A 288,358-nucleotide genomic window follows, 5' to 3' on the forward strand; every position below is an offset into this window, starting at 1 on the left:
TCTGTCCGAACTCCGCTCGCGAATCGCTGCAGCTTGCAAAGCGGTCGTGTACGGTGAGTGAAAGTGGTCGACCCGCGGCGAGACATTATTTAATATTCTAAGTCGCGTATGTTGCCGCGGAAAAAAGGTGCACGACGACGGGTCCAGCCGGGCGCGAGACTCGAAAGATTCGAAAATCACGCGGCTGCTCGTGCGAAACGAATTGCCACGCTCGAGCGTTTCGGAGAACGTGCCGGTTATTCGACACATACCTACAAGCACATACAGCATAAAATGTTCTTATCATATCGGACCTTTCAATTTTCTGAGCTCCATTTGATACGCATAGATAAGCGTATATTATGGGCTTATACATCGTAAACGTCTCATCAACTGTATGCGACACGATAAAAATATAGCAGGTTTCTTCTCCGAATATAAATATTATAGGAAGTATTTTCGATCTATTTTTTATCGACATTAAATATTTTAACAACTAAATCATATTGAAATACAAATCACTACGAATTATTTAAGGGGAATAAATTGCAAAGGAAGATGATGACGAAACACCTTGCGCACGCTGGTATTACTTATCATTACTTGTTCCATGGTTTCACACAGCCCCGGCCGATTATGTGAATAGAAACCGATTTAATAAGTTCGCAGAATGTGACATCTCTTCGCACGATTATATTAAAATTATTAACACCAGCAGTATTAATGCTCTACATTAAATTAGTATAATCGATGCGACCTAGTTAACATGTGAATCGTACACTTTTTTTCGTAGCAAGATCCGAAAGAATTGCGAGAGAAACATCGAATTGTTTCCGTCTTCTGGAGTCGCGCCATCGCCGTGGTCCCGCCGTGATGGAAATGCCTGTATAAATCGCAGTCGCGCGCATAATTTTTATAAATACATGCACGCAGGCACAAGTGCACCTGCGTACATATAGAGCGGAACCACACGAGTCCAGTAAAATAAATGGAAAGGTTAAAGCGAAAAGGAAGGAAGAAAGTAAAGGCGTAAGGCATAATTACGAGCCGGATGATTGACAAACCGAGCTAACGGTTTAAAAACTTATCTATAAAAATAATCATGGTTATCGCGAGATATTAAGCGCGGAAACGCATTTGCGAGGTATAACGAGTTGAATGAATCCGAGATCGAAATAATTTGGAGCGGATGATGTAACGCATCTAAAGGAATTATTTTCTACGTACTTCTTCCCGAACCATAACTTTTTACTTATTGCCGATTTCTCTCTAATATAAATGTAAAGATATTAATAGTTTTTTTTATATTTGCATAAAATCGAGAAACGAACGATCTCTCACTATTAAAATACAAATTTAAATTAAATTAAATATAAATTTAATAAAAAGCGCAAAGAGAACGGTCTCGCACGTTCCATTTAGTTTCAAGTAACCTTTAAATAACAAATTTTTTATTTCATCATTAATTATGAAGATATATTTAATGTTAAGTTATGAACTAATAACGAATTGCTCAAAGGATCTGCAGTTGGTAGAAAGTACGATAGTTCCAGAGCATCCTTTGCATAAGAATGCATAGAATGTTGAGCGGAAAGAAGAACAGTTTGTTATCTTAATGTCCGCTGGACTTTAGAAATGCGAGTCGACTCTGTAAATATGTAACGAACTCGTCAATGGTTTTACGATTTCCGCGGTAATTTGCAATTATTCATCTCGTGCATACGTGATGCACCTATCACTTGGCCAAGCGTGACGGGGAATTGGCAGCACACCAAGCAGATATCTTCCGGATTTTCTTATGGGACGTTCCCTTAGTATTCAACACAGCAGTCCTTTTTGCGTGAACAATCGGAATAGGATTAATTAAAGATCTGTCGCATCTTAATGAAATGCGTCAGTTCATAAAGCACGTTTGGTTATGCTCAATGATTAAATTATGCCTCTTTAAAGCTCAACCGATTCGCTCAACGACCCGCAGCTTGAACCGGTTCCCGCTTTGAGATTGAAATCGACGCCGGCCGATTTCAACCGCCGCGCCGTCCGAAATGCAATGCTCGAGTCGCGGCTACTTTACGTTTTAATCTGATGGCGAAATATCTTCGTCGTGGCTCATTGACGGCTGCGAAACGAATCATGATAAGGTATCAACCAATGCACGCAAAAATTTAAATGTCAACCAAACTGACCGCGAGTAAATCACGCGAAATACTGATTTTTGTTCTATCGAGCGTAGCGCTGATGGATTGTAAGGACGTGTTGACGAAAATCAAAATTGTGAAATGCTACGTTGTGCAACGAACGACAGATCTATTGAGACTTCCGCGATGCAAAAGCGTAACTCGCACGATATGCCGCATCTCCGCGATTTGAGTGCGCAATATCGCATGCAAAAAAATGAAGAATCTTGCGCGCCTCAATCAAAGAAAGCAGTGGAAACCAGTTTCGCCGGAAGTAACGTGATCCAATCAGCAAATTGCACGCTATACCATGAAACTGAAAACCTCGCAGCTTGATCCATATTCAAATATTCGATGCTGATACGAGAGCGTGCAATAGGAAGTCGTTACGTTTTTATGGCGCTATTTGCGTTCACTTTCCAAGTAATATTCGCGAGAGATGACGTGTGGCGGAATGCTGTATGTCAAAAATTTATAAAATATGCGTTATTCAAAAATTCTGTTACAATATTCATAAACGAGTAATTTGTAGCGGGCGATGCGATATCTCGCAATCAGATACGTATCTTGTGAATTATTGTAAAAGAACATGCGTGCGTTTCCTGTGTCCGCATAAAATAACTAAGATCTGCTCGTGCACGAGAAAGATAGCATGCAATTCCGAGAATTTCAGACTGAAGAAATCATTATGCCGAGCAATATCTTCATCTACGTCTTGAGACGGTACACGCTTTCTCGTGGCTTGATGGCTGTAGAGGTGCCTGGAACACTAATAAATGCGATGCGCATTTAATTGATGCCCACTGATTATACTTTTACAAATAAAGTACATGCCGAACATATATTCCGTTTTCCCGCCATATTATTCACGCTATTGCATTATACGACTCTCTTGCTTATTCTCTCGAGGATATCCTAAAGACGTTGCGCGTGCAAACGCGACGAGCATCTTTACAACTGCTAAAGAAATCTCTGAGGAAACATTGTATAATCGCTCAATTTAACAAGCTTGATGTTTTAAAAGGGAAAACCATCGCGAATAACTGAATACGAATAATTAGGATGATATATGAACATATAAACCGATCAAATTACATGGCAATGATGCTTTAAACTAAAATGTTACCTAATTTTAAGTTTAAGTTAGAAATTGACTGCACGATTGTTTAAAACTTATCAAGTTTCTCAGTCCGTTAGTTCCTTTTCGTTCTTTAATTCTTAGCCGATTGAATTTACCGGAGGCTCAAATAAAGCAATGCATCTTCTCCCTCATATTTTACAACGTCGCTGCCCATGGCCTTTGCCGTTCGCCGTCACGGATCGGTCCATTTGTTCTCACGTTTGTTCTTACATTCTTTTTTTTCTCTCATTTGTTTCCTTTGTGACCGAAGACTCGTCCGAAGGAAACGGTTTCGAATCACGGCGGCACTTCGTTACCATCGATATCCATCGCGGAATGCACGCTACCTTGTAAGGACTTGCGTGTTACGCACGAAGGGATATCGCCGCGTGTACGCGCTTACATCACAATGGTGGATAGCTGGAGAAAACGAAGATACGCTGCGTTTATTCGCAATATATATGCAGGGCGTTTGTGCCCGCGAGCACGTGCTGCATGCGTCCCTTGCTACTCGTGCAAGCTTATCTTCGCCTGAATAAGCATTCTTGTGGAAAACGTAACTTTGCGTTAAACGCGATAAAAGCAGATTAATTAAAAAGATAATGTTCGATATTAAGGGCAGATTAATGACTGATCAATGACTGAAAAATATCCAAGGAGATAATTTAATACGGTGTTGGAAAGCGATTGATCAATTTTATTTAATAATGGTAAATTAACTAACGAAATAAAGAGATAAATTTATAATAATTAATTACTTAATTAATTGGAAAATTTAATATGAAAGTACGATAAATCTATTTTTTTTCATTTATATTATTTAGCATCTTTTTATCCGAATGACTCTTTCAGCGATCGCAATCGTATCAGATCATGCAATAATATTTCCTGTCGAACTGCGGACATTAATCCACCATTCTGAACGATGAATCATGTTACACGCTTCTCATACGAGACATGAAATTTTCGACGTATGACTTCATGAGGCAACTTTGACAAAAACTTTGATAAATTGTGTTTCCGCTTGCCCTCCTTATTCTTCCTGGCACGATTTTTTTCTCAGATCAGGCGGTTTCGCACTATTATGTCTGCGTGTTTGAATTGCACGTGGAAAGCAGCTTGACCTTCCCACGATAACGCCGAGCGAGAGAGCACGGGATCGGTGAATGTATGCGGCGTGTAATGCGGGTGACGCGGCTTTCGCGGTGCATTACGCTGCAGCACCTCGCGGAATGCAACAAGAGGCAGCGAGGACGATGAGGACGACGGCGACGACGACATAAGCCGCGTTCTCGTTGGGTGAACCCTTTATGCACATGTTCGCGATTTTATCTCGCGGCTCGTATGTACGTCTCTGACGGCGTCAGACAGCCGATACCGCGTTCTTCAGTGTAAAGACCTGAAAGCCAATTATACTGATCGGTAACGTTTGCATACCGACGCAAATGCACGTTACGCGTCTCTCTTCACGGCGATTTCACGGCGACCGAAATACGCATGACACTGTCTCAACTGACCTCTTCGAGAACTCACCATACTCCTCTATCTCTAAGATTGTATTGACACCTCATTCATGGGACAGGATAAACCTAAATCAATAGAGGATTATATCTTAATTCTTGTTTCCGTATATTTTTCAATAAAACATGGTAATTAATTTCCATAAAAATTATTTTAACGATGATTCCTGATTACTGCACAGTATGCATTGAAACATTTGCTTTTAGCGAGAAACTGATAACCACATGCATTAATTATTCCATCAATCTTAACATTGTTCTGTTATCAGCAATTCTAATGCCGATGTTGTTGAATGTTAGCCAATAGTTTTGATAAAACAGCGATTCGATAAAACAAAATTTAACTTCCTAAGTATATCTTACGCTCAAATCTTTCGAAATGATTAATAATGCCAAAACTCTTCATTGAAATGTGCTGACAGAATGCACCGCCCGAGCGCCGCGCGCCGTGGGCGACGTTTGAAATCAAAGCTACGACACGAGGGCCTCGAATAAAAATCATAATTAATCATACTCGTGGTGACACACGTGGGAGCACGAACAATCGCTGATTGGCGGTTCTCCACGGCAGTCAATTACTTAATCATCTCTTTGGAAATCTTCGTGCACCCACTTTACCGTGTTCCTCTGTGATTATTGCTGGACCGCCGGACCAAGTTGCCTCTCGTGCGACAATACCATGCATTATGCGACATTGACAATCAATCATATTTGCATAAACGAGATTCGACGAGGCTAATTGTAAACGCACGCGAATGTGCATTTCGCTTTTCTGTGGTGCTGACTGGTTCTAGTATTTAATCTAATCATGTCATATTCGGGCGATCTAATTACCTTGATCACGCAATTCAATTTGGAACAGGAATGAATTTTGGTTTGACGTGTGGGAGTTGGCTACTCCTTTATAAAGACATTATTTATAAGAAATAGAATATGAGAATATATGTATATACAGGGTAAGGCATCTAAAACAGGCCACCTGAATATCTCGGCTGTTATTGGTGATAGAAAAAAATGTGTCAGACCAAACTTGCATCGTTTCGAGGGACACATAATTTGTTCTAAATAGTTTTTTATTAGGTGGACGCGTAGAGTTGATATGAAGGTCAACTTCGTTTTTTTAAATGGTATGATATGTGTTTTTACGTACCATCTAGTAGAGCGTTTGAAGATGCGCACATTGATCTACGGGTCAAATTCATTCAAGGTCACTGAAGGCCAACTGCAAGGGAAAATAATTTACTTTATATTGCCTAGAGTTCTCTGCTATTAAAAATACTGTAAACTCAGAAATGAAAAAGTTCTAGCCGTTAGAAATTTTTTCTTTTCCGAGAAGTTCTGAGTTGATGATATCATTATTTTTTATATTGCCTAGAGTTCTCTGCTATTGAAAATACCGTAAACTCAGAAATAAAAAAGTTCTAGCACTTAGAAATTTTAGCCTTCAGTGACCTTGAATGAGTTTGACCCGTAGATCAATGTGTGCATCTTCAAACGCTCTACTAGATGGTACGTAAAAACACATATCATACCATTTAAAAAAACGAAGTTGACCTTCATATGACCTCTACGCGTCCACCTAATAAAACATTATTTAGAACAAATTATGTGTCCCTCGAAACCATGCAAGTTTGATCTGACACATTTTTTTCTATCACCAATAACAGCCAAGAAATTCAGGTGGTCTGTTTTAGGTGCCTCACCCTGTATATTTAAATAATACAATGGAATGTATTTTACAGAAAAACATTGTAATATTAATACAAGCTAAATTATAATACGTATACGAATCGGTATCAATGTTATTAGCCAGAAATTATGGTATTCATTCGGAAATTGGATTTTTTCGGTACGCTTTCTCTTAACTACTCTTACAATACGTTGAAAGAAAGTTGTGGCTATACATGTACATGAAATGACCAAATTGTTACCAAAAAAATAAAAAAGACGAAATTAAGAACTCAAAGTAATTAGTGTCTAATTTTATTGGCGAATGCGATGATTGTCGATTTAATTTGTCGAAAGTAGGTATCAAGTTACGTCTTTGATGAATCGCGATTCTTATCGTAAAAGGCGGAACGTAAACCGCTCATTAAATTTATTAACAAGCCGCAAGTAAGTCTGCCCTTTCCCCTTTCGTACCTGAGATATCGAATAAGAAATTAACAAATATTGTAATATTAATATCCCCCATATATATCTGTATGTCAACGCTTACGTAATATCGCCTATGTCTATGTAAATGCACACATTTAGTCGCTGGATTGCTAACTCGCGCGTGTTTATCTAATCGTTAATAAACTTATCGTTTTTCTCGCGCAACTCAACGTACGGGATCCCAAAATATAGCGTAATCGTGATCCGCAGGCGTAATAAAGATAATTCTAAGTAAGATTAGGTACTGCGCACTGAATAATCGCGCGCGTAATATTTATCGTAATATATATCGTATATATACATAATGCAACACTGCTAAATTACGGCATGGCTGTTCTAAATGGAACACACGCATTCCCAAAGTTTATGATACTGATAAATGATAGAGATATAAAAGACGAGAAACATAGAAAGCCCCGCGAGAAAATTTTATGTTATATTAAATTGCAAGTTTTAAGAATTCTCGTACTCTCGTTAAATTTCAATCGTTAAAATGATACGTACAAATGATTTGTACCCCCGTTTTTATACGCAAGAATTGGAGGAAATACGAAAATCACACATGAAATACGAAAATTACATGGACTCTTACGAGGGCATTCAGTGTTATCTTTAAAAGTCATTTCAATCAACGCTTCAATCTAATTACGAAATGTATCGTGAAATGGGCATCCCGCATCGGCAACACGTCTTATATCACGATCGTGGAGAACGCGGAGGTATTTTGAGGCTCTGTTCATGCAACAGTGTATCTACGTGATACGTGATTGCGTTTGTTCGTTAAACCAGTTTCGTTAGCGTCGATTAAAGTCGATGCCAATGCAATGACTCATTAGGTATAAAGTTCGTGCATACTTGCCTGTGCAGCTTACGTAATCTATTGTAGTATTATTGTGCCTATAACTTCCTTAATCCGTAAATGCTTGTATTTCGTGCGTAAGATCTGCCATTCCCCTTGTGCAGCGAAACATGATGATGTAAATTTATCTTTTATCAAATTTATCATTTTATCAATATTATCTACAAACAGTTGCGATAGATAACAGTCTCTTCGTGAATGAAGTCTCGTGCGTGGGAAAATTGACTCCGATTCTTGAACTCGATTAAGACATTAATCATAAATCTCTGAGCTTCTCATATACGTGTTATTTTAATTTCAACCAGCACGTGTCTCTTTCTTGCGAATAATTGTGCGAATTGAGCAAATTTATGTTTCCCCTGATCCATGTATCGTTCCATTATACCTGCGAAAATGCTCGTATACGCGAAATTCTCTTGTCGCGAGCGCGTGTGGAGAATTTATGAATCTATAAATATCGCCGACTTCGGAATCGAGTTTGCCAAATGTGACTGACGGTCTCTTTAATTTCTCATGGGAATTCGATTCGCCGAGGAAAGAAAGAACTCACCATTCGCAAAAACTGGAACAGGAAACAAAACCTGTCACACGAAACGCCGGGTATGTTACGCACTCCAAATTGAGTCGCTTAAAACACGTGCAATTAAAATTGTTGGAATGCGTGGATGCGATGTCGGCATTATTGTCGTGACAGAGAAATAAAGAGAAGCAAAGGAACAATATTTATTTTACTCGTAACTTATTTTTTATCACGTTATCTTTTATCACTCTTACATTGTTAATGAAAAGATATAAAATAATTGTAATTAATGTAATAATTAGTAAATTCTTTCTCTCCATATACAAATGCTAACAGTATACGATAAATTTATCAAATATTCTTGTGATGCCATCCATAATATCAAGCAAAGTTTGTAGGGTGATTGAGAGGCGACATAACGCGGCTTTAAGTGGCATTATATCACATAAACTCAAACAGGTTTATCGCAGATTTACCATAATTAATACTTATGAGCGTCATTACTAGCAATGAGTCTCTTAGATTTACACTGTCAGTTCAACGTGCTTATTATCTGTAACATTAACGAAAGGCCTCGACATTTCTACCAAAATGTAGTTAACATTTTCGCATGACTTTCATTTGCGACTGGAAGAAAATTTTTTCCCAATGTATGTATTGAAAAATCGATATTTGCAATTTGTTCTCTAAGTTACAAGTTACAATTTCGACCTTTCTTGTCACGTACACTCTTATATTCGTACGCTCTTTGATTCGATTGTCTCTCGAACCTACATTTTCAAATGATATATTCGATCGATCTATCTTTGCCCAGTTTATACCAAATGGATTTTTGAGAAACTCAGTGCCAGCCTAGTAAGAACATGCAACATCGTAATTAGCAGCGTTAGAATACATCGATTGTGATGTGCAATTAAATTTTAATGGCTACCACTCGTATAGCGAGCTGCTTCACAACACGGAAGTCATGCATTGCTAACGCCGGTATGACCTTAATGATGCGACTGCAATATATCGATATAGCAGCAGACACTGAATTTCATTCTCGTTAATTATGTCACTGGTATCATGCTATGTAAGCTTTGCGTAAGCGCGCTGCCTTGACTGCAATATTTCAACGCTTTCCGTACACAAGTCCGAACAAGGGACAGCAAGAACGTACACGCTGCGTGTCGCTTCGCGACTTTCTTCTTCAGGTGTAGTTGTGCATATGCATACATGGAAACAAAAATTGTTCATGTTTTAAACAAGTAATATACAAGATTTTATTTGATGAAGCAACTTTAATGCAAAATTAATAATACATGCAAAACTGTATATATAATTTGTTCTTATAACATTTCGGAGCTAGGCATATTTTACGCGAGCAGCTGAACGCAAACGCGTTAAATGATATTGACAAATTACTGTTAAACGGTATAATTATTAGTGCAAGTGATTATTAATATTTGTCAAGTTTTTTAAAAAAGGTTGTATTACCGTAACTAGATTTTTAATTAGTCGGAATATTATATGGCATGATATCGATTACTTAATTAATTAACAAGCGCTACGAGCTCAATTCTACAAGCGCTCGGTCCGCTGAAATCAATGCTTCGGACGTGTTTTATTTGCACGTTACGTACCTATTCTCATGATTCACCTGCCAAGTCGCGGGGCGTTTAATTGGAGCCGCTTTATCGCGCGCGAATGCTTTAATCATTTTAATTGAGCGCAACCTCATCGTTATCGAAGGGAAAGAACGCATAATATTGATCTCGATTGGTCTCCCCGTGGCGTTGCGCGTCCGTAGCAGTTTATTAATATACGTACGCGATACAAATGTACCGGTATCATTGCATCCATTTGTCAAGCCTTTCGCCGTAGTTATAATCCCATGCCAATGAGAGCTTCGAAGTTACCGGTGGTTGTGTAATCCCAAGCACGGTAGCATGTGAAATATGCGATTCCCCTCGCATTTCTTAACATTGAAAGATCTCACGAGGTGCGGTAAGAGTATTTTTTCTAACGATCTCTCAATTAATTTCAAATATCCAGTAATACAACATATATGTCGCTATCGAGTGCGAGATAAAGCATAGCTCGCTTATTATTATATAACAATTACGCGTTATGAAACTTATGCTCTCAGCCCCTCTCGAATATATATTCGCGCTGATAAGTACAAAGGCCTGATGTAAAAAGAGAAAAATACAAGTAGAAAACAATTGAATTGCACTCTATTGATGTGTTACGCTAAACGTTATTATTTTATGTATAAAATTATAACAATCTGGGAAAGCGTCAGAAAGATTCAGTGTAGTTTATGAGTTACGGTTCAATAACTCGATACGTAAGAAAATTGAATTTTTGGCTTTCATATTCTTATGTGGGCCGAGGACTATACCGTTAGCACCATCTGCAATCCCTGAATCGCCATAAGTAATGATGCCTTTTCTCTCCCTCCTTCTCTTTCTTCTTCTATCTCTCGCTTCCTCTCTCTTTCTCTTTCGACGGTCTATTATAGCTCATAACTTCCATCTTGCTTTGGAATATTGGCCAAAACACCGGTTGGGATAGATCCAGGTCAATGTTTCACCACTGTGCCTTTACGAAGCCCCATTAGTTTAATCGCAATCTAATCCAGGTACAAAAAGAAGTCGGTCATTACGGTTTACCCTTAATCAATCTATAATTGAACGGTAATTTAATAGCGTCTGCGTCAAGTGCTCAAAAATATTGGAGTATTGTTTTTTTGTTGCTTTAATCGCTGCATACATGTAGCGTATGTTGAAAGTATCGAGAGAGTAAAAAGAAGAACACTCTTTTTTGTTCTTTGTCTATGTCTACCTCTTCCTTCCTCTGTTTCTCTTTTTTTCGTATGCATTTTATATTAAAGATAGAATAAAAAGTTAGATTATATATGCATAGATATCGGTATCGCAGTGTATTCCGCATTTCTCCGTTACGCATGCCGATTTATGCCGCATTTCTCTTGCACGGGAGAATTCAGAAACAGGGACTTTGTCTCGCGATTATCCGAGAAAATCGGCTTGTCGGCCGGTGGTCGTTCCGTTCAAGTCCCACATATCTCCGACAAAACGCGTCGCTCACGTTATTTTCGCAGCAGGATACTAATATCAATGTCCCGAGAAAAGCGTGTCCTAACGACGTATGTCTGCGAGACTCTCGTGGAGATCTGACGGCCGTTCCTGCGGCGCGGAAATATTGCACGGGCGCGTTATCACTTTCATCGGAATTTTTATTAATGCCGAGATAGACATTACGGACATAGATGGACGGTACATGGCACACCTCAACATTGTTAATCTGAAACGTGTGCGTGAGAGGAGGAACAGAGAAAGACAGCATTGTCTGGACCTTTCTCTCTACAGAACTTAGCAGCACCCGTAATCCACGTATAATCTCCATCGTACATGAAAGTGTAAAGGAATATTGCACGCGTACTTATAAGCCAAACGTGTTCCTTTGTACTCCATTCACAGTGCATCCTTTATGTATCCGTACGTAGAAAGACTAATATGCATGAACGAAAACTCTTACCTTTCGTGAAAGAAAATATCTTGTCACTCTTCTCTTTTATTCTTCTCTTTCTCGCAAATGAGATTTTCTCTTTTCTATTTCAATTCTAATTAATTCTATTTTAATTCTATTATAAATTAATCTTGAACTTATTTTCTTTATTTTACATACTCACTCACGTCAATATGTACCGTCTTAGTGTCAGATATTATCTGGTATAGCCTTTTCAGAAAAAGCGCGGTGTATCGCAAAACGTCCCGCGAATTTTATACATTGACCCACATATATAGTGGATACGAAGGATTCCTCAGTGCGACACAATTTTCCTAAAGAAGAAACGCCGCTTGTGATTTTCTCAGAAAAATGTCCAACGATTGTAGTTGTTTCAGAAGTCGCAAGTACGTGCAAGACATGCGTGTAAATGCGAATTCGCCGGTCGTATCTTCGCTCAGGCCGCATACATCACATTGTGCGTGTTACTTTGTAAAGTTTAAGCCGCTTATACATTTAGAGATTAAAGAGAAATCTCGATATGGTTATTTGAAAATGGCAGGAGCAAAATCCAATTTCCCACGAGTCGCACGAAGCAATCATGACGTGCGGAGTTTTAAATATCGTCTAGTGATATTATTCCATAAAATTACATGTCAAATTATATAGATTTTATATTTTTTGGTAAACGACGATTTCTTTGCAATAACAATTCCATGGAAAGTGTATTCTAAGAAACATTTAATATTGCAAATATCTGGTGTCACATGTTTAACAACTTGGTGTTTCCAATTCCACAAATTTAAATTTGTGGAATTGGATTGATTATGAGTTATAATTCAGTATAATTAATTATAATGTAGTATAATTAATAATCACGCTCAAACATAACATAATATAGTTAACGAACTATCAGGAAATATGTTTATAGACAGAAAGTCACGACTCGTAACTGAATCATCACGTAACTGAATCATCACGCAGGGCTGGGCGCACAGATTTGACGGATGCTCGCCTACATAGTATTCATCGGCGGAGAGAAAACGCGTAGCCAGTAACACGGTTTTCCACGCGAGAAGAAAGTGTTTTCCACAAGTGCGCTCGCGCACTCACGCACGTAGGCACGCACGTGGTTTCCCCGCCGTGGGTCCGTTTTCTTTTGCGGTTTACGTGCTGCGAGATGTGAAATCCGGAGTGAGTGAGCGACTTGCGCGGCGGTTGCTAATGCAGTCTCGGGACATTTTTCTGCGGATTTGTTTTCAGCTCGGGCCGGGCCGCGCCGAAGCGATTTGCCGAGCGATAGCATTCATTCGCATGTAATTGGTGTCATTAGCTTGCCTAGAGTAAGCGTTGCACAATCGGCGCGCGCCCCGAATGTTTGCGAGATTATCCGCGCTGCCGGAAACGCTCGTGCTCGACACGAGCTACCGAACCTGATTCTTCATCTTCCGCCCATTTACATAAGCGCGACGGTCTGCCGATTGGACAGTCAGAAGTCCGAACACTAATTAACTCTTTTGTTCCGAATAATCCATGTTGTTCTACAAGCGCCGTTTTAATGTCGCTGTCAACGTTGTCCCGCTCTCTACACTCTGTAAAAAGACATCGATGATGTTATCGAGCAGTTATAATACAAAAAGCAGTCTCTTGTGCACATATACAATGAAAATAACCAGAGCAATATATAAGTATCTGAAAGATACAAAATCATAATATAAAATCAATTTTAACATGTCAATCATTATAATCATTATACTTTCATCATAGCGTGTCATAATGCTCTTCGTAATATCTGGCGAAATTTTAACAAGGGGGATCACCCCTCATGAAATCCTTTTTGCACGTGCGACGTGTTTATTGAACGCCTACGGAGTCTATGGAGTGCGTAAAACCCACGCGTTAAATGTCGAGGACTAACATTGCGGATGGATAAAAACATACTTGACGTTTTCGCTTTCGTTATATCACGTCATAGCCACAAGCGTTTAAACTTTTACGTTCTTCTCTTTTCTCTGCGGGGAGAAAGAAAGGAGAGCTCAAATTAAGGTGTAAAAGATAATGCAGTAAGTGTAATAATTAACCCCTGCCTTATTGCATGAATATAATTTGCTGGATAGAATATTAAGCAATTGTCAAGATGCATTCTTTAATAACTAGTATATCGAAACAATGAGATATTAAGTTGACTACTCTCATAAACTTTCTTTGCCTTTCCCAGAATAAAGAAAATTATATATATACTAGTGCTTCTCGCATGGGCACAATTCAATGTATCTCAAGTGGAAACAGAGTAGAAGGAACCTCATAATTTCGTGCAATTGTTCTTGCAGTATGATTTTTATTCACTGATGTTTCTTGGCGTACTAAAATAATCTCAAATGGTCAAATCAAAGTTATGGCGCATTGTACTTTATTTCATTCTAATCATTTTATTAATACTGGAGAAACGTGTAAATATATCGGCAGCATTCGTCATCAAGACTTCGTAATCGTTATTTTGCATTTTGGCTTAGAAAGTAAAAGCAGCAGGAAGAAAGCGAGATTACGTAACTTGCAAAATCTTTTCTAAGAAGAACAAGCGTCTTTGATCCTAAACAACAATTCATTGATTCGGCATGATCCGCATGAATCGGGTCATCCACAAAATCATCATCGAAAGTATAAATCGTATAAATACACCTTTATTTCATAGACCGTCCATCCGGGTGCTCTACATCGGGTACCTGGTCCCGTTGTTCTGCACAATCACTTACGCTGTTACGTCATTGGTTCGTGCACTTAGTATCCTGACGCGATCATGGGATCGATACCGAACAGTCACGATCCACATTCACATAGACAAGGAGTATCAGTCCGGCGCGCGCGCGCGCGCATGTGCTCCGGGCGCTTTTACCTTGCAATCAAGCAACGGAATATCGAAGGGATAACGATGTAAACGATCATGTAAAATGCGTGCATGTCTTCCCACGTATCGCGCCGATCATGCGTGAAAAGAACCGCGCAAGTTGCCGATAATGAATGGGAGAAGATCGCCTGTTCTCTCCCGCGGTTACATTGCGACGCGCGGTGCATTTTATTCCACGACGTCGACTGTCAGGGGGATAATTATCGTCGCATTCTTCAGATATCTCTCTCTCCCTCGTGCTCTCATTTAGTTGTCATTTAAGTAAGCGGAGTTTCCCCGGAGATATTTTATTCCCGCGTGATATATTTACATTCCATTATTCTCTTCGAACAACATTATTGCCGATGTGTCTCGTTCGATAAGCGGTTACGGTATCGACGTAATCGCGTTTCCACTCTTTCCAAGCATTGTACAAGAATAACGTATGCAACGTTGTGTTCTGCGTTAATCACAAGGAAAACGAAGGCGTAGATCCATTCGGTTTGTAAAAAGAGCAAATTCCATGTTTGTTATAGCCGTCTGTCAGTCGGTTAGTCGGGATTGCGACATTCGCAATTCTCTCAATCTGCACGCCTGAACAGAGATCGATTTAACATGGTTTGTCGTTTGTCCGTACGCAAGAAACGTCTTCGGAAAGTGGACAGAACTTTTATCGCGCAGACAAGTGCACATGTACATACATATACATACACACACATAGGTAATATTTCGCTGTTTCGCACAGAGATGAAGGCCATGGCACACTAAAATTATCGGCATGTGCTTTTTGCACAACGTGACATTCCGGGAAATTTTATCTTGAACAACGCACATTTTCTGTGCTAAGCTGTTCTATTTATTAATGAAATAAGAAACTAGTAACATGTGTGCGTTCCTACCCTCTTTATTCAAAGAAAATTTTTTATTTATTAATAGTGTAGTATAGTATTCAAATTTAAGCTATTCTGTATGTTTATTGCATAGAACAGTACGTATCTCTTATCATTTATCTAATTAATTTCTTGTTAATCGTGTTGCATTATTTATATCTTTGTCAAATATCTAGCAGAATTATTTTTCGTGGAAAGGAATATTTGCGTTCTATATAGGCAAGCTTGAAAGATTCGAAAGTAGCACAAAATTGGGCGACCGCTTGCTCCATTTATGTAAACTTGGATTATATCGCGGAATTCCTTAACGGTACCGTACGTCACGGCGATTCTCGAAAATCAGTGTTCAGTTCCGCCAGGCTGCGAGACCGCGTGTAATTTAAAACTGTCGATTTTAAAGCTAGCTTTGGACTCGACGCTCTCATATAATTACAATGAATTAATTGACATGCCTCGTTAAACGGAACGACTGTTATTTAAATCTCCATTATCATCCTCCGAGCAAAGATAGCTTTTCGTCTCGCGAGTAGTAGGATTCACAGACAGAGAATAGCGATTATCCTAACGGTATTCTAAAGTATTTTAGAACGCTGAACGCGTTTGCATAGTCGTTCGTTACGATAGGTCGATAATTTCTTCCGCAGTTTCATTCAGCAATCAGCAAGTAAATAAAAGTATAATAACGATTCTAAATTGCAAAGGAGACTCCATTTTTGCAGCTATATTACACTTTGAATTCTGATAATTACAATCGTTATGGTCGATAATCATCGCACGGAATGATAGTTGGCTGTAACGCATATCTTATCTTACAGTCAAGCATTAATTACGATTTTAATTAGTGCAAAAATGATTTGTATACGCACCGGATTTCCCACATTTCCTGCACTTCCTCTCACCTGTAGCAGAAGAAAGATCAATCCCGTATTCATCAAAGAATTTGCTAATGATAGAAAACGAAAAAAAGCGCGGAGAACCTCGCAAAAATCTTGCTTCGGCAAAACTCAACTAATTAAAAATAAATTAATTAATCTTAAATTGATTAAATTAATATTCGTAATTAAGAAGAAAATGTAATATTCGTAATACTTTATTATAAGATGTTTTTTTGAATCGCTCGAAATGTTGAAATATTTAATTATGCGAAAATATTCTTTACATTTGTAAAATTAGCTTCCGTGTTCTAAAAAGAGAGGTACTAATGTAATGTATTCTCTTAGCACTTTGCATTTGATTGAGATCTGTTAATGTCAGACTCGCATGTTTCGCACAATTATCATATTAATTCGTTTATGGCGAGAACTAGATTAATAACAATGCATCGTTAATTTTACCCAAAAAATATATTCACAGTTTCTTTTTACGGTCGAAATATTTCTCCTTGCCACGCGAGTGTCATGCCGAAACAAACAATTAAATACGTAAGAAAAAATTTTTGCAAACTATACTTTCACGCGAACAAAAACTTGGCGTGCCTATAAAGCGAGGCGAGGCGGTGAAGCACTTTTTCACGAAATTTGGATCAGTGAAAGTACTAATTGATTCGTAGCGCCGATTATATGTATCCGTGTACATTTGATTTAGCTGGTCGCGTTTACATTCTTGCAATACAGCTTGTAAGAATATAATCCTTCCTGCAATTTTCCCGCATACGCTTTCGTGATTTTTTCGATTATCACCTCATTTTTCCATTTGTAACGCTTCGTTGCAGCTTGCAGCTCTTCTTTCAGATAAACTGCATTTTCTTTTCAAGAACATAAACGTGTGAACATTTACACTTCGTTTGTTATTGATGCTGTGATTGATTTATGTATTTCTATTTGGAATAAATATTTTCTCTTTATCGTATATCGAAAATCTCATATTTGTTCTTGTGTTTAAAAAATTGTTTCTCTTTTATGTAATTTATGAATGGCTTCTTGATGTTAATAAGAATCTTTAATAAAAAAGTTTCACACAATTAAGAATAACTATCTATATATATAAAATCCCTATTCTGTTGTTGAATTGATCGGGTACTTCCCGACATGCTAGAAACACCAAATTTCGCATGGTGATAGGGGTTCACCCTCAGGTAATGGGAAAATTCTTGAAATCTTTAATTTCGGTCCAGGGACTACCTAGCGTAAACAGGCTGTTGTACTAGTATTACATAATTCAACATATGCATTACGTGTGCTAGCTTAATAAGTGTGCAAGGGTGCAAGTTGCATATTACGTACTATTATCCCGAGCTAACTGCAGAAAAATTAAATAAAAGAATTATTAACTGTGTGAGAACATGTAGATTTATTAACTGTGTGAGAACAAGTAGAATTTATATTTATTACGAGTATTTTAATAAATCCTGATTATGATATTTACGTTCTCCTATGAAGATAATGAATAAATAAAAATAAAGAATTTAGGTAAATAAATTATTGTTCTGCTTATCCAAATATTATATTCTTTTTACTTATATTAAAACTGATATATGTGTGTGTTCACAAAGTTATGCCAATCCCATATACAGTTTTAGATAGATAGGCATAGAACGATTAATAAATATTATTTCCTTTAAGATAAAATGCAAACTTAGAAAATGTGAACTTTTTTAATTTACATATATAATATTGACTTAAAAGTCTATGTTTATCTATATTGCTTGATGAAAGTGGCTTTCTGTTTATTCAATAAACGCCATTATTTTCACATAAATATGATCTAAAGTGCTGTTCCTTTCGATTGGTTTATTTATAAATTCATGCATATTATATGCGTGCCAGCGAGGTACGATTCATTTGACGCATGGATAACGAGCATTCAAATTCTAAGGAAAAGGTCTCTTGATAATCAAATCCAACGTTGGGGGAAAGGAGAGGGAGAGAAAGAGAGAGAGAGAGAGAGAGAGAGAGAGAGAGAGAGAGAGCAGTGCTTCTCAAACTATTTAATATATCATAATTCTTGTGTCACATTTTTAAATTACAATAAATGCAATTTATGTCAATCAAAGCTTTGCTATATTAAATACACACATATATTTTTTTTAAATCGGAATAGCTTGTTACTTCAACTTTCCATTTTATAATATATCACATTTCGCATTTCAATCTTCCTTCCTCCACTAAATATATTTATATGATAACAATCCCTTCGCAGCTTTAGGACTTTTAGGACAATTCATTTAGAAGATATAATTATAACAATCTTCTTTCCTCTTCTAACGGTCAATTGGAGTAACTAACGATCAGCGATGCTTTACGAACAACTCGCTTTGAGAAGCGCTGCTTTAGATGACGTCCTTGTCATGGCAAGATTTGCGTGACAAAAATTAGCAAGGTAATCGAAGTTTATCGAGCCGCGCCGCTCGATTCCGTTCACCAGTTCGCGCGACACCTTCGTGCGGTCGACGAACGAAACCGACGGTTTTCAGACCGGCCAAACGACCGTTTGAAAAGTGCAACGGCAGGATAAAGCCCCAACCGAGCAATTTGCATCGGTTCCGCTCGGTGCGTTAATGGATTCCCTTTCAATTTCCATCTAGAATCGCCGATACCGGTCGAGCGGCGCAATGGGGCGACGATACAATTTACCAGGCAAACGGGATCCCGGGATTACTCGCGGAGAAAGAGGAACTAGCAAGAATGCACGCGTTAGAATGCGTCGCATGTCTGCGCATTCACTTGACGAGAGATGCTCGATCGAATCGACTTGCTTTCGTTTCGATGGTGGCACAGACTTGTCATCGGATAACACAGCTTTTCCGCAGTTATCTGTTTTCTCGAGCAACGCTCACCGGAATCTAATGTACGCGCACGTAACGCGAAATTGGTACAAAATCGCAGCGAACCTTCAATAAAGTGAAATTATCGTATGAGTCTTTCTTGCATATACCAAGAGCTACATAATTATATTTGCAAAAAGACATAAGGATCAATTGTAAATAATTATGTTGTAATATTATATGAGAGATACATATAACGTTTTCGATAAGATCTCCGCATATGTTACCGCTTTTTCAGGTGTGCTCGACTTATGTCACGCGGAAAATGCGCATTATACCTTTTTCGCGAGCTCCCTCTCTTTTGCGCGGCCACGTCGCCGGGGACAGCTCTATTTTCTAACTCGTCCCGGCTAACAGAACAACATACTAAATACAGGGGCGTAAAACTGCATTCTCGATTGAGTAATAGTTGCGATCGTGCCGTTATCAATCGTGGATCTCCAAGCGAATCGCCGGCTTTCTCGCGCGATCGCGCGCCTGTCTTTTCCTTTTTCACGTCGACGAGACGTCGTCGCGGTAGACGAGCCATCCATCGCCGGGAAAGTGTTCCAGTACAACGGCTGCCACTTGAGGGATCACGCCAATGAATACACAACGCCGTCACACCTGTCCCGCCACGACGAATCCTTTCGACATGCTCGGGCCCATGGACCGAGCGTAGCGAGCTTCCGCGTTGCGCGAACGACTTATCTTACTTAATAAGATCTGAAGGACGGCAAACAATTAAGATCGCTACCGAAGTGGATTGGTCTTATTTGGCCCGGCGAGCACAATCGGTCGATCAAAAACGTTAATCAATTGTGAAGGCGCGCGTATCAATCGTCGTGCTGTAATATTAATCAGACTACCATGAATTTGATACGATTGATTGTAATCTCATACATATCGTTACTACACTGATTAATCAATTAAACATTTTTGTTTAATTATAATTCAATCACCGTATATAATGAAACGTGGAACGATCCAAGGAAATGAATTTTGAACAATCTCGGAATTAATCTAGGAATCTTTATATTTTCCAGTAATTAACAATCTTAATTGTAATTGTATAAAATATTCATTTTTATCGCAGAGCTTTATTAACGCTAGGAAATACTTCTCCAAAAATTAGAAAGCAGAAATTGATCTGATACACCAAGCTGAACGCTGAAGAATGCGATTAGTACTTGAACACTCGGAGGCTAATTCGGAAAGTCATATTAAACGTGCTCATTAAATCTTGTCATGTCACTTGGCTACTTTCAAAATCACTGGTAACTCGTTATAGATTGGTTAATCAAGCGAGTTTTAATATGATTCAAGGTGTATCGAGACACGGAGTACCAGTGCCATTCCAGGATCTAAGGGTGAGCGTGACGTTGGTCAAACTGGCCGAAAAACCAGCGGCTTTTTATGCGTATCCGGTTACCAGGACGCTACCGTGAGATTGGGTAGTTGACCACCGACAATGCCGAATGAAAGTCGGCCGGAGGTTTTCGCAAGCGTGAAATACCGGCATCGCGCCGTAGAAAGGGAAGTACCAAGGTAAGTCAATCTAAGAGCCAGTGAATCGTTGCTCATTGCCAAGGTACGCCAAGGTATCTGAGACTTGGGTGTGTCGTGCGAGACGATTATTATCGAAATAGTCTTGGCACGGGCGAAATCGAAAGGCGCAGCAGGAAAGCGTACCCTCGGCACGACATCATTGTGCAGCATGTGCCGGTGATAGCATTATACCTATACGCGTGGAGCACGCGTTCGCCAAACGGCGCGGCGCGAACTGTGGTCAGTCGCAGAGCCTTGAGCTAGCATTCACCAATATGGCCACTCTGAAAAGTCTTACTTTAATTGCCTTTCCTAATGTTGCAATTTGCAACATTATTGCGTCCCTCTGTGAGATTATTGACCGTTTGACATTTTCATGTATCCGAATAAATTAATTAATTACGCAGTGAACTGTAGAGAATTAATATTTTTTATTATGTTAAAGAGTGAAATATTGTAGGACAAAAATTGTGGATAATTTATCAAACATGATATTACAAAATCATAATTTTAAAGGAATGTGAAAGACAAATTGGTTAAAAAAAGTAACTATTTTTCATCTTTTTCATATTTCCTTTTATTCTAAATAGCAAATATATAAAATATTATACAACAGGATCCTATATAATTATATGTTTTAACGTTCTTTTATTTTATCGTTATCCATATGTTAATCGTGTCAAGTTCTTTTATTTTATTGTTATCCATATGTTAATCGTGTCAAGCGCTAAAAGTTTCACGCACACCGCGTAGAAGTGACATAGCGCTCGTCAATTTTCATCGACAACTCGACCTTGTCCAGGATTCCTCATCAGTTTTCCCCCTCGCAGGTAACCCGTTACGCCGGAAGTCACGTTTTCCCGTTGCTCCTTCCTAAGAATAGAAACGCGCAACGCCCATATCTCAGCACGATCGTAACGAAACGCAGACGAGTGTCCGGCGGTATCCTAGACTAATTGTGTGCCGCGCACACAGAGAGAACCGCGGAAAGGAGAACCCGGGAGAGAACCGCGAGCGGAATCAGCGGCTAGACGATCTTGGCTCGCTCGCACGCGAACCCCACCTAAAACCCCTTCACCTTCGTCGATCGCGATCGGTGCGCGCAAACGCGCGAAAGGGGGGAAATTTTCGACGTCACCGTTTTACGGGCCCCCAAGAGCTCGTTACCGCCGCGCGCGGCGTCCGCCGGACGTGCTCGACGATGGTATTTACCGCCTTGTCGGGAGACTTCACCACCTACTACCTTACCTACTTCACCACCCGGACGCCGACGGCCGTCGCCTCTCTCTTTCTCTGTCGCTCTTTCACCTTCTCGCTTTCTCCACCCGAGCTCGTGCCCGCCGCCACCACCGCCGTCACCGATCTGAAAAGGAGGTGAACGCGCACGAGAGTGTACCATTGGGCAAAGAATTGGGGCAGGAGCCAATGGTAAGGTGCGCGAGGTGGAGCGATAGGTTTTAAATAGGTGTGCAGGGCTGGTGCGTGGATACGAGAGCAAAAGTACGGTGGTGACCGATGCGACCGGTGTGGTGCCACCGTTGAGATCGAATTCGGGGACAGGAGAGTGTGGGGACCGATCGCGGTGCGGATTAGCAGCGAGCTGGCGACCTGGCGCGATATACATACTTCCCGTCGGTCCGTTCCGTTCCGCAGTTGTGGTGGTAGTTCCTACCCGGGGGATACACGCGAGTCCGCGGTGTGAAGCGAAGCCGAGAGGAGTGACAGTCCTGCTGATAGAGCGGCGGGCACAAAGTACGTCTCAGTCGACGCTGAGCCAGTGCCTCAGCAAGTTCGCTCGAGGCAGTAGAGAGTCCTGAGAGAGTTCAGCCTCCGCGCGATCACCGATCGCTTTTCTTCCTCTTCTCGAATTCGGTCCCCCTGCGGTACGAGGATGCGGTCCTACGATGGCTACCGGGCACTCGTCGTGCTCGCAACCCTACTTGCCCACATGCCCGGCACGTTCCCTGTACGCGTCGCAGGCAGTCAGGCAGCCAGTAGGAGAATCGGTGAGTCACCTTCTTTGCTCTGTTCTCTTTCTTCCCCTGCCTGCCTTCTTCTTCTTCTTCTCCTTCTGCTCTTCTTCAGCTGCTTTCGCTACTTGTCCCGTGTTCTCCACTTCCGCTTTGCGGACAACCCCTTCCACCAGCGAAGCCTTCGCGCGCCGCTTGTTGCGCCTCCTTCGTCTTCCCACCTGCCTCTTCCTCCTTCATCTTCCTCCTCGTGCAGACGATCCGCTGCGAGTTTCCTTCTCACAGTGGATTTTTCCAGAGATACCAAATACTTATACATATCATCTTTTCTATTCATCCATTTTTTTCTTCGACTGATCTCTGATTCCTTTTTGCTCTTCTGTTACTCTCTTAAACTTGCTTTACATTTTTGCTGTTGTTTTTCCAAGAGGATATAAAAAATCCTATTTTTTCTTCCTTATCTCTTTTTCTTTTTTATCTTTTATTTTTTTCATTCCTGCTCTTCTTTCCTCTTTTCCTGCTAAACTTCCCTGCTTGCACCATGAATATGCAAATGCTCATGTAGCAAATGTTTACGATCGTAAATCGATAAATCAAGTGAAGTGTCGCGTTGTGAAAAATACGAAGATGACGAAGAACACGCAAGTGAATCACGGTGTTGTGTCCATAGAACTCGAATGCGATTTTCAGTGTACGTGTGGTTTGCTGCATCATTGCGCAGGGAACGAAATTGCGAACGAGATGACACGCCGTGACACGTCTTCGGTTCTCGATACATCATCGACCTACTTTCGTACTTGCCTAGAAAAATATGAACGCAAAATATACACGGTCCGAATATTTCGAACCCAATGAAAATGACGCGATCAGAAGGAATCTAGGACAATTTAGAACTCGCGAAATCTCGTGTCAGAGATATTGCATGCGTGTAAATAAACGGTGTACATAGATAAAGAACGCTTGGATTTTTTATTAGCATAGCAAAAATAAAATTTAGCCTTGAGGTACATCGCAGGTGTTCCGCACGAATTTCTTCCAACGTGAAGAAGATCGCGAGAGACAATCTGTGTCACTCGTCTTCAGACAGCTTCTACCTAAGATAAAACGAGAGCATCGTAACACGCTACATCGAATCGTCGATCTGCCGTATGATTTATCTGCTGATGATTCATGGCTCTTCCACGCCATTGAAACCCTTATTCGCTTGTTATTTCGGGAAATGATCGATAGTGAAATAATGAAGTGACAAAATGGCACATGTAACGTTACACCCTTACGTTTATAAAACCGTTTCTGTTTTAATTCTGCGACACAAGTCGACGAATTATGAAGGCTTGATTTCCAAGTTAAATAGCGGTCGTCATAAATCCGCTGTGGAGAACGGCACTTCCGCGAAGATTCAGGTCGGTGGCTGGTTTTTAAACAATGTGTTAATCCTTTCTTAAAGAGCAAATTAGCTCGGATCGTAACCGTAAAACGTAACAGACGCCCGACGATCACCGCCTATGAAAATAATTACTACAATTACAGTAAGCGTGACTAATCGCTTTATGTGTGGTAATTATTTTTGTAACTTGCGGCCACATTGACTTCAAGTGTGTTTCAACTTACTTCGCGTCTCTCTTCTTAAAGTTATTTGTACCAACGCGAAGCTCTGCTTTCGGTTTCTAACGCGATCGATCGTACAGAGAATTGAGAGTTCTCTTTCTCTCTTTTTTTGTTACCATGTCCTACCTTTGAGAATACAAAATTGCGAGCCATCGGTAATGCAGTCTCGCGTGCCAATTATAATTAATCGATAGAGATTGGTGATGATAGAGAATGGTAGAGAGAAAGTAGTAATTTTTTACGCACGTCTTTAGCAAGACACGAATTCCAACGCGTTTAATGTAGGGTGAAATGGCAACGATCGACCATTGTGATAACAACTGTACCCGAGACATTTCGTATAATAATAAGACTTTTATAAAAATAAATAGCCATTTAAACATTCGCCTAATAGAGCGTGCTCTGAAGAAGAAAGTGATTGGCTTGGCCAATAATCAAAGTTGAATGAAATAGTTATTTACAATGAAATAATTATGCAAAAGTTAAGAAATAAATTGTTATAGAAAATTTTTATGTATAAAAGGCCAAGAGAGTGTGTGTAGAAATGTTTTGCTTAAATACAGTCTACTCGACATATATATATATATATATATAAATGCCCGGACATTATAACGAAAAGTAATACATTAATGTTAGAATCGGCGATTTAATTCGGTATCGGATGTTGAAAGTTCACCGAGACTTCAGGGAAAGTTTTGGATGCCATTGTTCTTCAGGCTCACTCGGATCTTAGGCAAAATTCCCGCGACCCCTCGACATATACCACAGCTTCGATCGAGAAAATGTATTCGAGCATTGCTACGCGCGGAGTTAGCCAGGGAAAAAGTCGTGACCAAAACACATCGATTTTCCCCATCGACCTGCCGCAATAATTCGTTACTTCGTTACCGTCCGATCTACTCCTTTCCGCAATTAAGCGCAGTACACCTCGCACGTTTGTTGTAAGTGGAGCGACGCGAATTGATTCGATAGCGACTAGTACATCCTAAATTGGTCGAGCTCGATTACCACGGAACGTAAACGACGACGATCGACGAGTGATCGTTTCCAATTTCGGGATCCGGACGCGTTTCCGTCCTGCGAAACGCTCGCTCAACGTATCGGAATTTCTCAATTACGCCGTCACCGCGCGAAACGCGAACTCTTGCCTGTCTAAATTGGAGGTTTTCTCGGCACTCATTAAGGACCGCTCTTTCTTAATTCCGAAACGCAAATCCTAGTACTTCGCTGACGTAAACCTTCGGAATACCTTTCTTACGACTTTCGCAAATTGTTATGTTTCGAATTGATTTACCCTTTACCGTTTTTCTCGTAACCATAAAAATTAATGCTTGTTTTCTGATATTAATATCATTAACGATGCCGTAACCACATGCGCTTGAAGCTAAATTCGCTTCTACATATTTATTTACTTTATTTACTAAACCAGAATCAAACTGATGGTAGTCGAAGCACTGATAATGTAATGAGATTATATAATGTCAATTTTTAAAAATGTTAAATACCGTCTAAAATATATTTTATAATAATATTATCTAATAGAATGTACAAGCATAGAAGCAAATATAAGAGCAATTAAATTAGTATTAATCACATTTCCCGTAAAAATATTAACGCGAATAGATCGAACGTGACTTCGCAACCTTGCTCCGAATCGGATCGACAAGAAACAAGACTTGCTCTGTTCGCATTTTCGGTGCTTCAACTAGCTGACTCCCAGACTTGGAAACGTGTACCATGAACTTCTCAGTTCGCATTCGATCGCTATCGGAGCCTTCGGAACGAGTCCGTCGCGGGGAATCACGAGTGTTTCCTAGCGTAGCGCCTTCGTTGTTGGCATTGCCACCAGAAATGGCTTTTCAACGAGTGACTGGCGGCATGCCAGTGCATATAACAGTTCACCACGGACTGGCTAAACAACTTGCTCACCTACATGCAGCAGCCGTTCACACGCGCCGCACGAGATCCTTCCGCTCGCACTCGCATTCGTTATCGCTTCGAATTTCCACGCCAAATATTCACTCGTCAACTAGTGCGACACGTTCATCAAATCATTATTTCCAAATCCGATCGCACAAAACAAAACTCGATCGATTTGTTCTGAACACGCGCCTTTTACGAACTGTGATACTACATCGAATCGACATGAAAAATTGTATCAGGCTCGAGAACGCCAAGGAACGGCTTTCAATTGCAGTGATTATCGTAAACTCACAAGCCGAGCCAAACTGAGAAGAATGCCGTCTGATACGCAATTCTCGATCAATTAAAAAAGACATTTTTACGGTAGACTGGACGTACAAAGAGAAAACGGATTAGTTTTAAATTCGAATTTACTCAATTTGGTCTCTTGAATTTTGTACCGAAGCACACGATAGAGAAACTTGTTTCAACGATAGACAAGCGATGCTGACTTATCGAGCCGCGTGCGGCCTGTGTTGAAGCGCCTTCCTTAAGAGCATTTCAACTAGTTTCTTGCTACGTGCTCCCAGTTAGGCCACCTATTAGAAGCTATTCTGTAAAGCTTGTTTATTGCTGCTGGTATCATGCGTAATGCCTGTAAGTAATTGGATAGTTAACAAAGTAGTTCTTCATCATTAAAGGAATCAGTTATTTAGTATTGGTGTTGTAATTATCAAGTAGCCATCCGTGATTGGATAGCAACCTATGAAAATCTTCGTGGTTTAGTTCTTCAATCATCAACATTTATTTTAAAGACATACGTATATAGAACAAAGGTATCAAAATTGTTTGGAAAATTGCATAGTTCTCTCTATAACTATGTATAAAATTTAAAAAATTTTTTAATAGTACAACGTAATTAAATTTATTGAAAACGTACAGGAATGCGACACGTGTGCACTTCATATGCACACTTGTACTTCATTCTGTCCACGTGAAATCAATTTGAAATTTCAGCCGTCTTATTACCGCAGAAATGAAACAATTTTAAACACGAAACCCAGCGAGCGATGCTTAATACCAGCCACTCGCAATTCAAACGGGGAAACGAGCCGTGAAACGGTGATGATTTCAACCAAGTTGAAAACAGTATTTTATCCCGGGATCTTTGGCATCGTTGGCAACAACGACGACAACAACGAGGACAACGACCACGAGAGTGCTCGTTCTTTTTCACGGACAAGCAAACCTCGCGAAACGTGCGCGTCACTGAACTTGGGGACCGGTTCTTTTTCCCTTTCTTTCTCTCTTCCCCGTCATCTCTGGTCACGCACCGGACAGTTGATATCATTGTGGGTAGACAAGAATAATGACCGGACGGACGCGCCGAGCAGAAACAAAGTAGAAATCGCAACTAGAGTCGAACGACCGATTTTCGTCTTCGTGATCGCTGAGATCGGCCGCTTCCTTTATGCGACTTGCACATCTAGCAGAAACTGGGTTAAACTCGTATTCTCGCATTGTGATTCGAGACGCCTACGATTCCGATCGACGATGAAACTCGTCTTCTTCGTCATCGTCGTCACGGTGTGTTTCGTTCTGTTCGGTATCGATGGCAATCACGGTGAAACCACCAAGAGCGAACGCCGCGGGTCCGTCACGCGTATCTCGTGCTCGAGCGGCCTCCGGAGTCCGAGGAAAATCGATTCTAATGGATTTCAAATTGCAGACAAGATCTGCCCGTCGGGACCCGCGCGCGGATGGATCGCCATTCGTGCAGACCGATTGATGCCACGGAATACGAGCAAACTTGGGGTGGCTGAAAGTGACGCCTCGGCACGTGCGTTCGTGGCTCATTTAGAGATATGATTGCCGAACGCAGCAGTGAATGGTGTATCAGTCGGTCGTTGCGGTAACGATCGCCTTTGAAAGGATAAACGGTGCAGAAAATTTCATTCAATCCTTAGGTCTGCACGGTGGCGTCTTAGACCACAATTTTATTTAAAAAATCCTATTATTCTAAGATGTACCTTCCTGTCTTAAATTAACATATATTCCCAATTTTTTAAAAATGTTATTTATGTTATTTATGTATAATATTAAGAGTTATTACGTAACAATCATCTAAGTATTTTAAGAGTTACGAAATAAAAGCGTTCTTTAAGAGCTCTTTAAGAGCGCGTGGCGAATGTTTTCCAACCAGCAATGTTCATTTGGTTTTAACGATTTAACGATTTATCATTTTCGATGTACAGCAGATCCCGTGGTAATTTATCCGTGCTAAGTAACCGGCCGAGTGGCAATGCAGGTAATTGGAAAATAGCGGAAAATAATTGCCTGCCAGGACAGCAATGAACAATCGGTCGAGTCGCGAAGCAGATCCGATCACTCATTCCGGTGCGCGCACCATGCCGCAAATGCTCGTATTGATGAATGAAGAAAATAATTTCCTACGACTGAAAAATTGCAGCGTTCTCGTGTGATCGGCGTATCGATAACGCATTGCAATTGTAATATCAATGCAAAGTTATGAAGTATGCGGAGTTTTTGTTCACCATTCTCGAATGACGATTAATAACTGCTTAATAAAATACGATCGTATTAGGAGCATGAGTGTACATAATTTACGTGTACAAACAATTTATGTGTGTATATTTTAATTTGCCATTTATGCAAGATCGGATTAATGCGACTAGATTTATGCGACCGACGATACTGCCTCGTACGTGCGTCGAGAGTAATGTTTATGATGCTCCTGTGCACTTCCTGTGCGGAACTTGTAGGAACTCCTGTGGTGAGAATCGATTTCAACAGATTTAGAATAAGTATGCGAGTGATTATTTCTAACTCTGCGCTTTATTGCTCTTTCCTCTTGAGGACCTTTTCTTCGTCGGTCGACAGCAACCGGGAGTAACCTTATTTCTAACTGCCAATCACGTTTCGGCTTTAATTGATGCTCGCGGATGTTAACGGCATAGTTGCCAGGGACGATCGATCAATCGCTGGCAAACAACATTAATTTGGAGATTGATCGTTTTGCAACGTATAAAGTGGACGATACTTATTGGTAGGGAATAAACAGAAATGTAAACATACAAAATTGCTTGTACATTAATAAAATCTTTATGTAGTATTATAATGCAATGATATAAATTTTGTGTTGAATAAAAACTTGAACATTTTTATTTAATACAAAGAATTAACTATTTATTTTGAATTTTTATTTAAAAGAAATAATAACTCGCCCTTCCAACCTTATATGTAACAAAGAAATTTTTAAATCTTATCTATAACAAACGTACAACGTCTTTTCCCAGACTTCTTCCATGCAATATATATATATAACATGTATAAATTGTGTCAAATTATACATATAATAAATGAAAAAAAAAAGGAGAAATTTTCATCTTTCGTTGCTTAGATAAAAGATTCCTTAAACACGCGTTACATTACATGCGTAGTTGACTTTAATGGCATTTGTTTACGAAATTGGCAGCGCTGAACACGAACTCGACACGCGGTCATAATCAGCATCCGCGAATTCTTCAGAACGTAACGATCGGATAATCAATACTGATGAATGTCGAGCTGCGTCGATCGCTTCTGGCGTGGTCAGCAGATCAATCAATTTACCTTCATCGATCAGGCTAAATTGACTTTGTGGAAGCGGTACTTTGCAATGAGCAGACTCAAACCGCTGGCAGGCCAATAGTCTTTTTCACGTAAACGGGTGCATTGAAATTTCAGTAAGTGGCAGATTTCGAAGCTGTGGCGATTAATTTCGACGGCTGCCGTGTTCCCGGGTTAACCATTTCGACACTTCTTTTCACCCGAATCCTTTTTCGCCCAAAATTAAGTGCTCTTTTTACGTTAGTTCAATCGATAATCGCGTCATAGACTTTATTTCATTCTATGAAAAACGTTAAAAAAATAATAATAATTAATATTAACACGAGATATGATAGCAGCATAATTAAATTTACGGATTCTTGTGTGAATGTGTAATATAATGTAAATCTTTTTTCACTGTTAATGTATGGAGGAATTATTATTCCAGACTTGTTGTCGATATTATCTTAACGATGCGCATTTTTTATGTTCTCGATAGAAAGTCATGAAAAAGAATCATATCGGAAACATCGCCAAATAGGAAGCTTATTTTCTAACTGCTTAAGTTTACGACGTTATAGCAATTGCGAATTTTATGTCCGCATCGGTTTGGCAGTAATCACTCCAGACTCTCTTGTGCCAGCTGCTGGCGATCGTATTTAATTGATCTTTGATATCTACTTTTAAGTAACAGCGGCGAACCGATGAACATGAGCAATCGAGGTAATTCGCACGTTGCGTATTTAAAAACGAGTAAACGATTCATTCATATTTATATACATCAAGCTTATCGTTAGTTATAATTTAAACGGCCAGACTCAGTTTGTCGGAAGTACCGAAGTCCAAAACGAAACTTAAAGTCACATAAATCGCATTTGCAAGTTTCACACGTGAATAGTTCTTGCGTTCGCTTTTCTATTACATTCTATTATATAAACTCGCGAATTGAGAGTAAACAAAGAAACAAAAACTTGATTCATGCACTGATATTAATTTCTAATATCTCTAACTTGCATCTAAAAATGTTGTAATATACGTAATCTCGATTACAATTTATTCCTATCAATACATTTAGAGTTTTCGTGTGTATCAAGAAATAGTGAAATGATTATAATTAGCAGTGCGAAAGAAGATCTCTCAGTTTCGCCGAAAGGACTCCGAGCAGTTAATAGTTTTTGAAAGTTCGCGATATCAGAAAGCTAACATTTTGTTCATATTGAGGTCACGTTCAGGATTCTAATTTCGTAACTGATTTTAATCGACTCATACATTTCTATGCTTCGAGGTTCTAATAATCAACTAAAAAATTTTCAAGATATAATTAATATCATCATTTTGAATGTTGTTTAATAAGCACGACGATGAAGAGCTACCATTTGACTGTCAACGCGAGACTCGGTGTCACACTCGTTGACGGTCTTAGTGCATGCAGACATCGCGGGATTAGCAGTGCGTAAAAGTTAGCAGTGCGTAATTTGTCCGTAGAAAACGGAGAAATTGCCGCGATCTCGCTGTAAAGCTCCTCACGCTTCGTGAGTCCATCTTTGTCTTGTGGACGTACGGCCCAGTGCAACGTGCGAGAGAATCGAGAGTATCTAACGCTTTATCTCTTCGCTTTCCTTTTCCTCTTCGGTCGAGTCGTAAATGCGTGTCTAGCAAGAGACTTTCGAAGAATTCCCCGGTTAGCGTGAGGCGACTTCGCGCGCGAATTCGTGCGTTAAAACACACTTCCGGCGTACGCAACCGGTGTCGCCGGTAAAAGCATGGCGCTACGCCTTGTTTCTTTCTGCATCCTGTTCCCTGAACTTTTTACCATTGCGAGATATCACCTCGTCGGAATGCACGGTGTCATACCTCGCGTGTGAGGCAATCGCATCTGAATGTCCGGTAAATGAACACAGAAAATATAACAAGAAACGCAAGTGTGATTATATGACGTTGCTATTGTGAGAAATAACAAGTTCTTATTATAACGATATTATATCTAAATATTGTGTATATTTATGTAAGTTTGTGTATATATTTTCGAAATTGTACAAACATTTATTTATTTAGAATATGAATTCTTATTTCATCTTTTATGAGCTTTGAATCTATTTTACTTTTTTAATTATTCTTAATTTTAATTTTTTTATTTATTATTATATCTGCTTATCGTAATGCACATTTGTAGTGTGACAAACAAGATTTAAAGAATTTTTTAATTCGTATTTTCGAATAAAATTTACAACAATTTTCACATACTCTCTAAGTTTGTTCTCATGCTTTGCAAATTTTTCTCGTCAACGGTCGGCGGAGCGTGTGAAAGAACCGAGAGTATCTTCGTCTTTTTTCTGAAGTACGAGCAATTTGTTTCACTTCGAGCGTTGCTACTTCCGACTATTCGTCGTTTATATCACGTATCGGCATTTTCTTCCCAAGAGATATCGCGGAAAAGATTAATGAAACGGAAATTCCCTGTGGGAATTTATTAATTTTCACTTTATCTAGCGTGCGCGTTCATGTGTATCGATACCTCGCACATAAAATGGTGCAAAATTTGCCGTTCGGTGCTCAAGAAGTCGTTAAAGATCCCGTGTGAGCATAGTTACACAGGCAAACAGCAAAAAGTATTTCCGGTCAGAACAGTAAAGACTCTTATAGATTCGTTATGTACATATTCCCGGTCCAATAAGTGTTTTGTCGCTGTACGACATGCGATCGCTTACGTGAGTAAACTGGCACGCTGTGATTAAAGGGGTTCCACGGAATATCTTCTATCTGCTTCTACTATTCTACTTTTACTTCCGGTCGTGTTATGTGTTAATAGCATATTGTCATTGCACGTTGTTTTTGATGTTGTTTATATGTTTACAATTATGTCAGTGCAATTGTGTTGTAATCCTCGTTTCGTAACGGCCATTTCTTTCTCTTGCATGTAGCCATACCAATAAGCACTGTTTGTACCTTTTCAATGTATTACATAAGTGGTAATGTGTATCGCAATACGCATGGTATGTATTCAATGTGTAACAATCACCACTCTAATTAATTAAAAGTTGAATACGAAAATAAATGTCCAAACTTTAATGCAGATTATTTATAAGAAAAATATTTAAGAAAAGAGAAATTTTTTAATATAAGGTATTAAAGTGAATTATATAATTAAATTAAATTATTTAATATATTATATTATTTAATAATATAATTATAATTAAATTACATTAAATAATTAAATATAATTAAATTATATGTTCAAGAAATTTAATGTAGGTAATAAAAATAACAGATTAAATTCACTAAAACTTAAAAATTATACATTTGTAGCATTAGACAGAGTTAATTCAATTCAATAGTCGATAATATTGTTAATTATAATTGCATACTAGTATTTCGCTCTTTCAGCTTTTATCAATTTTTATCTCCGATTAATTATCCTCAATCAGTCATCCATTCGATCCATTTTACTTTTTACGAATACTCGGTTTCAACGAAGTATCATTTTGCTAAATTGTTCTCAATCGATCTAATTTGCATAGGTCGGAGTGATGGATGGTCGTTAATAAGACGTAGTCATGCGTGTGTCGGAATGTAATTACGTGGACTCATTGTACCATGCAAGCATAAATGGCACGAGGGATCGTTAAGTTACAATTAGATGTAATGCACAAAGGGATAAAATACGTATGTATTCTCGCTGTGCCGATGTATCTAAGTCAAAGAACGCTGAAAAGGCTCGATTTTGCCACGAGCTGCACGCGAAAGGCGTGTCTGAAATAGAGTCTCGATGTTGAAGGCGTCGAAGCCGAACGGAACGTGGTCCATTGCGGGAGGGACAGTACGACATGATTACGTGCACCTAACAGCGATTTCTAAGGTTTAAATGGAAGGTCTCTCAGACAAGCTACAGTTTATTCTTCATCTTTTGAAGTCTTGAGTGGCCTTTTAGAGATACGAGAGATACTTTTTTATGGTTCATTCAAGCGCGACATCTTAAATATGACAAGATTGAAGATATCATCGTTTGTTTATAGATAGACGATTAGATATAAAAAAGTATCAATTCTCTCATATAATATATAAATTATTATATATATTATTCTATTCCAATATTTGAGAATCAATTTGAAGTAAAGTGAATTTTAACCTAAATATATCATAATTACTCATCTATAATTTCCTAAATTTTTAATAATTTGTTCTCTGTGATATATTCTTTTTGATCTATATGTATACTATATTAAATAAATAATATGTAATTTCCACCTCATTGGCCAATCATCTCGATAAGATAGCTTAATATCGCGTCTATAGAATTAAGAAGAAACTTTCCAGAAATATTCAAATTAGAATATAATAAAGACCAGCGATTATCATTCAGGAAGTTTTGTTTGTATCTGTCACAACTAAATCAAATTATCAAATGGCGATGTACACCACTTGGAAAAGAGGAATCACCTTGAGCCTCCGACTTCGCTTGGGGTAAAAGCGAAAGGCGCTCCGCATCATGCACCGTTCGATCAGCGATAAAAACGAATGCCGACTAGTCCGTACCGCCCATAAACTGACAAAGCGGCAATGCCATTAACTCTACCGTGAGAACAGGTGGCAATGCTCGAACAATGGTTACGAAGATTCGTGGCTGCTGCATCACTGTCCTTAGAATGTCGCGAAATGATTACGAGCCTCTTGACGTGAGTTCTTTAAACCGTGTCTGGCTCTCATTCAGGTGGAATAACGGCTGATAGTTATGTAATAACTATAAATAATATTATACTTTATTCGAGTCGGTATTTGATCGCTAGTTAGATTTTTATTGAAGCATGATTTATACTTCTCCTGATGAGAGAAGAATTAACTGTAAATTTATTAATATTCTATCCCGGAGCATAATTATACTGTCATGCCATTTAAATCTGCTAGGAAGACGGCAACGATGTTATTATCATCGTATTGAGAAATCTTTTATGAGACAACTAACTCCATTATATTTATCCCTGATCATGCCGCAGCGTCTTCTCTAACATTAATGGCGTAGCGTAAAAGTTAATGTGCCAGCGCATTGTGAGATAACTAAACTGTTTTATCTTGATGGCCGTGTACTTCTCCATCAGCCACGAAAGTCATCTACATTTTTTAAAACTGATATTAAGAATATTACAAGATACGATAAAAATTCTACGGTAACAAGAAGAATATTATAAAACGTATATAAATTCATTTTGTACGAACATATCCATCCAAGTTAACTATCTTTCAACAAATTCCAATTTCTCTTTCGATAAGGTCTTAAAATCTTAAGTACATAGTATGCGTATTACGCTCCGTATATTTTGCAATACTGGAACGCGCGTAAAATGCGCAAAACATAAACGTAATGAACCAGCTTAGTCTAAACGCTTGATTTTATGATTTAAAGACTCTAGACAGGCATCTTGTACTCTCTTTATCTTTTTTTCCTACTCTCCTCCGTAACACGAGATTGTTCTTTTCAATAGCCGCCACCGTTCCGCCGCTCCAGCGTTTCAGAACTTCACACCAGCCATAATTTTCGCACCTTTCGAGAACAGCCTTGCGCCACGCAAGTGCCACGCAAGTGTGAAGAATAAAAAAACCTCTCCGGACTCTATGGAATGAAAAATTCCGCGAGCTTATTAAGCATTATGACATTCTCGCCATATCTTGCGTCCTCAAAAAGCGCGGACGGTATTCCGTCCGCTTGCTAATTAGCAGCCGACCGAACCGAGCCGGGATGCTGGGAATGCTACGATCCGCAGTGAGCACCCCAACACTTGCCTAACTTCCTGTACTTAATAGGATACCGGTCGTAAGTTGCACCATACGCCGCCACACCATAGCAATATACAATAATATCACCGCACGATATATTCGCGCGCTTGCTCGCGCGCATCCGCGCTTGCACGTCATTGCGACGCTTCGCTCGTCTCGTTACTTCGCGATCTTCCTGCATCTTACGAAACTGCCTCAGTTTTTCCTTCTTCTTGTTTTTTCTTTCTTCTGCACGGACATTGGCCAACGCACACGTGACAATGAGTTCGTTGTTACGTGTGCTCCCATTAATGATTACTTAATCTTGGAGGATGAACAGGCGAGCTGCTCTCGTAGCGCGTGAAGACGCGAAAAGAATACGGTAGTACACTTTGCCTAACACGTAATCCGCGTGATGAGATAATTGAGTATCACGGTTCCCTAATCTAGTAGAATAATACAGGATCTCGACGCGGTTGACAATCAACGTTACTTATCAATAACTCTTCGTCCGACGTTATGGCATCCCCTATTGTCGTAGAGCACAATGCGCACCACCAATCTCGCCGAATCATCGTCGGTCTGCTTTTCCTCGGTGTTACATCATCAATCTCTGAAATATCGCCAGTCACACTCAAGTAGTTTCAATTACCTGCCTAATTACGGTTGTCACTGATGAATTAAAATCTGATAAAGCCGCTATTCGCGCGTATACTGCGCGGAGCAGGAAGCGCAACTCGGTGCTGGGTGTTCCGTCTCGTCTCGTTATTTTTATATGTACCTTTCCGGCACAATGTTACGACAATGGCTGCAGTATCGTTACGTGAGATGGGCGGTTTCAGGAAACACCACCTACGACTGCAATTCCCGTATATCTCGCCGTAACGTGAAGTGCTTCCTGTCGCATTTCATATTTCTAATGCAAAAACTGCGAGATAGCTTATAAGCTTCGTCATAAAACCTTATAAACATTGCTCACTTTTCACGTGAGCAGTATTTCAAGAGATAAGAAAATAATAATTGCCACATTTCTGTAAAAAGTACATTTGTAAATTAAAGTCATTCTTTCTTTTTATTACCTCTCGTTTATTAACAATTATGTTTTAAACGCGGTAGTATTTTATATAATTACATTAGAATTTACACTATTGCTCTAAATGATATATGCTGTAAACTATTTTTATAAACAAGAGATACATATGTGTGTGTATGTGTGTTTCTCTCTAAAAACAGTTTTCGAATTTTATTTTTTTATATCATTTTATTTTATTATAGAATTATATTATAGAATTGTATTATATCATTAACAAAGATTGCAGTTGATATATTTTATATGAGACAGGACGAAATACTTTACAAATCCGGATTTAATGTAACCCCACTATTACCTGGAATATATAGATCCGGGAATTTTCTGAATTAATTATCGATCGTGATTTCCCAGCTTGTCCCGCACACATCGTTGCTAGAACAATGTACTGCTGCCTACGTATAATTCACAATGTTCACATTATTCGTTCTATCAAGAGGTTATTTAAAGCGTGTGGAATATGATAGTGATCTATCGTAACATAATATATTTTATCCATTATTCATATAACTCATTCAGAAAAAAATTGCATTAAGAAAATAAGGTGTGTCAGGAGAAACAGAATACCTTCTATCTAAAAATTAAAAGATTGAACGATTATCTTTAAACAATTTTGTGATCTTGGGCATATTTAATTATTACATAAACTTTGGGTCAGACCATACATCGCATCTAAAAGTCATTAAACTATTTTTTATGCAATAAAAATATAAAATTATATCCCTAAATAATTAATTAAGAGTACACGTATGATTAATTTTTTTGCATTACATATCATCACTATATCTAACACCAAATAGTTAAACAATATACTGACATCTTATTATAACAATTACCGATTCAATCATTAAAGTACACAATAAAACAATCTCGATAAATCCTCCACTCTATCCTAGCTTTCGTGCAGGCTTACGCGACGTTTTCACAGCACGGTTTTCACATCAAGAAAGATTTGGTCACGGAAAGTGAGCGTTCTGGTCGAACGAACGACTGTGAAATTCGTCCCTAACATACCGATCACTCGTGACAAGGCGGAAAGCGAAAACCACTTATCTTGGCGATGCTTATTATTGTCTACGGCGGCACCCACACCGTCTGGGAGCGAGATGCCACTTTTTGCTGCTCGGCATCCTCCGCAAGAACGGAGAAGCGTTGCAACGGCATGACGAGGTCGGGAAAGTGCTGACCTGCCGTCCCCGATCCTTGCTACAATCTATCCGATCCTCACCACACCCTGCACTCCCGTGGCGTCTTCCATGTGACTCGCGTTGATATGTCAGAGTGCAATCAGGCCCCCTAATTGCACCCGCTCGGCGCAATCAGCGATTCTTCACGCATATTTTACAATCGGATTGAAATCCAAACAGGCTTGGAAAATTCCCCTTTGCGAACGATTTCTCGTTTCGACCGTTGATCCAAGAGTTGTAAAATAACAGCACAAGTTAACTTTATTCGTATTGCCGTACATATCGCGATATGTATGCTTTATCCGTTGCGAAATAGTCTGATGAAATCAATGGAACATGCGATATAAAACAGCATGGTGTATGTACGCGAAGGATTTAGATACCCGCGCTCACGCATCGACATTAACTCTATAGCATAAAAAATGTTCAGGTTCTAATTGTTCGCGGCCTCAACGCGTTTCGCAATATATTATGTTATTTCTGCGACCAGCCCGTAGCCGCATAATTATTCTTGCGGAAAGACAAACGAGTATGACTTGCCGATGGCATTACAACCTGGCCGAACCACTTTCGATGCCCGCGGTATATGCATCACAGAGCACGGTCTCATTCGGTTCACTTGGTAATTCAATTAATATATTACGGTAACCGAACTATTCGTAAATAAGTACACGTTTTGCAGCGTATCTCAAACACGTTTTTGATTAAATTGTTAAATTCTCTCCTCGGCTCGTATGTGAATTTCAGCTGACTTCCTCGAATTGAGCGGTCGTCAAACGAAGCCATTAAATTTGATAGACTGAAAACCTCGTGTGTCTCGGCGTGGTTTATTACATTTTAACGGCGGAATCTCGTCTTTAATGAGCGTAAACGTATTCGAAGATAAGGTCTTTTACCAAATTGCGCTGAAAGTATATCGTGCGAATGCGTCAGTTCTACGTATCACTCGTTTAAAACGCCTCGATCGCTTCCTGTTCCTTTTTCAGATTGTGAAATCGGTGTTACGTTTACATCTAATTTACCTGGAAGTCAGCTTACGAGTTTACCAAATTTAATTGAACGGGTATTGAACGGGATTTGACATATTTCTAGAACCTAAATAATCCTATATATAAATAATAAATGTTTTTATTTAATTATATAATTATTTTATAATACATTACACGTTTTGTTTTATTCTGTTACGTCATCTAACGCTATTTACTTGGAAATATATGATATATGATAAATTATACAATATGCGTTCAATGCAAATCGGAACAAATTATTGCAAATATAGTATTATGATAATCTTACTTTTGAACAGTGTAAAGTCTTTAGAATTGTTCTAAATAGTTTTAGGAATGTGCCAAAGCTATGAACTGGCATGAATATAAAGTGAGTGGCCAGGGAAAATGTGTCACATGCTGTGCAACTCACGGTTGTTTGCTCTATTCCGCTTTGAGAATGGATGCGTTATGAATCGAGCAACGAGTCCCGTTGTGTTTGCTCATATATTCAGATAAGAAACGTTACCTTTACGGAGCTTGTCGGTCCGTGAGACTTTGTGCAGGCTAATTATGCTATATAAATCTGCCTTCTTTCTTATGGAGCGCGTATATTGTTTTGACCGCGCTGGTTTCATCCACGACCGAATTTCGCAACGCCTTTGTGTAATGCATTTGACAAGAAACATAACGCAAACTTTACTTAAAACAAATAAGAAAAGAAAAAACATAACACATGCAAAATTGAAAAATACACTTTGGGGATATCCATGTTTTGCGTGTACCATGATACAATGCAATGCATTCATTTATCTACTTCCTTCGTAATTAAAGTTGCAGAAAGAATTGAAACGGTCGTAAGCTCAGCTCTTACTAGAAATTCAACTGCAACTCTATCGTGTAATTCATCGTGTCTGTAAATCCTTGCATTATGTCGCATTCGAGGAGACATTTATCTAATTAGACCTGCGTGTGCACTTGCAAGGAACATCGTTAGTTCCGACTGATGCCCGCGAATGTCTGACAATGAAATGCGCGGCACATTTTGACGCGTCGTAAATTCTAGATTCGCCTCCTTCCGCGCTCGAGATTTACCGGATCTCGATCTAGATATCCATAATGCTGATTATTACGTCTACGTCACAGGCACAGCGTGACACGGCGGAACGTGACATGTTCTCGCTGTGTGGTGTCTGGCACAATAGTTTCGCGTAGCGTAATAGCGGCTTGAGGAGCTTTCTCGAGTGGAACCTCCGCACATACATCCGAAGATCGTGCAGGAAAGCGGTGAAACCGGGACTCGTCGGAAGTAAATTCGAATGCGACGATTCTGATTGCATATATCCTCGTTTTGGTGCCTAAATATATAGCTGAGACCGCAGGAAATTTAGGACAGATTTCAGTCATAGATTTTATGGCACGTCTTGAGTATTTTCTTGATACTTTCACTGCCGAAAGTGCCTGTCACCCACCTTTGCGTGATAATATTGATTATGCTCTTAACTATGAAATACAAAGATAACGTGTTCTACAATTTTCTTCAAGAAATCGGATTCGTTTTGATTAATGCATAAATGATACACAGCGCAATATACATCTGTTGATTTATTATATTTCTTCCTAATAAAGTTACTATATATCGAAATAAAACTTAAAAATCACTTGTCAATGTACTTGTAATTAATGAAATGCACGCTATATTACTATTCATGTTCCTTGAAACAATCCTATGACTGTATATTGCTCCAAAAATCAAATTCCCACTATGATTCGTCGATCGTTTTATTCGGCGCATTGTTTGTTCCTTAGTATGAATGGCGTGTGCAACGATTGCATTTCACCGGACGTGATAATGCCTCTTCGAAGATGCGACACGGACGCCAAGTGAAATCTCGCGTATCGCACGCGACTACACGTGCATTAACAGAACGGTTCTTTTATTGCTCGCGTTTAACCCGTTAAACCGGCGCATCAGCTTTCCTCTTTCGGCTGGAGAGGATCGTGGATGAGGATATCACTCCTTCTTCCTTTACGAATGAAACGAGAGTGATTAAAAGGTATTACTACTTATTTCTTAATGCAGGTCGATATGTGGTATTTGGTAAAGAATGTGAGATCATGAATGTTTTCTTTAATTTCTGTCTTTTCTCTCTAAAAGTTTAATACATTAATTATTTTATTTATCGTTATTAAATATCGTTGTGATTTTAAGTATCAAGCTAAATCTGCTATATTTATCCGATAAAATCTTTGTATATTAAATAAGTCAATTTAATGTATATTAAATTTCGGTTTGTCTATATAATTCTTTGCATGTAAATTTTGAATAATCTAAAAATATAGAAGAGAATTATCATTTTTGAACATTGCATTTCGTGTATACTACGTGACGTCTTTTGCGAGTAAACGTTATATGACTTGTCCATTAATTCCCTTTAAAAGCGACAGATGTTAATTTCTTTTTGATTTATGACTGACTATTACGTTTTTATCGCGTATATTGCGTGTATCATCTATATAGTCTATAGAAAGCAGCTGTTTGAAGAAACCTCTGAACTTTACTATTACTATTAATTTTTCTGAAATTTTACTGGTTTTCGAACGTACTGGTTGACGAACGTAGCGCCATATATGATTATTAAAATTTAAAAACTTTTAGAAAAAAGATTTAGAATATTTGAATTATTCATAAAACTTTATGAAAACAATAGCAGTAACATTGACATGTAAATAATTATGATGAAAAACGTACATACATACATACCGCAAATTTCTTTTAAAAGCTTAACTTTCGTGTAATATTGTGTTTATCATCATTTATGATCAATGATGAAATATCGGATATGAATATGCTGGGAAACACCCTCTCCTTTTCGACAATGAAAAATTTTTTTTAAATTATTTTACCTACTCACGAGAAAATTGCGATAGCGTTTACGATGTTCTTACCAATCGCGCGGTTGCCCCTCTCTTGCTACACTGCAGTCATTTCTTGTAGTTGCAAAGAGTAATGCTTTCGGTAATTTATGGTATCCGCAAGATCCCCGTAACATCTCGGCAAGTAATACAACGGTCTTAGATGTTTTCGTGTCAATAATAGCTGATAAGTATCGCGACTTTTAGCGCACCTTATTTTTTAAGCATGAATGAGCACAGATGAGCAAACGCGCTTATTACTGATTGTATAAACGTGATTGCTATAATTATCTCATTTTTCATCGAGAAATCTCCGAAGCAGTATGCCAGGTATTGCGCTTATGGCGTAGATTTTCACGACGATGAATTTCACTGATTTATGGCATGACGGCGAAATGGGATTACCTCGTTGAAGGAAAGAGAAACTGATAGACACGAACCTGTTTTCTTGTGTTTCTTACGATGCACGTGATTCCCTATAGGCGCTAATGATAATGTCAAATAATACACGTGCAGTGTTAACAACATGGTTGAGTCTTAAGAATAATAATTCCGCGAAAATTTCATACATTACATACGTTTTATTGAAATTTTCATTTTGTCTAGATACATTTCATGTTACAAATCAATTTCACGATTTTGCATCAATAAAATACATAAATTTTGAGGTTGCAAAGGAAATTTTGATTTGTTATCATACATCGAGTGTTTAACATACTGAAGTGTTGAGTTTATCATATTCCAACACGTTATCGTAAACTAAACGACCGAATTTTTCAATTAATCACGTTTTATCCCGAAATAAATGTTGTAAAATAAATATCTTACGGAGTAATATATTTAGCAACTGTGTGTGATATGAAAGCGAACCGTTTTCTTTCCTATAAAAAATCTGCGTTCACCTGCGTTTGTGTGATTATGTGCTTCACGCGAGAGTAGACAGCCGTGACCGGTACATTTTTTACGGCAATCGCCTTGCACTCGTAGTGATTCGTGCGGCTCAATGAACCAGTCATGTTAATGAATAGAAATTAGCTGAGAATAACAAACCTTTTCCCAGATTTATCTCAAGTTGACTCTCATACCATATCTCACACAATGGTTAGTTAATGATATTCATGGCTGGGTTAGTTAATGGTATCGATAATTGCAAAAGCCGGCTGTGGTGGGTGCTAAACCCCATGAATAATAACTGACGTCAATAAATTAATTGAGTTGGACAGATAAGATAAGAAACTGATATCAAAACGATTACGACGGTCAACCAGATAAGAAGCTGCTCGATCATTCAATGAGCTACATACATATTAATTATCGCTATCATTAAAACAATGTACACATCAAACTTAATAAGTACAAATTGTATGTATAAAAAAATCGAAATATATCTCGCAAAAACTTATGCCCATAAAAAGTTACGCCCGTAACTTTCTTGCAAAACTGCATAGTCTTTAGAGCAGCTTCAGCATCTTCTCCTTTGTGCTTTCTACTTGCATCCGCATACGCGATTTCCATTCATATATAGGACGGAGCAGGCAGATTCCACATCAGCAAATTTTAATACACATCACGTTACCGTCGGGTTTCGTTCTTCGAATTACCCGCGCTATTACACGTGTACGGCGATTTCGTTGCGAGTATATCGCGTGCGTGCATGGTGCCATGAGCCAATTTTGCGGAGTCACGCGACGCACGCTAGAGATCGGATTAACATTCAGCCTGCGGGCTCTGTCTCGAGTCTAACCAGATGATGAAATCGAGTCCGACATCCGTATCGTCTTCTATATCCTCGAAATGCCTAAGTTTGCATTAGACGCGTGTCCGATCTAATCCACTTAACGTACTTTAGATTCAGAGATACTACAAGTATCGATCGCCATAATATTGATACAAAATTAATGAGGAACGACAGAAAAGTAATTAATATTCATGTGAAGTATGTGTTTGAACTGTAGAGGAAAAGATAAATCGTATATTAGTATGCATCTCATGCGAATGGCGCTACGCGTCGTGAATAATCGTCAAAAATTTTGGTAAATGATGGCACGTGCTCAACATTGCATGCGTGATCTCGTGCACAAGATTTCACATACATTTCTTGACAGAGAAAGATACTGATACTCCAGATTTCTACCATCGATTATGACATCAAAAGTTTTAATATAACAAATTTGATTCGCGGTGTGTTTGAAGTCATTAGTAATCATTGCAAATAGTCTCGGCTTTATGTCAACGTATTCACAGTTGTCGTGAAGTTACTTCACAGTTAATCAACAGTAAATGCAATTGATGCAACGTTAAAGGTTGCGCGGAAGACGAAGGGGCCCGGCATAATGGAGAACCAGAAAGATCACGTATCGTACGTGCACGTTGACGACAAAAGGGACCGAGCAAAGGCCTTTAAGCACACGTACATTCATATCTGCTGTGCGGCCTCGATCTTCCATATATCGCATCTGAAAATCACAGCGCGAGTGAGAACTCTCCGTGTACGTTTCACACAGAAGCTTACAAAAAAGAAGAAATGGAAGAGGAAGATCACGTCGCGTTATGTCACATCATTAAAACTACTAGAATATAAAATACTAGAAGAATGACTGAATTCTTGAGTATGTCAAGTTCGTAAAATGTTGGCACGATTAGTCATCAAATTCCGCGACGACACGACGCGCCAATTTAATGAAGTCATCGAAGATATGATAATGTTATTAGCGGAGAAATAAATTCGCGCGCGTGTCAATAAAATCGAATGGTGAATAGAAACCTGTTGGATACGTCGAGCATATTTATTTGCATTAAATTTGCATTAAATTGGTGCTTAAGATAAAAATCAGCGTCCACTTACAACTTTATCGCGAACGCGACACGTTCGACACTCGAAATAACTGAAAACTTTTATGATAAATGACAGCGCCTACACGTTTAGCTACTTTTCGACAGTGACAAATTATGCTTATATGGGTCGGATATATTTATCTTAGAGTTTCTAAAACACGCGTGGGATAAGTCCCTGTAGTTTAAAATTATTTGCAAACTATAATATAATATATCAATTTTATTTTATGATGCTGCATATATTCATTTATATATAATAAATATATATATGTATTACATGTAAGAATTTATTTTTTATTTTATATTGTCGTGATAAATGTCGTACTCGGTTTCTGCAAAATGTATTCACGATCTTTCTTTTCATATAGTTCTTTAAAGAAATAAGTAATTGTTAGTAGCAATTCATTTTACTCATTAATATAATCCAATTATCTCCATTCAACTTGACACCAGATTCACAATGCACGTAACGATCGATATGGATTTTCTTTGACAGAATTCAAATTTCGCAGTTCAATATGTAAAGCATTTCAAACGTTATACATGTTGTCTCAACTACAGATCCTACAAAATATATCGATGTTATTATTTATTAAGTGAAAGTGAGCAAAAAATTTTTGAAGGATTATAAAGGATTCAAATCGCATGCGCAACTCTCGATACATCATTCTTGATATGTTGGTATACCTTTCACAAATCAATACCTTTTTAGTCATACTGATATTTCATGACAAGCCTATGTCGATTCATCATGAACTGTTAAGAATGTTACACGTTACAAGAACAAGTTATACCACAATGAGAAAATATGATACACGCTAGAAAAGCGTCTTACTATTCAATACTGTATATGGGTATCCATATTGCATATAATAAACTGATCAAAAAACATTTATAACATATGGATTAGAAAATCTTTATTCAGTCTCGTCTTCTCGTCACGAAAAATTTATACAAATGGATCCGACCTCCTTCCGCGTCTTTTCACTTTTCGAGTGCAGTTCCTTAAATTTGATGGCGAGTGTTATAAAGAAACGCTGTAAAAACTTATCGAACATGAATTTTTAATATAGTTTATATATTCAAATGATTCCGTCACTATTACGTTCATAAAATGCCAAGTACAAATTCGAAATCGATAATTAATAATTCAAGTGCAACTAACAATTATCACGTAGTTTTAGTATATTATATCTAAAATTTTAATTTTTGTTTTATATTATAATTTTTGTTTCATATCGATAAATAATATACTTGGTTTCTATAATATAAATTGTATTCACGATCTTTTACAATCACCGCAAAACGACTGCGATGCGTCCTGGCGGTCGATGATCCATGGTGATCAACACAGCGAATTGATTCGTGCCGCGGACGCAGCTTTTTAATTAGTAGGTCGCGACGGGGAGGCCATTATACCTACGACTTCGTTAATTAAGCTTAATTGCCTTCAGGCAAGAGGCATTCACCGCTCCCGCACACTTCCTTGTAAAGGAATCGATCGCCCTCGGCGTTCAACTATCTGACAAGCTACAATGTGACATATCGACATTATCGAGGTGTCGAATCTTCACTTCCGGCATCTAATACTATTAGAGTGATACCGATATCTACGGACGAAACGAGCCGAATACGGAGTCTCAGCACACCACTAGAGATCTTTCTTTCTGGATTTACGATCTAAACACTACTACTTTCTACTTTAAGAATTTTAGCTAATTATACGTCGCGAGAAAAATAAAACGGCATTTTTTCATCAATAACGATCACAATGTGACATCAAATTTTCTCGAAATTTGCTTATCTATTTTAAATAAAATTTCATCTTGGACACTTCTAATCATAATTGCATATCCTTGCAATTCATTTCTTATATTTATATATATAGATACTCGCGTTCGCGTACTTTTCGCTTTATACCGACCTGAGGATTAAATGATCCCATTGGATCTTCTTTATGTAACGGTCGCATGAGCACACCAGGCGGGCCCATTAAATCGAGTGCTAAGCGAGATCGAGCCGAGTTCCTTGAGCGCGTGCACTTGACATTGGCAAGACCGACTGCGCGCCCGGTGCGCACGGCCACACGAAACTAGCTTGGCGGCTTTCCTGGCCGGTCGTTGACTGCTTAATGCCCATCCTCTTTTCATCGGCCGAAGAGTGCCGGCACCGTTCGGCAAGGCCGCGCAACAGATTTTTACCGGGCCCGTCAGGGGCACGTCAAAGAAACTTGGTACGGCTGAATCATTTCGCTCGTGCTATAATGATCCTGCCATTTGCATTTTGCGATGATCTAAGGCTATGACTACCGTTAGACAGCTTGTCATACGCGGGAAAAGGTGCCTCGAGGAATCTCCGGCACGTGTTTTTACATCATCCGAAGGAGCTCCCTTAAGTAATGTGGAAGCTGAAGAACATCGTTCCTTCATCATCTTTAATTAATCTCATCACGAGGATCATCATCTAATTATACACAGTTTTTCGAGCTGGAGGCTTCGCGAGAGAGAAAAAAATCTCAACATCGGTCTCGATTAACTGATTACCAAAAGACCGCAACAGGTACGTGCACCCTGATCCTTGAAGGCGAAGGCGAAAGGTAATTTCGCTGGTGAAAACGTTGGTGGGAATGCAGGCACACGAGCAGGATGTCCATCCGGATCTCCGCGCGCGGAACGGACCAGCCACTCTCTATTTCCGAGGCAGTTGTCTCAGTCGCCAGCCGCGGAAACTGTGTCACGCTTTCTGCATCACTTCTGGAGCTGGCGGCGTGGGCAATCGATAAAATCAGAGTCAAAATCGATTTCACGCCGGTCGCCCCGACCGTTCTAAGCGATTTGCGAGATTCGCCTTCGGGGGAAAAAAATCTTTTTGAGAACTTTGTCGTGTGAAACGAGAAACGTCCCGGCGATGCCGGTTTGTTTCGGAAAAAAGCGCTAAAGTCTCCGAGTAGCATTCAATTTGGGATAAAACGCGCTCCAGCGTTTTCTCGCATAGGTTCAAACATCTCGCATGGGTAGCCCATTAAACGCGTAATCCGATCGGAATAAAAATCGAGGCAGGCGCTTCCGTGTGTGCCAATCAAAGCACCAGGCGAGCCATCGAGATGCTCGCTGCGAAAGTGATCTTGCGCGCGTCCGTTCCGGAGCTGGACCGATGATGAATGGCTCGCGTGACGGTCTACCGACAGCGAAAGGGCAGGCTCGTTTGTAAAGTGCATTTCTGTGTTCGATTAATTAATGCGCTGATTAAAAAGTCTGACCGTATCCTCGGTAGCATCGGCCAATTACGCACATGTTATGAGTGCTCAAATACCCTTTCTATCTAACTCGTAATTTTATTACGTCGCATGCTTAACGACGCTTAGCGATATCAGTAGTCTTTGAGGAACCATGATATCTCACGCTCAATTGAATTATTATCAATATGAGTTTTGCACGATATTTGCATCTTATAATATGTTGGAATGTCGCATGTAGTAAGACGGCAGTTTGACGTCGCTGGTCTTAATCCTACAACCGATATCTTCGTCGTGTTCACATCCTGTCTGATTGCACAATCAGCCGAAGAAAAAGAAGTTCCGGCACCAAACGATCGCATTAGTCTCCGGCTCCGTGTAATTTCGCGCACCGCGCAATTCCCGTTACGCAACGCTTTACCTAGACAAAATGTAACCGTCATTACGAAATTACGAGCCTCTCCCGTGGGGAACGTTTACCTTTGCATAATTTCGTGACGATCGGAGTGATAACGTGGTTGTATAGCGTGCCTCAAGAGCTCCATTCTGGACTGACAAATGATACGGCGGAGAGCACAAGGCCTGCGTACATATTATTCCCTATAATCAGGGCTTTACTAGCCTCGCTCGATCGCTCGCGGGACGGAACGGGCGAAGTATAATCTTGCGGAAACAAACCGCAAATGGTCGAACTACCGCTCGTTTCGTCGGCACGCGGACGGATGAAAATGAGAAAAACGTAAAGAAGAGAAAGGAACAGAGCGGGCTCTCTTTCCCGACAAGTGGCAATGACCCAGACGCATCGTAACTATGCCATTACGGAGTATATAATCCAGTCATCGGCCGGAGATTCTATACCTGATAGAAGTGCATAATCTGTATACCTTTCGATGAGGTACCCTCTCTATAATACGATGATTGGAACTGAACAATATTATTTGTTCCGAATAATTCGGATAACATTGAATTTCCTTCAATTACTTAAATATTTGATCTTAAAAATGCTGATAACAATAATGTATAATAATTAATGATTAATAAAAAGTAATTATATATTCCAAGTATATATAAACACGTAGACTGAATATAATTAACTTAAATCGATCTTAACAAAAATGACAAATTATTACAGCTACATAATATTTGTAACATTAAATTTTTGTCAATAAATCTGCAATGAAAATTCTGTTAAAGTTTACGTTTTAACGGATTAAAATATTATATAAATTAAATGACGGTCAAGAAACATTCATCGATATTGAGATAATATTTTGCGATGTAGGGCAAGAGGAACGTGACAAAGAAAAAGAGTAAAGTATCGATAATGGTTGATATTAGCGCTGGATTATAGTTCTATAAGATCATAATCGATACTTTCTCGCCATCAACAGATAACGTTCACATTCTCAAGTTGAAGTACGAATTTGATGACGTTTAATAGCAATGTTAAAACTATACAGATTGTCCTATTTACTTCCTCGCGTTTATTAATGGATAATCATGTAATTTTCGTTAAAAATATGTTTATATTTCATTGATATTGACATCGTTTTTCTAACTTTAATTTAAGAACTACTACATCTCCGTCTGCTATGTAAACGTCATGCGAATGTAATTATTTTCTTTTATAATTTGTATATAGAAACTTTTGGAATTTTTAATTTAATAATAAATTCTGAGTATGTAAATTTTATTAGAATACAAATTCATCTTGTATCAATTATTATTATATATCTGCGGATTTCTTGAAACATTTCCCGAAAAAGTAGTTTGTTCCCTATATCAAGATGCATTTTATGCACTGGTAATCATAATGGCTAACGTTTGAGTGCGTTTTCTATTTCTTAATAAGAACGTAAGTTTTGCTTCATCGTAATTATATACTTTTAGCGTAATAATTCATTTTTTATTTATAAAAAGCGCTACATTGCAAGACTAAGAAATGCTATGTGTTAAAGTAATAGTAAACAGATAATGTCTACATAATCGCAATTCTTGTGTATGTGTATAACAGGGAAATGTTTGTTCCTCATGGGCACCAGGTGTGAAATCATTTGACAACTTTGTTACAGTAGCAGAAACAAAAATTAGATTTTCATGACTGCGCAACAATGATGCCACTCCACTACGAGATACGATCTACGATCTCGCACTTTGAAATAAATTAAACAAAATAAACATAAAATATGATTCAGTCTATCCTGATCATGCGATGCTGATGATCCGATCGTTTACGTACAAAGCATTTCACTTTGAATTGTAATTACATTTTGATTGATTCTTCAATCAAAGCTTAAGAACTGAACTTTAACATCATCGATTTCATTATTGAAGCAACACTGTCCGACTGGCTGTTCACCTTTGTGCAGGCTTTCGTTCAGTTTGCTCGCTTCGCAGAAGGATATGCGGAAAAAGAAAAGGGTAATGAGCACTGTACAGTGTTTAGCAGCAAGCCGCTCGCACGACTGACACTAATTGGCTAGTTCTACCGACGTGGCCGCAATGAAGATGCCCAGCATCTGTGGAACCGGACGGAAGGGTGCATTAGCCGCACAAACAACTGCGACGCGTGCATATCTCGCAAAGTGTATCGCGATGTAGCGGTATTCCACGGACCAAGACCTTCGCGTCTAGGAGTTTGCTGGGTTTACGAGCATGACGTGATCTTACGTGGCAATTACCTGGCCATCTCTCTTCGCGGGCCACGTAACAAAGCTACGGCGCAAAAGAGCCGCTCGCTCGCCCGAAGAACTACCTGCAGTTTGCCGATCGGCGAACGCAGATACGTAATCTCTATGCACGTGTTGTGAATATCAAGATCGCGTAGCATTGTGCAAAACGCACAACGCCCTTACCTAACGAAAAACGTGTAATGTAATGTTATGCATCGTGCTTGATATTGTGAAATATGTTTTCCTCTGAAGTAACATCGCGTTGGATTTATTTAAAGGCCAGATCGTGAGAAGCGATGGCATTAACCCTCGCATGAAAAAAAGTATTCTTCTGGGAATGTTGCATGGGATGTATTGCAGGATGTCATTGATCTATGAGGCATATTGTATAATAAAATAAGATTAAAGCCACATACGTCAAGAAGAGTATAGAGAATTTCTTCCCGCGCGCATGATTGACGTTAGAATAAACATCACTCTCGGATAGATTGAAACGCGTTTTTAGAAAGCCGATTGCGAGCTTCGAATTATACTATCAAGTAGCTAATAAAAATAAATGAGACGTGAAAGAATTGGACGGGATAATGACGTATTTCGATTGATCGTGTGTCCGTCGGTGCAATTTGCGGCGCGGCGCGCCGTGCACGCATTACTACAGCGACTAAAATTTCACTTTCCCCGCCGATCCTAATATCGAAAGACCTTAACGTAACGATCTGCCCGTTATCTTTATTGCGATCGAATTATTTCGCCGTTACATTTCACACGCACGCCGTCGGCACGATTGCATTAAGATTGCTTCGGCAGATTTCACGCCCGTGACTGGTGTCGGAAATCCCTCTTAATGCGATCGACACACTCCACTTTTTCTATCATATCGCAACGGGGCATGCAAAACGCGAAGGTCGGCCTCGATCAGACTCAAGATTAAGGCTAGACACGTATTGAGGAATCGAAACGGCAATTCATTTCTACGATCTTATTAGCGTGAATTCGTATTTTTTTAGAAACGGTGCTCTTCACGTTTCAAATGCGCTGTACACTTTTACCTCTTTTTTTCCACGCTTACTTTGAGTATCAAATATTCGATCTTGTTCACGTGCACGCAAATGTGTACATAACATAAATACGGGCACAATTAAACATTTACAAGTGTACGTAGAGTTACATAACATAGAGAATGGGCATCAGAATCCGATAGAATTCTTCCCCTTTACATGACATTTCTATTCTTTCTGTTATTCTGACTCGCTGTTAATAAATTGATCAAGTTATCAATTAAAATGGAATAAAAAGTAAGCTACAGTTCTTATAATTTTTGTAATACTGTTAATTTAATTATAATAATTTTAATAATTTTTATAATACTGTTACATTTTTCACATTAGAGAGATTAGGGTTTTGCCGTTTTATTTAAATCTCAAATTTATTTACTTCGATAAGTAGTGAATTAGTTATATCGCGCGATAACACGACACAAACTATTTGAATATGCATCCGGTTTAAATCTTATCACTCAATCACGAGTCGACAACCGAGTCGGCGTTATCTACGATCGTCGGGGTGAGCAGCTCCTGAATTATAATATATTTCGCGTAATTATAAGATTCATCTAGTAATTATCAGTGATCATGTTCGTTCATTCGACAGTGACAGAAGAAGACGTAAAAGTGCCCGACCGGCCGATCAGGCGCGATAACGGGCGGACATGATTAGAAACGCCGCCGTTCGTCGATGGAGAAGGGAAAGTCACGGGAATATTTTACGATCGCAATCTATATATCGCTAGGCGAGCGGCCTGATAATTACGGTACTGCGAAAATTACGATGCGTGAATCGGGATTCGAGCCGCGGTCGGTCGGGTCAGCTCTAGGTTTGATCGTCTGAAAAAACTTGGTTGTTTCTTTATCGAGCCGCGATGTATCCGTCGATTCGGAGGAAGGGTGGAGTCGCAATTTCAGGCTGCCAACGAAGCTACTTTAGTGCAAATGAAGGATCAAGGAAGACTTATTGGCGTTTAATACTAGTAGGCACTCGAGATGGGACGATCCTGAGGATACTGTCGACCGTGAAATTTATTCCCGTGTGTGAGTACTTCCGGCGTGCGGCGGTGGCGGTGGTGGTGGCAGATAAGCCTTTCTCTTGTAACGATCGTTCAGGCGAATCATTTATTTAAGTGGCTCGCGATGGTCTTATTTGCTCTACGGAGGCGCTACGAAGGAAAGCAGGTGCTCGCCCGCGGCTACGGCGCGCACCACAATCACGAGTAGAATCTTTACAAACGACGACGTGGATCGAGCGAGAAAAATCGACTCTGATGTTCGGTATTAATTATCGGTTAATTGCACCGAGTCCAAGTAACGCCCGAGCCGCCGCTCGGTCGATCTCGCATAATCTCATAGTCTCCGGGAGATTGCTCGGTCTTGCTTTTCTCTCTCACGGTGAGCTTGGAACAACTTTATTCTCTCATTTCGGAGATAAGTCACACGCACGCGTGCGGAAATCAGTACCTTTTGAAGATGAATGAGCAGTTAAGAGCAAATGTGGTGCTCGTCCGCTCTGACTCGGATAAATGGATTGATAAATGAGAGGCGGATCGATGAAAGATCACTTTAAACCTGCGGCTATGCGCAGAGAGTTTCCAGACATCTTTTTTGGATGCTGAATTCTGAATCCAAATATCAATCTACATCTGCGACCATATTCATGTCGACGACTGTGTATATACTACTCTATCAGAAATTGCAAAGCAGGGATAAGATGCTTTTAGATACTTTTCCCGCCGGGGGCCATTCTGCGTGTCAAATGAACGGCAATCAGAGAGAATCATCTCCATCGCGTCACACCCGTGCTCGGCTTAATAAAAAAAAAACACGCTGCCAGCTTTCAATAACGTGTCGATCGGGCTAGCAATTGGCGTACGCTAATGACGAATACCGCCCGTAGAGATAATTTCTCCTCTCGCGATGCACGTGGTCGGGATTGACTGACTTTCGTCGTGGCGGCTGTTGTGGATTGCAATCTAAAACGTAACTCGCCGCACCGGGGAGACCCTCCCTCCGCGATCCGCGGAGAGTAAACCGTTGTTATTACGTTCATTAGCGCAATCGGAGCGGCGTTTACGTGCCGTCATTACGTGCCAATCTTGACGCGAACGCTCTACCTCGTCGACGTGCTCTCGCCTTTTCCGTTTCTCTACATATCTCACTTCTCGTTTTTACCTGCGGTACTTGGCGCTGCGCTTGGGAGAGCAACTCTTCATGCCGTTCCGTAAGATGAGACGGGGGCAAGGACAAGGCCAAGTTTGCGAGCGGATCATCGCACTTTCCATCTGCGTTTCCTCCAGGCTGTGCGCTCCTCAGCGCACGAAGTTTTACGATTGGCCGTAATTAATTCGCATAAATTGATCTTGTTTATCTTATGTTTTTACGACGATCGAATACTTTTTCTCAGGACATTTATCAAGATACCATGAATATTTTAAACTGAGAAATTAAAATGTTATTTAAGCTTTCGCTTTTACTTTGGAGAATATCTCCTGCATTTAGTGTTATAAAAATTTTATTAAATTTGCGGATGATATTTCTCAAATAACAATCTAAATGCGCGTTCGAAATAAGAACGGAGGGCCGTGATCAAGATGCGACATTAAACGTATCCAAGTCGATACGGTCGCATCATGAACTGGCCTTTTATTTGAACTTTCACAAGACGAGTCGCAATCTCGGCTCGAGCGACTCCCACGGTAAATATCAATAACGACGTACATACGTGGTGTGAGAAGAAAACCCAATCCTCCTGGAACACACGGATAATACTGAGATTTTTCTCACCCGTTTTGCGACTTGCAAGTGCACTTGTCGTAAGCGAAGTCGTATTTCTTTCCCGCGCAGTCAACGCTGCAAGATAATTATTTCGTACTTTCGTTCTAGCCAACGTAAATCAATATTTCCTCAAATAAGCGAGACGGATACTCGCGCAGACTGATGCTCGTTGTCTTTTACGATTTGGCACGCATTTAGCTGCTCGAAACGAAAGTGCGCTTTTATCACACAACTTCTCGGATTCCGCTCTCACTTCCTCGCGCGTTTTATTGTGCCGCCCGTAAACATCGTTTTCGTGTTTCTTTATCTTTAATTATAAAATTGTATCGCGCTTAACAACATAGCGGCTGCCGAAATTAATAGCCAGTTAAAAAGATCGTAAAAATGATGGGACCAAATTGAAGCATTCGCATTACTTTATCTCAAGCGATATTTGTGCTGTCGGAAAACAACGGGAACACCCGATGTATGCGCTTCTATTCATCACGACTATCGTGTCCTATTACGATTCTTGCATGACATTTAGCTGCATTATCTGTCGACAGAATTAATTATGCTCCCCTCGCTCCTGATTTCGTAGCAGCTGATGATATGATCTGCACTTGTAATCGATAGTCTCTTACTGCCGCGAAGAAAATGTTAATGAACGAGAACACGATTACTAGCACTTATATGTAACATTTCGCGCTTAATCTCTTTTTTCTTATTTCGTTTCCTCAACATTTCTGAATGTATTTTATCATATGTGCCGCTTTGATAGTGAAAAATTGATCCAGTACAAGTTCAAGTATAAGAAGTGTCTTAAAGAAAGTGAACGAAAGTAAAGAACCGGCCGTGAAAAGTGCATTAAACTGTTAAATCGAGACAGCTGACAGTAATTTCGTCCAGCTGAATAAGACGTTAACGATAAGATAATTAATGGGGTCGGTAACTAACGTCTCTGAGTGATTCGGCTGAAGGCACGGACTTAATCACACGATCGCTGTCAAAAGCTATATACGTATTATTATGCAGCAGTGTCGGGTCGCGTGGAAGAATGGGAAAAACATGAGATGCTCGATGAAAGTGTGTCTGTCTGAACACGCGCGATCGCGTGCGCATCAACCGGTCGAAAATGAGCTGCGGCTCCTGATTTGTTGCCGAAGAGGAATTTACACCCACGAGAATGTTTCATTCCTTCTCCGCAGCAAGAATACACGAAATGAGTGGATAAAAAATGGCGAAAAAATAGGGAAAATGGTGAGTCCGGTATGCTTTATTATTGCCGGACTGAAAAACCGAAAGAAACGTTGACGATATTATAATACAAGCGGTTGAATTCAAAGAAGTAATTATCTCCTAAATGTGTCAGCTCCGCCTAATCTGTCCGTGACTCAATGAAATTAAGACGATCTTTATGCAGCACACGGCAAATAAAACTGCGAAAGACCCGTGTTTCTGCGGATTGCTGCGGGCGCAAAAATTGGAGAATTACAACGTTGAACGAAGACAGCGGTGTGCTCGGGCTTTATCTCTCAATTGTTACAAGTTCAATGGATTTTCTCCGAATGCTTTCACCGATCGGCGTTACATTCCGCAGTCATTTTTGCCCGGCTCCTCCTTTACCGCGAACCTTAAAAAAGAATTAAGCCACTGCGGATCGAAGCACGCGGAAAAGAAAATTGGTTAAATTATACGTTACGTAGAGCGTTGGTCACGGGTCTTAACGCGCGTGTATCTCGCGCGGAGGCGATTTCGTGCGTTGGTTTCGTGCAATCACACGAGCACTACGTCACGATAAACGACGGACGCTCTCACGCTAACCGACTCCTAATGGAGTCGACACAATTAACTTGCTTCGCTTTGAAAGTGAGCTCCTCGCGCGGAATCAAAGCTCAGATTAGTCGAAACGCTAGTACGTTCCCAAACGAATATTAAATTGTATGCACCGGAGAGCCCCCTTGCAATTTGGCGTGCAACTTGCGGTGCAATTTAACTGCGTCTATTTATACACATAATAATCGACATGTTTCCAACTTCGTGTAGTATTATGTAATCGTGAAGGTTCGAAGGTGCGAAATACCACGCGCGCACGTACAGAAGTCGCTCCTTTCGTCAGCGTCAGTGTGATTTAAGAGGACAATCGGCGAAAGCATCCAGGTGGTGCCCCAGGACATACTGTTACTCCGGGAATCAGTCGAACAATCGCGACAGGCGTAAAACTGGAAGTGCGACGAATTAATTGCCGCAAAAGGAGCGACGGGGCGCACCGTGAAGGCACGCGATTTTGTCTTACTTAATTCATGGGTTTTTTTCCTCTTTCTCTTTTTCTCTTGCACAATCGCAGCGTCTTACAACAGCTCCGTGTCATCGTCACCCATTTCGCTCAATAATGAAGAAGTCGCGAGGGCGATCATTACATGGCTGCGTTATGCGCTCGCTCTACATGACGCGACCGAGCTAGCACGACATTGCCTCATCGCCACATTGTATTGTATATCGTCGTCACGACGTGCATCCGCGTGACGGATCCTATCGGACACGCAAGTGGACGATGTAGGTTCATGATCTTTTTATGAAGTACCTTCCGTGAAGTATCTTTAATAAAGTGTCATTAAGACATTATTTATCACACATTACCACTTTGCACATTTTGCTGTGTGATTTTGTATAGTGCAAATAATGTAATTTGAGTTCAATCTGAATTTCCTTTGTCAGTGACATGCACCGCGTTTCTTTGCATTACTGATGTTGTCATGGACCATTCCGCAATCTTACACGTCGTTTGCAGATAAATCACGCATTAACCATAATCGGCATCGAGCTATAAATAATCCTTTCAATCACTCAGCCAGACGAAAACTTCTTATTCTTGAACCGCGCATTGGCATGGTTCACGCAGCAGTAATGAGTCGTTACTTCGTTGGCCAGAAAAATTTCGCAGAATCGGCATTACGTGGCGATTGCGGTGGCGAAACGCGGTCACAATAGTGGTGCGCACTACGACTTTCATCGGGGTATAAATCATTCGGCAGTCGGACTACTATTTCTCATGGTGCGTTACGGGCGGTACGGCCACGCCGGAAAACCCTGCTCCGGCTTGTCCAACGGATCTATCAACCGATTCGACTCGAACAGCGGGAATTCACAGTCCAGCATAGATCAGTTTCACAATTCATCGTTGATTGAAAATAAAAAAAATTAACGAGTACTCCGTGCGTTGTGAACACCAATGCAATTTCACGGGATAAGAAATGTTGCTATCAGAATACGTTAAGTCACGCTGGATGTACAAGTTAAGTTATTCACATAAGCAAAAGTATGCTGGAACAATCCGGGGTGATCTAAGCGACTTATGTCATTGAGAACAGATAGAACATGGAACATGATGCATCAGAAAATAATTTATAATTTCTTCGCTCTACGTGGATTTAGATTCTCAGCATATTATTTCTCTAAGTCAAATATTTAGGTCAAATAAGCAAAGTATACGATATTTTTATTTCTGGTTTTTGAACGTCTTTTCATCAAAAGAGAAAACAAAGATGTTTCCAGTTCCGTTAATTTATTCTATTTTTATACATAATGTAAACTATTTAGATAATGATACCATGTATATTAAGATTGCTAGCAAAAATTAGTTGCCAGCACGATTGTTTTATTTTGAGAAGATTGCGGAATCATTATGACGAAAGAAAGCAGTTCGAAAAAGATCTAAAGAACAGTTTCGCCTGGGTGCAAGAACGGAAGGAGATGTCGTTGCCACAGAAGAGTTGCGTTCCGGTAATAATCGCGTCAAACTTTTTACTGTAATTATATTGGAAATTATTATTTCCTCTTTATTACTAACAATGAAGGTCATAAATTTGCAACGTCCGCTCATAAATAATAAATTTGCACTAAAAATTCACGCTAAACATCTTGTGTGTGAGCAATTATGTATATTATATGTACAGCGTAACTTTTGTTGCGCAAGAAATAAAAGGAAGTCTACGTGCAATTTAACACTAAACGTAATTGCAATTTTTTATCTCGGCGCATTGTTTTAGCGCAGACTAACATTAATGTTATATAATATTATCAGAAAGCGCGCAACAATTCTAAATCTCGTACGTGGCATTAGATAGAACGTTATCGCATCGTTTCTCATCATACGTTTATCCGAATAAGCATTACGCGATCAACCGGTATAAAGGCATGAAATATTAGACGTCATACTTGAAAAATTCCGCGAGATAAATCTCGGGCAGCGCCGGCTGATCTTTACTAATAGCGCATTCTATCGCGGCATGCTGTTGCTGACTTCAAACGTGACTACAATGCGCGAGTAGTTTCTCTCTTTTTCTTTCTCGATACAGATCGAGGAATTCCGTGTCAAAGAAGCCGATCTAATCATTACACAACGGCGAATCATTGTTGACTGATTGGGAAGATGCGCGCGAGATAATCGCAATTACTATTCTTATATAACGTTTTAATACCAACAAAACGTTACCTTATCTTGAGTAGCAAAGTTTGATACTGAGAATTTAATCTGTTGAATTAATGATTTTCTAAAAGTAAAACTTTACATTAATTTATTAGATTTAACTTTGCTATTATCTCTTTTTTTTAACTTATATCTACGATTATTCTATCCTAACAATTATTCCTAGTTTGACGACATTGAGCGATTAATTTTATCAGCCAATTTCATCTGTCATACACACACACGCACATAAAAAACCTACTTCAACTTGACGAATCTAAAATAAACACAACTAGCGGATTCGCCTTTTCGAAAGTGCACAATCCTGTAGAGACATTTCACTCATTAAACGTTACAGCGTCTAAATTTACCTGACAGCTTTCAAAACTATTTGCGATTTGAAACAGCGTCTAGATTCACCTGACAGCTTTCAAAACTATTTGCGACTTGAAACATGTCATGAATGGATTCACATCTGATGTAGTTACAATACAACATGAAATACCAAAATATTGTTACAGTCAAAAAATCGTTTTCTCTTAAAATAGAAATTATATTTGTAAGAAACAGTTGCAATTTAATTTGCGTATTTGCAATGAAGGAAAGTCGGAGTACTCAAAGTTTGAGATCTCTAAACAATCCTACATGCGGACACAAACAGTTCGTCCACAGCTCAAGGAAGATGCGTTAAAACGTTTTAAACTACGATTGGAATTCATGTATCTCCTTAAACAAGAATGTCATTTATACCCGCGCAAGAATGTCTGAACTTTATCGAACTTTCACGTTCCATGGACACGAGCGGTACTTATTATAAGCCCGATATCGATTGACGATCGAAAAACCCGGCTTTCTAGTCGGCTCAAAAATAACTTCCGCTCCGCGGATGGTAATGTACGTCGGGGCGGTTTTCTAAACTGCGACCGCGATCAACCGCGAATGCATAAATATCGTGCGGTTACACGAGTCGCATTTGCAAGGCTAAGAAGATTCCCATTAGACGCGAGATATGCCAAAGATATTCGACTGGCGAATCGCGGCTTCAATGTGTACGTGATTCCCAACGAAAATTGAAATCGTGGTTGACGTGATCGCCATGCGCGTAATGAACTGAAACGTCCGCTTTCCTGCTTCTGCGCTCTCACACGATTGACCGATGCCACAGAATAGAAGCAGAAAGAACACTTGTAATGATCTGGCGTTACGACACTGTCCGTAACTTACGACGAAATAATGATATATCGCACGTCGATTGCATGAAATTCGCGGATAACAAGAAAGTTATTAACTATTGCGAAAGCGGGAAATCCACCGCGTCATAAATATCAGAATAAATGTCGAAGTACAAGTGCCGTTTTATCCGTCGCGTCTATTTTTAAATTGTCCCGATACATGGTCTCTTTCTTTAATTGAGCTGGCGTACGAAACGAATATTTAACAAATTTCTTAGAAATTATATTCTGCAATCAAAAGTAATAGATAATACAAAATTGGGAAATTTCAATTTGTTACTTTTTTCGGATATTTTAAGAAGTATTTACGGTGCATTCAATTCCAAAGCACTGAGGATTAAATTTGAACAATCTTGTCTTGTGTGACAGTAAAATAAATCTATACCTCGTAAAATCTATTTTAAATATGAAGTCATCTAATTGCAAATATCGTAAAATGGACAAATTATAGATTCACTTCCCTTCTCGCACCAAACTCTCAAAATTATTCAAACCACCCCTACTTTAAATAACCACTTGGTCAACTCGTGAGCTGTCGTTCTCATTCGAACATCACTCATATGTTACAGATCAATCGACAGCGGCGGATCAATCAGCGTCGTCCTCCTTCTGGAGTCCCAACATCAAAACCTCTTCTGACCTTTTCTCCCAGGATAATAGCGCGGCTTTCTTCCCCACGGCTCACGGACTGGTGCAAACTCACCCCTCTAGTGGTGGTGTGTTCCGCAGTGGCTTTGGCGGAGTCGACAATCTCGGCACTCGGGGGGCGACGATGAGGCCACCGAGGACGCGGCCTCTCGATTATAATGAGCGCGCGACCGCCGAATTGCGCCGAAATCCATCGCTCTCGTCGCCCGACGAGTGTGCTCGCGCTTGCCGCGAGAACGAGCCACCCAGGATATGCTACTACCACTTCACACTCGAATATTATACTGTACTTGGCGCGTAAGTGCTTTACGAAACATTTCAATTCGATATTTGATCCGATAACGATCAAAACTGCTCACGGATTGATGCCCACCAGCGATAACGCAACAAAAAGTTGAAATTGTATTTATTAACTTTTTAAGATTTCAACAGAAGTCTTAATATATTGTATTTTAATTAATTTTATATACGAGTACTATAAGATATAACAGAGTGATAACTTTTAAACAAATATTACTTTTTAATTAAAAACTGAGTTTTTTCGAGGAAGAAACTTGTGCAAAATTTTAATCGTCTTTGTTTAAACCTCTGTGAAAGAAATTTTCAGATTTGATCCAAATTTGTTATAAATTTTCAGAGCGTGTCAAGTATGCACACCGAACGCAACCAATTCCATATGGAGCGACTGCCAATGTGTTCTGGCGGACGGAGTTGAACGAGGTATCCTGACTGCGAACAGGATGATTCCTGGACCGAGTATACAGGTGTGCCAGGGCGACAAAGTCGTTATTGACGTGGAAAATCATATTGAGGGAATGGAAGCCACGATACATTGGCACGGTGTATGGCAAAGAGGGTCTCCATACTACGACGGTGTACCCTATGTGACGCAGTGCCCCATTCAAGAGGGTAACACGTTTAGGTACGCGCGGGTGACAATCTCATCCTTTAATACAACAAAATTTCCATTCTTATATGGGAGAAAGATAATAATTTTTTATTATATGCCACGATAAAATCATTCAAGCTTTTATTTAATTTATTTATAATTTTAAACATTTAAAATTCTAAAAAATAGTCAAAGAATTTTTTGTCATTTTGGTCCCGATGTTTTATTAGTATTTCAATCTATTTCATCAGAGGCGAGAAGTAACCTGATACGAAACGTTGGAATCAAAATGACAAAAAATGTAACTTTAACTCGAAACTAAAACTGATGATGACTATTACGAAAATCTTAAATTTTTATTTTTGATAGTCAAAGAAACTGTGATATCTTATTCCATCATATAATCAATTTCCGGAATGAGCTTTAGTTGCTTTAGATAAATGTTCTCCAAACTTTTCAAAATCTTCAATAATTTATTGTGCAACGAATAATTATATTACAAAAAGTTTTAATAATTGTATTATAAAAATATAATTTTGATGTGTATAAAGATATCAATGGACAGCCGGCAATGAGGGTACGCATTTCTGGCATGCACACACTGGTATGCAAAAGATAGACGGTCTATACGGAAGTATAGTGATCCGACAGCCGCCGAGCAAGGACCCTAATAGCAATATGTACGATTATGATTTAACCACACACGTGATGCTTATCAGCGATTGGTTCCACGAGAGCGCTGTCGAACGTTTTCCGGGTCGTCTTGCAGTCAACGTCGGTCAAGCACCTGAAAGCGTGCTGATCAACGGGAAAGGTCAATTTAGGGTATGTCATTTAGAGGATATTAATTGATCTTGCTCAGAGAAGATATCATCTGACGCATCAAATCTTACGTATGATTCCTGCATTACTGTATTTATTGTTGCAAATAATCACATTATTACAGTCGAATTTATTTATTCGATATTATTTATAATCTAATCTAAAATATTTTCTACCTTTTCATTGCAGGATCCTAATACCGGTTTCATGACAAACACGCCCCTCGAGGTGTTCACGATTACTCCAGGCCGTCGTTACCGATTCCGACTGATCAATTCGTACGGATCGGTATGCCCCTCTCAAATCACGGTCGAGGGTCACACTCTCACGATTATCGCTACCGATGGTGAAGCAGTGCACCCAGTGCAAGTGAACACCATAATCTCGTTCTCAGGTAAAGCAATTTATTCCACATAAATTTATTTAAAATTCTTTGTTATAGTTTAAATACTAATATGTAAACGACAATTAAATCGGTGACTTGAAAAATAATTAACAGGAAAATAAATTTTCTATAGTATTTAAATAATGAAAAGTAGATATTATAAATGTAAAAGCTAAATGAAATTTGAAGTTATTGTGAAGTGATTAATTTAAGAAATGTTACCAAGGAAGATTATAATTTTACATTCTCTCTTAATAGGTGAACGTTACGATTTCGTCATAAATGCCGACCAGCCCGTTGGCGCTTATTGGATCCAAGTTCGTTCGCTGGGAGAATGTGGAATTCCGCGATCTCAACAGCTGGCCATCCTACGATACGCTCGTGGTCCTTATCAGCCAAGTACTGCACCACCTACGTACGATTATGGTCTTCCACAAGGCGTCGTAAGCATACTTCTATTTTTCAAAAAATTTTAAAATTTTTAGTCATTTGTATGTCATTTTCTTGCAATGAAATCTAAAAGACAAAAATGTTTTGCATAAAGTCTAACAAGTAAATATTTAAATGTGAGATTCTGCGAAATTTTATCTTAGCACGCACTGCCATCTCTTTGAATTATATAGATGAAAGGAATCGTAAGCAGTTGTAAAAAGATATTATAAACTTTATATATATAATTAATTTATTTTAATTATCGTCTATATTGAAATAATATTTAAAACTTGTTGACTTCAATATATTTCGCACAGAAATTGTAAAATTTAAAAACTAAAAAGCGAGTAAATATCGAAGCAAAAAATTTGCTTCTTATTTTCAATCGATAAACGAGAGATCGTTTTAATCCTTTCCAGCTATAGAAGGAAAGATACGCACGCTTGACATTTCGAGATACATTACAGAAGAAGAAATTCTCTTCTTCATTTCTTCATTTGAAAGGAAAATTTCAAAGACAGTATTAAATTTTGTAAATGAAATACGTTTCTAGAACGAACAATGCAATTGTGTATCACAAGAAATGAAAGAGTAGTTGCTTTTATTCCATTTCCACGTTATATCGATCGTCTTCCATACACGTTAGATACATAGATAAAACTTAAGCTAAAATAGTGCACGACACAGAGTAGAGTATCGTATAACAGGGCTCTCTTCAACCATTAGGAACGCTTCTCAAACTGACTGAGATTTACGACCTCATACATTAAAGACCATACAAGCCGAACGAATTTTCAAGCGCTTTCTCCTTAGGTCCTGAATCCTCTGGATGCCATCTGCAACCGACCGCGCGAGGATGCGGTTTGCGTGAGCCAGCTGAAGAATGCCCGCCACATCGATCAGGGTATCCTGCAGCAACGCCCCGACGTGAAGATCTTCCTGCCGTTCCGCTTCCTGTTCTACAGACCAGAAGAGGTCTTCCAGCCGCAGACCTACAATCGCTTCCTCGGTAAGTAAGCGCTAATGAGCGTAATAGGCGGTTGAATTCGCGGAAAAGAAGCGAACACGCCACGCAACGACTGACGTTTGATTTTCGTTTGGTGCGTACACACTATGCACTATCAAGGTATTCTTAAGGAGAGGTATGCTTCAAAAAAGAAAAAAGAAGAAAAGGATACAATCCAAGACCATGTTGCATGCAACATCTTCGGCAATTCTTGCAACTCCAAGAATTACGTAGAGTACATTGCGAGGTACATTTGTCATAAGTGACGGTATTTCTCTCTCTCTTTCACTCTTCTCTTCGGGACAATTAGGCTCGATAGTACGTGAAACCGGTTCGTGCTGGAGTACGTGGAGACGTACGGAGTGTTTCAAAACTACCGTTTCTCCCTTTCGTGTCTCGCGTTTTTTGTCTTCTCCATTCGCTCTTAAATTGGGAGTTTCGATGTTTCCGCAATCGGGATTCGTCTCGTCGTGATTCGTGTGCGAAAATTTCCCGCGGCAATTTTCTTTGCACGCATCTTCAAGTATTAACAACGACTACATTTTGTTATTTACAGTTGCACCGACCGGCGACCATGTGATTTCCCTCGTGGACGAGATCTCGTTCACGTTCCCTCCGGCGCCTCCACTTTCGCAGATCGACGACGTTCCGCCCGAACAATTCTGCAACGGTGATAATAGACCGGCTGACTGCGGCGCCAACTGCATGTGCACGCATCAAGTCGACATCCCGTACAACGCGGTCGTCGAGGTGGTTCTCGTAGACGAAGGTATGTACCTCACATTTACTGGTGCAATTACGCTCATTACTTTCATGTGAAGAATTCCACATTAAACGGAAAAGCGCATTTCAGAAGAAACATATTAAAATTTTAAATCTTACATTTGCGATCTCTGTGAGAATTTTTTAATATTTTCTAATTACAATATACGTATAATTTTTTATACGTATTTAATTATATATATATATATATATATATATATAATTTTATATCATTATTTAACTTTCTTTATGACAGTTTTGCAAAGCTAAACATTATTTGAATTCCTTTGGTATTTGATTACAGTACAACAGCCAAATCTATCGCATCCATTCCACTTGCACGGATATGCATTCAACGTGGTCGGTATCGGTCGTTCTCCTGATAGAAACGTGAAGAAGATCAATTTGAAGCACGCCCTCGACCTCGATAAACGAGGTCTCCTGCACAGACAGTTCGACCTGCCGCCCGCTAAGGACACCATCGCTGTTCCCAATAACGGTTACGTCATCTTCCGTTTCCGCGCTGACAATCCGGGTAAGTTAACAACAACAATCGAGGAATATTTTCGTGCAGCGATCAGATGCGATGCAAACTGTTTCCGCTCGCGTAATCGCGGAAGTTTGCACGACACATTTGCATATACCGATTGTCTAACTGTACCGCGTATAAAGTATCTCGGTCTATTGACCGCGGTCTATTATTTGGTGATTATAGAGCTGAGTTTTCGTGAATATTCGGTCGCCAGAAGCCATGAAAATTTATTCCACAAGAAAATTCACGATGTTTGAGATCGATCGGTTATCGTAAATCGAAGTAAAGCCAATTTTACGCTGAAGAGGGTAGTCAATCTGGCAATGTTCCAAACGACGGAGTCGCATTTATTACATTTACCGGTTGGCTTAATATCACGAGCAACCATTAATCATTGAACGATGTCTGCCTCTTCGCAGGATACTGGCTGTTCCACTGCCACTTCCTGTTCCACATATTGATCGGCATGAACTTGATCCTGCACGTGGGGACACATGGGGACCTGCCACCGATACCACCCAACTTCCCGACCTGCGGTGACCATTTGCCGCCCATCACGCCACCGCTGGACACGTTCCATTGATGCGCGACCGCGAGCGACGAGCTCGGCGAAGAGAGGAACGAAGAAACTGAGAGTCGCTCCAAAGTCCATACGAGCACTTGTAGCATATTTCCTGTAAAGTAGCGCGCGCGTGAGCCTGTAATATTTCCCTTTTTTCAAACTTTAATGCAACGCCTCGTCGGCCCGTTCTCGAGAGCGTGCTCGGCTCGAGACGTGCTCGTGGCGATCGATCGGCCGAGGAGAACCCGACGGATGTGTCGACCCGTTGCCTCACGCGACCTGCCGAGAGCAAGACAGAAGGGAAGAGGAAGAGAGCGAGGGGATGCAAGTCCGAGATGTCGATGGAGTATTCGCGAGGCAACGGGTTAGCAAAAGCGGCGATCGACGTCCAGCTGGGTGTCGGCGAAACGACGTACGTTCCCAGAGGCGACGATGACTTTACGTTGGCGGCAGTCGATAATTTATTGTGTTCCAGATGCTTCACCCGTCACCGTCATCCGTGCTGCGCGTCATCCCTCGTTATCCTCACTCCGTGAGACCTGTCCGTTCATGCCTCGCGGTCGTATGCCTCGTCGCCACGGCGCGATTTCAGTCTCGTTGTCAAACGTATCACATGAAACATTTGTAAATGTCGCAAAAATCATCATCCGAGAATACTCGTTGGTCGTTTGATGCAGTCATCCACGCTGTCATCCGCGATGACGCGAGTTCCGATGTGACGAGTGAAGCATCTTAAGTGGAAACGTACAAATGTTACTGACTAACGTTTGTAACGCTCTGTAAATAATGTAGAAATAGTCACTACACTTAACGAGACATTAACGTGGGAGTAGTGGGGTACGTATTGTAAGAGAGGAACCGCCGGAGAGTTTTTCCACCCCGTGACCACGGCCGCCGAGCGGTGGATTATCGCTAAGGATAACGCCCTTTCAGCAGGCTGGATCTGCGCGATCGTGGAATCCGCTACACGAGCTACACGATGTTACTTGATGTTTAGAGATTCCGTCTTTATTTCGTCTTCTATTTAGCTGATCCAAGAAACGACAGATACACCTGCAATGATGAAAATACTTTTTCTCGCGAATACAAGAAGTGCGATATTTATTTAAATTAGTGGAGCTGACTTTTTCATTAATCGCATCTTACATCATTATAATAATTAACGTATATAACACGTGCGAAACATATAATCTAATCATATCGATAAACATCTAATTTTCCGATTTTTACTTCCGATCATTACTTCTACTTTTTTCAGCCAATATTATTTTTTAATGATTTTTGCAACTTCATTCGACGCTTCATTCTCGTTCATCTTTTCACGGCCAGGGAGAATATAACAGCTCACGTTAACATAAACAGCCGGTACATGCGAGTTTTCCACGGCAAAAATCCAGGCTTCTGAGACAGCCTCTTAGTTAGGGAGCGAACTTGCGCTTGTGCTGCGAATAGCTCGCGCGTGTTGTTTTATTCCGTCAGCCGAGAATTACACTGAAAATATCGGGATCAAATTGACGCGATTAATAAAACTTTACAGGATCGTTACATATACTGTTAAGCATGATTATCTTCTCGCGCGACGTCACTAGCGTACATTAATGTATCGACACGTTATTTATTTTTGTTCCGCTATTAATTTTTGTTAATCTCTGTTCAAAATTCGATCCTTTATTGAAATCCCATCAAAGGCACTCAAAAATGCACAGGCTGACACGCTATCGTTAAATATATCGCGCTGTGCACACACGGCGCGATAATAGTTGTATGTTTATTCATGGTGCCTCCATTTTTTATGGAAAATACTCTACGCGACTCACAATTAACGCTTACGTTACTCGGTCATATACATACACATACATACACCAACACATTAAATTACTACAAGTACAGACATATTACATATAGGTGGTAACCGTACACGTCGCGCGCGCGCGCGCGTCGTACCTAATTTTTGTAGATAAACTTCCGTTTCGTTTCGCTCGTCGGATCATCAGAACACGAAACACTCAATAGCGTAATCGTGAAGTAATTCGCTAACGAAACATAATTCGATGGCTTAGTGCAAAAGGAATGTAGCGCAAAATACTGAGTTTTTTAGTTGGTATTACATAGGGGAGGGAAAAGCGCATTTGTGTATTGCTAATATTAAAACCTTATCTCTATAAGAAGAGTAAAAGAAAATTATAAAAATATAAATATAATACGTAGCTCTTGTATAAACGTAACAATATTTTTCATAAGACATTAATTAAATAAGTGAATGCGAGAAAATACGCGCAGAGCACTCTCAGTATTTTACTTGCAATGACGAAAAATACCAGCTGAAAAATTACTCTTTTCTCGGATAGCAACTACTTTGCATTGAGCCCCCGAGTTACGCGAAGCGTCCGTTGTTAATTGCGGCTTTCCTGAATCGGCCAGTTCGTTTGTCAAACGCCTCGATTGTTCTCCATCAAAAGTGATGCACGACGACAGCCGGTCTCGAATACCGCAATGGTACAATCGAGCAGACACGGATAACGGCTTTGTGGGATAGCAAATATACGCTGTTTTTATAAAATATTCTTTTTAATACTAGTAGGGATAGTTTGCAAGGATAAAGGAGAACGTACCTGCCGTTTAATTAATTGTAGCACGAGCATGCATCGACTCTTTATATCGATAGTCCATTTTTGCTCGCGATCGCGTCTTCAAAGCATCAGCCTTCATATCATAGTAATCGGATTTTCGGTAGACGGTAGACAAACAGCTTGCTCATGTGATACATATGTGATACCATCGTGTCTGTCTTGCTATTTAAACGTCCGTCTCTTGGGCTGTGTGCGTGCGCTTGAGACACTTTTCTTGCAAAAGTAAAGCTTTTCGTAAAGCTTCTCTACGCGTGTGCAGCAATCTTCAATTACTGTTTATCGAAAATCCTTCCTTGTCAGAAGTAGCCCCTTCTAAAATAGAATGCTGAAGTGAATATTCGTATGAAATGTTCGCTTTCGCGCAAATTAACATCCGGTTTAGTTACCTGATTCGAGAATCTTTGATAATTATTATTAAGAAGACGCATTCGTTGGAAGGAAAAATTTATTCCACTGTTACTTTGATCAATTCTTCAAGCAGGTATATATCGGTTATTGTAAATATTGTAATACTGAAGATCTAGTATTCCTATAGCTAGTTATATCAGTTATCTTCCCTCTCTCTCCCCTGTAATTACTCATACAACTAAACTCGTATACGTATCGGCAGTTACCATTCGTAAGCAATTGAGAGTTTTCGTGTTTTATATGAATAGAATACTGAAGCGAATTACGCTCGTGCACGCGTGGGCGCATGTAAGCCCGCAACTGCAACGGGCAGCTCGATCATGTATTTTCTTCTAAGAATGTATTTTTAATAATAAATCGTTTTTAAAAAGATCAACTGTGTGCCTGTCAATTTCTTACTTCTATCTTACTAATTATTTACTTAATCTTTTTACTATGGTAGTGTCGACAATTATAGGATAATGTAGACTGCTTTACGCATTTTAGCGATTGGAATCATATTCTTTTTACTTGCTCCACTTAATTTTAATTTATTATATCAAAGAAATAACTTTCCAAGTTTAAAAACAAGATGGAGTTTGCATAAAATAAGATCTATTTAAGCTTATATTTAGTCCATTATAGATACAATTGCTCTTCCTTAGAAAGCGTTTTAGGAAGCTATTTCTTAATCTCTACGTGAAACCAAGTTTTCTTCACGTAAAAGTTGCTTAGTTTAGATCTCTTAGTGGGAGTGAACGTAATGAACATATTCCGTGAGAGGGACACGATAATTCCCGTACAGTAATAATCCATCCACTTAAAATAAGAGGGTAAGTTGGGAAGGCCACGAACATAATCAGAGACACGAAAATAGAGAAAATGTTCCTGAGGGGAAAATGAGAATGCCAAAATCAGATACCGTATCCTGATGCACCGATATTATTATTATTAGCATTAATGACAGCCAAATAATAATACGTGTACGCAGCGTGCGCGAGAGTGAATCATTGTTATTGTCGTGAAATATCACCGTAAAAATTATAATGTTGTGCAACGATAAGCATTACGGTCGTTGATTATTCCCCTGAGAAAACAAATTGCAGGTGACTGGATAGCGAACTGGTTAATAGCGCGATCTATAATTATGGGCTGCTGACATACACGATAATAAAACGCGATCTAATTTGAGAGTATCATAAAACGGAGATAGTGTAGTAAGTACAGTATGGAGAAAGATGTGAAAGCTGCGGAATTTATTTCGGTCATAAAATGAAAAGTGTAACAACAATATTCTAAAAATAAAAGAGGAAATGTCAATTGCAATTATCAAGCATTATGGTTTTGATTTCAATCAAAGATTTATTCAAGAATCGAATATATGAAGATATTTATTAAAGAAGTAGAAGTAGTGTCCTACTTCTCTGCAACATTTACAGAAGAATAATATTCCACGGAACAATGTATTTGCAACGCGAAGCGTTTCGCGTAATTCGGAACTGTCGGAGGTGCTTGCCGGCGGAAATAAAAGGGACACATGTGGTTTCGATTAATGGATTTATGTACAAAAAGCATTTAACTAATGTACCTTAATTAGGATCAATGTAGTTCTGTAAATGCTAGTGCCTATGCTTATGACTATTATATTATGATACATATGCAGTCTAGCACGAGAATCGTTTCACGAATGATAAAGGCTAAATACCGATATAAAAATACCGATGTGTAGATACATAGTGTTTTATCGTGCTTATCCGTAGACAATTTTATTTTATTAATATAGTTTATCAATATATTTTGGTCCGCACTGTTTTTTCTCCCGAATTTTTCACATTGCTTATTGCCGTTAACGTGACTAACAAGTGCAAGAGTACAAGATAGAAGTTATCAGTGAAGAAACGGCGAAATATAATGCAATAAAACTCGGCGTTATACGATAAATTCAATTTATCGCGATAAAAACTTCGGATTGCTACAACATTAAATAAACAATCATTACTGATTTATCGAACTTTAAATTAACATCTTCTTGATGCACGATGTATTTATATGTGTGTATTGTCGATCATTATTATTATAATGTTAAATTTTTGACAATTATTCATATTCTTTTATTGCCTATCTACTAATATTAATGTAATAATTATCATAATTAATTATTAAAAGAGTAATTCTTTTTTACAGCTGTGTGTCATTAAACAGCAAATTTTCAGCCATAAAACGATAATAATAACGATAACAGTTTACTGTTGTTATTCTTAAAATCAAGAAAATGTTAATATAATAATAGTCATTCGATACTGCATATTGCACATTGCGATATTGCAAAAATTCCTTCTCCTCTACTTAATTTTACGTTCAAATCAAATAACTCATTTGTGCGATCGGAATAATGTGCCATAGCGGCATAAAATTCGCATTAAATTAAAATTAATAAAAAAATAACATTAATGAAGACAATGGAGTTCTAATTTCTTTTTCTTTTATAAACGAAGCTAACGGAGGAAGCGTCACTTCCCAGAGTAATGCGAACCGATGTTGGACGGCGGTCCTCTGTGATGATGATGATGCTTTTGCCCGGGACCGGAGTATCTGCTTCCTGGTCTTGAGTGCACTATCGCATAATGATCGCTGTTCGTCGATATCGACCTCGTGGAATTCATCGTGGATCCCCCGGAGGCGTATCCCTGCTTGCCGTTTAACGAATACCTGAACACAAGAGAGGCCTCGTTCAAGCTCGTCATTGCACGCGCCCCGATGAGCGCAGTCCGAGATATTAATTGCCGTCATCGTGACTGTGTAGTTAAGAGCACAACTCTCTAGAAACCTCACGATCACGACCACTCTCAGACGCGTTTTTCGCCATTGGCAGCCGTTTGAGCACGGGAACCTTCCAATCACACACTCTGAAATTGGTCTTGAACGCGTGCAATCGCGGGCTTGTATAAAGTACAGGTAGTAAAAGAGAAAAATTACAAATCAATTATCGCGTCGCGTTTAATCTGACGGCGATACATTAGCTTATCCATAATCGATCCGAGCCGCGCAGCGGCGAGCACGCCGGAGCTCGCTCGTTCGGTGGATGGCATACGATTATACATGCGTAATCACATATTATCGACGCGATTAATAGAGAGATACTTTGTCGGCGAGTCACGCGATTCGCTTTAGAGAGGTAATTAAGTCAAACCTCGACCCGTATTGAGAACCGTGCCAGCTGCGGTACGGATCGTAATCCTCGATGATCGACGGCTCCTTCTCGATAATGTCGGTCCGGGTGCAGCTGCAGGTCATCGCCGAACACAAGAATATGTTGATAATGAGCATGATGAGGAATAATATTCCGAGCGCCACCGCGAGCCACAGGAGCCACAGCGGGTGCACGCTGCCGTCATCGTACAATGTTTGTACAACTGGAAATGAAGAAACCACTATATACAACCCTTCGCGACAGGCGCTCATGTATTTATGCATTTCTGTACATGAGTTGTAACGTTAATTAGTCTATTGCACTGGGAATACCATTTGTCCAAACAAAATGTAGTCCAATAAAAAGAAAATGAATGTTCTTCACAAGTACAAGATTAAAGGGTATAATTAAAAGCAAACGACGTAATAATTCTTCAATAATAGATGTTATTTATAATAATCTTTTTACGGCTTTGATCAGTTTTAATAATTGTAAGAGTAATATTTAATCGTTAAAAGTTCATTACACACAGCGTCGTTTTACATGGAATTCAGCGAGTAGTAAGAGAACGTTCTGTTTACTTCTCTGCAATGTAGTATAATTAATTTAACCATATAAATCTGCAAAGAGGGTAAGAAAAACAGAGCCGAGAGAACGCGAGACATCGCTGATGACCGGTATCGAAAATTACAGTGCGAACTGCATATCGAATGAACGAACGAAAAAAAAAGAAATTTAATCGAAGCACAAAGTGCGATAAGCGGAATACGATCACTTATGTCAGTCTGCGTACACACTATAATTTAATGACAGGCCGTGGATGGCGTGTCGAAGCGATATCCAAATGCAGGTCAGGATGATGATGAGGGATGGCTGGGCAACCGCGTTGCAGGACGCGCGGAAAGAAGACGTAAATGGAATATACGTGTACGGCGAATAGTAAGAGGAAAGAAGAAGCCCGCACACATTCCTGACGCGACCATACACTTTTCACGTCACGATGGCATATCAAAACTACAGCAGATTGCAACGCGGATTCTTTAGAACGCAACATCCAATTCGATCGCTTTTATTGCTTTCTTTAGTAAGTCCCGATCTCTCTGCTCGCGCAGATCAAACGAGTTTCCAGCTGACGAGGTCTTTTTAATATGGATAGAAATTGATTGTCCCGTATTTTTTAAGCACAGCTTATAAACTATTAAATGGTACTTGGTCGGTTACTTCATCCATAATTATTAGTTAATTTTCAAGAAAAGATTCCAAAAATTTCAATTAAGCAATATCAATATTAATTGAATGAAACGGATATGAGTGTGTTAGTTACATACTTTATCTTTTTGTAACACGTAAATGAGATAACAATGTGAGCTGATCCGTCGTAGTAGTTAATATACTTACTTCGTTTCTCGCCCGGCTGGAGAACAAAAACGCTCGTTCCGGCAAGTAGCACTCCTTCTTCGCCACTAACACTTTGTCCGTTAGTGGAGGAGCCACCCTTTATGAGCTCCTCTTTGTCTCCTTCGCACACGGGAGTACCGCAGCTCCCTAAGCAAATGCAAATTTTGGTTTTTTCCCGTTATATTGCAATGAAACAATCAAGTTATTACACTAACTGATAGTAATAATTTGAAGAGCCGTAATCAGATATTTATCGTATTAAATTCACGAGAAATGTTAATAATACATGAAAAGTAGACAAAAATATAATTTTATGCTTTTATATGTTTTGTATAAAATTTTATACTTGATATCATTTTTATTGCCAAGCTATTCACTCTAAAAAGATCATTACTTTTTCACAATTTTGTTCAGAAAAGGCAATTTCCCATAAAATAAACGAGAAAGGCTGTCTGTCACAATACCGCTATGTAACAACGGGTCGTAAAAGTTGAATGCCATTTTATAACCCACATTCGTAACGAGATGCTAATGGAAAATCATTCACCGAATCAATTTACCTCTGCACACGGCGATGTCGCATTGGAAATGCACCTCTGAACTGTCAGCAAACCGGAACATCGAGAACAATGTAGCATCCGCCATACCCGTGCTCCGGTCGTATATGAATTTCGTCATTCGAGCTTCCACGGGGCAGCTTCACAATAAAAATCGATTGTAATTAGTGAATTAACATTCTTAACACTGTAACAGGAAGTTAACAGTAAATTGCGTACATCTGCCCGTCGATCTCAACATTGGAAATAGAATTAAGAGTAATTTAAACTTCTCTTGACTCAGCGCACGTCTTGCTAACTGCGGAGTTTTAATTTCACTTTGACAAAGGAAGAAACTTATGAAGAGTAAACGGAGAAACTCGAGTTCTCGCTTCGTGCAATAAAGAATACGCAGCAATACTTGAAGTTTTAATGAAAATACTGCTTCGCTGGATCTGAACTTTCAAAGGAAATCGTTTCACTTTATCTTCATAAAAAGCTGTCCACTTGTTTGATTAACGATAAATAACGTTAACTGTATGTGATATGTATCATATAAATCGCTAGGGAAAGAGAGAATAAGAGGGAGAGAGAATAAAAGAGAGAAACCGAACATAATATCATACCGTATATCCTATTCGTATATTAAATATACGTATACTATCATGCATTCGATAAATAATAAATTTCTTGATTTTAGTTTATTCTTATATTAACTCATATGTCAGGCTATGTAATTCGCTTACCCTTTGTCGTCTATGAGCTGCACACTAGAGTTGAGCTTGTTGAATGCGAAGCAGTTCTTGACACGGATCCCGTATGTTCCTGCAAATTGAATGTTGGGCAAAACAGTGCTTTGGACGGAAGATCTCCTGAGGAAAACCGCTAACCGTCTAGTCCGTATCGGCCAGACGTAAAGGCGAACGACGGGATGGGATATATAAAATACGAACCGTCTGGGCGTGAAATCTCGGCACGCAGGGTGTAGTTGTGGCCGTATAAAGCTTCTTGCACTCTGACGTCTCCATCCAGGAGGCGCAAGGAAACCAACGAAGTTTCATTTCTATGCAAAAAGCGTTCCCTTGTGAGTACGGATCCCTTCGTGTACTTTATTATTAAAATCGTGAAACAAATTCAGAGTGGCGAAGTGAATGAGCGTAAAAATATGTCAACCAGTCGATACGTCTAACGTTACGTACGCGATAAGAGGATCAGACGAGTCTCGATGCATCGTGTTCAGACTTCCAATGTACTTCAGACGACTCAAAAAAGATTTATTCAGAAGGCGCGTAAGACGCTATATAGCCCAAGAAGGTAATTATTATTTGCGAGGTTTCTTACTCGCGAGGAGTTGAATACTAATCACCGGCCGCGTTTTGCGCTGCGGAATAAGAAAATTACTTGCGGTAAACTGTAGCGTCGCGAGCATGTTAATTACCGATACTGTTGTTTCATTTCTCTAATTTTCGGACGCTTAATTAAATTTTCCTATCGTCGTTTGCGTAAGGATAGGCGAGTCAAATAACGGCGGCAGCATTTCAACACGTCTGAGATTAAAGTGGAAAAACTATCGACAATTTACTGTCGAGTGTCAACCATATTTGGCATTTTGGATTAAGAAAATGTCTTGCAGTACCACGTTATCTTAATTCCGTACTAAATACTGCATTGAATTTAAACGTTCGCAGGTTTATCATATTAATATCGCGGATTGGTATCGCTCAAGAAAGTATGCAATTGTATCGAGATTCGGTGGTATTCGAGTACCTACCAGCCAAGGTATCTGGCTAACAAATGACACTCTAATAAATTAAAGTATCTTTACGTATAATCAGCGTTCCGCTAGGAAGAGAGAGAGAAAGAGGGAACGGCGATATACGGCTGACCGGTATCGAATGGCAAATATCTGCGACCGATTAGAAAACGCGCGGTCGTTAATGATCAATTAAAAACCACGCGAATGGTATTTCCCGTTTAGATAATACTTCGCGCGTGCCAAGCTGTTGGTTGGCGCGAGTTACTTCTATCTTTCCGTGCGTTTGGCAGAATCTACCGCGTGTCGATTATTTACGACGTTACTATAAAGAGGGTGAAATAGGGAAGGTGAATCCAAGCACCGCATAAACGCGCTTTGTTCCGCCGTTTCGACAATGTGTCAGCGCCGAGAAATATCGTTTATTTCATACGCAGTGATAAACTTGCGAACACCTAGCCACGTGTGAGTCAGAGAACAATCGCGGATGTTGAAATGAAAAAATAATTTAAGATTGTTTCTTAAATGATTAATAATCATGTTATAGATTTCTTTATAGAATGTTATAAGAAATAATAAATATACTTATTATCAATTATACTTGTTATAATGATTGGTTTTGTAGTTAATTTTCATGCGACACTTACTTGGCATTTTTGAAGCCCGCCTTCCCGCACGTAATGACATAAAACTTGTCGTCCGCAAGTTCCAAAGTTTTGTGTATCCTAACGGCGATAGGAATGGAGCGTTCCTCCGTGTGCTGCAATATTACCATACTTAAATATAACATGATAGTTGTCATAATGGAATCCAAAGATAATCCACTTGAATTATCTTATTCTTTTCTCTTTGAAGTTTTCGATTCCTGAGTAGAAAAGCAGCAAGTTCGCAAGAAACTTTTTGGCGGATTCAATTATGTGTATGTGCGCAAAAAAAGTCTTACCGAGAAAACTTCAAGGCTTCGGTAACGAAGCGTTACACTTACAGAACAAATATACAGCGGAAAGAGAAGGATTCAAATGCAAATCGTAATTTCCATATATGATGAATTCTCACGTTATCCTCGGGGCATCCGCGGTAGCCAGGTACGCGAATTAGCATACCCAGCTTCTTCAAAACAATTAATTCTCCGGTACTCCTCAGGTAAGCAGACGCGGATACTAATTTTCCCAAATGCACCTCAAGACGTATAAGTCATAAATGCACCTCAGGCAAAATACGCTTTTTACGTGAACCTAATATGTGTTTTACGCGTTTTTACAGCGGGATATCCATGTAATGAGTCGCGTCTAACTTCTACAGAAGGAAACATCAGTTCCATGAAATACCTCGCTACTTAAGCCTTGCATTTGTCACGAGACAAGATTGTCAGACTTGCTAATTAACTAACTGCACATGCCCTGCAGATATCTTGTCGTCAAGGGACAATTGGCACCTCCGACAATCTTGTCATCCGTCATCTCAGGTATAACATTGGCCTTAGGATAGTACGACCCTAGGGCTAGACATAATCGTAGGAACCATTTTTTAAAATTCTGATTACCATCTGATCACTTCTGATTGCCACCAGAAGAACGCAATCTAACGTAAACCTTCTCAATTTATTCCGAGTTGTTTGATAACTGTTGACAGCTGTCTACACTCTTGAACCCTTTCCCAACTAATTATATTTAAAATGAAAGAAAAATCTCTTCTTGTTTAATCAGGACGATCTCTCAAGAACTCAAAGTAGGAGGCGGTACCATCCCCCATAATCCGATCACGCCACCCCTGGCATCGCGCTCCTCATAATCACAGAAGACTCACGTTGTTCACGAGGACTCCGCAGTACTCAGGACTGTCGTGCGCTGCAAACAGATTGATGCCCAGGGTGGCGTGCGTGGTGCCGTTGCCCGAAACCATGCACTGCGGGGTCCGATGATCCCTTGCGTGGACCGCGCCCACGAAACTCTGATTGAGATTGACACGGATCGTCATGAAGCCGCCCTTACACGTCGCCGTCACCGTCGGCTGGAACTCCGTGTCCAATAATTGTCCGGCTGCCTGCAATCAAGGAGAGAGAGAGACGGGGATTATACCTGACGCTCGATGGCCTCCAATTATCACATTCTAGAACAAGAGAACTCCTCACGGCCGAGGAGTGGAATTTCCACGATCGTGTCGACAACTCGTGTCCGCGAAGTGCCTGTCATCTTGCCGAGAACTCGCCTTCTCCGCCCGCCTTCGTGGACATTTAAATCAGGGTCAACAGCGTCGCGCCAGCAGCAGCGCGCACATCGGTTAACGTTAGTTAACTCTGGTGACGCCGATCGTCTGGCCCATTCCGGATCACGATCACGTAGCTGTATAATACCAATCGAGAGAGACGGTCTCGGGTCGGTCAGTTAAGTGGGTCTTAATGTGACAATGTGAACGCGTGAACGTAAATTGTACCTACACTCTCCCCGTTACGGGGCCAGCTGAAACCCGTCGGAATTCGCCCGCTTATTTTCCGTCCTGTTTCGCGTGCAAATTTCATTCGCGACGGCGGAGCAAGCGTTTCGCCCGGCCTCTTAACTCGCCAGTTTTTTCGCTAAGATACGCGCAAATATCTCGCACAGAGATTGGCCGCAAAACGAGGCGAGTGTCTGTATTTTTTGTAATGGCCATAACGCGGTTTCGCGCGATATCGCGCGCGAGACTCCGAGCGATCTCCACCCTCGTCACCATCCCGCTAAGAAGGCAAGTCGACGAGCTCAGGCCAATGATATTTTCTCGGGCTGGATCACCGACTTAATGTACGAGTAAACTTGGACCGGTCTGGGCGGTAGCTATCGGCCCACGCTAACTTTCAATTTCATGAGACCGAACCGCTTCGTAACGCGGATAACGCGCGTCTGTGCTGTCAGAAACGCGCGACGAGACACGTATCTATGATGCGGTACTGATATTAATCTCGAATCCCTGTACATCGTCGAGATATACAGACACTGTATTGATCTCATCATTATTTTTCACGCTCGCTGTTAAGGGCGGTAGACCGTTGATTATATTACGTACTGGATATTTTAAAGAGGATTATCGAGTTTTAAATTGAAATATCTGAGATTCTTGTAACAAATGAGATACCTGTTCGTATAAAATTCAACCTCGAGAATTAAATATAAAAAGAAAAAACTTTTTTTAGAACAAATAAAACTTTCGACAATGCAAATATGTAACGAAATATATCCTACTATATTAAATTATTATAAATTCCTGTTACATGCCAAACGTTAAAAATTTGTGCCAAATTTGTAATCAAATTTCTTCGCCAAAATTTCTCAATGAAATCTGGAGTCTCTCGTAGACTGGTCCCAATATTCCTCTTGCATCAGCAACGCGCCAAAACCAGTTATTGTTTACAACATTGGTTTATTGCAGTTTCGCCATCTCCAGCAGCATCGCCTGTCAGACAAAGATCCGGCACGTAGGCGTTCGGCAAGGCCACTACGAGTCCTAAATGCTCCGACGTTATTCGGAGAAGAGGATCTCGCAGCAGTCGTTAGTCTCTCGTTCGCGGGCGAGTTGCTCGCCGGAGAAGAGAGGCGGCTTAGCGGTCCTCGATTAGCGGCGAACGCTTTGTCTACGTGTGCGATGACAGGTATACGATAGCAGACGCGGGAGAGGATCGTGGTCGCCGTTGGGCAAGGCCTCGCGAGGAGGCCTCTGCATCCCACGGCGGTCCACAACGTATGACATTATGCGCTCGCATAATTTAATAGCGTTCGTTGTTGCACGAACGGCGCTTCGCCCGTCCCGCAGGAAATTGTACGACTGTTATGAGATGCCTCGGAGTAGCGTAGCGCCTCCGCAAAGGAACGTCTTTCAACTCCGCGTATTAATATCACGTGTAATTCTTGTACTATATGAAATGTGGATACACATATGTAGATAACTTGCATGAGCGCGGATGCTCGATCGATGCATTAAAAACGGGATTATTGCGCAAAATTATGTACCCTTCGCTTCCGCGTCACGCTTTTATTTATAAATTATTTACAGGCTTTTTCCGCAAATTCTCGTCAATATCTCATGCAATAAACATTAATTATTATTAATTCTGACAGCAGATTTTATCAATTCGTTTACAGAATAATTGTGATAAATATTAATTTTTAAGTCTATTCAATATTCAAAACAATCCACTTTTTAATATTCAAAATAATTCATTTCGTTTTGGTAGACTTGTAATCTTAAAGATTTAATCGTGCTAATTAATTTAACAGGATGTAATGGTATCATAAATGGTATCATAAATAAATTCCTATTCTAAGGAAGTCTTCAAAAATGTGTTGTCTCACGCAGTTTTCTCATAATTTCTACCTCTTACTTATGTAGCTTCTCAAGTATCATCATTATTTAATTCGAAAGGCACTGCGGGGCGGTCGAAATAAAGTCGGGATTTAATATTCGCATTAATATTAATGCACTAACGCCTCGAAAGCAACAATAGGCTGGAACGTGGAGCGCTGAAAACACGTCGTGTCGATTCGCGGAGCTCGCAGCTCGCCATTGTGCGACATTTAATTGGCAAAACACATATGAATATACGCTCGAACTTCCTGCAGTATCTATATCGCGCGCGATAAACACATACGCTCAATGGCGAATAAATAATTTAATGCAATAATGCGCATTATGCACGGTTACATAAAGTTAGAGCCGATGCAACAGTGCGCGCTGCGTTCGGCACGGAAGCATCAGTTCCGCCTGTTAAACTGGACTCTTATCCTGCTCATCTGAAGGATTCCATTACAAATATCACGTGTGCGCCAGTTATTGTTCGGCCCGACAGCTCAACCTGGACATGTGCTAACCTTCGCATCCTTCAACTCCCGTCCACGCAACCATCTTTCATAAAAATGCGAAGCATGAATGGATAAGCTTGAAATAACGCGCAGAATGACATCACGTAATCGCAATGCGAACAATGGTAGATACATTAGTTGTTTATCCCGGCCGGATAAACGTGCATACCGATTCCGCACACGCAACCGGTCCGACAAAAATCGTCGCGAAAATATTGCAGAACACGAATGTTAGTGATTCCAAAAAAAACTTTCGTCACAATTTACGATTATGTTGGAATCGAAACGCACAACGATATCATATGAGAATTTTAAATCTGCGGAGAGTGATTGCGTCACGAACTCGCGTTAAAATTCACTCGGAATCAAACTATACGGCGGTATTGCGCGGCGAGAGAAATTTGAAATTCGAAATTGGAAAATACTCGAGAGGACTCGAAGGAGAGGGATGCGAAGAAACTCAGGATTTCGACACGTGAGTATAGTGAGTGTCACTGGCGTAACGTTATTGCGAGTGTCGCGTTTGAAGATACATGCCTCCATAACGACACCGTGGCGGTACCGATCGCGATAAATGTGGTTATACAACGCGAACAGCCACGAGAACGCGGGAACTCGTTCGGAACAACAATTGCGATCGGGCCGGCAATTAATAATTCGCCGGGAGGGTTGCGCGCGCGCTATCGCGTACCGACGCCGTGCGCGCAATAAATTGATAACTTTTTCACCGCGGCTTTAATGCCTGAGCGCAAAAATTCACGCGTGGATAACGGCAATGCATCAAGATTTAATCCCGCCGCACTCGTGGCCGTAATGTTTCAACGCATTCCGAGCGCACACACCCAGTCCCGGCCGCGCGAGCCGCAGAAACAGGAACAACAGGATCGTACCTCTCTCTGTCGGATCGTCGATCGGTGAGTTTCGGCTGTCGGCGACGTGTCCCTCGATAAATAAGGGCCGAGATGCGACGTAGGATATATGTAAGGGACGAGAACTAAGATACAACGAGCAATCTACGTATCGCATTTGTTTGTAGATTTTTAATATCCCGCGTCTGATAGATCTTTGCATCTTTGGAGAACGTCATTACGTTTAAGATCTTACGTCTTTGGAGAAATGATGAAAAATGCGCGAGGGATAATTGCTTCGGTTCAAAAACGTGAGTTTATAACGAGCGCAGGGGGAAGATATTGCGAACAAAAGCTGATTCTCCATCGTTGAAAAATCATTTTATTATTCCATTAACCTAAGGGTCTCAATTATCTCACTTGACCCTATTAGCAACTACGCAACAATAAGATAACGACCGCAAGAAGCAACCAACCAGAAAGCAGGTGCGAAGGATGAAACAAATGGGCGCTGCATATCGGAGGGCATGGAGGGTCATGGCGTCGTAATAGAATCGGCTTGAAATAAATTGTGAAGCGTAATAAATTGTAAACTTAAACGAATACCTTGTCTCAATATCTTAATTTCCTGATAACAATGATATATAAATTCCATATTCTCAGAATCGCCATCTCGATGTTACACGTGTATATACGTGTGTACCTATAAACGTTCGGCCTTTCGCGGATGCCTTATTCGTAGATTTTTCTCGCGCGCATATCGCTGTTAATAAAGACACTCGAATAAAGTACGTTATGATAACGTACGTTACATCCTAATGAGCGCGGTTAATTGCCATCTACGGAATATGGATAATCGAATGCGATAAATCGTGCTGTAATACGAAGATACGACCTTTCTGGCATTCTTCGAGATCGCCTAGTAGCGCGTGCTCGTTTGTCTCGCTCTTGCATTTTCCCAACGTTCAATCAATTATATCATGATAGAAACAGGATACTACCTGCTGCTACTTGGATTTAATTGCTAATAAATAAATAACACACTTAGAAACGCGCTCTTCATAGAGAACCTTTGGATATAATTTTCATTATTTTTCAATATAAATCACATCATGTCACATGCGTTTTCAAGGATAGTGTCCCTCCGGGATCATTTACTCCGGACTGAAATTGGAGAACGGTCTGCATAATAGATTCAAGAATTCGCTTCGCGATTAACTGCATGAAGAAATGGCGAGATGTGGGACGAGATATAAAAATACAGATGCTCGCCGCCGTCACGTTTGGCATCGCCGATCAAGTTTATCGTACGCCCGTGAATTCTTTTATCCGCGATGTAACAAGAATCGCAAATGAAAGCGGGATGGTACCGCTCGCGCGGAGGCGCGGCACGCGTGGCGCGTTGCGAGTGAAGTTACAAAGGCACGAGGAAGTCACGTCCTCGGAGAACAATGCAGCCGCGTCACTCTCGCAAAACGCGAGAAATAGTATGGATATCGACGTTAGAATTGTCTACCCTGACTCAGCGAGATTCCTGCGGTGGCCGTTAGTAATTGTTTACGTGACTCGTCCGTTCCTCTAATGTTGAAAAATTCTCCATACCCATTTGTTGGCAGACAAGCAACAGGGTGCAATTACAGTCTTACGAAGCCGTCGCGTCTATTGAGCGTCGTAAAGCAATGATTGCTGCCTATGAGCTATACGTAGGGGATTGCGCGAAAGCTGCGAAAAAATTCGCACCTGGGAAAAAAGTTTATTACTTCCGAAGTGGAAGGAAAAGGTAGACGCGATATGCGGATAATGATAGACCCGACAATCATAATTTTACGTCGTTATCTCAAATTAGAAAATGTATCCATTGACGAGCACAAATAAGTGATTTGAGAGGAAATTCGGCGATAGACTTGTGTATTATTCAAAGGAGCACGGGATTATCTTGTCAGTTTCCTTACACGACGTACGTCCGTTTTACCGTTCTGAAAAAGATACGATTTGCAGGTCTGGTTACGTAAATAACACCGTGGCGAACGGATCTATCACATAAATATGATTTCACGATTTGCAGAAAGCCACGTAAAGATCAGTATCTCAAATAACTGCCAGCAATATAAGAGATAAAACACGGCGATTTGTCCGCTTGGTAGGTAGTCACACAGTACTTTAATGTCATTCATATCTTTTCTCTTCCCGCGTGCTCCCCGAGCGCCCGATCGTAAATAATTGCGCTATAGTAACGATCGTGTTATTCATTTTGCGCGTGCTACGCACAGGCACGTTCTTCAATAATTGAGAAGGCATTATTCGTGTCACGGTACGCGGTTAAATGTCATTGTATCTCGTCGGACGTGAGCGCACGCTCGCGCTCGCGCGAAGGGAGCACGATATATGCAACGCGTCGCCGGCACGAAGGAGCATTCTTCGCCCGGAGGCTGCGTGCCCGCCCTCGAATTATCTCGCGAAGAAAAAGGAAGCCGAAGTCAAAACGTATGTTATTGACCCTGGGCTCGTTCGGGTTCCTCCGTCTAACCGCTCGTCCCGTCCTTTTTTAGCGCGCGCGAGCACGTTGTAACCGAACCCTGCGGCATTTTTGCCAGAAGTGCATCGTTCACAGTGTATGCAATTTACGACCATCGCCATCGCCATCGCCAGGCGCATCGCCGGCGCATCGCATCGTATCGTATCGCATCGCAGCGCATCGCATCGCCAGTTTCGCGTTTCGAGTTTTACGGTTCGCCGCGTCCTTCGAAAAATACCTGTTTACGCAATAATGAGATAATTACGTTCGTTACGTTTGCCCGTCCGAATGTATACAGGGCGTCGCGACCGTCACTCGCTTTCTCCCGACTGCAAGGACCGATGGAGAACGTCCGAATGGAGAACGCCGCGCGTTTCAATGCAACATGAAGGTATCCATACAGCTCTTGTATTACCAGTTAAACGAAATTGTAATTTTTTTTTAATCCGTTTCTGTGACGTGTACATGTAATAAAAATTAGATTACATCAAGAATATAAATTGTATTTACAGGATGTTATAAATTTTTATGAGATGTAGGTAACATGTTATATGTTTCACGGAAAACGATTAAACGCACGTGGATATACGTCCTGCCGTTTCATGCCGAAGTCATCCTGAAACGTGCGCGAATGCGGTAGATTAATACGTACGAAGAATATTACACTTTCGAGCAGAGTAATTAGAAAGGTTCTAATTACGAAGCTCGATACAGATGATATTAGAAATTAATCGTACGAAGTGTAGCCCGAGGGAGTAATTAATAAGCCGACGCCGCATTATCAGATCAGCTTGCGACGTGCGTAATTAATTATTAAATTTCTACGGTATCTAATGGGGGCCCGTGCGTTTCATCTCCTCCCACTTTTGCGAGGGCAATCTCTCGAAACCCGAAAGCGTGCAAGTGAAAGCGTGGGCGATTTACCAGGTCGCGTTAAATTCATCTTTAAATTCAACTGCCGGAGGAAAAAATGGGCGAAAGGGAACACTGAAAAGCTCACGTTCACTACAGAGAAAATAATTTTCCCGTCTACGTCACGAGAAGATAGCTATGGCATCGCGAGGGAATCGTATGGCCTCTATGAAATTGTTCTATCTATTCTGTGAGTTGGAGGTATTTTGGAAATTCTCGTGCACTGGAAATATTTATAGACGGCTTTGCACTCTTACCACGCCCATTGCATTTTAATAGAAAACATTTTATTATTTCTTGAACTCAATTTTTCTTTGGGGAAAGCATCGGGGGAAAGCCTGCACTTATCACATTTTTCCAATTTTTAGCATCATACCGTGTAACGTATAATCGTGTAACTTAACACATAAATCATGTTGGTATAAATAAAGTGTATACTTATACAGATTTTTCTAAATTTGCAGCGATATATCTTTTTGTAAAGTATGCTATTATATCATTATATATATATTATCCCGTCAGTCTACTTAAATGAATAGTTACTTAAGTAGATTAATCCTCACATTAAAGTAAATTATCCTAGCGGTGCAGAATGTCATCATCCTTCTCCGTAGGGGGAACTTTAGAAGCCTGTTTCTTCCCGGTTATGATATAAGGGTGTCTGATCCCTTTTATATGAAAGCTGTTTAATTAATAACCAGCTTGAGGGAGATTAAAGCACCGTGAGTTTATTGCGCGCACAAAGCTTCGAAAAGCAGGATGGCCCGACGATATCGTTTTGCGTGTTATCTCTGCTTATCGACGATCTTCCCGCACGCTCGAAGGGTGGCGATACCAAATGCGCGTCCACGGAGCAGGAAATCCTCCTTCGCGTGCGATGCCGCCTCGGCTCCTTTGTCCTCACATTCCCGGCGTGCGTCATTTACGACCGTATATTTGCCCGACTTGATAATCTAAGAAGGAACGTATTAACCGAAACGTAACGACCGAGGAAGAAAATAATTTCTCAGCCTCGTAGCGCGCGCGTACGTTGCGCGATTTCGTAGGCGCGCATAAATCTCACTCTTCCGTGCGATATTTACTCTTCGAATGTGAAATAAATTATACGCCGGGCCTCGCTCGCGTACCCACGAAACATATTTTACACGAGAAGGGAATCTAGAAACAATGCGATATAAGAATAACTCATTAAATATACTTGCGCGAGTAACAGTAATTTTTATAATTATATACATCACATTATTTTGGCTCTTTTAACGTAAGATTTTGTCTAAACAGTGAAAGAGAAAACATAACATCAACATCGTGTAAATAATACGTTAATCTCTACGACTAGTTGCTCCAATAATCCGTCAAGTATAAAATAAAAGTTGATTGATAGTTCTAAGATTAATAACCCGGAACGTGGCAATCGGACGTTCGCGTGCGTGCGTGCGTGTGTCACTGGATGGCGAAAGTGAATCGCATTAAATTATTGCGATTACACAGGGCGCGGAGATGGCGATACTTATTACCTTCACCACCTGCGTCGAAATCGATAGGGGATAGAGAATAATGCACGGCAGGTTCGAGCAGGTGGATATTACGGTCCTGCGGGCGCTCGCGCGAGAATGTTCTCCACACGGTATACTTATCTACTTAGAGTATTTATTATTCCCGCGACTGGAATTTTCATTGTAGCAACATTGAAACGGGCCGACCGTGTACCACCGCGGCCCACCGTGATGGATTCAGATACGCTCGAACGGTCGCATCCACAGAGATCACAAGTACTTCTGGGAACAACGTAATTTACGAACAAATCGTTTCCCTCTCGAGCCGATTTTGCAGTCCCGTAAGGAATGGCAAAGAGCGCAATGCTCCGGTAGCAACGTGTTTGCATAATGGCGCAAAAATAGATGCCGCTTTACAGTTATCCGCAAATCTCTCCGTGCTGTTTCACAGGCAAGTGGAGAAGTTATTCTTTTCTTAGCATCATTATTATGAGCATCGTTTGAGATAAGTCAGATCGATTACGCTAATAAACGTAAACGTTATTTACAACCTTCTTTCATTGCATATATTATTAAAAATCATAGATTTTATTTACAATCTTAATACAGATAAGGGTATTGATTGATTAAACTGCATGATTTAAAGATATAGTAGTTAATTAGAAAGATTTGAAAGTAAAGGATAATTTCCTAAACACTCACATATTTTTTTCAGCTTGTTCAAAGAAAAATAAATTTATAATCTCAGTGTTATCTGAGATGATGAGAAATTCTCAATTGCAAAGCTTCGACATATTCGATGCTTTAACGTCTCCTCGAAAAACAGAAATTATCTTACCACTACAGTCGTATCGTCGTCAACGCAAATTGCCATGCACAGAGAAGCAACCCTGGAATTTCGCTCTTGTGCAATCGTTTCTTTAACGGGACATTCTTCGCGCGTTGAAAAAGATGGCGTGTACGCATGCGAACCTTTCCATTCATGGAGAGTAGCGACCGCAGCTGCGTAGAGAGAAAAGTGAAAGTGCGATGCTGGATAAAAAAGAGAAAAAAAAAAACAGCAGAACCCGGCGGTCTCATCGAGGTGATTTTACTGCCATTAACGGTGCCAGTTTCGCCGACTTCCTTTTATGCGATACCCGAAACCTCACCTTTCTCCCGCTCAATTTACAATACAATAATCGCGATAGCAGTAATAGCAAATTAGTAAAATGAGAAAGCGGTGGGATCGGTAAAGGTCCTTACGCGTCCTTACGCGCGCCTTTACAGCCGACCACGATCGCAACGCCGTTTCCAGCCGCGACGAGGATAATCCTCCTCCTCAAGCAGACTAAGCAAAGTCTGCGTTTCTCCTAGAGTCTCAATAAATATTAATGCCATAAATCGCGAGAGGCAAGGTCAGCTCTTTCGCAGCTGCTTGGAGCGCAGCTCCTATCCGCCTCTCCATTCAAGAGCGACAATGCTTCTTCCAGATAGGCCCCTAAACCCGTCTGGTCCTCCTCGTGACGCGCGAGGTCTTCCTCTCCTTCTTTGTGCCGCGACCTCCAGATAGGATTCATACACGCCCGTGATTTTACGACAATGCCATTCCACGCGCGCGCGCGTGTACACACGACGCGCCTCCGCACGCACGCACGCGATGCGCGTGCATACTCGTATTCTTCTCTTCTTGTCTGCGTGTGCGTGTCGCGCACGTACGAAGCGTGAAGAACGTTTCAATAATTTCACCTGGCCGTCACTGCGAAGGTACGTGAGCTTGCTATGCGGATACGTGAACGCGTGTAACATTGTCACGAGACGGCAGATAGTATCCTTCGTGGAAGTCGACGCGTTGGATGCCTCTAAAACAGCGAACGGTAATGCTCGAATGTTTTTATTTTATTTGAAATAAATACATCTCTTGAAAATTGACAAATATTATATCAATTCCACAATTATATGCAGATCATACTTTAATTTATCTTAAATTTAAATTAGTTTAATTTTCGCAGGTTTAGGTTTACAGAAAATATGCTTATTAATTTATTTATTTAATTCAATATAAACTCATTGACGTTTAATTAATAGATACTTCGATAGATCGATAGATCTAGAACGTTTTCTCACGGAAATGAGTATAAAATATTATTCCTTCGATGTAGCTAATGTTTGATGCATCCCTTCAGCCGATCAATGCCGCTGGCAAGGCGATCGCGAACCTATGGTGCACCGTGTCGATATTTGTCTGTAGAAATTTTTTCGCCATTAAAGAGTCAGACAGTGCGCCGTTAAGGGTTGACGCTCTCCTTTTGCGGTCTCTCGGCACTCGGCCTTAACTTTCGCACACGCTCGCGCGTTTACGACGACGCTATCTCTAGCGCGATGCAGCGCAGCGCAATGCAACGCTACGCGAGTGCGCTCGGCGAGCGAGCGCGCCGCGCGGAGCGTGAATAACGCTTCGACGATTTCGTCTCGACATCCCGCCCGCGGCCGAACCGTGGACATAAATCACGATCTCCACTGACATACCTGATTTGCCGACTGCCATAGGCATATACACCGCGCATAAGCTCTGTATAGATCATACGACGTCAAGTGTTTAACCCTCCCGTAGCCAGCTATGAATTGTCAGCGCACCAAGGACGAAGATTCCCTTCGGTCGAGCCCGCCGCTAATTCCACGCTTCGTTTGCCATCGCGATTGTTTTACTATCGATGCCGCGTCAATTTAATTAGATGATGCGAGACTATCCGCATTTGTCTACCAGCTTTGCGAACAAAAAGTATCAATTAATTGCGGTGACGGTGCCTATGTGTTCTCCACTGCACAAGTAATGCATATAATGGAAAGTATTTCGTGAAAATGTAAACGGTTGTAAATTATTACAGGTACTATTGGGAGAGGTAACATGAAAGTGATTAATAACACATAATCAAGAAAAATAAAGATGAATAAATTCTGGTATTGAAGTGTGAATTCTAATTCTTTCTATTATTTTGTTCATTATCAGAGGCATTTAATGCTTCAAATTTGGTTCGTTCAAGGATCTTATAAAAATTCCTGCTTTTTATTTCATAGAAATAACTTTTTAAAAATTTGCAATTTCGATATTGAAAACATGAAACTGGAACTACTGTGAATAAAAGTAATGAGTTCTCACGTATCGCGATGTAAAATTGCGTCGATCCCTTTTTTCTGAACACTTCTCTTTTAGCTCGCGTTAAGAAGGAAGAAGAAAAGATGACGTAGAAAAAGATGCATCGAATGAAAGTAGAGATACTTCAATGGCCTGTTCGCGCGGTGGTAGAAGCGTTTTTGCCCGGACGAAACCGTCATGCGTAAATGCGTAAATTGCGCGCGGCACGTGTGTGATGGACCTCACGCGTCCTACATGCATTCATAATCACAGTATTCACTGCTATTCTTCTCGAAATTACACACTTCCCTCACGAGAGAGTTAATCGCGATCGATCTTTTATTCGCGCTTGATTTTTAGCGCTGCGTTCCCGTTCGCCCACACAAATGCCGGAACAGAGTGTAATTCCTGTAACTTTATTGATTCAAAGCGCGTGTTACAGACGTAACTGCTCCGCAGCGGTTATCTACGATGCATTTAATTCGACGTGCCGTTGTAAAATCAAGATAAAGTTACGTATCTAGAACCTAGCTGTCGCACGGGAATTTGTTCATTAAATCTTTCTCTTTCTCACTCTTTGTTTATTCATTATTGTAAGCGTGATTATACAACATGGGAAAGTACAGCTAAGCGCTAAGTCAGGTGCTAATAATTAATTAAGCCAGACTATCCGACAAGATTTCACGATGTTTGAACGGATCTTCCGATACAGGATCATCGATTGAATTTGCATACTCCGTATCTCCGCGTGTAGTCGCGCGAGCGCGCGTTTGTGCTCTTTACGGATCAGGGTAATCTCATTTCCACGAGTCATGCAAGCGCAATGATAAAGTTGCGTTATTTATTGCACGCACGTTCGGTCGTGCGCATCGATGACATTTATCACGGTCTACATACCGAGAGCACGAGAGAGAATAAGAGCGGTTCGCTCTTCTTTGCATTTCTCTTTTTTCCCTCCCTCGCACGCGCGAATGGCGCGTTTCGTCTCGGCGATACGCGTGTTCTCGCTTTCGTTGACGCGTTTAAGTAACATCTTGATAATAAGTGGAAAAGAGCAACGAAAGCGCGGTGAAATCGCGGCGCATTGTGCACGCCGCTCGCTACCAGCGAGCGTACTACGCGCGGCACGTAGTGCGTACGCGCCGCTCGGAACGCACGCGGCTACGTCATCATTAGCGGCGTTTCCGTTCACTCAGATAGACCAGAACTCGTAACATCGCTGAAACGATGCGTGATTCCCAGTAGCGTACCGGATTTTTCTAACGAGAATCGAGCCGAGCGAGCAACTCGCTGCGCGTTGCTCCGAGACCGACATTTTTACGGCCGCGTTCCTTTCTTTCCTTTTTTCTGCCTCTCGTCCGGGAGGCATCTCTCGCCTCGTTGAACCTGAGATCTTGCGCGGGAGGAAATTTCGCGAGAGAACATGCAGCCGCATCAATCCGCTTCGCGCGGAATTTTCAGAGTTTATTATTTCGCGCGTGAAGTTTTATCAAACTTATGTTTCGGGCGGTGTATGATGAATCCACGTGTACTGCGCGAGTTACAAAAGAAAACATCTCCAGATACATTTTGTTTTTACAAATGCATTCGCGTACAAATAAAACGATATTAAAGATTTCAAATGTCTCTGCAAATGCACGCTTCAATTTTTATTTGATATCGACGTTTTTTACTTATTTGTTTCCTCGTTACTTACTTGCTTTGCGGAATTTCGCCAATTTAAACAATTTGTTTAAAAAAATTTTTAAATCGCTATTTCATACACGTTTTCATCAAAATTGCTTTATGATGTATATAAGTCATGCTTTTGCTTCATCTGATAAAAATGCTCATTTGCTTGAAAAGGAAAAGTTATGCATGAACAAGTCACTATGGTAAACGTGAATTTCTCCGGAAACACGTCACATTCTAGCAGCGAATCGGGATGACTGCGAAGCGTGGAAATCAGGCAGTCGCTGAATCTCTCTGCTTAGGATATAATTAAACGATTAGTCAGCGGCTTGTAATCGATTTCTGCAGCCAAGGAACACCTAACGCTGAGACATTCCATGGTTCCAGGTAGACTCGCGTCACTACTAGCTACATACATTAATCACGTAACACGATGCTTGATGAGCCGCGAGAATAGGTATCCATTTCCTGATCCCGTAACTTTTGCCTCATGCATCGTTTGGTCCCCGCATACACGCGCTCATCGTCGTTTTAATTACGCCTTTCTCTTAAAATATTTCAACTCATTAAACGCTAAGTAACACATTAATACGCGATTATTTTATACGCGATATCTTACATTCATCACTTTTTTAAAAAAGTACCTTTTTTGCAATACATAAAATCATATACATTCTGTTACGTAAGACTTGTCGCTGGCTCATTAACGATTATATTACAGTATTTTATAATTACGAAATTTTTATATTCTTCATCGGTGGATGCGGAACGAACACTGCGATCTCGTCGGAGATCTCATGGGGTCCCGTGAGAGACGTCTGTCTTTCTCTTTCTCTCACTCGAGAGCTCTCTCGATTATCAAGCTCGCTGCTCGGGCTTCACGCGGCGCTGATAGCGAGAGGTGCGGTGCGATTGGTATCGTCATGTTTACGGGAATAAACCGCAAGGTTTACTCCTCTCAGGCTGGGGTGTAACCGACGCGGGACTAAAATCAGACGAGACGATATTTTACGCTTCTGTCTCGCACGGCGCTCTCTCGCTATCGATTCTCGATATACCGGAGGACGGCGGCGGATGACGCACCGACGTGACGGCCGGTGTGATCGCCGGGATATTGCATACCCAGACCGAAGCCTGCCTCGCTCGCACACTTTCGCAATCTTAAAGAAAAGACTTATTATCGTGTGCCGAACGTAGGTTGTGCCGTGGCCACGCATACACGAACGCGGCGTAGGCAGAATTCTATCTGGTCGTTCTCCGAAAATGGGCACGATGGCGATCGGCAGAGAGCACTGCGAATGCTGTTTCTCCGCATTTCTGTCGTCGCGAGTTGGGAAACTGGGATGCTGCGTGTCCTCGGTCCCCGAATACGATCCCGCGCCGTGTGGGAGATCTCCCCGATATCGCGCCCTGCGATTTTATAAATTTTGCACCCCTCCTTGCGCCACGGATTTCGTTGCTCGAACGATTCTTTCGCCGCAAATTGCGGCGTTGAGATAATTTCCATTTTTGCGTATTACGCTTATTGCTCCGCTTCGACGCAAAGTCTACGTAAAAGGATCAACTCGAGGCTTTACTTGTATAATCGTATAATGTCTTGTAACGTGTGTGTGTGTGTGTGACATGTGTGAATTGTGCCGAACGTAGGTTGCGTACATAAAATAGTAAATACGTGTCGTGATAATGAAAATTTATCAAGATTAATAAAGTTAATCGTTTTTATATGTTCACAAGGGAATAATTTTGTACACCAATCATGGAGATTGATTAAATTATTATTTATATTTGGCAAGCTAACCGAGGTAAGAATGATGCCCGCACCGCGCGCGGTGCCCCTCGTTAATATTTTACGCGGCAGAGAAATGTGTTTGGTAACGCTGTAAAGATTTACATTAAGCAAACGTAAAGGCAAACTGCGGCCCGCGGTAATATACGCGAAACGATTCGACTCGGAATGGAAACGAGAGTATTCAACGTACGGAAAGTCGCTATTTGTGATCGCAGCTTTGCGGTATTTTACCATACGTTTAGCGGACACACGGCCGTTGTGATAAAGACACTTTACTTTACGTTTTGCAGGCTACGGACCGCGCCGATTTACGACATTATGTTCCACGTTGAATAGATTGTAACTTAAAGTACCTTTCCCATCGCCAGACATATTTACACATCGCCGTGGTGGATTTAATGAGTAGACTACCGACAGTAAATTCCGCGACGCGATAAAATAAACCGGGACGAGATACGTTAATGCTGGCTAAACGTAGTTTTAGTGCCGTGCCGCGCAGCCTATGTTCGAACATGTCAATCGGCATTTGCAAAACAACTTCTAAGACTGCCCGGTGCAACATCGCGTCGCCGTTAACGCTCGCGTTCACCGGACGCCGCATTAACCCTCTTCTCTCGATCTTTTTCCCGCTATTGCTCGATGGAGAACACGAATGGGAAATTATTGGTCCGCCTATTCCGTACATTGTAAAAACGTTCGCGCTGCAAAATGATCAAACCTGAATCCGACGAGAGGAATAATCCTCTTCGCGCGCGCGGGGAGAATAAGCAACACCGTTATTTATGGCCGCGATTTATTGGCTACCGGAGTAACAGTAATTTACGTATGAGCGCGCGAGCAAGGAGAAGATGCCTCTCGCGAAATAATCGCGCTTTATCCGGGATGATTTAGTATCATCTCGTAAAATATTAAAGACGGATGTGCGCTCGCTCGCTCGCGCGTGCACGCTCGCAGATTCCTGCGCGATCGCGTGCGATACGAGGCGATACGCGTGAAACTAGCAGCGTGCGTTTTCCACGCGTGATTGGTGCGCTCGGGGACACGGCAAGTTGCATGGCGAAATCGCCGGGAATACAAGCGCAAGGCTGGCATGAATTAAATAATCGAGGTTAATTTTACCTTGCAATGTCTTCTGAAATCGTCTTCGTCGAGTAGCGTCGCGATCATCCGTCGTTGCTGGCGCACGTCAACGAGTTACACGTTGCGTGTTAGAGAGAGGAAGCTCAAAATCATTGTCGCAATAGCAATCATACGGTGTCAAAGATCAGGTGCTCTGGCCCGACTCTGGTGAAACAACAGCGAAGCGCAAACTAACGGCAAGTGGCATCATGTGCCGTGAGTAGTGTCTCTTGGAATAATCCTCGGTTGCTTTTTATTACGTAAGGAAAATGCTATCTTGCAGCTGCATCCAAGAAGCACATTTAAAATTGACTGCAAGAAATTACTGATGTAATAAACATGCGCAAACATATACTTTTTATATGCTTTTCATTATTCTCCAATAAAAATAAACTTCAATGCACTCCAATCGAACTATTATATCATTTTCTTGTACTCTGAATCTGATGAATCTATCGCAAACTGATGCAGGATTATGTACGAACGGAGCTAGGGTGTGTACGGCAGCTGTATTATTTTTTAAAATTGACCATAACATCCTCCTATCCTATTTGTCACATGCAATTAAGAGACGTCTGTAGATGTGCGTGTGTGCACACGCGGGTTGTCACAAATTCCTCCTACCCACGGGGCTTGATTTGCAATCGATAGCGATTGCACGCATGGATAATGAGTTAGCGTAATGCATCATTGAACGCTCGCTCTTGCCGATGAAGAATATTTCTTTCGTTTTCTCCAACATGACGCAGCGGGACTTACATAAGCCGGCGAACCAAGGTATGCGTGCGTGTGTACGCGTGTCCGCGTGTGCGGCCAGTTACGTAATGCTCCAAATTTATCACTTTCTCACGTCGTTCCATAAAGGATTCGCTAGCCTTCCATAGCCTTCCTGTGCGTTCGCTGCTGCTAGGGGACCTCATAAATATTAATACGGTAGAGTAAGTAGCTATGCGGAGTAAGGCCACGCGCTCAATAAGGCCGCCTACTATCGGGACCCGACGTGTAATGTCCCCCAACTGTTACGGAGACATCGAAAAGCGAGAATTCATGCAGAAAACGCGTACATGTATTCTCAATTAGTGTGCGAGCGCGTTTCTCGGGACACACCGTTCGCATTAAAATTCTCATCGCCTTTGCGTGTGTGTATGTGTGTGCTCCTCATTCGTCAGGGTGAACTACGGTTTCGATCTTGTTACGTACATCGATAATATATTGTTTTTGTATAAATTTAATTATTAATTTACGACGTTGCGTTCGCTGAGTTAATATCCACGCGGACGGAAAAGCCGATATTGCAAACTAAATTACTCTGTTATTCGAAATGTTACACTGATATCTAATAAACTAATCTGATGTCTAATTGACCCTCTCACCCCTAACGCTGACTACAGTCGTTATGAAATGGTCTATGCACTAATACAAGTTTAAATAAATCATCATTTTTATGTAAATTCCACTTTCTTTTTGAACAGGCGAGATATATTTTTAATGCAATGAGTTAAAACAATGCAAGTAAATAAAAAACATGATTCTATTGCTCAGATGAATAACACTAGCAATTTATATTGCCATACTCTATAACTGCTATTCTATCGTAGCGAAAGGATTAAATAAATATTGGACGAACGTATTGTAGCATCTCAGCGAAACAAATTAACAGCCTCAAATCCGTCTACATCATCGTTCGATTCAAGGAAAAAACGCGCACAGCTTGTTAGCCCAATTTGCAGACCGTTCGATGGAATATTGAATTTGTCGCTTCGACTGAGAGGCATCCTTGAGAATCGCACACGCGAAATTAATGCGCGACATTAAAACCTGCATTTGGTTCATCTCAGTTTGAGCGAAGCGGAATTTCCGCTGTGCAGTCGTGTGCTAGTCGAGGAACGAGGGTTGAGGCACTAAAGGTCGCAACGCTAGTGATAACAAATGATAATCAGTGGGATGTGCGATAAACAATGCGGATACCGCCCATGAAGCGGGTGCAGCTTCTCGTTAATTAGATTTTTTGATTAACTATATAAAGCTTGAAAGCGCGCGCCGTGCGCTGCAGCAAAGGTAGTCGCTCTCGCACGTGTTGAACTCTCGTGCGCACGTACACGTGTGCAACGCGTGCGTGTTTGCGGATCCAGTGCATTCCTCCTCGTAATAGGCGGACCCTGAGGTCTGGAACTTTTCGTTCCACGATACATTTCGGACCGAGCGAGAGAGTCGCTCTCCGTGCAGTGCGTTAACCCTTAAAGCGTCGTGCCTTGCCGACTGGAAGGCAAGGCAATCTACTTTATGCTTGATAAAAATAATTAGAAAGTGATCCCAGATCCGTGTATAATTACAGAAGACATTTTTAAAACGTAGGAGTTGTCGCACAGGTTGACATGTAATTAATAATTCTGCGTTTTTTAAATTTTAAGATCGGTATAATTATTTTTTTTAAGACTTTTAAAGCTGACTTGTATGATTTGTTTTAAGTTAAATAATACACAAGAAGTAATGTGTGTCAGTCCCAAAATAAAAACACGCGCTTTCGAATTCTATTACAGATAAATTTGCGACTGAAGAACGCTCTCGCTTTCGAACGATCGCACTTTCACGTTACTTTTGTTGCCGCGATATTTTTGTTGGACGACGATGAAATCGAGAAACTCGTTTGCATTCGTTACTGTGACTTGTTCCAGCCGCCTCGAGAAACGCGTAACACCACTATTCGAAAAGACGAGAAAAATTCGTCTGCTTTGGTGTGCAAGTTGTTCCGTTCGTGATCTCTCAAACGAGTTGCATGTTTCGTTGGAAAATGCGAGAGAATGTCCGCGGGGAGTAGAGAAGTAGGAAATAGGAAGAGATAATGCAGATAATGAGAAATGAATAAATGCTCAGATAAATAACTGTAGCATATAATATATATTATTTGGTTAATTCCCTGATGGCCGAGTCGCATAACGTTCGCGTAAAGATTGCGGGAAGCAATTAGCGGTCTCGCTAATGCTACGCTATGTAATAAGTTAGAAATAGCATAGCTGTAAATATGTACGTTAAGCACAGAGATTCGTTTGCGATATAATCGCACACGATGGAAATCGCCGAAGAACGTGATGTCCGTAAGTAGTTGCGCGAACGTTCAATTCTTCTTATCTTCCCTTTTATATTAAATGCAATAAATAAATATGTAAAATGACAAAGTATTCTCAAATATTTTAATTTAAATGATGATTCTAATTCTTTGATTTCCTGCGGTGTTACGGTAAAAAGAAAAAAATGATTGACGCAGCGTATCGCGAGAATAGATCATTTCTCCAAAAATGAGAAACATCTCCACATTTGTTTACTATAAAAGAGCGCTAATATAATTTTCACTTTTTTGCTGTAACGGGTCTCCAAGGTTTCTGAATGATATATGCACCTATGTGAAAAATATAAATCGATTTTACATATTCATTACTATAATAAGTTGCAGTTGCAATTGCAACGTGATTTGAATCGGTATAGCAGAAGTCGTTTTTTGTTCAATGATTTATGTATTTATGATTTTGTCTCTTGTTCGACCGTAACATTTAAATATTATGTACATTAGCAAAGCGAGCAAACAAAAGGAAGATGGATAACAGCCGGTACGAGCTTATCAAATCATCGAACGTTTTTCTTAAATTCCTTTTTGGACGTTTAATCAGTTGATGCGTCTATACTATACCGGATCAACGTCGTTTGTTTATTGCAACCAACGGTCTTTATCTTCGTCGAATTAATTAATACGTATGCATCGAAGGTATCGGTTTCCCTTGATTTATAGAGCTTGCGTTTTACATTTGTTATTCGACTTGATATTTATCGCTTCTTGACTTTGTTGATGCTGCCCTTGTTACAATGAGATGAAAAAATACGATAGCTTCTTCAAAAAGATACAGTGAGAGATTTCTCTCGGGATCGAAATTTGCATAAAGAGGATATCTCAGACAACAACGTATTTCCTTTTATCCATGGATGTTTTGCATAATTTATAGTCAACTATTTTTAACTAAAATTAAAATATCGCTTACATTATAAATGATCAAGAAAATTTAAACAAATCTTATATCTAATCAAAATTAAATAGCATTTTGACAAAGACTTCGATTCAAATGTAAGATATAATTGTGTATATTAGAATATAATGTGTCACAAAATCGAATAAAATTTCTGTTTAGAAAATTCAATTTCTAATTTAATTAAAACTTCTGTAAATGAAGACGCAAATACTTTACATTTTTTATTTAAAGAATTATAATTTTTGAAATCTCTCTAAGGATGTTTAAATATCAATGATTACTCTGATATATCATAATCATGCCGTGATGCATACTTCGAGGAATGAAATCTCTTCTGGCTGCTAATACAGTGTCATAACATTAAATAGTTTTTCATTCTCCGTAACAATTAAGTGTAACAATCGAGTAACTGAGAAGAAGAACGAGGTGAGACATATCATACTGTCATCGTGGGAAATTGCGCAGGAAAAGTTCTCAACCTTCTCAGCCACATCGCTCATCTTCCTAGACACACGTAATATTTACACGAGGGAGAATTGTTTAGCACGAATGTATCAAAAGTACTTCTCCCTGCGAAATCGAAATCTTCCCGTCTGACGGTACTTCGATATCTACAGATCCCATCCACTCGAAACTTCTGAATACTAACTCGATTTCCCGCGGAACGATGTTCGGTTTGACGAAGCATCCGCGTGCGGACGCGCGGGTGTTCCGGCGCGCTTCCGCTGTTTGAAACGGCGGAAGAATTCCGCCGCTTAGACAGTTCCGCGTTACTTACCAGGCCGACGCTGAGCGCCACCAGGAACCAGCAGCATGCCGCCGCCAGCGTCGTCGTCGTCGTCGACAGAGGCTTCCTCATCGCGACGGTCACTCTTGTGCAGGATGACCCGCGCCCGCGCCTACTGACACTGCGTCGTAGAGCGTGTCTCGCACTCTCGTCGAAGGACCCGCCGAAGGCCAGTCTCTCACGTCACATTTTCCTCGTTCCTCGAGAAGAGTCTCATCGTATCTGTCCGCCGGGGTACCGGTGACGGTATGACGCGACAAGTCGGCGCGACCGCGATCACTCGCCACGAGGCGTGCCACGAGACCGTTCTTCTCTCTTGTGGCACGCACGCACGCACGTTTGCACGCACGCACGCCCTTGCACACGCGCGCTCTTGGTACCGCCGCTCTTGGCGCTGCAACGAGGTCGTGGAGCAAGATTGCCTGGTAGTGTCTTCGGCACGGCCGCAACGAGGAAGATCGCTGGCGGGTGTTAGACTGGCGCAATAATGACTGCGCTCGTCGAGCTGCTGCTTCCCAGGGACGCTCAGGTGTTCGGCTTTCTGGTGGGGATAAAGGTGGCCGTAGTGGCCATTCCCTCTTCATCCGACGCGGCGTATACGCGATGCGGACATTCATGTCTCCGAGTTCGGCTCGGTCGTCGGTTGGTTGCTGGTACTGTCGTGAGAGGACGGTACGCGGCGAGCAAGCGGTAGGCAATCGCGCACTCTGATGTACCAGCTGGATGACTGTCCTGGATGAACAAGTTGGGGTCAACGCTGTCAGAGCACTGCTGACAGCAGCGCGGCGGCATTGGAGCATTGAAGAGCGTTTTTTAATGAAATAATGATTTTATAACTGCGTGTGGAAATAATGGAGGTGGCTAAAACGTGGATATAATAAGAGGAAGATGATGATGCTGATGGCAAAATTGTAGGTCGCAAGGCACGCAGGCAGCATTTAATTATTCCAAAAGTTTTGCACTCCTTTATTGATCTATCTTTACTTATCTCCTTTATTTCTTTATTGATATATTTATGAATTATATTATATTGAAAGAATTTTGCCGCCTGCATGCAGGTTCTAGCTTTTTGACTACACAGAATCAAGTGACAGTACACAAATTTTCAGTAAATACTAAATTATGTTTGATCATCCCTGAAAAATATAAAAAATTAATATAAAATGATAGTACACTTTTTCGATATGTCGATATTCTGAATTAATAATTTAAAATTAAAATAATTAATTAAACAAATTTTGAAGCAAAAAATAAGGACCAACGGTACACAGTGTTCCCAAGTGGTCACCCATCAAAGTACTAACTATGCCCAACGCTGATTGACTTCAGTGATCGGACGAGAACTGGTATATTGCAGCGTGATATGACTGTTGGTGACATTAAAAGCCGTACTCATTTGTAATATGACATATACAACCATTATCTCGCTTAGACAGTCTCCAAAGTGATGATAACAATATTTACTTACCTGATGACGTCACAGAGGAACCTCAACCCTTTCAATACTCATCCCACGAGCATACAATACGTATGGAATTAATTAAGTTATTAAATATAAATCCTATAAACTGTGAAAATAATGAAATCCGATGTACACTTAAGCTTTAAGCGCACCGCTAAAGATAATAAAAACTAAAACTGACACAAACGATGTCAACTGAAACCGGTTAGGAAGATTTAAAAATTGTAACAAACGACCCGCGTAGCTTGAGCTAGACTGGTTGATCTATCGCGATTAAAAGAAGCGCACGAATCTTTGAAGGGCGCCTATCAGGTTTCGAGAATAATGCAGCTTCTCTTATTGAACCCCGACGCGCGAGACATTCAATCTGACTACCATTCACTGCTTCTTCTCAGGATAGTGCTCAAGGCGTCATGAAGGGAACAAAGGCTCCGTCTGATAGACAATAAAAGCGACAAGTGCAATCATTCGCGAGTAATGTGCTACCGCGTCCACTGCACGCGAGAGCTACCGATCGTGATCAGTGATGAGAGACATCGTATTCGACTCTCGAGGCTAAGTCGATCAATCATATATCCAGATCGCATCGGGAGCTGAAAATAAGAACAACCAATGTTCTCCTCGCTTAAGCGGCAGAAGAAAAGCGATATATAAGACACCAGTCCTTTTAATACCAGCATATCGTGACACTGGTCGTTCTAGTTTCCATTTATTAGCACCGATTGTTTCATTTTTCAATAATGACACGTGACATTATTTATTTCAGCTTCAGAACAGTATCTTGACTGCACGGAAGTCATTTTTACGTTTCTTGTATTAAATGAAACATGAATGACTGTTTTATTTGTGAAATAAAAATAATTGCAAATATAATAATTAAATTAAATTAATTAAATATTTCGTATATTTTCTCTTTTTCATTTTCTCCTAAACCTTTTTATTTTGTGTAGAATATCAATTTTAGATATTTGTTGCATCACACGCACTTGATCGTGGAGCGAAAAAGTTGCTCGCTATTTCTTCAAAACGAGAGGTGAAGCAGATTTACTGCGATGTTACTTTATATCCGCGATATCTCTTATCCTGAGCGGATTATTCGCAACGAAGCAAAGAGTCTGACAGCGCAAAACCATCTTACTGCTCTTCCGTCTGCGTCTGGCGTACTTGTCGAGTGGTATTCGAGGAGGAACATCATCGCGTATCGATTGAAGTTTTCTTAAAACGAACAGGCGCCTCAGCTACGTTCTTTGAATGCGAAGAATGTGAGCGTTCTATATTGGATCACGTCGTTCCTATTTGCGCACGGAGTTTTAATAAAATATTTATAAAAATGTTACATTCTTCATGATGTCGCTTGACACTCATTCTTTACTGTTAAATATAATTTTACATCATTGATGAACTTTCCTCTCTACCAAAATCTTTATAAGCATCTTTTATAAGTATTTTTCACATATACCAATTCCAATTCCAATTAATATTATATCTTGCACCTTTTTAATATAATATTAATTTTATTATGATTATATTTTATTATAATTTCCCGTGTAATAAAATCTTACGATGCTACTGTGCTTTGTGCAGATACTACTCAAGAAACAACTGCAATATCTGTCTTTCAAACTTTTGCTTCGCGTTTCTCTCGCGTATTCCTTTGAAAAGACATGTCAGAATAAAGTAACTCTAGCTACTCCCCTCCTCCTATGTCGATTTTTCAAAGACGGAATTTTTCAATATCAACTTCGATAAGCGACAGATTTGTAGTTGCTGATAGATTTCCTGTCAAACGCGAGACATCGAACTCCGCGTTCTCAATATAACGCCCCTACATCCATTCAATCCTGACTACGCGTTTGCGTACACTCCTCCGAATATCTTCTCCCCAGTCGTCCAAACTGAAAGGAAGTCATTCGTTCATCATTGATTCGCTACCCTCATACGCTCCCAAAAAAAGTCATCCTCGTCACGAAGTCACTCTTTCCCTTCCTTTCGCAGCTCTTAATGGACGTCGCGAGTCTCGAAAGGGTGCTAGAGTACGTGCGAGCAAGTTTAATCTCCAGTCGGCAAGTAGGCGGACCGTGTTTGACGTGCACCGAACAATCTCGCACAAATACCAACAGACAGGTTGCGCGAGGGTTGCTCCCTTTTTTGCTGCTCCCCTTCCGTTCCTTTCCCCGTGAGCTCACTGTCCAGCTCGCGGAAAGTTGCACGAGGAGGTGCGCGAGCCCCGTGAGCACCACTGGAGGGGCGCAGGGGGTTCGGTGAACGATAAGGGGTTGCGCAGGCGCCGGCGTATCGACCAGAGTAGCCCTCCGGGCGACACCCTCGCGATTCTCCGCCGGCCTCACTGCTTCATCGGCAAACTAGTGGGTAGTACACGCACGCGACACAGGTAAGTGCCCCCGGCTTGAGTGCAGCACGAGTTTTTCACATCGGGTCGAGTTCTCCTCAGCTTCTTTGCGTGTCTTGTAAAAAGAACCTCTACCCTGCTAAATCATCGTCGTACTTACCACCACCGAAAAATAGGGGATTCCGCGTTTGGTCTTTAAGTAAATTCAGCTCGCCGGTTCGGCTCCGTGGAGTACACGAAGTGACAGGCTGGTGGCGCGCACCACCTTCACGTGACCGTCGTCTTTCCGTGCAGGGTAGTTTCCCGATGCCACCCTCGCGGTAGTTCTTCGCCGTCGCTCTCGATAGTCGCTGCCGATAGCGTTGCCGTTAAGGTTCGCGCGAATCACGTCGTTGTCGCAGAAATTCGAAGACCAGGAACAATCGAATCGGTGCATTCGAGCGTTCGGCGATCGATTATCGAGCGGAGGCCCGAATTAACGTCCTCACGGGGGCAAGATCGTCGAGGTAAGATAACGCCACGCGCATATTGACGACGAGGACGAAGCGGGGCGAACGCGCACGGTCGTCCACGAGCGAGAACGTGATCCGGTTGTACGAGGGTGTGTATTTTAATAAGCGAGTGTAGGTTTTCGGGATTTACATCCATTGCGCAAGATCCTGGAGTTTCGATTGGACGGAGTGCAATCAATGTTCAGTCATAAATAACTGGAATAGTTTGCGTAGCGGAGTATCGGGACTGTAATTCGTGCAGGAGTGATTCTGAGTTTCGAGAGAGGACAGGAAGCAGTGGAGAGAGTAAGAGAGAGAGAGAGAAGAGAGAGGAGGATGCGTTTTACGAAGCGCCTCCATCGATTTTTTGGGCGAATTTTATTTTACGCTCGAATTACCGAATGCCTCGTCGTCTTTTCTTTGCTCGATACGTTAATAAAAGCCGCTTTTTCTTAAGAAGTTCCAGTTATGGCCGCCGAGATAGATCTTAACGATCAGCATAAAGGCGCGTCGGGGAATAGCCTTTCGTGCAACAACGCCATTCTCTTTACGTGGTTAACATATTCTTTTACGAGATAAGTTTTGCTGAAAATGTGTCGTTGCAATAAAAACGCTTAAAGATAACGAGCTTCAATGTCTTGCATTTATGCCGGGAATCGTTATATGATAGATGTGCTTGTTTTTACTTTATTTTTTACGTTTAGAAAGCAGCGAAGAATCAATGAGATTATTGCTAATTGGCGTTAATGACTCCGGTCGTTAGTCTTTCACGCAGCATTTGTCTTTATCTACTTTCATAAAATGTCAATCTCGATGGGTAACAAATGCAGTTGATAATAATCCGATTTTATAACTTTTCTTAATGATTTATTCGTCAGTTTCGATAAGCGCCAAAATCAAAACTGGGTATCTGCAACTGAACAAATAAAATAGTGAGCTTCATTCCAATAAATCTTCATTTTTGAAACATTTTAAGAGTGTATAAATTGGCGTATTTCTTTGTCATGGTTACGCAAGTTTGTGTAACGTTGGTCGTGCGTCCTAAGACAAGATATGTAAAAATAAAAATATATCAGAAGATAGTGTACGGAACGTTCATTGTACTTCATATTGCAATTTGAATGCAGAAAACAAATTGAATACAGAAACTAAAACAGACAATAATTATTTAGGGGTGATCTAATCTCCGCAATTAATCTCCGCGAATTCGTGCCTCACCGGTGGCACAGTATCCCTCATTGCAATTGAAATCACAAAATACATAACGCGCAAATTATAACAACAATGCGCGAAATGAGATTTGTTGTCAGTCTAATTTGATACTAATATAAAGATATTTAATATCTTACTGATTTAAAATTTGCGTAATTGTTTATACTTAATATTTATGTTATTATGCTGTTGTACGCACAAAGAACAGGATTTTAATGGCAATATATTATTTCACTTTGATGTTGATACAGAAATAGAAGTATATTACTCAATATATTCGTGTATATATACGTATACACTATACGTGTATAGTGGATCCGTTTTATGTTGATTATTCTCGCGCGATAAATTTCTCGTTAAAATCTGATGTTTGCCTAACTAAATGAAATTCTTTTTTGGTGTATCAGATTGTGTATCGATCGTTACGTTTACACAATATCTGATTTTACGACAGATAAATGTCAGAATGGGATTGGACTATTGTATCCGTGTAATAATCAATAACCTAGTATAGCTGTAAAATCATAGATGACGTAGTTACTAGCTAATATTATATAATATTTAATAATTCTCCGGAACATTAGCATAAAGAATTCTCGATAATTATTTAACATTAGCAAGAGTGAATGGTCTATTAAATTATTGTTATTTAACATTAACGTCAACGCGCGTTTCTCGTATTTGTATTAATATGCAAGCCATATTCTCGATAATTAACCATTTTGAAAGTTTGTTTTCGCGTGTAATGCTTATCAATTTATTAAAATTATTTTTTATTCATTATAAACTTATTATTACGAATCATTAAAAACTTATTTAAATTTGCGCGTAACGAAAATACATTACGCTTTGCATTCATACATTTTACTTTCCAACAAAATCCTGTGTGAGGTTGTAATTTATTATTATGTGCCTTAGCTGTTATAATAACTCTCTTAATTCGATGTAACATAATTATCACAGACATTCGATGCACACAGTGGTATTGTGCGTGTGAAACACTTCATAAACTGCATCTACAAGCGTAACTCATCAACACGGAATACTTGTGCAATTCATTTACTACTTCGCGCTCTAATATACTGCTATACGTGCTGCAAGGATAATTCTGCGCTATGTGGTACAGTAAGCCACAAAATCTGCGAAACATTATCATGTTGAAGTCGTTAGAAATGTAGAGATTAATTTATTTCTCATTAGTTCGTCTAGAATTCTCCTCCATAATTTCATTACAAATTATACGTTCGCGCGGCTCAAACCTCATGAAGCAACGAACTCGCAACAAAGCTGCTAAAATCACTATAATATCGCAAGACAGCTGCAGAGTTGAAAGAATATATGATATTTTACATGAAATGAGAAATACGAGACTCTATCTCGAATATCCGAGCTCAAATATCCATCTACGATGAATACAGAATTTTTTCCTCGCAAGACCTTGATATTCATCGAAATTCATACGAAATTCATCGTTACAAAAAGTTTCAAGTATTTTCTATTGTTTAATTTTATTTAAAGACTGATGTAAAATATATTTTGAAACATGCTAAATTATCTACATGCCCTACAGAAATTCAAGTCAGCAAAAGTTTTTAGTATATATATTTCAATGGTACGTACGTAACAAACTCTGGTGAATGCTGACATCCCTTGTGCGTGTACTCTTGTCTCTTGCTCAAATCATTAACCGTATCGCGGACTTTCCTTCAGCCCGAGAGACACTCCGAGGAAGCTGAATGTGGAAGATTGCTACACGCGAAGTCCAATGCTTCCGCGAAGCATGAGCCGTCGTTATTATCGGAGAAACCTGCAAGAAACAAATATGAACGATCCGAACGTATCATTGCTTCCTCGACGCTTCTTTCCCCAGCCGTGAGCATAGAATTACCCCGCGAGCCCTTCAAGGAAGGCGCGCTTTACCCGGATGATACGATCGACAGTCAAGCAAGGTAGAAATAAGGTTTTCATGCGCGTATGTTCCAGGAATACGTAAACGCCCGACGTAATCGCGCGTTGAAACATTTCAGAAATTCCAGGCGGAATCCCGTTACGGATATCGATTTTCATGAGCATGTTAAGGGTCGTTGGTCACACCGGTTACATCCGCAATTTTTGCATTCCCTAATGTGTGACACGTGATTGCGGGGTGCTCTTTATTGGCAGCGATAAATTTTAGGAGATCTGTTATTATTCATGAAATTTTTCGAGACGAATATTGCCTTTCGTCAAATATGTGAAAATTCAGGAGTAGTCATCTTTTTTCATTTTTCATGTTCCAAAAATTGTGTCCTTTAGTTTGCCAATTTTATGTAAATTTGTATCAGAATATTTCTGTCTCTTCTTCTCTCTCTCTCTCTTTCGCATATATACGCATATATTTTAAGCTTTGTATATTTCTGTGAAAATATATACGTGCTTTGAATTATTCATCATAAAACTAAGCTTTATCGAGTTTTTGACACAACTTTTATTAGCGTAATAATACGCGTGGAGTTACACGAAGCATAAAAAAGCTAATAGGGACACGAGCCAGTTTTATAGTTTCAAGTTACCAGGTACTGTTTCCGATATGTACTGCAGAACCCAATTACAAAGAGGTGTCTCGCAATAAAAATGTGTCGTTCTGCAGCACGAATGCATCGTTTCATTTCAGCTATGCGACTCGAAGAAAAAGACTTTTCGAATTAGACTGCAAAGGATCTAAATGCCAGATGTATTCGCGTGCTCGAATATTCGGTTGTAGAATTTAAATGAATCGAGTTATTCAAATAGTGAATAAGTGAGGTTTGTGAAAAGATAATTGATATGTTCCTGAGAATATCGCACGGAAATATACTCTCATATAGTACTATTATTAAATTGTAAAGCTGAGCGCAAGGCTTATTACTCACCCTTTCCATATACGAACATTGAAATTAACAGTGTATCTGTAACTCAATTTAAAATTATGTACATATCGTAATTGCAATTTGCGATTGCAATGAATTGCGAGTGCAATATGAAACTCAATAATTCAGACTCGGTTCGCTCAACGATTCAGACGCGGTCTCTCATTTGTCTGTTACAGATTTCAACTTGGATTGTTTAGTTTCTCCTTCCTCACCTCCTCTTATTTCATCCTTTCCTTTCGGATTACCTTACGTTGAAGTTTATCCTACGACGCATCAAGCAGAGTGCTGGCTCTGAGACCGATTTGGGATCCATCGACACGATCCATCGACCCGCAACGAACGATCCATTTCGCGCATCGCGAACGCACCGGTACCATCAAGTGCACAAGACAAGTGCAATAAGACAAGAAAGAGAACCAGGGCGAGTTATCCCGCGGATCGTGCTAACGGTCTGAGCGACGAAATCGCGAGCCGTTTCATCGCAGCAGCAAGCCCGGTGAAACCATCAAGATTACCGGCCGCGGCGGTTGCGCCAAGTACTGTGGTACAGCTCCATCACCCGGCAACATTTCATTCTCCAGTTTTCGTCAGTCCTTCACCTCCAATGTTAACTACTTGAAACGGAGGTGAGTGATGCGCGCCGCTGCTACATCGAGTTCGGAATGTAAGGCTAGTATTTAATTCCGCTTCACGTCGCATGATCTTGCGGGTCACGCGGCATTATCCGACGTATTCAAAAAATCGAAGACATCGTATATTTTTGCATAATTTTATTAATTAATACTTTTAAATTGTTGAGCATTAGAAATTTTCAAAGTACTGGAAGTCTTTAAATAAATGTTTCCTTTGAAATTTGAACGCGATGTTGACGCTGTTTGTCGATCGATGTAAACTCGAACCTGAAATTTGCATGAGACGGAGTACGAATTGTGCTGCGCTAACTTTTGCTGATCTTATCGAGAGTTCGAGATGCTATCTTATCGAGTTCGAGATGCTGATCTGTGGAGAATTGCAAAAGGATCGCTATAATGGGTTTAGAATACTATACAGATCCGCAAAGAAGATTTGCAAGTTAAATTAATTTGTGCGATATGAAGTGATGATCACTTCTTCTTCGTTACGAATGTATATGTAAATGGGAAAATTATAAGTTATAATACAGCGAATGCGTGGCGCTTTACGTTCTACGTTTATTATCCGTATCTTAATGCGCTTTTAACGTGATTACCGTTAGCGTTCACATACTGTTATCGGACGAAGTGCAGGAATTCCTGTAATTAAAACCCGGTATAGAAACATTTCGCGCGCGAGGCGTTATCTTGTCCAAACATTCAATACATTGTTCAGAAGTCCACCTGATGAAGAACTATGTATCGCAACCATGTATCACGTCGCCGAGAGCAGGCTGAATCCTTTTATGAGTGGCTCTTATATCGAATCAATTTACGCAGACACCGGCGTACGCTCGATAATGATCGACCGTTTAAATCGTTGTGCACGTTGCGGTATCTCAATATTCCACCGCTCTTCGCGCTGGGCGTCCATAATGCGTCCATGAAGGAAAAATAGATTCCTCTATCCAATTAGCCGGACAAGCGCTTTACCTGGTCGGCCGTTGAGCAAGCGCCAACATAACGTGTCGAAGTTACGGTGTTAGAAATTGGGACGGTAAACTCGATGCGAGAATACTCCGATCGGCGAGCGTAAAGTGATAATGTCAAGCCCGGACATGGGAATTTAAAATGAAATTTGAGAACAACATGACATGAGTAAATCCTTAGATTTTGTTACTATAATTACGTGAAAATAATTTACTTACCCGTGACAGTATCAATATGATGATGAGCGCACGAGATAGTCATCTAATATTCACAACGAAAATTTAAGTCTGTAAAGTTATTTCTATCGCAAATTGAAAGATAATTAATTTTTCGCTCGAACGTTATAGCTTCTACCTTCATCTTATATTTTTGTTTAATGTTTAAAACTAAAAAATATATTCAACGTAAATAAAGGAAAATTTATTAATTAAATTATCACGATATTATTATACAATAAGAAGCGATGATATACATAGATACTTATCTTAATTAAATTTTTAATTAGTGATGATGAGAAGCTTTTTAAATATTGGCAGCAGTTATGTCGAAGTGTTTGGAAGTTCGAAGCTTTGAAAGCGTTCTGCTAAAATACTAATGGAAAATCCGGGTTCACATGGCATCTTTCTTCCTCTTTCGGTGTTGTTATTAATAATTCCAAGCCTTTCGTGTTTGACAAGTCTGGATATGCATGGCTCGTTAAAAATACCGCTTTCAGCATTATCTCGACTGCAGTCTCGACGCGCGCCGCGATATCAAGCCATCACACATTAATGTCTCTTTACACATGACAACGTTAATATAACGCTACCTCGCCCCCATCAACAATATCGTGTCTTTCATCTCACACTTTTACATGTGACGAGCAGCGAGCACGGTAATGGTGTACGAAGATGTAAGTCGATGATGTAAATGCGCAACGACGTGATTTCGTGCGGATACTCCGCATTGTTCGCGTCCCGGTGTTCGTTTTATTCAATGCTAGACAAATCACTCGCTCGCCCACTCGCGCGTCACTGTGTATGAATGAAGGGGCATGTCCGGCTTACATCCCGAGAAGAAGCAAAGCGTGCTACTCCCAGTTCCGGGCGCCGTGTTGTCTGTACCCGTGTCCACTTTGCCGCGACCGAAATAGACATACATACATACGCCTGCCACGCATGTAACGTCGGTCGATTAGCGACCGACTCTCGCCAGTCTCATCGTCGACGTCATCTCGTCATGCCTCATCCCATCAGCGCACCAAATGGCTGTGATCGATGTGCATTTCGCGCAAGTCGGGTACGACAGTGCGTCAGTGCGCGGCCTGATTGCGACCAAGTTGTCATTATCACGACGACCACGATAGCTTGTCTTCCAGGTTCTCATCAGGGGATCTAAGCTCGGAGCTCGACGATGAGCCCAGCGCGGATCCTGGGCTGGCCACCGTGGGCCGGCAGGACTCGTCTCAGCCGTATCAAGCGGTGCCGGATCGACCCCTGCAATCCCAGCCGGGTCCGATACCGCCACCGTCTCAACCGCCAATTCCGGGTGCACCACCTTCCGGTCCGCCGCAACCCATCGGCGGCGATCTCAGTCTCAACCTGAGACCTGGCTCGCGGACCACCAGCGCACCATCCTCGCCGGCGAAGACGCGGGAGAGTCTGCTCCAGCGGGTGCAGAGTTTGACCGGCGCCGCACGTGACCAGGCAAGTTGCATAAATCTAGAATTATTATTCTGCGTTTTTTACTTAATATCTTTTGCTTGATGGAAATGAAAAGCAATAACTATGACGAAATTATAATTATTTTGACAGTATTTCAACTATATGAATTGTAAGAAACTATTCAGATTATTATAACATTATAACTGTGATAATTACTATGCCGCGCGCATAGATTGGAAGAGCGTCACAATGTCTGACAAAATTGATAAAATTACGTGTACAGGGCGCTTCTATTCTGGGAGCGGCGGTGTCTGGCGCGACCAGAGGCCCTTCATATAGCAAAGACCGATGTTTCACTCTGCTGGTGATCGACGATCAGAACACCGACTGGAGCAAGTACTTCCGGGGACGCAGGCTGCACGGCGATTATGAGATCCGAGTGGAGCAAGCGGAATTTCGAGAACTGTCCCTCACGGCGAGCGAGACGGGCACCATTGTGTCTATGGCTGTCTATCGTAACGGGACCAAAGTCATTCGGTGAGATACTCGCACGTATTGATCTTCGGAATCGGATGAATGTGTTCCGCACTACTAACGCTACTACTAAGCTATTTAAATTGCAAGATATAAATGAATTGTGCGGACATGCTTTTCCATATATTCCATACATTTACAATATCGTTTAAAATATCGAGAAACAAAATTAAGTGTGATCCTAAAATATATATACGAAATTAATTATCAAAGAAAGATCTCTTAAATCTTTCAGATAAAATAAAGATTGAAAAGAGAATTCAAATAGAAATTTAATTCCAAATATTGCACTAAAATATTTAGAACAATACAATGTCTATTGCTCTTTTTATTGCCAGATCCTTCAAACCTGATTTCGTATTGATACGTCAGAATCTGCGGGATGCTGGGGAAGATTACAAGAACCTTCTTCTCGGTCTGATGTACGGTGGCGTACCTAGTGTTAACAATCTTACCGCAATTTACAATTTCCAGGTATCATAATAACTTTTCTAATAATCATATGCAATAAACATAATCGCTAGAGAATAGAATTTGTTAAAAGCATCATTGTCTCCGTTTGATTTATCGATTATTTGCAAGCAAATACGAAATTTCGCGGAAATATCAGACTACTATTTTATTTCCAATTATACAAAAAGATTTGCGAAGCTTAATCTATATTTGGAGCACAAAGGTTATTATTTGCACAGATTGATGAAGAAAATTTAAACATATATCCCTACGTGGGATCCCGCATGTGATATCTATCGATCCTGTTATATTATACATATCTCTCTTATACATCGTGTGATCGAACCTTTTGGTAATTACTGTTCTGTACTGTACGAAATAGGACAAACCTTGGGTATTTGCACACCTGCTGGCACTGCAACGTCGTTTGGGCAAAGACCACTTCCCCTTGATTGAACAGAGTTATTACCCCAATCATCGCGAAATGGTAAGTAGAGAATCGATCGACAAACATTTGTTTAACATAATTATTTCCTTGTTTTTAACTAAGATAGACAATGTTGCCACAAAAATATCGCTTGGCAAAGAGAATGCATCAGGAAAATATTGTTTAACGCGACGCATTATAACAGAATCTGTAAAATCAACTGTTCCCATTTATCTTTATTCTGTATGATGTAACACATATCGTAATATACACGAAGTAATATAACACGAAATTACCACATTTAAGAATCTAAACTAAAATATACATACAAAATTCTTCTTCTGATAAAAAATGTAAATTTTTATTACGTTAATATTCATCATATTTTGTACTAAATTTCGTCCCGCATAGGGTTCTAACTTCTATTTAACGAAAGAAATTACTATCGCATGCGATAATGATTACAGCAGATTCGATTGATGCTCATAACGCATTTCGTTTGTAACTGCGAATTCAAACAGTCAATGAAACTGTCCATTTCATCAGATAATGCACGGAACATGAATAATAATTTGTGTAAGCAACAACTATGCGCAGCGCGCTGCAATATATCTAATTTAAACTTATAAATACGCACATAAAACATTAGACATAATAAAATACGAGTAAAGTTTCAACGACGCCTAAAACTACGTACAACGAAACGACAGTTTTTTTTATGGAATAATTTAAAGATATACAATATACATTAACAATATCATATATACAACTCATTAAGAGGATAGCCATGAAAGTGGGTCGCCCATTTGTCGTATTAGTTCAGTAATGAAATGCATACAGGATATGTATGCATTTCGAAATGTCCAGCTCTACAGACTTACCCCTCATTACTAATAATCGAATAATTAAGGCTCGATTGCACTAGCGCCGGTTAAGTTTACCCATAATCAACTAAATTTCCTTTCTTTGCTACGTTATAGCTAGTCGAAACTACGGGATGTTATTAACCGGCTCGAACCTAAGTCGCAAATAATTTAAAAGATTGTAGATGTCACATCTTAATTAGTAAATTAGCAAAACGATTAATACTCTATCGTCAGCGATAGACGCATCCGCCAAATAAAAAATGTTACAAATCTGACACTTTGTTTTTTAAGATTTTTTAAAATTTTTAATTCCGGAATTCAAAGACCTCTAACTTTCTCACGTTTATAGGTAAATCTGATTATTCTACGATGGTACCAAAGTTATAAATTAAATAGAATTTACAAGACTGCTAAATGATTTTTGATAAAACTTTAAAAATAAAGATATATAGAAAAAACAAAATTGTGCTCCACATATCTGTGCGGTGTACCATACGATGTATTAAATGATTATTATATTATTCGGATATTCCGCGCAGCAGTGGCTTTTCGTGTTTTCAGTGCGCGGCAAATATGTAGAGGACCTTTCATTAAGTTATCGTCGTATTACCACTTTGCCTCTCAGCGATTCAATTATCTGCGGTGCGTTCAATCAAATTGATTGGCAGACACGCCGCTCGTAGGTCTGCGACTGACAGATTTAGCTGCTTCGCGTTACGAGAACCGTGTCCGATATCAGGGTATCAGTTAAGGTTCCCGCGATCTTTGCTGCTCGCGGTGACGCTGGTACTCCTTGATGCAATTTTTGTATGGTACCGAGGGAACCCAGGAGCAGCCGCTGGGCGCTGCCATGCACACGCCGTATTTTTCTTGGCAGTCCTGGGGGCCTGGTGTGCTCTCCCAGAGGCAACGTTTTCCGCCACTGGATTCCAGCACGGCTCCCTTGCGCCTCCAGTGTGTATACAAAATCTGCGATACAGAAACCAGGCCATTTTTTTCGTCCCGCTTGCCCTTTCTCGCGATTTTTCCGATATTCTCCCGCGTAAACCCTGTGTCTCGAGTAGAACCATGATTCAATGAAAAAACGCGAGTGTGTATTTTTAGGACGTTCCATTTTTGAGAAGCAATCCTCAGCTGTATGAAATCGGCCTGGATTTATAGCGTAGGTGATTTATTGTCTTAACCCCGTCATATCTTCAGCATGCATCAGGAATTCACGGAGCTGGTTAAAAAAATATTCGATTCAACGCGGGATTTTTAAGCCGTCCTCAAATGATGGCCAATTGCATTAACTTGTTAAAAGGAAGTTTACTCGTTTTCAATTAAAATTCTTCAATTATATTTAAGGAAAACACTCCACGATGTGCCACTAGGCGAAAGTAATATTTCGGAAGACAGAATTTTTCGCAATGAGATAGAGAAAGCTTCGTTGTTACATGATAAAATATATAAACTATAATAGTTTCCAATTGTAAAAAGTCGATGACAATATATGGAACGTTTTCTTTTCGATATCACGGAATTGATTCATAAATCGCCGTCCGATAAGATGATACAATCCACTTACGTCACACACGCAGCCCTGCTGATAGAGTTGCCTGAGACCCTTGCGTTGCCTACTGGTCGTATCGGCCCATCTTATCGAGAGTCCGCAGAACGATATGAACGCTTTCCCCGAGACGATCCTACCGTTGAGAACGTAAGTCTCGCCGACTTTCAGTGTCACACCGCACATCGCATCCGAGGACGGGGTCCATAAAAGGTTCTGCATCAGAGCCACGTCGGCCTTTGGATTGGACTGCGGGAGTGGAAAAGAAAGCGTACGGTTTAAACCTAGATTACGCGTTTTGCGATGGAGCGGCTCTCTTCGTGCGCGCGTGATTTCTCTCACGGCGCATAATACGCACCTTGAAGACCCTGTTTATCTTGACCTTGTACGCGATCTCATACTCGTTCACGGAGAGAACCTTCTTCACCCTCACCACGGCGACTGCGACAGAGGAACGTCGTTAACCGCGGCCGTCGGCTTTTACCGACGTCGGAAAGTGAATTCCGCTATTACTTGGTATATAACGGTCGCACATATTTTACAAGAGAACTCTGTTATCATGATAGTTACTAACAACTGAATCCTGTTTGGCACTGATATCGAAACTTCACAAAAATGTTATCGCGTCAAAGAAAAATATATCATAATTTTTATAGGATAATGAAATAATATAAAAGCTTTACACAATTTACATGTACCTATTCATGCCATATTTGTGCTATAATATTTAATATAAATATATAACATATTTATTTATAAAAAGCTTTTATAATATTTATCATAATACTTACAAAAAATATTTAAAAAAGAAATATACATGAATCATGAAATTATCATACCAAAATCTGATTCGCAAAATTGAGTCTGAGGGTGGGATGGCGCACAGCTGCATGCTGCGACCCTCTGCACCGGTGCCAGCAGCACGGTTAGCAGCAAACAGTGCAGCCACAGAAGTAATCGCCGCATCTGATAAAGGAAAAGAATAAAAAAATGCATCATTTGTTATAAAGAAAATATTTGTTACACCGGCAATGGAAATGGTCGTGTCTTCATCACGTTTTGATCATTTAGCTGTTCTGTTGCGCACAATTTCGAAAAGCGCATTCCAACTATAATAGCTGGATGCCGAGGTGACACAATATAATTTAATCACCGTGAGATAAAACGTGTAACGCGACGCAATAAACTGCTATATATGCGGAAAATCCGTTTATCCGCGAAATCCGGTTACAGGCATCCAAGATATTCAAACGACTCGTTACTTGTCGCTGAACATGGCGAAGAATGTTTTATACATGCTTAGCAGTCAGATTATAAAATTCACACTGAAATAATTCAAAAAGAAAGGAAACATTGCGTTTAATTATTAATAATACTTTAGAAGACATTTCTATTTGCTTTTCTTGAAAAATGAAATATTTTCATTTATATGATTTGTTTTAAGCAAAAATCGTAATTATCGCGCAAAACGCGGTAATTTATAAATTCAAGTAATAATAGCTAAAAACAGTAAAACAGTAAACCTCGCTTCTTGCGAAACAATCTACCACGTCAATCGTGTGGAATTTGATAGCCAGTTGATCATGGTCACATTACTTCATTATTTTGCATTCAAGTCTTGTGTTCAAATTAATGATCTCGTGCATACGCATAAAAGCTTGTAAGTTTTCGCTTAACGTTTACACTACGTGTACTCGATAAGTGATTAACGAAAATTGATTGAAAGTGGTAATTCCATTCGAGTTTTGGATAATTGGTAACATGACAATATATACCGATCAAATTGCAAATTACCTATCAATACATACACACATACATATTGAGTATGTGTTAGTGTGTGTGTTTGCTCTGATAATAACTTGTGCAACGTCGGTTTTGATGTAACATTATTATGTAACGAATACTAAATGCAGCCGCATGAAAACTTCAGTGAAGCATCGGTGGATTATTATCGTGCTCGACATTCGCCGGAATCCGATATTTCCTCCTAATGGTATTCACTCCTAATGGAAAATGACAGTCTTCTTGAAGTGAATAAGGGATGATGAACTCGCTCAAGGAAGCGCGCTAATCCGACCTAGTTTATTGTCGCCAGCTGAACGTGATCTAAACATAGCTGCAAAACGGTAACCAAAGTCGAATGCGATCTAGAAACGCACTTTATGCGACCAAAAATGCCCCATTAATGCCGCTTTGCACTTACACCTTATAATAGCACAAATATCTAAATTAACAATGATTTGCATTGAATCTCAATTTTTTAATAACATTTATATAATATTCTTAAATTATATCTGTATCAATACCGAGAAAACTTTGGACGTTAGATAAAATTATCTATATCAATATTCTTATCTTTTTATAACGACAAATGTCTAACAATATCTAAAGACGAAGAATGGTAAACAAAAATATTCTGTGCAATAAAGAATAAAAATATCTATAAACTATACGATATCTAACATAGGAAACTCTGAAAACGCGTTTTTTTTCCTTTTCCCCGCAGTGGAAAGTGCTCGATGAAAAGTGCATCGCGTGACAGTGAAAATATTTGTCAATCTGACAGACGGAAAATATTTGTCAATCTGTAATCCCAAGGTACTTGATTGAAGTGAAATTTTATGCGCGCGACATGCAAACATGCGATTGAACGCTTTCGGTAAACGTAATAAAAATAATATTCCGACGCAGAAGTGCCATAAACATCGAAACGCGCGGATCGGTCGGATACTCCGCTTTATCACCGACGTTATGCCCCGAGTCTGCGCGAGTTACGTTCACGGTGTCTTGATTTCTTTGCGTCGACCCGATTTGCATGGAACCTTTGTGCCCGCTCGCCTTTCCTCGAGCAGATCTCCGCCAGATCCGCCGCGATATATCGTAAAGAGACAAGGGCGCACTTATTGTTACGGTAAACGATCGCGCTCGAGAGACGTACGGGAAAATACCGGTATACCCGCGGTTGTAACGATATATCATCGTTGAAAACTTCAGTGCTTCTTTTTATAGCTGCATCCGTCTGTAATATCGAGAACAAACCGTGTGGAATAATTTAAAAATGCAAATAAGGTCACGAGAAAGATAATCACCATGTGGATAAAATAAATAATACTTATTCTCTTATTAATAAGTATAATAAACAGAAATCGATAACTATATAATACACAAAACAGGTTTTTCTTCATCTTCGTTGAATATCTATGATCACAAGAAGATGCGTGATTTGCTTCGTACATACAGGATGCACGATATCGTATACCCCATGATTACCATTTGACGTACGTTTACCTGAATTTATATTCTCGTCTTGTATCTGATCACTACCAGTAAAGCACCAAAGCGGTTTTCCTGAAGAAAAATTTATCGATTGCATGTAAATAGCGCGACTATATAATATAAGTGGATCGATAAGGTGTATCGATCCACTTTGAATCCGATCATTCAGCGAAAAAGAGTAAATTGCAAAAAGAAAAGGAATGATTGGAAAAATATATAATACAACATTGCGCCATTGCGATTCTATAGTAATAAAATTAAAATTAAATGTTACAGTTATGAAATTAATGATGATTTGTTTAACATGTGTAACAGCACACTGATGACACATATGAGAATATTTTAAAATAAATATTTATAACGCAGTTATATGAATTTATATTAATTGATAACTTTATGCGTGAATCAAATAATATAATTTTAACTAATCTTATAGTGCGTGCAATACATTAATGTGAGTTGGCTGCAATGCAATGGTGCACTGCAACTATTATTAGTTTAATACAACAGTGATGTGATAAATCTCTTTAATGGCATTTTCATTAAATTAAATTAATTTCAACTTAATTAATAACGCCATTTCAATTAAACAGTTGAGACTGGTTACTCAAACCTGCATACATCATTTAATCGCGATCTCGATGAAACTGGTTACCAGGAAAAAGATCAAACGTGATCCTCGCGTTGCAACATTTCAATAGGACCGTCCATTGCCTCATTATGAATCGATTGCAGTTCGAGAGAGAGATTATCTCATTTCAAAAATATACAATGGTTTCTTCAGAACAGTTTCTAGGAAAAGATATTATGCATGCGAGGATGACAGTGCAACAGAAGAGAGATTTACAGTTTCATCTTAATCATCTGTATTATGAATAGAAAACATTCGGAAAAAGAACGATACGAAAAAAGAATAACGGTTTATTATATTATCATTGAGAAAATAAATGCAAGACGCAAAAATAAACGAAGAATTCTCTTCGCTCTATGCGCGCTACTTTTCTTTTGCAAAGCTATGTTATTCATAAAATCATGCGATATGCGGATAATCAAGCGTATCGTTAACCGAACATTCAACACGGATAACAAAGATTCCATGGTGCTGATGAAAAGATTTATATGAGTAACGCTTGCGTCGCATCTCCACGCCCAAATGGATGTCGCAGCGCAAATGTCCTCGCGCGGCGTTCGCCGAATGCGCTTCATGCATCATCATGCAAAACGGATTGATCGGGTGGGCTGATGTCATAGGCAGCCGTGTGCATTTTTGCTCGTGTCGCTTTTATTTCCGACAGTAAATAGCACGCCGCGGGCGTGCGCACAGTTTACTGGTGTTCCACGCCTCGTGACGCATCGTAATGACGATGACACGGTGCCGTGCGATTCGTCACGCGCCTCGAGATTCACTTTGCGACAACCCCATAAGCGTAAGCGGCGACGATGGTGGCGGCGAACATCGTAATCGTACGCGCGATTACACGCGCTCGCGAAATCGCGTAGCGAATGCATATTGAGCCGCGGCGCGTTCCGCGCGCGATCCCTCCTCGCGCGGTTGCAGACGCTGCGAGATGAATGTAACATATAAATCGGAGGACGAATGACACTTGAATGACACTTAATTTCTGAAGAATCGCGGTGTAGTCTTGATTTCAGAAAATTACGATTTAATTTTAGGGCAAGAAATCGCAATTCGTTCGTTTCAGCTGTTAACGTAAAAATTAAACATCTGTTATACTATACATTTCGATAGCTTCACGATGAATTGGCGCGGAACCTATAATGATCTTCAAAAATCGTTATGTTGTTTTCGATATTCTTCACGCAAAATCGATTAAATCAACTTTCGTAATTAAACGCGGATGCGATATTATTTCGCTGCGAGCGCGACGCGATAATCATTGATCGTTACAAATAAAATATATAATGTTACAAGCCGGCAGATTATAAGACGTAATTTACGATCCATAATATCCGCGCGCCGCAAAGATTTGCAAGCTTCATATTGTAAATAAGTGAGCAAGGCGCACCAATTAGCCTTAAACTTTGAATGAGATTATGGGAGATCGTTAAACGCGAGCGCGAGTGGCGTATATGCGCGTTGCACATATTTATGATAATCTAGGTGGAGATATACGCGGGGAATTATAAATCGATTTAGCACCTCGACGCTTGGGCTCGAGAAAAACACTTTCCAATCGGTGAACGTAATTTACGACGATGTTCAGTTCTTCATCTCGTTGCAGGAACGTCAAGTGCAGAAAGCGTTTACTTTCGTTGATGCGATTTGTTAATGGACATTTAATATTCTTGTTTAGTAGGATTTTCTCTCCCTCTCTCTCTTTCTCTCTCTATCGCACGCGAAAATAATTTTTTTAATTTAAATTTTTCCACTTCTTTTCTATTTTTCTGCTTACTAATTCGTAGAGCGACTTATTTTTATCTGAGTCGGGCTAATATCGTACTATTTAATAACCGCTCACGCATCACACGTGTACGACCTTACGCAAAGAAATTTAAATCTGTTCCATGTTAGATTAGAGTGGATCGCATTGCGTTCCACGTCATTATCGCATCAAGTATGGTATGTCTAGACTCAGCACCATGCAACGAGAAAAGCATTGCACCTTGGACTTTCTCTCAGCAGAAACTTGTAACGCGATGCGTACATCCGCCGTGAACGATATACGCGGACTGCAAAACCGCGACGTAAATATTTCGCTAAATTGGCGAATTGTTTTGTGTCTTCCGTATCATTTTTCGTGTTTTCTTAAAAATTAACATTCTTGACGCAATAACATTCCTCCTCAGGAGAAGACAGATTTTCATTGCAGAATTCGTTGCAGTAAAAATGTTCGGGCGCAAAAAAATTACTTGTCTATTTAATGTTTAGCGGCTGCATTGTAATTAGCGCAAAAATTCAAGAAGCACGCATGAAGTCCGATATCCGCCGATGGCGAAACTGCTAATTAACGCAAGGATATGTTTGCCCAGACAGGCTCTATAAATATGTATAGCGAAACCTGTTCAATCAACATTGTCTTTCTAAAAGAATGTGGTAAAGACGCATGATACAAGATAAGCTAGTTCTCCGGTGGCACAACGGCGTCATTTATCATCGTACAATCTGGAATTATATTCGATAAACTCGTGATCACGTAAAACGCATTTGTTACTGGTTTCGTCGGAGTGACGAAGCGTGTAGCCAGCCGCTCGCGCGACTCTTCGTGTAAACGTAATTATAGATCGTCAGTTATTAAAATAAAATTACAGCCTTTCGTCCCGGCGGCGATGATTTACGCGTGTTTTGGCAGAAATCGTAAACGCGCACGAGAGCACGGCGCATTAACGTCGAAATATTTACGATCCGACGATCGCGCCGGAACGATTTCATTATTAAGAAATCTTGGATGGCTGCTCGATGTCGATTACGCTCGTAGACGACCGACGCACACACGTAATTCCTTTTTATTACTCGCATCCGCAATCGTGAGAACCTATCGTTCCGCGAGTAGTACGTAAATGTCGGAGTAGTCGAACGCCCTTCGGCATCTCTCGTTTGCGTGTATAAATTTCCGCACGTTTCGTCGAGATTTATGGACAATCCCGGGCCTGGGTCCGTCGACGAGTCAAGCATCAAGCGTGGAATTCCGTCGCTCAATGGAATCGCCACGGGAATTCAGCGGAGCACGTTCATGGAATTAAACATACGGATGAAAATATTCCCCGTTCTTTTTTCACGGTAGCTACGTCTACGTGTTCGTCTCAGATTGCTTCGGTGCGCGTGAACAATGATCATTCCTCTTAATCGCGTCCCTCGATGTTCCGAAGCGTCGCGGTCGTTCATGGCTATGGTACCATGGCACCGCCATTGTGATCTGCTCCGGACACGGGTTCGGCTCTGTCGACCGGTAATCCCATCAAATCGAAAAGAATGGCGCCCTTCACCGTCGAAAGTTACGAGCCTCATTGTCGACGCGTGGGCGGGCCTGCGATTAAATTCGCCTGCTCTGTAAACCTAAATTACTACACTGTCGAAGCATCGCGATGTTGCCGACGTGGTTTGCATTTACATGGTACACTTTACGTCGAAGGGAAGAGAGATTTTATTCTTTTCGGCTGATTTAACTCGGCTGGATCAGACTCGCAATAAAGATTCGGGATTGCAGTTATCGTAATTGTAAGGCAATAACTCTCGCAAGAGAAGAAATAACTGTAACTCTTACGCAATACGTGCACATATTTAATTAACTTGCGGACTTTTCTAATCTTTTCATCTATAGAGTGCTCCTTTTAGTTTTAACTTTAATGAGAAATTTTTCAGCAAATTTGATCTTTAGTTTTAATTAATATATCAAGGCATCTCAATAGTTCTCAATGTAGATATACCAACAAACATGAAAAGCAACCAAGTTTTCAGAATGCAAATAAATAATAAGATCTTAATACCTATTAAAAATCAAGTTTAATAATTTATAAGCGACATCAAGTGTGAAAAAATTGCAAAAAGTAATGATCTAATAATGTTGCGACCCTTCATGAGCAAATGTCAAAGGCCATACTCCCAACTATTCCATTATTTCTGCACCTAATTGATTCAACATTCAGGTAACCATTGTGCAGATATGCAAGATTAAGATATGCACGTCAGATCGATGGAAAACGAGGCAGAACGGTTGGAAAAATATAAATATTTAACATATCTCACGGGAATGATCTCGGCTTTCAAGAACCGCCTTTCAGACCGTCTCACGTTTTGCCTGTTTCGCGATGGCGATCATGATACGACATGCTATATATACTTTATTCGACGAACTTTTTTCATGTCCCAGGGGACGCATTTACATACTCATTAATTCCCGCGCTCTTGTATTAACATGCCTTTGTGCACGTATATGCGTTGCGGTTAAATCTTTCTCAATGAATTAGCCGTCGATCGCGTCAATCGGCCAGACATCGATTATTCCTTTCGGCGCATCATCGCCGATGCCGGTTTGATTACTGGCCGCACCGGCGCGGCGCTCGGTATATATTTATTTATATGCATGTGGAAATCGACTCTCTTGACCAACTTTCAAACCTTCAGCAGCGTATCACAACCAGCTCAGCCGAAATAAATCAATCGCGCGAATGGCCATGCGTACCTCGTATCGAACTCGCGGATTGGATTATAAATGAGGTGCGTAATAGCATTTTAATGATCCTATCCAATAATCAATCGGAGATAATGCCTGAAACTCACCTCGATGAATAAAGTAACCCATATCGCAATCAAGAAAAAGAGAACGAAAGATAAAGAAATTTCTTTCAAATGTAGGTCATACGATTTCTCAAGTATCTTGATAAAGTTCATTGAGAGAATGCAAGGATCGAAAAACACAAGATTACATCAAAGAAAAAATATTTAATATGATAATAATGATCTTAGAATACCACACAGAACAATCACAGCAAAAGTAACAACCGCAATGATGATCAGATTGTAATAAGAACTCGATTGTACAATACAATATACAATGGATATAATGAGCACGTACCTGGCTTTGCTCCGTTAGTATTAGTGCTAAATATTAAGGGCAATCGACAAAGGACGGGATGTAGGTACCGTTTTATTGCAATATTGTTACGGTGTTCTATATAGCGTTCTCGATTGCATCGAATTATTCATGCATGAGATTAGCGGCGAGGTGTGGATCTCGTGTCGCGGACGATCCGCAGAACTGTTCGGCAGAGATTCATGAAGTACAGTAATTCTATCGAGCACCTAACGAGAGCACGCGAATCACGGCAATTACGTTGTCGGTAATTATCATCCCGCAGACTAAATACCGTGCAGGGGCTCTCAAGTGCAATTCTCTATGTTGCTGTACCGCGATTCGCATAAGCCGTCGCTACACGGCAAATCGAAGTGCAAATATCGTTGCACATGGCCAGAACGGTTCTCCAACGGTTTTCCTCGAATGTGGCGTTAATGTATATTTAGCGACTACTTAACAATGCACACGAAAGCACGAACGTGGAATCACGCGAAATGTTTTGCAGCGATTTTCATATTGTTTTCCAAAAAAATAAAAAATATTAATATTTCTGAAGATGTGACCAGTGTATTATGACTTTTATATGCAATGAAACTTAAAAAATGAAAAAGGGAACTGTCTTTTCAAGAATAGCATTTTTAGCAGGACTGATATGTGACGAATAATCTTAATCTTGATTACAGTGAATAAAGCGCGATAAGAAGGGTGATAACTGCACGATGAGGAAAATCAATCGGTACGAAACGTTCCACATCGATGATGTCACGTTTCTTGAATCAAACCGCAAAAGACACTAGACATCGCACCGCATCAGACCTCAGACTTGACGCGGTCATTGTGAAATTGTAACTATGACATCAGGCGATAAGACGTGCAAGTACGCGAACTGCGAGAGTCGTGCCGTGTCGTTACGTAACGGAAATACATCGAATGTGCCCACGCCGGCCGGAATATCGGCTCCAAGGTTCTACCGCTATCGTATCTGCCATCAGTAGTCATGCGAGATAATTTACAATTAGCGAAGTGCGAGTGTAAAAAGCAACAAAGGTAATTAATTTTCAGAACCTTCCAAATAACGTTTGACGGTATCTGTCATAATTTGTCTCCGGAAATTAATCCTAATTGCAGTAAAGAATATGAAGTTAGTTAAAGTTAGTAAAGTTATAACAAGCATAACTTTAAACTTAAAATAAATTTGGCCAAAAATTTAGCCCACGAAGTTCATTATATGATAATGATCAACAATTGAGAATACATGTGCAAAATATCGACGATAATATAACGCCGACACGTATTAATTACACGTTCGATCAATCAAACGCATCGAATACCTACATCATCAACGGTACCACAATGTGACATTGTATGTGCTCGTTAGTTGCGTTCGAAAAATGAATTACGATACCGAAATATACGATGTAAAACGAGGATATTCACGTACATATTCGCTTTCCCTTAAGCAGCTGGCGTTGAGCAAATTGCATACATGTCTGAGAAGTAAATTTAATTGAATATATCTGTCTCGTACCTTTATAAAGAACCATATCACGATACATAAATATACATGAAATTAATAGTGGATCGGTTGTAAAAGCGGCTTCAAGTTTAAATAAATCCGTTCAATCTAATTCGGATCGGTGTCCTCATCGAATAAATGGACAGCGTAAAGAGCGGCGGTAAAGTACATTTTACCTCTTAATGAGTCGTCGTATCCAGACTCATCACGGTCTTACGCGAGTTGAATGCAACCCGATACATTCACTATACAGTTTATAGTCCATTACGCCGGGGATTAATCCATTAAGACGGGTACGCGACGGCGCTAATTAGAATCACTCTCGCGCAGATTAACAGTCTGCTCGATAATGATCGGCAATCCGAAATGAAAACGAATGCCGCTACGTGAGAATACTCGTTCTCCGATAATTCGTATCAAATGTTACTCAAGGTAGAAGCAGACGGTACACTTGAAGCAGTTCGATAAATTCATCGCAGTAATCACGGCAGAACGAAATAATTCGTTCCACTCAATCGTAAAGAACAGAATTACTTAGACAGAACTACTTAGAAAAGCGAATGCGATATTCGTATGTATTCAACTTAATCTACGTATCTTCAAACCCGTTCATACGTTCATATCAACATTATTAATCTAAATAGAAAGCGAATGTAACAAGTTTTCTCTTTTACGAGCGATTTATCTCATTCAAATTGCAAAGTCTACAGGAAAAATGGTTTTTATGAAGAATTACACAAGCATACAATAAAAAGTCATGAGACAGCATTCGGTCTCGCGAAATGACGTCGTACGGGAAGCACTATTCGGACACTCGAGTACTGCTTCGGACACGAGAGACGGGAAACTCTCCGCGAGGCCTACTTACGGTAACAGGAAACCACGTACTTTCATTTGTCACATTACGAGACACTGACCTCGAGATTATCGTATGGAACGGTATCGCCGAAAGTTCGCGCGGAGTGACGTCCTCGCGGCTGACGATTTTCGCGCGGCGCAGCAGGTGGAAGCTCCTAAGACGCGCGTCAAAGCAAGACTGCCCCAGTTCCATCGTATTACCGCTATTATATTCCGCGGCCGGCCAGCATCCGTACATGCGTGCACGCATGAACAGAGCCTCTGAGCTCATATCCCATTTGCGTGAGTGCGGCGTGGCGCGGCGCGATGCACGCGGCGCACTTTGCGATTCACGGCGCACGGTACAAGCCGTATGTGCAGCCCGAAAAAGGAACAGGAAGGCCGCAAGGCGCATCGGGTCCTCGATTAATCACGAATTTCGGACGTTGCGTCATGTATGCTGTCGTTGCGCTCGGAAATGAATCGGAGGAACGACGATCGCGATTTTCTTTTTTTACTATTTTTTTTTAATTATTTTTCTTTCCGCGCTGCTCACCGATAAACCATTCTTGGACTTGACGAAATACAGGCTTATTATGAAAGCTTAAATAATCGATCGGCTATATTTTGACGGAAGAAGATCGATGGTACCGGTAATTATTATTAAAGTGTCACTTGCGATTTGATTACGTTGCAGTGATTGATGTGATAAAGCGCAATACATCCTCGTTGAGAATTAATAAGTTAATGTGCTATCGTGCCTTCATGCGAGGACCACTAAAAAAATGTAGATGGATGTAACGGAGCTGACAATATCGCTTGAACCACGATTAATTTGGTTGTCGCGTACACACTTCGATGCGCTGAAATGCATCGGATAAGCAGACGATTACCTCGCATTTCACGGGTCGAAGCGGGTCAGTTAGCGCTCGATCAGTCCACGATCGTGCTATGAGGAAGACACTGGAATGTGCACACCATTAAAGGAACATGAAAAGTGGGTTTATTGCGGAAGTCTGTATAAGAGAATCTTATCTCGAAGATAATGTGACTCATAAAGAGTAAATTAACTTACGAAAACAATTTCAATAAAAATAAATTTTCTGCCATGTGTGCTGGGTTTTCCCACCACGCTTATACGCAATGCGAGTTATAAATATATTACGTCCTAGAACTATTACGTCTTTTCCTTCCACCGCGCAATACGTCTGTAAACGCGTCGATACATGCAATGAAATTTTCTCTTCCAGTTAAATTTTAGTAAATTTTATTTTTTAGAAATGCAAATTTAACCTGGTTCCTAAAATATTTCAAAAAGATGCTGATTGAAAAACTACGACAAATGGCAATCAAATCAAAGAAATTATTTACATTAATCAACTGTAAACTATCATAATATTTATAAAAATATTCATATTTTAAATTTAACCATTAAATATACTAAATTTATTAATAAACGCTTAATGAAAGCTACTGTTTGCATGTCAATACTCGTTTTTTCTTGAGCTGAATCTGCGAGAAACATACCGCAAATACAGACGTGCGTACATTTGCTCCGCTGGAAGATGGCTCGATTAATCATAAATTTGGATGTTGCGTCATGCAACTCCTCGTCATGCTCGGAAGCGCATCAGATAAGTTCGCGGTTATGTTGCACTGCGTGTTTCGCGTGTACAAGACCAGGTCGGCACAGAAATTAGACCAACGAAGAATAACACCATCGCTAATAAAATTTACATGCATGTCGCAACAATATGTAGCATATCTTAATTGAAAAGACAGCGAAATTATGAAAAAAATTTCACTTGATTTTTAATAAAAAATTAACTTCTCGAAGAAGAAAGCATATAATAATATAATTCAGTTGATATGAAATTAAATAGCAATTTGTATTAAGTTAAATATTAATGGATAGGACATCATATACATACATATCGTGTGTATGTACTGAATTAAATTTTTAGATAAGGGACTCGATAAAATCAAATTAAACACGCGCAGATGGCCCGCTTATCTTCTTCTGCAAAAATATTTTAATATCTACGTTATGCTTATGCGTGAATCATCGCCTACTGTTATGCAAATAGTGATAAAGGTAATGAAAATCGTGTGCGGCAGTCTGATGCTTATTAATATTCTTATTAGGATACTGCCGTATCGTCATAGCCATGCCAATCTTCATTCTATACTACGTCGGTCAAAGTGAAAGTGCAACATGAATTGAACTTAACACACATAATACGGTCTTTAGCCTTAAACTTGGCAATGTACACTGTGTAATAGATTTGATTCTCATTATTATACATTCTAGCTAATAATTTCAATATTATCGCTATGAATAATTATCGTATAATCGTATAATTAATAATTCGGCTTTTCTAGCTATATAGATACACAAAACATTTCGATGCAATGATTAAAACCAGTTGTTGCAGACCAGACCCGTTTTACCAGTCAATATATGCTTGATATCAACAAAGCTTATTTTTATCTATGACTTTATATTGTTTTCGTTTCGCAGCAGCAAGTATCTCCGATCCAGTTATCCGTTCGCGGAAATGATTTCGCTTTGAATAGTGGCTGCTTACGAAGCTATGATATCCCAGCAATAAGTAGAAAAAAAATATCCGCATTGATGTCTTAATACAATGTTACCTTATTCGTGGTCTTTCATTACAGTGAAACATTTTTATCGTTAATCTTGACACACGAATAAGAAACTGAGAGATCGGAGACAAGCATATAAAGAAGTACACACAGGATGATTCAGACGGAATGGACTTGTATAAAATAACTTTATGATAATATATATACGTTGTATAAAATATTACTATAAAATAAATTACAAAAAATTGAAATCAATTAATAAAAAGGATTTATTTTATTAGCTAGCACAGCTCAGATGTGCATGCTTAAATATAATGCTCATAATAAATACGATTTACCTGAGAATATCTATTTTGTTATATTTATATTACATTTGCTGATATTTATATATCTGTATTGGAAATTTTCAAGACTTTATTCATGCATCATTACAAAATAATTTATGATGCGGTACTTGCGCATACACAGACCCTCCCAAGCCGCAGGATTACGAGCCATTGAATAGGTGCATACCTCTTTCTAAGCCGTTTCATTCTATGTGAATCATCCTGTAGAATCCGGTAGAGAAACAAGAGACTAATCGGATTACGATTGTGGTCGACCAAACACAGCTTTAGTAACTCTCCTAATTGCCACTTGTGGACCCTACTCGAATGCTTTTAAGGTTGCCTTCATTATACCAGAGACAATACGCAAAGTATCGGTTCCGGTATCGGTTCCACCACCATATATTTATGCGCATTAGTTAATGGAGAAACAAGCAAACGTACGTACGCGTGCGCGCCGGCGAAATATGTGAAACCATGAAACTGTAATTTTCGTTACACGCGAGGTCACGCGACCGCAGGCGATGGGCGAGATTATTCTTTCTCGCATTTAAATTGCGGTAAGCCACCAAGGAGGAGAAGGAAAGAAGAAGAAAGCAAGAGAAAGAGAGAAAAGGAGTTAGCCGCTGCGGTTGCACGGAATTTTTCAGAGGAATTCGCCATTCCCGCGTTCCGGGAATGTCGGCATTCTTGTGAAGTGAATCTGGAGCGTGCTGTGATTTGATAAAACAATACGTAATTGAACGTGGCAAACATGGAGATGTCCGCTGCAAAGCAGCGTCGAAGTAGTTGACTCCATCCTGAAGTACTTTGAAAGTTGAACTCTTCTCTCTTTTTCCTCGAAACTAGTACTATGAAAGAAATTCTTTTTTGGGATTTTTTTAACAAAATGTGGCGAACATGCTAGAAGGCAAATTTTTGTCACGTTTAATAATAGAGTGTAACAATTTAATACTTTTAATTTAATAATAAAATTGATACTGCTTAATTTATTATTCTCGATTAAAAGCGCGGTCTATACAATAGAATCTATACACTTTGTCTCAATATATCGACCAATTGATGAAAATGTAATATGAATTCTGCTACCGCGATATCGATTGCTCACGATACATGTTGTGACATAGGAGAAGCTGCCACTGCTCTTTGAATTGCACAATGCGCGTGGGGAAATATAAAGCGGTTAATAGCACCAAAATAGATGGCCAGATATTTTTTTCACTCTGGCATCGGAAAAAATAAAAATAAGAAGCTACACGAAACAACAGCCAGGTCTCGAGTCACGAAGTATCGAGGAATCTATTTATATCGATACGAAGGGAAAATAGAGCAGCTATCTGTCCCATTGGTGTCTTCTGTGGAATTCAACAGTACATACTTAACAGTCGTGTCATTGTGTACGTGTATAGCTATATTTTACTGAATTTATTGAATTAAGCAGCAGTCGAGAATACTGTCAGTTCAATCACGTGACTATTATTTAAAACCTTATTTCCATTATTTTACAACAACGGACAATGTCATAAATATCGAAATTGTACAATTTATCACTACAAAGTCCGTGAAGCTGAACGTACGTTGGAAATAAATGTCCGTTTATGTCGGTTAGAGACAAAAAGCGAAGCGCAGCGCGAAGGACTCCCAGATGGCCTCTTCTACTTCACTCAAATGATGCTAAAGCCGTGATGGGACATAAATCACGACGTCACCGCGCGTTGATCAACGGTCGCTTCTAAAACGGGCATAGATCCCACCCACTGGCAATCCATAAATCGCGCGAATCAGCATCATGCATCACTTCTAATATAATTTTACAACTTCGCTTCTCCTAGCCCGTTCCTCCTTCCCGGAAATTATGTTTGCCCAACGAAGCAAATGGCGGGATTTAACGTGTTGTTCCGCGTATAATATTGATATGCGACCGCCAATCGATTGATATCATTGGGATCGTTTGGATAAGCTCCACTCGCCTTCAAAGCAGGATCATCAGCCACCCACGGGGAATTCGTGATTCGTGGAAAATAGTGGATGAAGTCACTCTCGCGCGACGCGCCATGCATTCTACGCTGCGTTCGCTTCTGAGTAACGTGGGCGATGGAAAGCAATCGAAAACACCATTGACGCACGCGCGACTATTTGTGCGACTGATTTCACCAAGGAAACTGAAACACGATAATCTCAAATGTGAGCTTTTCCTCGTATATTTCCAAATACCACTATCCAGCTTTCAGCAGTGCTCGATGCGTAGTTTTACGTTTCAAACACGCAATTCTCTCGATTGTGGATTTTTCACGTACAACTTTTGAACTGAAACTGATTTTTGATACCTGTGACTACATTGAAGTTTTAACGCATATTAAATTTACAGTTTCAACTTGCTTTCTCGTTTTTATAAATAAATAAATATATAATAGATAAATTTTAAGATATCAGTTGTCAACTGTCAAGTTACCGTCGTTGAATTCTCGATTCTTGACTGAGTGCCACGTGCTTCCTATTACGCACAGTAAAAGTCTTCATAGCGACCGCAACGCAAGGAGGGAGGAAAAAACTGAGATATCGCGCGATTAGCGAATGGCTCCAATTAACAAAACGCTTTCCCATCCTAGAAATTTTCTTCTTCTGCGAAGCGATGTTGCGAAACCGTTTATGCGAGCTTATCGCGATTCTCGTCGTTCGTCGGTGAATGAGATTGTTGGTCGCTGAGTCACATGCGTAGTAGAGCCACGCATTAGTTAGGTCACGAAAGAACGCGGCAGACGTCGTCGTCAGCTTTAAAGAACCGGCGGCGCGGTATCGCTTCACACGCGCCGCAAAAAGACACCCTAAAATTGTAAGAAACGCGCGAAGGTCTTCCGCGTATTTAAAATTATCATACAGAATGGTGGTTTATCTCTTTTTGCGCGCACCGAGGTCGAGAGTTCATTTAAAATTTTCTTTTGAGCGCGTATGCTTTCAGAGCAAAAATAATTACAAAAATGCTTTTCGTAAAAGAGTGACCATCGCATAACAATAATATGATTTTATAATTAAATATTGTTTGTAATATAAATTAAATATTGTTTTATATAAACTATCTTAAATGTGATTAAGACTATGCATAATTATGATTTTCATAGTAAAGTAGCATCATAGAGAATGATAAATTATGCGATTTGTCCTGATGCCTTTGTTAGACTAATGTGTTCCGAGTATGTCTCATACTCAATGGAAATGAATCTTAATACGACAATTTAGTAATTACTTCCCTTACATAACGCATTGTTTGATGGATTACTTCACCGCCTATGCTTCAGAGAGTAGCATCAATACGTCCAATGTCGAGCCTTGAATACGTATCCGACTAATTATAAAACCGAAACGTGTCACCGTTGGTACCAATGTATTCAACGAACAAGTAATAAATGCAAATACACGTCGTTAAAAAAAGCGACGTTTCATTTCATCCGGAGAACAAGGCAAACTGATGTCATTACAAACGTAATGTACGTACATGTCGATTACGACGGCACAGATACACTCGGCCGACGTCTTTATCGATCTGACGTCAAATACTTTCGATTTTTACGATCATTCCTTCCGTAATTATCATTACACCAGTACTTATACCGATTTTACATCAATCTGATAAACGATAAACCTGTACGACTGTGCGCGACGCGTATATGCGCAATAATATCGATAAGATGTGGATGCTGCAGCGGGTCGCGCTCGAGAGACGTCGGCGCCACGTAATGCAATTGCCTTGCCTTCCGGCGAACCTGCCGAGTAATAAACGAGAATGTCAATTAAATTCTGCCAGGCGATAACGTGCTCCGTGTAATTCACGGACGAATGATTCTTCTCTGTCTATCTCTTCCTTGCACGCGCTCGCGTCTAAGGGCGGAACCGTCCGACGTAGAAGTGCATCAAAGAAGAGCGCAATATAGGAATGCGAATCACCGTGAAAAATGCACGACTAGATCGGTCGTGTATCTCGGGTGATGTAACGAGAGAAACCACGAGGACCACACCCCGACGATGCCGCATGACCGTATGGTGTTTCGTAAGTTGCAGACTTTTAGGCAAGGCCACCATGAAACGGGTTACGGAATGTCCCCTACAGGGTGTTCGAGTTTTCGCGACACGTATCGCATGAACACGGCACACGCAGAATATATATTAGAACGTTGCAGGAAAATATCATTCTTGTCTTCTCTGTGTGATACATAGATGGTACGTAAATCGAAAATGTTATAATAGAATATAATGTAATTTCAACACAATGTTTCAGCTTTAAAATAAACTGAAATTTAATTATATTAAAACATTATTTTTAATTATCGTAAGTTTTTAAATTTATGATAAACTACTGTAAATAAGTTTTGATTCTTACATGTACAAAAATGATACGTGACGTGTACAAGCTAAAAATCGAAAATATTACGACACCTGAGAGAATACAATTACCGCTAAAAATATTTATTTTTGAAATAATTCTTTCTTGGGAGTAGTGTTCAAAAATACACTATGGACAAACTTTATCATTTTCAAGGGAACGTTATGCAATATCTGATGTACGTTGTCGTCACCGAGTTCACGAGGATTAAATTGACTCCAGAATGATCATGCTCATGCGCCGGCTCAATGCATTTCGGTACACAGATTCGATTTAGAGTCTCGCGTAGTTGCAGCGAGGTTGTACTTTCATGGCGATAAAATTGACTAGATTTAGCTGCATGTGGAATAACGGCAAGCCCGTTAACTGTTTAATGAGGAACTCGGTTACACAAGAGGCTATCCCATTACTCTCATAGGCGGCCGTCGATAGTGCTCGACGCCCGTCGGATATTTATTAACATTTTGCATGATCGCGTGTGTGCAGACATCGGCGGGGATCCATCTTACGTGCACACGGAAACTGTCCGCACCTCCGGGAATATTAACGGTACCGCGGGCAACAGGACTCTGCTTCATAACTCACGCTTGTAAAAGAATTAAACACGACCGTGCACCGTCCGACCATGGTTGCAACAATATTTCGCGAACGTAATTTATTATCGATATTGTTCGCGCGTGTACACATACGAGAGTACATTTTTATTATTTAAGGCAGCAGACTTCTGTCCCTTTCTTTCGGGATTTAATCAATGACGCGGTTGAATCCATCGCGATCTTAATGTTTTATGATGCTCGTGTTAACGGCCACTTAACACCTAATAAACGCTTCGGAGATTTCCCTGCGTTACGACACGACCACTTAAAATCTGCAAAAACCGCGCATGCATGTGATTCCGGCATGTTTTACTATTTTCTAATACATATATATGTCAATGAAACCTGCATTTTTATTACTTCGCGTGTTTAATATAGCTAGCATTCGAAGGAAGTCGTGATAGGTTATTCTCAAACAGAATCTTGTTTAGTTGGTTTAGCAGCGCGGATTGACTAATCGTCATGTCTTTACGTTTCGTTTATGGACATTAATACCTGCAATACGTTATAGAGCGAACGGGGTCCACATTTGTATTATAGTTTATTAGAACGCTCATCAAAATTTTATTTTCATTAAAAGTGACTTTTGATGATAAAATATTTTGACAAAAGTACCAAGGGTATCTATTTTATTTTTGCGTCTAGAAAGTTTAGTTGTCGCGAGTATAAAAATGTTTTGATTGTATCATTAACGATGAGACTAATAATTGTATAATAAGTTTTTGTTACATCTATAATATTGTATCTGTATCCGTAATACATATTATATTAATACATATTATATTAATATGTATTATATCAATTACAGGTAATAATTAAAACATATAATAATATATGATTATAATCATATGATTTACATTGACTAAGTACCATTATTATTATTATATTATTATTAGCGTTATTGTTACGTATCGAAACTACTAAAATATTTTAAAATGTCAACAACAGATTCCTAGACAGCTTTAAGCGATCGGTTTCCCGTCAGTTTCCATGAAACTACTCTCGATCCTCGATCTCGACGACGCTGTTCGTTACCTCGGCTCTTCTGTCTACTCATTAGCGGGTGTGCATCGCGCGAAGGTTCTTGAACCGTGGTTAATTGTTGTGGGAACTCTACGGTATTCCCGACGGTATTTCCGGGTAGAGAAGCAGAGTTTGTGCAGTCTCGCGCGACATCATCCGTTCGCACTTTGTTATCTTTCAGGAAGATATTATTTTTTTTATGAAACTATATTTAATTCTATCGACATCCCGATACATCAGTCGAACGAATCACGCGCGATGATCATTGTAGATCGTTCGATTGCGCGGTGAGACTGTTTTCTTCAGCATGCGATTGGTATCTCCGACAAATGATCGCGCGTTTATCTCGGTAGGATATCGCTCGCGCCGCTGAAACGCCGTCTACCAATCGCACGGTGTGTAACCGCTGAATGAAACGATTGAAACGATCTCGCGCGATAGCGAACCCCCGCATCCAAACAGTGATTAGTGCCGCTTGCGGCACAATGTCGCCCGCGCAATCGTGACGCAGCGATTGGCGTGATTAATCGTGCTGATGGACTGAACGTCACTAAAATTGAATGCATGTCGAGTACCCACCGTTGCAGGTATTTCAACTAGACGCGGCGTCTCAATCTCAGGCCGATTCCGTTGTCGGGTATTGGACGCAAGCCAATTTCCGACGAGCGTGATTTATCAGACGATTCGTGCACGCGTTTGCATCGAAGAATGAGCCGTATTGTGATAGAGAGGCACTTTGCGCCGCTTGCACAGCAAGTTAGGTGTAAAAATAGTTTGTATAAATATAGAACGTCGTCTAACAATCTTGTGCAGTGTAAACGGGTTAGTAAGTAGAACAAGAAAAGAAAGGAGAAGGGGGAAAAACGAGGGGATAATAATTGAGTCGCATGAAATATAAGCACGAAATGATAAAAGCTTACGAAACCCCCGAAGAAAACGCGAACATAAACATCAAGAGTTATCGAAAATCGATGACCAAGTCGTTAAAAAGAGTGACATGAAATTTTGCGCTCGCGCCGAAGGCGAACTGAGCTCTGCCTCGAAATATTTCGTCGGTTATGCTATTGACGATTGCAGGTTTGGAATGATTGCCGAAGTGCATTCCTCGCGCGCTCGTACCTGCGCGATCGCGAATCGCCGTAGCTATAAATACCCGATACGGCGATTCTAATCTGGCCGGACAAGAGAGAAAGAGAAAGACTGACCACGCATTTACGCGTATCCCTTGAAAGGGAATAAAACGCGCGTAAAGCAAAATGGTACCTACGAACGCGCCGAACACGCGTGGCCGGCTTGTTGGCGCCACGCGAATCGATGTATATTGAAGTAACGAGTAATAAACGTAATATTACACGCGCGGCGATACGGCGCGCGCATTACGCCTGTGTGTACGACGATGAATTATAATCCTCCTCGTGTAATCGCACAATGAGCCGGTCGCGCCGCAAAAATCGCCGAGATTCGACGGGATCGCCGCGATCGCCGGTGCAATGAGAAGTGGCAATTATTTAACCCGCATCCGAAGGCGAGTCTCGATCGCTCGCTTCACGAGCAGTCTCCAGTGCGTATTAACGCGCGATGCACTTGTTGCCTTGCTGCTGGGATGTGCGAAGGCCTCCGATATGTCAGTGTGTCATGCCGAGCACCTGAGAATATATATCTCCACGCGTCACCGTCGAAGAAAAAACGCTAGCTCTCTTAAAAAAGATCCAGTGTTGCGAAGGATAATTGTATGTCTAAAGCTTCACACTGAATTATAATCGGCGTGAAAAATAATAATTATAATTCCATAAAATAAAATTTAATCGTTGAAAAGTTATTCGTGAGAGATAAATCTCTTGGTAAGGTAAATTAAATTAAAGAAGCGTACACCCTCGAGGTTTTCGTGATTAAAATTCTTCCTGTGATGGCAGATTTCAGATAAAACGCGTTCGCGAGCGCGCCCAGTCTCTCTCCGGCGGTTAAACAATTTTCTTTTATTGCGCTTCGTGCGACACGGAATGCTCAACGACGACACGTTATTTCGGATGTTGTGTCGGTTGGAACCGTTGCCAGGAAAATAGTCACCTACGACTCACGTGGGAGAATCGATCGTTAACTCGTGTGAGCAGAGAGGTACATGTGTACTTAGGAGCAGGACTAGCTCGTAGAGGCGGTCACGAGCGTGCCGCTCTCGTATTTTCCTACACGTTCCGTTTATTGAAATTGCTTTTCCTGGAAGCGGGCTAAAATTAGGCGTAAATCGACAGCGTCATCAGCGGCGAACAATTCAGTTCTGGTTTATCACACAAGCGAGTGGAGTAATTGCGCGATATAACAGACATCGCAATTTCCGCAACAAGCGCCTTGTACCTTTCGGCACGAGCCAATTATTAGCACATGATGATTTTAATCTTTCGAAGAAAGATTTCGTATTCATAATGCCTGCGATAGTCATGCTGATAATCGTTCATCAACGTCAAAAGTCGTTATATCGCGCGCGAGCAGAAAAGTTATAACGACGCATCGCATCATGCTGGTCGCACGAGGTTTCTCCATCGTCTCACGCACTCGCTAAGGCTCGTTTAATCGTCTCTTCCAGTATTATCAATTGGCGGAAAACGATCCCCGCGTAGGTATTCATCGTCGGCCGTAAGCTACGGCTAGACACGCCAAGGCGTCGCGTTAATCGTCACTCGCGCGATGGATATACGTGTCGCCGCGAATTGTAATTGCAGATGACGTCATTATTTACGGGTCGCGCGCGGCAGATACGCCGTGCGATCCCAAAACAGATCCTAAATTAAATGACGAGGATTTTATTTTAGAAGAACATCGCGCCGGCGCACGCACGCACACCGGCTGAAATATTTTCTCCGCACGTCGTTACGCGTTTCTTCACGCAACCCGTCCTGAGATAAGATCCACTCTATAAATTAAAATTGAATGGCCGCATCAGAAAGTTTGCCCCAAAATTATTTTCACGACTCTCATCGTGACTGACATACTGAAAAAAAAATACGAGTAACGTAACGTCGATGGTACCGTTGAAAATTTCTTTCAATATTCTTATTAAAAATTATGTTGTTTTTGAATATCTATATATACATCGAGAGATCACTGTGATATTCATATTCAATGTCTTCCTGTGCTTATTACATGGATTCTCTACGGGATACTATTTATCGTATAGGAGTAGCGCTTCAACCCTTTATGGACCAACATTCATAAGTTTGACTCGTTTGGCCACACACACTTAGCCGTTCTGTTTACCCAACCTGGTTGGATGCCGCCGTATACTTCTATCAATCATTTGATACGTACATTTCATATAATCTGTCTTATTTATATCGAAATTCTTTATTCTGATAAAAACTAATTTCTAAGTACCACCTGGATAAAGTATTTCTTAAAATCAAGATATCATAAAATTTCACTTATTCATACATTTTCGAAATTAAATTTGCTAAAAGAAACATCTGCTTTTAAAAAAATCTAATCTATTACCAATACTTGAAAATATTTTTCTTTGAAATTTTTAAATACATATTAACATATGCGTTTTCGCAAAGCAACGTTTTCCAAAATTCTTGTATATTACGATCCTTCAAGTATTTGCATTTTCTACAAATACTAGTTCACAGAAAGATATGAATTTTGAATCAATATCCTTTAAATCTAGCTATAATCTGATTGTATGGGCGATTGTGCAAACTGAACTCCAGCAGGACAATTTTCCCTTATCGTGTGCGATGCACTCGTCCGGAAGTTGCACAGAGACGACTGCACTGCAAAAGCATACTCGTAGTCGATGGAGATCCGACAATGCGATACGCAGATTACCTTTCTCCGATGACCCCTTCTCTCTTGATCCTTCCGCTCGTATAGATACTTTCCGCACAGTTTCTTCCGCCTTTCGCCGCTGTCTCTTCTCCGCGTTCGAGATCTCACAGCTTCGCGAGCATAGCAATTCCCGATCGGGACTGCAAGACTAATCGTCACGTGGAAACTGCACTCGCGCTTTGCCGCGGGTACTCGATCTCGAGGAGCCGGTCGCTTTCTCGCGCGCAAGAAGAAGGATCCTCGTTGCAAGTTATCATCGAACGTGCGTGAGCGAGATGGACAGAGAGAGAGAGAGAACGAACGAGCGAGCGAGCGAGCGAGCGCAGAGGGATCCTCTCTCACGTGTACGGTGTCTCACGAGCTGGACCACGCGCGCGTACGCACGCACGTCGCGACCGACCGATCGCGCGCGAGCTTCGAAAAGCAATGCAAGCGCGGGCGACACGCTGAGGCTCTCGTTCCTTCCTACGTTCTTGCTCGCACGGACGCGTCGTTCCTGGCTCGTGCTCTCTGTCCCTCTCTCTCTTTCTCTCTACCTCCGTGCTTTCTCCGTCTATCTACCTCGTGGTCTCTCTTTAGCTCCTTCCCTCTCCACTGGACACGCTCGTTCACCATCGCTCGTTCTCTCTCCCTCCGTATCTCTCTCTTTCTCTCTCTTGATCTTTGATGCCGACACGTTCCGTCTCCCTCGCTCCTTCCCTCCGTAACTCCATCGACAAGGTACGACCATCCTCGTCTGATGTTCTCTGATCTCTCCGGATTGCGCTCACCTCCTCTTCTTCCTTCTCCTCTTTCTCCACCATCTCCTCCTTCACCTTCTCGCAGTCACAAATCTTCTGGCCTTCCCGCTCCCCGTCTTTCTGAAATGCGTTCTCTATCTATCCAGATTTATCTTTGTCTTCCAATTGATGCGGCTGTGATTGCTCCGTTTATCTTTTACTATTGAAGAGATTTGCAGAAGAGAAAAGTACATAGAAATCTGATTTATTGTTGGAGATTGAGATTCGTTGCATCGAAATAATATTAATAATTCTAATAAAAAGTCTCGACTTTTCAATGCTTCTCTTTAAAAATAAAATATATAATATTTAAAAAAAGAATATCTTCTAAAAATCGGACAGCTTTTTATGAAATATCTCTTCTTTTTCTTCTGTTGAGATTGCTCCAATTCATGATTGATACATGGATTCCTCCATCGTTGGCTCGTTTTTTGGAAGATATACACATGGCTCTACCTTTCTCAAGATTTCCTTGCCTCTTTCACACAAACGTATTCAGTGTCGAGACAAGCTCGACAGTATGATTCATGAAGGTCACCTCACTTCTAAAGATGGGCCTTAAATCATACCCAATTTCATAGTCGCGAACAAGCGCGTACCTGATCAAGCTTTTGACATTTAAGCTCTGCTCATCTCTGCTTTTATGTTAGCTTCAAAAGAGATACCATTATGAAAGTGTACGTAGCGATCTTGTATCAAGAAAGACTACATGTGGAAAAGAAACGATTTAAAGTGATACCTGGAAGACCAACTTGAAACCTCATTATGCTAGTAAAGCCTGTCTCAAGTCTACGTCACATCTACGCTTGCTTTAAATTCTAGCTATGAATATCATCCATACTCTCTGGACGTCTAGTACTCCCTCTCTCCTATCTTGTTCTCTGCCACAGTGAGAGCTTTACTTATCGTACTTCATATTCGTTGCCTGGAGATACGTCTGCTCTGAGATCTCTTTGCTATTTCTTGTGAAATAGATCTTCAATTAGAAACATCTTTCCACTTTCGGTCTCACTTTTCATATTATTCGTTTTTTATTATCTTCGTGTGAGATCGAGAAATCGTATATGTGTTATCTTTAAATATTCGTTCAACCCTCTCTTGCTGTCGTCAATCGCTATAACATTTTCTTTCTCAAGAATTAATATGAAGACGAACCTTTTTGATATTTTTTGACAAATTTTATGTTGATATCGAGACACGATATAACATCATGATATTTGAATAAACCATGATGTCTTGACTTTTAACAACTGTTCTTATTATAGCAAAGCTCTCTACCTGTTTTTCGCAATCGTGATCTCAGCTGTTTATCGTCTTTTTTTCCAACGCGAACGTCAATTTGCGTACTCAGCGGTGCTCAAAGAAGACAATTCTTTAACACCCACGTGCCGACACGAACACATGTATGCTGACACGAGCAGATTGAGCACTCTTATATCATGCCGTATGATATCGCAGTACATCGCCGGAGATCGAGCCCGGATACAGCTGCTCAACTGACATGGGGACAAGATACTAAGCAGCCACTTCCTTTTTTACGTCCATGCTGTTTGCAAACAGCATATTAATGGCGTAGCACGCGCCGTTTTAGCAATGAATCTGCATTTCCGCAGCGGCAAAAAACTATTACTCGCACGAAATGGTGACTAATCTGAGCAAGGTGGACCAAAATGAATTATCCGTTGCAGAATACACAATGATGCGCTAGCGATCTAATTCCTGCATTTTAATTTCCAATTACACGTACGATTTTGGATAGACTGAAATGCATTCATATACACACATACATACATCTTCCTTTATAATTGTCTCTAAATCGATATAAAATATCTCTGTGTGTGACAATATAATATGATAATATAGTATAATAGTGTAAGAAACTTTCCCGTGTATATTACATGTTAAAATTTGATTATCTTTATTGCTTCGGCTTAACGAATTAAATTTATGTTTACATCTTTGTAGTAACTCAATGAGGAATGGGAGATGATAATTAATTAGATACATGGAAGGTAATGGAAAATATCTAAAAAAAGTTGATAAAGACAGTATGGAGACAAATGAAGAATCTAATAAATTTTATACGAATCCGATCACGAAGCAGCACTTAAGCGCTCTCGCGTTTATGACCTGCTTCTATCACCAAGAAATTCCATGGTTATCTATACGGTAACGGGATACTCGGAGAAGCATTTACCTCTTATATCGACTTTTTCCTTCTTTAATTCGATTACTGTGGAATGAAGTGAAACTTGTTGATGACTATAACGAAAACACATGAAGCGAAATAAGATCTCTTTCTTAAGAAAATAATTATATTAAATTTATATCAAATAATACTATAAAACATAACAATGCCAGTTTTTAATATGCGGTGAACAATATTATAAACAATGTCAGATATTACATATAAATTATTTCATATTTAGAGAATCGTATATCATTTAAAATTATTATAAAATATCGCATTTAAATGATATGTTGCTTGTGCAATCTATATGCGTATATATATCCAAAAATATATTTTTAAGATTCTAACAATCTATATATGATGTGTGCGTGTGTGTGTGTCATTTTCGTTCATGCTTTTAGTTAGTCATACATAAATTAGTGATGGTATACGTCGCGCGATCTGAAATTGCATCGTTAATTGAACATTTAAAGTGGCATCCGCGAGAAAGATACTTATTGACAGGATGCATGCATGCCAATTATTCTCTAACGATTCATTGATCAATTCCGATTGCAGGTAAGCGCATCTCGATATCCCGTCGTGGTGAAACTGGGCCACGCCCACGGCGGAACCGGCAAGGCCCGTGCAGAAACAAATCAAGAATTTCTAGATCTCGCTTCACTGGCTGCCATGGCGAACACTTATTGCACTGCGGAACCTTACATCGACACCAAGTACGACGTACACGTGCAAAAAATCGGAAATAATTACAAAGGTTTCATGTAAGTCGTCAAAGTTCGTAACAATTAATGCCGTATAATTAAACAGAGTTGATATATCTTAAATGCTGAGAATTACAAAAGTTCATAACAGTCTGAATGAAGTGGCATAAAATATTCAAGAATAAAGTGTGCTCTTTGACTTTTAAGATAATTTCAACTCTTTAAGCTTCAAGAAGCCAATGTAATTAACAATTCAGCTAATGATAATGATTATAATGAATCTAGTTAAACTGAAAACTAACTTCTCGATAAAAAAATCTAGAAAAATTCAATATCATTTTATTATTTATTATTTGAACGTTTCTCGTTATTTTCCAACATTGATATGTCGGAAAGCAGCAATATGTAGTTTAAATTACGCTGCCTACAGCTTAGTCGCGTTGAATGAATATCGAACAAGTGATTGTAATAACTACTGGTCCAATGCCCGCAGGCGGAAAAGTATAAGCGGCAGCTGGAAGTCAAACACCGGCTCGGCTATGCTGGAGCAGCTCACCGTGAGCGAGCGACATCGCACATGGGTCGACCAAGTGTCGCAATTATTCGGAGGACTGGATATCTGCGCGATCGAACTGCTGGTGGGCAAGGATGGCCGCGAGCACATAATCGAAGTGAACGACAGCGCGCTATCTTTAATGGGTGACTCTCAGGAGGAGGATCGACGTCACATCGCGGACTTGGTCACCTCGAAGATGCAGGTGTGCGCAAATTACGCGACCGATTACGCGACCGTTACTACCGATCCGCAAAATTCCTTCCTCCGCGATCATTCTTCATTGCGTCTAAATTATAATCTACGATCGTCAGGTTTACTGCCGGCCCCCGAGTATGTTGACGAAGACCGCCTCGCGAGGCTCGATGTCGGGCTCTAGTCAGGTAGGCAGCCCGGTAGAAGATCGAACTACACCTGCAACAGCAGCCTTGGGATCCCACGGAAGCATGGGCTCCATGGCCAGTATAGGGAGCTTAGGTTCCGTGGGTTCCACTGCACCGATGCAGAGCGATGTCACCGCTTCGGACAGTCATCAGCAATTGCAGCGACGTGACTCTCAAGGTACGTATAGACATATTACTTGTATGCGTGAAAAAAATTGAAATTTGTAGTGAGAAAAAATCGGAGAACAATTAACACTTGCTATACTTTGTCTGCTGATACTTGTCACAAATTATAATTCAAACGGTTCTGTTCAATTTAATAATCCATGTTCTCAATTCTTGCAGCTTCTCAATCGAGCACCGTGAGTAGCGCGCCGTCCGTCAGTCGCCGCTCCGAAGAACCGCCGACGTCCAGGATGCCGTTCCATCGACAAGGCAGCCAATCGCATGCCCCGGGCGAGGACAGCGAGGATACGATGAAGAATCTGCGAAAGACCTTCGCAGGCATCTTTGGAGACATGTAGAGCACAAGATACGGCCGACGTAGCGAGAGCGTAGACATCGAACGCTCTCGTGGCGAGGTAGCTAATGATAATACGTCGGCTACGATGACACGAACTCACGAGATCCTTCGGAGGTCCCTAAGCATGTTCCACGACTGAAATTCGAACTTGTCTCACCCGATGCGCCGATCGTGCGGAAGCTGACGCGGAGCGTGTAGATATCTATATATTTGCAGATTGTCGTAGGAAACCCTCGCGGAACTGCATGCCACGCGAACCGCACCACAACCCCACGAATAGTAATCGAAAATTATCTGGGAACGAGAGCTCTCGCTCTCGCTTCGAATGAAGCGAGGGAACGAGCTGGCAATGATTATGTATGCTTAAGTACGTTTGAGGGAAAGCTTGAAGATGAAGAATGCCGCGTTCATCGTTTTGATAAGTTAACGTGTAAGGTAGCGAGATAGGTCCTGTATATTGAGAGAATCGTGGTCGTGTGCGTGTGTATACGTGAAGAGTAAAGTAGGTTCTATGTAATCCGTGTATTGGCCAGCGAAATAAAAGTTAGGCAGATTCAGTAGCGAAAGTGGCAACTTATTTGATATCAGCTTGGTGTCTGTTGAATTGCTACCGCGATATCCAACGAATACATTTGCGTAATCATCACGTAAGCGCGCTTTTCACGCATATCAAAGCAAGAGTCTAAGCTCCGTAGGCCCCAGGCATCTCCTCAACCGGTTTTACTTCGAGCACCCACTTTTAGGCTTAACGTTTGGATCGTCGTGTGTCATATTGTCATTATAAGGGAAAAGGCATTGCGAGATGGAAATTAAGGCAGGCAACGGGCGTCTTTCGGGCGATCTCGCAGTGTTTGTAAAAATATATTCGTACGCCTATAACGTCATTCGAGATGATCGATGACGGCAAAAACTAAAGAGGAGACTCGGGCATTATTCTGAACATTTGGCTAACCGAGCGGCAGTTACTATACTGCAAGCGGTCGTTTGGTTTCATCCTGGACTTAACAGGTCGGAAAGACGAATGTGTAGTTGTTGTCTCTACTTTTAAGCGCACAAGTAGTTGTTAAGGTAACCAGAGTTGGACGAGGTTTCACGGTACAACGGGCGAGACATCGAGCCTTTGACATCCGCATACGCGAGTTCATTACACCGATGATATGTCGCGCGAATTAATCGATCAGTTAACCGACCAACATGTCCGGCGATCGGATACATTGGTGGCGTTAATTCGCGCGGCACTCTAGAGTTTCTCGCGAGGATGTCTCGCGCGTGGATTTTCCGATGAAAGTTCGTCGTGTGTTCCGAGAGCGACGGCACTCCCTTTTCTTAAATTTTCGCACAGCGCGAGTTGTCGTTGATGCTGCACGTACGACCGCGCTATAGGTGGAAAATTCACGAAAACTCGGTCGTTGGAGCTTAGCATTATGGAGCTATGTAAGTGGTGGCATAAGTCATGGATCTTTGCGCGAGGAACGGAAGGATCAGTCGAAAAGTAATTTGCGAACGCTTCATGACGGGAACGGGCGTTGATACTTCGACATGCGATCGCATGCAACGCGGAACAGGATAATCCCGGTACATAGATCTGCAAATATATACATATACGCATACATATGTGCAAACACAAGCGGAACGTAGCACCGGCGAAGTATTAGTTAAATGTAGCTGAGACTATGCGGAGCGCAGCACGGAGAGGAGTAGTTTACTCATCGGAGATGATCGGACTTAACTTCACGTATTAGGACTAACGGAGAGAGATCAGGATAGATAAACGGCCGTGGCCTCAGCTCTGAAAGAAGGAAGAGTCACGTTAGAAAACGCGATAAGAGCCGAGAATCTACACTCCGCTGACGCGATCGGTCGCTAGACGCGATAAATGTCCGCAATTCACAAATATCGATCGATGTGTAATCAATTGACAGAAATAAAGAAGAGGATGTGAAAACTCGATTCATGACCGAGAAAGAGGGCGAAGTGCAAATTTATTTGAAAGTATAAAACCTTGTTTGAGAAAAATTGTTCTCTGCGCGAAGCAGGTATCTTATATATATCGTAACGATTTTGCCACATCTAACTTTCGCGGTTCTTCGGCTGCACAGATAATAAATAATTGACGGTTTGATTTTCATGTGCCTTGACACTAAAGTGTCCTTCGTGTATCACGTTGCTCGCGACACGATTAAAAAGTTAATAATGATAATTCTCTCGTAAGTCACGACGACACTGATCAATTTGCGACGACCAGATAGATACACACACGGCATTTTGAGCGAGCAATTGCACTCTATCGCGTGATCTATTGTTTGTACTTTTTATAAACCGTGATCTCATTGCATTTGTACATTCGCACCGGGCACGCTGTTTCTTCATTGATATTCATCGCGGCGGAGGAACGCACCGTCCAACCTTACATTCATTGCAACATCCACGCGAATCTTCGGAATCGACGAATACCTTACATAAATAAGTACTTATGTAATATGTAATAATTTTCGCGGGGATGATAATCGCGAACGGATTTTAATTCTGCAACTGTCTTCCATGCGTTGCGAACCGACTGTTTCCAGCAGCAGATCTCATCGTGTATAAGTAAAACAGCATTGTTCACTTCTTTAATGCACAATCTTTCAAATATTCGATACAATTATATTTCCATAATTGTATTCTTGAAAGTATCTAGATGTCACATCACTGAAATTATTTCTTTCAATTTTTCTTCATGCTAGAAAAATTATCTTAAGTTTAGCGAACTTTATGGTAAGAAAAGAGATTTGTGCGATTAAATAAGAACGCAAAGATCGCAAGATAATAATTCATGTACTTAAAACTGATCTCCGATTCTGTGTTCAGAGCTGACGCCACAGTACGGAGGAGAGCAATCAAATAATCATAAATCACACCATTGCGCGGAGGTCAATCGATCAGCACTAGGTGCGTAGAGGCGGTTATAGGTGAAGAATATCTCAGGGGTGCGAGTCTAAGCACTAGATAAATTAGAAACTAGAAGGGGCACGCGTGGCCACGTGTCTCAGCCTAGTCAAAATCATCGACGTCGACTGCAGTCGGTAGAACGGATAGAATTAGGATTCGCTTCGGAGGAATCCTTGTGACTGTGATTCGCGGGATTGTCTGTAGGAAAAAGAACTTCACACGCGCATTTTGTTCGACTGATCGTTTTTCCAGAAAATTTTTACATCAAACAATTATATTATTAGTGTCCTCTCCTCTTTCAATAGCTTTCAACATTTTCTGATTTAATCATTGAAAGCGTTAACGATTTAACGACGTTGAAAGTACTAATTTAATGCAAATGTTTTAATTCTTTACTGCTTGCAGTACACTTTCGAAGATATCGTTTTAATGTGACATACGCACGAAAAGGAAGCTGCAGGCTTCGTTCACAACTGTTCACAAAGCGATCGCTCGAACGATTGCGCGTCGATCTTGACTAAATGATGATACTACAGCGTCGTAGGGCGTTTCGTTGCTTGGATCGTATAACTTATCTCATATAGCGTTATCCGGTGACACGCGTTTAGTTACAGTGGCCGCGTGATGTCATGAACAGCAGCCAATTTTCATTTCCATATCGAACGCACCAATCGCACCGTAGCTTAAATAACAATGCACCCAGCAATATCCGTACATATTAGCACGGTAACCATATCGCGTCTTCAACTTTCTAGGATACTTCGTGTTGCTGCATATTCATCTCTGCGCCCACGAGTAATCGATATCAAATAACAAATATCGCACATTTCCCCCTGCCGCACGTGAAGTCGGTCTCAGCGATCTCGCATATACGTATGTGATATACGTATGTGTGTGTATATGTACGACACATATACTATGTTTCACATAAAATCGCGTTAATGAGAATCCAAGCGTGTAATCCCACTTATTTCTACTAATCTCCGGCGCACGTCAGCCGCTTTGACATTTATCTTCGCGACGTGTCGCGACGTTGTTCTTGCAGGATCTTCACAGTACTACGGTTGCATCCGTAGTCTTTCAAGCAGTGCGAAATTCCTCTGCAAAATTAAGAAAGAAAATTAATTGTAGCAGAGGAAGTTTTTCTTGATAATAATTTTCGCAGGGATGATAATCCCCGTAGAGCTGCGACAACGCATGTACAACGCCGTATCAAAAACTCGTTGATGCATCTCTCTTTTTAGCTGTAAATTAGCAATATCTTATCACGACATCGATCGTTATGCATTGCATCGGGATGCAGTTGTGAACGACTTGCTGCAGCTTGTTGGGTCGCGGTCCCTCCTTTCTTTTCGAGGGAACGCGAGCTTACCGACGCACCATAAGTCTCTCCGCAATCTCGACGATCCTCCGATTATCGCGAGAGGATCGTACAATAAGTTATGATTCGCGCGCGTGTTTTGCGCGCATCTATATTGCGTAACGTTCTTATATATACATATACACATATACGTATCCCTTTACTGTGCTTTCTGAGCATTCGTCGCTGTACATCGAGGAGAAATCTTTTACGTACATATCATCTTGGCGGCGATGACCGCTGAACTTCACAGTGCCTCCTTTCCTTTACTTCCGTTTGCTTCAGTCCAGCAGTAGTGGCATGGGGTCGTTGCGATCCCCTAGCATTTTCCCCACCTTCTTCCTTCCAAGGAATATTAGAGAGTATACATAGCTAGATAAATGTATATTAAATCTATATAATCGATATATGTTATTACATATATCGCGAGTTGCTACATGCATAATGTCTTAAGATTAACGAAGATATCGTTGCTAATTATAGGAAAAGAATTCTCTGTCGATCGATGCAGATCAAATTCTTCTCTGAGACTATTCTCTCATAATGTTAGTTAATCTTGTAGTAAAAACCTTATAGTAAAAAAGATACTTGGTCGAATTTCACTTTAACTAAGATTTGTAAGAACGGTTCACTTAGTGACGTGTCGTGCAAAACTCCATGCGACTACTGCAACGTTAATGATCAAGGATTTCAAATTGTCTTGTGTTGAAAAGGTGGAGATCTCGATTCACCTGAGAAAATCGAGAAACAATCGTACTTTCTTGTTATCTCGCATTTCGTTCGAAGCTATCTTTTGCAAATACGTTAGCGCTTGATTAACGTTAACTAAATTATGGCCGCCTGAAACACCAAAGTCTTCACTTTTCTAAGTGCACAACGAAAGCGCGGAAAGTACTTCCAGCGGCTTTTATCTTGGTTTTACGTACTTGAGCTGTGGCAGGCCAATAGAGGATAGAGTACGCATCTTCGATTTACCCCCGATTACACGACGGCTCGTCTCTCAATAAAATACTCAGTACGTATCTCTGTGTAACGAACTTAATGTTAAACTCGGACGGTAACTTGAGGCAAGAAAAATAACGATAATAGCAGTAGACGTGTGGGCGCGACGAGTATATACGTCGCGACCCAGCACCGTGCGTTACCTCCTTGATTTCAATGCGTGCTAGCCACATTGTACGATATCTACTCATACACACATGCATACGTGTATACGTACACGTATACACATATATACACACGCGCGCGCGCGCATACCCAAATTTACACACAGAAATTAAATCATATCGTTAAGCTACGCAACGTAAGTAATATTACCGTACGATATGATGTTGATGTCATTTAATCCGCGCCGAGGGAAATAAGATACATGGAGAGAATATTCATCGCGTAGTTAAGAGACTTCAGGAGAAGACACAGGTCTAACTAATTTACGTAGTTTCGTTAGGAATCCTAATGGAATTAACATAATCGATCGAAGCGTTGAATTATGCAAGATATATAGCACGTGTGTAATCCAAAAAGCAAATTCGTAGATTAGTGCGACGAGCGCCGAGACGAGAAGGGCGGTCGCGATCATCGCGCTTTCTCGAGCGGAATGATCCTCACTGTGATCGCGCCGATCATGCTTCCGAGGAGAGAGAGAAAGGAAGAGAATCGAAACGTGACGCTTCGATGCCCACACGAATGGACCACCCACGTGGGAGAAAGGGTTGAATCGAGGCCCACGATCGACTTGTCGGCCGCCACGTGTTCGGAAACTGCCGTGACTCTCGAATCGGCTGACATTCACGCGGCGCTCGACGTTTCGACGAGCCTTGAATCGAGGCTGAATACCGGCGGTGATGACTCCTGACATTACTGCGCGCGGGATTCAATCGCGATCCGCGAAAAAGAAATGACGGAGTCGTAATGGACGATGACGGTACGAAGGGGATGATTCGCTACGGTTCGCAGTAGTTACGAGATGGAAAAATGCAAGGTGTGTCGGTTCGGGGATGATCCGAATTGCCGCGGTCTTCTCGCAATTTGACCCAGTTGTAGAAACTCGATTATATCGATGAAAAGCGGATATTTTGGGACAGATTCGATAATGTCGCAATTGTTACAGTTTGTTGTTTCCTATAGCTTGTATATCTTTTACGAAACGTCGTGGTTTAGATTTAACAACATCAAAGATCGATCAGATTCTTAATTTTCCACTAACAATACAAAAGCTAAGTATCAGTGTAAAATTTTTATCGCGAGAGATTGAGATTTACTGAATTGTTACGGTATGAAATAATTGGATTCAATTGGACGTGATTTTATAAGAAAGATTCCTTGAAGATCGATCTTCTGATCTCAGAGAGCAAGATCGAGAGGGACGCAGATCGGTCAGAGCACAGCTGGAGAAATCGCGAGCGACGCGGCAGCACGCGAGTCGGCGCGTTCCTTTTTAATGATAAACTCTTAACGGTACTTAAGATCGTAAGCATATTTTTAGTGATCGCTCTGAGAGGACAACGAATCTCAACGGAATGAATTCTGTACGAGTAGTGGAAGCGAACAGAAAGCCAGAAAGAAATCTAAGAAGGACGATTATATAGAGCAACGTCCGAGTAATGAATCGCGCGCGCCCGCGTAGATTGGTGCGCGCTAGTTAACATTTATCGTACGATGGAAAATCTGTATAAGTAAGTACGGAAGTAAGTGCGACGAGGAAGGATTAAATCACACGCACACACAATATATAGGCACGCGCGCGCATCCATACACACGCACCCACATAAAATGCGAGTTCTATCTGTCATCGTTAATTACTAAATCATCGGAGTTCAAACGAGCTCTAATGTTAAACGAGTCAAACGTAAGAGTATAAGTTTATAGCCTGTAGGAAGTACGCGAGGGAGTGTAGTACAATATTAACGAGAACGTGTATAAATATATATGAAGAGTATATATATAAATGATATAAATATAAATATATATAAATTAATAAAGACGGATATATATAAATGCAGACGCATATATATACCTATAAATACAAACATGTAATTATTCCCATGATATGCAGCGTTAATCGTTGGATGCACGTTGAGATGCTCGTTGTGATCGAGCTCATCATTTGTGAACTGAAGATCGATAGCGGCTTGAAATTTCATTTCTAAACGTTGCGAGTAGTTACAATGATTCTGAAGAAATAAGAGAGAATGAAGCGTGACTGCGCTGATTTTGGATATTCTATTCTCATGAAGATTCGAACAATTCAAGCCGCTTTTATTAAAGGGGATGGAAAAGTGCGATTAGCATCGAGCATCATGACGCTCATGATTGATCATCAAGGAAATCTTTTTTGCGGTAGTCGACGAGTTGAGATGTAGAAGTAGAGAGTAGTTCGTCCTTTCCAAGAACGAAAATCAAGTTGAAGCATGCTGTTTCTTGCCTAACGTGTACTACCATATAAACGGTGTATGATACGAAACATCAGATAAGTATCGAGGAACAATCAGGTGAGATTGTTGATTTTACTTTCGAATTTCCGGTATTGGGCTCGCGGCGTTGTTTTTCGGCGCGCTCTATCTGTAAATCAGCGTCGTTTTGTAAAGCTTTTGTATGGTACCTTTATTACGATTACGATATGATAATACGAATATTATGATATGTGGAACGTAACAAAGTAAAACACAATGTCGATTAAGACTTCTCGATTACATAATGCGATCGAAAAATGATAATTCATTACGACGAGAATCTTCATTTAGCTTTCGTGTATGACATTTTTTCAAGAACAACGATTTAATGATACAAGTGCAGGGGCGAAGAGATGATTTTTTGAAGTTTCGTCTGTGTTGTTAATGAATACGATAACAGTTTCTTGGAGCGTTGACGTTACATGTCGACGAAACTCGTAATTAACCGAATAAATCTCGATAGAACAATAGCAATTAACGCACGCGTCGCAGGAGTCTTGTGAATAATAAAGAAACAAATAAGTGTATCAAGCATTACTCACCCCTTCTCATTGTTGCCATAATAGATTATAAAACATTTCCAATGTTTCCTAGTCATTATGGTTGTTATAAATCTTACTCATAAATGTGTTGAAATAGAATCGCGACTATAAATCTGCAGTATGTTACTCGCACAAATATATATTATATATATGTTACGTTGCTATTGGAGTTACCATTACCAATGCATTACCACATTAATGTGAAATATAGCAATTTAGAGGCAGCTATCTCGAAACAGCCATCTTTTAAAGCTGTAGCAAAGATTATCGACAATGCTGGTATTCGAGTTTCACGCCGCAGGGCGTCCTGTCTGTATCTTTGAGAAAATAGCCGAGATAGCCGACCCATAACGCGAGAGTACCGAGGTGTTATAAATATTAATGTGTAATCGTCTCTCACGACACTGTGTACGTGCAATGTTTTTTTCCAATTAACGATTAGGCGATACGTATAAATGAATCGCATCGATAACGAAAAGAAAAAAAATACAAAATATTAATCGTCAATAATAACTGCAGCAATGAATAACACATGAGGTATCCATAATACGCATTAGATACGGGGCATCGTGTACTTCGAAGATGCTCCGATGTAGAACCTGTTACATTATTATGTTTAATGCGATACATAAGCTAAACTGTAATAATAAAAACGTATAAGCGTAAAATCACATGCACTTTATCATTTCTTTCCAATATCCTAAAATATGCGTTTGTCAATGTCAATTATTCATTCATAGCAAAATACTCATAAATATTTTAAACAATTTGATTTATACGAAAATGATCTTTAACAGTTATTAGCGTCTTGTATTTTTATTCTAAAATGTCTGTCTAAAATGCGGTTACAGATCCTTAATCCTTAATTTTCACGAAAAATCAAGGAGCGACGCAGAAAGAACATAAGATGAGAGCATTGATATCAATATCTGCACACGTACCTTAACAGTATTATATTAAAGATAAACTAAACGGGTTATACAAGATGACATAAAATTTAAAACAACGACTTGTCGAGTTCCGTGTTGAGAGAACAATTTCTGTACATTCCCGCGCGGCCGAGCTCGGCACTGAAATAATTATTTCGGGCATAATAAGTCGTCGGCACTGTATGAATTGTCGGCGCGTACCATCCATAGTCCATGGAGGTTCTTCTGTAGCAGGGATGAGAGGCAGGCGTGCTATCCTCACCGTAACCCTTTAAAACTCCTGTGAAAATCATTAACAATAAAAAATTATTAGAAACCTTAAAATAACGCAATATTTCCTACGACATCTGATATTGTTTAGTTTTGCATAAAACAAAATACGTTTTTTCTTAGATATTCCTGTAAATTATTATAAAGAATTAGGAGAGAGAGAGAGAGAGATTATATTCATATAAATCGCGCTACCCTCGCTAAATATTTAAAATTTGATGTCATTGTTTCCTTTGCGCCAAACTACTTGTAATATATTTACCGTGAACATTTCATAATTAATTATTTCTATATTACAAAGAAACTAATTCAGTATTAATTTATGGCAGTTATCTACGCCATAAAGTGTCCAAATATTTCGCAAGTATACGCATGAATGTTATAAAATAATTCAATTTCCTCGTATATCGATTTGAGTATGGAAACATCTCGCTTACGAGCTCTAGCTCCTCGACTCTACGAATCGATTTTCGTACAATCGTATGGTGCTTCATACGCCACGCTACTGCACTGATAATGACCATGGACTTTTCCGAAGTCGTCGACTGGCGAACCGTGTATCTTGAAGCCGGGATCTATAGTCACGTTCTTCATTCCTACGAACGCTGCCATGTCCACGTAACGAAGATCGTTGTTGTTTAGAAACAGAAACAATAAATTGTCCAGACCATGAAATGCATCGGATTTCAGTACCGTCAATCGGTTGCCATTCAGCCAGAGCGAATTCAGCGACTTCATATGTCGAAAAACACCGGTGGGAATCGCCGTCAGCTGATTTCTACCTAGGTCGAGCTCGTTTATCTCTTCAAGACCGCGAAATACATCGGGGTGCAACAACGAGATCTTGTTGCGCGACAAATAGAGAAGATCTATGTGCGACAATCCGTTGAATGTGCCGATCGGTATCTCCTCTATCTCATTCGAATCCAGGACCAGCGTTTCCAACTGCCTGAGTCCCTTGAACATGTTCCTCCTCAGCACGAGCCGGTTGTTGGTGATGTAGAGCTCGTGTAATTCCGCGAGGCCCTTCCACACGCCAGGTCGAAAGGTCGAGATGTTGTTGTGATCCAGCAGCAGGGTCTCCAGCTCGCTCAGCCTCGCGAAGGCACCCTCTTCTAGATTGGTGATCGTGTTGTTCCTCAGGTCCAAGTAGGTGAGCTGGTTAAGAGTGCCGAAGTAATGCCGGCCGATAGTTGACAGTCGATTATCGCGGGCGTAAAGGGCGGACGAGTTGCTGACCTCGGCAAAGGCGTTCTTGGCAATGTCAACGAGCTCGAGATTCTCCAGATGCAGCTCGATGTCCTCGATCGTCTGAACGGCGATGACGTCCTCGAATGCGACGCTGTGAAGAACGTTGTCGTTCTCCAGGCAGACATACAGGTGGTTGTAAACCAGGCAGTCGGCCTCCTCCGTGAAAACATTCACGACGTGCCCCGATAAGAGGAGATAAATGAGAAGGAGGAAGCACATGGTGTGCTTGGAGGCTGGACGTGCACTGACCTCGTGTGCATCGAGGGTTCCCTCGGTATGGCTCGACGTTCGCGAGATATTATTATGGAAATACATATCAGAGAATGAAAGAGGGAGAAAGAGAGATAGAGGGAAAGCAGTTAGACACATACACGTTACGCGACGTAACATCTCGCTTTATCTTACATATGATAATTAATTTATAAATTACGAGGCCTCCTTAACGCGATGAGCTGCTTATCGTTATCTTTTAATAACTCTTCTTAAGTAACATGTTAATTGACTATGTGGAAACTTTATTATTAAAAATCAGATAATCTTTAGCTGCAACTATATATACACAGGGAAGTTAATTATATATACTTGTGATTTTAAAAACTTAATTTAATTTTCTAAATACATCCGTAAGCGTAGCGTTACCACACAAAGCGCCAATACGTAAATATTGCAATGGCTGTAACGGATATATTTTTTAATTGAAGTTAAATTGTTACAAGAGTAATATTTCGCAAATGTATTATATAAAATATGTTTCTCAAATCACATTTTTTATTATTATTATTATCATTATTTTTTAAATAAAATTATAATAGAATAAAATAATAATGATGTTTTTCATCACTAAATGGGAGATGTGTATATTTCTTGATAGTATCAAATTTTATATAATACATCATAATTGTACAAGCAGATGCAATAATAAAATTATCTTCAATAATAATTTCAACAGAAATGTTCTCAGAAAATATCCAATGTTGACAGCAATCGACATTTTTGCATCGAAATCACATGTCTCCTGCGTTCCGCGACAAACAATAACATATCTGTATACCGGAAAAGAGCGAGGAATTATCGGCAACGAACAACAAAACGAACGAACGTTTGAAACGTGCGACGATAAAAGACTCAGGCGCCACTCAGTCCAGGCATATTAACTTTATACGCGGGTCGAGACGAGTTACTTGCAAAGGGATATGCATAAAAATGCTCGACAGATAAGATTTGACGGGTGCAGTGATCGACTTGGACGACTTATTAATAGCTGAACCTTATCGTGCCAGTTACTTGTAACTTCTGGATCAAAATACACATATATTGAAACGATATATTCTCGTAAAAGAAGCTACATTTACAATTTATAATATATTTACAATTGATATATTTGCAAACTGAAATACCATGCTATCATTAATAACAAATCCGTGGCCTTTTTTCTTATTACGGTGATGGTAAGCTGTTATATCGCGCATTTATATCGCGTTACATATGTTAATGCATTTATAATATTCATAAAGCTGTTTACTATTATTTCATATCTGTACGCGGATAATACTTCATAAATGCATTCATAGGGCATGTTTGAATACAGAACGTGGGAAAAATATCAGATTTACACAGCAGTTCAATTGTGAAAAAACCAGTGGTGTCTTATTACGCAGTTGCATCCGTAATATTGAGTTTAAAAGCGGTATCTCGTGGATTGCATCAAATTATGCTCTGCATCCACAAAAACTTGCGAGAGAGACTCAACTCAATGATGAAGGTTTTTCAATCAACTCGCGCATAACAGAACCTTTTTTACAAGGATATAATTCTTCAGATGGAATATTACCTAAAATGTTAATATTCATTATTTTAATTTTTATAACTTACTTGGATACACAAATCTCGACGGAAGATTGTAGGTTCGATAAACCTCGTCGGTACGTGGGCCAAGCGGAGATAGCTTTTCGTCTTGATGATTCAAAAGTTTTTCGTCACTACACGAGTGCGGTATGTCGGCCATTCTTCTATTAGATTAATTTTATATGATGTTTAAAATTTATCAGATAATTCTCGATAATAATAGGAAAACGTTTTACTCTGGTTCTAGAAGTCGGCCATGATAAGGTGTCTACAAGTCGGAACTCGGTTGCTGCAGAAACGATGTGAACTTGTACATGATCGATTAAACAGAAATGCGAATATATACGGTATACGCAAACAAAACAATATGTCTCCAAACAAGATAAGCCGTTATTTAAATTTACCAAAAATTTGAGCTTTAGCTTATATTTGTTGCACGTATAATTAAACAGTGACTCGACTTACATTGCAACTATATCATGATCAATGCTAGTATGCCATGCATATAATAATAATGGTTGTTGTTACCGACGCACGTTGCACCTAATAAATTAAAGTTAGGTAATATACGCGATGTGTACACTATTACGCAAGCAGTATCCTCCAATGTATTAATACGAACGCACATGCGAGTAGCAATACATTCGTGACCAATAAACTATGTTTAATTGCTCTTACAATCCATCACCTGCATAAACTGTTCTTTTCGTATTTTTGTTACTTAATACAGAATAGAATAGACGTTTAATAATATATAATTTAGCATGATCATAATCTTGCAAATAAATAATATTATTTATTCTTTATATCTTATATTAAATTCTACAATTACAGCAATTTTTTATGTTTTCTACTTCTTTTTTGTAGTGAATATCTTTTAGTTTGCCACCAAATGTGGAAGACTTTAAAAATACGTACATAAATGGAAATTTACATGTGTAGAGACATAGATACGGGCCCCCTCTAACTGTTCCCGATTAGGGTCAACATACTTACCAGGTGAATGACGCTACTATTTTGCATTCGAGAAGAGTTTTACACTACATATAGTACGCCAGTGATTATCATACACACTGATAAAAAGAACGGTCTTCCTAATCACATAGAGGACTATAGGACAATGGGGTGAATCGTCGTTAAGCAAGACGATGATAATGTGTGAATAATTTGTTCCCTGTTAGGAACAAGCCTAATTGCTTTATATTTTACCTTCAAATTTGCTTAAATCTTTTTACTAAGCTGATCTCCTAAACATTAATATCAGTTAATTAAGATAGACTATTCTTCTTCTCCATTAGATTTAATATTGTTTTGAAAAAATAAATTCATGCATTAATGTAAAATATGAAATTATTATTATATATTCTCTCTCTCTCTCTCTCTCTCTCTCTCACACTGTATTCTTTGAATATTAAATTCAAGAGAAAATTCTGACATCTTTGATAACAATTGTGCAGTACAACTTGCTCTTCGCGATAAATAATAAGAAATGATTAGCTATTATTTTCGAAGTAAATATTTTATAGATTTTATATGATAAATAAGTAATCTAAAGAACGATAAAAGGACTGACAATGTCTCGTTTATAAGTTCCAGTACGTTGTACGTTGCTTTTATGAAAAATAAACGGATGATAAAGACTTACGTTCTGTTTTTTCAGTCCCACCTCCATTAACTAAGTCGAGCGACAGCACGTGTGTAGGTATAGACTTAATGAAACGATTATCATCACGGCACTTCCAGTTGTGGTCTGGCTACCAGAAGGGAATTACTTGTTCGCGATAAGAGGCATATCGAGTGCGCAAGAAATTGAAAGACCTCAAGAATAATTTTGTTACTTATAAAATTTCTCTGATTGTAGTGTTACAGTTAGTGCTACGGTATTGGAATATCAATTCTTTTAAAGCTAGTCACTAGTGTAAAAACATACTTGACTAGGAATGCAGTGTCTAACCTTGTTAATAATAAAAATTGCATACAGTGAAGTACAAATTAGTGTGTCGTAATTAGTCAAATATAGTGTCGCAGTTTTTAACGTCACCTCGTGGTCATCATTGTTGCATTCTGTAGTAAAATAACAAACTATTTCTATATAATTAAAACAAACAAACGATATATCTTGAATTATTTTGTTAATAATATAAAAATTTTGTAAGTTTATTATTGGTGTTACAATTAGCAATTGTCGGAGAAAAAGGTAAAATTGTTTTATTTCTTGTTATCTTATCGCTTATGTTATTAATATATTTGCACTGGCAAATTTCGAGCATCAATAGTTTTCTGCTATGCATATTTTTTGTTGTACCTGAATAATTCTTGGATATATTCGTATACTTCTTAATAGCAGTTATAAGTATATGCATAAATTAATTAAAACTTATTTTTATGAACATATTTTGTGTATTGCATTGACAAACTGCATATAGAAATAGCGCGATAAACATTATATAATTATGCCTAGTAACATATGAAGGAGTTTATCACTTATCAACGTTTCAGTATCCTGTTAGTTCCAAGGTTACCTAGCATTGTATTGTGGTCTACTCGAATGCAACTGCAGCGTAAAACAGTACCTCTAGTTGACATTTTCGCTGTATTCACGAATTTACGTGTATTACACACTTCACGCGAATCTTTCAACGTGCTGATATGACGTGATAATATAATAATTGACATTTACAAAATGATAATTTTGTAACCTGTTAAGATCGGAAACAGGATCTTAAAAAGAAATCTTTTGGCAGATAAGAAATTGCATTCGGACAATACAGTTACAATTACTAATATAAAGGTGAACACAGAAACACGTCGATAAATAATAATTGGACGAGAATGGTATCGCAAACTGCCTTTCCGTCGCGCGAGTCAAACTTGCGAGAGACTCGAACAAGACGTCGGCAGGAGTCGTGAGCAGGAGAGATTGATCGAATGCGCTTTATGGCGCGTGGTGCATCGTTCGCGGTGCGGCAAGGTTTGCCTGTGTGACGGCGGTGCGATGCGGGAAACTTGAGATTCGATCGGCGGCGGTGGCGGCGGCAATCGTGAAATCAATATAGGTACGTGCGTGATCGCGCGTGTTCAACGAGAGATGATCATGAACTACAACGTAAAACCATTGAAGAAGTACGCGGAGATCAGTTATCGCGTGAAATGCGTTACGGTGGAGAACGAACGGGTGTTCGGCGACGTCTACGTCGCCCAGCAGACACGGGATGTCGTTCACTGGCCGGACGGCTATCCCCTGCCGCCGGTGTACAAGAGACGAAGGCGCAATCTGATAAAGCATACTCTGAACGGACCCGATTTCATGGAGCTGAACAGCAAAGGACCGACAGAAAGCGCCGGCTCGCGCTGGCAGAAGCGCTCCAAGTCGATGGGGGATGAACCAAGCATGATCGCGTTTAATTATGAGAATGTTCGCGTTGATCATGGTGTGACCGTCAAGAAACCCAAGGTAAACGTTCGCACAATGCGACTCGAGATTAATCAAGCCCCAAGCAGAGTATGTAAGCGATACGAAACGAGCCGTTTATTTATTTTGCTCCGAGAACATTACAATTGAAATATGTACTCTGTAGTTGATCAAGTCTAAGAAGATATCAAATTTATTACTGAAATACATGATGGAAATGTCTTGATAAGAAAGACGTGTTTAAACTTAAAATTTTTGTCAAAAAAGTTTCTCTTTTTTTTAAAGTGTTTAAAAGTTCAAAAGAATAAAAATATTATTATTACTTATCATATCACTTTTTTGGAAGAAAAAACGATCTGAAAGTGTGTTACCTAACACAATTATATTTTAGATATATCCATCACCTTTACAACATTCGCCGCCGCAAAAAGAAATCGTGATTACTTCGCTGGTGGATCAACTATTGCTGGACATCTATGGCATTCCAATGGGCGACAGGGGACGTTCGGAAAGCGATTCAACGGCTTCATCCTTGAAACCACGCCCGCAACATCAATATCTGCAGAAAGCTCGTCTACTATTGAAAAGTAAGACAATTCAATACGAGTCAGATAAATAGTCGTCGCGGAAAAAGACATGTGTAAAAGCTTGCATCCATCTTGATAATTGAAATTTCCAGTGTAATAAGAAATCCATTACTGCCACTAATACCAAAAAAATCTGCACTGGAATAATGCACTGAAAGCTTCTTTACTATTACTAATGTTACTAACATTAAGATACATTACTAACGTTGCTAATATTAAGATATATTGAAGATGTATTGAACAGAGTTTGAATTCGTAGAATGCTTGCCTAAGAAGTCGCAAATAATGATAGAAATTTAATAAATTTATGTTCTTAGAACAACAAGCAGCTATTGATAAATTATTGTGATAATGCTGAAAGATTTTTCTCATCAATAACACTAGTGGTCTCTCGAAATATCTTTTATATCTTGTCAAGAAGAAAAAGAAGACAATTAAAATCAATTGCTTAATTTAATTTTTTTCAGTTATTGAATCCTTCACTTGATATTGTATTATCGATTATCATTCCAGTTAAGATTGTATATTTATTAAAATGAAATATAACGAACGAATCATATCAGTTAATTTCCGTAACGCATACAGATTTATTCTCAATGGTTAAAATATAATTTTTTGTAAATGTTTTGTATTTTGTACATTGCAATGTATTATAACGAAAGAAATATTCGACGTACATGCAAATACAGAGCGCATCTGAAAAGCAGCAAATTAGCTTTTGCGTATTTCTCGTTCCCTGCCTTTCTTTAATAAATGTCATTATTATTCCTCGGATTATTTCCGTTTTGCAAATTTCTTTCAAAGATTCCTCGATACCGCACAACCTTTGACTTCATGAATAATGCAATGGCTTGCAGCCATTCAGTGCAATATAACGTGCGCGTTTGATGCGTTCGCAATATGCACGCTTTTGTGCTTTTTCGCGTTTCAGGATTTTTGAATTAACCGCATTCTAAGCGAGATGGGATAATGACAAGGAAAATAAAGACTAATGCACGTTCTTCGTAGCAGTACGATAAAAAAACAAAATGATAAGAGCAGTCTCAAGTCCTTTGCTATTATGTTTTAAGTTATTACTCCAGCGTTTGTATACGGTTATTAAATTTTAATTATTCAACAGTAATATAATATTTTACTTAATTAACATGACCTGAAGCTAGCTTTAAATACAGGAAGGGACGAACTGCAGATCCTGCTTGTGACTCTTCGTGACCACATCAGCCACACAGGCGGTTTGCTCATTCGCCAGCTGCGCCGAAAGGATTATCTCACTGTCAAACGTGATAAACAATGCGATATCATCACAGCATATCTACAAGCACATAGCGCGAAGCGATGTAAGTAAATGTACTACTTTGAATACTTTTGACGTCTTCAAAGCTTTTCGAAAACTTAAATATGCGGCGTTAATGCGCTAAATGTAAAATCGCGTATATATTTATTTAAGAGATTCGCGACGTAACACATCATTAATATTATCATTAACAGTATCATCGACGTACAATTAATAAGTAATTATCATTATTATCAACATTATCATCAACAATAAATAAGTAATTAATAAGTAATTCAAATAATTCGTTAATATCGATGATTTGTTCAATTCGTTACTATTCAATGAAGATAAATTAATGCATATTTATTGTTTTCAATTAATTATTCATATTTTTATATAATAAATTTTAACTCATGTTGTAAGGACAGTCATGTTAGCGCATTTTTGTTATCGTGCTTTATTCCGAAAATTTTTGAACAACAATAGCATTTTCTGACCATGGAATGGCACTCGATCATCCTAGATACCGTAATATTTAATACGTAATATTTGACGTGTCTGTAATAAAAAATTTATGGGATAGTGCGAATAATAGTTCTGGGAAAAGAAACTTACCATCTGCGCCAGAGATATCCTATGAAAACTGTTGAAAGATGCAAGAGCATTGCCAGAGTGTTTTTGTGTGTCTTCTGAAATATTTTCAAGCTGCAACTTTTATAATATATTCGAGAAAGCACGCCGTGACTCTCCATAAATATTCAACAGGCTGATGCAAAGTAAAATAATGAAACATTGATGTTATATGTAACAACTTCTAGTCATTTGCGATAAGATTACATTCATGAACTTGTTGCTCGTTCTCATGTGCCAAACGAACGCGCAGCGAGACGATAAAGATGCATCTGAGTTTAATCGTCACAAAGAAAACATCACAATAACCGCATCAGAAATTTTACAAATCTCTAAACTATACATAATCAACAACTTCCTATTCTCGAGTTTCTTCCGAGATTAAAGCGATTCGGACATTTCCTGCTGCTGTTAACTTTTCTCCTTGGAGTAAGTGCGAAGTTCAGAATCAGTTACGTCAGAATAGTTCCTCGAGTGCCTATAACCCTTAAAGAGAAACTTTAAGTTGGGGTCGAAGAATGCGATTAAAGGGTGCTATCGGTACGAGCTTAGCGCTCTCGTGTGCGATCCATAGTTATTTATAGTTCGAGCGGCATATTTTTAACCGAGATCTTCCTCTCGTTGATGCTCATCATCAGACCTGACGCGCAAAACACGAAAGGGATTCTTCGACGTTCCGCGTTCGCATCATTGTGCCACGTGTCGCTGTCAGTGATAAACGTAGGCTAGTTATCGAGCGGGATGTACTGGCTAAATTGTCAAGAAGATTCGCGAGACCGGTCGGATGTCACAAAGAAATCGACAGACGTCGAGTCTTTCGTGGCCGCGAAGAAATGTGCTTTTACACACAACGCGACGCGGTGATCAATAATTAGACTTACCGCGTTCGTCGGAGCGTGGCACGCATGCTCCGCATACGGAACGCGCGACGAAGCTTCCGACGTGGCTATCATTGATAAAATTTCGATGCTGTTGCGCCCCGCCGATCAGACGCGCCTTCCTTCCTTATCCTCGCGGGTCCTCGCGAATTATCGGATTTCATTCGGCGCGATGAATTCGGGAACTTTCGCGATGGAAAGAGCATACGGCGCGATAAGTGATTTAATCGTTAAAGTGCACTTCTGTCTATTTTTTGCAAGAAGTTAAGCGCTAGTAACTTAGCATGTTCGTCGTTTCGCACACGCATGTACACTGTGCTTAGTGATTTAGACGGCTTTTTCAATTTAACAATTAACAATCGAATATTTTTATAAACGCGATACTGTCGCACTAATTATAATCTGTGGATGAATCGCAAAAATGTATGATTAGCATAGCTAATCATAAAATTTCCTTGGATCAAATTACTGATACGGCTATACATAAGAATTTCTTCCATTAATTTTATATTCTGTTTTTATGAAATTTCCATATTGATTCTGTAGAAAAAAGAAAAAATACAAATATACAAATTGTTTTTGTATATTTAACGAACTCACCTGAATCATTTTAACGCGACATCTTTGACATAATTTTTCAGACAATTTGACAATGTGCCGTCTGCTATTGATTTTATGTATTTTTGTGAACGACCTACTACTTGTATACTAGATACGATATAAATTCGATACCTCGGTTCAACGCTCAAATATTACCTATGAACTTTCCATGTCATTAACCCGGCCAAAAGCGCAATGACCGTCTCTTGTACGAAATGAATGTATAATGAACTATGTGATGCAGACACTTGCTGACGATCCAAACGATTATTACAAACTGTCGCGTTTTCCATAATGCAACGCTTGTAATGCTAGACGATCTGCGATTACAGGCAATTGATCATGGATATCCAGATAGAAAGTTTTATGCCATCTATCACATGTATATAATGCTATCAAGAGAACTATATCATTAATCCTAAATTTAAGAAAATTGATGACTAAAATTTAAAATATTAAATGAAAAACTTCAGAGATGCATATGCTTCATATTAATCGGCATTAATTTATGTTAATCATGTTTGAATCTTTTATGTGTACATATACACGAGGCAATTTTCTAATAATCATCTGTCTATTATTTCATTTTATGGAGGAGGAAGACTGCAGCTTGAAGTGTGAAATTATAACTTCCATCTGTGATCAATGCCTATTGAAATCCACGCTCGATGATTATTGACTAGCGACGGCATGTTCTTAATAAGCAGAGACACTCGGCGCGGATCGAACTTGATCAAATTGGGTCGAATCAACGAGCATACCGTCTCCTCGCGTTAATGTGTCTCGTCGAATCGAGATTTGCATCGAACGAGCTTTAAAAGCAAAATAAAAATATCACGTCCTACCAATGCGATGCAATGTAAATTACTATTTATGTTACTCTTAAGCGTAAAAACAACACTAGTTCTCAACCTAAAAAACATGAATCAAATATTTGCACTCGAAAATTCAAGCGTTCTTATGCAACATTCAGCCATTTTTATGTTATTTGTTATTTGACTGTATTAAGCGAGTACAGTTAGGTCTCACGAATGATTAAAAGATACAAATATGCCATTTGGTGGACTTACTATGTCCGTCGTATCTTTAACCTTTCGTAACAGTTCTAACTATTTCATGTGACCCACAAAAGGATGAAATGAAGGCATCAATTCTTAAATTACGAATGTTTTCATCGACCAACTATTTTGAGCATTCTCTTAGGAATTCTGAATAAAGCTCAGATTAATTCAGTTTCGAAATAAAAACTGCAGAATGCTTTTTGTTCAGTATTACTTACATGTGCCCAATATCCTCGTATCAAATTTGTAATAATTAATTTCATCTTTAAAATGTCATTGTATAGTGCGTCCTCCAATTCATCCCAGGGCATCACGGTTCGCGATTATCGCATGCAGTGTTATACACATTCTAGGAACTAATCCATCGCGACGATACGTGGTTTTGCGTACGGGCGAAGACACATAACGAATTTCCTATAACAACGTAGACCTTGAAGGCTTAATTCTCATGTTCGCTTCATCTAATAATCTCTCCTCCTCGTATGAGGTTATACATTAAATAAACTCGCGTTACGCTGCTCCATTTAAACGAGGCCTGTAGCCACTAATCTTTTCACGGATAAACTATTCAGTGTAAATAAAAATTGAATGGCACATGGTTCACCATATTATATGTCGGTATTTTATTTTGTTTGTGACTATAAAAGCCAAATACGAGACAAATTATCATCAAAACTTCTTTACTTGAAGTGATAATTGCGTTTGAAAAATGTAAGTGCTCTATTTAGCTATCAATCATATAAATAACATATAAATTTATTATATAAAACTCACATCATTTGGATGCTTTATCATTTGATGTTAATTATCAATTATTGATAACAATAAAAATATAACAACAATATATTAGTGTTATGAATAATATTCCCTGATATAATTATTTAATATTTATGACAAATATATTTATGTATATTAAGTTTCATGTCAATCGACTAAAATTAATCTCTTATCAGTTATCTTGATATTCAAGATCCTAATCTGCAGATACGTAAGCTCTTCATAAATATCCGGGATTATTGCGGTACAAAATGATTCCACGTGACAAGATAGAAAAATAGTCAAACAAAACTTTGCGCTGCTCAAAGAGCTCCGTAACACACGCTAAAAAGAAAAATCGAATTGCTTTGACTTTTTGGGTCACATGTTCACTTGTTCTCTCCAAATCGTAAAGGGACGCTTCTCAAGCGTATTCTTGTAAACGACCATATACATGCGGGGGATAAGACGGGGGTGCACAGTGGGAAGCTGCGTGCGGGGCGCATGCGTTGTGACGGGAGTGGCACCACGTAGAATCGCTACGGCAGCCACGGGGGCTGAAACGACGATTTCGTGGAACAACGTCGGTAGTGCCTATTGCAGGGCTCCACGAGGCGGCAGCTACCCCTCGTGGCAACACTCCCTCACCACGGTAGTGTCGCGGGGTTGTATGCGCGCGCGCATACCACCCTTCGTCCAACTTATCGTTCAGCTGACTCGACGCACTCGTCGCACGTAGACGCCGCTTCTCCAGGTGCTTCGGACAGCTGTTTCGAGCGCCCCGTTGCGACGCCGACGCCACGAAATTTCCGGATAATCAAGCGCGATTGTTGAGAGCGCCAGCAGCCATTCAGCCAAGAGAAAAGCGTACACGAAAAGTAACGCATCTTCATTGCTCGTTGACTTTTGGTGTGATCGTGCCGTGAGACCGGGGGATGCTCGTCGGGGTCGTTCGCTTGTGGTGCATCCGTGCCTCACAGTGCGTGCATCGATGTGCATCGAGGTGGTGTCGTGCCGCATAATCAACGAGGACGATGACGACGACGACGACGACGACGACGACGACGATGACGATAACGATGATTGTTCGCTAAAGATGGTACGATCCGACGACACGCTAATTTTGCTACGTCGATGTGTCAAAGCACTGCATTTGCCTGATGCTCTATCGCGAGTAAGTATGCGTTCGACAGTCCTCGATGGACCACGTCGCACTATTGTTGGTGGACGATGATGATGTGGACGTTTAAATCATGGCCGTTTCATGAATGCGTGTGTGTTTAACGAGGAAAGTCTCTACGTCGTATATTAGGTCACTTTTCTTCTGTGAAAATTATAGGATGCTCGCTTTGCAGAACAACGTGTGCTCTGGTTTTCTAAATACAAAACTGAAGAGTGAATAAACCTTGCACATTTAACGATCGAAAATTATTAAACTGCACTTTGCAAGAGAATACTGAATTATTAATTTCACGTTATAAAATATGATTTTACATTATAGAACACAAAGTGAATAATATGTAATAGAAAAAATACTGCACACAGAACAATTTGTTTTGTTCTTTAGTATTTGTATTAGTATTTGTATTTTTTTGCAAAAAATATCAAATTGCAAAGATTAAAACGATTTAGTTCAACTAATCTGTTGCATTTAAAAAGCGAATACATATCGGTTTTCATTCACCTTTTAATATGCTTCATATATTTTTATTGGATCGTGTTTTTGTTACAGTTACGTTGAGTATTCATACGAATTGATTGACGTGAGTTCTTGTGTGTCGCACCTCGCCGAAAAAACACGAAGGATTGAAATTGCCAAAAATCGTGATCCACCAATGCTTGCCTCTTTAGATTTCCGAAGAGAAAATTACGCAGATTAAATCGAAAGTTCCTCAAAGTTCGTTTCTTATGCTCCAAATTGATAAGTTTAGCATTGCACGATTTATCATAGTATTGCGAAAAGAGAAACATTAGTAACATCTTTACAATTCAAATACCGAAGCGCTTATGTTTGACTTTAACGAATTGCGAAAAATTTTAATTCCAATTTTAATTATTGAAATCATCGGTTTAACGTCCATTTTTGGGTAATATCGAGGCGGAAATTGCAACGTATGTAAAATTGTAATCACGACAATCGTAACTGATTTAAAGCATGCACGCTCCTCATTCTGTCGCCTACGTTGCACGCACAAGGGATTCGTTTGCGTTGATAAAAATCGCGAAATCACTAAAAAGGACTTAACGTTTAAGCTTTCTCATTCAATGACATTAAAGATTCCTGCCATAAATTCAATCTGATCTCCCGCTGCTGATGCTTAAAGTGTGTCCGATAATTTTGCGCAGCATTTGATTGCGAAGAAACGATCAGTAAATAAATGGCTGAATATAAATTTAAATGGTAAACAAATGGCTTAAGCACTGCATGCATCTTCCTAATTGCATTGTAATCGACCGGTCGCGATCGGATTAACTACTCGAGCATTTTATCGGTTTCACCAACCGCTGGTGAGGTAAAAATCGATTTCAGCTATCAGCTTCGGCCACTCTTATCGACGTTATCTGCTTTCTGCATCGCAAATAAACTGGTGCGAGATGTTCCCCCGCATGTTACACGTTATAGACCGGTGAGAATATTAAACGGGGTACACGTAATTACCGCGTGCTTTAAATTATAGTCTAAAATGCAAATAAGTATAGCGCGAATGTGTGCCAAATAATGATGTTGTACAACGGAGCCTTTCGCAATCTATATAGCGCGTTATATACATTACACGCGTAATGCAGTGCGTGGCTATCTATATTGTGGTGCTTGTAACAGGTGGTGCAGCTATACATACGGCACGAAAGAACGGAGAGAAATATTCCTATATTTCGTTGGCTTTCCAGCGGGACAGATTTTACTTGACGTAAAATCAGAAAAGTGTTACACGAAATTATTATATATATGTATGTTAGTGCTTTACAGTGCTTTCGCAACATCATTAAATCATATTCATGCCAGATTGGAACATGCTCCAATTGAATTAATTAATTAAATCATATATTTGATAACGACGTTATTATAAGTTTATTTATGAAGAGCTCCGTCAATTTAACGTTAATGAAATCTATTCTCGTTAAACATACAAGCATCATGTTAGTTTCGTGCATGATTCAGTCAACGAGACAATCGGCTTTTCAGAGTTCTACTAAAAATATCGCACATTCAAAGCGAGCTATTGCGAATCTAAAAGGAATATCGCGAGAATAAACCGAACGATTGAACATGAATCACGAGAACGGTTGAGAGCAGCGTGTGCGCGGTATAATAAGAGGCAAGAGAGATGAAAGTGAAACGATGAAGAAGAGAGTGGCGCTTCTAATTGGAGAATGAACGGATTTTTCAACTCCCTCAAAAACCTCGCGTCCGGTGCCGCGTATGCTACCGGCTCTACCTCGAAATACGAAGAGCTCGAAGGTGAAACAATAATTTCTGTACATCCATCTCGCATGCTAAATGTCTTCTCGTGTATACGGCGTAATCAGTTCCTCAAACCACCTATATACACACCTACCAGCTACGTGTAAACCAAATGTAAGCTAAATGTTGATCAAATTAGGTTCTATTAAGTGCTGCTGCAGAAGCATAACTACCTATGTGTTAATTTAATACACCGCAAAACCATCACGTAGCTTAATATATTTTGTTTCCAGATGTAGAAGGCAAGTTAGTTAAAGTATCTTAATTACTAATATAAAGTGTAAAATTTTCTTTTTTAGTAGAAAATAATTTACTTTACCATAATGTAAATATAAAAATAGAGAATTTCAATAATGTACGAAATTTTACAAAAATTTGCTAAAGTAGTAAGATAACAGTGTGCATGTGTGTGTGTGTTGCATGCACGAATAGTTCTTGTTTAATATAGTTAGAAAACACATAACAAAAAAACTTATGTCTTTTATAAGCAAATTTTATATAGATATTTTATTCATACGATGTAAAATTAATTTTGCATTTTAATTATACGTAAATGAGATCGGGGAACGTGCAAATCCACCTATTCCCATACAAGATTACAAATTAAAGTACAGCGGCACACATTTACCGCAATTTCCATACGGAACACAGCTCGTGCTTAAATTTAAAGCGTTCTGTATTTGTCAACGTTGGAATATCCATAAAATTTAGTGCATGGCACATTTAATTTGTAACTAACTTGAAGAGCATTGTATCCCTACGTTTTCCCGCTGTAGTAGTAAAATTTATGGAGATGTGATTATGTCCTTACGTGTAATTTGCAAGCCACTTCAACGATGAATTGTAAGCACCGTATATCTAAATCAGTGTCACAGACATCGACGGAACTTCTACTGGAGTACCAAGGGACTTTTGTTTATTCGTTCGTGTTTTGTGAATTTAACAGATAATTTACTCTATTCGAGCATATAAATACGATGAAACAAACAGTAAAGGAATAAAACATGTAACACACGTGTGAGTTTGAAAATTCGAACGTGTTTACACAAAATACAAATTGTTACAACAGAAGAAATTGCATTAATTTCGCACACCAGCGCATATAGCTGGTGTGGTTTATTCAACCATTAATAGAATTCTGTCGTGATCAAGCTGTGCTCGCTCATTCGTAGCTGCCTCGAGATGGCAATAAATGATATTGCTGTTGCACCGATTCATTCGCATGGAAATTGAATATTTTCAATGCACGTTTCGTTAGCACGTGCACGTCTGCCGACATGAACGCGTGAATAACTGTTTAGTATCCTGAGAATTACTAACAATTATTTCTACTAAACTGTATTGGCGATTCTACGGGTGGTGTTGTCATGGAAACGATCATCTAATGACCCTCCCGTTTAATAAATGTTAAGGGTGATCGAGCTTCGTTTACTTCACGACTTCGTTAGTCGCTCCTGTTCCGTCCAACAAGACGGAGTAACTGGTGTAACTTCGACAGAAAATATTCAAATTACGTAAATTCAAACATTGAAGCATTCACGCGTTTATGTCGATTGTGAGCACCAAAAGCGCGCACGTGCGAAACTTCTGGCTTCAATTGAACAAATAATATTTTGTTTGTTTGCATATTCAAAAAAATAGAATTTTCTTTTAGAAAATATGTCAATAACTGGATGCACAGAAGATACTAGAAATATTCCAGTAAAAATATGTGAACAAAATAAAACTTGTAACGCAATTTGTAATGCGATTCAGAAACATTGTGTGCTATTTCACATGTGTGTGATAAGTGTAACGATAAATCTGCACGAAGAAACACTTCATGGAGCTTTTTCCTCTATAAATTTCAGTTGAAGATACAAAAATGAGGTTCAGTTTGACTCCGCAGCCGGGAGAAAGTGGTTTCATACAATGGTTAGACGCGATGAAGATGGTCGCAAAATTACAAGGAGGAATACCGCCCGAGTTTCGGAAAAGGGTGAGTGTTCTGTAATTTACTTATCTAATAATGAATGAATTATTGATAAACGTGTAGTGTATGGGAAACGCCTAAAAATCGAAGATACTATTACCGTAAAAGGAAAAAGAAATAAAGCAATAAATTGATATTTTTTACAGTTATGGCTGACGCTGGCGGAACGTCATCTAGAACAACGTGGCGTGGATTGGAAGCAGGCTGAGAAGGTCTGCTTCAACGAATGGAGTAATCCTGATGACGAAGAGCTCGGCATACAAATCGTGAAAGTAGGTGTCTACGGTATTGTGTAAATATGCGCAACCATAGAGTCGGCGTTGACGTCGGCGTAGAAACTTCGACGTAAATGATTACTTCCGCTGGAGCACACGAAAGTTCTCCCTTTTGCATTGTTCTAATATATGTTGACGTTGTCCGTTGCACCGTTCGTTAACGTTCTTGTCTCTTCTAGTCTCTTGGTTTTTTCTAGTCTTTCTCACTTATATTTTTAAACATATTTTTCTATCATTCTCCGTGCTCCTTTTAAATATTATCAACTTCAAGAAGCGACGTATTTTTTCTTTTGCTTTTTGATGATATTATCTCAGCGATGTGCGCAGTTTGCCATGTTCTTTCCGAGATGAGGGACAATCCGGTTAACCCCGTGAGAACATCTCTGATGGCTTGCAGAAAAGTATTTACCAAGACGCATTTACTTCGATGCACTTTATAACTTCTACGGAGGAGTTGTAAGCATAATTCGTGCAGTGCACAAACTGTTACAGATTAATAGAAATACAATGCAGAAAGCTAGAAATTAGTCGCAATATAATGCGATTTGGGTCAGTGTGAGCCGCCATGCGCAATTAGAATAAGCTCGTCTAAAACTGCCTGCGATCCGATACTTATTTAATCGCGTCCGCGCTTATATCAGTTTCGCTCGCATTTATAGACCGGCTTCAATTATTATTAATTACGCTCAATTAAGGTTGGATTGTTCATCATTATAACGACGAGTAACTAACCTTCACCAAGTGCTTATAATTAACGTCCGCCTACGTAGATTACAACCAAGATTTTTCCATCGATGTGAACACTTTTGCCTCCTCAATTTTCGTTCATTTGTTTACTCATATTCAATCATCCAATAGTCTCAGTCATCCGTAAACATTATGAAAATCTAATGGGAAACCCAAAATACATCATAATAAATTTATGTGATCGAAATACAGATCCTGAAAATTGCCCCGCGCGTAATGGCATTACACGTTCGACGAGACTCGTAGTATTTATGTGATCTTTGGCCGATTTATCGACGTAATAGTTATTGCAATTTGCAGGATCTGCACAGAACAGGCTGCAGCCTGTTCTGCGGCGCCGCTGGCCGGGACAATCAGGCAGTTCTTCGTCGCGTCCTGCTCGGCTTCGCCCGCTGGAACAAGTCCGTGGGCTATTGCCAGGGCTTGAACGTTCTGGCCGCCCTCGTCCTGCAAGTAATGGATCGCGCGGAGTCTTCGGCTGTGAAGGTGATGATATATTTGATAGAAGGCGTTCTGCCGGAAGGCTATTTCGCCGATAATCTGCGCGGTCTCTCAGTGGACATGGCGGTGTTTCGGGACCTCCTGCGCTCGAGGCTGCCGAAGTTATCCAAGCACCTCGAGGCGCTCCAGAGCGATGCAAAGGATAAAGCGACGGGTGAGTGACTCGAATAAAACGAAAAAGGGGAGAACGAGCGTAAGAAATACACGACTGCGAGATATTATGCTATTATCGTCCAAGATCGAAGTCTATATAGCTTCGCTAATCGCATATCCGGTGCTTTCATCTTTTTTGAGAGAAAGTACGTGTGATGCTTATGTATAGTATCGTAATAATCAATCCTTAGTTCTTTTATACAAAATTATACAAATATACAAATATTTTATGCAAATATTTTCAAGATACGAGATCGCGCCTGAAATATCTTTAATTCAAAATAGGTGTTCGATCTATTTTATACATTCCGTCCATATACCACATATGTATTTCTAACTAAAATTCCTGTGGTAAATTGATTGCTGTGCTGGTAATCTCTAAATAATTTAATTTAATTTGATTGTATTATCGTTATCTCGCTCTTCTTGATTGTTATGGATGATCTTACCTTTCAGGGAGTAGCTACGAACCGCCGCTCACGAATGTATTCACCATGCAGTGGTTCCTTACGCTTTTCTGCCATTGCTTACCGCAGGAAGCAGTGCTTCGTGTCTGGGATCTGATATTTCTCGAAGGTGATGAAGTACTCCTTAGAACGGCGCTCGCTATCTGGGAAGGCCTCTCCGAGTGAGTTTACATTTCATATTAAATTCATTATCGAAATCACATAACAGATTTACAAGCATGTCATTTATCCGATGACTGTACGAATGAAGTAACAAGAAATGACGAAACGGTAAATAAATGTAATGACTATTTGTTCTTGCAGCCGCATAATGACCGTAACATCAGCGGATGAGTTCTACAGCATAATGGGAGTGCTCACGAGAGAAATGTTAGAGTTCACCGACACGAACAATCTCATAAAGGTCTAGCAATTTCTTCTAAAACAATTATTTTTCGTAATAATATGAGCAGGTGCAGCCAAAAACTTAATTACGTGTTATTTTACATTTCTCCTGCTTTTGCAATAACGTCATTTATCATTATTAAGCAGTCTGCATCAATGTTATGTTACATTTATTTAATACTATGAATAATAAAATCTATTTGCATATTACTTTGACAGAATATTGTTGGTATGGGACCCTTACATGGTGTGACAAGTTTGAGAGAGAAGCATCGATACAATATCACCCCTTGGGCGCGTAAGCTGAGTGATGACGATGACAGCGAAACAGAAGAGGATGAGAGATTAGCTGTAGCAGCTGCCATGTTCAGCATGGCACAACGTATAAAGAAAGGTGATTGTATCGTTAATAAATTGTGAGTGCTCCAATATTAAAAACGGTATTGAAAAATTGAAATAAATATCAAATAAATTAATAATGCAAAGATATTACATAACTCAATATCATACAATATTCATTATTATATTAAAAAGTCCAGAACAAAATTTTACGTTCCGTTGATTCTACATTTTAGCAACTTTGAGATTTTTAGAAAAACACAATTCGCCACCAGTTCTATATATTAAATTTAATTTCAAATGTATATTTACATAGTACATTTTATGAAATATAATAAAATATCATTAACAGGTTTTTATTTTGGAAATCAATATGCGAATTAAAAATTATCTTTTTAAATTGCGATTGAAGATATGTTCCACTCGAAAAATACGGAAAATTAAAAAATGTCGCATTTGTGATATTTCCATGACATTTCCAACTGTCTGCTATGTGATAAAAGAAATAATCCATTTCAGATCGCATACCTTCGACAATAGGAGCTCTACAAGCGATGGCACCTAGCAGTGATCGAGAACGCCTTGCTCTAGATATTAGTACGCTAAAGCAGCAATACGCAAAACTACGAGAACGACAGCGACAAGCACACATAATACTTTCCGGTAATGACAATAAATAAATAGAATCATATAAGCCTCTGTAAAAAAGTGAAAAGAAATATAAATGCCAAAAATTAAGAAGCACATTAAATAAGAAATTTAATGAAATTTTATGCACTGTTTTTCAGGAAAAAGATTTTTAAGATCTCAGAATAGAAACTCTTTAACGTGGATCTTTTTATGTAAAATATTTAATCAAGCAATTTTTAATTTTGTTCAACCAAACGTAAAAAGGACGAGTTAAATTTAGTTATTAAATATTACAAACAATTAGTGGTACTTACTATTTTCGGATATAGCGCACATTACAATGCAACCGTATTACAATGCTTGCTTATTGTGTTGCAATAATATAGTTTTGGAACAATTTCTATTGTCAATATTATTCTGAATTATGGAAAGGTTATCGTGCAGTGTTAACATAATGCGAAAATTGGGTTGTAAGTTTCTTCGCGTCATACGTACCTCCACAGTCGAATCAATGTGTGCGTAGGCTTGACAGAATGTTACAGAAGCTTTACGAGCAACAATACGTTACGGTAGTTATCATTTTGCTTGCTATCGTAATCTGGTCATTTCATATTCATGAATGAAACGCACTAAACTCACATCCGCGTTTACGGACAGATACTATCGCCATATATTTCGATCCGGGCGAGAATATACGATAACAACATTATGACCTTTCAGAATATTATGACCTATCACGTAAAAAGAATGGGTTGCACTTTTGCGTGATCCGTCTCAACTTGAAGTTGTCACTTCGTACAGTTTTTTTTCTTTTTTATTGATGAACAAAAACTTGTCTGATCCGCAATATATAATGGGCATAATTATGTCAATGAACTTTCAAGCAGAAATTATATTCTCATACGAAGCAAAGTGAAGTTTTACACAGATCATAATAGCAACGTATTTGGAAATATAAATTATGTAAATCATTGTAAATCAAGAACATTTAAGACTGTAGTAGTACAGCTTCGTATTAAGCACACACGTGATGTAACGCGATATAACAATATCTTTTTATAAAGCGGAAGTAATTAAACATAAGAATAATTACCGAAATATGATATTAAAACACATGAATAAATACAACAGGATTAAAATATTTTTTGCCCATATTTGCAATTAGAAATGATCTTTCAATCGATGTAACTTGATAGTAAGATAAGTATCGTAGCTTTATCCTAACCGACTCCTATATTCTGATGCAGCCGCGTGCGCGAGACAGACCATGGTACCTCCGCCCACTTCCACAGCCATGAATCATCTTTTAGTGGGTAAAAATGCCCTCGTAAGTGGAAAGAATCGACCATTGAGTCTGCCGCCCGCCACTGGCACATCGAAGTTACGATCAACGGCCCTTCACAGCCCGAGAAATCAAAGTCGCAGAGAAAAACAAGGTGTGACGCTTCATTGGAAAGATGCAAAAAGACCGAAACAAAGAGCCGGTGACGCTGGTGGTAAGTGCAATTAATTGTTGAATAAAATAGTCTGTAAAACTATTTCAGAATATATCATAAACATATTTAAAGATATTTTTGTAACGAAAGAAATATAAGTACGCGATAATTCGTAAATATGCACAATATACGATTATATAATACGAGATATTTCATATACGAGATAAAATATGATACGAAAATATAAATAATAATGATTAATTATTATTAATTAATTAATTAATTAATGTGTAAATAATGATTAAAAGATGAATTTTTCAAAACACATATATCTGCCTAATCAATATAATTGATCGCAAAAAGCATGTTTTTAGTAATTAAATTAAATTGAAAAAGTTAATTGATTTATACATATGTGCCATTTTTATTTATACGAATCATTATCTTTTATTAAACACATGTTATCATTTGCCATATTGATCTGCTCACGGCAAGCATACCAACAGAGAGCAAGGTAGAACCTTCATCTACCAATGGTAAGCTTCGCATGCACGATTCCATTTATCAAACGTCGAAATTTCCAATCCCATAGGATAAGAATCCTCAACCACCTGTTCACGCTCGATACCAGCAAGTATGAGTATTGACGCAGGTGTGGCGGATAGGGTCAACATCCGGTCTCGTGTCAACCCTTGCGAGAAGTCGACGCTCTATCGCGAATCATTCCTCCGCGAATACAATCTAATTAATAGATAATTCTCCGCGGGTTTATATCTTTAAAACTTTACCCATCTTACAATTAATAATTTCCTTTATTGGTGACATTGATTGCTATTCCATCTCGAAAATTAATTGTCATTTTATTAAAACCATTCTCTTTCTCTTTCTGTAGAGTAACTAGCGACTATTTTATTAATATTTCTTCTTTTTTTCCAGATGCAGACGCTTTTGGTTCAGCGTTTTTACAATCTCCTCCAGAAACAACTTCTACAACGTCTCCTAATCGGAGCACCGCTGACAGCGACAGTGACAGCACATCGACGGAGCTGTGCGACGAGCCGGAGCATCTGAGTGACGTCGATAGCGAAGAACTTACGTCAGCATCTGACTCTTACGTTCTCGCGACGGACGACGAAAAGCACGCCTGTGTTGAGGGTTCGTCGACCTCAGCGAGTACACCTGCACGCTCGTACGTCAGAAGCGAGCCGATGACGACGACTGAAGTAGTGCCACGGAATACGGATTCAATTCTCGTGATTGATCGCAACGACGAGGTCGCATCCTTGACCGAGATCTCGATCGCCAAGATCACCGATCAAATACGAAGGCTATCGGCAGAGGACGACAATAATACGACGGTTCCTCAAACGCAAAAAGCACGCGACAACGACGAACTCCCGGTGCAGGATTATTCAGTTGAGAAATCACAGATGGAAATGGACTCCAAGTTGCCAGATCCTGTCGATTACACGTTACTTACGTCGTCGAGTGCGGACGCGACCAATTCGTCATCGAAGAATTATTTAAGCCTTAAGTCTAATCTCGTCGAGGAAAGAACGAGTAATATTTTGCACAGGACAGATCGGCTGAAAGATACGAAGGAAGAAGAGGACATTATTCGGGTTAGCAGCAGAAATATTACCGTCCTTAAGACGAATGTTACGGAAATCTCCGCGAATACATCGCGAGATGATTTCAAAGATCAAACGACCAGCTCTTTAGATAGAAATTACGATAAATTTATCGCGCCTTTAGATACGAGCGACAAGCCCTTCGAATCCTCCCTGAGATTTTCCAGCAGGGTTTACCTGGATTCCAGAAACGATAATGATTCGAATGACATGGATACGAGCAGCAGAGCCTTGGACGTCGCAGCAGATTCGCGATCATTTTATTCCAAAAGATACATCATGGGCCACCTACCAATCTCTCCAATAACAATGGACAACAAACTGACGAAACTATCGCACGACATATACAACGTTGCGGCAAACCCGGAGGTTTGCCTGACGAATCCCGAAACGACTTTAAGAAGAGACATCACTTTCGGTAACGATCAGCCGACGATACAAACAAAATCGTATTCCGATTTGAAGAGAAGCCCGAAATCGCCGGAAAGCACGAAGTCCTTCAGCTCCGGGGAAACGATGGGTCCCGACACGAAACCCTCCAGTTTGACCATGAGTCCGAGGACACCAATCAGGTCGGACTCACGCGACTTCACGATCAACAAATCAGCCTGTTCGTCCATCAGTTCTGATTCCAAGACTCTCGTTCTGCATTCCGCAAGCTCGGACATCGCGCACGACGATTCGATGCCGATCGCGAAGAAAACGTCGTACGACAGGACGAGCCCTTCGATCAGTACGGACTCCCTTCGGAACAAATCCGACACAAGCCCGAAATTGGTTATCAGCAGTTCAAGTGATTCAACATGCAGTCCGAGCAAAGTCAGGTCTTCCGAACGATCGTTCAGTTCCGACTTGCAGTCGCCCGTAAGTGCCAACTCTATAAGGTATACCACAAGCTATGGGAAACGAGGTCAGGACAACGTGTCAGACTCGCCGATCGATCTGAGCGCTGCGACCTCGCCGTTCTATCCAATCGCGAATCCTAATCAGAAAACCCCCTCGCCGTACGGTGTGAGCAAACAACAAAGATGCAGTGTGGACAGCGCCGACACGTCACCCGATCTGAAATCGATCAGCTCCAAGGATTCTACGAAATTTTCGGGGTATCAGGCGAAACTAGATCTCACGACAAAATCGATCGAGACTAAAGAGAGAGAAGTATCCGACGGAGAATCCGAGAGGAACGATCTGTTTGCTAGACCACAATTCGAGTTGAATGCGGAGATGAACGCCGGTTACACGTCGAAGGAGAGGAGCAAAGCCGATTTGAGCTCTTACGAATCGATCGGCGGCGAGCTGTATCGGAAGCGCGGAGATTTCGCTGATGACAATGCAGACGATCCGCTATCGGAAAAGGACGTGGTGCCTCAATTGCCGCACGAGAAGCTCGACAAGCACTACCTGAGTTACAATTACCGGCGCAGAGACCGATCGAAATTGACCGAGAGGAGTTCCAGCAGTTTGGAGAGACGATGCACCGACTTGAAGTTCTCGACGTCGAGCGATGAATTCAGCACGACTATGGCGAAGAAGAGATCAAGCGATATCCTGGAGGATATGAAGCACTTGGAAGCAAAGGCTTTCAGCGATGGTTTACCTGACACAACTATGCTGACGAAGAAGTCAAGTGATATCTGGGAGGACATGAAGAACCTAGAAGCGAGACGGCAGGATACCTTCAGCAATTCGGCTAGTGGTTTCTCGAAACGGCGATTAGAAATCCCAGATATAAATGTAACAAGCGAGGGTAGGAAATCTTATGTGGTGCATCCGAAAATCAATATTGACGAGAACAGCGATAGTATACTGAAGACTATATCTTGCAACAAGAATACGGATAGCGACACGGACGATGGCAGAGAATCAAAAGTTGGCGTTTGGACGAAGGTAAAACCCCGCAAGAAGGGCGACAACGGGCGTAGAAGCAGCGATAGAGCTCTCAAGATCATTCAGGAGAACTCGGCCATATTGCACAAGATCCTTGCTTGCCAGGCGAAGAAACGTTTACCGGATCTAGAGGAGATATCCAAAGAAATCACTATCAGTCCTATAAACGAGGAGATCTCCAAGATATTTAGTCCGATCCTCGAGAAAATGGGACTGAACGAGCATGAAATAAACGAGGAATTAGCCCGGATAAATTTCAAGGATTTCGACAACATGAGCGCCACCAGCGTGTCCGAGTTCGACGCGAAGATCAACGAAGAACTAACGAAACTGTCGCTCATCGATGACGCGGAACAAATCGATCACCTGGGTGTAGACGAGATTATATCGCACGATTATCTAGACACTCGTGAGGCGCTCATAGATCATAAGATAAACGAGGAACTCTCGAAGTTGCTAGCGAACTACGAGGAGGAATCGCCGCCGAGCATGATCAACCTGGATAAGGGCTCATCCAGTCAGAATATAAGCGAGATCGAAGGTCTCGATCTCACCAGCATCTCGACCAACGTATTCTCCTACAAATCCTCCAACGATTCGATCGAGACCAGGAGCGACCAGGAATCCGTGCACGAGGCTGTAGTTCAACCTGTTCAAGAGAGGTTCCCGTTCGCGACGTTGAAATACGAGCAGAGCCTATCGCCCAAGAGCGACATAGATATTTATAGGGAGTTGGAGAAGCTCGACAAAATCTCGTTTGTGCATGTATTGCCAAACAAACCTGTAGAAATATCGCCGAAACGATTGTCTCCTATCACGTATGTAACCGATGCTTCACCGTACCCGGAAGTACCATCTGCAACGAGGTACGCGCCAAAGACGAGTCCATATGACATTGAATCAGCGACTACGTCGTTGAAGAGTACTTATGAACCCTACAAGAGTTTCGACTTTGCGAATAGGCCATCACCACGGGATAATCTTTACACATACGACAAACCCACTGAGTCCACGTTCGACTACACGGATTCAAAATCCAGGTTTTCGATCGATCCCTATGACTTGCACGTGAAAAATCCGATATTGTCAAAGGAATCATTGGAGTTTCGCGTGAAGTATGATGACGAATCATCGAGGTCGACTAGCAGCGAATACGCTAAGAGTGCACAGGACAGCAGATCGACGGTTTCCTTGGACACAGGTAGTTCTTACTATGGCAAGAGCAACGATAAAGCGGTCACGCCGACAAAATACATCAGCAAAGAAGAGAAACGTTTGGATATCGAAGACTACCCCTGCGATAAGCCGGATCTTCTGCGTCACAAGTACAGCGTTTTGTCTCCGAAAGAATTTTCTCACGTTCATGACACGGACTATGACAAACCCTTAGGCATATTACCACACGTCATGGTGGATTCGGAGTCGGATATCGGTTCGTATCTGCCGACGAGGTATCGCGATTATAATGTTCTGTCACCTAATCGCCAATACAGGGATCACTACTTCCCTTCCAGTCCGAATCATTATACCTCTAAACTTTCTCCAGGTCTAGCAGAGGAAGCGCAGAGACCTACCTCGCATCCGGAATCCCCGAGTAAAATAAGTGCCGGCAAATACGAAGATCTGACGAGCAAGGGATCGAACTGTTACAAGAAGTCAACGCTGAGCCTCGGTAGCATTGACAGTACGAACAAAAGCGAGAAGGATGTTGATACCACTCCGAGTCCGAAGACACACTTCAGTCCTTTCCCCGTTAGAAATAACACTAGAAAACCCAAAGAATTGACGCTGAAGTTGGGCCTGTACTCGCCGCAGAGTTCCGACTTCAACCAAGTGAAGAAATCATAGTGCTCAGTAATTTGTCGAAGTGTCGGTGCTTTCGACTTGCAGAGAAGTTCGCACATGTACTGGTTCGGCGATACCGACAGGGATATCTATGTTTGTTAGTCACTCGACGTATGCCCGATGCGTTTCAGTGAATCCCCAGCAAATCAATTTTCCGAATTTAACAAAGTGGGCCTAAATTGTCGCCTAAGCATTCCTAAGTCATGGTACCGAACGCTATTAGACAAATTAGGTGGACGTAAGCTTAATTAGCAGTAACACGAACATAGTTTTAAGGTGGATAAAGTCGCGCAAGTTTTTCAGTGCTCGGCCAGACAGCTGTAAACTAATAAAAACTTTCTTTTTTTTCAATGGCACGCAAGTTCGACGGAAATAACGAAAATGAACTGTACGAAACTGTATTGTGTCAATGATCGCAATAAGCGCGAAATAATATCTCCATGAACGCAATTAAATTTGGGAACATCGCTGAAATAACACGTCGCGCGTTGTTGACGCGATTACGAAATGGCAGGACCAGACAAAGCAGATTAATGGTAAATCCGATTCTCATATTCGGCCGCACGTTTCCCCTTTCTCTGCTTTATTCCGTCATTAAAAGATAATGTGCACTTCACAGATATTCGAATATACACATTTATTCACAGAACATCGGTTAAAAAGAAAAAAGGTCAAAAGATATTACTACTTAAAATATATGTGCTCGCATAATGCAATCGCTAAATTTATAATAAAATGCCTTCGATTCCCTCCACTTTTTCAACTATGCCAAAATTTCCTACGAGATAACTTTCAAATCACAGTACTCGGCTTAGATTAATGCTTAACTCTAAGAAAACTTTACAAAATATTCTTTTCGCAGTATCTCTTAATTGTACCATACTACCGGGAAATTCTCATTGCGAAGCAATGCATATGAAACGAACAATCACCTGCATAATATGCAGAATTATGCAGAAAAAGAAGAGAGATGATGTGATTCTGGAAGTTGCCAAGATAGAGCTTAATTTGTTCGTATGTTAGCACAAACAGATTATATAAATGGGAATCCGTATAGTCCCAACTGAATTGTGCACTACAAATTAGACGTATTATATTATAGAAAATCAGGTGGAGCGAGAGAGATTGTATATAATTTCAACTATTAACTGTATGTTACAAACAACTTCAAGGTACTTCAGAATTTTTTTATATAAAATAAAAGTAGTATTTTTAGATGTTTCTAATAAGAACTATTCTCTTATTATCACGCGCAGTATTATGAACCAGCTTGCTCGAGTAGGCTGCGGCTTAAGCGCGAATAGATAAGAACCTGTTATTACGAGTTTAAAGATCCTTTGCTCACAAATGGCTTCAATTCAATATACGAAGTGAATCGCGTTACAAGAGACCCGCACAGAGCGGGTCTTCCGTTTTGTCGTAACGATACGAATGTTTCTTATCGAGATATTTAGCTAATTGTTTGACAGTCTTGAAGAATAAGAGGAAGCTTCTGTAACTTGCTTGTAGTATGTAAAGAGATCATTGTAATTTATTCCTTGTCGGCACACAATTCTCGCAATTGAACGCACCAGAAATCCAGAGATATCTTACGGTTAGCCTACTAAAATACATATTTCCCTAAAGATATCACTCGCGGAAAATATTTGCCCAATCATCTGTGATAGTTTAGAGAATGATAACATACGAAACATTAACACGCGTGTTAAATGAGAGATCTACTATGGCTCAATTATTAATTTAGTCACGTATTTCTTTAATAATTCTCATAATCTAACAAGAAATTTATTTCGAGCTTATTCCGTGCTACGATCAAGAATAAATTATTGCTGAAATTTGAATTAAACTCATTATACATAATATACGTTATTTATCAGAAGTTGAAATGACTAAAATCATCGCGTACTTAATCTTTCAAGTTGGTCTTTAAAGTTACAATCTACTGACTGTACCGATTATTCAAAAATATGTTACACTCTACGAAAACAAACATTTTCCACTCATTTCCCTCTTACGTATATTTTATCCGATAATAACAATAGATATTGTCAATTGCAAACGTTATAGGAGAAAACTATGGATAAAGAAAGAAAAATGTGAGAAGCTATTGATAAAGAAAAAAACTTCCAACATACGTTATGAAATATATGGAAGTGACTTATATAATATTATAACAGATTTTCTATTGCGTAACAATGTTTTATTTGACTTATCACGGAGTATTATATATATATATATATATATATATATATATATATATAGAATAATTATAAAAAAATATGAATTTAACATTTTCAGTGCTCATTATACACTGCACTGCAAAATATATGATGCACTTGGATTTAAGTGTATAAAAGAAACATGTTAATTTTGTTTCGGTTATCATGTGGTACGGTTGGCTTTTCAGGAAATCCGAAAGTAGCTTGAGATGCCTGTGAAATATAGAAAGTATTTGTAAAAATGTGCTGGAAATGGACGATGGCACGTTTAAATACAAAGATAGAGTAGGTAACGATATAGCTTAGTGCTACCGTGTAAAGTAGTGGGTAAAACCGCATCGCGTGCGTTAACACTGTTGCTAATGTTACGAATTGTCAGTGTCACGTTCTGCACTCTCCATCACGCATCTGAAAATTAGGTTCACTTTGTTAAACGTTTAACTGGAAATAAAACCGCTCGACAATATGTACACTTAATTCGGTTCGTAACTTGTTATTTAAGCTTCTCTCGACGGCGTGTTTTTCAATACTTAATGACACATACGTTGTAATACATACAAATGAGTAGTGTTTTTCTACTGGATCCAGACACTGAGAGCGGTCAGAACTCGTGGCAGGTGAATGCGCATCGCCTGGACGAAGGTTTCGCGTAACACGTCGAAAAAAAGTAAATCCTATGTAAGTCACGTTTAGAGAGAAGAGAGAATATACTTAAGGATTAAAGCGCGTGTCAAGTTGTTACGTGATGTTTTGAGAAAATTATTGTATATACGTGACAAAGAGTGCGAGTCATGCCAGATATAAGACTGTATATTTGAAATGCATAGAATAATAAGTCGTTATGGATAAAGAAACTGAATAAATATATTGTGAAACTGAATAATCGTGCATGTGTTAATTATTTCAACAAATACAAACTATCTCTACCTGTAACAGCTTTTTTACAATAGGCAAAATTTATACTTCATTACTTCATATTTCCCCACTATAACAATCACTTTATATGTATGTTCTTTATATCAATATTATTGTGCATGTTCACTATTTTAACGTTTCACGTGAGCTCACAGATACCTTCATTACTTTAACACTCCCTCCCCGTTTGTAAAATAATTTCGCAACAATGAATTATTACATATTTGCATTCCATATACGATGAAACTAATTTAATGTCATTTTAGTTTTTTTTATTTTTTAACATAGTTCGGTAATGCAATTCGACAGGTAACGTCAAAACTCAATCGTATTGTGAAAACTGTAGAAGTTGCGAACCAGAATGATATTCCATTCGCAAAGAAAAGCGAATGACCTGGAGTGCCAGGCTGTTACCAGGAGAGCCAGGGAGTGACCAGGAAAGGGCCAGGGACTGAACAGTTTTGCAATTTATCAACTTTTGTCTGATTCCTCTATTGAAGTTTTTAATTACGACGAAATAATTTTCAGTAAGCAATTACCACGGAAATGTATAATAATCGAGTGACCTTCCATTTGGACACGTTGCAAATGGACACGGTGTAAATGCCCACGAAAATTTTACACACGGTTTAGTTGGTCACATTGCCAATGGACACCGTTTATTTGGACACGAAAAAGTTGCATAGCGCAAGGGTGGACACTGGTCATTTGGACACACAAAAGTTGTACATCGCTAAATTTCATACCGTAAAATATTCTAACCTAACCCAACCTGCAACTTAGTACACATAGAAGTGTAAAAAAAGAAAAAACTACTTGCTTATGGCTTTATACACAAGGGATGATGGTCCGATTACCATTTGTAAAACTACTCGCTCTCCCCGCCATAGCCACGCACTCGTGCTCGAGTGGACATTTCATTTCGCTAACGTGATTACACGCACTCGTGCGTCGAGGATTGCGGATCGTTTTAATTGGGATTACATTTCAATTAAAACCGCGTCCCCATTAGAGAGAGAGAAGGCCGCCTCGAATTTCCGAATGTATGGGGAATCGAGGGAGAAAGAGGAGCAGGCGGATGCAACGAGAGAATAAAAGGGTGAAGACGGGGGAGGGTGAATAATTGATACGCGAAGCGCGCTTTATATCTGAGTGTGCGCATCGCCGTCGCCGCCGCCGCGGATAAAATATGCATGTTTGCCAATCAAGAGGTGTTCGGGGTTACATGTCTGCCGGCACCCTCGGCAAACACGCGATTACGAAGGCTCCGGTGGACTAAACGGGGAAGCAAACAACGAAACCTTTGACCCACGTACCGTCCAAATAATCGCCGAATTGGAAAGTACTACGACCCACGATCTGGCCAGTCGATTGAACGAGGCGATGTTCACCGATGCGGAACACGGGGTTTCCTCCAGCGATATAGCAGCAGTGGCTGCCGCATAAATTAGTGCGTGAATTATGCAACGCGGCCGTTTTATTAAAGGTTGATAAGCGTACTCCGTTGCCGTCCGTTGCCCCACCATCCCCAACAAGCGCTGGACACCGACGGGACGTTTTACATTTTATTAGTACGAGCAAAGTTCGACGGTACGCACTATCACTGTTTTACATACGTCACTCATGCGAGCCCGCGATTTTTCCCATCCCCTTCGTTCGATTCTCGTTCTGTATTTCATTCCAATTTTGTTGATTTTCCTCGGCTCCCCCGACAATTTCCCCGGGCCTGTTATTGCCAACGCAACATGTTCGCCAATTTGTCCGTTTCGACGATATTATCTAACTCGGCGATTTATCCACTTGACAAACTGACAATTCGGCAATTTAGCCATCGCGAGATACGCCCGTTCACCGATTTGACGCAGTCCTATCGAAACTTTTATCAGTCCGTTGTATTGCTCTGCGTAAAATACGATAATTCACAATATCTAGGTTATACGGTAGCTGATAACGACTTTTTCATGTCTATATTACATTAAAACTTACAATAAACATTTTCCCTAGCGAAACGTTCGCACTTCTCCATGGAAATATAATTTTCGACGCGCATCACGCTTACCAGATCCTTGTCTGCAGAAAAACAAGTATGATATATTCAAAATTCAATTATCACGAATAGCACATACAGTATCAGAGACTGTGATGAGAAAATCCGTTTCTTCACGGAAGGATTAATATATCGAATTCCGGCCGCTGTTCCATCAGTGCCGCGGACGATTTGTCGGGCTTTGCGATCATCACATTTCGCTACCTCGCAATGACCCCAGCGATTCCCGAGATTCATGCATGACGTATCATTAGGGGCTTTCGTCGTGGGAGTCGAGCGAGGCCAAACCACGAATAGCAGGTAACCGTCGCAAGACGCGTTCGCTGAGTGATGTATCTATTCGTAACTCGAGCGCGCATATAGATATACATACATACGTACGTACATACGTACTGGGTAATATGTACCTAACTCGTTATGGAAATGAGCTCAGGACGCGCGCGCGCAGCCCGGCGACATCCTCTGCATCAGTAATATACCCCCTTTCGTACCTCCTACTTGTACCCCGTAGCTTCCGCGCTTCTTACCACGTTATAGTGGCCGACAGTGCATCTTTGGTGCCGCTAAATCCGGACCCAAGAATCCTATCGCGGAATCGGAGCAGGACGGCGACGTTTCTTGCCGCAGTGGCTTCGTGACCAAGGATAACGAGGATTTCAGGTCGCGCTGTCGCTCCTGATTTAAGAGCCGTGCTACTGGTGTTTTCCTCCTCGTGGCGTACGCGATGTAACGTAAAAGTTCCGCCAGGATTTCGAACTCGGGACATTAATCTCCCGCTCGTTTTCACGGACAGTCGCCCGGGTATCATTGCTTCGGCGAAATTTCGCGTATTACGTAACTATTCCAGAACGAGCGTGTCCATTCGCGATATCGAATATGCTGTTTCTTATCTAAAGTGTAATTTTACTTTTTTCATCCGCATCAATTTAATGCAAGGCAATACTATTGGGTTGGCCAAAAAGTAATTGCGTTTTTTTCCAATAGATGGACATACATGTCTTGAAATGTAACTAACTTCATTCTAAACCGCAAATTCATTATGTAGGTTAACAACTCACAGTTCAAGCTTGTTTTACAAAAAGAAAGTACACGATTTCGTTAACAATTGTTTCTTTGCCGTCGATTTCAAAATGGAAAATCAAAAAGAACATTTTCGTCATATTTTGTTTTATTACTTCCGAAAAGGGAAAAACGCTATGCAAGCTCATCAAAAGTTATGTCATGTATATGGCGAAGATGCTTTAAAACTGCGGCAGTGTCAAAATTGGTTTACTAAATTTCGATCTGGAGATTTTAATGTGAAAGATGCACCACGCTCAGGAAGGCCAATCGAAATTGATGATGACAAAATAAAGGCACTGATCGATTCCAATCGGCGTTTAACGACACGAGAGATTGCTGAGAATCTTAACATATCGAAATCGAGTGTTGAAAACTATTTAAAACGACTTGGATACATTAGTAAGCTTGATATTTGGGTATCACATGAGCTCAAAGAAATTCATCTCGCTAAGCGTATTGACATCTGCGATTCTCTTTTGAAACGTGAGGAAAATGATCGATTTTTGAAACGTATGATAACAGGCGACGAAAAATGGATCGTCTACAACAACGTCAAACGAAAAAGATCGTGGACCAAGCGTGATGAACCTGCTAAAAGCACTTGAAAAGCAGATATTCACCAAAGAAAGATTATGCTGTCAGTCTGGTGGGACTTTAAAGGTATTGTGTATTTTAAACTGCTTGCAAGGAATCAAACCATTAATTCAGACGTATACTGTCGTCAACTGGATAAATTAAATGATGTCATCAAACAGAAACGTTCAGAATTGGTGAATCGCAAAGGTGTTGTGTTTCACCATGATAACGCTAGACCACATACAAGTTTGGTCACTCGTCAAAAATTGTTGCAGCTTGGATGGGATGTGTTACCACATCCACCATATTCGTCAGACCTGGCACCATCAGATTACCATTTGTTTCGTTCTTTGCAAAACGCCTTGAATGGTAAAACCTTTACTGCTGATGAGGATATCAAATCGTTCTTGTAATTGTTTTTTGCTGAAAAAGATAAGAACTTTTTTGAGCGCGGAATCATGAAGTTGCCTGAAAAATGGCAAAAGATAATCAAACAAAATTGACAATATATTGTTTAATAAAGTTTTTGTTTCCCATGAAAAATTCGCCTTTTATTTATATAAAAAAAAACGCAATTACTTTTTGGCCAACCTAATATAAATTTAATATGAGGCTGTGCTAAACTATCAGTAATAAATAAAAAACTTGATGATAAAAGTGAAACTAAATATGTATCAGAGAAAATTGAGTCATAAAATTTGGATCGGATGAAATTTGTTGTTACATTTTTGGGATATTCATCTGTTCGTTGTTTCTCCGTTCTATGTAAAAAACTGGCAAGCTTCCCACTTGCAATTCTTCAATATTTCGTTGAGTTCCGACATCGCGCCGAAAACGTACGTTTATTGCATTGGAGGTTGGATTAATATACATTAGAATGCAGACACATTAATCTCCGTTCTTTGTACCATAAATTATAGCACCGTACTTGGCAACACGGTGTTTCGCTACGTTGTGTTGTTCCTCGAAAGATAATTACGTGATTATAATAACCGTAATATTATTATTTAAGCCGTTAATTCCATGTCAGATGAAGAACTTTGAAGAATGCATCTTTTCAACTGTAGCAAAAATAATAAAAGAAATAATTTCTTTACTCCGTTTTAATTTTCTGTGAAATTTCAGTATTGCGTACGGCAACTGCAACCTTCTACATATAGAATCCAATTGTAAAATACGAAAATGAGGAGGATTGAACTTGCGCGATACTTTTCGAAATAAATTTTTGGTTCGAGTTGCGAGAAGCACGCTGATCTACATTTTAATGTAATGATAGACACGATGGAAGGAATACTGATGCAAAGATAATGGAAAAGTATAGACGCACACTTATATATGACTCATGCATCCGATCAAGTTTGTTGAACTTTCCAAAAATTCTACAGAAAAGCAGAAACGTCAGAAAGCTAATATATTGACCTCTTCTCAGTTTGAAATATAAATCATGCTCGGAACTGATTCTTCCACTTGTGAAAAATGCACAGGAGTACTTTGCACTTCTGAGATACGGCGTTAGTTGACGTAAGGAAATTTCACGCATAAAATTGTAATGAAAGAATACCTAAATCCATGAACATGTCTTCCCGAATTTTTCTCTTGAGATTTACTAAAGCTAATATTGTCTAATGTTAATTTTCTCTTATGATATTACGAATTTTTATTATTTTATTAATATGTTACGAGTTTTCTATCGAAAGTGATTATATTGAAAATAGAATAATTCGCAAATAAAGCAATATTAACGAAACTTCTTCCTGTTATTTCTTGAATCTTCTAAGATCGTAAATGGGTCTTATTGTGATTTCGCAATATCCGCACGTGAATTCCGATCATGAATTCCAATCTGCGAATATATCATCAAAATTTCTGAGAGTATCCCGTTACCGATGATACAGTATAAATCAGTAATACCTCAAATTATGCGATTTCATAGAAATGTGTACAAATGAACAACGCAAAGAGGCCACTAATGTATAATTAGAGATACGTTAAAACATTTTATACAAAACGCACGTTTGCTGATAGCACCTCGATCACTTTTGCATGCGCCTATTGAAGTTACGCACATGCATTTACGACGGAAAATAGCGGTGTACGAATCTGGCGAAAACCGCATGACTGTTGATACAAAGTCAGGAACGATGCGGAAACCTGGCCGACCCGGTACCCGCGGGCAATCAATTGATATCAACAGGGTACATACGCGAGTTATGTGCGTTACATGGCCCGCCGACTGGAATTATGCAATCGAATAACACAGTCGTCCAACTATTATGTAACAGCGAAGCGACTAACTTCTGCACAATGGCGGAGTGACAATGCCAGCGCCCGTTCCTGTTCCCGTTCGCGTCCCAGCGCGACAACAGTCAAGTGACAAGTGCCCTCCCTCGAATTCTCAGTGTCCGGATACTAATTGTCACGCCAACGAAACTGCCCGAAACCGTGCACGTCGTTATCTCGCGTATTAACCTTCTAATGCTTGATTTGTCTCTGATTCGCAAAGATATTGATAATTATTTTTAATTAGCGAAAAGTATCGCACGATTCAGCTCAAATGATATTTCAAAATTGATATTTCGTTGAAAAAAGAATCGATTTAAATTACTATTTTTATGAATTTTGCATAGAAAATTAAAACGATATATTTTTTGAATAAACATACACGAGATGTTTCGCATTTATCGTGTTTTCTTGTGACTATAATGTCAACGAGCAATATAACGAATAATACGATCATCACGATTATGTGAATACTCAGATGTGAATATTGATAGTAAACATTAATAATGCTGGTTAATATCGCGGTTTAATGAAATATTCGATAGATTGGCCCTGCATATGTGACGCAGGGACGCCATACGAGAGGCTTAATATCTAGTTAACGCTAATATGAACCATACACCAGTTGATATATGAAATGAAACTTTTAGACATTTCCGATGCTGTCACTTTCCGTGCGCTAATTAACAGATGGGTCATTTAAACTCGTACGTATATCCAGAAACTGATGACACATGCGGATGCAGATTGTCATTTTGCCATGATGGATTTTCTCCAATGCATTAAAAAAACATAATGTGTGTAATTGATAACAATTGCAAAAAACTATTTTTTTAATAAATACTATTAACAAATCAAAACTACAAATTTGATGTATTACATGCATATATGTTGTAAAAAATAAGTATCTCTTGTGTAATCGTAAGTAATTTTTATAAAATATAACAATGATAGTATAAATATAACAATATAAATATATACAATAATAATGCAATATTTTTTCTCAAAGAAATAAATATAAACATTAAAACTTATAAAGAGTTTTAATAATTGTGATTTAAAAAATATCCGTTACATATTATGTATTAGGTATTTAAATATAAACACGAATTAAAATATAATTTTAATTCATGTGTTTCACGGTTATTGATTGCTGTGATTTTAATTCGGATAAGAGTAGGTATGTTGTTTAGCCAGCTGCATTATCACGCGTGATACATTAACATGGCAATTGTACCGGCACAGGAACGCAATCTTATAGCGAATAAAGAGGTATGCGCGCGCATCGTTGAGTTTTTTTTTATTACACGAAATGATGCATTACCAATGCATTGCTACTATTAAAAGCAGCTGTTTCAACTATGAAGAAAATGAGAAACGTATGAGCGAAAAAAGTTTCGTTCGTCTGAATTAATGTACCAACCGCGCACGCGCGTGAATGCAAAACACCAGTTCTTCTAATTATGCAGTCTCATACATATTTGTTAATAAATAGAATAAAAGACTGTGTTGCATTTTATTTTAAGTAAAATTTTTGTTTTAAAGACATCAAAATGAAACACATGCATCGTGATCCTGCAATGGATATAATCTGGTGATACAATCGTCATTGACATAATTATCAAGAGGATGATTTCGGCATGTGAGCCATTTCAGCTCAGCTTAACCGTATCATCAAGGTTGATCGAGCACTTTAGTCGATTTCCTATAGCGATGTATCAAGCCTGTGGGCTTACATAAACCCGTAATGCCTACCTTTACTCGCCGAGAGCGCCGATTAATGATCCTCTTCTCCAAGAAGTTCGGACACTCGGCTTGTCTCCAAGATGCGGTTGCACACCTGCCATCCTGGATTACACCTTACCTTAGCGGTTGCTGCACGACGTATCCTCGCATAATAATGCAAATTCTTGTCGCACGCGCATTGCCTTCGTAATGCCAGAGAATTACGCGACAAGCTGCGGCTAGCCAAGTTCCTCAGCGAATATGGATTATTATGCTTGTTCATATCAATGCATACAACGACGGATAATGTAACGATGACTGATTCACACTTATACTTGTACTTATACGTTGAGTAGATAAAAATGAAATATCCGAAACCATACGCCGAGTAAATATTAAGGAAATATTGCATCGATATTTTAAATAACATGCATTTGCATCACATGTAGCTATTGTAAAATGATTCTGCAATTGTTTTGGGCCAAAAATATTTCATCTCCATGAACAAAGTGATGAAAAATTTTTGAACTTTTCAAAATAAAATAAATCTTATTTAAAAATGTTACCACCACGCTTAACGATATTTTTCCCCGAAATTATAGAAACACAAACGTAATTTTGTGAGAAAATGAAGAAGTCAAAATTCCGGTCTAATGCAATATTCGAATGCACTGACAGATAAACAGCCAAAAGGGGGAGATGCGTTTTATAATTTCACTCGCGCACCTCGCATAATCCACCGTTATAACGAGTAAAATTACATTTAGTTAAAAGTTAGTTCCCCCCGTTAATGAGCTTACTGTCTTTGGTGCCCGGGGGCTTACGGTATTTATCTGGTTTGTCTATGTTATAATCAACTCCCTGTATAGGGGTGTGTATCAGTAAAATACGCGCCACGTTTGCTACGTGCTTGATAATGCCTGTTATGTATAACATGATCATGTGCGGTGTACTCTTGTGTTCATTAGCGGAACGTGGCAGGGAAAATTCATTTTTCGCGACGCTTGTTGGTGCGGCCGCTGAAATGAGTTTTTACACTGCACCAGCTTTGAGCTGGCGAATAACGAAAGCTATGCGCACTCTGGTGCACATGTAATGATAATATAATAACGACTGAGGTTCATCATACAGTTTGGAATTTATATGCTTATCGTACAAACATTATGCAGAATGCGCGTGTGATGTAACCTCAGAGAATTCAAACGTTTTAATAAATTAGCCTAGTATTATCTTTGTTAGCAAAAGCTTATTCTATGTACTTGGAATCGTATTACAAGCACGGAGCTCGGCGCGCTATCATTGGCACAGTTTCAAAGCATAAAGAAAATCAAATAAAATTGTACAAGCAAACGTAAAATACGTTTAAATTGTTTCATTTTGCGTTTAATATTTTCGATAATAAAATATACTCTCATTCGAAAAAAAACACATAAGACAACATATTATTATTAATAACACATTATCTAGGTTTTAAAACTGAAATTTCTGTATATTATTTTTCGTCTCTAAAAAACTACGATTTATGTGCGCGATATTATTATAGAATTTGGATCGAGACACGTAACACAATAGCCTAATCATCGTGCAGGCAGGCAACTTCGAACCTGAAAGATGCGTGCGCGAAGCACGACCGAACAAAGCTTGCAATACCATTTGAGGAATGTAAAAATCTTCTCTTCTTCCTCCGCATCAATTCCATTCAGAGTTTGTAACACGAAATTGGTTTCGCTGACAAGCGCTCCAAACTAAAAGCGGTCGACGGTACCCGAAAATTACATTTTATCCGGTCAAAGCAAACTTCCTCAACAATTCCCGCGGTGGCGGCGGGGATGAAGGAGGATAGGGGCGAAAGAGGGCGCGAAACCGCACCAACTCAAAGTGCCACCGACCGGAAGATAAAAGAACGCGACGCGGTAGGATCGCGGCATCGTTTTGTGTGACGCGAAAGAGAAAACGAACGAACTCGCTGCGTGGAGAGAGGAAAAGTATCAGAAGTCACGCGTGCATCACGCGTCAGCTCTTTCGCCGGGATTGCAAAGTTCTCTTCGCGGAGGAAACTCGTCCGAAACTATTTGCACCGGGTACGCTCGCGGAAAGTATACCTAACAGGCTACCTCTTTTTATATAGCCGAGTTCTGTGCAGGATTACCCTCCTTTTATTACCGTGGATCAAAGGGAGGATGGAAAATCGTCTTACTTCGTACTTACTTACCTCCTGAGGAGGTTGCCGTCAACGTAACGACCTGTAACAAAAAAAATGGGGACATCATTACAAAGCGAAAATGTCAATTGTAAAATTCGCGATCTCGGGAGAAAGGGGGTGGGAAGAAAAGATTAATTGGACATCTATTTCAAACACTTTAAAGATGTCAGATATTATCTCGTAACTCAATCTACGATCAGAGTGAAGTAAATTTATTTTGTTACGCGCGAAGAGATGTAAACTTCTTTCGAATCATGCAATTGTTATTTCCATCAGCAAAAACTGTGATTTTACTTTTAAATTTTCGATAATAAATTCTACGGTGTCACGAAGTCGCGATTTCAAATTTGGATAAAGATTCTTTTTTTCTTGAAAGAAACGATTGCGTCTGACCGATGCGTGCAGCCGATGGGTACATAAGAAATATTCTACAATGAAAGAAAACCGCGCGTTTCCTTAGGTGGGCAAACCGCAGATACACGCAGCCGTGCGATTCGGCTGCTCGCTCGCCGACGAATAAATTACACGGCATTTTATTTGCGTCTTCACGCAAATGGAATGCACAAAGGCAGCTGGGGACGCCGCGGTCTCGAATGGCGTCGCAGAGACCGGATATGCCGCGAAAAGAAGCTCATCCTCCGCTCACGGGAACCACGTATGGACGGATTTAACTCATTTCGCTGCCGTCTGCATGGTTTGCATTCGTTGCGCACGCCCATTCAAACGAAATCGCAACGGAGCGCACAGTCACAATTTACGTATCCATAGAGACTTGCATGCATACATGAAAGACGTTAGAATCGGCTTGAAGTATGCCCCAAACAAAACATTAATATTCTCTCATAAATACGCCACATATTGTGTATAATTATATTTTATGTAGGTACGTAAAAAAAATAAAACAATTTTGCATAATTATCTAAGGAGAATCATCAAAATATATTATAATATATATTGTACACTACTCAACAAAAAATAGGGAACACTTTCTAAACCATAAAAATTAAGCTATTTTCAAACCACTGAAACTCAGCGAAAAATTATCGTAGGAAAAAATAGGATTTAAATCTGGACTATTGGCGGGATGTGGTAGTAATGGAATATCGTGTCGTTCGAAAAAACGCCGAGTTACGTTGGCCGTGTGAGGACGAGCGTCCAGATTTAAATCCTATTGAACACATTTGGGACGAAATGGAACGGCGATTAAGACGTCCCGAGGAACAGCCGAATACTTTAAAGCAATTGGAAGAAGCGCAAAAATTTGGCACGAAATTCCACAAAGCACGAGCGATAGGTGCATAAACATTCGAGAGCGCTTACAAGCGGTAATTAATCAAAGAAGAGGTAACACACGATATTAAAGTCACGCCTGCACGCGCGCGCGCGCACGCACACCACACACACACATGCACACAACAGAGAGGGTTTGGAGTCTTTAAATACTGTAGGAGTGACGAACTGTGGGGTCCTTATCTCTGCTGTGACACACACACACACACACACACACACACAATGTGCAAAATCCGACTGGCAACCTCCACGTGGTGCACATTGGGTAACGCTAATGTCGGCGGTAAACGTCACTATTCAAGAAAAAAAGGGTTAACTTCAAAATCGTGTAAATCGGTCAAAAAAAATCGTAGGAAAATTTTTTAAAAAGTGTTTTGTAGGCAAAATGGTGTAGTTTATGGAACGTGAGTTGAATTTTTCGAAAGAAATTTTTTTATCAAACTGCAGTGTCAAAAATATGTAATTTTAAGGAACAAATCAACATTTTTAGTTTTAGCACCAAACAAGGAAGATAGAAAAATTTTTTATAATCACCAATAGCGCGTTAAAACTGACACTTCAAGCTTTAAAACGATTTTTTATTTTTTTGTCTACGATGATTTTTCACCGACTTACATTATTTCTAAAACATATAGGGTTAATTTCGAAATCGTGTAACTCGGTCAAAAAAATCGTAGGAAAGTTTTTAAAAAAGCGTTTTGTAGGCGAACTGTTGTAGTTTATGGAACGTGAGTTGAATTTTTCGAAAGAAATTTATTTTATTGAGGTTTAAGTTGTCAAAAATACGTAATTTTAAGGAACAAAGCAATGTGTTCCTTTTTAAAGCATAGACCAAGAAAGATAAATCAATTTTGAAAATCTACCGGAAGCGCGTTAAAGTTGAAACTTCAAACTTTAAAACGCTTTTTTAATTTTTTTCCTACGATAATTTTTCGCCGAGTTTCAGTGGTTTGATAATAGCTTAATTTTTAGGGTTTAGAAAGTATTCCCTATTTTTTGTTGAGTAGTGTATATTAAACAAAATATTGATAAAGAATCGTTTTTAGTATATAATTACTAGTATAATCAAATTTAACAATATTCGACTTAATATAAATTACAAATGTTTTAAGGATTTTAAAATTGTGTTTTCTTTTTAACGAAAATGTCAGTGTAATTTATTTGCTTCGCAAAACTTATCATAACGTACGATAATGTACGAGAATCAAAGTGCGATAATGTGACATAAACAATTTACAGCAATTGTGATATGTATTATAAAATGTAACATTTAATAAAAGAATGATGTTTTCTTTGTTCCAACATTTAGAATGATTATCCAGTCATATCTTAGCTTGAGCCCAATACACGTTCGCGCGGCGATTTCATGACGATGAGGGGTGGAGAGCATTTACGAGCGAGCTTGTTACGACTGCACCGCGTGTACGCGCCAAGAAACCCGATTGCGCTAAAACTCGCAACCGACCGCTTTCTTAATCTCTTTGCGTAGACTGAAAGCGACGTAAATTTGACGTAACTTTCTGTAAAATAAAACGCACATTGAGATATGTGTGTATATATGTGAGTGACATTTATTTAATAAAATACAACATTGTTAACATTATAATCTTCATTAAACTTTAATTAAAATATTTTTAATGCTAAAAGTGGATATTTTTAGAAAATTATTTATGACGTTTTTTTTTCTCCTCGTGATAAATCCAATAAAATCTAATTACTTTGTTAATAGTTCTGCGCGCGCGACACACGAATATGTTTGTACACAAATTCAATTCGGAGCATTTAAAACAACAGTGTGTGGTTTCTCTTATAGAAGAGCCGTCCAAAATATACCGCGGACGTTTCTAATTTCCTAAATGACGCAAATGCACCGTCGCTCTTAACGCGAGTGCCGTCTGCTCGACTAATTGCGTCAAAAGGAACGAAAGCGTGCGATGTTAAGCACACAGACAAGCCGACGGCCGCTTTTCTCGCTTCTCAATGAGCGCGACCATCTTCTCCTTGCCTTCGCGGCTCCGTGTTTCCCCTCTGCGAGAAACCCAGCGTAGATGACACGGACAGCTTCCTCGAAGACGTGTACCACGCGACGACAGGGTTTCCACCGAACTCCTATATTTAGTCGAGGCGAGTCGAGCGGCGGCGCTCTTTTTGCGCGTCAAGCAACCTCGGCGTTTGCACGGTACTCGAGCAGACAGAGCGAAGACACTAATTTAGAGGCGTGTCGGCACTTAGGATGCATCGAACGGGTCCAGCGACGTCATCATTAGAGCGAGAAGAACGAGTGGTCGTCTCTTTCGATCTTCGTTAAGCCGACTTCACATTAGCTCGTGTAAAAGATACGTGTCATGTCTCGTACATGTATATGTAGGTATAATTAAATAATTTATATATTTCAATTATATATAACCAAAATTAAGTTATATAAAACAAATTCCATCAAGGGATGCTGAGAATAGAGATTGCTCAAATATCAAAACAATTATTTGTCATGTGATGTCAATGTTGTCCCAAGTTACTTTTCGTATAATCTTTCAATTTTCTTTAAATATTACGCATTCTTGTTAGATATTATTTTATCTTTGACAATTTGATCATGATAATTAAATTTTCTTAATTATCTAAATTATTTTAAATCACTAGCTGTGTGTGTGAAAATATGATTCAGATATTTTGCAAATAAATTAGTGCTACAAGCGCAAGGATAGATGCATCCCTAATTTATTAACAAGTTCCTGCTGGCGCATCGACTGTACTCGCCAACTTTGGTGTGAGGGCAACTTTAACGAGGGTTCGGTGTATCGGAAACGGGACGAGTGCGGCGAGAGAAGTCGTCGTGGTATCTTCTGTCTCCGCGTGACATCGCGCGAGATACGACGCTTATGTTAATGCGAAGGGTGCATCGCGTAGGACGAGAAACGGGAAGGACTGACACACAATGCGAGCGATAGCGACCCGAGTCCGACGGCCATTAATAACAAACGCTACGAAGTCAATGAATCACGCGGTTGCGTGTACCATTATAATGTAAATGTTCGACGGGCGGTTTAGCCTTCGCGTCCTGTTCCGTGTCAATTGTTCGCGGAAATGGGCGTCTTATGCAGGTCGGAACCGCAAGTGAAACGGAAGAAATTTTTTCTGCGTTTTCTCAGAGCAAACCTTCGAGATTCCGAAGATAAAGGATAAGTTTCCGCACGACAGAAAGCGTCAAGACTTAAACTGATTTCAACTGCGAATGCCATGACGTTACGCGTTGCTAATGGCAGGGCTTCTATTAAAGCCTCTCGCAAGGAGATACAAACAGTATCGGTATCAAGCAAGGGAAATCGATAGGATCAACGACAACGTTGATGAAACATTACTCTGAGATTGTGTGTGGATTATACTTCAAGGTACAGTAACGTGCATGCAATCATCATCGAAGTTAATACATCTCCAGGGGAAAGCTTATTAGCCATTGAAAGAGATCTTTCAGCGCGATTAATCAGTTAAAATAAGAATAACAAACGAAGTGACCAGCTATTCTGTTAAAGAACTTGTGTACTGGGAAATCATCGATTCGTGTGTGTGAAGCTGGCGTATCATTTCGCGGAAAATCATTAATTATTGAGAGTTCTGGCTCCCTTTTTAATAGTTCTAGAGTTCCTGATAGGTTAAACACATAGTTCTGGCCATTAAAGCGAAAAAATCGCATAGTGCAAAGTGAGACGCCAACTTCACGCAGCGTCTCACTTTGTCCTGCGACAGTTTCCGCCATAATTCCGGCTAGATTTTAAAAGATCTACAGTTCTACATGAGTTCTAGAAAGAATTGTAGCGAAAAAAATTTTGTTTCATCTTTTTATAATTATTAAAGCTAAAAAATGTTTAAGGGAATGACGACTGGTTAATTTCAGAGAGTTCTGTGCTTTATGAAATATTTCTCGTGTAGTTCTGAACATATTTAACCATTTTCCAAAGAGTCCTGAATGCAAACATTAACAAGTATTTAATAAAATATTTTTATCGTCCGAGAAAGACGTATCTACGGAGATATATGTGAGACGCTGGTCGATTTTCGAGAGTTCTGCTTATTCTAAAACAGTTCTCGTATAGTTCCGGACATGTACAATGCCTTTCCAAAGAGTTCTGATAGGAACAACGATTAGAAAATTTTTTTAAAAATTACTTCACCCGAAGAGTGAACGTTTTCGACTTTACCAGTGAGACGCTGGCCGAAATGTTGGAGTTCTGGCTTTCCTAAAATACTTTTCGTATAGTTCCGCACGTAATTATGAATTTCCTACAGAGTGCTATACGCCAGCAACATTGTACAATTTTTAAAAAACTTAAAACTGCTCGAAAAGTGCATTTTAAGACAGAAAAGGGTGAGACGCTGGTCGAACTGTCGGAGTTCTAGCTTTCCTAAAATATTTTTCGTATAGTTCCGAAGATACTTATGAATTTCCTAAAGAGTTCTATGCACCTCTCATACATAGCACTCTGTAGGAAAATCATAAGTACGTGCGGAACTATAAAAGTATTTTAGGAAAGCCAGAACTCTCAAAAATCAACCAGCGTCTCACTGGTAAAGTCGAAAACGTCCACTCTTTGGGCGAAATAATTTTTTAAAACATTTTCTAATCGTTCTTCCTATCAGAACTCTTTGGAAAGGCATTGTACATGTCCGGAACTATACGAGAACTGTTTTAGAATAAGCAGAACTCTCGAAAATCGACCAGCGTCTCACATATATCTCCGTAGATACGTCTTTCTCGGACAATAAAACTTTTTTCTTAAATAATTGTTAATGTTTGCATTCAGAACTCTTTGGAAAATGGTTAAATATGTTCAGAACTACACGAGAAATATTTCATAAAGCACAGAACTCTCTGAAATTAACCAGTCGTCATTCCCTTAAACATTTTTTAGCTTTAATAATTATAAAAAAATAAAAAAAAATTTTTTTCGCTAGAACTCTTTCTAGAACTCATGTAGAACTGTAGATCTTTTAAAATCTAGCCGGAATTATGGCGGAAACTGTCGCAGGACAAAGTGAGACGCTGCGTGAAGTTGGCGTCTCACTTTGCACTATGCGATTTTTTCGCTTTAATGGCCAGAACTATGTGTTTAACCTATCAGGAACTCTAGAACTATTAAAAAGGGAGCCAGAACTCTCAATAATTAATGATTTTCCACGAAATGATACGCCAGCTTCACACACACCATCGATTCGTCTCGAAAGTGACGGTACGCAATAGGATGCAGCATCATAATCTGTTTTTGAATTTGACTGAGCATAAGCTGTCGCAATCTGCCAGAACAAATCGCGATTTCGCTGTACTTACAAACAGAGCGAGCGGAATTACTTTCCGGCAAAATAATTTCCACGTATCACGCGGTGCAAGCCAGCGACTCTAAATACGAAATGAGACTTCAACAGGAATGATTCAACAACCTTATTACCGCATAATATCTTGCCTTCCAAGACTCACGCGTTAACTCGGTATTGCAAGCGTGCATAATGCATTTTCCTTCTCTTCCTCTCTCTCTCTTTCTCTCCATCTCTTTCCCTCTAGCGAGAAATGAAGACGCAAATTTGGTACGCAGTCTACCGCGTTATAGCATTATCGTGCCGCTTCAACTTGCTCCGCGCTATGATCATCGTCTTACGGGCGCAATAATTAAAACGACGCGTCTCCTACGTTTGTACGCGACAAATGATATTCTCTCTGTTTACCGATGCTCCTTGTTTAGGAGTTTTTCCAGTGTCCCGAAAGCGGATTAGGATCTACGTAAGAGAAGAAAGAGTCACCCGGCATATCATATATACATATTCCAACGATACCATACACGATATCTCGGTACGTGCTCGCGATGCGCAGGTTGCAGCGAAGTAAATACGTAACTTCCGAACACGAGTTACCTTCGCGAAGAAGTCTGTTGGACTGGTAACGTATTGCAAGAGCCGATCTGCTACATCATGAATTAATCATTGATTGGTTGCGAAAGAAGCACATCGAAAATGTGATGCTCTGAGTTTTCGAACGATTAGATACGAATTAAACCAAATATTAGCATTAAATGTTATAGCACATATTATAAAAACAGAATTTTATAAAATATAATTGATCTTTTATTGATGTCAAATATATATAAACGTGGATCAAATTAAAAAACTGGAAAAAAAATTCAGATTAGAATTGCATCTCGATGACGAAATCTCGTCTTTATAGTTAAATTTCAGCAGACTTTATTTACTAATTTCGCAAGTTAATATTACAACAAAAACATATAACAATTCAAAACGCGAATTATGTTCAAAATTTATTTATCTTTATCTTTTCTTTCGATATTCTTCTCTTTTAGTACAGAGACGCGCGTTATCTTTATGACTCGCAGCTTATAATTTAATTTAGGACGTTCTAAGTTATCGAAGTTGTTGGTAACAACGGCTTTGCGTCTATCCGAGCCGAACTAGCCGAATGTCAGGACGTCGGGTAACTCATGAATTTGCATGGACCAAGCCAAATATAATCTTAGCATACACAGATGGTTCTCGCTCGATCTCACTCTCTTTCTCTCTCTCTCCCTCTCTCTGTTTCGTCCTGCAGATAGACACTCTCACCCGAAGGACTCGGCTCATTCTCACCGTTCATGGCACTGTCGTGGATAGGAAGTGCAGATTGCCCTGTTTAATTACTGGTTAGGGATGGATGGGGAGCTTCGAGGGCAATCAGCCTGTTTGTATTTGCTCGTAGGTTTATGTCGGTTTACTCGTAACCCGCGCTACCAGATTTCTACGAGACAGCTCAATCTACATTGCATTCTGCGACATTTTGTGGCTTCCATCCTTACGCGTCGTGATACAAAACGGATTAACATGACCAGAAATAACTGGAAAATAAAATTAAAAAAAAATATATACAGGGTGTTTCCTAAGTAAGTAGACAAACTTAAGGAGGATATTCCTTGGCTTATTTTAAGAAGAAAAGGTCATATAAACATATGTCCTAAATTGCTTTGTTTTCCAAAAAAAGTACATCACTGTTTTCGTTCACTTTTCGGATAGCGTGCTTTTGCAGTACGAGTCAACAAATTTCAACAGATCTCAGAAATCGCATAATAGATAGATGTGAAAGAATACGTAACACTCCAGGTATTTTTGAGCGTGTACGTTAATCAATGGAAAGGAGAGTTGAGGCGTGTATCATGGCTGCAGGTGGACATTTTCAGCAGTTACTGTGATGTTATTATTTTTCTTTTTAGTTACTATTTTCTTTTTCGTTATAATTTTTCTTTTTCGTTACTATTGTTTTTCATTTGCAATAACACAAACTGTTCTATAATAAACGAAAAGTGAACGAAAACAGTGATGTACTTTTTTTGGAAAACAAAGCAGTTTAGGACATATGTTAATATGACCTTTTCTTCTTAAAATAAGCCAAGGAATATCCTCCTTAAGTTTGTCTACTTACTTAGGAAACACCCTGTATATGTATATTTCATTATTTGCAAACAAAAAATAAAATGAATCTCACAAGCGTGCGCGCTGATCAAAAACCAATCGCCATCGATTTATCGAGAACAATGATTCGATATTGCTGCTATAAATAGTAAAACAATTTATGCGTGTCGCGTGTATATGTGTGTGTGCGTGAAATTAATCAATAAGTAACAATTTTAATAAGTTTTTGTTTTGCAATAAATTTTGTAATAAATATTTGTTAAATTTCCGAGCAAGCTTTTCGGAAGATATAATTTCAAGTTGATAAACACAGTGTGTATCCTGTATGCAAGGTGGATGTTGTTTTATTGCATCGGTGTATGTATGTACAAGCAGCTCAAAAGTTCAGCATATCATGCGCTTTTTTCAAGAATCTTCATTTTGCGAAGTTTCCAAAGTCTCTATCAAACTTGGAAGTTTGTTTACTCGAAGGGCGCACTATCCGAACTAAGACTCCTACACGCATTTCTAGATAGTTGACTGTAAGTTTAATGGAGATTCTATAATTACTATCTTAACATGGTACTAAATTATGCACGATTATCTAGATTGTAGGTACACATTTGCGAAAGTGCATGTCTAGTTGCTGTTGCAGTTTGGCTCTTGTTACACTTCAACGAAGTTAATACCATTCGTCGATGCAAGCTACCTGGCGATTGCCACGCTGAACCCGGTGCGTTTCCTTTGCCGTACAATATAGTTTATAATTTTAATCGATTACGAAATGTTACTGTTATGCAGATGTTAAAAGCTTTACTTCGTCGTAATCGCGATGTATCCGGGAAACAATAATGCAGCACGTCCCAAGGAAGTTCATGTAACAATAACAGAACAGTATCTCCGATCAAATTACGGAACTGTTTTCTGGCGATATCGGTGAAAGCGTTCCATCGCAAACAACATCGTTAGTAGATTAAATCTCTCGGAAAATTCGCATAAGGGATCTTGATTACTCGAAAACCAGTGTAATCTGAAAAGCGTTTGCATGATCACACCGACGTGGCTTCCTGACAAACATACATATAAGAAACGTAAAGTTGATCTATTTAATCAGGACTTTAATAAAATTCGGTCTAATCTCGAGCATTTCGCCTTTTGTAACGCAATGTTCGCATCAAATGCATCCGCTCGCGATGTACGTCGACGCATTACTTTCCGGAGGGCATTTAAACTATTACCCTTCTTCCAACATCATGCATTGCTATTCTAATACGTAGTAGGTATATGTCTGGTATTTTTTTTCCTTTCACCAGCAAAATGGCTGCGGTATCCGAGGTCTACATTAGCCGGGAGCCAGACATCCGCTTTGCATGTGCAGCAAATGAATTTTGCGTATTTGTTGCATACGCGAGAAAGCGCGCGGAACTATTTACACACCGGTTCACAAAGTGAGTTCCCGCTGACTTTCATTCAGTGTTCCAGCACACGAAGCACGCAAAAGGTTCGCGTGCGAGCTGTATTTCCTCGGCAACAAGCCTCTCTCGTGAGAAGAGGATTGCTGCCCGCAATCCTACCCTTCGTTGTCGTCTGAGTTGTCCAGTGGTCTAATTCCCGTGGCGCTTTTCTCAAATCTCGGTTTACATGATAACAACATTACAGCAATATGCCTGGGAAAACGCACAGATAATAAGAATGCATTGTTTCATCAATTTGAAAAATAAACTTCTCTTATTAACGCTTCGATGAAAAATCCCATAGCTAGTTTTATTTTCAGCGTTTGCTACCTGTTTTAACATTCATATATACAAGCGCGTTTCATTGATTTATTAAAGGAATTTCTGGTTAAAACGTATCCAGAATTTTTGTCTAGAAAGAATAAATCATAAATTCTCTCTCTCTCTCTCTTTCTCTCATTAAGATATTTTATGATTCAAATATAAAAAGATGTCTTCTTGTCTTACGCTTATTCTCTTTTCTTTCCTTTCCTTTAAAAACGCTGTCAGAAGTTTCTCCTTGTCTCGTTGTACGAATCAAAGTGCATGTCGTAGTCAAAGATTTGTGTCAGTGCTCCAACATTATCAATCTGACCGGGCGTAAAACGAAGAAGACACAGAAACGTTTCTACGGCGTCTCTCTTTTACATTTTTCGCGCGCGGTGGGCGCCGTCTTAATTGGCGCATTCCATCGTGCCATGGACGTGAACTTATTCGGTTCACGTTGCGTCTTCCGATACTCTAATGAAGCAAATTTGCATTCATACGCGACCTGAACCGGCAAATACGGCGATACAATAAAACTGATCTGGCGTCTCTTGCCACAGTCCACGGCAAGATGAATGTGTCTGCTCAGCGGGCTCTCTGTTGCCGACTCGAGTCACACGATAATGATTCAAGCACAGCCTCAACCTGCTGCAAGCAACTGCAACAGATTCTGCGTATCCCAGACATATGTGCAGAAAATCCAGAATTTCAAAATTTCGCGATATTGTTTTGCATACAATATATTAAAAATCTAATCTGTGAGAATAATTGAGCTATTTATTGCAGAACTTCGATATAGAACTTCGAAATAAAACTGGAACCTAAGAATCAAGCACAAAAACGATAAATGATCAATTTTATTAAAAGGAATATAGAAATATATCCATATCACATTAATCAACGATAAGTCGCACTACAATATTTCTTCTATGTCTAATATTGTAAGATTCATAAGTATCAAAGCTAAGAGATGGCGCTAACTGAGCGGCCTGATAACCGGTGCCAATAACCGATAGCGGAAAGAATGCTAATTAGGGCCAAGGTAACAACCCTGCGTGACGACGTGCGATCCGAAGGACCGACACTCTCCTCGTGAAGTGCGATAGATTGGTCGGATCGAGCTATTGTACGGGAGTCTTGGAACAGTATTAGAATAAAGTACCAGTAACTATTCTTTGTAACACACAGTGTTCAATTTGCAATCCTTCGCTCCTTAGCGCTTACCTTTCCACGCGCGCCCTCGGAAAAACAGACATCCTGATAAACTAATAATCTTACATCGTCAGAAGTGGGATAAATTCACGGTTCGCGTCGGAGCAAAAACGAAGGATTTCGGAGTTACGCGGTTTAAGGAATACGTGTGATCGTCGCTAATGGTAGTGGTGACACGTGGCCGCGTAAATATGGAGCGGAGTAACTTGGAGCAGCTTACGCTGGAAGAGCTGAAAGACGAAGCTGCTCGTTACGGTCTGCCGAATCAAGGATCAAGGAACAGCTTGATAGATGCAATTATGACGCATCTCGAGAGGAACGGAAGAACATCGGAGCGGACGGAGCCAGTGGCCGGGCCAAGTGGCGAGGCGGTTGGAACGAGAAGCGACGGAGCTGCGGTTAAAGTTTCTCGGCCGCCGGATTCTACTCTGATGTTAACTCAAATGATGGCGGCGTTGAGTCGCTTGATGCAGCAGCAACAACAGGTAACACAACTGTTGCAGACGCTGTCTGCAGTAAGAGGAGAAACGCGCCGAGTTGAGGAGACAGAGGTGCGTGCAACGCAGCAGGTCCCCAGGGAATCTCCATCGAGGTCAACTCCTTCAGGCGTGGTAAGCCGGAGGACGGCGGAAGGATGGTCATCGGGCCCAGCAATCCAGGCAATCGCTTCGCAAATTCCAGAATTTGCGGGAGCGGAAGAAGATAACGTGTCCGCATGGGTGAGACGCGTCGATAAGGTTGCGGAAGTACATCAGGCTTCCGACGGAGTAATTTTACTAACGGCTTCTAGCCGTCTCACGAAGTCGGCACGCCGATGGTACGACGTGCAGGGCGGAATAGTGATAGAATCCTGGCAAGGATTACGAGCAGAGCTGACCAAAATATTTGATCGGAAGATGCCCTTCTACAAGGTAATGCAAAAGGTAGAAGCACGGAAATGGCTGTCCGGAAAGGAATCTTTTGACGATTATGCCATCGATAAACTCGGACTGATGCATCGGGTCGACTTAAAAGAGGTCGACAAGGTACATCTGTTGGTGAGCGGAATACAGCAGAGCTCTTTGCGAGCAACGGCATTATCGTTAGGGGAAGAGACAATCGAAGGGTTCCTGGCAAGGATGAGGAGCATCACGCAGAGCGTGGCGGAACAAGAAAGGAAGCCGGCGGCAGCAGGTTCGGCTGCGAGGAGTAAGGAGATCCAGTGCCACAATTGCGGGAAGAAAGGACACAGTCCACGAGAATGCAGCGCTGAAACGCAATGTTTTTATTGTAAGCAGAAAGGGCATAGGAGGTACGAGTGCCCTTCGCTGAAGAAGAAGGACCAAAGGCCAGCAACCAAACCACCAGCGGCAGCAGTCCAAGTAGCGGCGAGCGTGGACGAGGAGCCGAAGGAGACGGTGGCGATGGTGCAGACAGAGCTTCCTCGGTTGGTTCTTAGCGATCCCGTTGTCCAAGTCTGTAAGATGATGGGAGAAAACTGTGAGTTAACTGCACTGATAGATACTGGTAGTCCGGTCTCATTCGTAAAATTAAGCGCTTATAATCAATATGTTAGAGACAAGAATGTACTTTTGAAACCGTCGAACAGAAATCTTAGAAATCTAAGTGATCAAATTTTAGAAATAGATGGTATTGTTCGCGTGGAAATCTCGTTACGGCAGTTACCCGATACGAAATTCGAAGTAGATCTTTATGTTTTGAAAGATAATTCATTCCAAGGGGATATTATTCTGGGCCGCGAGTTTATAAAGGAAGAAAAACTTACTTTAGTTTATGAGCCTTCAGCTCGAGACGATAATACCGTCAATCTATTTTCGTTCTTACCTCTATGTGTTAATGATGAAGAAAGCGAGAGCTCGCTGGAACAAATAATTGAAAATAGTGTTATTGATTTCGATCACAAGGTGAAGGATAAGCTGATAGAAACAGTTTTCGAAATAGATAGAAATCAATATTCGCCTGTAAATGATAACTATACGGTTCAAGTCCGTTTGAAGGACTCTTCTGTGTACGCGTATGCCCCAAGACGCTTCGCGCAAGCTGAAAGAGTAGAAATACGCGAAATTATAGATGATCTGTTGAAACGTGGTATAATTCAACCTAGTGTATCGTCATATTGCGCGAGAGTCGTACTAGTTAAGAAAAGAAACGGAAAGACGCGGTTATGCATCGATTTGCGACCTTTGAATCTCAGAGTTTTTAAACAAAAATATCCATTCCCGGTAATGGAAGAATGTTTTGCTCAGTTAAGTAATAAAAAGGTCTTCACATTAATAGACCTAAAGGACAGTTTCCATCAGATAAAAGTACACGTGAGTTCCACACAATACTTTGCGTTCGCGACTCCAGACGGACAATACGAGTACACGTGTCTACCGTTTGGATACTGCGAGGCCCCCGCAGAATTCCAAAAGCGATTACGACAAATTCTCGAAAAATTAATTCGGGAAGGGAAGATTCTGTTATATATAGACGATGTGTTCATTGCGACGGAAACAATAGAACAGAATTTGGGAATTTTGAAAGAGGTCATGATAATTTTAAAAAGATATGGTTTCGAGTTGAATTATAAGAAATGTAGCTTCTTGAAAAGAAAAATAGAGTTTCTAGGATATTTGGTTTCAGCCGACGGGATAACGTTGAGCCAAAGGCACACAGAAGCGGTAGAAAACTATAAACCTCCGCGTGATAAATTACAATTACGTCGTTTCCTCGGATTCACTAATTACTTTAGAAGATTTATTAAAGATTACGCGGCAAAAGCGAAACAGTTGCAAAATTTACTTAAGAAGGACGTAGATTTTAATTTGAGTAACGAAAGCATGAAATTTTTTGAGTTACTTATGTGACAGTGTAAGTTTATTCCCCCAACGTCGACGTGATCCGGCTCATCGGAAGTATTTGTAATAATACAAATATTGTAAATATTTTATTATATATATATATTTATTTGGTAAATGTTCGTGTTTATATGTGGTTATATTTTTTCTATATACTATTAATGTCATTGAAATTCTTGAAATTATTGAAAGTTATCATTGATTTTTGAAACTGTTGTATGAATTGTTAAATTATTGTATTATATTATTGAATTGTTGCACTATAAACCTTGTACTGCTCATATTTCGACAAACGGGAGGTTCTCTCAATTCTGGTCACTGAATTGTGGACGAAGGAGACGCAGTGAGAAGGCGACCGATGTGGACGGGAGCGAAGAGAGAACAGCGAGGTGTGTTTCCACCCATAGAACAGACGAGAATGGACGATGACCAGGGGCGTATGCCCAATTATATCGACTGTCAGCATCAAATATCGATTGACATCGATCCATCGATGGCAAGGAACGCATGCGCAAATGACCGACGGCACCGTACCCGGTCTATGCGCGAAGGAGCAGGATCACCGTGTGGCACTCTTGTGATGGCTGTGCTTGTCTAAAGTTAACAGGATTCAGGAGTCAACTCCCGAGAAGCCGGATCGCTGTTTGATAAAATACTATCATCCGTAGACGGTTACAGTTGAGACTGCAAAATAATATACCTACTAAAGGCTGACAGAGTAAGAGACCTCCCGTCGTGAATTGTGAGTACTCTAAACTTGTACAATTCTGCCTAAAGCAAATTTATATTATATAGTAATGGAAGTTTCATCTAACGTTTTTATTTATTTCTCAATCATATCTTATCGATCGTCTATATTATGTAGAGTATAGTATTGTTCCGATAGTCAATATTATATAAAAAGGGTCCTCCCAATTATCCACCCCCTGAGACTTTATTAATTTTACTGGTTTTATAAAAATCAGTTGGCGCCCAGTACATATATCGTCTTAGTATATTTTAATAAATTAGCGACCTGACAGCCGCGGACCCGGCCGCGTCAGGTGAAGCCGAGTAACAAAAAAATACCGGTCGCACTTAAAAAGGAACTTCTTTGCCGTTGTTGAGCCTATATGATCCAGCCGCGGAGACTCAATTGCACACCGATGCGTGCTGCTCAGGATTTGGTGCAGTCCTGCTGCAAAAGCGACAGGATAATCTATGGGCGCCGGTGGCATACTTTAGCCAGGCGACGAATATGGCTGAAACCAAATACCATAGCTATGAGTTAGAAATGTTGGCAATCGTGCGGTCGGTGGAAAGATTCCACATATATTTGTATGGTATACATTTTACTATCGTAACGGATTGTAGCGCGATAGTATACGCCGTGAATAAAGCAAATTTAAACCCGCGAATAGCACGATGGACCTTGGCGTTACAGAATTATAATTTCAATATTACTCACCGACCAGCGGACAGAATGTTACACGTCGACGCGCTCAGTCGTAGCGCGGCTTACGTGAACGAATTGCCACTCGGAAGGGAACTAGAATTCCGACAGTTAGCAGACCCTAAAATTATAAAATTGAGCGAAGAATTAGAAGTTTGTGACAATAGTAACTTCGCGCTGGTAGATGGTTTGGTGTATCGGAAAGAAAACGAGCAACTTAAATTTGTGGTGCCCGATTCTATGATCACGAGTTTGTTAAGAGCGCACTATGACAATATGGCTCATGCGGGAGCAGAAAAAACGTTAGCGGGAATTAGACGAAGTTTCTGGTTTCCGACCATGAGGAAGAAAGTGTATGAATATATAGAAAATTGTCTAACCTGTCTCATGGCGAATACATCAACTCAGGGGACAGAAGGCGAAACTCAGCTCTACCCTTTGCCCAAAGAACCTCTTGAAATTCTGCACATAGACCATTTTGGTCCCTTGCAGGGATCAGCTGATAATTACAAGCACATATTAGTAATTATTGACGCTTTTACACGTTTCACTTGGTTATACCCCACGCAATCAACGGGAACAACAGAAGTGATTTGTTGTTTGGATAAATTGTTTAACACATTCGGAAGGCCGAAGGAGATAGTTTCGGATAGAGGTACGGCCTTCACGTCAAAGGAATTCAAAGATTTTGCATTGAAATTTCTCGTTAAACACAGATTAATAGCAGTAGCATCACCTTGGGCAAACGGTATAGCCGAAAGAATTAACAGATACTTGAAATCGGCGTTGACCAAATTAATCGATACCCCAGATGGTTGGAAGGATCGACTGGGGGAAATGCAATACATAGTGAACAACACTTACCATTCGAGTATTAAATCAAGTCCGGCCAAGTTGTTGTTAGGTTTCGAGCAACGAAACTACGAGGATCATTCTTTTGCGCAATTCACAAGAATGTTGGTCAACGTAGATTCAAATCTAGATAAGGAGAGAAAGATAAGTCGAGACGCGGCGAATCAAGCGACGGAGTTAATCAGGAATTACAATAAAAAGTATCACGATGACAATAGAAAGAAACCTTCGCAATACAATGTAGGCGATTACGTATTGATACGCGATATGCGAAGCAAGATAGGAGAAAGTAGCAAATTAAAACCAAAATACAGAGGACCTTACCAGATAGCGAAATGTCTTGGTAACAATCGATACGTCGTGCGCGATATTCCTGGTTTTAATCATACGCCAAAACCTCTCGATACGATCTTGTCTTCGGATAAGATCAAACCCTGGATCAGACTGCAACAATCAAATGATTAATTTGTAAGAAATACGATTGTAAGTACGTCATGTTGACACACGCACACGACAATAGGCAGCACTTGTTGGATACCTTTGTCCAAGTAGCCGAAATACTTTACGCGAGGGCGCGTTGTCAGCGAGCGCTTGAGATGAGCTAGTCGCGGAAGTCGGAGCGAGCAGTCTGAGATCGATAATCAAATGAATAAGTAGTGCGAGAATCCATAACGAGCGAATCATCCTTTGTCTGTATCAAGTTCGGTATTAAATATAAGATATTGTTGGTGTTGCTAAATCACAAATATTCTGACTATTCTCCATTCAAGCTCCCGATCCAAATCTACTCCAATAAGAAGAGATAATTTATAAGCATAATAACGGCTTATAGAGAAAAAAAAATATATTACAAATTGAAAGAATATGTATTTCGTAAAGGAAAAAAAAAAAGTATTAATATGTTAAGTCATATATATAATGTAGATTAAGTGTTTGATACTTAAATACTAAAAATATTATACTATAATTAGATAATAGTTATTTAGAAATAATAATAAAATGAGAATATATTATAAAGTTATGTTTATTACAATTTATAATCATCGAAAAGTTTACATACTTACCTAGTTTCAGCAGGAAAATGTGAGCGATGAAAGTGTTATACACGAAAAGAGTTATGTTGCGATGATTACGTTATGTTCACATTGTTAATAAAATATATATGTACAATTAACTTCGAGACGAAGTCGAAAGTCAGATTGGCCGAAGCTGTAAGATTCATAAGTATCAAAGCTAAGAGATGGCGCTAACTGAGCGGCCTGATAACCGGTGCCAATAACCGATAGCGGAAAGAATGCTAATTAGGGCCAAGGTAACAACCCTGCGTGACGACGTGCGATCCGAAGGACCGACACTCTCCTCGTGAAGTGCGATAGATTGGTCGGATCGAGCTATTGTACGGGAGTCTTGGAACAGTATTAGAATAAAGTACCAGTAACTATTCTTTGTAACACACAGTGTTCAATTTGCAATCCTTCGCTCCTTAGCGCTTACCTCTCCACGCGCGCCCTCGGAAAAACAGACATCCTGATAAACTAATAATCTTACAATATAAAGCAAGAATTTACTTTATCGCTCCACGTGCAGCTATTATATTATATTATATATAATATTATATTATATTATATCGTAAGAGCGATGCAATTCGAGCGATCAAAACTCACGGTAGTCGGACTTTGCGACAGTCTGACTTTATCACGAATAAAACTCATAGCGACCGTCCTACGTCTCAGCGCAGGAGGATAACGTCAAGCTCGGCTCTACGTAGCGGCGTGAGTGCACGCGCGTGAGCGCGCAAGGATATATATCACGGGGTTTAACTCCATTATCCATAAACTTCCTCGAGGGATTGGGAAAACTTCTCGACATACAACGCCGGTAGATTCGCAGACACAAAGGTAGACGGCAACGGTAGACGGTTGGCAGATAGTCGCCATAGGCAGCTCGCAGTTCGCGAGACGACGACGACGACGACGACGACGACGGTGGCGGATTCGCGGTCATAGGGAGCGGACAGAGACGGGACGGCAAACGTGGAGATCCGGAGAATGGGACCGTCGATATGAGGTCTCGTTACAGCGTGATACGCCAGTACCAACAAAGCGGTTCTGTCCGTCGGCTGAATACGCCAGCATAACTAACATGACCATGGGACTCTAGGAGTCCAATCAGAATGGTCCAACAAAGATACCGTTCTCTATCCATTGTACAAATCCTACTCCACTGCGCACTGCGCCGATAGTGTATCGAGGCTTTTCTCGATCTCTGATCGAGACGTGCTCCCCGAGAGCGCACATTGTTTGCGCGGTCCTAAATGTTGCCGAGTATGCTGACGAAGCTTTGCGTTATGCATAATGCATTCGCGCGCACAAGATAGGAAGAAATAAAGCACCCAGAGGGAGATACGTATAGATCAGAATTGCGAAGAACGAGAAAAAGACTTCAAAAGGAAAAGTAGGTAAAAAAGGTAGAAATTACCGAAGATAGTAACTTGCGTAGTGATAATCCGAATATTGAAGGAAGAAGCCTCATTCTTTAAATCTCTTCTCTCCCGCGCGCGCGTCTGAGGTTCGTTCATTTTCACCGAATTGACCACTTTCGCGCGAACGATCTTTAATTTTCCTTTCGTGTCGTGCCGAAGATTAGCACGGCGTAGTGCAGAACAAACTTCTGCTGCGCGCTGTCCAAATTAAAATGTCGAATTAATCGACAGGCGTACCTTTTATGCGCTGGCAAACTGTCGACCGTTAGTCATCTCAATCGCCCTTTTTCCCTGGCCTTCTTTCCGTTCTCTCTCCTTCTATCTCTCGCAAGAAAACCGACGTTATCTGACGTAGCTTGCCTCGTTTTAGAGACCGTCGAACGATAGAATGGAGGAATTGCCGATGAGAAAGAACGCTCGGAGTGGCGCAATTACAGGGATATGTACGGTCGGTTTCGTTCAAACGACGATAATACGCTGCGAAGAAAAGAATTTACGGACGAAAGCGACGAGATAATTAATCGCCGTACCGTGGCATCCTTTATATTGACGACACGCGTCATGATCGTCCTATCGATTTCTCGCCTGACGTTGGGATCATCTTACCGCAGTAATAAGAGCTGTCGATGAGAGAACAAAAGGAGAATGGGTTGTCAGCGAAGAATGAATTACGGGAAATATTTGAATCGTTAATTGAACTTATCTTAATCGTTGAGCTATGCGTCATATACGTATATACCCAGATAACACACAATGTTCTATGAATATTCTATATAGCTTCGAATATACTTCTTTGAGAATATTCTCAAAGAAATCATCCATACACATTTGTAGAATATCCTTATTTATACAGAATAGTCTATAAATCTGCCCACAACATTTAAAATATCAGCAATACGAATATATCCTTTACATATTCTATAAATATTCATAGAATATTCAAATGTATTGAAAATGTAGATGGCGTTCAGAAAGCACAGGAAATACCAACTCATAACCTAATCTCTTTTTCGTTTCACTTTCACGTGGAGCACTGGCAAATTACCATACGCAAATTGGCGACAAATTATTTTACGTGTTCATATATAGTGTTCATTTTGCAAGTGTTCAAGTGTTCATGTTTGAAATATATACTATGTATATAAATTATATTTATTTTTCCATCATTGATCAGTTAGATGCAAATACATATGTTGATAAAAAAAGATAAAAAATAACATCAAAATATGTTTCATCATGTTATATATAAGTCATCCTATACATAAGTTGTAATATACTAATTTAGTTGTGAATTTATATATACATATATTATAAATAATCAATTGCAATCTATCCTATATTATAACTATTTTTATTATATGTATATGATAAAACATATTTTGTTGTTTTCATTAAGGCTGCGTCCCAAAATTTACTGTCAGTACTGGAAATCTATAGTTTATGTCACGTATACTATATATTATACTATATAAGTATATGTGACATACACTATAGATTTTTAGTACTGACAGTGAATTTTGGAAGAACGCAGCCTGAATATAATTCAATTGTAGAATATTCTGTAAATGTTCTTTAGATTGTACTAAACAGCTTCTATGAATATTCTTGAAATATGCTAAAGAATATTCTTTGGATCTATCTAGAATATTTAAATTGGTCTCATTTCAACATTTTATGTAGATTTATAGAATGTCTTCTAGTACATTTTTAGAATATTCTTAATATTCTTGACGCATATTCATTGAATGTTCATAGAAAGTGTTTGTGTTATCTGGGTATATTCAAGTAAGTGAATTTTTTTAGACTTGTACAAAGTACTGATCAATAAAATTTTCAAAAATGATTGAAGGATTTGTTGTTAATCTTATCTTGACTTTTATGTGGAAATGAATTTTTAAAAATGTATTGCATTTACTATTTCTAGTTTATCTCACTGCTACTGTAAATCAATAATATCTCTCTCTCTCTCTCTCTCGCTTAAAAAAGTTTTTTACGCGATTTTTCATCTTCTTTTATGAATCATAAAGAATCAGAGAGGCGCACGTTGGCTTACTAAATTTTAATCTGCATACGCCTATCACTAATTTTCTAAACAAGATTGCCTAGGTTTTTTTGGCGATGCAACAATATATTCTTCACGCGTCAGTTAAATTGTGAAAAAATGCCGTCGTTCGGCAATCCTTGCCAAAATGGAAATATTTATACGGCCGTTACACAGTATGCATAAATAATAAACGGCGACGAACGCGTCATGTCAACGGGACGCTTTGCGGGATTGTCGAGAGCAGCGTTTGCGCGTATCCCTCGAATGACAGTCATATTAGCGCAACGTGCATCCGCGGTTTGCAGTATCTGTTACATTGTACGCAGTCAGCCTCAACCTATCATTCTAGCGAGCTGTATAGTAAATAAATTGACCAGGATAATGCTAATACACGATTTATAGTAACCGCGGAACACGCGCATGAAACATGATTTTTCGTTTATTTTATTTTGTGGATTGTAATGAATTATCAAAGATAATTATAAATTCATGGTATTGGTATTGTGGTATTTACAATTTAAGAATGTATATAAATTAATAATTATTGGATAAACAGTCTGATATTGAGAAACATAACAATAATATATTATTATTATTATGTTTATATATATAATATTATTTTTATTTAGAAATTAAGAATATCTTTGTAATAGTACATTTCGCGACTGAAATTAAGAGATTCTTATTATTTATTATTATAATTATCGAGTAAAATTTTGTATAAAAAGATTTGATATATGTATAAGAGTAGATACTGTTTATAACATATATTTTTACAAAACTTATTCCTCTTCAAACGAAAATTATTTTTATTCGCATGTAAGAAATGCTAATTATGACACAAAAAAGACAGATTAAATTAATTCAAAAGTGCCTTTGCTACAATCGCAAGGTAAATAATTCTAGACTTCAAAATTGATATCCTGAGTCCACGGATGAAAGAGGATTGCACACAGGTCATTAGAGAGGATTACCACGAATGTGTCAATAAAGATCGTCCAGCAGCTTCCGAGGTGAAGCGCGAGGGCTCTAAATCCCGTAGTGATTATCTGCGATTCATTGGTGACCAGGGATTTCTTAATGCGACGAGTTACTCGATAAATTAATCTGCAGCAAAGTTTTCGTCCCCAGTTAATTAGTAGCCACCGGCGATCCTGCTGCTGCATCCTCGGTGCTTTGAGCATTAATTAAGAATACTTGATATAAATCGTGCGTACATAAATATCTATATCGAACGAATTTTAAACTATTAATAAAAATCATACAAGATAATATAACAGAAACTATTATATCTATTGTTTATTATTCAAACGTAAATTCACGAAACTTTTACGAAACGTCTCCGGCAAAACGTCATTAAATTACAAGAATCATAAAATTAACAATTCCTTCAACCATCCTAAAATTTTGACTATGTAACTTATTTAAAGTTTCACTTGATTATATAGAAATATCGAAATATTGTTCATTAATTTTATCGATTATTTTACGTGAAAAATGTCCTCGGGACTTTCTAAGTTCCAAGACAGAAGATGTGAAGATAAATCGACCATTATTGAGGAGGTATTTTATTATCTTATCCATAATCAAAAATCTGCTTTCAATGTACGTGAAACCTTTCGTTGCTTTTCGCGTAAAGATCCACGCATATTACCACATGCTCTATCTCTGACATAACCGTCGCGTAACACGTAACACCAGAAGGACCGGGGATAATTAAAATAAGAGCCCGAGAGTTTGCCCGCTGAATGCTATCTTAGCGTCGCGGTTAACCTCGCGGAGGGATCCAATGGCATTTCGGCTCAACCAACACGCTCACAATTGGCAGGTACACAACCCCTGTGCCTTGGATATGCACTTGGTACTGAGGATTCGCCTTCTACGCTTTCGCTGACACCATACACCGGGCTAACTTGCGGCAGACTTTAGAGTTTAGAGTTTAGTTAGCGGCTGGGTCCGCATCTCATGTTAGTCTGATTACTTGGAGACCGAAATGTGTGGCTTGTTGTTTCTACCCAGATAACAACCGGCATATACCGAGGTGTCGGCCTTTTCAGAGAGGGAAAGAGGATAGCAACGGCAGGAGAGAGAGAGAGAGAAAGAGAGAGAGAGAGAGGGGCAAAGAGGGAAAACGACAACAGTTATAATGCGTTTCCTCGATGTAACTGCGATCCAATTAAGGCTACAGGATTGTTACATAGTTGTAACGATGATAGATCATCCAACATGCCGCGCGAAACCGAAATCGTATGCATTTCTATTGGTCGCCGCTAATGACAACTGCATATTGGATTTGGTCGGAAAACTATAATCATCTACATTTCCTCTTTATGCATAAGAACAAAAACGTACGCACTCAACGAATTGCAACGTTGAATACAAATGCTAATACATGCATTTCCAGATAAATTTTTATCTTACTTTTCTCACGAAGCACAGCATCCGTTCCCACGTTCTCGACATGCAGCTTCAAATGGTAGGCGTTTGTGAATCGAGCACATCTTTTTTGATACATGGATTTTCGTTTAACGTCTATCTGCGTTAAAAGCTTTCCACAACACCGCCGAAAGTTTTTCTCGGCTCGAGGCTAGACTTACCGCCTTCGATTCAATAGGATATGAATAGGTATCCCTGCCCGAGTGCCGCGGAAATAATAAATGACTTCCTTCTCCGACCATAAGAACGATCTTTTCGCGGATGAAAAATAATGAAAGTTTGACAAAAGGAATTATAGATTACGATGTGAACTATCGCGTGTCCAGAACACGCGGCTACTTTCTATCTGCGCCAATTATAACATGGAAGTGCATTCCTACGTCTTGACTGTCGAAACTTTATGAATTAAATATTTACCTAGCTGTTTTCTACGTGGACTGCTTGATATATATACACGATCCAAGACTATTAATCTTTCTACCTGTAATTACGTAAATTATTTAAAATTCTTAAACTTCCGAGTCACGCGACTAACGCAAGAAAGCGCTTGAGAACGTCACAAAGAGATGCCTGAAAGAGAATATCATAATTTCCTCTTTAGGTTTCCAGGCTTTCAACGATTTTTCTGCAATTCTTTTCTTTTTAATTAAAGGGAAAATGAATCAATTTGTAATATATCTATCGAATAATTATCGTTTCGAGATTTGAATCAAGTCTTCAGTGAGTTATCCGGATGGATATGCAGAAACTTTTGCTATATCTTATCACAGACACAAGGGCACATAGTCAATATGCCATTATTCCAATTTATAAGCTGTCGAAACCCGAAAAGCCGCATCGTAACGGAACATAGCTACAACAGGGAGACTAGGTGAAGTTTCACGCTTGCCGTTGCCATCTGCACTAATCGCGAATCTGAACGCTGCCGTCTAATTCAATGTAACAAAGTTCCGTGCCGGACTGCCGCAAGTTTTGCGCACCGAAATAATCGTTACGTAAACAACATTTGGGATTACACACGCAAATGGCCAAGAAACTTCGAGCGCAGGCCTTACCAGACAAAGGACGGTAACGACTATAGTTACTCGAAACATCGGTACCTACCTGCGCGCAGTCATGAATCCATGTAATAGAGAATATTTCTAAGGAGCAAGTTAAACGCGTTTTTGAAAGCGGAGAGTATCAGGATCATATGTTCTCAAAGAACGATTCAGCGTGATAATCGCCTCCGTTATTAAATCGAAAGTAACAATACAAAACTAACACGTAGAACTCATCGTTGTACCGCAGAAGTACAGCGCACTCTTTATTCGCAGAAAAGCTATTTCTCTTACTTTTTTGAGAAAATATCTTTTATAATATAAAAATTCCTTTACATTCATCACAGACACACACACACACACACATACAGAGAGAGTATTTTTCAGGTTTTGTTCCTCAATAATTACACGTGCATGATAGATAATTGCGATTTGCAAAAGTTTCTCCTCTATTTTAAAGATCTAGAAATCTTGAAAGATATTTAACAATCTCTTTACAAATATACATCTTTACAAATATATCGTGTGAGAGATTCGCTCGTTTCAACAATAGATCGTTAATTCTCACCGATTTTGTACGCCAACCAAAAGCTGCATAGGGCGCGAGCGCAAAATGAACGCGCACGGGTCAAGTCCCTTTACCGCAGCCAAATGCATTTCTACATCGCAAGTGACCATTTCCATACCGAGCTAACTAAACTGCGCGCACCCTGTGTGCTTACATCGAACGAATTCAAGCCTGCAGCAACGTTAGGAATTCATCCGGCCTAGTGTAGCCGAGCTCGTGTTCGCGCGCGTGCAATATTCACAGTTGCACGCGCGTACCTTGAATGGGCTCGAAGCGTGCGGGTGCGGTGGATGCATTTCAAATCAAGCGATAAATTTAGCGTCGCTGTCGTCTAGGAGCGACTAAACGTGCGGTGCCGCAATTCAGGACGTGTTACGTAGCGCGAGCAGGGAGGACGGAAGGGTAGAACGCGCCCTTTGAACGCGTCGGGACCCAGGATAATTAAACGGCAAAATTCTCGGTCTTCTCGCGTGCACCAAAAGAGCGAGCCTCTCTCCCGCCCTCTCTTTCTTTATTTGCTCTTCTGTCCTGTTTCCTCTTGTTGCGCGAGCGCACAACAAAAACTACTTTACACGTAATTAAATGAAGTTCGTTTCGGTGAAAAACGCGCGCGAGTCGCGACGATGTTTCTGACAATGCGTTTTGTCACCGCGAACTCGTTACTAACTTTGATAATAATTGTATAGCTTCTACGCGCCCCCTCCCCCTCTCCCGCCTGTAACTTGCGCGCCGCAGACTGGAACGTTTATTCCAAGTGCCGCGTTAATTATTAATATGTGCGGTTAGACGTGGGGAGTTTGTTGTGAACGGCCGACACGTTTACGCGACAGGATACGTTCGGCATTACATTTTTACGGTAATTCCTTTCGTGACGGGCTTGCTCTCCACGGTGGTTACCTCACGCGTAAAGTTATATCAATGCAATCAAACGATTAAATAACAACGCTTCGCAAAATTATTTATCCACATGTTTAATACAATAAACATGTTTCTTATCAGAAATATCTTTCATCTTTGTACAACCTCGCAATAAAAATCTCGATAAAGCCTGATCGATAATTGTTTGTTATCACTCAAGAAGAAAATGATTAAAGCAGAGAGATTAATACTTGTATTCCCACCCATCAAGATTGATACCGTCGAGTTCGCATTAGGAATTGCAGTTGCGGAAGCGTATAATAAATACGGGCTGATGTAATAGAAGACGATGGAAAACGCGAGCTCTCCTACCGCGCAAAACTGCGAGCTGTCGTCCATTAATTACTTCCTAAGCGGACAGAGACACTTAGTTCTCGAGATGTTGTAGGATCACGAGGCGGGAAAAAACGCGAAGTCGACGGACGCGAGAGGAAATGCGAGATAAAGCCCTCGTGTAGCTCGTATTATGTAGCAGTTTAGCCGAGACGTTGACAAATCGCTCTCGCCGAGAGCGATTCATCCGTTTCACTCTGTGCGGACGCTTCGTGTCTTGTTCGATCGACATTGAATATTGTTCGACTACTGCATGCCGATAGGCCAGTTTAAAATAAACACGCCGTTCCATAAATCATTATTTCCACCGGCTCGTATCGCGAGATATCGCACCCGACCAACTTCGGGAGCACATCGATGCTCGTGCTGGCGAGTTATCGGATGCTCGCGGAGTGCTCTGTCCATTTTAGTTGTTCCCGCGTTTCCGTCCCGCTGGGAAATTTACGATCGATCGCATCTTAAATCTTCGACGTTTGACGTTCCTCCGGCGAATCGTAAATAGCCGCGTCTGTTGCTTAAGTAAAGAACATGGATGAAAGATAAGAAAGGGGAACAGAGCGCGATATAGCGGTGCAAGTGAAATAAATATACAAATGTGGCAAGGGAGTCGATCGATATGATGAATAAAATCGAAATTCAAATCAAATAATGAAATGGGAAGAAATTAAATTTGTTTCCGTGCTTCCAGGTGGTTCACGTCTTCTATGTGAAACAAAGTCTGCGTAAATAAGATGTAATCACATATACGTAATAGTGTGATCTGATTGTGACTATAATCCATAGCACAATCTTGCACTAGAAGCGCGAGATATCGCTGACGACAATACTGCACGACTTTGTTACTGCCGTTACATAGCAAATATTAGATTCATATATCTGTGATGCGAATAGAATGTGATACGAATAAAAAGAAGCATGTATCATTGTTATATTTAAAAATGAATGATATTTAAAAAAGAATAGATATATACTAAATTTATATAATATTTTTATAGAATAAATCTTTTAATTGATTGATAGATATCATGTTAACAATTTTATAATATTTGCAGTGGTACGCTGTACCACTAATACTCTTTTGAAAATATTTCTGAGCTTTTATATCACAATGAATTTAGACACAAATTGAATTGGAACACAAATAATTGGGAAATTGTGATCAATGGTGTTTTACGATTTTGAAGCGGTATAGCATCACAGAAACGGTTTGTGATACAAATTCAACATTATAAAAATAGTTAGCTTAATTAAATTGGATATCAATACTCAAAATTTGGTATTAAATGGTTTAAAAAACTTTTTTAGCTGTATAGCTAGAAGTTTTTCAGCTTTTCGGACACTCCAGTTTCCAAAACTTTTTAATATTATTAGAAGAAGAAAGGAAAGTTAACTTTTCGTCTCGAAAAGAATTGAAATGAGCACAATTATTTTTATTAAATGTATTCGCTTTCTATAAGACCACTTATGTAGATTATGACTACAAAATTGACATTTTATGCACATCGAGCTAATACTTAAATAAGATGCTTCGAGATGTACTCAGTTCAAAGGTAGGGTCTAGTTCACGGCGAAAAGCTGTGGTCGAGAACTCGGCAGTAACGTAAAGTTTATAATTACAGTTAGCCAGCGGCCTCGAATGCGAAATTAAAGCGTGCGGTTAAATATAGAGCCAAGAGAAGCACGCGGCTCAACGCTTGCGACGCCGCGGGACAAGCGTTCTTCTAACAGTCACTTCGAAGAGAGAAGAGTGAAGAGCGAGTCTTTAACCCATTTAACATTTACGAACCAGACTCGACGTAGGTTTCTAACCTGGTTTCTAACTAGACGTATCCGCACTTCTTTTTTCAATTAATTAAAAAGGCGAATATATATTAATAACATATAATAATATAATGTAATAAATAAATATAATGCATATAAAATAATAACTGTAATTCGCAGATTACTTTCCTAATACTTCCAAGTTTCACCAATAGTAAAACGAAAATTGAAATCCACATTAACGAGTACTGATAAAATGAAATTATGTATGAGTTATAAAATTATGAGTAATTAACACGATAATTTATTTATTAAAACAGTCTTTACCTGTACATCGTTAATCTTTGAATAATTAGTTCCTTTATCAATTCTTAACGATTTTCGACAATGAGAAGATTCATTAAAAAAGAAAATCGTAAGCATACATTTAATGGTAAAATATGTCTTTCTTTTCCACTGCCAGCTGAAAGACGATCGCCGGTGGTTTTGAGATCTGCAACATGGAACTGGCCGCGCCAATGCACTGCTACCTTATTCAAATAATCCGAATATATTAACCGGGATCTCATGAATACCGGGGATACCATTTGACGCGGGCATTTTTACGCCGACCGGTGCACGCTAAATGGCTTTATAATGATGGCTTACGCACCGCACTCACGTTGATCTTCCCTGTCTCTTCGCGTACCCTCGTTGTCGGATCCTCCAGGTGATTTCGGATGGAACGACAACGGAGACACGGCCACCCCTCTTTTTTTCTACCCTTTGCATTTTTTCGTAATTTCCAAGTTAATCGACCGTCCCTCGCAGAAGTACGTGAGCTATCTATCGGACGTATCGCCGGCACGTAGCTCGCATGCAAATCACGTGGAAGATTCTCTCTTCCTCTCGCGTGCGCGCTTCGCAATACAAAATGCACTTATATCTCCGCTGGTATACCGGCCAACGGGATGGAAATACTATTTAGGAAGCATTCCCGGTCGGATGAGGGCCGTTCTTTATCGCGAACTCATTTATTGTCGGCATGCGCCAGAAAATATCGCGTCGCTCGTTAAACGGAATACCGAGTAACGCTAGAAAAGACGGCGATGGGGATTGTAATTATGGGCGACAGCTTCGTCATAGCGAACGTCGTTAGTCGTGAAGGTGATGCTGAAAATAGGCAAGTATTTGGAATATTGCGAAATATTTTAAAAGAATAACGTAGAGTTACAGCTGAATTGATCTTCGTATTTCCAGAAAGCGATCATCAGACAAATGAGTTTTTCATTTTATCACGCCTTTCTACTTAGGAACAATCTCACTCTCGGTAAGTGTTGCATTATTGAAATTTGCACGCACAATGCACTAACATTAGCAACATATAAAATTTACACGTTAACAATCTTTCCAAGAAAAATTCAGCTGACCGTCCATTATCGAGTTCTCGCAAGTGCTATTGCTAGAGTCGTTGCCTGAAATGTTGCCTCGCCGAAAGAAAAAGAGACGCTCCCCTTTCTAGAAAAACAGAAACTCCATCGTCGATCCTCATGACTGGTTTTATGGGAAGCGCTTAACGCCTAAACTCAGTCTTTTCTCTCAAAACTTGATCCCTCCCACTGTCCAAACATCTTTTACCAGATAAAATTAACCTCGAAGCGATTCTTCAAACGCGCCTTCTCAAAATAAGTACGGCTTTTTAAGTGTTTCTCGAGAGACCTTTCATTAAAGGCGGTGTCTCCCAAATGAAGCGCACAGGGAAAAAAGTCAAAGTCCACCGAGAGCATAAATTGATACGAACGCTACCTTCGACTAGTCGTTACGTAGTCATAACGTCTGTTTAAGTACCACGAACGAATATCAATTAAAGTTTAAGCTGTTTTGCTTAACACAGTTTTACGAAGAAACGATATAAATATTCCGCATGTAAATTATATATTTATATCTTGAAATATATATGTATATAGACACTCTAGCATCTCTTACTCTGCATTTTTATACATAATATAACGACGGAATATTCAACATCTCTACTTGCAAGAATTATTTAAATTTTAAATACATTTCCGTCGAAAAACCATGTTCTTTGCACAGGTCTGATGTTTTCCTTCCGCATCTTTTAAATGATATTTCCCAAAATCTTACGAAATTTTGTAAACTGGAAATATGAACTTTGTTACACAGATCCTCACTACAAATAAAAATAATAGTAACCAGTTTCAAAATGCCAAAGAATTCTTCATTTATATTAAGAAGTACTGGTCTAAAATAAGTATCAATTGAATACAGAAATTTATTCTGGTGTCTCTCTCTCTCTCTATTGACGCACACACACACACACACAAGACTAAATTAGGAACGCTTTAGTGATTGAGACAAGTTATACGTACCAAACGGACCACTGACATGCCATGTATTTTAGTAGATAAGTATGCACCTGCGACGTGATTATATATACCATAAAATAACGAAACGAAAACGCTCCGATATTTTAAAAATTGCTAGCCATCGTATTCATAGTCATAATATCGTTCGATACGTAAGAAAGTGCACGCGAGCGGTTTTTGTTTACGAAAGTCAATGATAATTTCATAATTTATAATTTATATAATGAAATTATGCGATTAATCATTAGTTATTACTTTACATTCTGAACAATGTAACATATAAGCCGATTTATTCCCTTAATAAAAAATAAACGTTTTACGTTTTCGCATTTAAATATGATTTTAATTTTATGTTATAGTATTTACTTGTATCACGATTGAAATCATTGCTTGAGATTATAAAGAAGTGTTTTGCTAAATTATTTTGTGTTACTTACATTTGAGTATTTGATGGAACATTTGTTTTAATTTCTTAGATAAATAATGTGCGCGGGGCTGATAAACGTTAGTATTTTAAATGGTATACTTTTTACGTCTAGATCATCAAACAAGAGAATGTATGCGGTTGATTATTCCTGCATTCGTCGATGGGGAGATGATCCTTCTCCAGACATCCATTTTGCGATAAGTACTAAGTACTAACAATAACAACACGCAAGGTTGACGTTTGCCAGATACGTCACAGTCGCAGCAAGGGATTTCGCATAACAGCCGAAGGGATATTATTGTTATTGCTGCGGCGCAGACGCACAAAATCCCGGATTTTGCGGTAGGGACGTGAAGGCTCACTGGAGCCGAAATCAATTTAACCCCCGTCGATAATTAAGCGCCAATGATAACAAACTCTTCGATTAGAGTTTAGAATTGCGCAGCTCAAAATATATTTCGAAAAAATATTGGAACTTCTCATGCAGTATGAAGCATTCTAAAGTATCTTGATACATATATTAATATATTAATATATGATACTTATAATAATCAATCTCAAATTTGCAAACATTTTAAATATATATAGAAAATTATATATTAATTGTTTATTTAATTATTTATTCAGATTTATTTATATGTTTAATGTGAAAAACCTAGGGCACTGTATACGAATCTCACAGATAACGTACAGTTAAGAGAAAAAGATAAAATAACGGATTAAGTTTCCGCAAGTCATAATCCTATGATAATTACGCTGACAGTCTGCAAACTGTCGTATTTTAGCGGACAAAGGCTTTTACTGAATGTTAATTATTTTTCAGTACTTTTTCTTTCAGAAGTGACCAGCACGATTTCTCAGCTTCACAATTGTTCCCGGATTACCCTCGCTTGCCCTCGCGGATTCGTTCCGCCGCAGGTGTTTACCGTTTTAATTCCCTTAACGAAATGGCGTGCGCCGGGTGAAGGACGTCATCCGGTGCAAAATATACCGATGCTGAAGCTTTTAAAGGCACGGAAGGAAAAGCGAGGTGGATGGCGCGAGAAGACCGGGAGAGAAGTGAAAAGCATGAAAGTGGGACGCGAGAAACATCTCCGTGGCCACACCAAGTCCTCGTGCACATTTCTCCTTGCGCCGTTTCGGCCTTCCGGTCTGGTATTTCCGGTGTGCGCAGTGCCAACCGTAACGCAGAAAGAACGAATGAAATGCGCGTAAAGAAAAACGGGAACAAGACATATTTCCGTTAATCACATGGTAAAAAGCTTTCTTGTTTCTGTCCTGTTAAAAGGATCAATAAATTAAATAAACCGAGTTAATTTTGGTGAATTTTACTGCATACAAACGCGGGCCATTAGTACGAATTAATGAAAATTACTTGAACGTGATGTTTTACTTAATTAACATGCTAATTTCCATTTAAGTAATGATTATTGTGGCTTCGATTCTCGATTTAGCTTGAATGAATAGAAATTTACTGGAATTCTCGATTCGGAAAGATACTTCGTTTGGCATATTAGCGCACATGAAAATGATTTAAATTAAGTTAAAGTTGTTATAGTTATTATTAAAAACTATGAATCGAGAGCGAGATTTATTATGCTATAACAACCGCTTATGATTACTTTGTTGCATATTAGCATAGTTTGTCCCACATTTTTCTGCTCACGATGCAAATACACATGCAACAGAGCGGAGGGCGTAAATGCGCGGACGAGTCTTAAATTTTCGCCGGTATGAATTTTTAATTTTCCTGTGCTTTACGACTGGTCATTAAAATACGGCAGAGGAAAAAGTAAAAGAAGGGTGAGAAGGGGTGGCCAAGGGAAAGAGCGGAAGTCGCGGCCTCGAAGGCGGAAGCGCGGAAGAAGGCGAATGTATAGAGCCTCGGGGAATCCCCGACGGAGTTATATTTTTCTCTAAGAGCGCCTCTTCGACTACGTAGCGCGCGATTGCCCTGAGATATGCGATTACGCGAATTTATTGATGTATAATACCTCTCTCTCTCTCTCTCTCTCTCTCTCTCTCTCGGGTCGGAAAAAAGAGAGGATCGATGCGCCGCTTATGCACAAATTTGAAATCGATACGCGAAACCTTCGCCACTGCGCTTCATCGGGGATGTTTCGTGGAACAAAGCTAATCTGCTTTACCTCTTCTCTTTTAATTTCGTTAAATTTTCAGGATTTAAGTAGAATATTTTGGTACGAGATGCCTCTTAGCGAGTTACTTTCATCTATAGATTCTTTAATCAGCTTAGAATCATTCTTAGTGAAGACTTACTTCTTACAAGCGATTGGAAGAGCTTTTTGGCTTGACTCTAATTGATCAAACAATTTATAAACGAAAAAAAATAGCTGGTACGATTTCAGGAATACAATGCAGATTTTTAATTTATTTTGGAAGAAAAAGAAAATTCTGTGTAATAATCAATTTCATTATTATTTTTAGTAAATAAGCATGTACCGCATGCATTTATATATATGTGAGAATTCTCAATAATAAAGGTATATATGATTTACTCTGAAATTTTATACTATTCAGATGTAAATTAAATTAAATAAATCTCGATAACATGTACAATATTAAATATTCGTAGAATTTGCTTGATTCTCGATGAAACGTGCATTGAGCTTTCTGCTTAAAAGCACTGAAATCTTGACTTGTTGTTCGCTCGTTTGATCAAAAGAGAGGAAGGATGATGATAATAAAGTGACAGCAAGCGAAATCATTTTGGAGAGCTGAAGGAACTCGGCGCGAGCAGTAGGTACGGCAAAAACGGTTGGTATTAGGTGCAGAAACCGACTGAGTTACGAGGGGTTATAAATTCCGAATATTGGAGTTCTGCCTTGTCGTCTTTTCCCACCCTTTCTCCCGCTTCTTCCGCACCCTATCCTCACCGTGTCGCACAATAGGAGGAATCTCCTTCTATCCGTGCGACTCGTCTTGACCCACTATTATGTCGGACTGTGCAAAAATAGAATCTATATTTGACCGGTCTATATAGGGATACCCTGTATAGTATATAAAGACGGGGGTTCTCCTCGTGTGTTTGTACGACTCGTATTCTGTTTATTATGTGCATAAAGTAGGGTAGGATCCCGGTGCATGCGCCAAGAGAAGCGTGAAAACGCAATGCTGTGCGAAATAAATTCTTTAACCCCCTGCGTGCCTCACGATTGTGAGTTTAGCGTAACTACGTCATTTTCTGTAACTCACAATTACGAAAGCATTATTCGGCTTGTTACATAATTTTATATAAACCAAGATTCTTGCATTACATTGTCATAAATGTATTAATAAATGTAATACTGTTTGCTATGATAATATATATTTCTTAATTCACTTAATATCTTAAGCGAATTGGTAAGTTTAAAATGAGAATTCCTCTTTTCATATCTCAATATAAAATATATTACACACACAGAATAAAGATATAGAAAACTATTTTTAATTAATCATGAGAAGTTATTTTGAGCATTATAATGTATCTATTATAGATCATTGTTAGCAAACACTTACCCTCCTTTATTGCAGTTATTCCTCTAGCTCCATGTCCAATTGTCCAGCAGGCTCCAACTAAACGAAAAATATAATCATGAATATTACATGCTTCTTATATAAAAAAGACTCTTATTTATACTTTAATATTTTTATGGTAATTATGATTGCTGCAGTATCTACTCACTAGTCAACGATTCGCCGTCGAATTCTCTACTGCTTGCACTTCATAAGAACGTTCACAGTTAATACGCTTCGATCGAAAAAAAATCACGCTGCTCTCGACACTCCCGACATTTCCGATCACTCCCGAACAATCACTCGCGTTTTACGCGATGCTTTCGCTTCCAACGCGTATGAATCAACGCGATGTTCGCGACTCACGAATCGTAAATATCATCGGAAGCCAACTACGACACTCGAAATACCTATTTTTCGCGAAATTACATTCAGCCGGCGCGCCGCGGCGTTCTTCGCGTTCGACCTGTGATACAAGTACGCCATGTTTGCTTATCTTTTTCCAACTCGTAAAGCGCACGGTCGCTTTTTACGCCACTCGCGACAAACTTCATGGCGAAAGGACGCGACGAACTCGGAAACTTTTATCGGTGACGACGTCCGTATTGTCATTGCGAGATTACGCGATATGTTTCTCGCGCGATCACCGACTGCCTCTCTCATATCCGAAACAGAATTCGTTTCGTATCGCACGATTCGCACGCTCTCCGACCAACGAATCACGTAATACGATCATCACTAACACCGGGTTTGCGCGACGAAAACGCGGAGACACACGGACATTGGCACAATCCAGTTCCGCATAACCTATTCGGAAAAATAAAGAAGCCCGAATAGACACGAAGTCGCGCGAACGCTAGGGTCCATCGATCGGGATTTAGCACAACCGAGATCAATTATATGTTTATAATTAATTTTAATCGAGACCGCGTGTTGTCCGGTGACTCGACCGTCTGCATTTTAATCCAGGTAACGGTATTCTAACCTAATCTATAGCTTTCGTAAAGTTTCCGATTTCCGATAACGACTATTGTCCTGCATTATGGTTATCCGTTTCTTAGCTTGATTTGAGCAACGTCGCTTTGCTTTCGCGCGTCAAGGGTAAACACTTTGTAAGACGTGAGTCTATTCGACACGAGAATTATTTGTATAACGCGCGCCAGTACGGCCTATGACAGCACGGTCTAATCGATTTAAGGCGCATGCGAGACGAATAGTCCTATCTGCGCATGTATATCGATCGTCGATCGATAGTGATAAAAGGAGCGTAATCGCCTGCCACGTCCTCTTTCGTTTCGGGGTCCTGAGAAGACAACATCATTCTCAGCAATTCTACACCAACGAAATATCAGCCATTTTTGTACAGCCATTTAGACTCTATTCCATCGGAATATCGAGATTGTGACGAGACTCGCAACGAGTATCATAAATGACGCCGTATCCTGGAAAGGAGTGGACTTGGTTGATAACCGATTGAACAGCACGCTCTCAGCAAACACGAGAGATCAATTTCCGAGTCAAAAGACCCTGAAGCAGGTGAAAGAGCCAACGAGGGATCAGGCGCTCCGTCCTATTCGATAACTCAGATGAGTATTTCTATGAATTGAAACATAATTTCCGCGCGTTTATGTATTGAACAATAACTCGATTTATGATATGATTTCCGCACTTTTATTTTGAATAATAATACGACTTGTTCGATGATTTCCTCGATTACCTGTATTATATAACCGAAATATAATTATTCTCATCTGCTTATGGAATTTGAATATGTTTATTTGCAACGGATAATCGTTCGTCACCATCCTCTTGTTCGTATCTCGAGCCCCGAACCTTATAGTTAAAATAAGGAAAGGAAAAAAAAAATTGTTACAACTTTGAATAATATTCAGGAGTGTCGAATCGATCTCGTGCGAAGTATTAATCAAAAGATACGCGAGTGTTCCGTCCGATTTCGAATCTCGCGAGTGTTAAAAGCGCTACCTTCTATAATCCGAGGATTGTTGAACGGAATTCCGGTACTTGAGCGACGTTCAAATATAGCCTTGCTCAATCGTGACGATCGCGGCATATCGTGTGAAGACAAAGTAGTGTAGTGAATAATTAGTACACAGACGCTACTTATGCGTATTTCAGAAGTGCATATTTCGGGAGTGCGTATGTTAGGAATGCGGATACGGGAGTGCGTATCTCAGAAGTGTGTGTTTCGGAAACGCGTATTTAGGAAGTGCATATATCGGGTCCGCGTCCATCGTGACGTCACATGACGTCCGTGCGGGAAACCCCGTAGCATGTCCGACGATATCGCGCTTTGCTTTCGCGCGTCAAGGATGAACACGTTAAATAATTTTGGAAACGCGTATTTAGGAAGTGCGTATATCGGGAGTGCCCAAAAGTAATTATTCAATGAATTGGATTCTACGAACCCATACAGCACAGAAAGTTGAAATAACGTTGCGAAGATGTTACAATGTTGAATATTAAAATATAAATATTTTTTCAACGTTGAGTCTATGTTGATTCTTCTACATTGATTCTGTATGTTGCTACAACATTGAAACAACATGTAACAAATAATTTTATTAATTAATGGTCAATTTAAAGATTGTCATTCGTCTTATATGTAACAAATAATTATATTATATTTAGTAATAATTAATTAATAATGTTAAATCAATAGGTTTTCTTTTTCGCTGTACTTCTGAACTAGTGCAATAAGTTAGAATGAAGGTAAATGTTCATTGTGTCGCTCGTCGTTCATTTTTAGCGTCAAAACAAGTCACGTGATCAAAATTAATGCTGGACATTGGTCAATTTTGATCACGTGATCTGTTTTGACGCTAAAAATGAGCGACCAGCGACACAATGAAATCGCACCTTGAAAGAAAGTATATTTGTTTCGCTCTAACTTATTGCACTGTTCAGAAGTGCAGCGAAAAAGAACAATCCTAAAATCTAACAAAGGTTTCTAAATGTTGAATTGCAATGTCTTGTAGATGTTGAATGCAATATCTACAAGACATTGCAATTCAACGGACATTAGATATTTATTCAATATCTTTTCTACGTCGAATCTACATTTTGCGATATTGATGGAACATTGCAATGTTGCTATGCAACATTTCTGAGATGTTGATTTAACGTTTGTATGCTGTATGGGGAAGCAGCTTGACGACGAAGATGGTGTAGATTTGGTGAGTCTATTGTTAGACTTATTAAATAAATAAAATTATTATTTATTTCTGATTTTGCATTGATATTTTGTATGTATATATAATTATATTATTATAAATATTGGTATATAATTTTATATTGATATCATACAATATGTACAGTAAACAATTTGTTTTGAACGAAAATTTGCATTTTTTAACGCCATGCTGGTAAGCCGTTTAATAAAAGTTTTGCCACTATCTATAATTATTTCGGTTAGATATAGCTCTTTTCATTTTTTTATTGTAATATCATTGAAAGTAGGCCAGCTGCGACACCCTGTACATTTATGTGAGAACATTGACACCTTTGCGCAAGGAGGTCGGCGTTCTTTTACTAATTAAAGTCTTATTCTTTGATCTTAAAAGCGCAAGCTAGCAAATAGAAGAAACTGTCGATTTTCCAAGACAACGCTCGACTGCACTGTTCTCGAGGAGAGTTTATCGCTTTTTCGTTGATTCGCTCTCCTTTTATCTGTCTGTGACTTTAGACGAATGTCTTAGGAAAAGTATTCTTTGTGAAACCATCGCAAGGTAAGCGCATGAGATCCATCTGGATTATTCATATATTTCTTAGTCTCTAATTTCATTCATTATTTTCTGAACGTTAATAAACAATTGATATCAGTCGTGCAAAGGCATATTGAAACGTCTTAATTAATACCACAGCAGAAGAAAACTGTAGTATTCCATAGTTTACTATGTAGTATTCCATACTATTATTGTAGAATCCTCTAATTCCGTTGCGCGGTTTATTCAATGGCAATTATGTAACTTCTCGCGCTGCATACTATTTACCGCAACGTCTCGCATTTCTTCACTGATGTACATCGTTATAACCGCCGACCATAATCTCAGCCAAATCTCGTGGAATTATTGTCGTAAAACAAATGTTGCTTGGTGGCGAACTGCAGTAGTAAACGTAAGCATGCGGCAATAAATTTAAATTCCAATTTCGTCGAATGCAGTCCACAGTGTAGTACTGTTGAGGACTTTCCTTCGAGCATGCTCATCTGTATCCCGAGTAAAATACTTACTGTTTCGTGGGCGACTCAACGATGGTCTTCCATCATCGTTATCGTTAAATCCCGAAAACATAAAGACTTCAATAAATTAGAACGAGGGAGTCGTGAATCGCGCCTCATTAACGATAACTTATCATTAACTCAGACCAAATGGCGCACCGTTCCTTCAGCGTAGGCAGTATGACTATCTAATTGAAATTTATTTGAAAATTCGACCTTTAAAATTAGTCTTATTATGGCATAAAAATATTGCAAAGTAATCTATTACATTGTAATGAATTTGTTATATAAGATGAGCCTCTTTTTATTTCATCAATTAAAAATCGGTAAAAACTATTGTCATGCAAAAAATTCAAAATAACTTCGATAGAAATGCTATTATAGTTATTGTAATATATCCTGACTTAATCATTAGTTACTTTTTAAAGATTTACTAAAAGAATCGTAGATAATTAATACGAAAGTGAAAATATACAGCGCGTAGAAACATAAGTAATAATAAAAATAATAGTAAAAATTGCTTATTTATTATTACGCGAAGATTCTCGCGTGATAATTGGAAGGAAGTCGAGAGTGTGCGAGAGGAATAGACGGATGCAAGACACATGTGACTGCAAGTATTGGGTCGTCCGGAAAGTTCGTGCCGATTTTGAAGGAAAATTCAAAGGCAACATTTTTTTATGTCGATCAATATTTATTGACTTATGTATGCACCGTTTTGTTTCACAACCTTTGTCCATCTTTCACGCAACTGGAAGATTCCATTCTCCCAGAACTTCTTAGGTTTCTCGGCGAAAAACTCCTCAAGGTGGTTTTTTATGTCGATCAAAGAGTCGAAGTTCTTGCCGCTAAGAGAATTTTGCACAGACCTAAATAAGTGAAAGTCTGAAGGTGCAATGTCTGGTGAATACGGTGGGTGAGGTGGCACATCCCAGCCAAACTCCAACAATTTTTGTCGGGTAGTCAAAGAAACATGAGGTCTGGCATTGTCCTGATGGAACACGACGCCCTTCCTATTAGCTAATTCTGGACGTTTTTCCCGAATCGCTGTCTTTAATTCGTCCAGTTGCGAGCAGTACTTATCTGCATTTGTCGTTTGGTTGTGTGGTAGGAGCTCATAATATAGGATTCCTTTCCAATCCCACCAGACGCAGAGCATGACTTTTTTTGGACGAAGGCCGGCTTTCGGAGTGGTTAATGCTGGTTCATTTCGCTTACCCCAGGATCTTTTTCGTTCTACATTGTTGTAAATGATCCATTTTTCGTCACCCGTCACTAATTGCTTAAAAAATGGTACGTTTGCGTTGCGCTTGTACAGCGAGTCGCAGAAGGAAATGCGATCCATTAAATTTTTTCGGCCAAATTATGCGGAACCCATACACCATAGCGACTTACGTAACCAAGCTTCACTACATGATCGTGGACAGTGGTTTTCGATATTTTCAGTATCTCTGCTAATTCGCGTGTCGCGTAGCGCGGGTTATTCTCGATCAGTGTCTTGATTTGGTCATCATCAGTAGTAGAGGTCTGCCCGAGCGTTCTTGGTCTTTAAGGTTAAAATCACCAGCTCTAAACTTAGCGAACCACTTACGTACGGTTCTTTCAGCTAAAGCGCCTTCTCCGTAAACAGAACATATCGAATTTGTTGCTTGTGAGGCATTTTTGCCTTTCCGGTAATAGAAAAGCATCGAGTGTCTAAAATGTTCTTTGTTTTCTTCCATCTTCAAAAGAGTACAAAACTGACACGAATCAATTTATCTGAAACAACTTTTTTCCTAAAGATGCGTTGAAATGTCACCTTTAAGCATATGTATATAAATCGTATGTTTTCAATAACATTGATATATTCAGACATGTTCCAACGCCATCTATTAAAAATCGGCACGAACTTTCCGGACAACCCAATAGAATAAACCGTTGCTAATCGGTGCTTCAGGAAAACTTTTGTAAGAAACCGATCGTGCGGATAAGGCAAAGCGAGTAATGGGATCATGATGCCCGATAAGTTCTGGCAGTCGCAATTGCGCCTTTCGAGCGGCGCTCGTTTAGGCTGAGCAATTCCACGGTGTTCCTTTCTTTTGTTCGACGAGCTTGCGTAACGACTAAAGTTCCTGACGATCGCGCTTTTCCTGGCGCAGTCTTTCGGCGTGAGAGTCGCGATTTAGCCCCCTTTGATATCGCCCGCTGTTACCGAGTATCAGAAGTAATAATGACTCATTAAGCTTCGACAACCGGCGAGTGGCGCCGGCAGAAGTTCGTTACGGAAGTCTGTAAAACAATACTGCGTTTGTATAGTTTGCGCCGAAAACGGCCGCATCTTGGCGCGTGCAGGAATCGTGCAAATAATTGTCGATCGCGTTACTCGTTGGCGTAATCGGCGAAACTTTTCGTACGTTAGAAAAGTAATCTTTGACCCGTAACAGCTTAATCCGAGGAAGAAAATGTCGCAACGACTGATAGTTAGACAGTTGGCTTGGTTACATTTGCGAGTTTCTCGCGTATTTCTCGCGATTTGCTTTAAATACCATGTACAAATGAATTTCACGGCACGCGATAACTTTTCAGTGCAGAACTTATCACGCGTTTCTGGATTAAATGCAGTCGCAAATCGCGAATATAGATCAAGCAAGCATGCTTTCTGATGTGGAACTAATAGGGATACAACAAGGCGAGCAAACAGCAGCGAAGGTTTCCTTGATTGCAACGAGTTAGAATCTCCCATGTAGCGATCTGGACTCTGCGAGCAAGTGGACAACGATGCGGTCTAGGTAAGCTCAGACGAAAGGTGACTGCGGTTACCTTGTTTTGTTCGTACTACAGAGAGGGAGAGAGAGTGCAACGAGGCTACCAGTCGAATGAAACGGTTAATTGCACGGTTTCTGTTATAGTGTTATACGTAGTGCCATTCAATTTTCGCGCGGAGCGAGCACGAACTGGCAGCTGCGAAACTTAACGCTACCGTTCGGATATTACGTAAAGTTCATATTACCGCATGTCGGACAACTTGCATATGTTATAGTGCTATCAAATAGAATGTTTATGTTAACATGAAAGCACATACACGAATTCTCGGTGAAGGGAATCGATGCAGAAGGAAGTAGAAAGCACCAAAAATACTCGATACAATAAAAATATTCGACGTTTCAATTAAATGGTGTCAGGTTCCGTCGGTTAATCGATGCATTGCATAAATCAACATTTATGTGCGTGCGTTTACAATAAACACGTCTCTAAAAGGGTAGTTTCGTTCGTTTAATTTGAAACGACTAATTGTAAGAGAGATCTAAAGACGCAAACGACAGCAATTGTTTGCGTAAAATCGTTTATTATCTACCTGCGTGTACTTTCCGCCCATTATTTTCTCATTTTCTTGACTGTTACGTGACATCACGTGGAACAAAAATCGCGATTTTAATCGAAACGAGGAAAATAATGTGCAAAAGTAAACGAGACGACAATCACAGGAATAAAAATATAAAACTGTTACTGTTGCGCTTGTCGGCCGAGGCGATCAGTTCGCGCCAATGGTGCGTTTCGCTTCCTGTAAAACAAAAAGATAAATAAATAAAAGGACATGCACATATAGATGTCGCAATAACGACGAGAATTTGTTAGCGCAGATATTTGCACGCGCGACATTTCGGGAGATCGTACCTATATTTGCGCGAAAATTAATTACTCTTTCACGAATACCACGAGCGTTTATCGCTTACAAATATTATACGATTGTAACATGAGGTGCATTGAAATTGATTGCATGATAATCGAATCTTGGCTGTGTCTCTCTCGCGCTCCGATAAAATATAACGACACGATAACGCGCTCTCACGTTGAATGCGGTTTTGGTGAAAAATTAGTTAAATACGTTCCGTAAACTGCTATAATTGTTGTTACGCATTTTCTGATACGCTTTGGCACACGCACATATGAACACATACATATTGTTATAATTGAATAACTGAAAGCAATTTCTATAATCCCGTTCAGCTATCGTTCAGCCATCGTTTAATCACAATGCAACGTTGCTGCAAAATCGATTCTTCACGAAGCTAACTACGCTTACCGCGTCGTCAGTATTGGATAATCGCTTTTCCCAGTTAACGTAAAGTCTTATTTATCCTTTTGGGTTCCATTGTAAGTGGTTCGTGAGTATACGAAAATAGCGGCCTCCTCTTGAATTACGGCGCGTGGAAGGAAGCGGAAATTCCATTATTCCGCCGGAAGCGTTTAGCCGTGCAACCGAAGATAAATGAAACCAAAATATTGGGACAAGTTTGACAAAGAGCATAGAAATCTTATTTTGCAGTATCGCGTTACGGGGATGTTTTGCGTGCGGACGTGTGTGCGTAATTACAACAGACACATACATTTGCGCATATACGTTAAGGGATAAAACTGGTCTATGAAAAAATATAAAGAGAATTGAAGAAAAAAGTGATCTAATACTCAACTGATCATTATTTCCTTTCGTCGATGTATACATATTTATGTAAAAACACGATAATATAATTAACAAAATTATAACTTGTCCACATGAAATTATAAAATTTATAAATTTTATTTTATTTCTTTAATTCTAATTTATTTTATGTTAAATAACTGAATAATTGTTGGTTCGATACACGTCATAAGCAATACTATACATTATTTAGTACATGTTAAATATAACAGTAATAATTATATGAATTTTTGGCAGCAATTTAACGAGATATAGCATTTACTAAGATTTTTATAAACGTAATACATGACTAACAATGACTAATTCAAAGATAATTTTATATTACATACGTTAATTTTCAATTCGGTATGCAATTTTAATTAGCAATTATAATGTTAATTAATGATGATTGATGAACATTAATGATTAGGTCGAGCTTGTTTGATGAATAGTGCAATATGCTGTTTTCTGATGCATTGCATATGCTATGACACTGCTGCGGTGCATCAATAACAATAATTATTAATACTACATTACTATCGTTTATAGTGCGATTAGTATTAATTGGAGTTATAATGGTGCGATATGATCACTTAACTTTGATGAATAACATTGGATAATGTGGTGAAAAATTATAACTTTGCATCGATTACGACACTATTACCATTCACCAAGTAGTACCTTTCTATCCTAATTGTGGTATAAAATATTAATGATTGATGCTGTTATTGAAAATAGTTACCGCATCAAGTTGTCATAAAGTATCTTTCTTATTAGAAAATTATGTAAGATTTGCTCATAAATTCTTCTTTACGCATTATACCTAATTTTTCAATTTTTCATAATATCATATGCTACTTATAATATATTCCATGTGTGTAACATAACATATCGAATCAAGTGAAACCTATATATTTTTCAAAAGTGTGGCACATATAATCCTCTTAATGTGTGTGCATCAAGAATTTTATTATTAAAGTTTTCATGCAATTTTCATGCAGTTTTTAATTCTTAGACTAAAGAACAATATTCAAATGAAACAGATATCTATACGCATCGAGTTAACAAAACTTTCACAACGATGTAAAAATAGCGTATAGTTTTTTTCGACCAAAAATTATTTTCCAGATGTTTTTCCATCCACAGTTTTTGTTTTTTATATGTACCAAATCTTTCATCATTAGTTTCAAATGTCTTTTTAAACTTTCGAGACGAATTTCTTATGGGACAACGATATGTATCGCGTTTATTATAACGTAGAATTTCGCGGCAGTATAATAAAAGGTGTATGATTTCAAAGATGGAACAAAAATAGATGGAAATACGGTAGCTCGTGGGTAGGAGCGCGCCGTGGAAAGCCGTTGTAAAGTGATACGGGCCGGTTTAACCCTCTCACTGCGTTCTCCCCCGCCTGCTTTCTTGCGATCCACCCGCGAGGTGAATCGCATTCGTTATGACGGCACAGCTATTCGTAACCTGATTCGTGAAGGGGTGAGTTTAATATTTTGACAAGGGTCTTCCGGATCTGGATGGCATTATTGCGGATACTTCCGGAGCACCGCGCGATCCGTATAATCGATCGCGACACTGTTTTTTAAACGCTGCGCTTACTCACCTGCTCCCGATATCCGTATGCTACCTGCGAAACGCGCTTTTGTTATCAACGAGACATGAATACCAGTATATAAAATGCGATTCTCTCTTCCGTTTTACTCTTGGTATCGCTTGGCAGTTCACTGTTCAATTTCAGGACACACTAGAATTCTTGACAAACAAAACGTAATTGATATTTGAATTGATAAGTGCTCATCAGAATTTATAGGACACAGTAACCGGAACTGGAAAATTGTCATTCATATTTTGCAATGTTCTACAATATTCTGCAAAGTGATACGACATGATTAATTATTGATTTATTACTAATTATGTCTTTAATATTATACTATTTTATTTTCATTCATTGTACTGTATCTGAAAAAGAAAATGTTAATAATTCTAGTGAAATAAAATAATGTAATTTCCGTAAATGAACTAAGTGAACTAAATATTAAAAGCATTGGCGTGTATTGCGCTCCATACCATTATCGTTACCAGCGATTTCTCTATACTAGTACACGCAATTTGATTTTATTAGACATATATGGGGCTTTAAAATCGACCATCTAATTACCTTCTTTGATGTACACCTATGTGCTCAGATATACGTATATACGTATGTACAAATAACGGCAGCGCGGCAAGGGTTTCCAGGAATTCGCGGGCGTAGATCGATAACACTTTCCGGCGGAAACTGAGCTTAAGCGACCCAGCTAACAAGAGGAAATGAGTTACCACGGGCGAGTACCGTTAGATCGGGAAAGGGTTTCTCCCGTTGGTAGATTGAAAAGGTTCGGTCGCAGGTACGACGGGATTGTCTCCCCGCGGACAGACGCGGAGGTTAAAGGAGATCGGAGTAGTCAAGGTGTCGGTTCACACATTACGCCATAATCCGGAGTATAGGGTGTACGGTATACGGCAATACCGGCTTGGAGATCTCGGGACGGCCGATGCGGCGAGCCGCACCAGCCGGGCCTGCTTAAGCTCCCGACAGCTGGACGGTTCATGGACTCGGAAACGGCTCTGTCTCTCGATTCCGCGTCGCGATCGCCAGCTTTCGACATCTACACACAGACGATGGTAACGGTGTACGCGCGATGCGAGGGTTTATATTTAAGAACGTCGAGCAATCGTCTTTTTGTGATTTTCCATACGGATTACTCTCGAAATACATATTTTCGCGTCTGGAGCAAGCAGGAACTGAAGATAGATTTTCTTCAGCTATTCTTCCTTAAAAATTATTACAAAAGGTAAATATCATTAATGCATTTTATAAGGTTACTTCCGGGGCATGAAGATCCTCAGAATGTTCTTGTCTTAAAACATACATTTGAAGCTGACTTTTACTTCCTTTTGGATAAATGTCATTTGAATGAAAAATTTAGATTCCTCGAAGGATGCAGAGTCGGTCTTTCTATAGCAAACATATTATTAGACATTATTATTTCCCGTAGTTTTTTCTATAAAATAATTCATGATAATTACGTCTTTTTTGAGATTCTAAAATTTGAAACTTTAAGTTCAGTGACAAATGCAACTTTAAATCTAATTTAGCGTTAGAACATTTTCAGTAGAAATAAATTTGATTTAGCGTTAGAACAAAACTATTTTATCGATTAATGATAAATTCTTCGAAAAATCTATATCTTTTTTATTGTACTTGAAACACATATACATGGGGTCTAACATGCGTTATCCAGTAATGGTCATTCGACCATTTGCGGACCCTCTGTATTCCACACCAAGGCACAATTTATTAGAGTTCAGTGCAGCTATGGTGAGCACACTCCCCTTTCGTTCTTAACGAGTATTGCCGACCCAGTGACCACTACCCTTGCTTATCGTAGTTTCTCCCTCTAGCATGCCTACTCGTACCCATACTTTTTCTTGCTCAAGAAAGACACGTTTCCGTAGAGTCGCGCGCGATAGGTTGTTAGTTCCCGCGAGAATGATTATACGCTGACGTTTATGCGCTCCGCTTGCTTCAGACAACGAAAACGATTGCTCATACGTATTCTTCGTAAAAATAAGGGAGTCTATACATATCTTGGATTCTTGGATAAGTTCGTGAAAGACAAACGCAATTGGCAACTTCCGCAATTTAGATTTTTGAAGCACGATAAAATTGGTACGGTAAAGTTGCACACACCGGTGCAACTTTGCGTCAGAATAAAAAAAAGAAAACAGTGAAATTACGAGATATGCGAGAAATCATTTATAAATGTTGTATATAAGATTTCTTTAGTTTATTACTTTCTTGCTTAGATGACCATGAAATTCTCTTTACTGTGCTGAAATGTGCTTATCTGGAACCGACAGTACGAGAGGATATAATTAATCTTGTTGAGTTTATTTATCGTTTCTTCTAACGAATTTTTCACGCACATGAATTCCGGATTATAATCATTTACGCAATCGATATTGTACTGATTTAATTAACCGACCGATATATATAATTGGCCGCGACATTTATTTTTTACAAATGCTCATTCAGCGATATCATATATATTCACAAAGCGAACAAATGAAATAACCAGTTTCAGCATTACAAAATGCTGGCAAATATTATTTGATGACAGAAAACAATGCAAAATACAGTTTGTTGATATAAAACGTTTTTCGGTAAATATTCGTGGAATTTGTAAATGTACATGCATAAGGTAAACATCGTATTACCAGCAACGTGGAACTGCAACGTAAACCCATTTACGACAGGAAAAAAGAAAAATACGGCGAGTTAGCGCGTTTTGCGAATCAACCTGACAGATACACAATATCTACGCGACAGCTTCCGTTTGTAATTAATTCACGTCAAATGTGGGTTCACATCACAATCATCACCAAGATTGCAGTTGTCATGGTTTTTATAATTTACGTTCGCAACCTGTAATTATCGGATGATATTTTGTGCGAATTACGAGACCTTACTTCGATCAGTCAGATTGTCGGATCGGTTTATCAATTTGAAATTTGCAATATAAACCTCGTAAATTATTGAAATTTGCAATATAAAACTCGCACGGACAAGCAGAAAGAACAATGAATAAATTCCAGATAAAATGTGAAAACTAAAAATAATAGATGATTTTAATAAAACAGAATATCCAACGATATAATTTTTGATATGAATTTACTCATAATCAAGGACCATTCTTAAAACTCCCGGGAATAGATAGGCAGTCGATACCACTCGTCTCCGTGAGACAACGACGGAGCATCGTCGCGGGGGAGAGAAAGAGGGCTAATCGCGGTCAAATAAAGTTTCCCGTGCCTCGAAGGATATCGAACGGAAATTTCAAATAATTGCTTGATGCGAAGGGTTCGCGGGCTTCCTCCGGGATAATCGCTAAGCCCACCCTTTTACCTTCTAAGTCTCGGCATAATCCAGGAACCGGTAAAGCTCCGCGCGGAAGGGGTTGAAAGAAGATAAAGGCACGTCCCGGAAAGCAAACGAGGATAACGGACGGAATCGTAGATAGACTTGGTGTGGCGTGGGCGGGACGGTATATGTGAAAGAGAGAAAGAAACGGGCAGACAGAGGAGAGAGCAGAAGGGATATTGAAAGACGGCTGCAGGGAAGGAGAGCCGAGGACGTGGATGCGTTTAGCCCGGTCGCAGTCTTCTTCTCTTGCGCTCCAATTGAGCTTCAATAATTTGTGGGCCCATGCCCGGTACGCGGAACGATAAGTGGAAAGGAAAGGAAAATCGGCGAGAGAGAAAAGGCTTTCCTGCGAACACCGGGGGATATGTGGAGGAGTTGAAAAGTTTACACGCTCCGACGGTGATGTATGGAGATTGCGCGTGCGTGACTCGCTTAGCTCTGAACTCTGTCATTCGGTCGTTCCTCCTCGCGACTCCACAGCGATACGCTGATAACCACCCTCCTATTGTCGAGATACCGGAACGGGCACCGATACTTCGTTCACACACGCATGCACGCAGCGGTCATACGTCAAAGCCGATAATTGCCAACGTAGATTTTAATCTGCGAACGCCACGTACGACGGTTAACTTGGTTTTACTCGGAATCTGTCTCGTATAGTTGATCGTGAGCTTTTACCCTTTGCACATGTTCTAGTAATGCTTTGGTCATCGGAATCTCCTTTCTTCGATTTTTAAATCTAACTTCTATTTTCAAATAAATTATTAATAGATATTAACAGCATAAATTGTTAGTAGTAAAATATGAATTTGTAGGAGGTATGACACAGGATTATTTTGATATGATTTGATGATTATTTTGATAAAAATGTAAACTTTGGCATGAGACTGAGAGAACTATGGATCTACTTATTCCGGATACTTTAGTTTAGAAATCTTAGTTTGCGAGACAGATGAAGATTAAACGCATAAATTATTACCAATTTGTGAAAAGCGATGATTTGGGTCGTGGAAAGTAGAACGCGGTATAAGACGCGTGGTCTAGACAGGCACGTCCTAAAACTAATTTCGCCTAACTCACTGAAATTTCACTATGTCGCGAGATTTATACGAACGATCCGCAGGAAGATTGAGTTTTAGGTGCTCATAAATTATTGAGCTTCGGCGGGAACGCGAACGTCGTGTGCATTCGGAGTTCTAATTATCACGTTACGTGTACCTATCAGCTGCCTGTCGGATACACTTTCTGTCTTGATCGAAATTAGTTCATCTGAGATGAGCACAGCACGTATACTGGTGCAAAGCCAGTAACGTTAAACGTTAGTAACGTGAAAAAAACTATTTGATCATAATAAATGTTCCCGAAATACCTGCTTACATCTGCAATCTTATACAGGATTTTTTTATTTTATAGGAATCATTCGTGTAATATTGTATTCGGTGGTAATATGTGCATTTTATTTGACAAAAACCTTAATACAATAATAACGAGTACAATGAGAAATTGCTAAATAAAATACATAGCGCATGGTTATTGATTTATTAACAATTTGTAACACAATAGGTTATGTCAAATAATAATTTATTAACATTCTAATAAGATTTTCTGAATACTTTAGTTAAGAAAAGGATCTTATAGAGAATAATATAGAAAAACTCAACATTTCATCATGGATAATTCTATATATTATTATTTTATATATTAATTCCACAAAGAGAGAAAGAACGTTTATTAAAAATTCTATAAAACGGAACCAGAGCTTTAAATGCACCCGGAAAGATAATTTCCGGAATAAAAGATTCCTCTGATTTGTATTTCCATCTATACAATATTAAAATTCTTTAATAGTTGATATACTCATAAAAGCCTGTACATATACAGGGTGAGGCACCTAAAACAGGCCACCTGAATATCTCGGCTGTTATTGGTGATAGAAAAAAAATGTGTCAGACCAAACTTGCATGGTTTCAAGGGACACATAATTTGTTCTAAATAGTTTTTTATTAGGTGAACGCGCAGAGGTCATATGAAGGTCAACTTCGTTTTTTTTAATGGCATGATATGTTTTTTTACGTACCATCTAGTAGAGCGTTTGAAGATGCGCACATTGATCTACGGGTTAAAATCATTCAAGGTCACTGAAGGCCAACTGCAAGAGAAAATAATTTACTTTATATTGCCTAGAGTTCTCTGCTATTAAAAATACTGTAAACTCAGAAATGAAAAAGTTCTAGCCTTTAGAAATTTTTTTTTTCCGAAAAGTTCTGAGTTGTTCATATCATTATTTTTTATATTGCCTAGAGTTCTCTGCTATTAAAAATACCGTAAACTCAGAAATGAAAAAGTTCTAGCCCTTAGAAATTTTTTCTTTTCCGAGAAGTTCTGAGTTGATGATATCATTATTTTTTATATTGCCTAGAGTTCTCTGCTATTGAAAATACCGTAAATTCAGAAATGAAAAAGTTCTAGCACTTAGAAATTTTAGCCTTCGGTGACCTTGAATGATTTTGACCCGTAGATCAATGTGCGCATCTTCAAACGCTCTACTAGATGGTACGTAAAAAAACATATCATGCCATTTAAAAAAACGAAGTTGACCTTCATATGACCTCTACGCGTCCACCTAATAAAAAATTATTTAGAACAAATTATGTGTCCCTCGAAACCATGCAAGTTTGGTCTGACACATTTTTTTCTATCACCAATAACAGCCGAGAAATTCAGGTGGCCTGTTTTAGGTGCCTCACCTTGTATATTCTGCATCAAAAATCTTCTGTGAGCGTTTTTTGTGAGCAAGTCAACGATTTTTATCAATTTTGTGCAGTCTTAAAGTCTATGACGTAAACTATAAAGTGCTAAAATTTCCAAGACATTCTTACAATAAAACCGTAAACATTTAATTTACGTTGCAATTCGTTTGGCAATTACGTTCGCCTCTTAATAAAGAAACGCAGACATAGTCATTAACGAGACAATAGCCTCTGTATACACACTCGCACCCGCATATTTTTCGTGCCAAAGAACAACGACAATGAAAGGCCTAGTAATCATGATGTTTATTCGCGCACTCATTGAGGGAGAGAACGGGCCGTCTATAATTCGAGACTCGGGAGTGAAGGTTTAATTGAAGGCAACAATTAATTTACGATGTTGAATTAACTTGCGACAACTTTGACAAACTGCCAAGGGTGAAGAATGAAGCGAACGGAGGCGCTATAAATAAGGACGCGACGGAGCGTAAGAATGAGTTTGCGAATGACACGAAAATTCGAGCGAGAATAGCTTCCAGTGGGGTTGCAACGAGAAAAGAAAAGAAGAAAGGAGATATTTAAACTCCAGAATAAACGAGAATCACCATATCTCCTCGGCTTGAATTACCTGCGCTAGAGTTAGCCAATGGATCAATTTTTCAATTTCCATTGGAAACCATGGATTATTTTTAAGATAAAGTTAGAAAAATCGCGTGAATTATTATCATATCTTTCTTTATCACAGTTACTATATTGTAATATGTATAGAATATTGACTATATTATGATACTAATAATTCTGAAGAAGTTTGATATAATAAATATAAGATTTGCGTTGCATTAAATCCGTAAAGAAATCCTTCCAAAAATATTGCAAAGCAAGCTTCGCGGACGCACTGCGAGACAAACGAGCATCTGAATCACACGCAGCTCACAAATACCATGCTTTCCTTAATAAATTTCGCAATTTGCACGATTTTAGTTGTCAGTTTGCAAATATATGAAATATCTATGCTAGAATATAGTATCTAAAATTTTTCTGTGTATTTTCCGCTTCCCGTAGAAAATACGTCGGTACGATAACGATAGTGACAGCAATAAATCCATTTAGGAAGGATCGCAGAACATGCGTCATCGTTATCAGGCTGTCGATGATACGCCTCGCCGCATCGCATATTTTCGCAACCGCGCCTGTTTAATGATCTATTCTAATTTTTAATATTCGGCCGCAATCGGCACCAAGCCATTTACTCCGTTTATAGAGCGGAATATATCATCGATGTAACGGCCTGCCAGCACCCACGAGGCCATTCTCCGTTAGCGCACTACGCCGATTCTATGTTCAGTCTATTAACCATCAGTGCACACGAATTTTAATAGCATATGATAATTATTTTGCCATAAGCGTGTTATCATATTCCTAATTTCACTGCTTCATGAGTTTGAAATATTTTTGACTTTATTATACACTCGCGGTTCAAATAATTATTTTATAATGCATTATTCGTGTAATATTATGGAGTAACGCGGAATAATTAAATATCAAATTTAATATCGAATATCTGGAAGTTCAATTTCCAAAATTAATCGAAAGAATTACAGAGTAACCGCTACTCATAGGACTTTCATGAAAAAATAACATTGAAGAAGAATTTTGACTTTTTTTTTATATAACAGTGATTTTATAGCCGAGTTCGGGGATAAAGCAGACGTATGTGGCTTCAATCTTTCATTCAATACGTACACGGACGGTTCGATCAGTGTCGAACGATTTCGAACAGACTTCCTTGCGCACTGCCTTGTCTACTTTGTCTCCGTCCTGCCGCTTTCCGCTTCGTTCCTCTGTTATAAAGTGCCGTTCACCCGCTGACTCTTATCGGTACTTCGCACGAAATCGATATGAACGTTGCGTCGCGACGTGGGTCGGCTTGCATCCAAGTCCATTTTGGTCGATGCACTTTCGTTACGCGTGATCCCCATGCGACAACGGGGAATTCCCCCGAGACTATTAATTCTAAACATGCAGGCAATTTATTAATCGTAAACATGGCGTAGTGCACTTGCGAAACATATTCTTGTATCTCGATCCCTGTGCTGAATTACCGCATTCCCTGTTTATTCGGAATAAGTTTCTAAATTTGCGAGATATCAGAGATTTCAGCAGTACCTCTAAATACATTCGTGTGAATCCTCGATAGTACATACTGTTTGCCACTGTACGGAAATGGTATTAGGTCAGCAGTCCAGTCCCATCGCGCTAACCGCAATGGCATAGCCCGCCAGAAGCGCAGCTAATGTATTAAGGTAATAACGCGGACGAAATGGTCTATTCCGAATAAGCCATATGCGAATGATTGAATTATCTGACATACCGATTTACGATAGCGACGGGTGTTAGAATATTACATAACACAAATTTTGAACAATATTTTATGGTATACACACAAGCTTTTTATGTTACCGTAACATCACATTAAATTTTATTTGACAATAACAAGATCGCGCATTAATTAACTAATAACATAATTTTTGTGATAAACATATAATAATTAAATAATAAGAGAATCGATATAATTATAACAATTAAAAATAGAATAGATGTATATAGAGTATATTTGTAACACATGAAACGTACGTATGCAACATAAAATTATCGTTTAAAATAATTGGTGCAGTCTAATTAATCTAGCAATTAAATATAGATATAATCAAGTGTAAGCGCGTTGTAAATACATGCAAACATGTCATTCGATGCCGTTGGCATTGGTTAGTTTAGTCAATTTATATTATCTGGTTTCTGTATGTACATCTGGCTATCACTTTAGCACGATTTCATCATACCGGAGATATAGGCAACGTATTAAGGTAATCACGTGGAGGAAATTGGGACATTCAGATTGAACCGCTTGCAAATGATTGAGTCACGCAATATTCATGTCTCATCCGCACGTACAGAGTTCGATGATCGAACGTGCGACGACAGATTAACGATCTCTCGAGTTAGCCCGGAATCCTCCAAAAATATTGGCATGTGTGAGTCTCGCTTTCGACGTTACTCATAGTAAAACGTATCGCATAATGTAGATGCAGGATGTGAAAAAAGCTTGACAAATATTTTATCTTGGGATATCTCTAATTACGTACAGAAATGCATCTCCATCTTCCTATTTAGTATTCCTTTACAATCGTAAGCTAGAACATACATGTTGACTGCCTATCATAGATAGAAGCAGCAAAGGAATAACATGTTTCTGTTAAATGCTAAGCCTAATTGACACGATGTCTTTTGTTTCAGATCTGACAGCAGAATGAGACCGATCCTGAGTTATGGCTGGTCGGTGAGTGATAAATGGAAAAAAATATTTGAAAAGCGTATTTGAGTAATTATTGAGTGAACGATGATATAGAAACTGTAACCTGCTTATCTAATTTTCTCTCTAAATCTTCTTACAGTTAAATCACATGATTTAAATTAAAATCGAAATTCGCGTAGAATGATAATAATGTATTTCTCGCATAATGATTATTTATTTTCACGTAAAACCTGTGTCACATTTTAATCCGATCAGCATCTTCGGATAAATGTGGAATCCTATTACTCGTTTACAGAGAGAGGAGTAGGGTTTTTCATATTTTCCGGCTTTATATACGGGATGATACGAGCAAAATGCTTTTGTAGCGAAGGAGGAGAAGAGTGCCTCCCCGTTCGGATAAGGGCGACGTGGATAGATGTCGGTAAGAAAAGGAGTCTCTTGCTCGCGCCCACCTTTGACGGGTTACGTATTACTTATTTATATTCATTCCGTATTACGCAGCTCCGGGACGGGCGCGCGCGTGTGTGATACACGAGAGAATTTTAAAGTCTGAAAAACGAATTTTTGGCAAACATGTTTTCTCGTAGATGTCGTAGAAAATGCGGGAAATATTTTGCGTCGTTACTGCACCAGAACGTGCCGGATTATTCTTTGATGCCACGCGAGCTTTACAGCACGCCGCGGTAAATCGACATATACACGATGTCAATATTGTCACCCTTTGATGCGCGAAGCCCAGCGTAGCTGCATCCGCGTTGAAACGAACTCGATGTAATAAAGAATTGCATTTTTTTTTGGAGAAAGGGAAGAGAATTTTATCAATATAACCAAGGCAACCGGTAATCTTTCTTTTTTGACGTAAGATAAAGTAAAATAGTATAAGAATCGTTTCAAAGAACAATTTTATAACAGAAGTTCCACACATGTCAAGAAATAGAAGCAAATGCTGCACGATGTTCGGTCTCATCTCAAATTTGCCCGGCATATGCAAACTCGCCGGTCGCTCGCGAATGCAAGTGTGCGCAAAGTGCGGTAGGTGTGAGAGTTACGCCAACTTCTACCTTTACCGGTTTGTCGAAACACAGTTAACTTCCTAATTAGACCCTGGTCCTAGTCTAGAGTGGGTTGTAAAAGCGGGACCCTCATTTTCCGAGACAATGAGGTATCTCCGTAAAATTTTCACAATGAATTAAGATCCGCGTGCAAAGTTGCCTGGTCAGTGCTGGTTCTGCAGTTTGCGCGGTCGGGTGCAAAATTCCTGAATGGGATGGGTAATGAATGGCCATAAGAAAGAAAAACTGTTCTCTATCAACACTTTTACAGACGCGTAATCATTAATTGCACTTGAATAATTAGTTAATTTTTCTTTTCCCATAAAAGTCCTAAACGAATTGATAAAATTTCCATGTAAATTATTTTGGATTAATATTTAATCAATTAATATTTAAATATTTATTTAATTTTGTTGTAGAGGAGTATTTAGATGTGGAATTAATATTACTTTAAAATCAAGTATCCATACTTCTTGTATAAATATGCATTGCTTCAAATGCAGAAGCATAAATATATTATATTTCGAGAATTGCATAGGAGTCTAATTTTCTCTATGTCATTGTTCATTTCTTAAAAACACTTTAAAGATCGATCTATTTTATTGCATTACCTTTTGGTATAGGTCCTATTTTCCCAATATAAAAATCTAAAAAAGGAATTGGACATCTTGAATAAACATAAAAGAAATTACGCATCTTTTTATACGTGTCAAAGGTGACAATGAGAAATAATTCTCCAAAGATTTCTTCACAGAAAAAACTGTCACAGCTTTTTCGCTATATTTATAACACATGGATAATAGAATTTTTAATCTTAGTAATCTAAATATTAATACTCGCGCGTAATTTACATAAATAACAAGCTCGTTTTTTATATGTTATTATTTCGAAGTAACTAATATAATTTTTAATTAAAACTAGTAAAAATTCGCACTGGATTTCATTTAAGGTGAAAATCCTGTTGCCCCGATGTAATATTTCTCTTTCGTAGGATTGAGCGCGATGTGTGCTCCATTCATATTGCACTTCGTAGAGCCGGGATTGATCCTACATCGAGCTACATGTACTCGAGTGTAACATTTAAAATGCATACGTGTACTTTTAAAGTGTACACGAACCTCTGCGCATGTAACTTTTCTATTATTCTCTCCGGATGGTCCTCTCCTCCCGACTGTCTCGGTTACACCTCTTCTGCGATGCGTTGCGAGTTTTTAAACGGACTGCCCGCAATAAACCGACAATAATATCGTCGCTTCTCTCTAGCGAGCCCCGCTCTTTTCCAACATCGATAACACGCGGCAGTTTCCTCGACACGAAGCAGACACAAGCGGAAAACTCTCTCTCTCTCGCTCGCTCATTCTCTTTCGCTTTCTCACTCCCGACGATTTGTTCTCGTGGAATTTCGGGCTTATAATTTATGACCGTGAGAACTCCGCGCCGACTGCATTACGTCGTAGTATGCATAATGCACGCGTGAACGAAGTCCGTATATAATATCCGTACCTGACGTATTCAATGAATACGTGGGCGTGATACGCACATGTTATTTCGAAATCAGAATATTTCAGAATTTCAGAATTAAAGTTGCTTGTTACCGAGCTGAAATGTACTGAAATGTTAACGGAAGAGGTACTTATGCACCAATGCAAACGTTATATGCGCGCGCGTTTGCAAAAGTGTAAAAATTAAACGGAATAAAATTTTTTTACAAGAACACGCGATGAAGATGATAAAAATGATGGAAACGCGAAAATGTATTAGCGAATAATAGTGTAGTTAAAACATACGATCAGAGTACAAAATAAAATTAATAGTAATTAAGATGCGGGAAGTCTGGATTGTTCTTATCTATCGCGGCTGTAATTTCGCACTTCCATCACTTTCCCTCGATCAGCACCGCTGCCATGAAAATCCAATTTGCTTATCGAGCAATTAGCGAACCGTATTCTGTGGAACAGAACTTAGCAGGCGTCGTGACAGGAAACGTAACTTCGTTACTTACTCCCGCAAGTTACTGAACGTTGCATAGACCACGTTTGGCCAATACCTGAATTAATGCGAAGATTTATGCGCCGCAGTATGCAGGAATTTTTCCGGAAATAGCATAGCGGTGTCTCGTTTCTGTAGCATGGAATCAGCCCGGCGAACCCGTGCCCGAAGCAAACCAAGCGTGCACCAAGAGTTCGTTCCGCATATAAAATGTATTCGTAAAGAATCTCACGTTCCGGCAGAGGCAGACACTTCGCACGTAGCTACGCAATACTTTCCGAGGCGCATCTCGCGATATACTTTATGGCGGTCGACTATGCAAGGCGCCGGGTATCAATTCGTGAGAAAAATTAATGCCCTTCCATCGACGAGGTTGGATCGCTGCTCTCCGTGCGAGATATTGGCAAGCGTATGCTCGGCGGTAGAAATACTTTTCTAATAAGAAATATCACCGATACACCCTCATACATACCAATGATGTTTTTGGCGTGCAGAGTGATTCAATGTATGAAAATTACGCTCTCTCTCTCTCTCTCCGTCTCTGAGAAGAATTTGAGAAAAAGAAAATACAATTGAAATTTAGACGCTTGCTAAAGATTCTATTCAAGTTAATAATTTTCGCATGTTTGTCGACTGGAAGCAGGATGCAATCTTGATTTCGAGTCAACTACGACCACAGTAAATAACTGCAATATTTAACGAAATTATTGACGTACGATTACTGTAGGCGAACACGAAACACTCGGATCATACTCATGATTATCCTAGCGCTCCACTGCAACGTTATGGTTATAAAAGCACTGTCTTCTAACGTATGATGTGAAAACTTGAGAGCGAATGCTTGTGCATGATACATTAAGTGTGGCCGTATGACGCGGGACACACGTTATCCATACTTTTTTATTATACCGCGCCGCATGCTCGTGGCGCAAGACGCGGACAGTTTGTTACGTGGAGTTTCTTTCGAATGCGGAGAGGTGTGCATGAATTCTACATGAAGAGACCCTGGCACCGTGTGCACAGCTCGAGACGAGCCGTGCGTCTGCTTCGCCAAGTTGCAAGTTGCTATGGTAAATTTGCATGGGCCGTTCCTCGCGTTGCGTCTCTTTCGATATCTCTCGAAACGCTCAAGTCAGAGCCTGGCCAATGTAATACGTGACATGTTTATTTTCACGCTTTATTTTGCTGTATACTCGATAAATTAACACGATAAGAACTTCCTTATATTCAATCTAATAATGTGATATAATTATCTTGCTGACACGTAGATCGCATAGCTCAGAGAATAAGAAGAGAATAACGTACTATTATTAAATATTATTAAATATGTTAGTATTATTAAGTACGCACGCTTAAAAATAACATGGTTCGATTTTAGAAATAGTAACCTGGACTCTGATTTAAGCTCGTGGAGAGAGTTACCTTGTCTTTTTAAATATATTCAAGCTTCTGCTATTGGCATTATGCAGGTTTTCGAAATTACCAATGCTTATAGTAACGTTATTGCTACTGGTATCAGAATTTTGACGTTCATTCAGCCTGATCAAAATGCACGCCTTTCAATACGAATATTTTCAATACTTTCAATACTTCGACATAAAGTCGATATTGCCGGGGTTTCTTCGCGATTATCATGCATGTCGTGTTGTGGCGCATTATATTTTCTTGTATGCCTTATGACAACTGAAATATTCCTTATGGAGTATATTCATTTTTATGGAGTATATTCATTTTGACTGTCATGACAGTTCTTGTTTCTATATCAGCTAGACCTGTCTTATGTAAGACATGACATCCATGTATTAAACAGACACAATCCAAGAAAATACAGTAATATTAAGTAAGCATAGCTGCAATAATAAATGAAGTAGTCAATTAAGAAAGAAAGAATTTTTATATTAATATATTTCTTTCAATAAATGCTTATCATAAATAACAACATACAGTAAATGCAACATCTATTAGAACAGCGTTGGATATATATTAAAAATAAGAAAAATAAAAACTAGATGAAAAAGCTTAAAAAAATCTTAAAAACGGAAAGTAAACTTTATTCGTGGTGAGTTTCGAGATTTTTACAACTCGCAAAATTTCGCGACTTAAGCTGTTCGACAATGTCCCCTGCTTAGAAACTTAAGCTGTTCCCAGGAGCTTAGCTCGGTACTTTTCTATAGCGGCGCAACTAGCGGGAGGGTCAACAGAGGCGAGAGGATGCGGACCGGAAGGAGAAGAATGGTAAGAGGCAGCGGCAAGCTCGTGCAACGGAAATTGCTATTAAGGTCACGGTTCTACCAGTGCTAGTCGCGGCTAATCAATTCCGTAGCCATTCGCCGATAGTTTCGAGGTAGTAGAACGTACGGGCGACATTTACAGCCGAAGCGACTTCCGACACAGTTGCATTTGTGTCATGGTTATTACGAGAAACGCCGCGGTTTGAAGCTCAACAGCAATTCCCGATATATCCACGCTTGGCGCGTTTACTATTTCAAGCGACGTCTCGTATTCAGCGGCGTTCGCACAGAATAGCGCATATTAATTTATTTGATGTTAACACCATAGCACATATTCGTAGATATGCTTGAAATTTTATCGAGCAAGCTGGCATTTCTGAGATTAACCTCTATACACATGTATACATTTTTTAATTTTTCCCGTCTACATTGCCCTTATCAATGGCAGATGAAGGCAAATATACAAAAATAAGTAATCTAGTTTATGATTCACATTAAGGGGGGAGCCTGCTTTAGAACGTTGAAAATAAGGTATAATTTTACGAATTTTTTTGGAGAAACTATACAGCGGATCATTATAAAACTTTGATGCATTTATTAGTACATGTTTAAAGATAAAAAAAATTATTTTTTGATTTGAATATATCGCCTGTAGAGGTCGTCCTGGAGGAATCTTAGTGCAGCCGGCATTGTAAATTGGTGAGCATTCTCCTGCCTCCAAATTTCATCCAAACTGAAAAATTGAAATATTTTCTTGTTATTTATGAATTCCCATCGTCGATGAACCTTTAATATTCATAAAAACATTAAGTTAAACAATTATTTTTGCATGAAAAAGTTCAAAAACTTTGCCTAAAAATCGTACTTTTGTGTTCTAAGCTCCACCATTTTGGCACTTTTCAACTTTTTTCTTCTCTCTTTGGTTCATCGACGATGGGAATTCATAAATAACGAGAACATATTTCAATTTTTCAGTTTAGACGAAATTTGGAGGCAGGAGAATGCTCACCAATTTGCAATGCCGGCGACGCGGCTGCACTAAGATTTCTCCAGGACGACCTCTACAAGCGATATATTCAAATAAAAAAATAATTTTTTTATCTTTAAACATGTACTAATAAATGCATCAAAGTTTTATAATGATCCGCTGTATAGTTTCTCCAAAAACAATTCGTAAAATATACCTTATTTTCAGCGTTCTAAAGCAGGCTCCCCCCTTAATTGAAGTCTTTATTCTGCTCTTTAAATCGAATGCGAACCATGTGTATTTAAACCGAAGTATAAATTTTTGAATTATTTACTTTGATGGTGATAAAAACGATTCAACCTCGGCGATCTTGTTAAAATCGTTGACCATATATATGTTCTAAGGTTAAAATTTACATGACGTTCGCTATGCATCGTATATACATACATGTAATAATTTCAAATTTGCGGTTTATCTCATTTTCAAAAACGGCTTATTTATCAGTATATGATTGATTGAGCTTGATTGCAGATTATAAAAGCAATACTCAAATATTGGATTATTCTACTTATATGCAAAATGTCATTCGATGGACGGTGCATTTTGCTTTTGTCAAGCCACATAAAATGCAATTGGCGGAAACTATTGGAAATAGAGGTCAAATCGATAGTGTCTGGTGGACACGCGCGTACTCTTGGCAATCATTGGGTCAACGATCGCGTACTCGATTCGTGTTACTGCCATGTGAAACCAATACTTATGGCATAACAGCCAGATGTTTCGCAATATAGTGCATTTGAGGGGTAGTGGCAAGTGACGCCCAAAATTCGCACTATTAATGTGCCACGGCATGATGTTCGCAGTTTGAGCACTTTTGTAATTTTCCAATTTGAATATCTTGGTGAATCAATCGTGAATTTACAAATTTTATCAATAAAATGAAGTTGAAATTAACTAACGAGTAAGATATCGTTGCACGTCTACTTGCGTGAACTGTAATTTAACAAACCGTGCATTTTCCAGTCACTTGTAACTCGGGCGAAATCGGGCTTGCCTCATCAACATAACAAAACGCCATTCTTCTCACTGCGAATCGTTTCGAAGTGCATTGTTACATTTGCAAGTAACAAGCTTCCGTTGAAAGCAAATCAAGGCACATAGTAATATACCCGTATGAATTATACCGGAGGCGCGTTCGTTGAAGCTCTCGTCGTGTAAAAAGCTAGAAGCCTCAGCTCGAGTAGGGTCTCTCAACAATTCAACGAACGGTAATACGGCTTTCTTGAAAAAGGCGTTTCTTCAGGGAACGAGCTCTCTCAGCGGCCGCGACAGTATGCGTGTCTCGACATGTCGTATACTCGCCGTCCGTAACGTTAATCCGCGTTGCGATCGCATAAAAGCGCGCCGCGAAAATGACGTCTCGTTTCTCATCTCCTCGTGTAATCTGTCCGTAGCCGTTGGAGAGTCATCCGACGCATCCTACCAATCGGGAAATATCTCTCGCGGCGTCGATGCGTCGTACATCATGCACAACCTTGCACCTTGAATTTGCAGTAACTGCGCGCGCGGCGGTAGGCTCGTCTAAGCGTGCATTAAACTTATACCGCGAGCTCGCGGGTACGCTTTGACGTGTTTGCGTAGATGCGTGTCGATGGGTGTGCACGTTTACCTATCTTGAATTCCTAACGAAAATCACCTTTGGAGCATTTCCGGCAAGAGGTGCGCTGCGGGCAGAATTAATATTGAGATTTGATTACATAAATGCTATCGACGATCATAACGACAAAAATGTTTCTTTCAATTGTCGTTTCTATATTAAAAGTATATACATAATTATTTGGCATTTTGAAATTTCAGGCTGTTCCGTATCTTTCGTTTATAAATATCACGACAGTACTAATCGCTTCATCATTCATCGAAATATCATTAGTTTTTAAATTGTATGGATTCAAAAGATTTGAAACTAGTGAATATATTTGAAGTTTCAAGAGAGCAAATATAGATGATAATAAAAAATATATGCAAATATAAATGAACGCGTGTAGATGCTTTCTCCGCAACACGCAGAGTCGCAGTTAATGTAGGTGGATGAGTATTGCCGTTAGTAGAGACTTAACCGCGTTGCCATCTTTGCGTGCTTGTGTGTTGCATGTTTGTGCGTTGTGCCGGCGGCACAGTCAACGAACGCATTTACGTACACCGGGCATCAATCAGAGATACACGCGAAGGTACCGATCTTCGAGAGATGTTCCGTTTCGAAACCCGTTCCGTTTATAAGATACGCGGCATCGTGCGATCAGATGCCAGAAGGGCTTTACTAAATTTCGATTCCAAGTTTTTACTCTGTCAAGCGAATTGCTCAAGATGCACATAATATATTGAATAATAAATCGGCAGTATAATAATACAAAGTATAATTTCGTGAACTAACATAGAAAATCTCTGAGAAGTAACTAAGCAATTTACATTAATAATATTATTCCTTATAAATGAAATAAAGAATTAATTGACCATTTAGAAAAACCGTAATTGTTGATACAATTAATGCTAAAATACTGCAAATAAATTATCGAATTGTGTTCATAATTAGAGTAACAAATTAAATTCTTATGCAATTATTATATTAAAAAGAATATAATAAAAAACCAGCTTTAGTCATGAAATTTTTCAAATTAACACAAAGCTACGAACAAAGAGCATTTTTTCGCATCGGAGCAGGAAACTGGAACTATCATATATAAACGTAAAAATTAAAGAACAAAAACTTTCAAAGAATTCCGACACAGGAATAAATCGCGTGTTGGTACAATTGGGCGAAGCCATTATTTCCGTTTATGCGGACTGCATATGCCGACCTTTTTTTCGCTTCTGCATGCGACCGCGGGCGAAACCTGTTTTTGTCGCGACTCCTCCGTGCGAGCATGGGTACAATGACGGACGAAACGAGTCGTTCGGATAATTGTCGGTTGAACCTTTGAGTTGAATGACTTCGCCCACGAAAGAGAACGCCGCTGCCACAATGTATGTTCGGAGGATTTCAAAGATTGAACTGGAGATGGCTCGATGTGATTTATACGCTGCATCATTCTTTTATATTTTTTATATATAATTTCTGCTGAAAAAGAAAATACATATATTATATCTACAAAACAAAAATAATATAACAAACTCCAAATAAATTAGCTTGATTCATAGAATAAGTAAGTAAAAACAAAAAATAACATCGGTGTGCTGGATTTTATTATACCAGATTAATTACACGCAAACAAGTTTATCAGCGCTGTTTTTTTGCCGTTTTTTAAAAGAGAAGAATATCAATATCGATTAAATCGATCCTTTTACCTGTTGGATTTATCGCAACTATTACCGAAAGTCTGAATTAGTAATCGTGAATTCGCATTACTCATTTGATATTAATAACCGCAGCGATTTTGTGCGATACTTAATCAGATTTCCGTTTGCCGGAATAATTTGTCCATCGGCGTGGATGAAAGTTGTTGACTTCGTGAGCAATTCGGCGGAATAATAGATTAATTGGAAGTTTCCTCGTATATACGTAATGTTTCACTTTTAATCAAACGTAATGAATGCTTTTGACGAATAACTTGCAGTTTGCAGCGAGAACCAATAAAATGTCTAACGTGCTCTATGAATTTTTACAAGATATCCAACATACAGTTAGCTCTGTTCAGATGTTAAAAATCAGAAAATAGATATTCATCGATCGCTTCAACCCTGCGAAATAATGCACTCCGAACTTCCCGAAGAATTCGCAACTGACAGGAAGCACGATAGCACAGTATAACGTAATACGTATTGCATAACATAAGCTTGAATCGAATCGCCATATCGAGCGTCGCTCGAGAGGCTTGGTGAGCTGCGAAACTTCATTTCCGACGGGCTCCTCACCGACGATTATGAGCCGCGAATTCTCGAGCCGCCCGGCACGAATGCTCTCGCTCACTCCGTGTCGTTGACCTCGGTCTCACGCGCAATTGCAATCGCCAATTTCACGCGCGGCCGCGGCATGTCCGTGTGCGCATCCCGATCCCGTAGGATCGTCGCTTTAATATCCCTGGAACGGATAATTTCGCGACGGAGGAAAAACCGCGGGGAGACGGGCGGCGCCACGGAAAAACGCGTTTGCGCGCGCGAATTCTTTCGCGGAGAAACGCCAGCAAGAAAAATAAAGCTCAATTATCCCGAGTCGCAGCGCGCCATCGGCACGCGATATATAAATGTAAATGAGTGCTGCTTTCGTGGTATGTGCAATTAAGAGCTTATGAAATTCTTCCCTGTCGGGACATCCTTCTCGTTCGCCGTACGGTCCTCCCCCTGTTGCCGCGCCGTGTTATCTCCCTTATTCCGAGTTTTCCAGTTTATGATTTATGGCCCACAGGCGTGTGACGGGATTGCATAATTATTTCGACGATAACGCTGTATCGTGAATTTCGAGGCGTGTTGCGCGCGGCAGGAACCGTTAATTATCAAGTGTCTTGTGCAACAATCGCAACGATGGCCAATGTCGAATTGACCTCAGAAATTGCAACCGCGTTGTTTTCTGCATACTATCGCGCATTATTCTTATTGCTTTCTATAAGGCCTTGCGTAGAGTTTATTTCCTCTTAAGGCAGAAGCTTCTGCAACTACTGTTAATTTTTTTCGGTAGCATTATTTCATTTCTATTATTACTTTTTACGTTGTTTGATGGGAGAATAACAGAACTGTCGAGCATATCTGGAACAACAGAAAATTCATTCTCACGTCATAATATCCATCTATTCCTATTGATTATATATGTTTGGTTCTCTTCCCTCTTGGAAGATAAAAATATAAACAGCGGCATGGGTACCTAGCAGACCGGAAAAATCTGGCGGCAGGAGAGCGTGAAAAATGAAAAATAAATAACATCTTTTCACAAGGGTATTGTAACAGCGGTGGCGAGGTGCCCGCTTTAAAAAGGTTTGGCAGGTACCAATCGATACTGCGATGCCCAAAATGCTTGACCCGTGTATTGCGTTATTAATGTTCAGTCGCTAGAAACCAGCAAGACCATGCAACCAGATATCCTTTAAAGCACATATTGCTTTTGCTGGTTGAAAAACATTTTTTGTATGACGCATCGAAGAAAATTTCATATTTGATATATGAATCTTGAAATATCGATTGAAGCTCGGTCAACTTCGATCCTATACGTTGCTTCATGCGAGAACTTCTCAAGGAAGTTTTACAGGAAATCATGTGGCGGTCCAGGAGTATCGCTCATTTCCGCAGAATTCATCTCTGTCGTTTTGTTCCGAAATATCGCCTGAAAAGCAATAGCGGATATCAAAGTACGAGAAAAGAAAGGAAGAAACGGTGCAAAAATACGCGGAAAATGGAACGTTGGGAACCGTGCTTTTTTTAAAGCCACGTTGCCATGTGCCTTCAGACAATACTTGGAATAAATCCGGTAGGGATCGATTGACGATAAATATCTCTCTCTCTCTCTCTTTCTTCTTCTCTTTACTATGTGCACGCAGCTCGGAACTATCTCCAACACGCCGGATGCACGTTGCTGCAGCTACAGAGATATCGATTATCAATCATAGGTGCGTGTAACGGTCAATCTTATTTGGATTTCCCTGTCCCGCATTGCTTTTCGAATCGGTCAAAAAGAGCAACCGGCGATTTGTAGATTCAGTAGCATCGATAGTGTCGCTTTAAGCTATCCGCTGTCATCGGATCACTCACGAATAATTGACGTGTTGATATTTAGTTGCACACGGGAATAGCGATCATTAAATACGCCGGAATTTCGGAGGTCTGCGATATGGAAATGTGATATTCGGGGCTTGGAGTTGTGCATCGCCAGAATATGCGCTACATTTTCTATATCTGTTTCATCATTTTATGAACGCAAATACAAAGTAATAAGCGAGAAGAAAATATCGAAACGCGATTTATCGTTCTGTAAGAATCTTTACAATAAAGTTTATCTTAACCTTGTTGTATTTTGTAATATTTAAAGTATCTTAACTCATCATCAGTATCAGAAGCTAACAAGTAATTTCCGTTAAATTTTTCTTTGACGGAAATACCTCATGAAGGTAAATAATCTAATTAATTGAAAAGCAAATAATAACCTAGATATGGTACATGGGACATTTGTTAAGGAACGATCAACCGTAAACTCGAGAGAGATATCGCGTCCTTTTCCTCCACTTTTCACCGATCCTCCTATGGTCTGTTATTACAGATTATAGAAGTAGCTGCGCGAGAAAGCGTCGCGCGTGCACGGCAATTAAAGGCGCAAAAGCGTTCTACCGGATAGCGTCACACACCCGTGCTAATTACGCTAATGAATATTTATTCAATCGCTGCGTGTAACCTCAGCCAGGCCGCGTCACAAAGAGCCGCGGTCGCATAACGTCCGACACGGATATAACATGCGCCGTGCATGCCCACACACGTCCCGAGCATGCATAGCATATGTTGCGCGGTGCTCTCGATCCTCGCACGTGGCATTTGTGGCATAATTCCGCGCCGGAGTCTTCCCCGATGCGTTCTCCGAGTTCGTCGTCACGCGTGTCTAATTGCGACATTCAGCATCAAAAACCGTATTAACGCGCATATTTCCCGCAGAGAGTTACGCGTAAATATCCCTGATTACGGTTTGGCGACGATGTACGGAGAACAAGTGAACAGTTATGCCGGCACATCCGGCGCTATGGCGGCGGTGGCGAAATGTTGCAGCGAAATGAATACGAAATCTACCTTTCGAGATCGGCGAGACTGCGGCTGCTCATGTATATTATGATGAATATTCAGGCGAAAATGATTTTTAAGAGCATATAATAATCCCTTTCATTCGCGTTCTCTCGTTTCTGCATATAATTATTGGATATTTAAAAGCATTTCGTTGCGAGAAAGTTTTGCAAGCTAGTTTTACGTAAGCTCGCGCGCGTTCAGTCGCACCGTAACTTGAGAACACAGCGAGCTCACGGAAAAGATATATTCTAAGATGAACGAACTTTAGCTAGAGAATACAGTAGCGCTCGCCGTGTACCATAGTAGAAAAAGAGATTTATAATTCTGCATGTGGAATAGATATGGTCTCGCGAAACGTACGCGCTAGTGAGAACGGCTGGAAAAAAACCCGGTGCGCACGAGAGCGCGAGAAATGTTTTAGGATGTTCCGCAGAATTATGTACCTTGATATAATATAGCCACTGGTTCGCGCGCACAACAGAATACTGAACGTAGCCAAACGTTAAGACATAATAAGCGTCCCGACATCATAAAATGCCTGCAGCGCCAACCGGTGCTTGATAAAACAAAGTATAACTCCTGGAAAGTTTACTGGATGGATGGGCACACTGGCAGGAAGGCCACCAAGTTTACGAGAGCACAGCAACATTGCATGGACCGATACCTTGTATAATATTTTCATTTGCCTCGATATATAGAACAACATCGCGTACAATAATAAATACTAAACGATGAAAATATCCGGAAAAAAGAAAATTTGTCCTAAACAGGCTATTGGATGCAGATATTGATTTCCAATATGTTACTCCATTGCAAAACTGAAATAAAAATCGTAAAATTCGAGACGGTATAATATTATATATAGCGACCTAGATATAGTAACTAATTTATTGAATAATACCATTTTCATACATGCATAGTAATCGGTTTTGAAGAATATCTGCTGCCTCTAACTACAAAAGCGAGATTTAAATTTATCAAATCAGTGTGTATGTATGTGTGTGTAAAAGTTTAACTGCTTGTAATCAATTTATATATATAAACATATGCATACATGTATCTGTTCGCGCGGTATATCTGCTACTTGAAAATTTTAATTTCTGAAAGTTATGATATCCTATACGCAAGCTTGCGTTAAAGGATATAATAGGCGAACGCGCTATGTTCGAGTAATTTTCGTAATACCTTTACAACAACGTAAAACGCCCGGGGAGTATGCTGGAACATCGTGCGCCGAAACAAAATGCAACTCCACGAAAGTTGAATAGATGGATAACCGAACGGGAAGAGGCGCAATGATTTACTTCGCAACATTTTTCGCTCGGTAACCACCACCATTATTAATATTCCAATCATCGTTCATTAACTAATTGCAATTATTTCAACATCATAATTAAAATAGGAAATTATTTCGGAGATAAAAAACATTTTTATCAAAAAATATTTTCATAACGCAGACATCTTTTTATAAATTAAAAAAAGCACAATGAGTCTGTTATACAAAAATAATTAAAAATACTATTTCTCATAACATAAATATATACATAACACTCTTAGTTATAGATTTATGAAATAATATTAGAAATTTGAGCATTTCTGTTTTGCAAAGAAGATCGAGGAAGATATCACACAAATTTCCGTTTCGTGTCAACTTCGGAGAACGTCGAAGAACTTCGAATGTTCGAGCGTTATCGATTTCAATATTCGAGCTAGATTCCAACACTAGTGAGAGAAGGTCTCTCACTAATCTGTGCACTCCGAAATTAATTAGCAGAGTTTTGATAAAACAACCAAAACGGCTAGAAGTTCTGCCTTGTCGCGCTTAAAGCAACTTTACGAGATGTAGTCGGCAGTTTTCGTCTCATTACTGCGTTCACCACCGTTTTTAATTCAGGTTATCCGTACCCGAGTTGTGCGCGAGCGAATACACCGAGAAGAGCTTCTGAAACTCAAGTATCGTTGACGTTTACAACCGAGGCTGCGGTAAGAACGAAATATTCTCAAATAGACCACGATATATTGCACGTACGGCGATCTTTCTCGCGAGATTCGCGCGTTATCCTGATCTCAAGAAACAATTTAGGAACGTCGTAAATAATGTGCTTTATATGTGAATAATGTGTAGAATACACGCAAGAAAAAGAGTATATTGAAAAATGATGTTTTCAGAGATTATATAATATTCATAAAATAAATTACAAAGAATTAATAAAATAAAAAATCTTAGTTTATGTACAAATATATGTTATTTTCATTTAATTGTGTCTCTGAAATTAAAACAGAGAAGTCATTTGTATTCTTATACGTATACCATGTACAATATCATAAATCACACAGAATACAATGTTATAGACCCATTGCGATGAATAATTCTGATTTTCCTACATGAGTTTCGTAAATAGTATCACATCAACATAAATTTATTCAAACAGCGAGATAGAGGATGGAAATCTTCCTGTAGGCATGAAATCAGGTCGCATTGCAGATCCGGAATTGATCCTAGCGTGTCCAATATTACCGCGCATGTCGTTGTTTTGACAAGAAACAGTGGCGAACTTGGAGTCTCGTCGTCACACTGCATCTCATGCCAGGGCATAAAATGCTCGACATCCGCCGACGGGTGCATGCATATGTGTGTAATAGCGCCGAATACGCGAGATGCACACACTCGCGCGCGTGACGTCACGGAAAACAGGGAAAATAGGTGCGTTGTTCGAGGGGGCGAGCACGCTCGTAAAATTGGTATAAAGATGCCGCGCGACGGCGACGTGTGTTGTAATCCGACACGCGGGGGTAGCCGTTTGCTTCTGGCCCGGGCGAGAGGAGTTGCAGCACCCGAGGATTTGCATAACGTTGCGCTAACCACCGCGAAATTATCCCATGGGCGTACGTCGCGGGCGTGTTCCTTGGTCTTTATAAATTTGCAAATAGCTCATTAGCCGCGCTTTTTCACCGTCACCGATTTTTAACAACACGGGAAATTGTATTTTTACAGTGAGATTGAGCGCTATTGCTCTGCTCAAGGGAATCTCTTACAATTTGTTAACTCGTTATAGAACGAGGTCCGAGTACTTTTCTCGATGCTGGCGCGAGGGAAAGGAGGCATCGCCTTTAATAAATTTCAATGCGGTTCTTTCTTGCGGCGCTTCGTGTATATTTATTAATTGGAGGATCGAGCATCATTGTTATCCTGGCTTTTGCGCGACTCGATGAATAGACAGGTGATGGATTAATGCTAAGCCGCAGACTCTGGTTGTTGCAGCCTTGTTGTGTGCAGGTCTTCGATATATGTAGCTGCCGTTCTCGGTGCTGTACCGGGACGGTTCTCCAATTAGGATAATTAATGACCGCGATATTACGCATATCTGGACGAGCACGGCGATCGGTTTAATTCTCTGTCAACGGCGAATGAATTATCCGGAATAAATTAAGCTGATATTCATAATATACCTATAATTACCATACGCTTTCGTGTTAACGTACCCAAACCTTTTCCTAATCGAAATATCAATCTAAAGTACACCTTTCATCCAAAACCGGTAACGTTACAGTTGTGACACGTTCTCCACTGCCTCTTTCTCGTTTAGGACCGTGTTACAATACACGTGTCGCTCAATGCGAGACTCGTTTTCTTCTCAGGTACCTAACTGCGACGAAATTCGGCACTCCGGTGCAAACGGCACCGGCGAGACTGCAGCCGAGGCAACGCGGACGTGCCTTTCTTTTCTCGACCGCCGAGCACAGGGAGCGAATTATCTCTGCCTCGTTTCCCACGTCGTACGCAGCTTTGTCGCACGGAGGTAGTCGAGGGTTCCCGCGAATTTCGGTATAAAAATAACGGGCGCGTGCCGCATTATTTTACTTTGCGAGCGATCGTGCCGACGGAGGACGCATCGCGCATTATAATGCGTGCGGCCCCGACCTAGCAAATTGCAGCCGGGTAATATCTACGTCTGAACGTGACCGCGAAGTCCGATTCGTGTCCCTTCGCGAACCAGGTAATTATATCTGTTCGCTGCGAAAAATCTCTGATTGCGCGGTCGCTTCGCTAATTAGCTCGGAAATAAAAGTCCGACAGTTGCGTTCCCGTCCGGCCTTTCCTCGCTCTTTCGCTCTATGTAGATTGATTCAGTTATCAAGTTTTTGTGGAATGCTCCTACACGCTAATTTTAATTGGATTCTAGATGCCTGCAAAGATTTAAATATAGACAGGACAGAGCATTTCTTTGCGGTGGAGTATAAAGTTCCTACATAGCTTGAGTGTTCTCAAATACGTGAATTTAGAAACAGTTTATTTCTTTGGATTAAAAGAAGATTAAGTTAAATAAAGAAATGTTATACTCGCTTATTATCACATGAGGCAAAAGTAGTTATTGCGAAATAATGTGCAACATTATTTTTACATTGCGTTAGAATTTACTTAACGATTAGTAGATTGAAAAATTGGCCAATAATTTCGCGTCGATTAAACGGAGCCCTTAAATAGAGTTCCCAGATAGACTCGAAATTATATTGAGTCGTCAGTAGTTCCGACAGCGGGTGGATTCGCTTCCCGCCATTTCAAGGCGAGCAACGTTTCGCTTTGATCTCGTGCGGCAAATTGACGAAATTCTCGGGAAGAAAGAGACATTTATTTTCAATCGCGCAATCATCGCGGTTATGTTCTCTTCGTTACATAACATCGCTCGACGAAATTTATATCTCCTTCATAGATTAGAGATCCTGTTGCGGGCGATGCGCCATCCGAATTGCTCCAACACACGGTCGCAGTCGTCGCCAGTAACACAATGGCGATTTATTCGGGCGCCGATATCGCAGTACGATCGAGAGGCGGCCAAAAGGGATCAATGAAACTACATAAAGTGTAACTCATCGACCATAAATGGCTAATAGAAATAGAGATCGACGGCATTGTGGGGCAGCCCGGGCGGGAACGCTGAAAAAGGTACAGAAATAGATATTGGTCTGATCATTCGCCGTTTCGAAGGAAATTGTCCCATCAGGAGATTGAAAAGGGGATCGGGAATAAAGCTCCTTCCATGTATCGGCTCGACAATGATCGGAGCGGGATGCGATAAAGGGTAATATTTCCCGGCCGTAACAACAGGCCGAACTTCCCTTTTTTCTGAGACCCAGCCCTTCAACCCCCGGCCTTTTATCGGGCTAACGTTGTCTCAGGCAATGTTACTTTTTCATCAGAGCAACATCGCCTCTTGACGTGTTCAACACGGATTTCCCACCTATCTTCGCGAAAATTTGATTTTTTCGCATCGATCATTGATGATCGTCGCGACGTTTAACGCATAAAAATATTGCTACCAGTGTTACTAGTGGAATTAACATCCTTCAGTCTCGATGACATTAATAGCATGCCGTGCACTTCTCGCGAAGAATGGCTCGAGAATATTTACGCGACAATCGTTACATTAGATATAACATAATTAATATTTTTACATTTATTCGGTCTTTTTTCTCGCACACTCTCTCTTTTTTTTCTCTTTTTTAATTCTTTGTGCTCCTACAAAGATTCTCGTGTTCCTTCTACTGTGTGAGAAAGATGAAAATCCGTTCCACGCATTTTGCTTCGCTCTATCGATCCAAGGACTGAACGCTGTAGTTATCTTTCACCCTCTCTTGCCCCGAGCTATAGCGTAATTAAACCAGAAATAAGGGGTCAGGCTCTGTCTTTAGCAGATCCAAACATTGACTTGAATGTACACCTATATTACAGCGAGTAATACCAATGATTGGGATCATAGCCGCAGGAATTTCAAATCCGACCTTTCGAGGATCTCGTATTATATCGTGTTAAAAATGTGAAAAAGATTTCTCTGTGTCAAGATTTACGAATAAGCTCGCAAAAAACATCTTCCAACGTTTTTCAAGGAATGATCCGTTAATGCCATAGTTTGTGCAAACTTTAATTCTCATTTTACATACAATTTGTGGGGTACAGCTTGTTGCAGAGAAAACTCTTAAATATATCCACGAAGATTGCACGTTAAATGAAAATTCCTATCTAATGTAACTGTAATTCCGCGGAATAGGACGTGTCTCGCTTCCCGCGCGAAAAGTTGATATCGCGGGCTCTTACTCGCGCCGGCTCTTCGTAAAGCAAAGTCAAAGCGCGAGCTGCAGGGGGAGGGGGAGAGATCGTAATTAGAACGAGTCGCATTTGCCGTAGTTGTTCGTTATTTTTAGCGCAACGTGCGAAACCCCCGCGAATTTCCAGGCGCGCAAATTGCTTCCGGCGCGTTTCGTCTGTCAGAGCGAGGCCATTTGTCACCGCGCGGATTCTGGATGCGCGGCGAGCATAAGCTAGCCACCGCGCTAATAATGACGGCACAACGTCGGCTAACTACAAGCTCATCGCCGCGCGCATTCATGAAGCAATATACATGCATTTACTCGCTCGCCACACCACTCTGTCTGCACCCGGTCTCGCCGTTGTACCGCGACGCGACAGCGAGCTGTCCTGGTTACTTCGCGCATGCACTCAGAACCGTTTATCCATTAAGGAACGTCCCTACGATCAATATTATCGCACAATAATTGTACAATACCATCAGTAAATAATGCATGCAATATTATCGATTCAGCTCGAAGGGCTCTGCAAATACTATCGAGAGTTTACAATCAATCAAGCAAATAAAATAGAGAAAGGATTCTCATTCTTATTGAAAAGAAATGTTTAAAAGAATATTACATAATCGTATTTGAAATGTAAGCTACTTGCTTCCATTGCAGTTTATAGCATTTTTTACCAAAGAGATGCTCCGTTTTATTCACGTTCCAGTTTCTGTTTTGATTAAATATTAATGTTACATAATGTCATGTGTGTGTCTTTTTAACTAAACAACGTTACGGGCTACTATTTACTTAGAGAAAGGTTTGCTCAACGTTTAATCGAAATTTCGCTAAACTAAGTTAATGTGGTGTTAATTAAACCTTGTAGAAGCAAAATGCCGGAGGCCTACGAAGGTCATGAAATAGTCCTGCATGCAATCCGCTACATGCACTCCCTATACTAGCCCTTTATCCGGCCTCTAAACCGAACAATGAACGTCACCGTGTCAACTTGGAATTAATACATTCAAATTAGCCATTGTTACCACACTAAGACCAAAGTAATAGCATTGCAAATAGTATCTCACTCCATGCTCTACGCGTGGCTCTCAGCCTCTTTCCTGTTGGTGTTTCGCGAGTTGAAACGATCGGAACAACGCGAAACAGAGACGCTCTCGTTAAGAAAACGCGCCATCATCTCGTAGCTGTTTTACGCGCTTGTATCGCTCCCAGCGTTTATGCGTATACGACAAGGAATTACAACGCATAATTACGAGCTGCAGAATCTAAGCTTACGAAGTCTTCATGTACAGATGAAAAGATGCAACCTTTGCTCGCTATCCTCATTTTCTTTTGTCCCGATCTGGTAATTAACATGATAAATAGAAGGAACGAGAACATAGTAACATCTCGTTGGTAAAGAATCGAGGAAAGCTTTTATGAAAGATGCGTAAATACAGAAACCGGATTGACGGCGACAGATCGGAAGAAAGAGAGAAACGTAAAACGCGCGCGCTGAAAGAGATATTAAGTTCTCACGGATAAGAGCTGAACGGATACGTGAACTTTACTTTTGGAGACAGATCGTAATGAAAGGTGCTGGCAGAATAATTCCGTAGAACGCTGAAGATATCACTGCTTTGCTTGAGCAGGAATTCGTCGTAGTTTCACTCCGCAGTTGTCCCGGGTAAGTTGGTGAAACAAAAGGATGGATACGTATCTGCTAGAAGAGAAAGTCCAGAGTGGAGAGAAGTAGGAGCTTCCCAGCGCAACACGACACACTGTAAGAACGGGGATGGTTGGGGTGGTTCGTCGTGTCGTCGCAAAAGAAGCGCATCTGACAGACCAGGAGGAAAGAAAGAGAGAGAGAGAGAGAGAGAGAGGTGGCTTGCGTGAATATGTCACTTGAATACCGCGTAATGTGTTCGCAAAATGCCGGAAATATAAGCGAACGCGCCTCCAATGCCCCCCGGGAACTGTCGTTTACATAAATAGCTTGCATTTGCTCGTTGGATTCCGCGTGCGGATGCCTTGTGTGCATGCAGCTCTTCCTTTCCTTCTCTCTCTCTCTCTCTACACCCTCTTCATCTACCTGGTGTGTACGTGTCTCAATATTTGACGGCAGAGTTTCCGAGCATTTGCTTACCAAATGCGACCAGGCGTCTCGCATGCTCAAGATCCCCGTGTGGTCTACGTGCTGTGCAATGGGCATGATGCCTCCCGGACATGGACCCGCGAAGCGATCGTCCGCAGCCGACGATGCTGTTTCGTTCACCGTGAATGCATTCGAAAATATTTTCCATTCGGTTTTCGCCGGCGTTTCCGCCGAGGAATACGTTGTTTCTTTGCGCTGGTAATAATGTGAAAATAATAGTCCTTTTAAAGCAAGATCGGTTATCATTCTTCAGGAAATTGTATCTCTACGATAAGCAAATACATACACATGCAATCGTTATTACATTCAATAAAAGCAAACGATTATTGTAGCGAGATGCTCGAAATCTAATATAGCTCGATATCATAGAAATATTTATGATATCGTTTTGGCAATAAACATTTTGATTTTAGATACTTTAAAAAGGAAAAAGAAATTTCCTTTTTTATTGAGAGATTATTGAAATTATTAAGAATTGCATCTTTCGTAATTTGAAAATAAATAAAACAGAAGCTGTATATATCGTATATGTGTGTACAAGTTTACGTTATTCTTAAAAGTTTTATTTATTATATGGTATACGATTACGATAGATCGTATCTTATGCTATATTTAAGTATTGGTACCGATTGCACAATGTTGGTGAAAGCCCCCGTGCTATAAATGTCAATTACCTCGTTTCTTACTCTATAAACTTCGGACTTTGGAGTTCGCCGAGGCGCCGCGATGCTTTAACGCGCGAAAGCTACTTTTGACACACTTTGCCGGAATATTCGTACCTTACCCCTCTTGTTGTCGGTTCAGTCGAATTGCGGAATACCCGGAAATTTGAAGGATAAAATACATAGAACTTCTTTCGTGGTGGAGGCTGCATCAAAGTTTCACTGACTTTAAGAACGTGAGCGGGGCCAATGTCTGCACATTACCATAAGTAATAAGTAATGAGAGTAAAGTCTCGCGAAAATGCTTCTCCTCGCTGTTGCAATCTTTTTTGCCGAGGATATGCTAGAACACGCGCAAGCAAGTTTTCTCGCGTGAATTTTAGAGACGGGGAAGCACATGTATCAAACTTGTTCACAATGACAAAATAATATAATCGAAGTATCTCCTTGTGACACAGTTGCTGAAATATTTTATCCAATGCATTTCTTCGACGACTTATCTCGTTAGGTAAAATCTAACTTAAATTAAAGAAGTCTTAAATCCTACCTTCCTCCCCCCCCCATTTCTCTCTTCTTTGCAATTAAGATTAAGCTCTTTCTAACACCCGGACAATTAACTCTTAATTAGCCTCGGTTTAAATATTCGCGGAAAGAGACGTTCTTCGCCAAAGTGGAGGAAGATAGCGGCCTTCGTGTTTGCTCATTTTTCTCTGTACATTTCGTAAGGATTAGAGGTCAGTGACAGCCCAGTTACGATCGGGTCGACGGTCAGCATCATAGATACTTGATAAGAACGCAGGATGCTCGAGCGAACGCGGAAGAAGCTGACTGCTTCTCGCCGGGGTTTAGAGGTAGCGAAGAAGGTCAGCGACATCAGCGGTACTGCGACCCCGCTCGATCCCTCCTGCGTGTCTTGCTGACCGTGGCTGGCACCTCTCGGTCATGGAGAGAAAGAGAGACTGGTCTCTTCATCTTCACACGGCACGTCCTTAGCCGATGAGTTTCCATTTCCTTAACTACTCATTGCCGCACGCCGGAGGATACTCGTGCGAGTGCGCGAGCGCATCGCAAAGTGGCATATTGGATGGAAGGAGGAATCCCGTATTCGTTCTTTTTTCTCTTCCTTCGGCGCGCGCGACGGGTATCCCGCTTGATTGAAAAATCTAATTCGATTCGTGGCGGGAGGAAGAAGCCCTTCAGTATGCACAGAGTATGCGGAAGCAAGACGATTACAGCCGTATTATCCACCGACCGAATCGCTCGAATTAACTTTGTTAATTCTGTCTTCTGATGAACGTGATCAATGATTCTACACACATCTGCTTTCTCCTTCATTCCTTCTCTCTTTCTCTCGCATCTCTTTTCAAATTATTCCGCAGGATTGGAGACCGGGATTGATACTTGCAATTTTTAACTGACGGGTCTATGAGGCGAATTTTGTGTCAAATATTGTCGGGCTTCGAAGTCTCTGTTGCGTTAAGTAAATTCGATATTATTGATTTTTTTCAATCATATTTCAGACCGCTCTAATTCGCGAATTGAAGTCTAAATATACTATGTATATCTTTTTTCATGTGTCGATCAATATATACCTCGCGCTATTGATTGAGATACATTTTCATATCCGAGCGAAGGATTCAATATTTATTTAAAATCCAATCTTCTCTCCGGAGGCTTGTAAAACGTGATCGCTCAAGGGAGGGAGCCGCGAAACGAAATTATTTAACCTCATGTGAGAGATCAAAAGGTTACGTGCTCCCTTGATATATTTACGTCGACTGCCGACAAAGCGCATTTCATTCGCAGGATTTTCTTTTCGTGGCCGGCGTTTGTAGGCTTTAGCCACACATTCAAACCGTTTACCGGAGAGTGTACGTTATGACTGTCCCCGAAGTAGTAATGGCTGAGCCGGACACAACGTCGTTTGCAAACGCACAGCTTTGAAACTGCTACGGCCACGGTTCTATGAAATTAGGGATGTCCACAGCATCCTTCCAGGTCGCGAAACGATGACACGGCTGTCTTACTCCACGCTATATTACCCGTTTTATTGCGCTCACCCTCGTAATCTTTGAACCACGCAGCATATTCTTTGAAGCAACGGAAGATCCTTTTAGCGGGGGATGCTTACTGTATAAATTCGCGCCTTGGATTAAATCATCGTTTCTCTATTCCCTTAAACGAATTTTCGTATATTTCAAAAAGATACATATATCATTTTAGGATATATTGACGTAGAGACAACGAAGATAAATCAAACAAACCGTGAATATTCCAGAAAAATATAATGTTACAGAGAGACGAAAGTTTTCAAATTTTTATATTTTACACAGTTACGGTATCGTCTATATTTTTGCTGTATAACGATACCAATTTAATACACACATTTCGTTTTGTCGATATTAAGATTATGTATTTTAAACTGCGACATTTTCTCAGCACGATTACCGACGTCCCGCGTAGCTCGGTATAATCAAACGCGTGTATTTTCACTCGAAACATGCGAGCATGTGCGACTACAATCGCACTATGGAGCGGGAACGGAAATGTAACTAAACAAACGCACGCTCTGGGATCGCGTTAAGTGTTTGCACGGGTAGTTGGGCTGTATTATACCGCAGTTGGGACAGCACGATGTACACGTACTAACGTGAATTCTAGCCGCGAGACAAATACTCGCGCAATAATGACATTGGTGTTTTTATGATGCGGCCGGAACGATATTAAGCCTTCACGCATTTTGAAATATGCAACATCTCTATTTTGAATATCAAATGACGGCGAAATTACAGAATGCATAATTGCTATTAAATGGGACTTTAAATTGACATGATCTATATGAAATACAAAAACAGGTATAATGATACGCTTTTTAAATATTAACTTTCAACAACTGCATTGCTATTGAGTTTAAGGGGGGAATCTGGTTTAGGAGCCCGAAAAATGCATAATTTTTAGGAATTTTTTAAAGTAGGTAAAATAAAAGCAATTACTCCCACACTTTTAGAATATATTATTGTATATTTAAACTACAAAACTTAATTGTTTGGATTAAAAATATAGCCGTTAAGCTGATGAAACAGGAAGATGCTTGTAACGCCTCGCCGCTGCAGTTGGTTCATTGTGTACATTCTGGAGAGCGTAAATCTTGTGTGAAACAAACGATTCAAAGTTTTTTATTAATTTTACATAATTACCTTCAAAGTGAACCTAAAAAACCAAAAACATAACGAAAATTGAGAAATTGACACGATTCTGGAAAAACAATTTCTTTTTTCACGAAAAAAAATTTCGTTTTTTAGTGCAAAAAACTAGTCTAATTTAATTTTTTTTACTCTGTTTTAAATTCACTTGGTAAAGAAATAAATAACGAACAAAATGAGCTGAGATAGAACTCGATCGGTTAATTAGATTTTTCTCTATCGTGTACACAAGTTTAGAAAATACGGTTTTGAGAAAACATCATTTAAAGGTTTTGCAACTGAAAAGTATAAGTTTTTGATAACTTACAGCAGTCGTAGGTTAATCAGCAATTCCTGCTCCATACAGGAGACCTTCAACTTCCTCATAACATTCATTTTGTACCATTTGACTGGCCTCGATTTTTTGGACCCGGTAAACCAGATTCCTCCCTTAAACAACGTAATTATCACCACTGATTAATTTTAATTCACATAAAAATTATTTATATTTTATATTTGGGGGTTAAAAATCAGATCAAAATATATGCTTTTTTAATTGTAAGTACAAATGAGTAAAATTAGATTTTATATAATTATTCTACATAAATAAATAGAAATTGTGTTTTATATATGTAAATGCCAAACTGTTTTATATTTTTTCTGCATGTAATTTGTTGTATGAAGATATTTATGTATATACAATAATAATTCCCATAAATTATAATAAATATAAAATATCACGATATAATAATAATTATATCAGGATATATAATATACATATATTGTAAATTGATAATATAATGGAAAATAAAATAAAAATAATATTAAATTAATATTAAATATTATATATTACTTTCTTAAATTTATTATCTTTATTAAAATTGTCTCATTTTGCATTATTTGCATTTGACAAATAAAAAGAATTCACGCGTAAAATAATGAAGAAATCGAAAAAATAATTAACTAGAAAGGAGAAAGACGTTGGTTTCTTGATATTTCAGGAAATTTCTGAAGTCAGATTTAATCGTTTGGTCAAGAGTTAAATTCAACTTCAGCTTTAACAAAAGCTATAATTCCGCGCACGAAATCGATCGATTCATTTTGCGCGGACAACGACGCCGCATCCGTTACGAACGGCCGTTAAGGACGTGTTTCCGTCCGCCACGTGGCTCGGTTCAATTTCAGCATTTCGCGTCCATGTCGGCAGCTTTAATTATCGCTGCACGCGAGCCTCTGTAAGGCGTAAGGTCGGCGAGTGGCAGTCCACGATAAACTGGACCGACTGTCGCTCACCTGTCCAGTTGACGCTCCGACTCAAAGAAGTCCGGTCGAGTTAACGAGATTGAGACCGCAGATTATGTTACCGGTAAATGTCTCGGTGTTTTCCCTTGTAATAATCGTGGTGCTTCCGATAATCGCGAAACCACCGACTGCAACTCTAAACTTGTCTATGAGGCAGATGTCTATCTTTCTTTTCTTATAATTTCTTTATTCCGGGTATGTGTGTGAGTGCATATGTGTGTGTGTATATGTGTCATTCGAAATATGGTGTATTAAAAGTTTATGAAATACTATATATATAATGTAATATTTTGCAATAGGAAAATTGTAGAAAGATATATATGTGGTCGCTGAATAATTAAGTGAGTCTACGAAAATTAATCTTCAGCTTTCGCAATGAAACTATGAGTGATAGTTTTGTTCCATTTGTCAGATCAGATTTACTCTTTGTATAGTACGTAAAATTCAATATTAATCCAACGAATGTTTCATTATCTAAAAAATCGATTACCTAAGCGAATACTCGTCTTCCAATAAACTTCTAAAATCGATATCATCCCATCGTAACAGTTATATGTTTGAATAACAGTAAACCTCCAAAACGTCGATATTTAATAAAAATATAGTGAAGTAAATTTTTCGATACAATTTCAAATAGCAGCGTGTGAAGTATTCTCTTTTCTCACGAATGCGTGTTTGTTTTGATTAACAAAAAATTGTAAATTTCGATGCAAATCGATAATTATTACTCGATGCATTTTTCTGACAAATATATAGAAGCAATTTGTGCAATTTTTTATATTATATTCTTACAAAACTTTTAATTTATTTTATAACGTTAATATTAAATAATATTAATATTAAAAAGCAGACAAGTCTAAATAATAAGTCCTAATAATAAAATTTGACGCTTATCAGACACATTTACCTTTTTAAATAAAGTTCTGTCTCATTTAATCCCGAAAATTTTTAACTTATTCTCGAATTATTCCTGCATCATCCAGGAATAGTTCATAAAAGATTGATTTGAAGAATCAGACATTTGACTGCGAGGAAGACTCTTCTTTTTAATAAATGAAGATTATGCTGGACGTTTATCACGCTAGAATGTTAAATTTGGACAGTTACGTCGGCACATGCGAAGCGGAGGAAAAGGCACACTATGTAATAATGCATAATACGTAATAACTCGGCTCGGCCAACGGACATTAGGGACGAAATCCTGATTCACGCTCGAATTTACATTTTAATTGTATTACGTTTGACAGCGGTATTAATTTTATCGAGGCGCCCGACCGCAGGAATTCCGATATCTTCGACGTGAGCCATTGGCTTGTGCGCCAGCCACTCCGCGTCCACGTGATAGCACGCTGTAATAGATCAAAGCGAATCTAACGCAAATTAATTGCTCGTGCGCGACTGTGTCCCCTCAAAGAATTATTACCGTGATTTGTGGAAAAATAGACGCATGTACGTACATATGTCGCGGATATCGTAGCTTTCGTTAGGCCGAACGTATCCTCACGCTGTAGCTCACACTGACCCCGATACGATAAAAGTGTGACACGCGCTATGTCGGCAAATCGGAAATATAGAGAAAGGATATGAGCGCGTATAAAATTTCATCGTCACGATCCGCGCCAGTAATTAAAACATTCGCGTAGGCAAGCGAACGCACGACCGCATAACATGGCCGGGAAATAGGTTAGAAACAACTGAGTCCGGTGAATACGAATAAAATGATGAAATATTCATTCTACGTAGACAACCAGGGGCTTACGGCATCTACTTTTTTTACTGACAATCAAAGATTTATATCGTGCATTATTAAAACGTGTCATTGGAGCAGTGCGTTTATCGCAGAAACACTTTCAAATTTCATAATCCTTGAATTCATTTTCTGACATTCTAGCAACGTCGAGTTGCATTTTTGCATTTTTAAAACAGAATATGCTGTATTATCATTCGACGCAAAAATATATTATACAATAATTTAATAACTGATGATAAGCAGGAAAAGACATTTATTTTACGATCTAAAAGAGGCTTCCCATCAGCAGCGGTAATCCAATTTTATTTTAATAAAAATCTGCATTTATGTGACATAAATAAAGCGTCAAAATGCATATTGCATAAAAATTCACATTAGTATTATATAATTAAATTCTGATTACCATATAAAGCACTCAGTGCAGTAGCGTGACTTACATTTTTGATAATTTTTTCTCTCCTCTAATTTAATACGGATCGATATTAGCAAAATGCTACGTCCTGTGGCGTGCGAATTTATCAGATCGCGTGGATAATTAATACATAATTATATATAATAACTATGTAAAGAGCACGGACTACACATAGATCAGTGTCGTTAATAGCGGCGGTATCATGAACGGCGATGTGTATAAACGGAAATGGTATTGACTCGAACAGAACATGTTTGCGCGACATGCGGAGAAGGGAAGTTTGATCGTAGATGATTATCGTGTTAGTGGCCATGCCAAGTAATTACTTTCGATCATCGAGAAGGATATCCGTCAGGAAAACATGCGATAGTCCACGAGACCGCCTGGAGGTATCGATAATAATGATATCTAACATGTGGTCGACGTGGTTCCTTGCTTCGAGTCTGATGGAAATTTCTTACGAAATAAGCCCATTAAATGGCCACTCGGACAATTTCGCATGACCCCGGGCCATCGGCACAAATTGCGCGCAATCAAAGATCCAGATGTGCCCGGATTATGCTTTAATACGGCCATCATGTATTCCGCAGTCTGGTAAAGTGATGTCCTGTAATTTTAGGACTGTCGTATTTAGTCCTTGGGCCGCGTATCGCGAGATGAATTTATGCCCCGAATCATAATTAATTTGCATAGATATTACCAGCTGCAGCGGATCAATTGCCATTGCGAGGCGGAGCGTGATTAACCGGACGGGTACACGAAGCGGGAACGTCCACTCCAGGAAACGTCTATTATTAAAATAAATTGATAGAGAGAACTTGAAGCAGACAATATCGCGTCGCGCGATATGTCGCATTATGCAGCCACATTTTTAAACAATGTTTGTAATCTCCGCACGTAACTGCGAACCTTCCGTACCATATTAATCAAAATCCTCTTCGGGAACCTATTTTTTGATTAATAACATTGAGCGCTTAAAGCGCCTTGCAAGATAGAACGAGGCCCGAATTCCGTCGAACAAAGCGCGACCCGTGAAGCAACGATAAGCCACAATAAAAGGGAGTGACTCGAATGAATGACAGAGCCGCGAGCGAATGCTGTAAGATGGCTGCTAATTAATGGGGGCATCCATCTGACGTCGTCTTGCTACTCACGGGACGTCTTCCCTCTCATCCTCTCGCCGCGGCCGGTTACAGGCCTTAACGTCGTACGTGCACAGGCGGGACCGGCTGCCTGCCTACATCAGCGACCAAAACGATTTGTAATCCAGCTAACCGTGCCCAAAGATTGAGAGAGTCGACTCGGTCCCGCGGCGCGCGTTATAAATTACTTTCGGTTTCGTCCCTCACCGGTCCTGCTTATGGCCCGCAATCGTTAATATCTCGATCGCGTTTATTTAGCATCGTACCGAGTTCTGCCGGTTGATTAATCGACACGATGACCGAAAAATCGACCAAGTGCAAGTTTCTGCACTATATAGAACAGTGAAACTTCATCGAAAAATCTTTAATGCGTAAACGTGTTTTGCAGACGTACGTCTCATTTATAATACATATGGAACGTTAAATAATTTAAATATCAAAATTTTAATACATCTGTCTTCAACTTGTAATTATGATATAATTATATCATAGATGATTTTTGTAGCGATAACAATTATTATCGGAAAGATTAAGTTTGAAAGTCTTTTAACATGTAATATATACATATAATTTAATGTTACACATATTTGCAATTTTTAAGTATAATAACTTTTATTTAACAAACTTGATACATAAATTTGTATACATGAAACGATTATGTCTATCGTTCCTGTGAGCAATTTATAATCCAACTTTGTTCACACGCAGCCTATTATACTTTCGAATACATATGAACCTTAAACTTGTTTTAAATCTTGTTTATATAATGAAAATACAACATGCTAAACATGCTGTAATTAAGATAAGTAATATAGTGATTTGCACTCCTTATCTATACATATAATACATTACACATTTGCGTTTTATATTATAATTAGGGATATAAGTTGTGAATTAATTATTATCTCTCTAAGATGAAAGCTGCTTTGATGCTTGAAAACATTTAAAAATACGATATTTAAAAGTATACATCTTTTTCGTACAAGTGTTAACATTGCATAATACCGTTCTCCGAATACATATCTGATATACACAAATAATTTTCCTCGCGCGAAGCACTTTATCTTCAGTGCAGCTCGGGGATTTGAAGCTTCGAACTTGTCGCTTTCGACTAATTGACGATGACAAGACATACGGGAAACATCTAGACTCAAGAGACTTCGTATTATGTTACTTAGCTGAAACTCATAGAGGAAACGCATTATCAGGGTAATCTTCTCTCGCCAGCAAGTGCTCGGATGATATTGTGTTCATAGTAAAGAACGACGCGCTTGATATAATGAAAATTTTACGTTATCCGGTATGCGTTTGATCTTCTATATAACCTTTAATATCGAACGCACTTGTAGTCTGCCAATGTTTGGCTACGTGGAATCATTGCCCGCGAATTTTCCTAAACTATAAACTGTAAAGAATATAAATTATACATTAATTTCTAATTTTGCCAGTTTCTCACTTCAACAGCAACTAATTAAAATAAATGGAAGATCATTTCATCTCCATGATTTTATCATTTTTAAGTATTTACACATTTGATTTACAGCCTAATACATGAAATATTTACGTACATTTGATTTAATGCATTATTATCCCGACGTATCTCTAAGTTTTACGGATCAAACGCGTGAAGCCTTTGCGAATAATGATTGATGCCCACGTATTTGCATTGCACCGTATCATGATAATGAAGATGCAGTTTAATTAAATGATTTTGCCAGATTAAAGCGAATTTTGCCGTTTATGGTAGCACACTCATCCACACATGCAGCTTATTAATTCGTTTTAAACATTGCATTGCTTTAACCGTTGAGGTTTTAGCGGTTTAATTATGAATATCGTTTATAACCGCTTATTATTCGCAAATTAATCTGTTGTTCGGTTAGCTTCGCCGATGCACATATCGACGTTCACGTAAATCATATATTACTAACTTGATGAATTCACGGTATTTTTGTCTGAAAATAATCGAGGAACACATAAATGCACGTTCTTAACGCAATTGTAAACGTAAGGCTTTAATATTTTTTATACGTTCATACGAATTTACACATATAAAAAATAATAACTGAAGTGCAGAAAAATCGTATTAATAAATAGTTTAGTTATTAAGTTGCTACTTACTGTTTGATGAATGTAAGATATTATAATTTTACTGAGAAATATAACTTTGATAACATCTTGAGAGTATAATTATCGTCGGACAGTCTTGCAAGTATATTCCATTTACGAATTTGTCACCAGAAATAACCGCATCGTATTTGCATGCGCATTGTCTGTCAATCAGTTTATTTAGCCGCCAATATTACGTTAATAAAACATAAATTATTCATGGACACGGTATCGCATTACTTGTACATGACGCCGATGCCGTTGGTAAATTAATTTTGTTCCGTGGAAAGCCGCGTTAATAGGAAATCCGATCCGCGAGAAGTTCATAATTCGTTTTATGCCAATTATTGAGCGCAGCATACTTCCATCAAAATCTTATGAGCTTCATGCAAGCAGTATCTCGAGCACCATAGATGTCGTGTCGATATATCACATCATATTACAGGCACCGTTGCATATTTCACTCTTGCACAAACAAGAATGGCCTGCTTACTTATTAATAGATATATTCAGCGTTACTCATGTGAATTTTGGCCATCTCTACAAATAAGAACAAATCAGTCCTCCAGGAAAAAAAGAAATTCATTGTTAACTCTATCCTAAGACAATTAATTATACTCGATCTTGCACATTTTATTCTCCTCCATTTGAACACAATTTGTTAACGTCATAAAATACTATTATATACTCTTTTCTTATTTAAATTTATAAGTATCATCTTATTTTGAATCATCCCTTTTCATCAAATCAGGTTATATTTTTCTAATCAGATAAAGGTAGTCTACGTTATAATTAATTTCGTGCCTAACATATTCATTTCATGAGGCTAAAATATATTGCATGCAATAAAGAAGTATTAAAAATCTATTAATTCGTTTAGATCGCTAGCTGTTTCGTTTGATTATGCCACTTGAACATTCAGAAAGTTATCGCATCGAACTCGTGCAGTTATCCTTTCCGGTCGCTTCAACCGGTTTGGCTAAGGCTCGCGAAGATCGCCGGCACATAGCTTCGAAGTTTATATTGGCTTAATTGGTTTTAAAGCTGAAACTTTACGCGGACTTTCGAGCGGAAGTTTCGCTATATGCGGTAAGTATCCGTCTCGGCAATTTCGGATGTAATGCTGTCCGAAAGAGATCATTGCGTTAACGCCCGAGTTTTATATGCAATTATCTAATCTACAAATGTGAAAAGAAAATTGTGTAAAAGTACATCGCTTTTGATAAGAATAATCATTCAGAACGTTATAATGAAATATCTAAAAAGTTTATTATATGCAAAATATATGTTAAACGATTTAACGCTTAAAGTTTTGCATTTTATCATAGTAAACTTATGTTCATTATGATTAAATGATTATGTAATAGACTACATAAAGTATAGAAAAAATAAAAAATAGATCTTGATGTACTAATCTTTTATTTTAAATTTATAATACATCGCGCACATGTATATGTGAATATTACGGAATGCATTCAAGTATTATCAATAATAAATGATGAAATAATGCTTACCTTTCTATGAACTGTTTTAATAGATATAGAAACACGTTGTAAAGCTTTTAACTCAATGCGCTGTAGAACATCGACATCTCATAATTTATTGACTACTAAACAGTCTATAGCTACAACCATGTCAAGTTGCCTTTTGGCAGTGATAGACAGTGGGACGATACATGTGTCATTGTCCGAATACCGGTGACTAACTAAATCCGAATCGATGCAACAGAAAAATAGATTGCGAGTTTGACATAACTGACAGAACTCGCCGAAGCGGATTATCCTACAAATGCGTAGCATTTGTATTCGCGACTCTTGCGATTGCATTGGAATTTTTCACAGACTTGCGTAAATATATATGACTTTATGAAAATCACGCGAGCTGTGTGAAGCTTCACATGTTATTCGAGGGGATAATGCGTATTTTCCCTGGCATGAAATTATTGTAAACTGACTTGAGAGAAAATCTTAAGCCCCGTTAGCTCTCAGTAAACATAAATCGACACGGTTTGATAATTTCTCTATACAGAACACACATGTTATAAATCTTTTAAAATGACGATAACAGTTGTAGTTATGGATGAAGCATATAATACATTTGAGATTTAAAAAGTATCGCGTTCTATATTCTACAGTAATGTAAGTGTCTACATGTCTGGCGAAGGACTGAAGGATCTCTCTCTCTCTCTCTCTTTCTTTCTCTCTCTATGCGTGATATGAAAATATGGCATACATAAATTTCTCTGCTTTATACTTTATGTCTGATTAGCTTTTTACGGTAGCGCATGAAAGACGTGGTTTTACTTGCGAGACTGACTTCCATTTTTATGTCATATGAAAAAGTCGGAATTTTCCGCTGGAAATGCTATTATACGTTGCGCATAAGGCGGAAGTTAGAAATGAGGAAAATGTGGACGTTACGATCGATGCTCGACGTTCGAATATCGAATGGAAATATAGTAGTACGGGATTATTATTATAAGCTATAGATATATATACATCTGGAAGGTAGATTTCTACACATCAAAGAAAGTATCTATAAGTACATACTTTATTGTTCTATTGCAGTATATTTTGTCACAATGAATATCTTGCAACTTTTATCCTAGCTAGTTTGCTGTAATATTCGTGTACTATTACAGTTAATAAATTTTTGTTTGATTTCTATCGAAGTTTACTTAATTATACTAAAGTTTTATTCAGAAAAACAAGTGTTGCCTTAATATTCTAATAAATTCCCTAAAAGAATAAATAAAGGAATCTAAGTTTAATTAATGATTAATTACTTATATTGTAGGCAAAACCAAAGTTAAAGTCCCGTAAAAATGGCGAGCATCATGAAAGTGGCGCACACATGTTTTTCACAATTGCATTGCATATAAATTATTTTTATATAACACAATCTTACAATATATGATAAAACAAACATCCCTCCATGCGTAGATACATTCTAACGTAGTACTAATGCCGAAATCGCAGCCTAGCAATTTGCATAAAGAATTATTCGGCCCACTCACGCGAGGTCGTGCAGTTTTTCACGCGATTCGGTAACGGTACGACTTCCGATGCAGATACGCCTTAAAGCCTAATAAACTCGCGAACGTGCTGCGCGTTTCGCATTTATCCGCGAAAATGATGGCCGATATCAAGCGTGGCGTAGGAGCGCTGAATCGTCTAACAAATGGATCACAAGTGGGTCGCAAGCGATCGATTAAATCCCGCAATTGTGACTCAGACTGCTGGAATGGAACGAGATTAATTTCGCTCCTCATTTGCATGTTTCCCGCGTGTAATATTTACATTCTATACTTTTTTACGCGAGCACGTTCGTGTAACGCAAACGAGAGCGAAAGCTCATGCTAATATTAAATACAGCATACTGGTTCCCGTGTCGCGGGATGTGTACGCATTCGCGCGGAGCACTCATCGATACCTCTCATTACCGTGGCTTATAATCGGATCGGATCGATTATAACGCCATAATCCCTCGACCGGCTAATAGAAAAATGCACGTACGTCGGGAGAATATTAAATGCTCGCCGCGCAACACGCGAGTCGACGCAATGCGGAATCGCCAACAAGAGGATTATTATTCCAATTGCATCTTTCCGACGGTAACGCCCCGGCTGAAAGGACTAGGAAGGGTTACGGAGCAGCTGGAAAGCTTAATTTGTCGGAGATATCCGCAGCTTTAATACATATTTATAAAGCGCATTAGTGTCGGCTAAAGAATATTCATGAAAATCTTGGCGAGCGCAGGCCGGGAGACATATCCGCTTCCATTTTCAAGAAAACAGAAGTAATACACCGAGGCGGAGCCGTGGACGAGTATAACTTGTAATTTCCCTTAGTGGATTTTCTTCTGCAATCTGGATCCGTTATCCCGCTGGAACGAGCCGATGGAGACAAACTTCCGTCCCCGCCATTCACACGCAAAACGAACGCTTGAACAATAGCGTGAAACGAGATTTGAGAACTGTCCAAATAATTTATCTCTCGAGCAAAGGAAGACTGAGCGCCGACTCAGGGGTGCATTATCATAAAAGGATCTTACATAATTGTAGAAGAGCGCGTTTTGAAAAGGATTAATAATGCCATACATGAATAAGAATTATATGCAAAGATATCACAGCTCCAAATTACACCACACCCTTCGGCCCTCGAAACGTCTTGATCTTCCACGATTAATGGAATCTTCGTATTTAACGATGACCTGGTGCTTTTAAATGGGATTACCTACTCGATAACACCGAAGTGTAATGCAAGTATTTGCGTGTGTGCACAGTCAGGCCTCAAACATGGCGCGTCAAAGGGGTTTGCAAACACGCGTTCGGACTCTTCTCGAGACGTCAGAACGATCCACCGTCGTTTTCCGAGATCCGCATGATTGAAGTGGAGCCAGGGAGGAAACGATGAAGTGCGCGCGCGCACACACACACATATATACGCACACGCACATACATGCATACGTACATGCTAGCTCACACAGGACACGCGTTTCCTCTCACCGTCTCGTTGGAATCGTAGCAGCAACTCCTCCCAGTCTTCCGTCTGACAAATTATCTCTTAAGCACCTAAGTAGTTTTCCGCTTCGTAAAACAAGAAACAACACTTCAACTTTCAATGAGTCCTGCACGCTGCCGCGTCATCCCAACTTGCTAAATGCACCTTACGCCCGACATGAATGCAGTCGTTCGTAGATCGAGTATCGGCGTTCTCGTTCGTTCCTTTTTTCGGAACTTTTGAAGGCCTTCGTCCCACGTTCGGCTTCCCTTCTTTCGGCCGAACAAGAAAAACCCGTGCCACACACGTAGCACTCGCATACGAGAGCGCCGTTTTATTGCCGTTACTGTAAACCCAGGTTACTTTGTGACGCAGCATTTTCTCTTTTTAATTGCGTGGCGCATTGCCGTGCTTAGCACTCCTCGCTGCTACTTGTGGCGTGAACCAGGGCAATTATTGAATTCGTCGCGCCGTTTTCATATAGCCATCGAGCGATGAGCAGCAATAGCGATTAAGAGAGGCAGTGCTGCAAGGCTACAGGAAATTACACGATTTATTATTACCTCGCAAACAAATCTCTTAATTAAATACAGAATTATGTTATTGCTAATGTAATATATACAACATATAATAATAAATAATAAATACATGTATTACTGATACATATTATGTGAAATATCATGTATTAATATTATATGCCGTAAGTACCTTATGTTTTGAATCGTATTTAATTTCTTATTGCAATAGTGATATTGGAGAATGATTTGATATGGTATTCCGCGCGCCAATTAGCAATAATAATTAATTTGTCAGCTTACAAAATAGAGGAATCAATTATTCAGTCGTGCGTAAATTAAGAAATTGTGTGTACTGTTCTAAATCGTATACACTTATGAATTTAGGCATATTCAATCCACAATGTTCGAATCTACGTTCAAAGCATTTGTTCTGTTTAATATTGTCATCGAAAAACGTATTTACGTATTGATGAAAGAAAGTGATGTTCGATGATACTGATTTCCAATAAAGCCAGATTGCGTCGGGCAGCTTTGCCATCGTCGTTGCGCCGCGCGGAATCATCGAAACGGTATCGAGCCGTAGTCATCTCCACGTCTCGTAAGATCACGGGATCGTTTGTTTCACGCGCGAACGGCCAATCGATTCCGCCGGTTCCCGCTTGCGAAACACGTGTTTACTCGCGACGCAATGGCCGGCCATATCGTAAAACACGTAAGCGCAGGGGAGCACCGTTGTTTCGCCGTTGAAGTAACAAGAAGCCCCGGTATCATTTCGCGGATATACGACTTTCGTAACACCTCCGCGAGCGCGGAGTTTCCACGACGCTGGAAAGTTTCGCTCGACTTAAGCCCGGACCCTCTATCTTCCCTTTTCTCTCCACCATACGGGTGCCGAGCGCGCGCGCGCGCCTAGCTACCTGGCACAAAATCCTTATCCAGCCATCACAAAGTTATCACGAGACGCTAGCTGGAGAGAGCAGATCAAGTAACTTAGCGAGCGCGCCGCGAGAGATCGAACTCCCCGACTACCACTTCGTCGGCGTGGATAAAGTGCGCCGAGCTACTGCTCCTCATTCCAACGTCAAATTTTTCTTTCGCGTGATTTATGCCCCGCTAAGTTTCGCCCTTAGGTATAACACTGGGAATATCGTGGCGTAATAAAAAGCTCGATTAATTACATCAATTATCGAAGTCGTTTGTATCACTGTTCCTTAAAGGATGCCTGTACTTCGGACGAAAGATGGTTCTTTCAGAGATACGCTTCATTTCTGAAATTATTGGAGTTATGTCTTTTATTTAAGCCGTCCTGTATTAAATAATTTCTGAATGTTAACAAAAAGATATCAAAGGCATGAATGTCGGTATATTCAGAATTTTAGAAATGACTCAGTTTATTTGAATAAAAGCGTGAGTTACGAATAATCGTTAAAAGTGCAATCGCAAGAATTAATGTCACACACTCTATCTCTCTTCTTCCTGCAAGTTTTCGCTAAACGGGCGGAATTTATCGCAGTAATAAGGATTTCACGAGTGCGAAAAATATGTACCGCGATTTGGGCGGTCTGGTTAGCCGTGAAATTTCCCGGATTTACATAAGGGTCCTAATTTGCATGAGTTTATTAAATTTTTGGCATCAGCAGTAAAACTACGTACGCGTGGACTACGCGAAACTACCAGCAGGTGGACTTAATGCGTTTTAATACAGGGTGCCTCTTTACGAGCCAAGTGTGAGCGCGTGGAGTTGCGCGAATCTCTTTTATATACAGTCCAGCCTTAAATTTGCGTAATGACAGGTCTCTCTCTTTTTCTCTCTCACTACCTTCTCTTTCTTCTTCTTCTTCTTCGTTATGTCTTAAGGCGGACCGGCTTAAATGCGCATTCCCAATGAAATTCGACGCAATTCCGATCCCGCGGCGGTTTCGCGGCCGCAATGCAAATATCCTCGTTCTCAGAACGAGGCGACGAAAGGAAAGAGCGCCGCATCAAAGATCAACTCCTTTGTCCCAGTCGCCGGTCCTTCTCTCGTTTCTCCTTCCGTGGAACAATAAAATCAAGGAGCGCGATTCCTCGCGAACTTAAGGAGTAAATTTAAAAGCGAGAAAGTAAAATTTGCATGGGAGCTCGTCGCGTGCGCGCACGTTTCTTCCGGGTTATTGCAGAAAGCACAAGGAGAATAGTGAATGGACTTATATATGGCAGAACGGGATGGTATCCTTGATAAATTGCAGCCGAGTATGTGGAAATTGAATGATCAAGTTATCCACTTGATGCGGATTCGTACAGATTTATGGCGGAGACTTGCACTTTTGTACTGAGCGCTTGTACTTTTCTCCCGCTTTACGAATATTGATTACTGTAATTAGATACGTAGAAATTCATTAAATGCAAATACGGCAGAATTAAGTACTCGCCATCAAAGTTATTTTAGCAGCTTAAAAATCGATTCCTTCTTTGTTTATTAATCTCATTCGTAGTTTAAGCTATTCTATGCTCTGCTTTTTCATTGGCATCTGGCTTTGATCTCTTCATCTTTAAGCTACTGGAAAGAAAGCCTATATATTATAGCTACGATCATGACGTATTACGTGAATGTCGAGAATGATATTAAACCGGCGAGATAACTATAAGCTTTGTCAAATTACAAACCAAATTACAGCGCGGCAAATTATAGGATCCCCTTCACATTTTGACCTGCCCCCATGCATATTGCCATATGCCGCGCGCGCGTTGCTGTTCTCGCGCAAGAATTACAGCCCGAAGTTTCCGACGTAAACCATCTACCTTAAACATGCATCACCTTGGCTGCCGCGTGTATATTAGGCAACGATTTGCGGATTAGAAACTTTGCTGGGGCGAAGTTGCCGGGACACGCCGGCGGACTACGTAACTAAGCA

The 288,358-nt window shown here is 39.7% G+C and overlaps 7 protein-coding genes, 2 long non-coding RNA genes and 1 pseudogene across 20 annotated transcripts; 6 read left to right on the forward strand and 4 right to left on the reverse strand.

The window, feature by feature from the left end:
• The first annotated feature begins 22,585 nt into the window (after positions 1-22,585).
• LOC105278653 (laccase-5) lies at positions 22,586-71,132 on the forward strand. The gene is made up of 10 exons (XM_011337879.2): positions 22,586-22,915; positions 60,740-61,115; positions 61,456-61,740; positions 62,259-62,532; positions 62,719-62,923; positions 63,173-63,357; positions 64,160-64,355; positions 64,909-65,121; positions 65,419-65,649; positions 66,066-71,132. Exons 1-10 carry the CDS (start codon positions 22,801-22,803, stop codon positions 66,227-66,229), a joined length of 2,244 nt encoding a protein of 747 aa, XP_011336181.1. The 5' UTR covers positions 22,586-22,800; the 3' UTR covers positions 66,230-71,132.
• On the reverse strand, positions 70,599-99,510 carry LOC105278660. Of its 4 annotated transcripts, none has more exons than XM_011337910.2 (9): positions 99,191-99,510; positions 77,909-78,145; positions 76,750-76,862; positions 75,303-75,412; positions 75,096-75,174; positions 74,374-74,510; positions 73,814-73,960; positions 72,422-72,638; positions 70,599-71,934 (listed from the first exon to the last, which is right to left on the reverse strand). In XM_011337910.2, the coding sequence occupies exons 1-9, from the start codon at positions 99,269-99,271 to the stop codon at positions 71,736-71,738; spliced, it is 1,320 nt and encodes a 439-aa protein (XP_011336212.1). In that variant the 5' UTR covers positions 99,272-99,510; the 3' UTR covers positions 70,599-71,735. The 4 variants fall into 4 exon arrangements, with proteins under 4 accessions (XP_011336212.1, XP_011336194.1, XP_011336220.1 ...); XM_011337892.1 differs by having other exon boundaries at positions 72,416-72,638; positions 99,191-99,502; XM_011337918.2 differs by lacking the exon at positions 99,191-99,510 and adding an exon at positions 94,394-94,456 and having other exon boundaries at positions 72,416-72,638.
• On the forward strand, positions 80,576-82,382 carry LOC105278679. Its single transcript, XR_003406438.1, has 2 exons — positions 80,576-81,406; positions 82,213-82,382. It is a non-coding gene; the product is annotated as an uncharacterized LOC105278679 (long non-coding RNA).
• A 944-nt stretch (positions 99,511-100,454) lies between the features above and the next one.
• LOC113561879 lies at positions 100,455-100,574 on the reverse strand (annotated as a pseudogene).
• Positions 100,575-102,942: 2,368 nt separating this feature from the next.
• On the forward strand, positions 102,943-108,012 carry LOC113561825. Its single transcript, XR_003406474.1, has 2 exons — positions 102,943-103,053; positions 107,782-108,012. It is a non-coding gene; the product is annotated as an uncharacterized LOC113561825 (long non-coding RNA).
• A 43-nt stretch (positions 108,013-108,055) lies between these two features.
• On the forward strand, positions 108,056-152,679 carry LOC105278615 (synapsin; the record flags this gene model as incomplete). The annotated part of the gene is made up of 9 exons (XM_026969265.1): positions 108,056-108,231; positions 110,564-110,891; positions 111,133-111,386; positions 111,722-111,857; positions 112,219-112,323; positions 142,122-142,327; positions 142,761-143,025; positions 143,135-143,381; positions 143,549-152,679. Coding segments are annotated over 9 exons (1,896 nt in total), but the record flags the coding sequence as incomplete, so codon positions are not given.
• On the reverse strand, positions 112,480-194,291 carry LOC105278599 (metalloproteinase inhibitor 3). 4 transcript variants are annotated; one of them, XM_011337806.3, is made up of 5 exons: positions 125,873-127,700; positions 115,518-115,644; positions 115,037-115,119; positions 114,697-114,927; positions 112,480-114,098 (listed from the first exon to the last, which is right to left on the reverse strand). In XM_011337806.3, the coding sequence occupies exons 1-5, from the start codon at positions 126,254-126,256 to the stop codon at positions 113,877-113,879; spliced, it is 1,047 nt and encodes a 348-aa protein (XP_011336108.1). In that variant the 5' UTR covers positions 126,257-127,700; the 3' UTR covers positions 112,480-113,876. The 4 variants fall into 4 exon arrangements, with proteins under 4 accessions (XP_011336108.1, XP_011336120.1, XP_019886885.1 ...); XM_011337818.3 differs by lacking the exon at positions 125,873-127,700 and adding an exon at positions 194,273-194,291 and having other exon boundaries at positions 112,482-114,098; XM_020031326.2 differs by lacking the exon at positions 125,873-127,700 and adding an exon at positions 138,594-139,669 and having other exon boundaries at positions 112,482-114,098.
• LOC105278624 (leucine-rich repeat-containing G-protein coupled receptor 4) lies at positions 153,131-154,867 on the reverse strand. The gene is made up of 2 exons (XM_011337836.3): positions 153,648-154,867; positions 153,131-153,220 (listed from the first exon to the last, which is right to left on the reverse strand). Exon 1 carries the CDS (start codon positions 154,849-154,851, stop codon positions 153,667-153,669), a length of 1,185 nt encoding a protein of 394 aa, XP_011336138.1. The 5' UTR covers positions 154,852-154,867; the 3' UTR covers positions 153,131-153,220; positions 153,648-153,666.
• Positions 157,092-184,335, forward strand: LOC105278631 (serine-rich adhesin for platelets). 6 transcript variants are annotated; one of them, XM_011337852.3, is made up of 14 exons: positions 157,092-159,760; positions 160,110-160,305; positions 161,478-161,642; positions 170,820-170,947; positions 171,088-171,213; positions 172,264-172,618; positions 173,074-173,245; positions 173,388-173,487; positions 173,688-173,862; positions 174,327-174,470; positions 175,685-175,933; positions 176,380-176,409; positions 176,810-180,823; positions 180,938-184,335. In XM_011337852.3, the coding sequence occupies exons 1-14, from the start codon at positions 159,395-159,397 to the stop codon at positions 181,237-181,239; spliced, it is 6,522 nt and encodes a 2,173-aa protein (XP_011336154.2). In that variant the 5' UTR covers positions 157,092-159,394; the 3' UTR covers positions 181,240-184,335. The 6 variants fall into 6 exon arrangements, with proteins under 6 accessions (XP_011336154.2, XP_011336145.2, XP_026824939.1 ...); XM_011337843.3 differs by lacking the exon at positions 176,380-176,409 and having other exon boundaries at positions 159,395-159,760; positions 176,810-181,239; XM_026969138.1 differs by lacking the exons at positions 157,092-159,760; positions 160,110-160,305; positions 161,478-161,642 and adding exons at positions 161,807-166,680; positions 167,239-168,966 and having other exon boundaries at positions 176,810-184,335.
• Positions 194,292-206,138: 11,847 nt separating the features above from the next.
• On the forward strand, positions 206,139-208,796 carry LOC105278916 (uncharacterized protein K02A2.6-like). The gene has a single exon (XM_026969266.1). The coding sequence runs from the start codon at positions 206,139-206,141 to the stop codon at positions 208,794-208,796; it is 2,658 nt and encodes an 885-aa protein (XP_026825067.1).
• Positions 208,797-288,358: the final 79,562 nt, after the last annotated feature.

Source organism: Ooceraea biroi, chromosome 4 (assembly GCF_003672135.1).
Source record: "Ooceraea biroi isolate clonal line C1 chromosome 4, Obir_v5.4, whole genome shotgun sequence".
In the NCBI taxonomy this organism is placed as follows: domain Eukaryota; kingdom Metazoa; phylum Arthropoda; class Insecta; order Hymenoptera; family Formicidae; genus Ooceraea; species Ooceraea biroi.

What these genes read in the sequence shown, in the direction of transcription:
- LOC105278653 (XM_011337879.2), top strand. Translation starts at nt 22,801, where the DNA reads ATGCGGTCCTACGATGGCTACCGGGCACTCGTCGTGCTCGCAACCCTA. An exon ending in CACCATAATCTCGTTCTCAG is followed by an intron (nt 62,924 to 63,172) that starts GTAAAGCAATTT and finishes CTCTCTTAATAG; the next exon opens with GTGAACGTTACGATTTCGTC. An exon ending in ATGGTCTTCCACAAGGCGTC is followed by an intron (nt 63,358 to 64,159) that starts GTAAGCATACTT and finishes CTTTCTCCTTAG; the next exon opens with GTCCTGAATCCTCTGGATGC.
- LOC105278660 (XM_011337892.1), bottom strand. Translation starts at nt 99,271, where the DNA reads ATGAGGAAGCCTCTGTCGACGACGACGACGACGCTGGCGGCGGCATGC. An exon ending in GCGGGCTTCAAAAATGCCAA is followed by an intron (nt 75,413 to 76,749) that starts GTAAGTGTCGCA and finishes CTTTTTGCATAG; the next exon opens with AAATGAAACTTCGTTGGTTT. An exon ending in CAGCTCATAGACGACAAAGG is followed by an intron (nt 74,511 to 75,095) that starts GTAAGCGAATTA and finishes TTTATTGTGAAG; the next exon opens with CTGCCCCGTGGAAGCTCGAA.
- LOC105278599 (XM_011337806.3), bottom strand. Translation starts at nt 126,256, where the DNA reads ATGCGCCTTGCGGCCTTCCTGTTCCTTTTTCGGGCTGCACATACGGCT. An exon ending in ATTTTGCGAATCAGATTTTG is followed by an intron (nt 115,120 to 115,517) that starts GTATGATAATTT and finishes CCTCTGTCGCAG; the next exon opens with TCGCCGTGGTGAGGGTGAAG. An exon ending in AGATAAACAGGGTCTTCAAG is followed by an intron (nt 114,928 to 115,036) that starts GTGCGTATTATG and finishes CCACTCCCGCAG; the next exon opens with TCCAATCCAAAGGCCGACGT.
- LOC105278624 (XM_011337836.3), bottom strand. Translation starts at nt 154,851, where the DNA reads ATGTTACGTCGCGTAACGTGTATGTGTCTAACTGCTTTCCCTCTATCT.
- LOC105278631 (XM_011337843.3), top strand. Translation starts at nt 159,395, where the DNA reads ATGATCATGAACTACAACGTAAAACCATTGAAGAAGTACGCGGAGATC. An exon ending in TGACCGTCAAGAAACCCAAG is followed by an intron (nt 159,761 to 160,109) that starts GTAAACGTTCGC and finishes ATTATATTTTAG; the next exon opens with ATATATCCATCACCTTTACA. An exon ending in ACACGAACAATCTCATAAAG is followed by an intron (nt 173,488 to 173,687) that starts GTCTAGCAATTT and finishes TTACTTTGACAG; the next exon opens with AATATTGTTGGTATGGGACC.
- LOC105278916 (XM_026969266.1), top strand. Translation starts at nt 206,139, where the DNA reads ATGGAGCGGAGTAACTTGGAGCAGCTTACGCTGGAAGAGCTGAAAGAC.